We start from the raw sequence: 267,518 nt of genomic DNA, 5'->3' as shown, positions 1-267,518 counted from the left end.
AACCTTTAATTCACTGCAGTTTGGTCTGAAACGCTTCTGTGTTTTAAATTAATCTGTAGTCAGGTGAGTTGTCCATGACATCAACATTATACAGAGGTAAAGTCACAACCCTTCTGGTGGACCACCATCAACCTTACATCAGAAAAATATGTACAGTAGTTCAAGAAGAGAGACAAATGACACATACGATGTTTGAAGTCAATAAAGTGTCAGTTTGTCATCAAACTAATGAAACATCAGACTGTGGCGTCATTATAAAGACGACACAGCCGACAGCGTCGTTAGTGACGTCGTCTCCTAACTGAAACACTGTAGAGCTGCTCCTGTACATCAGCAGCTCACAGAACTGAACCAGAACCAGAACCAGCTCTCCTTTCACAGAACTGCAGTTGTCAATATGAGCAGATTTATTGTGATCTTCGTCTTTTTTAGGACCTTTTCTGAGCCCAGTTGGCTCCATGTTGGTGTTGGTGACGTGTGTTGATGAGACGATGTAGTTACAAACATTATATGTGTGAATCATGGCACAATTCAAACGGGATCAAAAATGTATTTTTCCTTCAACTACCACACACATTTCTTCTGAAATAAGGTCCCAGAACCTAGAGAGTGGAGTATACATACACCGAACACATGTGGGGGACATGTGTTCGGTGTATGTATACTCCACCTCTCTATAACATAACACATGAAATGTTTCCTTATACGTCGACACACTGATATTAGCATGTATACGCAGGTTTTTCATACACGAGTAAACCCGCTGATGATCTGTCACTGACTCTGTTCACGTTTCCAGTGGATGAGTTTGCCTTTCTTTTTTTTTCCTGGAAAAACATGGAAAGTATTTACTAAACTTACAAAGTATCATTAACATCAGTTGCAACTTTACAATAGGTGATTGCTTAATAAAAGTTTTACAAAGCCAAACTCAACTTAATTTAGGATAGTTAAAGAGCAGTGACTAAATATTTATGATGACAATGAGTCAGATCAACGAGGTATTTTTACGATGCGGTGTTAACATTTTTACTTCAGTAAAGAACCGCAGTACTTCCTCCTCGGCTGCTGTAACGTTTCCTGATACAGGAAGTGAAGATGAGTGTAGTTGGAGGTCGAGCCATCGTCATGGCGACAGTAAGAAGAGACTGGGTTGTGTTTCCCACCGCTGAGCTCGTCGCCGAACATCTTTTAAAGTTTCTTTCTCTTCGTCAGCTCGTCACTGCCGGCGTCCTCGTGTTTACCTGCTCAGTTTATGGTCACATTCAAACACATCGACGCCATAAAGTCATGAGAACCACGACACCTCGCCAACTGTACGCCGCTGCTACGTGTGTGTGTGTGTGTGTGTGTGTGTGTGTGTGTGTGTGTGTAGGTGTTTAAAATGATTAACCTTTACAGCCTGTTAGCCTCCTCCAGATCTGTTCATCTGTCAAGGTCGTAAACGAGGAGAGCGTTTCATCGACGGCTCAGGAAACGACCCAGATATCACTGCCGATTCTCACAAATGAGTTTTTATAGATCGTTTGATTGGCTCTCGAAGTGAAGAATCAACTTACAGTAACAAAACAACTTTGTTGATATTTTGATAAATCTGATTCCACATCATGATAGCGACGGACTAACTAAACTCCGCTGGTTGTGTTTGTGACACCGTGAGCAGTACAAAGTAACTAAGTATTCCAGGTTTTCTACATGAAAGTGTTAACAGGTCTTGGAGAGTACTGCTGCATATGTAAACAAAAATAAGCTTTGGTTACAGTGGCTCCAGAGAAAGCTGCATTAATCTCATAAATTACCTCCAGTGATGTCACTCGGTGGCTCAGTTGCATTGTGGGTAATGTAGGAACAGGTTTTGGTCCATTATTACTCTCCTATAACACTGTTGGACTCATTATAGGCGGTTTAAAAACAAATTAACCAGAGATATCACCATTTTAATTCCACACATTCTTCTTCCTTCTCGAAACCTGAGCCCACATTACCCACAATGCATCTTAACCACTGAGTGACATCACTGGATCGCTGCCTATATCAGTTACTGTTTTACTGTTTATGTTTACAGACAATAAAATGTTGCCTTCAATGTCAAACTGCTAAATGTTAGACACAGAAGCAGACAGGCTGGTACAAACTGACACTTTTTACAAGGAAACAAACAACTTCATGTTTCACATTTAATGCCGAATTTACAAAAAAGCACATTTTTTAAAGGGAGTCTGGGCATTTTCTCCCCTTTCTCTTCTTTTTTTTTGTTGCTGCCATTTTTGCTGAAAATATGACTTAAACAAATATCTAATCATCAAAGTAAGAACATTTCTGATTGATCTGCCGGCCTCTTATCGGTAAAATTCAATTAATCAAACGTGTTCTGATGAGCGGACAGTTTAACGGAGCCAGAATGTGAAACTCATCAGTGATTAGTTCAGATCTGATGAAACATGTCAGGAACACACGGTCACATTAAAGCTGCCCATCCCTGCACCAGGTCGCAAATGACTTGACTAATGTATGTTTTCCATATATGATTAGCTCACACACACACACACACACACACACACACTCATACACATCAAAGCAGCCGCTGCCTGCTGTGTGTCAGTCTGTCAGGCTCCAGAGGTTTGTAATGTAACTATAAGTGTTTGTGTGTGTGTGTGTGTGTGTGTGTGTGTGTGTGTGTGTGTGTGTGTGTGTGTCAGTGTTTGCCTTGTAATAATCTAATAATTTGACCTCTCACACATGCAGATCGGTGACATTTTAACAGCCCTATTAACCTGTGTCTTACTCCACTCCTGCGCTCGCCGTGGGTCAAAGGTCGCGACCCCGAGCTGACCGCGGAGGACTCACACCTCCGAGAGCCTCCGAGCTACAAATGCTAATTCTCATGCTAACGACAGGGGCAGCCAGCCCGTCTCTTCCTGGCTCTGCTTCCCGCAATTGTTTACCCAGACTGCACCTGTGAATTTTGACACCAGGACGGTCTGAGAAAGAGACAGAGGAGGAAGACGAGAACAAGAGAGAGGAAGAAGAAAAACAAACTTATAAAACGAGGAAGACAAAAGATGCTAAATGTTTGACTCTTACACCAGTTTATAATACACACTCGGTACTTTATCAGGAACATAGACAGGTGCTTCTGGGTGGACAACATGTTAGAAAACAACTCTTAGTAAGACAAAGCACAATTTAACAGCAGCAGCCAATCATTAACTAGTAACCACAATATCACCAGTCTCCCTTAACAAATAGCATTATTTTAAGAGTTTGTTGCATGAGGAGAAACTCAACAACAACTTCATGAAACTGTTATGACAAATTTTAAATCACTTGAGTGTTCTTGTAAATTCGGCATTTAAAAACGTTGCGATATTCACGATTACAATGATATTAAAAGCTAAATGTTGATATCGTGTAACAAAGTTAACCATATCTTGGACTGCTTTTTTAAAAAATTCTATAGATATCGAGATATATCTATATTTTTTCGGCGACGATAATCATGTTGTGAAAATCTGATATTGTGACAGCCCTAATGTGATTTGAATTGAGAAAATCATCTTTAGATTAATCAAATAGTCATCATGTTTGTGTTGTTTTCTAAAAGTTTGTTATCAAAACTCACAGGATGAATCAAAATCTCTGGACTTCTTTGCACTTGCAGACTTAACAGCCACGTCTCTGGGAAGTCCGAGACTAAAATCAGTAAACTATACTTTCTGTGGACTGCTTGGTGTGCAGACTTCACTTAGAAAATTACCAAAAATCTATATCAATAATAATAATAACAACCGTATTTTGTTTTCTGTCTGCTCATATCTTTATGTTTGTGATGATGTGAGCTTCAGTGGAAATCAGCACACTGACACACAGAAACACTTCAGAGGGAACTGAAGGCGGAACAACAACTAAACGTCTTCATTTCTGCATTTCAAACAGATTTTCAGCTTCTGTGTTTGCAGCTCTCAGATATAAATCTGTAACCTGATTGGGGTCATAACGAGGACATGAGCATCCCATAAAAGTATGATAGAGGCGATGGCGTGATGCTGACTTCCTTTTACATTTTTCATTGGTTAACGATTGACCGTGTTTAACAGCCTGCAGGCCGGAGAGGAAGATACATAGAGCAGGAGCACACAGAAGAGCAAGAATGAAGTCAAACAAAAGGAAAAAACAAAATATTACATATATGTTACTAAAAGTATGCTTTATTTTTTTAGTTACTTTGAAATCAAGCTAGCAAATAAAAGAATAGGATAGAAGATGTGCAGCTCTATGTGTTGTGGTTCTACAGGTGGACGAAGAAGAAGAAAAAGGAGAAGAAGAAGAAGAAGAAGAAGAAGGTTTCTTCTTCTTCTTCTATCTGTGTTTCTTCTGCTGATACCAAACATGAACTTGGAGAGGAATCAGGGTTCTGCAATGTGGTGTCGAAACCCCCGACACTATCACCAGGACGAAGGTTAATGAGGGGAAAGGTAAGGCGGGCAGGACACACACACACACACACACACACACCAGCAACACCATAGCAACCACGCAGAAGCCCTTAGCAACCACCACGATGATTCAAGCAAGTACTCCTTTCGTTCTTTACTGCACGTTGAGTGACTCACTTCACATTTATTTTTTATTTAGTCTAATTTTGTTGTTTAGAAATTTAACTTGGAGTGAAGCGTCTGTGATAACAGCAGGACGGAGAGGACTGAACTCTGTTACACAGATCGCAAAAATTGGAAACAATTACTTCAGAAGAGACGACAGCCGTAAAGGTCGTCTTGTGTTTATTGTTGGGGGCGAGCTCTAGTGGCTGAATAAATTATGACGGGAGCAAAGGAGGAAGTCAGGTGATGTACGAAGAGCAACAAAGTCTGGGGGCTATTTTTACTTATGTAACCTACTTAACATACGTCACGTAATTCATGTACTTACTAACCCAAACCATGTTCTTTCTCCTTTTCACAACGTTAACCACGTAATGACAAAGATCCGATACATTTTCTGCCTCTGGTACCGTTTTATATTATTTTATGAGTCACTGGCAAACAATCTATTCTTTCATTAAGGTACGAGGACTGCAACCGAGGGCAACAGAAATTAATGTCAATCTCATGTTTGCTTCTAAATGCAGAATTCTTTACTAGTTATTTTATTTGAACATTTAAATTTTTAGTCTCAAATGCCTTTAAAATGTGACATTGTGTACCCTTGTTTCTCGCGTTCCCCTGAAAACAGACCCATCTCTGTCCTGCTCGGTCTAGTCAGTCGTGTTATTCATTCACCACTTTACATACGTTCAGTATTTATGACTTCTGAGAACGTCGTCCTCTCTGACAGAAGCTTCTCCTTCCTCGTTCCCACAGCAGCTGAACATCGAGCAAATAAAGCAACTGAACTGCACTGTGGGAAATATCATCAGCCCGAAGTCTCAACGACACAAACTGAAATATAATTTGTTAAAACTGCAGTTTTAGAAGGAAACTGTCACAGAAATGTTCAGATTTCAAACTCTGTTGTTGCTGTAAATGCTGCTGAGTTTAGGACTGTATGAAAATAGAAATCACTTAAATATTTGTGTTGACATTTAATGTGATTCATTAAATTGTAGTCTTCGTCAGAAATGTGTAAATTCCTTTCTTTTGGTCAAATGATCTTAGCATGAGGATCACAGCAGTTTGCTTGTACTATTTTATTAATTTATTGTTTTATACATATTGTAAGACTTCAGAAATGTGTGATCTTGCAATAAAACGACAGCAGTATTGACTCGCTCCCTCCTGACGAGGTAGCTGCACATTACAGGCAGTAAAATAACAATAAATATCAGTGAATCATGTTACTACAATAATATAAACTTCGCTTAATTGAAATTGGTCAGCTGATAACGGCCGACACTTCACCGTGTGTGTGTGTGTGTGTGTGTGTGTGTGTGTGTCTGATGTAGGTTAATGGGGCTGCAGCAGTTTACTATATGATGAGCTGTAATTGAGACAACAATCTGTCTGACTGATAGACGGTAATCAGTCTGTTCATAAAACTCCTTGTTTCACCTGAATACACCGCTGCTGTAAAACAGCTCAGACACCTTTAATGTGACCAGAAACACAGAGCGGAAAATATGTTTAAGATTTACATTTCTGTCTGTTTAAATTGAAAATTTTAACTTTTTTAGAAAACATATTTTCTTGTTGTTGTTTTTTTGTATTTAGTATAGAAAGTATAACGTACTTTCTAGTATAAAGTATAAAAAATATATATAAAAATATAATGAGTAGAGATTATTGAGTGTCGAGTGCTTTCCCACATATTTTCATTGTTTAATTAGGTGTTATATTTTTAAGAATTCCTGTATATTTAGTTTGTATGAATTTATCGTTTTTTGTGATACACACCAAACCTCATTAAGAATCTGCTGTATTTTATTTATTTATCCATTATTTCTACTAAGGAACATATAATATATTTTACTATGTCTTTTATTATTAAAATACATCTAATTAAAATTATCTGCAATTGTTTCATATCTTAATTTTCTGTTTTCTTGTATTTTTTACCTCCTGCACTGTTGTATTTTTGTGTCCATTTTTTTAACCAAACAATTTTATGTAATTCCATTTGTTATTTTCTAGACTATTCTTTAAATTCATTGTATTATTTTATCATTTTATATCCTCATTGTGTGTTTTTCTGTATTTATTCACCACCTCTGACAAACTATCAAGGCAGTGTAACACGTAGTTTTAGTGACACACACCAAACTTCATTGAGAATCTGCTGCATTTTATTAATTTGTCCATAATTTCCGGTTTATATTTAATTTGCTTCATGTATTATTTGTCTTTGTCTGAAATATTTTTTTTTTTAAAAACTTTTTGCACGTTTTTTAATTTTATTTTGATTTCATAATTTTGTGTTTACCTCATGCAGTGTTATTAAACAGGATTTTTTTCAAATGTATTATTCTATTATCTTATATTTAACATTATCATTGTGTGTTTTTCTGTATTTATTCACCACCTCTGATGGACTATCACCTATAAAGGCCAGTGTTACGTATACGATCAGTCACATAAACCAAACCTCATTAAGAATCTGCTGCGTTTTACGGAGCTCTTTCGGGGGAATACCAGTAGTCCCCGTCATGTCTTCAGTATTATCTGCCCTTTACAGCGGACTACCGTTCCAGCACTGCGCCTTTACAACTCCACTGTTTATCCACAATCAATGTGGCCAATACAGGGGCGTATTAGGGGCAGTAAGTATATTGTAAATGAAAGTTTATGGTAAAATGGCCCATAAACACGCGGCTGTATAAGTCTGGAAGAGCTGCTGCTGGAGACGATTCCCCGAGCGTTTATGGACGCCGGCGAGAGGTGAGAGTTATTTGCTCACTTTGATGTCTTTTGCTTTTATTTGCTCCAATTATTGTCTCTGTTGACTGAGATGATGTAGTAAACATCTTTGATTGGCTACAAATTTTAATGCAGCGGCGAAGGGGCCTTTAATGTCGTGTGATGGCGACAAGACGTTTAAATGTTCAGGCTGCACATGAATAAAGATTATTTGGATTTAATTTTGTGCTTTGAAAGTCCGGCATGACGAGCGAAGGATTTGTTCAAGGCCGTCACTGCAGTGCTGTCAACCATTTTGTTTTGGAGAGAGGAAATGTGCCCTGAAATGGCCGCCACCCCCGTCAAATCGTCACGCTGTCATTGGTGTTGAGAGGAGTTCTCAAACACACAGTTTGACCATGTGTGTGTGTGTGTGTGTGTGTGTGTGTGTGTGGGTGGGTGGGTGTGTATGTGTGTGTGAAGGACAGACTGATAAAAGAAACAGATAATCTTCTGATTGATGACTTACATTTTTCCAATGAACAATAACTGTCAAGTCCATGAAAAAGTGTGACCGCGTAAGAATTTTTTTGATATTCTCATAGTGATTAGATATTGTTACATGTTATGCAATAGGAAGCTAAATTTTGACCTCACAGGTTACATAAGTTCAACAGTAATAAGTTGATCTCCTGTTTCCAGGTTTGCACCGACGTCGACGACATCCCGCTCTTCATTGGCCTCTGACCGGCTGCCAGATGAACATTTGACCTCCACGATAACAGCCGAGGATGTTGTTCCTCATTAACACCGTCAGCTCACAGAGAGCAGAGCCACCAGCCTTCAGTCATAAAAACACTCTTTCACTTTACATTTATTACTGAACAGCTTTCCACTCATTTACAGTTGAGAAGTGTCAAAAGACGTTTCTCGTTATGAATCGATTCAGGACCTGTTAATCTTTTTTTGCATTAAAATATCTTGTTGTATGGCATGAGCTGTGCTTTTATAAAAAATATATTTCATAAGAGTGAAGCAGGAGAGAAACACAAACAGTTACAGCAGATACCGGTACCAGCATGGAAAAAAGAGTGAGGTTAGCATTAAAACAGACCAGCGTTAGCATACAATTCCTGATATTTGACTGTTGTCAAGACCAGATAAGATTTATTTTAATAGTATAAACATTAGAAGTGTTAGCTTAAAAAAGTAACGTTAGCATTACAAAAATGTAACGTTAGCATTAGTAGAAGAGCAACTTAACATAAAAAAGAGCAGCGTTAGCAAAAAAACATTTAAAAAAATCAAGTTTAACCATCGGAAGAGGTTTATAATTAAACTGTGGGACATTTGATGATGTATTTTATGTCGTAGAACAAAACTTATAAATATTTTCAGCCTGTGGTTACAACACAACTTATTTCAGGCATTTAACTGAAAACAAAAACAACAGACTTGCAAAAAATGACAAAATGAAATGAAAAAATGATTTTTGGTTTTATATCATCTTAAATCCCAGAAGGCTGGAGACAGTGAATTAAAGATTTTAGATTCGAGATCAGTTTTTCTCGACTCTCTTCTTATATAATAACAAGTTCACTGTGTCACGTACGGCCTCATGTCTGTATCTCCATGTCGGCTGGTGAATCCTCCGGCTGTCGTCCGTCACTGCTATCAGCGCTCATCACGCCTCCTCAACAAACATATCTGCGTCTCTGTGGTGAAACCATTTTTACTGCGTCCACCCCTCAATAAACTTTATGGTGGTGAAGAGGCCGAGGAGCTTCGCTCTCATTACGCTCTGTTTACCCAAAAATGAGACACCAGCACGGCCGTTGCTACTCACAACGTGGATCCACAGTGTTTGTCCTTGTTTTGTTTCATTTGATCGTCTGTAAATGTATACGTCTGTAGTTAGTAGTTTAAATCTTTATACACCTGTAAACTTGAGAAATGATTGTGCCTTAATAAAACTCTCAAGTTGGACTGAACCAAATCATTAATAAAGTCGGGCTTTAGTGATGTTTACACTGACAAACATCTGCAGCTACAAGGACCCTAAAATTCAGATTGCTTTCTATTTCTATGCAGATTTAACGTGCGTTGATCATTATTTAAAACCACAGTATGTGATTTCTTCCTCTACCTCTCAATAGAAACAAAACAAAAGTACCGTGGGATCATGGGAGTTGTTGTCTTCATTGTTAAACCACCCCCAGTTCTGATGTAAATCTATCTGACGTGACTCAGGCAGAAATGTTCAAGGACGAGGTAATGTTTGAAAGTTTACTGTCTGAAATGAAACGTACCACTAACGTTTTAGACGTTTTACTGCAGAAATGTTACATATCATGTTCAACATTAATGTTATGTTTAAATGTGCATTGATTGGAAAACAGATGACGACTCTACGTGGTGTATTTTTAAGTAAAACATTTAAAAGGCTGATGACTTGTTAGCCTACGTGATTATCCTAAAATCTCATCAAAGCAGCAAAACCTCTCTGCTAGCACGGCTAGTTTTTGGCTAACATGTTAGCACCATTCAGTCTCTTTGTTACTCTATATTTTCTCTGTCCTGGGTCATTTACTCCCTCCTGACATTTTATTGTCATGATTCACATCAAGAGTGACTGAAGAGCAGGAAAAAGCTCTCTGAACAAGCTAACGTTTGAGCTGTTAGCTTTACAACAATCAAGATTTAGCCACCGTTTTGTTATGTTTGAGTTCCACTGACATCAGAAATGATGAGTTACTTTTTGTTCATGTTTATTTGAACATCAGCTCATAATAATCGTATTAATCGTAATTATAATCCAGTGTTCATCCTACGTGTTCGAGTCCGGAGGCAGCTAACGTTACGTGTCTTTAGTGTGATTGCAGAACTGACAAAGTGCAGGCGGCACGACGGTCACAAGTTAGACTTTATTATATTACGTTGGATTATATAAATATAATTGACTTGACCTGAAGAGTGAACTCTGACACACAGACCTGAGTCGCCCTCTCTTTCTTTACGTCCTGGTTTTCTACTTTTGTTTTATGATTATGGGCACGCTGCCATTATTCTTGTTTATACAACGTATTGCAGCTTATCAATCGTGAATCAAATAGAGTTGGGAGTGTCTACTATCTCTACTGAGCTATAAAAGTGAAGCTGTGTTGTTGACCTGTCCTGTGGGAAACTCTAATTTATATCTTTTGTCATCCTGCACGTCAGCTGAACTCCTGTTGGTTTGCTTTTCTGTCCTTTCATGTCGTCCAAAATCTCCCTCAGGAGCGATAAGTTATATGTATATTAACCACAGCGACGACATTAAAGCCACTGACAGGTGAAGTTAATAGCATTGATCATCTCGGGGTGGGTTATATTAGAGGTGAGCAGTTAGTTCTTGGAGTTGATGTGTTGAAAGCAGGAAAAAATTGTGACTTTAGTCCTTCATAATACTTGACGGTGACTCAGTCAAGTATTATTCAACACTTCGACAACTCCTTCATACTGTAGTTGTTTCCTGTCATCAAACCAGCCTCCATCTGTCTCGAAGGCTAATTTTGAATCCAGTCTGATTGTGTTCACTGTGAACTCAGAGTAAGCTACCAGGACCGCTAGCTGCATTTCAGGGGGGCAAAACACACTGTCAGCATTATTAGAGACTGTGAACACAAACCAAGCATCACTCTTTAAAAGCAGCTACCAACAAACCTCTTTTTAAGTTTTAAGTAACTTTTTTAATTAGAGTAATGAGTTTTAAACGGTGTCAACTGAAGACCTCAAGTTCAAGATGGCTGAACAACCCACACACACACACACACACACACACACACTGCTGATAGTCTCTATCAGTGTTAAGATAGGACTGTTGTTTGAGGCAAAATGGACCCAGAAGGACAAAGGTCTGAGTGAGGACACACACACACACACACACACACAGCAGATAGCAGGATCCTGTGCTCTGTTTGCCCAGTGTTCCTCTCCGCCCTTTGGACACCACACCTCAACTGCTGCATCAATTAGAGAGAGTGTATGTGTGTGTGTGTGTGTGTGTGTGTGTGTGTGCGTCTTGTCTATAATTTTCTTTCGTTACCAGATATTTGGATCCTTTACTTCGGTAAAAGTACTGGTACTGAATCATTAAAAAAACTGTTACAAATAAAAGTTAATTGATTATTTGGTTTGTAAAATTGTGAAAATAATGAGAAATGTGGTGACGATGAGCCCAGAGAGACACCTTCATGATGTTTGTTTAGTCCAAACCTCAACATTGTTACAAAAACTGTCAAATGATTCATATTGGACCCATAATTAAACTACTGATCCAGTGGGATCATCCAGTCCAGGTTAACAGGTTCGATATAAGAACAGATCACGCAGCTAAGTTTCTAGTCTTTGCAGGATAAAAAGGCAAACTGTGTGGTTACAGTAGGCTGAAGATATTTACACTTTTTGTTCTACGACATGAAATACATCATTGAATGTGCCACAATTTAATTATCAAGCTCTTACACGTGTTAAAAAATCCCGATATGTAAAGAGGTCATATTATGGTAATGTTCTGGTTCGTAGTTTTACTTGGGGATCCTCGTAGAATAAGTTTACATACTGTAATTTTCAAAAAACACATTATTTTTGCTGCGTAATCCTCTTTCACACTGTATCTTGAATGCTTAGTTTTTGCTACAGAGTGAGACATCTGGCCTCTGTTCAATCTCTGGTGAAAGTTGCACTTGCACGGGCAGGATGCAGCCAATCAGAGGCAGAGTAGGGCGGGTCATGCTGAGCAAGGTAGTGTGATCTAAAATAATGCTGCTTCAGCTGGTAAACGTGGCTGCAGCACAGCCGTATATATTTTATAATAAATATTTATATTTATATAACACCTGTTACATAGTGATGCAGATAAGCTACAGAAGTAAAGGCTCAACTCCAAACCAGGTGTTTCAGGCAGAGCAGCAGTGTTTTCTGAGACTAACTCCTTTTGGGCGTTTTCATTTTCCTAATTTTTTTAGGTTTTGTGTAATCCTGCCGACACACAAACAAACGGACAAAACGACAAAATGACATGGAAGGAATAATTCACATTTTTGAATATTGAAAGGTCAGAGATTTGAGTAAAACTTGAGTAAATGTTAACCAAAATCCTGAAGTCACTGATTGGTTGTCTTTTTTTTTTTTGGTACTGTTTTCGAGACAAAGCCAAAGTCTACATGTTTGAATAAAACTTCTATTCACATACGTTTCTTCCGTTTCTGAAAAACAAGGTGTGCAGTGCTTCTGTATCTGAAGCTGATGAGAGTGGAAAACATGTTACAGGAGTTAAGAAGCATCAAAGACTCTTTAATCATTAACTTAATGCAAATATATACAGTAAGTTTTATTAATTTAAGTTACTGCAACTTAAAATGTTTTAACTTTCAAGGAACTTCAGAAGTTTACGGTGCTTTTTGTAGGAAGAGTTGATTTTTTTAGTCTAATTCCCAACTCGACAACAACTGACGCTTTGGGAATGAGACTCAAAAATCAACTTTTCTTACAGATAGGTCCTTTAAAAATATGAGTTTAATTCACTAAACTTAACAAAAAGAGTTTTAAAGAAACAAAACACAACTTTCTGTGGAAACTTGCTGTGTGTCTTTAATACATGTTGGAAAAATGTCATCTTTGTTTCTTCTCATGAAAAACGACATTAATCACGATGAAGATTGAAGTCGTGAATTAAATCCCATATTTCCCGTGAAAAGTCACTGGGAGCCAATAACGTGTCAGTGTGACTTTGTTAATTGAATTTCATATTTTAAACTTTTATTTATCTTGTTTTTTTTTAGCTGCTTTTACATTTTCAAACATCTTTGAACTAATTATTCAACCCGAGCTCACTTTCCTCACATCCTTCAGGCAGTATAACCATCTTAAAATGTTTTACATTCGAAAATATACACATGATAAATTCTGACGGGTGAAATCATAAACATTTACAAGACGTTTACTGTACAGTGTGTGGAGCAGGACAGAAACAAAACGAAGCAGTGGATCCTGAGAGGCACTTCAGGGTCACATGTTAATGCCAAGGTCACATAAACAGCGTTTGCTGTGATTCATGAAACAGGAGTCGTGTTGATGACCAGACATGTTCAGATCACACAGAGAAGTGTGCAGTGACTCTGTTACTGTCAGTAGATTTTATTGTCTTCTTCAGGTTGAGAAAACATTTCTTAATAAAACAGGATATATGTTGTGTATACAGTATGTATCATCATTAAACTGAAGAAAAAAACATAAAAACATCTGGAAACTGGATTTACCCTAAAAAATTCCTTTTTAAGTAGCTTTAGAGTTCAAACAAACATATATTCAACACTGTCTGACAGTAAAATATAGTAAATCCTCTATCTGCTGATACCAAGACGTGTTTTTATGGCTGCATCGTTCCATCAAATGGAAAATATTCAACACGTCTCGAGCATCGTTTTGGTTTTTCTTTGGGCGTTTTGTTTTGTGATCTCCACTGGAATTAAAGTAAAGTTCTGTGAGTTTGAGGAAAAGGAGGAAATTATCTTCACCATCAGTCCGATGGGAGAAGAAGAAGAGTCGCTGGTGACTTCTTCCATCGGTATTTTCTCAACTTTTTTAATGAGCTTTATCTTTAAAAATGGCAGACAGGAAGTTGTCAGAGAGCGGGGAAGTGATGCAGAAAGTTTTTTCAGTTTGTCGGGGAGAATTTTTTTAGTCCACGTCCCCGACATGAGCGTCCAGTAAAACATCTTTTCTCAGTACTCCTCTTTGATGCTCAAAGGCAGGGAGGCGGGGGACACCAGCCCGTTGCTGCCGCTGCTGCTCGTCACCATAGCGACGCTGCTCCCGCCGTTTCCATGGAGGCCGCCTCCTCCGCTGCCGTTGGTGCCGGTTGGAGGGGTGGGCGTGGTCGTGGAGGAGGCCGGCTGCTGGAGCTTCTTCTTGTTGATTTTGCGTTCTTTGGCCCGGCGGTTCTGGAACCAGATCTTCACCTGGAGCAGAGGAACAGGTGATGTTAGATTAACAACATCTTCTAACAGCAGCTCATCACAAACTATATTTAGGGTTTTTTTTGTTCGGAGGCGACCTCTAGTGGCCGTACCAATTAAGACGGCAGCAAAGGAGGAATCAGGCGAAGTAGTCCACATACGGAAGAGGTCCGAGAAAGATGGACGGATTAAACTAGAACAGGACTTTATCTCCATTACGTAATTGAAGTTACATACCTCGTAGTTATTTTAAGCCAAAGCACAAAGTTTTCCTAAACCTCGGCAAGTACTTTGTTTTTGCCTAAAACTAAACATCGTACAACGGAGGTCCACTGATATGCTGCAACCGTTGTGTTGGGAACCGTGATATGTCGTATTTAAGAGATGGAGTGAGTCCTGAACCTCTGAAATAGCTTCCTTTGTCTTAAAGTCAGTGGTTTTGGTTAAATGCCTGAAATAAGGACTGTGGTTACCACAAGTTTAAGATACCCTGCCTGATAAATCTTCTTCATTGTCCAAAACTAACTGTCGCACCTCCGACTTTGACTGGAACGCAGCATGAGATCCAATAAAAGTGCAGTCAAGCAATCAATAACCAGATATATGCTGTACACATATTAGTGTCTTCGTGTTGGCGTACCTGTCTCTCTGATAGGCTGAGCGTTGTGGCGAGCTCCGCCTTCCTCCTAATGGTGATGTATTTGCTGTAGTGAAACTCTTTCTCCAGCTCCAGCCGCTGGTGGTCGGTGTAAACCACCCGGTACTTGTCTTTAGTCCGCGTCTTCCCGTCTGTGAAGAAAAACACAGAAACAGAACCAGGTTAACAAAAAGTTGCACACAGTTACAGTTGAAGCTGAAATCTGTATTTTCTTCAGAGTTTTTAGTTTTAGGTTTTGAAAAGGCGACATGAAGGTAAAGATGAGCCTCAGACAGGTTTTCTAACACGTCCACGTTTAATGATTCAACTTCACCAGCACAAAATCACACCAGCTGTTAGTATGTAAAAACATGAGTGAGTCGTATGGAGTGGTAGTATTTTATATTATGTGTTATAAACCTCTGACACAAACTGACGTTGGCTCAGACTGATGGAGACGTGTGTTCTCACCATGATCCTGTATTCAAATACAAACCTGCCTCAGATGGATTTGCATAAACTGAACCATATCTGCTTTTATTCATTTACGGACTTCATGAGTTACCGTTGAAGCTCGACTCTGTCAGAGGGTCCAGCTATTAAAAATGAATCAATGAGCCGGACTTATCAAAACCATCAAAATGTATTTTAAATACGGAGCCAAAGGAACATGGTTTAGTTTTAATATCTACAGGAAATAACGGACGTTTCCATAAAATATCAAATGTATGAGGTAAATTCTACCTCATACATTTGATATTTTAAGGAAACGTCGTTTGAAATCAAGAAACAAGACATCAGGAATATATCTGCAGTATCTGATGCAGTATCAGTAACATTGTTGACGGGTTAATAACGGCCCGGTGTCACTCCCAAGGGGCCACATACAGCAGCCTGCTCAGTGGCTCTACACTTTGAAGTTTGATCTTTTTTGCCTCAGGTGGCTGTTTTCTGCAGAATCCACTCTCTAAAATATTCATGCTGCCATGTACGGTTGAGGAATGGGAAAGATTGTGGTCATGACAAGTAAACTCAAAAAAGATAACGTTGAAGTTGCTATTCGTAAGAAAAGTTGGTTTTTGAGTCTCATTCCCAACTCGTCAAATAAAGACGCTCTTCTCAGCCAGAAGCACGGCCTCTGATTGGTTGACATACGCAACCCAAGGCATCATGGGACTGCCAGTGAACGGCTAACAATCAAGCTAACAACAATTCTGCTTTTAAAACAGAAAATGGATTAAAAATCACAGAACACGCTCAGTCGCAGCGGAGGATCCATTAGCATAACAGTGTCGGGCTAACAGGGCGAATCTTAGTACTTAGTTTGTCGTATATGACATTGTTGATGATGAGGTCAGGTGGTAATGTGTAAAATCCATGGTTTAATACGACTTTAATACTTCTAAAAGTGATATAAAGCCGTATATATACAGTATATATTGTAAATATTGCTGATATTTTGCGATATTGGGATCCCTGAAGAAGAGCAGCTCATTTAATAGAAAAAAATGAAGAAATAAACTGAACAAATTCATTTTAATGTGTGAACTAAACTTTGAACTAGATCTTGTGAAGTGTGATGTGAGGGCTTTTTTATTACAGTGTGTTTAAAACTGGTGGACAAGGACAAATTAATTAAATACACATGTAACATTACATTACACACCATTCATTGTGTTTCTGGTCATTTACGCTGCTTATCTGATTGACAATTTACGTGATTGGCCACCACCTGCGTGAGGCTTCAGTTTAACAGAAGAAACAAGCAATAAACACCTGAATCAGCAGATTAAAAGCCTGTTAACACGTTGAGTAAGTTTTGGGAAAGATTGCGGTGAAGGAAAACAAACTACAGTTACGGTGTGGTTAAAGTACTGACTCACCACCCTGAGCTTCACATCTTCATCTGTTTGCACTGAACGCAAATCAGGAGCGACAGCTTTGTCCAATAAAAATAAAAAATACAACCAAGTGACCAAAACTAATAAAAACAAACCGCTTTGAAACAGAAACATAAAGAAAAACCTGAGAAGTATAATGAATGAAGCCATAAAAACATTTCAGTGTGAGGGCAGAAGCACTGAGCTCTTAATTAAAAGGCCTTCAGCTCTCTTTAACACGCTCTGATTCAATATTAACACTAAACACACAACAGTTAAATAACTGATGTGTCTCCTTCAACACACACACCGTCTGTCCTCTAATCGGTCACCACGGCGAACTACAACTCAAACATTTTAGTTTCGGGGGGAACATCTGTCTGAACTGTCGACTTTCTGCTTCATTTGTCGGAAAGTAAAAACCAACAGTTTGATTTTTTAGACGAGACGCTAATGAAGGAACGTAAATCACAAAGCTCTTCAGTCTGTCTGAGAGAGACGGAGGTTTACTCTGCACACACACTCAAGTGCAGCTCCGGTTTTAAGCCTTTTTGGTTTCAGACACCTTGAAGAAATAGTTTATGTCTTTTGCCAAACATTTGCCGAATTTATGAGAAGGCCCAAATGTTCAAAAATTTGTCAGAGACACAGTTTCACAAAGTGTGTAAAGTCTCTTCTAACTCAGCAACTCACTTAATTGCACAATTTTTAAAGAGAGTCTGGGAATTTTCTCCACTGGTGACAAAGAAGTAGCCTATACTGGTTACTGTTTAGTGTATTTGTAAAATCTGACATGTTTAGCATCAGTAATTCTTCTTTAATAAATTGAGTGTAAATGGTGAAATCAGTGTAAACAGTGTGTTCAAACAGCTGCTAAATGTTGGCAGGTAAGACGCACCTGAGACTGTTAGCAGTGCAGCAACAACTGACTTTTTACAAGGGAAGACACAACTTAATGTATTGAATTTAATGCCGAATTTAAAAGAAGACTCAAATAATTAAGAATCTCTCATAGACATCGTTTCATATAGTTAATAAAGTTTCTCCTAACTCGACAACTCACTAAATTGGGAATTTTTTAAAGGGAGTCTGGGACTTTTTCCACAGGTGTCAAAGAAGTAACTTATTTTGTCAATAAAATGTTTCTTCTTTCATAAATTGAGTGTAAATGGTGAAATCGGTGTAAACTGTGTGTTCAAACAGCTGCTAAATGTTGGCAGGTAAGACTTTAGCACTTTAGACACAGAAGAAGGAAACAAACAACTTCATGTTTTGCATTTAATGCCGAATTTACAAGAAGGAACCGCTGATTCAGAATTTATCAGCGACTTCACAAAGTTTATAAAGTTTCTCCTCATGAAACAACTCTTAAAATCACACGATTTGTGAAGGGAGTCTGGTGATGTTGTGGTTACTTTACACGAAAAATAATTGCAAATTAACTTTCTGTCAATCAACTGATTGATTCAGCTGTTGGGTAGTTTATAAGATTTATTTGTCACATGTTTTGTGTGTAAAACGTTGATACTTGATGAAGTGGAAAGTGTCTTGGTGCTTTCTCTTTCTGTAAAGGTCACTGTGACTCAGTCTGATAAGTCAGTGCGAGCGGGAAACTCTGCTCTTCCTCTCAGATATCTGACTTGGCAGCAAAGAAACATGTCGGTCAAAGTCTGATATTCAAGGTAACGCGAAGAGATAAAATACTGAAGTTTTAACTCTCAAACCACCGACTGCGGATGAAAAAACATCTTGAACTTTTCCCGTCTCTGAAAACATCCTGAGTTATAAAACAGTTTGTCGTCGTTCACACGAGAGAAGACGTTCACTCTTAAAGAGCTCGATTCTGAGTATTGATCAGAGGAGCTGGAGGATGAATCTGGTTTTACTCTAAATTCTTCTTGCTGTCGTCGAAACAACACGTCAGTCCGTCTCTCAGCACTGTCTCACTTCCTGTCCGCCTGCGGCTCGTAGCTCGTTGGTTCCTCCTGACATTTATATCCAGTAGAGTTTCATGTTTGATCAACGTTCAGTTGATTTATTGGGACTATTTTCAGCAGCGGATTAATCTACTGAGTATTTATGGCAGCAGGATGAAACTACAGTGTGCAGTGATGGACTGTAACTAAGTACATTTACTTAAGTACAGACTCCAGGTACTTGTTCTTTACTTGAGCGACTTTCACTTTCACCAAAGTAATATTTTGACTATATCTTTACTTTAAATCAAGTACAGTGCGATTTTTTACAACACCGTCAGTGATGGACTGTAAATAAGAACAGTTACTGAAGTAAAATGTTACGGTACTTGTACCTTACTTAAGTATTTCCATTTTCTGTTACTTTATACTTCCTCTCTGATACATTTATTTGACACCTTTAGTTACTAGTTACTTTGCAGATTACATTCTTGTAGAGCCAAAGTAGAACATGTTTAGATTAATTTATTGGATTGTGTCTGTTGAGTAATCTAATGTAATCTAATTAATTATACTGGCGAGTAGATTATAGAAAAACTGGTCCTGATAATCGGTCGACCCACAGGACATCTTAAGGTACTTGTACTTTACTTAAGTATTTCCATGTTCTGCTTCTTTAAACTTCCCGGTTACATTTGTTTGATATTTGATATTTGATCTACTTTTAGTTACCAGTTACTTTGCAGATTACATGATTGTGTTTGTTGAGTCATATAATCTCATTTACAGCACATCTTGTATAATTTACTTTTATAATGTACTTTTGACACTTAAGTACATTTAATATCAGATACTTTAAGACTTTTACTCGAGTACTATTCACATGAGTGACTTTCAAAGTAGTATTTTAACACAGTATCTTTACTTTTACTCGAGTATGATGGGGTTTTTGATAAATCCAGGTGAAGCTTGAAGTCACACACACACACACACGCCCACACACACACACACACACACGGTCACACTTCACACTTCAAAGTGCGGTCTGTCTTGTAAACTCCTCCCTGAGACACGCGGAGCACAAAGACCCGCCGGACTCTGTTAACATGACAACAGCTTCAAACCGGCTTCACACGTCTGATCTGACGCGTCTCACCTCCGGACAGGACGAGTCTCCTCCTCACGTCTCCAGCTATCAGCTCATCTTAAATATGATCCCTTTATTAAACTCCCTGACTGAAGAGGATGAGAGAGACTTTTTATAATCGAGCCGAAAAACACAAATCCGACAAACTTCCCTGTAAAACTATAATAAAACTCATTATTATAAATATTCCCTCTTTTTTTAAAATAACATTTAAAATAGAGGAATTTTTAAAGGAAATTTTGAATTAAAGTGTTCATGCAATTAAATCTAATTTATCTGAAAACACAACTGTGATAATAGTCCATCAAATATAGATCCTGATCATTTATTATGTGATATAACAGTCAAAAAAATACTATTTATTATTATTATTATTAATAATAATAATAATAATAGGCTATTAGTTGTCATATGAGTGGTATTAGGCTATTATGCTCCTGACAGATTTACACCGGAAACAAACATAAAAAAAACAGCTAATAAAGTATTTTAAATAATATAAGAACTATGTTCCGCTCATTTATATCAGTTTCATGAAAAACTGCTCTCATGAAGTGTTGACAGCGAAGAAAACTCATTTTCTGTCTGATTATCGACGCAGACAATAATAATCAGACTTTAAACAATTAATTGACGTCATCAAATTAAATATAAAGCTGCTGTTTCGTGTCGGGCTGCTGCTGATATCTGCTGAGTACACATGTCCAGACATTTGAGTATCACTGCGCTATCTGACCATATTAAAATGTTAAACAGCCGTGAGAAGAAGAAACCTGCACATTTACCTGAGACTGAGACATTTACCTGTGACTGAGACATTTACCTGTGACTGAGACATTATAGAGGGTGGTGTGAGTGTTAATGTGAGAATATTAATCTGGATTAAAGGAGCAGGACGGAGAGTTCAGGATTATTACTGAGACTTTTAAGAAGTTGTTATTGAATCCAAAATGTAAATATTACAGAAATATTAGTTAACTCTATTTTAACCACATGGTCTGTGTGTCCCGGGTCTTACTGGGGTTGGTGGGCGGTGCGGAGCTGCGTCGTATCCACTCGTACGGGTTCCTCCTCTGCGGGGATCCGGGGGACAGCTGCCCCGCAGACGCGTTCAGGGACGCGGGCAGCAGCGCAGGTGACTGCCCGGTGAACTCCGGGGGGCTGAACCCCAGCGGGGGCCCCACCGCTCCGCTGGCCGCGGAGGGAGCCCCGCCGGCCGCCGCGGCTGCTGCTGCGGCAGCGTAGTGATGGGACGACCAGTCGTCCCGGGGGGGCGGAGGAGGCGGGTACGCCGGGCTCCAGCCGCCGCCGCCCGGCCCGGCCTGCTGCCCCGGGTGCAGGTCGTTGTTGAGGCCGTGGTGGTGGTGGTGGTAGCCGGCGAAGTCTGAGTACTGCGGGGGGCCCGGCACCGCGAAGTTCTGCGGGCTGATGCTGATGCCCGGGTGTCGGGTCACCGGGTTCTGGTGCGGGTACATGGTCGGGTCCTTATCCAGCTGCAGGTAGCTCACGTACATCTTTCCAGGTGAGGGGACTCCCTCAGCATACTGCGGATCCAGCCTGCCTCGCTCCCTCTCTCCCTCTCTCTCTCTCTCACCTGATCTACAGGTAAAGTGAGCTTCAGTGTGTGAGTGTGTGTGTGAGTGTGTGTGAGTGCTCTCTCTCTCTCTCCTCACCTGTCCACACCTCCACCTGTCCTCTCTATCTCTGTCTCTGTCTCTCTCTCTCTCTGCAGTCACATGACCTGTTTTATTGCTGTTATCTCCCTCCTCCTCACCCCCTCCCCTCTCTCTCTCTTCCTCACCTCCTCCTCTTCATCCTCACACACACACACACACACACACACACACACACACACACACCTGTCACCAACATGTCTCTGTATCCACTTCATTAAAGACAGAAGAAGAAGAATTAAACTCAGAGCAGGTTGACCTCCTCCTCCTCCTCCTCCTCCTCCTCCTCCCGGTCCTCCCCCTCCTCCCTCCCCGGCCTGCAGTCTCTCTCTCTCGGCCTCCATTTGCATGACAGTCCGCTGCTGCATTTCAAAGGTTTCCATCAAAGGACCGAGTCAAAGTTACAAATGACGGTAAAGAGACGCGTCGTCAGCGGGTCGAGCTGTCAGACACACATTCATTCATTCACCAGCGAAAACATGTGAGAAAGTTTACATTTAAAAACTGTTAAAATAAAAGTAGTAAGATTAAAATATTACATTAAAACGCATGAAACAAAACTCAACATTTTTATATCAATTAAAACTTTTACATTTGTTTTAAATCACATTTCTATCGAGTCAAAGCAAGTTTATATAATAATAATAATAATAATAATATAAAGCAGGTGAAATAAATCAAGTTTCCTTAAGTTTCCTTTTAACTTCTTAAACTTTTTCAGATGTTTTAAATGAATTACAGTAAATAACTTTAATAAATAATAATTTAAACATGAGATAATGAAAATCAACCTGTTTCTAACATGACAGCAGAGAAACGTTTTACAGGCAGGAGGATGAAAACTGACTGAGGGATTATTATTGTTGTTGTTGTTGTTGTTAATAATAATAATAATAATAATAATAATAATAATAATGATAATAATAATAATGATACTATAATGTTCTAATTTCAAATACCAAGCAAACAATTTTGGACTCATTTTCCTTCGACATGAACGGTTTAAATAAACGTTTCTGCTCTTTTAAAAGTAAAACTTTATTTTTAACACACTTTTCTGTCACAGTCGTGTCAAAGTGTTCGACAGGAAAATAACTTTTACTGCATCTGCACATTTGTATTTGAGCTCATTTATATTCTGTTTTAATTGTTTTTATTCTTTTACTCAGACAAAATAAAAGAAACAATAATAAAGCCTGATGAAATATAAAGTCCGGCCTTCAGAGTTGCTTTTTTAAACAGTCAGCCTGTAAAAGTTCAACACCAGGAGGAAAAAACTGTGAAATTAATAAAACATGCTGGAAAATAATCAATTATCTTTCACAGACTTTAACATAAAACACAATAAACACAGAAAACATTTGACAAATTGTGTAAAAGAATAAATTCATCATTTCTTTCATGAGCTCTGTTTGAATTAAATTTAATATTTATTTGACGTTTATTTGCAGCTTAAATTAAGTGATTACATGTCTTTTATTTTAGCAGTTCTGCACTGTGTTAAAATACTTCTTTATAAGTTAAAGTCCTTCAGTTACAACTGTAACTGTGTAATAAAGTAATTTATTGTAATCTATTTCTTTACAAAGAAGATAAACACAGATAAACACACAGTTATCAATTTCCCTCTGACATGAGAAGTAAAAGTATTTTAGTCACAAAATAAAGTAAAGTACAAGTAACTCAAAATCGTCGACAGTACAGAGTAAATGTACTTAGTTACATTCCACAACTGATTTGATAAATTGAAAGACAAGCGACAGAAAATCTGTAAGAAAATATTAAAATGTATTTTATTAATATAATAAAATATAATTAAAACACATTTTATTGATGAAATAAAATAAACTTTTCACAGTTTTGTTCCAGTTTTCTTTGATTTCAGAGGCAGAATGACGACGATGAAATAAAAAGTTATGACACTTAATTAAGATTAAAACAAAGATGAAATAAACCAGTAATGATGTTTAATGTTTAATGTTTGAGGACCGACGTGTTGCTGCTTCACATCCATCTCATCCTTAATAAACATTGTTATTGTTGTTATCACATTTCTATACATTTCCCCCTGATATGAGAAGTAAAAGTATTTTAGTAGCATAGAATAGAAATACTCAAGTGAAGTACCTGGAAGTTGTACTGAGTACCTGAGTAAATATACTTAGTTACATTTCACCACTGACTCTAATTCTAATTGAAAAGAGCGACAGAAGATCTGCAGGGAAAATATTAATATAAGATGTTTTACTAATGACTTCTCAGTTTGTTTCAGTTTTCAGGCAGATTGTTTGTGTTTAGGTCCGATGTCTCATTAATATTAATATGTTCTTAATTAATTAGAATAAATAAAGTTAGAGCTTCACATTTTACAGCCAAGTATGTCGAACTATGAAGAAGAGAAAAAGCCAGATACCAAAATATAGAAGAAAGAAATTAAAAGTCATCAGATGTCAGTCTGTAACTACCACACACACACACACACACACACACACACACACACACACACACTCACACACACACACACACACACACACACACAGGAAGCAGGGAGGTCAGCTGGAGGTCAGCAGCAGCTTCGTCTTCGTCCTGAACTGAAAGTCAAACAGTCGTCTGTCGTCACTGAGCTCATTTTAACTCCTTCACATCCTGATAGTGAGTTTATCTGCAGCGACGCGTCATCTTCTACCAGATCACCAGAAGTTACAGCTGAAGAAAAGTAATCAGACTTCTTACTTGACTACAAGTATTAAACCTCACTGTGAAAGTCCTAAATTCAAAATGTAAAAATGGATGTGGATGTAACGTCTGTGAAGCCCATTTCTGACAGCTTAAGACAAACATGAGCTTTTTAAAAAACAAATATTCACATGTTCATTATAAAAACATAAAATATGAGATGGATTATAACATTTTATCTCATAGTTAACCCTAACCCTTGCTCATATTTTGTGTTTTTCTTATTTTTTTGTCCTTTTTTTCTCATAATTACCACAGGGATATTTTTTCAAGCTTAGTTTTCATCTTTTTTTTCTTCTTTATTTTTCATTAATTGTCAGTAATGAGCTTCCACATACTCCACATACTATATTCAGATCCTTTACAGAAGTAAATGTACCTGCTAATACCAAGTTGTGAAAAGCAGAAGTAAAAGTAAACAACAAGTAAAAGTTGTGTGTCTTCACTGAAGTATAATTTGTGGGTATCATGGCTGATATCTGGTTCAGGATCAACAATAATTTAATGTTGTCACCGTACGTTTCTGCAGATATGTTGAAAGTGTAAGTTTCTTCAGCTTCAGCTGTCGGTGTAGGTTGAAAAAAACAAACACTTGGTTACGGGTCGGAAAACATCATGTTTTAGCTTGAAGCACCTGGTTCTGTCTTCACAAACACAGCTGGACAATGGTTAAAAATCACATTTACAATATTGAAACACAGTCTTGAACGGTGGTCTCTGACTCGGCTGTCACACGACCAGCATCTCCTCTTTCTGACATGAAGGTCAGCTCACATACATGTAAACATGATACGACACGTGTTATAGAAATGTTGAAGTGATACGACACGTGTTAAGAGAAAAACAACGAGGAAACAATGTAAATCTGACATTTCTGTTCATTTCATGTATTAATGTGAGGAAGGCTCCGGCCTCCTCATCGCTCCACACACATCTGATGTTTCCAGCTCGTCGTCAGTGACGTTTAAGTCACATGATTCATGGATGTCGACATTTATTCACTCAGTGTGGTTCAGTTTTTCATGTGTTTCCAGGTGTTTCTGTACAAATTGAAGATTATGCGTAGAAACAACTGGATGCACCGACTGTCTGGAGGATAATGATCTGTTAAAAACACCTGAAATCTGAAGTTCTTACATGTTTTGCCCCTGATGGAGGTCCAGGTTTGGATTAAATGACATTCAACATATTTGAAAACAGCTGTTTATGTGATGAAGACAGACAGAAACAAAAACATTAAATCAGCCGTCTTTCTGTAACTTCTGCTCGTCTACAGGTTCATTTACAGCCTGAACTGTCTTTACATGTGAAAGTACACATGAGCTGCTGAGTCAACACGTTTATCAGTGGACTCGTCTTTAAATAAAGTCTTTTGGGAACATCAGTCAGCTGGAAACCTGCAGCGGTGACTCGACTCAGCGTCTTTATGACCTCTGAGAAGATTTTCATATCAGCTCTTACACACAGTTTATTAATGTATCTCACACTGACGTCTTCGTCTCCTTAACTGCGCCTGCATCTGGTCTGAGAAACTGATTTCTCTTTCTAAAGGACTATACCACTGTTTTTCCTGCAAATTACAGCTAATGATTTTCAAATACAAGACACAGCTTGTTTTCATCCACACAGCTATTGATGTGGCCAAAAAGATGCAACTACTAAACTTTTACCACTGTGCAAACATTGTTTTATTTTCCTTTAACAAGTAATTTCAAAGTTTTTGATGTTTAACCTTTTTTAAAAATGATGTGGGGAAAAATAATACTCAACTTTTACTTGTAATTGAGTGTTTTTATATTGTGGTACTGGTACTTTTGTGTAAGTAAGAGATCATATGTATAAAAACATTTCAGTGTAATTAGACCGGATGAGAGGGACGCACAGAGGAAAGAGGCTGAAGACAGTCACAGTCTTATATGTTTTCCTGTAGCGCCCCCTGCAGCCTGTCTGTTATTAAAGCTCTGGTCTTTTTCAGCTTTTACTCTTCTGTCTGTATTCATTAATTATTTTTAATAAAAATTATTGAGGTTTACCAGTAGTGGAATGTAAATAAACATATTTACTCAAACACTTAACTAATTGTACTTAACTGGAGTCTTTTAATGCTGCTTTGACTTCTACTCCACTACACATTGACTTCAGAGGGAAAAATTGTACTTTTTTTTTCTTTTTTACTTCGTTGCAAGTATTTGACAGCTATAGTTACTAGTTACTTCACAGACTGAGACTTTACAATTGTAGGCAAAATATTTAAATGGATTACTTTTATTATATAATACCTACATAGATTGTCCTTTTCTGATGAGTAACATTTCCAATGCAGTACTTTTACTTGAGTATTTTTACTCTACTTTTATATCAGTAGTTTTTCTTCATTGCAGGTTTTTAGTGTTTTTGTTTTGAGTGTTGAAATCTCGGATCTGCCGGATAATCTCGCGGGAGTTCGCGGCCTGTCCGGCAGGCGTCGCTCTTCAGCGCTCGGCTGTTTGCGTGAGCTGAAACCGTAGAAGAAGAAGTGAAGGCGCTTCGGGGTGTAAAATCAAAATGTCTGCTCCGAAAACCATCCCTAAAGACGCTCAGGTAACGCTATCAAACGGCAGTTTGTACAGTTTGTTCGTCACTAAGCTGCAGTTTAAATTCACTCTGGTCGTGGTTTTGATTAAAAATCCACCATTAACACAAACAGCTGATGCGTTTGTAGCTAGCTAGCTTGTTAGCTAACGTTAGCACCGGATCACCGTTCATAACAATAGCCACCGGCTAGCGCCTTAGCCTAGCCATTAGCCGATGCAGAAGTGGGTGTAAACAGGAGGGACTTGTGGTTGTTTCTCGCAGTTTCCTTATTTTTGTCTCTGAAATTAACTGCCGCTGGAATCTGTTAACATTAACCATCATGTAAATAAGTTTTGTCCGAGTTTTTGACCCCGTAAATTGACCCCAGAGACGGGATGATGAGTAGCAGGTGTCTCGGTGAAACCGAAATCTGAGTTTGACTTAAATCAGTAAATGTTTAGTTTGTTTTTTACTCAGTTTACACGAGGTTGGTGTGAGAATATGCTGCTGTTCGTCCTACAAGTGTGAAGTGTGACACTCATGAACTAACGTTATGTGGCCACAAGTATGCGGACACATCCTGATGCTCCAGAGCAGTTACAGCGGTTTGACAGTAACATCTGGAGTCCTTCAACCTTCATTAGCGTCAGTTCTCACGTGTTTAGATAATGTATGCTGTTATTATTATGAATGTTTTTGCCTGTTAGTTTATTAGATTAATAACTCAAACGTTTAGTAACAGTTAGTGAAAAACCAACAGTCTAAAACCCAAAGATAGTCAGTTTACTATCATATAAAACACAGAAGATGATAACAAACAACTGGATGGAATAATGATTATAAACAAATTGAGACAAAACTGACACTTATAATAATTTGACCTTTTATTTATAGAAATATAAAATATATATTTTTAACTTTATTTACATAGCTCTCTTCTAAAACAAGTGCTGCTCAGATATGAAAACAGCAGTCAGGAGGAAATAAAAAGGTTTGTCAAAGACAATGGGTTAAAGTCCTGAGAATAAATATACTGAAATACATTTATTTATTTACTGAAGTAAGTCTGTATTTGTTTGGTTTGTAAAATAGTTAAAGTGTCCGTCACAACTTCTGAGAACCTACGATGAAGTCATAAAAATAATGAATTTATTAATCTTGAAAAGAGTCAGCAGGTTAATCAATAATTTTAGATCACGTCATGTTTCTTCACCCTGCTGTCATCATGTTGTCTGATGGTGGATCATCACTGTGTGCTGCAGGTGATGATGCAGATCCTGAAGGACATGGGGATCACCGAGTACGAGCCCCGAGTCATCAACCAGATGTTGGAGTTCACCTACAGTGAGTCAACAGCACTGTTTTTATATGTGAACAGCTGAATTTGTGATGGACGTGAAGCTGGATGGCAGTTTGTTTGTGTTGTTTAGAGTTTCACATTATTCCACAGATCTGCAGGTGGCGGTAAAATACCAATCTGTAATCAGAGTTGTGAAACAAAACAAAACATGACAACTTTCAAAGGAGGTGAAGATCTAATGAGGGCAAAGTAAAACCATCCACATAAAGTCACTCAGCTGTTGTTTCTGTTCACAGGATATGTGACGACCATCATAGAGGACGCCAAAATCTACGCCACACATGCCAAGAAGTCCAGCGTGGACGCCGACGACATCAAACTGGCTATCCAGTGCCGCATGGACCAGTCGTTCACCTCGCCGCCACCACGAGACGTAAGACTCCACCATCCTCACACTCCTGTCCTCCTGTCGAAGAATGATAATGATCATGTCTTTGTCTGAACTATGTCCATTCTGGCTGATAGTTGATGTTCGTCCGCTTGTGTCTCTTTTTCTTTATCAACACTGTCGTTTTTTAACAGCTTGAGTCTCTGATACAAGAGATTCATTTGTGAATGTGTATAAATGCCTGTAATTACAAGATTTTTTTTTTCTTCTTCGACTTCTTCACTGTAATTGTCAAAAATTCCTATTTTTTTTCTTGGAAAAAAAAACAAGAAAAAACGATAAATCAGTTTTTAAAATAGTTGATTAATTTTCCGTTGATTTGCTCATCAATTAATCACCAAATCAATGCAGTTCTTTATGTTTGTGAAGTCTGGAAAAACTTTTGAAAACCGTAAACTTAATTATAAATGTTGTTGTTCAAACATTTAGCGGCAGTCTGCGTTTAAGTTGTTGTTGAATTTAGTTTTTTGAAAGCTCGATCTCTGCTGTGTTCAGTTCCTGTTGGAGGTGGCGAGGCAGAAGAATCAGACTCCTCTCCCGCTCATCAAACCCTACACTGGACCTCGACTTCCTCCAGACCGCTACTGTCTGACAGCGCCCAACTACAGACTCAAGTCCGTTCAGAAAAAGGTAAAACCTCTGAAACTTTTACTGTATCTCAGGTAATATCTTGACTTTTTCTGTCAAATTGACTCTTTGAGCTGTGTTATTGTCCTCCAGGTGTCGTCGTCTGCAGGCAGGATATCGGTACCTCGCCTCAGTGTTGGCGCCGTCTCCAGCAGACCTAGCACACCGACAATCGGTGAGTCTGTCATCCAGGGTGAAGATTTGTTTTCCGACTTCTTTAAACCAGTGTGTGTTTACAGGACCAGTGTGTTCTGACCCGTGTTTTCTGCACAGGAACTCCGTCTGTCCAGTCTGTCACCAGTAAAGTCGGAACTCCGGTGTCTCTGACGGGCCAGAGGTTCACCGTACAGATCCCACCACCCTCTCAGACGGCCACCACCAAAACCAGTAAGAACCAGTTATTTTCAATCTGAAACCAGTTTAATATCTGGGTTCAACCACCCACACCAGCAGGTTGTTTACTTGTTTATTTCAGAAGTTCAGTGAAGAAAGCTGCTGTTTATCTAATCAACATTTTCAAAAGTGTTTTGGACAAAATCAGTAGCAAATAAAATGAGTTACAAAATACATAAAACAATGTAAATAACAAAATGGCTGCCAACAACATCTAGAAAACATAACTTTTGCTGCTCTTCTTCTTCTGCCAGCCACGCCGTCCACGCCCGTCTCCAACGTCCTCATCAACCCGTCTCTGATTGGCTCCAAGAACATCCTCATCACCACCAACATGGTGTCGCAGAACTCCGCCGCCGAGTCGCTGAAGAGGAAGCACGAAGACGACGACGACGACTACGACGCTTTATGACGGCGCGACTGAAGACAAAATCACTTTTTTTTTTTTTAATAATCCTTAAAAAGACCCCGGACACTGCTCATCAGAAACTGATCCAGATCATGGCTCGTCAAGAACTTGTTGTGCTAGTTTTAGTTTTCTAGAATTTGTTTAACCAGAGAGACGACACTCTTCACCTTCAGTGTTCACACTGGGAGTCGCCCAGTAACACCAGTCTGCTGGGTTAAAGCTGGACTGGACTCACACAGAGGAAACCTGCTGATGTTCCACTGATTTACAATAAACTGCATCCAAAATAAAAACTGAGCCACGTCTGTCTTTACTTAAGCTGTTCATCAAAAGTTGATTTGTATGAGGTATTTCTCAGGTATTACTGGAGTAGATGGCGGTCTGCACGCCCTGAGTTTGGAGAAGCTTACGCTTTATTAAGAATATTTCCACCACGTTGCGTCGCCACCAGACTGCATTGACAAAAACAGTAATTTACCTTGCAGTACACGGGAGTTATTGTTCTGCTGCTCCTTCATTCTGTTATTGTGTTCTTGTGACTTAAGTGTCTTAAAGGGTTAGTTCGGGTTCAGCTTTCCGTCAGAAAAGACTGACAACGAGGTAAAGTGGCGAAAATATGAATATAACGTACTGCTTTCTGAAATCCCGTTGTTAAAGCTCGCAGCCAATCAGCATACAGGTGGCAGCTGCTGTCAATCACCAGGTGATGGAGGTGTTGACAGGTCTGCAGCAGGTCGGTACACAACACGGCCATTTTAACCACATGTTAAACTGTAAAACATGACGAGCTGTTTAAACTTACAGAAGTCTGACAATGATGATGAAATAACGATGAACAGCGACTTGGTGAGTCTTGGTGAAAACCGTCTGTTGTTGTTAGCATCATGTTTCCATTGAACTGTTAGCCACATAGCAGCTAAAGCTAACGTGTCAAGTGTTTTGAAACTTGACGAACACTTTGATAAATACTGTGTAAAGTTTGTTTGCTATCAAGCAACTAGCCGCCACGTGCCGCCAATCACTGTCGATAAAGATGCGCCTAAGAGCCTCTCGCTCCTGAGCCTCTACCTCAGCACTGGTGGGGTGACACTCCTTTAAATTGCAGGCATTAACCACCCGTAGGTCCTGACCTGTATCTTCTAGCACAATCCGGTAGTTCACAGGAACTACCTGCTCCATGATGCGATAGGGGCCAATCCACCATCGGGCAAGTTTGGCTGTAAAATTTTGAGAAGCCTTGGACAAGGGCTCTCAGCCAGACCCTGTCTTTCGCTTCATAACTGACCTGTCTCCTGTTTTTATTGTTAGTTTGAGCCTGTTTTCGTCTCACCCGCTCCAGATTTGACTCGAGGAGAGCTTGGATATTCTTCGGCGCTTGTGGGACCTGGGACGAGGGCTCCAGAGCTCTCGCACAAGGTCTCTTCAAAGGCCGTCTAAGCAGTAGCTCAGCTGGGGTAAAGCCTGTGGTGTCATTGACCGCAGAGTTCAGGGCAAAATGCAACTCTGGTAAGAAACGATCCCAACTTTTATGCTTCTCCCCAACGTAGGAAGCCATCATGCTTTTGAGAGAGCGGTTGGTGCGCTCTGTCATGTTTGTCTGTGGATGGTAGATGACAAAACCGGAGTCTGCTTCACCAGATGATGAGTCATCCTGAAGCAGTGCCTCATACACTTTCCGGCCTTCTGGATCGTTCCTCTGAGCTTCCCAGACATCCTCAGTCAGGGGGAAAGGAACAAATTTCTCCTCACATGCCAGGGAAGGCTGGAATAATGGCCTGCGACAGAGCATCAGGTGCGTTGTTCAACTTGCCCTTACGATACTCAATCGTAAAAGAAAATTCCTGCAGACGCAACGCCCAGCGAATAAGCCTGGAGCTAGCTTTCATGGTGTTAAAGACCCACAGCAATGAAGAGTGGTCGGAGACGGCCACAAAAGGTTTTCCTTCCAGATAATGTCTCCATTTCTCTAAACTCCAAACCACAGCAAGACACTCACGTTCTGTGGCGGAGTAATTTTGCTCTGCGCTGGACAGAGAGCGACTCCCATATGCAACGACCTGCTCCTGGGAGGAGGTGTCAGATCTTTGTGCCAAGACCTGTCAAACTGGCATCCGCGTAGACCACGAAGGTGTTACACATATCGGGGTGACCAAGGACAGGAGGCGAGGTCAGATGGTCTTTGAGACACTGAAATGCCCTCTGACACTGATCCGTCCACAGAAACACTGCTCCTTTTCTTTTCAGTGCGTTAAGAGGCTCTGCAATCATTGAAAAGTTCGGGAAATAATGATGGTACCATCCCGCAAGACCCAGAAACCTTTGGACTGCCCTTAGGTTCCTTGGCACTGGGTAGTCATGCAGCGCCTCCGCCTTTGCCGGATCTGCCCGCACTCCTTCCCTATTCACTACATGACCCAGGAATTTAAGCTCTGGGCAACAGAAGTGGCATTTCTTCAGCTTGAGGGTAAGTCCAGCCTGCTGGAGACAATCAAACACTCGCTGGATGTCACCAAAGTGTGTCTGGGTGCTTTAGAAAAGATGATAATATCATCCAGGTACAACATGCAGCAGTCTCCAAGGCAGCTCCGCAGGACGTGATTCAATGATTCATCAGCCTTTGGAAGGTGGCTGGAGCGCCCTTCAAGCCAGACGGCATAACCGGAAAATGGAACAACCCAAAGGTTGTGACAAACTGTCGGGGGCTGGCTTTCAGGGTCCATTTCCACCTGCCAATAACCACTATTGAGATCCAGGGTGGTAAATACAGTGGAGCCTGCCAGCGACTCAAGGATCTCAGAAATTGTTGGCAGAGGATAGGCATCTCCCTCACTTTGTTCATTCACACGACGGAAATCCACACAAAACCAGGGGGAGCCACCATCTTTCCTAGGTACCAATACAATTTGGGAAGCGCATGGTGAACAGGAAGGCACAATTATACCCTGTTGGACATGTCTTCAATCTGCTCCTTAACAATCTTGCACTTTTGTAAGGGCAATCTGTAGGGGCGCTGGGAACCACAACGTCACGGTTTAATATGATTTTGTGTTTCAGCATTGATGTGCGGCCTAAAGTGGTGGTGCAGACCCGGGGATTGCTTAACAACAGTTGGTGCAGTTTTCCGGCCTCCTTTCCTATTAAGCCACTTTCTTTAACCGCCGTGTGGAGCAGACCACCCAAGTCCTCGCCCTTAGGTAAACAAGCTATATCACACAAATTGTCACCAGAGTGAGACAAGAGCGGTAACATGGGTGGTAAGGAAGTATACAAAAGAACGCTGCTACAAGTCCCTCTACACGGTTCCTCCTGCCCAATGTCACCCATAGGTGCAGCAGCACCTGCACAATCTGAATGAACTCCAGCAGGAGCTGGCAATGAAATGACATTTTTGACTGGGGAAGTAAATGATTTGTGTGCTTGACAGGGGCCTACAACAGGTGCTACGGTTTCTCTCTCAACCACCTCCCCTCGCTTTTGTAGGGAATTGATCTGAGAGGTGAGTGCGCACTGTTGATGGACAAGTGAGTAGCCTGCACTAAGTCCAGCTGCTGTCGCAAGGTGTGCACCTCAGTCACAAGAAGTTGTACGTCCTTCTGCTGACAACAGAATTTACGGCATCAGCAACAATGGCTAAATCAGTGTCAGACTGCTCTGGTGTGGAAGAAGCTACAGAAACCAGAGATGAAGTGACAATCCTTCCACAGCCAAAAGGGGGGGTGTATCCACAGGATACTGAGGCTCTAGTGGAGCATCCACCCATCCCTCTTCATCATCTTCCTCTTCCCCATTCAGGACATGCACTTCTAGTTCAGTGAGGGAAGGTTCGAATGTTGACAATGTTATGTCGGGGTCTTCCAAAGACATGATGGAGGGATAAAACACTCAAAATACACAAAATAATACACTTGCATACGATTGTTTAGTGCATATCAGAAGATTGGGACACGATACTAAATCCCTTTATCAACAAGATTTATGCTTGTGTGACGTGTCCCTTCGTGGTTGCCATTTATGTGGCGGTACTGGCTGTTAATTGCCTACAGGCCAGCCCACCCTACATAAAAATAAACAAAAACATAACTATGGGAATGCCCACTGTCCACTACTAGGACAATAAACCCATAAACGAACAAATGCCTCTTCTACAGGCCCCAGGGAAATAAAATAGTAAACCAAAGGTGTAAAGGGGCCTGGGTTTTAAAGGGTTCCCAAAAAAACAAAGTTTCCTCACTAAAGCTGTGGGCAGCCCAGAAACAAAACAGGGCCCAGATAGACCAGAGTTCTGGCTGGCAATCTAAGGGGATGAGGTTCTTGGAAATTCAGGGAGTGATTCATTATGGGCCAGGGGCAGATCCAGAATGAGGGTGAGAGCCACCGGTGTGCCACTTCCCACCTCTTTTAAGCCTTTCAGACAGGGTCACACCCTGATTGGCTGGGAGGGAAATACCTCAAGCTGCTTCCACTCCACAAATCAGGAGTCAGTCTCCCCACCTGTGCACAGGTGCTCTGAATCCCCTGTGATCAGCCCTGAAAGAAAATCAGCCCAAACAAAGAATAGTAGCACGACAAACAGTTGGACTGCTACAAAATTCAACTGAAAAATGTTTTTCCGACGTATTTTCACAGATGGAAGAAAGTAAGAAGGAAGTTAGAAAGATTATTTTTCCCACCAGTTCTCGAATCATAAACGCAGGAGAGAAACACTTCAGATTAGACTCCAAGAATGAAAAAAGCCATAAATAAATAAATAATCATAATAATAATAACTCAACTTCTAGTCAGCTTGTATCAATTTCAAGCTTAAAGGAGCAGTCTGTAGTTTCGGTGAAGAAATGTTAATGAGCAGAGAAAGATCTTCATTGGCTGATTTTTCTGCCTAAACAAACTAAATAATCAAACTCTCTTTGTCTTCATGACTCAATAAACAAACTGACCTTAAAGGACGACACACTTTCATCCTGTTTTACTTTGTTTATATGTGGCGGACCCTGCCGCCTTTCTAGCTTCAAACAGTGTTCTGTTATTTTCCTCTGAGAGCAGCTTGTTTATTCACTGATGGGAAAAAAAATACATATTTCTGAGTTTGTGTCATTATTACCTCATTAACATTGTAAATATTGATATTCTGAATTTGAATTCCTTCTCCTAAACTACACAGTGCCCCTTTTTTACTCCACGTTCGGAGTATCTGTATCCGTTCGGATATGGATACAGATAATTTAATTGGATGAACAGACACATACTGACGTTCTCGCTCATATCTTATTCAAAGTAAAAGTACTCAATGCAGTAAAATGTCCCCAGTGACTGTGATCATACTGTATATTAATATTATCATCACAGATTATTATGATTGGTGCATTAATGTAAAAACAGGTTGAGGTGGAGCTACAGCTGCACTTTCATGTTTTCATGTTTCGTACACAAAAATCTTAATTTGTAAAGTAACTAAAGTTCTGGGGTGATAAAAGTTATATATTTCTAAAGTGTGGGAGTATCAGTAAGTATTCTGCTTTTCAAGGAGCTCTTTAAAGTCCAGCTGAGGCAGGAAACATCTATGCTGTTACCAGTCGTGATGAAAGTGGAAACTACGGTGGCCCTGAGAGCTCAACAGGCTGCAACATGCGGAGACAAGAAGCAAATAAAAAGTGCAGCATAAGGAAGAAAAACTAAATGTCTGTGTTGAAATAACAGTAGTACAAAACCCAGACATCTGAAAACACGTCTACTTTTAAAGGAACAGTTCAGCCAAAAGTAAAGATTCATCATCTCCTCCTCCATGCAGATGAAAGTCAGGTGAAGTCTCGTAGTCAAAACATTTCTGGAGCTTCACAGTAAAACAGCGTTCTGCTAAATGACGTCTTTTCAAATCAGTTTGGGATCTCTGGGCTTCCAGACACCAGGATTATGTTGGACGGAGACATTTATTTTTTGTTTTTTAAATGTTTTTAGTTTTTGGGTGAACTGTTCCTTTAACTTCACAGCTTTCTATCTACAAATCAATAAACTGCTGCACACTTGAGTCAGACAGCCGAGATAGAAACTGTGTGGCGGAAACACGTGAAACATTAATCAGCGGCACATTAACGAGGCAGCAGCCGTTTCTGTTAGTTCATTTTGCCTTTAATAATAAAAAGAAAACTAAAATAAAAATCTCAAATTAAAAAATACATGGCAAAACAATAGACTCTTAAATGATTATGAGAATAATCATGGTCGCAATGATGATACAGTAGAAGTAATAATAATAATAATAATAATAATAATAATAATAATAATAGTCACCATAATAATAATAATAATAATCAGAAGCATAATAATCATAATTCTATCTTTTCTGGTGTTCGTCCCACCAGCAGAAATCACTTCCTGTTTTATAGACATTATGGTAAGCATCGCACAGGCCGGGGCGTGGCACTTGTCAAAATATTTTCACACTTAGCAAAGTTACCCCACATATGCACGACAAAATAAGGACAGAATCACAGCTCGTACGATTCACAGCACTGCTTGGAAAATAAAAATAAAATCAAAAAATTTAAAAACATGCTCCGTTTCTTCTTCTTCTTCTTCTTCCCTTCTGGGTGACGGTCGCAGCTTCAATGACTGAGCGAAGGAGGAAGGGAGGGAATTTTGGCAGTTTTTAAGATTAAAAATAAAAGTTTGTTGGTTTGTGTGAAGCCTTTTTCAAAAAAACACAACGAACAATTTTCCAAAAAATGGCCAAGCGTCAAAAAAAAGATCAACATTCTTCTTCTTTGTCTCCTGAAATAAGCAAAAAAAATAAAAATAAAATAACAAACGTCTGCAGTTCTGTGGGTTTGTTTCGTCCAATGAAAGTGCAGTGCTCTTGTGTCGTGTGAAATGTTGATCTGTGCAGCTTATTGGGGAGAAAATTAACAGAAAACTCGTTAAGAGACGGAAACTGACGGCGACGAACAAACAAACGCTAGAAAGCCCTGAACTACTTTCAGCCATCTTTGTTTTTTTTTTTTAAGAATGAACATACAGAGAAAAAGATCCAGTCGAGGAGAATAAACCCGAGCTGCTGAAGTCCTTCACATCATGTCCGAGTTTGAATGAAGACAATGAAATTAAACAATGATGATGATGATGATGATTCGGTAGAAGATGAGGCAGGAGGTTCATGTGGTGGTTCTGAAGGGAAACACTGGTGCTGTTTGGTTCATTTTAATCACATCTCTCATCAACTGGTTTCATTGGCTGCGGAGGTTTCATGGCACTTTTATTGTGTTTAATTTGGTCATTTATTGTCACATGGCATCGACCTTAAAGGCTGACGATAAGACTGCGGAGTTAGGACCCGTGGAGAGAGAAAGATATGTGAGAGAAATCAGCTGAGTGAATCAGTAACAGGAGCAGATTTACAGGATAAAGTTCTCATTGTATAAGAAGTTAAGTCCTTCAGAGAAAAAAAAAGTAATCTACGAGGTTAAAGTCGTAATTTTACGGGAAAAAAACTCAATATTCCAGGAATAAAGGTAATTTATAGAAGAATAATGTCAACACAGCGATAATTTGCGACACCAAGTCAAAGTATAATGAGAGGAAATAGATGTTTGTTTTTTTAAAGAGAAAAAGTTGCAATGTAACTCTACAAGAAAAGTTATCTTACAGCGATTAAGTTGACGAAAAAAATAAAAATAAAAATAAATGTCCGTCTTGTTCTAAGTTCCCGAGACTTTCAGCACATTTCACGGCCTTCTTCACTGGATCCAGCTGCTTCAGTTTCATCAAGTATTCACAATCTCAGACTTGGGTCACATGAAATCAGCCTCTGCCTGACAGACAGAAGTCAGGGTAGAAGTAGGCAGAATTTCTGTGTAAGATTATTTTCACAAAATGATCTCCGATATTTTTTAAAGTTTTATTCTGACGATGAAGTTGTTATTTTATCGGACCAAAGTCAGAATTTGACGAGAATTAATTCTGACGGACACAAACAGAAAGGTCCGACTTGTTCGTTGTTCCTGAGGCCTTCAAACTCGTTTCATGGCCTTTTTTTTTTAACTAGATTGAAATGCCCAGTTGTCATGGAGATGGCTTATTTATTATCATGTAACCAAAACATTCAAATTGGATACAGAGGTCACATGACGACAGCTTCTCTGCCTGACAGACAGAATTCGGGGCAAAAACACTCGAAGCTAAAAGACGTAAAGTTAAGCACGATTTAAGGGCAAAATTAATAATTATCACTGAATGACCTCGATATTCAATTAAACAATTTAGTTACAGTCTGACTTTTTGGAAAAATGATAAACAAAAACACTGAATTATAATTTTAATTGCCATTTCTTTTCCCTTTTTATCGACTTACAGGAGCTTCCTTCAGTTTACTGCTGATTAACAAAAAAACCTCACAAACTGAATCTGACGTCACTGAAAACTCTGCAAATTCGTTTTTTAGCCACAAAAAAAAACTAAAAAACAAACCTGGTGATTAAAAGATGTCGTCTTATTGGCAACAGTAAGATTTCAAAGGCACAATGCAGTTTACTGTGGTTCGTAGATTACAAGCTGCGGCTCGATCTCTTTAAAATGAAACACTAAATGTTCAGTAAGTGCGTTTGGGTCAATGAGGATTTAAAACAGAGAGATGATGATAAAAGACAAAAAAACAGCAGTATTTCCCTTTAACGAGCGGACGATGACAGTTTGATCGTTTTAAACCGGGTCGAGTCACAGACTGTTTCAGCTGACGGCTCTCTGTGATTGGATAAAAACTCACAGTAGAAACAGTTTGTTTTTTAAAGCACCTCAGAACTGAACGAACTGACGAGGTGCTGCAGAACAGAAGAGAAATCCAGTTTTCCTGTCAGAAACAGACGAGTGAACAGAAACCAGATGAAGGTGAAATATCTCAGCCCGAACAAGTCGAGTGACTCGAGGTCCGACTCAAGTCTAAAGTTTGATCCGAGTTTGAGAAACGATTCCAGGGTGATCCAAGTTTCTGCTCGCTTTTCTTTCTTTTTGTTAGCCAGCTAAAGCAACAAAGACAGTTTGGTGTTTAGGAACAGAAGAGGAAGGAGAAATCTTTCAGTCATAACTTTGAAAAAAAAAGTTTAGTTGGTTCAGTTTTATTTACTTTAACTGGCAGAAAACTTTAGCTCAAGAAATGAAGCTCAAGACGTTGTTAATTAGGTGAGTAAGTGTGAGTGGTCGTTCACAAAAAAGACAAAAACATGAAAATCAAAGAATGAAACGTTCATCTCATCAGTGATCAGTTAACTTCCCTGACGGCAGCTAAACGAACCAGAGAGGCGTCTGCTGAGACTTTCAGCCTCAGAGAACATGAACGTCTTCTGTTGTCAAGATTCAGATTGTAAATTGAAAATCGATCAAAACGAGATTTCAATTTGGATCGTGGAGCTCTCAAACAAATAAACATCAGATGCTCCAGATCCCCTCTGTCCTCGCCTACTTGTGAAAGAAAAACAACAAAAACAAACTTCAGATTTTGTCCAGAAACGCCACTAGAGGGCAGCGTTTCACTCAATATACCTGCAACAGGACGAGTTTAAGAGTGAAAGGGTGACGTGTAAAAATCTAACAACGTTTTTACTTGTAAAACCCAAGTTTAAGAATTCAATTATATATTTTTTTGAGCCGTTTCCTTCAAGATCTTCACTGGACAACGTCAGTTTTATAATATTACAACTTGTAAAGTTATGATTTTAACCTGCTTTTCTCGTAACATCTCAACTTTTTATCCTCAAAATATTCAGACTTATTTAGTGAATTTAAATATCAAACTTTCCCCAACAGCCGTTCTTATACGCTTATGTTTAGTAAACGTTACACTGCTGAGTTATTTGAGGAAATTGTGTTTTTTTCATATAATAATAACAGCAGACTTTTACACCTCAGGGTTTATTTTGTTTAAATCATTTAAAGTCCAAAGTTAGTAAAACCTCCTGGCTTCAGATCGCTGCAGCTTTCAGGTCAAGATTTAAATGAAACTACATTTTTGTGAGCGTTTTATCTTTTTTCAAAGATTTAAATCTTCGTGATGTTTCCTCCACTGAACCAAACCCTGCGTATTGTTTAACTTTACAACGATGTAAAGAGTTTTAGATGAAAGGAAACGACTCTTTCACCGCTGGAACGTTTCTCAAACAGAAACAACTGAGCGAACGTGACGACAAACTTTCTACAAAATGGACGACAGCGTTCAGCGTGACGAGAGCGTGAGATAGTGGATGCTGGTGAAATCGAACTTCAGTCGCCTGTGTAAGACTGTTGTGGCTGTGTGTGTGTGTGTGTGTGTGTGTGTGTGTGTGTCCTCCCCTTGCAGCCATGATGTAAAAATCATCTACAGTATTTACTTGAAGAAAAAATGTCGATCACCACTCAACACAGACCTCAACTGCTCGTACAAGATTATTTTTTTCTATGTTTCAAATATATATTCTGTTTGTTTCGCCGCAGAAACGGTCGACATTCAAAAAGGATTTCAAAGTAAAAGAGGACGAACGCTGCAGCTGCTGCGACTCTTCGGCTTCATACGTCATTCCTTCACATGTTCCCGTCCACGCCTGATCGCCCTGACGACACAGAAACAAACAGCGCAGCCACACCGCCAACATCTGTCCTGCAGCTGCTTTACATGTTACAGTTTTTCAACCTTCAGCTAAAAGAGAAACAGAGGAGACAGATGGAGAAGACGGCGGCGAAAAATGGCGGCGGCGGCGGCGTGACGAATGGCTGAAGCAAGAGAGGAAGAACACCACCTCCGTCCAAACATGCCCTCATCCATCCCCTCCACCGGGGAATGTAACGTGAAGTGTAGGAGTGTGTGTGTAAGTGTGTGTGTGTCTGTGTGTGTGGTTGTTTCGAAGCGAGCGTATGAAGGGCTGGCGAGCTCCTAGCAGTCCTCGTCTTTGTCGTCGACGACGCCTTTGAGCCGCAGGCGAGCGAAGTCCTCGAACACGAAGTCGTCGTCCTGGGAGATGCTGCTGAGAGACGGAGAGCAGAAGAGAGTTAGTACATCGAAGACATGACGACTTCCTGTTTCTGTTCCAGCAGGAAGAACATCAGATAAACAAAAGGTAAACAAAGTGTTGTTGTTTATTCTTCTACCTCTCTCTCTCTCTCTCTCTTCCTGTAAAGAAAACTCCTCATCAGAAGACTTGATACTCACTTTGTGTCGAACTCTATCAAATTGGTGTCGATGGGGGGGTCCAGCTCTGGCACAGCTGTAACACACACACACACACACACACGCACGCATTAGCATGTCACACCGTTGTTACCATGGAAACTGCTTCTTGTCTCCATGGAAATTCAGAGCATGATAAAGAAAAGACACAGATGGAAAAGGCCAGAGAGTTACATAAAGACGGATGTGTGTGCGTGTGTGTGTGAGTGTGTGTGTGTGTGTGAGAGAGTGTGAGTGTGTGTGTGTGTGTGTGTGTGTGTGTGTGTGTGTGTGTGTGTGTGTGGTCACCTGACTGTGGGCGGGACACCGGCGGCTCCACAGGTTTAGGATGCATTAAGATGAAGGGCAGCTCCACCGACACGTCTCTGAAACACAACAACAAACAGGAAGTCAGATCAAAAACTACAAACAGTGAATTTAACACCACCCTGATGATAATTTACTGATGGAGTTGAGCTAATGTACTTTATATTTGAGTTATCAAGACACAATCAGGTAAAAGATTATCTTTGTATCAAGATTTCAATTATCATCAATTATCAATCACATATACAGAAAACAAAGATCTCCATTTATCCAGTTACTCTGATTTAAAAGTATTAAATGTTTTCAAACCAGTTTGAAGCAGTCTGTCTCTGGTTTAAACTGGTTCAAAGCACTGAACTGACACAGAAACAGCAGATTTGTGTTTTTCTGACACATTTACCTCTCCAACATGCCTCGCAGCAGCCTGCAGGGGGAGGAGGAGGTGAGGAGGAGGAGGAGGAGGAGGGGGGAGCCACACAAAAAGCCAAAAACACAGAGGGGAGATAAAATGAAAAGCACGACACGTTCACAACCTACAGTGCAAGCTACTACAGCAACAAGCAAGCAGACGGTTTCCACGGTAACTGACACTGACTACAGGAAGTTAGAGGACGAAGCAGGAAGCCGAGGCTGAGCTGCACCAACATGGAGGACCACGGTCTACGTCTCTTCATCTTATGCAACCGACACTTATCTGTTTTATTCAGGAGTTTTCCAGACGTTTTAACTTTGTCAATAAAATGTCGAAAGGTGGTGAAAACTGTTGCCATGGCAGCCCACATTTCCTGTTTTTGTTTGTCCGACCAAAACCAAACTTCATTCAGTTAATTAAAGACAAACTATTTAATTAATCACCAACTTTTTTGGTAAGCGATTACTTGGTTTGATTATTTTCCTCTCCGACAGCACGAACAATATGTTTGTGTTGTAGACAAAACACAACTAATCAATTAATCAAGAAAATAATCAACATTGAAAATAATCATTAGTTGCAGGCCTTCTCTCATTAACTTAAGAAAATAAAAATATAAATTAAGTTTTTTCAGTGTTAATCCTTCAGTTGTCTCTCATGTGCCCCCTTTTTTCCTCCTGTAACGACAAATCAATGACCCATTTTTAATTTCGAAGGCCGTGAGACACATTTATCCAATCAAATGTGATGTGGGGAACCACGGTAACCACGACTGACACGACTGTTAGCTCGTAGCATCGCAGCAGGAGGTGTGTTGGAGGTCTAACGTATTAATTTCTCAGGTGAAGTAGGTGTTAGTGGAGGCCAGCGGTGCTCTGCAGCTACATACGTCCCTCCAGCTCAATATGTACTAAGCCGACCTTCATGTGACCCAATCAGATACAAAGGCTCTGATGTAAATCCCTCCTGACCGTCAGCGTCACACAGAAACGCATCACTGCTCAGTTGTCATGGAGATACAGATGTTCAAATTTCCCTTCCATTATCATCGTCTATCGATTATTTTTCTTGATTAATCGATCAGTTGTTTGGTCAATAAAATCTGTGTTTCAGCCACAACCCACAGATATTCAGTTTACTGCCAGAGAGGAAGAAACCAGGAAATATCTAAGAAGCTGAAATCAGAGAGTTTGAGCAGTTTTTCTTAAAGAATTGCTGAAATCGATCGATCGATCTCCAGAACAGTCGTCGTTGTTAATGTGAGTGCAGCTCAGCCACAAAATGTTTAAGTAGAGTAGAGTCTGACAGAAGAGCCCAAAACTAATGATGACATCTACAGGAAACAGTGAGGCTGAGAGGACAGGAAGTGATGTCAGCTGTGTGTGTGTGTGTGTGTGTGTGTGTGTGTGTGTGTGTGTGTGTCGTACCCTCCACGTGAGACCACCAGCTTCACTTTGACTCTGTAGGACACCAGGATCCCCAGAACCTCCTTGTTGGTGACGTCCTTCACACTGAAACACACAACAGAGCGCTGTGGTCACATGACTGCAGACACACACCTGTATAACACACCTGTACACTGTGTGTGTGTGTGTGTGAGAGTTACATGGTGGAGGAGGCCAGGTTGGTGTCTTCATGTTTGAGTTTCCCGTCCAGAGCGAGTCCTCTCTTCTCTCTGTTCTTGTCGAGCGTCGGGGTCAGAGTGTACACCTTACAGAAGGTGGAGCTGGACGACACCTGGTCACTATGGAGACGACACACTGCTGTCAATCACACTGGTCAAGTAAACCCCGCCCACTCAGCACAGACTGACTTATAGCCAATTTTTCTTGGTTTCTTATTCAGTGATGTTTAATTGTGTCTTTGTTTCTAAATAATAACTGGAGGTCAACTAGAAGCTGAAGCTAAACATCAAGTCACGTCAGGTGTTTCATGACCTCATTCATCTGTGAGAGGAGAACTGGGACTTACTCTGCCTCCAGCTGGGCCACTGGACATTTATACTGGGCAGTACTGAACAGGCAGATGTCTGCATACTGACGCACTGCAGAGACACGAAGACGGAGAGAAGACCGTTAGCGTCAAACAGCAAAATCATCAAAGTAGAAAATACATTTTGACAAATGTTTGTTTCGTCCTCTCCTGCTGAGTTCACTGGTTGACGGAGATAAACAGCAGGTGGAGCTGATTCTCCTGTCATGAAGACTTTATCATTAAAAGAGCTCCAGTCAAAGGTCACAGGATGGAAACGTGACAGAAATCAGACATTTGTGTTGGTTTCATGTATTAATGAGGAAGGTGACAAAATCATTTGTTCTCCAACTGTTTCTGTTCTTATCTGCACCTAATAACTGCTGTAGCACTGAAACTGACTTTATTTTCATGATCTATTAATCTGAAGATTTCTTCTTTTGTCCAACCAACAGTCCAAAACACAGATTCATTGCCAATTACTCTGATAATCGATTAATCATTTTTGTAAAGCAAAGCTGTCACTCGTCTTTTGATTCTCGCTTCTTAAATGTGACGATTTACTGCTTTTCTTCGTCTCTGACGGTGAATGACGACTGTGGGTTTCAGACTGTTGGTTGGACAAAAGACATTTGAAGACGTCACTTTGGGCTCCGTGAAAGCTTTTTTTGTTTTTTGTTACATTTTATAGACTTAACTATAGTTTCTGTCAGCAAGAGATGAGAAAATGACAGAAGAAGGAGAAGAAGGAGAAGAAGAAGAAGAAGAAGACAGAGGGACGTACCGGAGATCTTCACTCTCTTGACGGTCTTGGTGGAGTTGTTGGTGACGTGAACGTTGACGCTGATGGGCTCTCCGTGGTAATACAGCTACACACAAAGCATCATGGGAAAAGAGACATTTATTAGGTTTGATAAGAAATAAAAGGCCGTTTGATGTGTGTGATATCTAATTTCCACACACCAGTGGTGGAAAAAGGACTCAGAGTACTTGCACTGAAGTAAAAGTACACAAATGTTCTCAGCAGCATGTAGTTACAGTCTCCTGTGACTGATCTGACATTTAACTCAAGTACTCCACTTGTGTACATCTGCGTTATCCAAACAAACATGACAAACCAGCTGTCAGGCAGGTGTGTGTGTGTGTGTGTGTGTGTGCGTGTGTGTGTACCTCCTTGTCCAGAGACGCCTCCAGGTGAAGGGATCTGTCAGACATCAGGAAGCTGCGGGTCGTCTCCACCATTGGCTGAGGACCAGGCTTCTCCGGAGCGTACTGAACCTTCCTGATCACCAGACGCACCGAGTTCCTGCAGACATTCAACACTTGAGTTCAACCTGGCCGACTCGTCACACACACACGCGCACACACACACACACACGCACACACGCACACGCACACTGGCCGCCTCATCACACACACAGGATTGAAAACAGTCCGGGCCAAAGAAAACACCTCCTGCTCCTGACTTTAACCAGCTGTCAGCTCACAGAGTGTCTCTACAGAATAAAAGCCCTGATCCACCGCCTGCTGACGCACTGACAGATTTAAAACCTCATGTTGTTCCCAATTAAGATCTGCTCATCGTAACTCTGGAGCTAAAATAACTTTTGTTTCCCTCCGACGTGTTTCTCGGCGCTCTGTGAACTCACCTCTTGTGAATCTTCTCTTCTATTGTCTTGGCACAGAAAGCTCTGATCTCGAAGTCGACCCCGCAGGCCTGCAGAGAGACGACCGACAGGTTCAACATCACGACCTGGATTCACTCAGCACGCAACACTGAAGCTGCTTACATTATATTCTTATATTTAAACCTGCTGAGACACACAATCATGTTTCCTGTTCGGCTGCAGTTTTCACAGTTCAGCACAGACACAAAGAAACTTTAATGAATCTGTTGAACGAACCTGCTCTTCAATTACTGCATTTATTTATGTTATAGATCTTTTATTTCAAGATCATCTGCATAAAAAATAATAAACTAAACTGATTTAATGGAAGTAGACGTCAAAAGAAGCATCGATGTGTTTGTTTCTGACTCAGCTTAATTTATGTGACATTTCAGACTAAAGTCCAGTTAATTGGGTACAGTTTGTACAATTGGGGACAAAAGCCGTGTCCCCGGTTGATAATAAGCTGATTTGTGGGTCAGCGGTTAAGGTTAGGGTTTGAGTGCGTGTGTGCATTTTTGTCGTCAATTTGCGACCTTTTCCAGTAACAGCGTCATTGTCAGGAACCGTCGTCCTCACCGGGACCAAAGTCCGGTCCTAATGAGGCAAAACGTCATTTCTGACGTCCTGGTGAGAGTTCAGCTGTCCACAATGAATAGAAGTCAATGTCCTAACAAGGAAAGCTGTGGAAACTGTGTGTGTGTGTGTGTGTGTGTGTGTGTGTGTGTGCGTGTGTGTGTTACCTTCCCAGTGTCCTCTGGGCCGGGCTGTAAAGTGACTGAACACGGGAGGTTCTGAGGAATCTGAATCACAAAAGAAAATAACACAGTGAGTGGTTTTACTTCATTTTGTTGAAGTCACAGAGTTCAGTAGAGTGCATACCTCCACCAGCAGCCCCCTTTAATTCAATCAAGCCTAATCCAACATCAAATCAAACATATTTGATAAACGTCCAATATCACAATGTTAAAGAAAGTGAGAGAAGGATTCTCTGATCTGTCCCTTTATCCAGGCTCGCAAGACAAGTTACTGAGGTCCGTTCTGGGCTGAGACTCATCCTGCATCCGACTTCAGTGGAAATCTGCTCAGTAGTTTTTTTTGTAATCCTGCTGACAAACCAACGAACCAACAAACCAACGAACCAACGAACACGGAGGTAAAAATTCTGAAGAGTCAAAAAAGCCTCAAAACTTCCAGGAGCCCGAGTTAACATCTTTAATCTTATTTTGTCCAAACAACAGTCGAAAACCCAAAAATGACCAACCAATTTCTGCTGAAAAGAAGTGATTGACGCTAATGTTTAGAGAATTCAGTCGGACGATGGACAGAATTATATTTTTCCAGCAATTTTAATGATTCATTTATCTTCCAAGACTTTTCCAAGATTTGCTGCTTTTCCGTTTTTGTGTCATCTGAATGTTTTTGGGTCTTTTCTGAAGCGTCACTGTGAAACTCTGATGAACATCTTTCTGGTGTTTTACTAACTGAGCAACAAAAACAACTCAATCAATAACGACAATGAACCAAAGCCAGACCTGAAACTTCCTCCCTTTAAAGGAGTGCAGATAACAAACTGAACACTAGGGGCAGTATTCACAGCGAGCGCCGACATTTACCCAGCAGCCTCCAGACCACACGACAACACCCTGAAGCCTTTAGTCGTTTTTTCGTGACGCTGTTGTTGGTCTTCAGTTAAAATGTCTTTTCTCCCGTCCTGAGTCTGAAGCGTTGTGAAACAGCCTCATCACATCATTTACAACCAAACAGCTCCGGGAACTGAGCCGAACCACTTCAGGTGACTTTGTGCAAATTCCTGTTTCCATTTCTCAACTTCTGAAGAGCTGATTTTAATACACAGGAGGAAACAACAACAACAACAACACACAGTCATGTGTTGTGTTATATTTGACTGCTGAACGACCGCGTTTGAATAGATGCAAAGAGACGATCAGCTGAGCTGCGACGGCTTTCTGACCAAAACCTTCCAGGAACTGCAGGCGAGATGCGATAATGACACTGAGGAGATGAGAAGTCTTTTTAAAAAACAGGAAGCTCAGGCAAATTCATCGATGATGGAAAAAAAAAAAAAAAAACAATCTCTGATTTTGCCGTTTGTGCGACTGATGTACGAGTTGCATTTAATGAATGAACGAATAGACGACATGCAGAGACGGAAAATAAATTAAATCATTCCTTGTTGATTCCTGCCTCGCTCCAGCAAAGCATGAGCGCGACGATGCAACGTCACTTTACAACTTTATTGTCCGGCTGAGGCCGAACACTGGACGCGAGCTCTCCGTCTCTGCACCGAGGCAGAATCATCCACATCTGCATCACGACGCATCTTATAACTGAGACATTCCCACCCCTCTGTTGTTCACACGTGTCGTCTCTCTTTGCTCGACATCATCAAATATCTTTCTTACACCTGGCAGCCATGTTGGAAATGAGCAGTGACTCACAGTGAAGTAGAAGGGGTGTGCATGCTGGCCGAGTTTCTTCAGCAGCCTCTCCTGCAGCCGGCTGTTCGGTTTCCTCTCCTCAGGCACCGGAGGGAAGGCCTGAGACAGAGACGGAGACGGAGACAGAGACAGAGACGGAGACATGTTGATAACATTCAGCCTTCAGATGTCTTGTTAACTTAGCAGGTTTCTCCAAATATCAGGCTTATAAAACAAGAGAAAGACAGTTCTGATATTTGAGGAGAGGTGGAGGAAGTGTTCACATCCTTTACTCAACTAGAAGTACAAGTACTACACCGTAAAATACTTCATTACAAGTTAAAGTCCTGTATCAAAACCATTAATAAAGTCTAATCAGTAAAGTGTCCCTGCAGGCTGCGACTGTCCTCTTCTGTCTGATGTCATTAGATTATTGTGACTCGGTCATTAATGTAAAAGCAGGATTTTACTGTAGTTGTTGAGGTGGAGCTCATTCTGAACTATTCTGTATTTTCAGTCTGGATTCATCTGCTAATTGTTTTCTCCATTAATCCACTCGTCGTTTGGTGACAATAGTGAGAAATGTGTTGACACTGAGCTCAAAGTGACTCGTTCACAGTTCAAACCTCAACTTTATCACAAACACATTCAAATACATTCAGAAGAAAAGCCGCTGATCTGAAACCAGCTGTGACGCTGCAACCACACAATGATTTGTGATGTAAAAACAAAAGAAACCATCGTCAAAATAGGCGTTAAACAACTGATTAATAAACTAATCATGTCAGCTGTACTTGGATAAAATCTCAGATGGATTCATTTAAAAGAAAACTTCATATTTTATATTCTCGTCATGTGTTTTGTTTAAAGGAACTAACTGAAGCTGATGTGGAGCAAAAGTGTGAAGCAGCATGAAAGGAAAAGACTCATTTGAAGTACAAGTACCTCAAATCTGTACTTAAAGGGTAACTCCACCAATTTTCCACATTAAAATCTGATCAACTGCCTCCAGAGATGTCACTCAGTGGCCAGTTGCATTGTGGGTAATGTAGGCTTCAGATAAGGAAGAGACAGTTCATCAGATTACATGCAGCTTCCTCTGGAGCCACAAAAGGTGTTATACTACTTTTTTCCCACATAGTATTTCCCAAGACACTTTCATGTGTACATTTGGTGGAGTTGCACTTGAAGTAGAGTAGTTGAGTAAATGTACTTAGTTACAGTGTCGTCAGCTCTCACCTGGAAGGTGGAGATGTAGAGATCCTTCCTGAACGACAGACCCAACACGTCCAGGTCCTCACGACCGTATCGAAACGCACAGGTCAGCGTGACGAAGACTACAGGGAGGAAGAGGAGGAGGAGGAGGAGGAGGAGGAGGAGGAGGAGGAGGAAGAGGAAGAGGAAGAGGAAGAGGAGGAGGAGGAGGAGGAAGAAGAAGAGGAGGAGGAGAAACTAGTGAATTAATCAGTGGTTCACAGATGTTACCAGGAATAAAAACAACAGGAAGGAGTCTGTGTTTATTAAATAAAAAATGATTTTGAAATATTTCAAACACTTGGAGCCGGATCCAAAACTGAACCGACTATCGGACCTCACTCGACCCTCTTTAATAAAAAACACTTTGATGTTCAGGAGGAAGCTGTCGTACCTTTCCGGTCCTTCAGATACTCCGGGTCGACGAGGATCACTCCATCTGTCAGCAAGAGGGAAGGAAGACAAACAGCAGTGTCATCACAAAACACACAAACACACACACACACACACACACACACACACACACACACACACACACACACACACACACACACTTCTACCTGCTGAGGCTCTGACACACCTGGAGATCCTCGTGTCAGTGGACAGCTCACGTTACACAAACTCAACCCTCATAATCTAAATACTTTTCGGGCGCCTGACGTCTCCTGTATTTATGCAGTTTTTCCTGCAGTCAGCATCGAGTGTCAGACATAATGTGATTCAGGAGAACATTTAGTTTCAGTCTGATTCACTTAAAGTCCCATTTTTACATTTGCTTCGTCTCAGAATGGACGAATGAAGCAGCATTAAAACACTTACATAACATTATCTTTGGTGTAATCCTATATTTCATTAACTGAACCATGTCGATGTGTCCGAAACAGTTCAGAGAGTGAATAGAAAGATTTTTAAATCACAACGCAGGACAAGAAAGACAAATATATGACCCGTCGAACACGAAAAACAGAAGTGGCTCGACCACGACCGTGAGAAGGAGACACTACGTGAGTTTCCTCGACGACTCAATGCCGAACGACGATGGTGTAATCACGTCACTACGGAGGCCCTGAATGCTCAAACAAAACACTGAAACGCTGAGAAACTCCACTTTACATGGGTCTTTAAAGCGTTTGGATATTAGTGGTTCTGAAGTTGTTTAAGTATTTCAGAACAATAGCTGCGTTTAGCCGGCTGTCCGGGTCTTTGGGGGTCAAATGAAACCTGTTAAACTCTATTAAATGTAACAACAACAACAACAACAACAGGTAAACATTTTATGAAAATTCATTGGAAATCGTGGAACGCAAACATTGTTCTTTAATAACTTTCCTCTGGACTTTAAACCTCTCGATTAAACATTAATATACGAACGTCCAGATGTTTCGACTCACCCACTGGGTCCACGTGGTCCAGGTGATCCACAAAGTCTCTCTTTCCCAGGTAAACTGTCACCTGCAGACCAATCACAGCGTCACTTTTTATTCAATTACTTTGATCACAACAACAGATGATGATTGAATCAGCAGTAATGTCACAGTTACAGTATTTTTACTGCCATCATTTAATGATATTTACAGCCTGGTACTACAGATTTATATATATAGACGTATAGATGCTTTGTGGTTGAGCAGACTCAGTAAACAGAGCGAGCTGAATCATCTGACCTGATCTATATTTAGCTGCCTGACCTATTTAATCAAACGACCATAAAGTAAGATTGAACTTTATTAATCCTGAAGGACATTATGGTGCCAGAGATCAAACATGAGAAGTTTCAACATAAAAACTAACAACAGAGTAATAATGTGTGTGAAAGGAGTAAAGGCCGACGTCAGTGCAGAATAAAATAATAAAACAAGATACATTAAAGACGATCGATCAAATCCAACTGAAATACTACGTTAGAAGAAGTATTGACGATAATATGAACACTCATATGATATTTAAAAGTGATATTAACTTAACAGGAACTGGGTCAAATAATGATTTGGAATGTAACTAAGTACATTCACTCAAGTACCGTGTTTACATTACTCGAGTATTTCTATTTTCATTGTGGCATTACTACTTTTACTGAATTAAAATATCTGCTCTTCATATTGCTCGTCTGTGTTTCCTCGTCCACACGACGCTGCAGAGTAGATACAGGGTCTGACTCACCTTACAGTTGGGGCTCGACTTCTTGAAAACTCTGAGAAGTTTGGAAAGAGGAAGAAGACAAGAAGGAAGAGACAGAAGACACTTGTGTTAGTCATCGGTTTGTTCGGGTTCGATTCGTCTCCATCAGGAGGAAAAAACGGTGAAGATGTTTCAACACGTGACAACAGTTCGTCTAAATAACCTGAGGAAATGTCTCATTTGCAAACGAGCCCACTGTTCATTTCAACACAGCAGGAAACTGAGGAGGAAGTGGTTTGAGAGGAAAAACTCACTCTACACGACCCTGGGTTATTATGGGATGTCAGCTCAGAGCTTTAATGGGGACAGGTGGACGACCACCTGCTCAGGTGGTCCTATTTGGTTAAAAACTACTCAGAACAGACAGTAAGCTATAGTTTCCTGTGTGATATTGAATCATGCGAAGCTCTGACTCAGAGACACTTTTAATAACTGTGTCTCTGCAAACGATAGAAAACCACGTTTAAAAAAAAACATGATGGAAAAATGACATCTCTGTCTCCTCGACGCTCCTCACGTCCGATCATTTCGGCTCGTCTTTTTTCAATTTTCGCTGCTTCCATTACATTTTTTTTTTCCCCACAGAGACGGATAGACCTAGTAACTGCAGTATCACCAGACTCCCTTAACAAATCGCTCAATTTAAAGAGTTGCTTCATGAGGAGAAACTTAACAAACTTTGTGAAACGGCTACAACAAACTCTAAATCATTGTCTCCTTCTTGTAAATTCAGCATTAAATCAAAACATGAAGTTGTAAAAAGCGTCAGTTTGTACCAGCCTGTCTGCTTCTGTGTCTAAAGTGCATCTCACCTGCCAACATTTAGCAGCTGTTTGAACACACCGTTTACACTGATTTCACCATTTACCCTCAGTTTGTGCAAAAGTAAATCATTTTATTTATGGTAAACATGTCAAATTTAACCTTCTCTGTCGACCATGGAGAAAGTCACCAGACTCTCTATAAAAAACACTCAATTTAGTGAGTTGTTGCGTTAGGAGAAACTTATACACTTTTCTGAAACGCTGTCTCCGACTATTCTTAATCATTTGGGCCTTCTTGTGAATTCGGCAAACATTAAACATGAAGTTATTTCTGTCTTTGTGTAAAAATCATCATGGACGTTTGTCTTAGTCATGCATGTGTTTATTTGCATGTAGAAACGAAGTGAGCTCAGATCACAGGTGTTCAGGGAGACGCATAATGACGCTGCTGAAGCTGTGCGCTGGTTATCGGGTCACTCAGGACACTCGTGTTGACACCAGGTATGAATTTCTTCATATATTAAAACACAAATCAGTCAGACTTCAGTAATAACCATGATCACAGTATCGCTCAGAACATCACATAGCTCGTGTGCTCAGCCTCATTAAAGAGTAATGAAGCACGTGCAAACAGACCGCAACCATCAAGGTTTCCAGAAATGGTGTGAAATGGTCACTTCCTGCAACCACCACAACACAAACAGGAAATAACAAATATAGCAGTTTCCTCTCCTCACATCTCCGTTTTGAAGCCGAAACGGTTAAAGAGAAAATCCTCCGAGTCGTTCAGGAGAAACTCAAACATCTGAGCTCTGCTGGAACGAAGTGACGGAGCTGGAACGTCTGAAGCTGCTTTCACTGTCCCAGCAGCCAATAAACTGTTTACAACTGAGCAGCAGCTCCAGCTGATGGCTGCTTCCTGTCACAGGCGCTGATCCTTTCCACACCACCGTTAAATTTAGATCACTTCAAAGCACAAATTAAAAATGATTTACAAGTTTTCTGACTCCAGTTTTGGCACTAAAGGCTTGTTTATCACGGCGGTGTTTTTAACTGCAGCTACGGCTCCAAGAAAACACATAAACACAGAAACAGTCAGTAATGAGCTGCAGAGACACTACAAATAACTCTCAGCTGTACACGAGGGGAAAGTCCGATCCGGTTCTGATTCATTTTCATTAACGATGGATTTAGGTTATTTTCTCAATCAGTTGTACTGTAAAACAAATTAAAACAGTAAGACGTGTCTGTGACCATCTTTAAATGTCAAAAACCAACAGACATTCAGATGAGTGTGACATGACAGAGAAAAGCAGCCAATCAGCACACTGGAGGTTGTAACCAAAGACAATCATCCACTCGTCACTAAACTGTTTCAACGTCAGCGTCGATTACTTTAAATTTTCCTACGTCGTCTGTTTTTGTTTGTGACCATTTATGTTCATTTCGGAGCAGAGACGGTTAATTTCCAACTCTGTGGTAATTTATTCAATCATGAAGACTTGATTACATTTACAACAAGAAGTAAATGCTCAGAGATTTAACCTGCAGCGACTTTAAAGATCTGTTCTGATCCAACATGTGAATCTTTGCTCGTTCTTCAAGCCTTTATGTGACCAAACTGATCTTTTTCTTGTTTTCGACAGTTGTTTGGACGAAACAATACATGTGAGGAGGTCAAGTTGGGAAGTGTGACGGGTATTAATTACAGTTAATCCAGAAGTAATTGTTAGTTGCAGCCCTAAACTTGATCAGTGAGTGGAGCTGACGTCTTCCTCCTGATCACAGGAGCTAGTTTCAGTCGAGGCGACAGTTTGACAGTCAACACCTGCTGCAGATTAATTACGGAGATCAATCAATCTTTATTTGTGTAGCACCACTTCACAACAAAAGTTATTTTCCTTCTAAATTGAGCAGGTCTAGACTTTACTCTAATTTATTTATTTACAGACACCCAACGTTTCCTCCATTGAGCAAACACTGAGACAGAGGAGAGAAAAATCTGCCTTTTAACAGGAGGAAACCTCGAGCAGAACCGGACTCAATGGCGGGCGACCATCTGCCCAGACCGGGGAAATGTTTTGAACATGTTTTGCTTAAAATGATGTCAGTAATCTGGGTTCCTTCTGTGGTGGCAGGAATCTGGAAACGGATGTTCAGCAATAAATCAGGACAATAACTTGTGTCGCAGTGTTTGAAGACCTGACACACAAACAGCTGCTGTGATGAAGTGAAACATTTCTAAATACTTCTGGTTGCAGAAAACTGGCAACGATTTTCATCACACAGTTCTGGTAAACTTCAATGTGTTTGTGTCAGAAGAGACGCAGACTAACTCTTCACATCCAGCCTGAGAATCCAAACAACCAACGTCAAGATCATAATCCGACTCAACGAGACTCGAAGATCCAACTGCAGCCACTTTACACATTTACTGAACGTCAGACTGAAAGATCCACAGACTGGATTTGTTTCTTAGACCAAACTTCAAGTGACTGACGGTTGAAACACAAACTTTACCAGAATCTAAAAACAGAACAACATTTGTAATCAACTTCTGCCCTTTGCCCTGTTTTGTGCAGATTTGTTCAGAGTTTGAAAATACAGAAATGATCCACCAACACGATGCAATTATTACAAGCGAAGGTTGACACAGATACTGACCAGATATCAGATTAACGTCAGTAGCCGTTGAGAAATTATGAGAAACATGAAGCAAGTTCCTAAACCTCAAGTTCCTCCTGGTGTACCGGTGAAAAACAGACACGACTGTAATCCCTACCTGTATTTAAGAGTTTAAGGTGTTTAAAGTGGGTATTCATTGACCGATAAACAAACAAACATATTGGTACGTAGTATTGGTTTATAAATGTCAGGAAAACGTCCTTCCTGACGCCCAAAATGAGGACTTCAGATGTCTTGTTCTGTCAAACCAACAGTTCAAAGATTTTCAGTTTACAGTGATAAAATCTGATTAAATAGTTTAGTCAACTGACTGATAGATCACTAAACCAATCACTTCAGCTCTAGTTGCACATTAAAATGCCAATGTGAGATCAAACAGCATAAACTTGAACAGCGACTGAACTTCCTCAGACCTGAGCCGAGATGACTCAGGATCTGAACTCGTGAGAGCAGCTGAAACGTGACGCTCTGTTTTCAATCTCTGACGCTCATAACTCCCGTCTTTGAGCGTCAGATGTTTATCTCTGCAGACAACGTGAGTGTGATGTGAGGTTGGACCGGCTGCCGTGGGAATAAGCTCTGGAGGAAAACAGCCGGCTGCATGTAAACACGCTTTAACGCTCGGCTGGCTGCTTCTAAAACTTTCCAGGCGGATAAACGTGTCGGCGAGCAGCGGCTGATCCACCTGCAGCAGGTCGGTCCGCGGGGACGCCGGCTCAGATAAACAGACGGAGGAGAGTCCCGTCCCCCTGACAGCAGACTGGGATGTGATGCTTCATGCCTGGACAAGAACCCAGTGTTTTTATCTGGCGGGATCATTTTAACTGCTTTATATCCAGCTGTGGACTGTGTGTGTGAGATGGTGACTTGTTTTTCCTGCAAATTAATTCTTTCTGTCGTCATTCGTTCCTTTATTCTTCTGATGATTACAATAGTTTAGGTTTTAGTGGTGAGATTTGTCCCATAATGCCATAAAAGCGGTTTCATAAAATGTTCCAGATGCAGATCCATGGGTACAGGATGGGGTGGAGAGGTCACCGCTGGATCGTTTGGTTGTTATGTTGTTTATTGTGTTTTGTTTATATGTATCCAAAGCAAAAAACAATAAAGGAGAAAAAATGCAATGTTCCCGAGGTTGGAAGAAACAAATACTTGGATTTTTTTTGGCACTAAAATGACAGCTTTAAAGACTAACGAGCTCTAATTGGCTGTAATCTCTGCTGTCTATAAACTTGGACAGCGTTCAGTCCTCTCTGTCCGGTTATCAGACATGAACTCATTGGACTCGTCCTGTCAACCCGTGACACAAAACCCGCAATAATCTTTGGGCTCATGGGAAACAGGACTCATGAAACACAGCTAAGAAACAAATACTGAGTAAAAGACGATATTAGACTGCCCCAAAAAAATTCTGCTATGCTACAGTACTGTTGTATATTTGATAATTTATCTTATAAATCCTTAAACATGTGAAGCGAGCCACACAACAAACTGTTGAGGGACTGTATGGACACCGAGCCCCCGGGAACAGCACCGGGCTTTTGACAAAGTGGCCAAACAGTTTAATTACAACATCACGTGATGTTCTGGGGTCCAAACAATACTACTACTTTTTTTGAGCGTCACAACCACCGTGAAATGACTCGTTTCACTATCAGAATTTGAATCATTCAGTCCGATAACATTTGGAAAGTCTAGAAGAGAAATTATTATTATCCATGTTGGAAATAGCTTGGTCGCTGTGTTTATACTCTGGTTAGGTTTTGGCACATAAACCACTTGGTTAGGTTCAGAAAAACATCATGGTTTGGCTTAAAATACCTGTTGTTGTCGCCACGATCACAGCTAGTTATTGTCCCGAGATATCAAAACTATCCAACGCTTTCACGCTTACAACCAGACGCTCTTTTAAGTGTAAAATGAGGGGAAATGAATGTTTGTACATCTTCTGTCAGAAACTAAAGCCTGTCAGTTGAAATCTATATGAAATGTAAATGTTGCAGACAACAGGTGGATCAAAGGACAGGAAGTGTCCTCTGCTCACCGAGGAAACCGTCCTCCCTCTGGGCCAGAGTTCATCGAGGTGATCAGAACAGCTTCGTGCTGATTCAGACGTTTCGACACCAAACTAACCTAAAAAAACAGCTATTCATTAGCCAAACAACAGACAGAGTGAACTTCACACTGAACACAGTGACTCAGAGAAACAGACTCTGACGCTCGCTTTATTTCAGGAGGCTGCGGTCTGGTTGACGGCACTTCCCCACGTTGGACCGGTTCCTCGCTGCACTTCCTCTGCAGCAATCATCACACTCCAGTCTGATGAGCTGCTGCCCACAAACACTTGTCACTCATCTCTCTGCTCAACATCAGCCTCGAAGTGGCTTCATTAACAGTAAGAACACGCCAACAGTTAACACATCTGACGCTCGACGAGTGGAAAAATGGAAATCCCTAAACACAACCCGCAACCCAGGCCAGAAAATACCATTTCCTCATAACATGGGTCTTATTTTGGCGGTTCTGCCCATCCTTCCTGTCCCTCCTGATGACATTTAACTCACCAGCTAACGTTCACAGACACACAAACTTAATGAGAGTTAAACATAGCTGTGAAGTCCACCGGGCATTGCAACAGAAGCCATCAGACAGGTTTCAACAACACTAACTGAACTGCTCGCGTGGAGGAGGAAGCACAAGATGATGTTATTGGTTTTAATGACATTATAATCCTGCTGGTTTGCACGATGAATAAAACACTGAAGATCAGTGAAGGTGCAGGAAGCTGCACGTTTCTGATTCTATCAAGGAATCTGGAAATTGTAGATTTATCTGCTGATTATTTTCTTGTTGTTTGGTCTTTAAAATGTCAAAAAATGATGAAAAGTGTCAAGACGACGCCCTCGATTTTTCTGAACGCTCCGCTTTTTTTGCGGCTGTTTCGAGCACTTCGAGCTGAAAATCTCCGAACTTCTCAGAAAGGCTCTGGTGACGCCGCCGTGGCTCTTCTTCTTTTCCCGGCCTAGGCGACAATATTATCGTATTTTTGTCTCCTATAGATCAAGTCATCACCCACATCCGCCTCGCTCTGAGGTCAAATAAAAAACAAACATAATAAACCACAAAGGATCGGTGTTGATCATGCAGCGGTGGTTGTCGTCATAGAGACAAGACACACTACAGCGTTTTTTTCTCTCAGCTCTCAAAAGGTTCATCTCAGCGCTCCTGAACACAGCCAGAACTTTTCTGCCTGAAAGAAACTCTATGTGGACACGGGCCTCAAGTTAAATTAATCTAGTTGGGTTGTGCATACTCATGGGCCGACCCAGTCGCCTCGACGCTCAGACGATTGTACCGTTGCCATGGTAATCGCCAGTAAAATCGTGTGTTGTATCGGCTTCAGTTAACGTGGCCTCACAGTTTTGAACAGTCAGACCCAGTTCTCACTGAAGCTTAAACCACGAGTATTGTGTTCAGGTTGGCCTCACTGATGACCGTCAGCTGCAGTCCTGGTCCACTTCAAGCTGATCTTAAATCTATATTGGTGTTATGTGAACAGAATCAGACTGAAGCAGGTTCTTGTTTCAGTCCCGTCAGTCGGCCAGTGCAGCTCAACATTTACTACAATATGATGTTTGTTGCATGTTCGACGTGACACAATAATATTCAGATACAATCATGTCATTTGTCACGTAGCATTACATTCAGTGATAACAGCTACTTTCTTTAATCAAACGTAGTTAATGGCTTGAACTCTGCAACAGAAATGATCCTCCAGGACCTACGTTGGTATTTTGTCTCAGTGTGATGTTATTTCATGGAGTATCTTCAAACGCTGCGTCGCCCTGACATCTGTACAACCTCAGCTGAAAAGGTTATACAGACAATAAACCATAATAAATGATAAAAGTAATGAAATTAAGTCATAAACTTTAAACAAGTCTGGCGTGTTTTCTAATCAAGTTCTTCTGAATATAAAACAAAATATGTTTCTTAATAAATACACTCATATCACAACTACAAAACACAGAAGCAGACGAGGACAGAAGCCTTCAGCGTTCTGCGGTAAGAAGAATAAATGTTCTGCTGATTTAAACAGGTTCATGTCAACAACAGTCTCCTCGGCCCGGCAGGAGGGCCGCGGTCCAGTCTGCTTTCACAGGCTGAAGCTACAGTTTGGTGATTAACATCACTCAACTAATGGCTTCAGCACTATGTGAGATTACTTCTGTCGCTGCTCTATAACATAAAACTGTTCCTGCTTGTGTTACGGCCTGAAACATCCTGTTCACACATAAAGAGATGCAACAAGACGTCACTCAATTTGAGTTGAAGCGAGAAAAACCTGGAGACGTTAAGAAAGGTTTAACTTTACGCAAATGTCCACTAACGCTGCAGAACAACTGAAGCACAGAGCGGTCGTCTTCAACAGACTCAACTGACAAACAAGCTGTTGAATCCAGCTGACATGTCAGAAATAAGGCCTTTTCTCTCTCCTGCTGGTCTCCAGAAGGACATGCTTTGATTTTGTTACTCGCTCACTAATGCAATTTGCTGTTTTCAGGGTTGAAGCCAAAAAACAACAACAACAAAAAACCCAAAACACTGTCCTGCCTTCAGCCTGTACACAACACAGCTGCTCGCCTTTTAACAAACTGATGGTATCAGTCGTGCTCTGGTCGCTCTCTGGTTACCAGAGATGATTCTCAGATTTTACTGATAACATTTAAAGATATTCACGGGCTGCTGCTCCACAACAAACCACAGCCTCGCAGCTTGTAGCAGCGCTCTGCTGGCTGTTCACACATGAGGGCGACAGGTTTCTGTTCAATGTGAATGAGAACGGGTTTTTACAGTCCGGCGCCGCCCGCAGAGGCTCTGAACAGTTCTGCTGCAGAGAAAAGCTCAACTTTAACAAACGCTCTCTGGACTCAACACGACCGACGACCAGGCGTCCGTCACGCTCGTTTTAATGCAGAAACTGAAGCAGCGTTGTTTCATTACTCAGCAACATCATGCTGATCACCGTCACCCGGTCCAACACCATTGTTGTACCAAACAGTACCAACAAAGCACGTTAACAAAAACCCATTCAGTGCTCGAGAAGAAAAAACTACACTACAGGAAATTAACTATTTCATATTGTGTTAGCAAAGTGGCTGCATTACAAAATAACTGGCAGAGTCAAAATAACTCTGAGGAGGAAACGAGCTAAACATGAGCTGAGTGACCAAAACAATGTCGAGCGTCGAGCCGGACCCGACGTCTCTGAATAATCTGCTTCATGAAAACTCAGACTGGGCGACAGAATCAAGAATCACAATATTTTTGACCACATACGTCAACACATCGACAATACCGTGTGACGACTATTGGCATTGTTTGATAGTGACTACGTGTATAAAGGGAACAGTCTGGTAAGTTCAGAAAATGACTTCACTTCACTGAAATGAGCCTTTAAAACCAGGAAACAACAACACTTGTGTCATATCACCATAAACAATATAACACTGATTTGTTGCCCAGCGTCGGTTTGTTTTTCTTCCACTGCATCAGAGTTTCCATTATTCAATAATAAGGTTTTTAAAACAGGACAATCTGTTTCAATCTGACATTTAAATCATGAAGTCTGGTGAGAATAATCCTCGTTTTCACACCAAACTCAAGCAAAAATGTCTGCGCAGTGCAGACACATACAAAGTAAATGCAGAGTGTATTCACACGAGTAGAAAATATCCAACTTAATTGCGCGATTCCCCCGACGGGGATCAATAAAGTATTTATGATTAAGAGTAAATGTGATGCGTTACAGGGAACAGCAGAGGAATGAGAGGGGACGACCGGAGAGCGACGAACAGAGCTGCTGAGTTTATTATTCAAAGTATTTGCATGAATGTTTCCAAGAAAATCTGTGACATGAACTAAAAACAGTCGTGTTTTCTGGGTGAGTTGGCGTCGAACGACCCAGATGAGCCTTTTTCACAACTTTTTGACATTTTATAAACTCAACACTTCATCGATTAATTTTCGAAAACATCTGCAGATCAATCAATAACGAAAACAACTGTCAGGTGACTTTTTCTACAACTTCACAGTCGTTCCCTCAGAGATTTGTTGGACTACATGTGAAGATCTGCATAAAGTGGAAGAAGTCAACTGAAGTTCAACTTTCCGGTTGTTGCGAGTTTGTTGTGTCAGGCCGACAGATAATCACCAGAGACGAAACAGTCGACGCGACACTATCAGTATTCAGATAATGTACACTGGATCATCCACAGCTGATCTGTCACAGCCCGAAGCTGCACAGCTCCTGTATGACGGCGTGTTTATACACCGAGGGGGGATATCAGCAGTTTCTTCAACAGTCGTCACTGTTTGCATAATGTTTGTCTTTCCTCCTGCTCGTTTCCTCTCCTCCCTGTTTCCCACCTGTTTCCTAACAGGAAGTGACTGGCGTGGAGGGTGGAGAGAGGAGAGGCAGGAAAGTTAACAGAGCTGGAGCAAATGTCAGCGAGAGGCCCGATCACAGATTTCAATCTGTCCATCACAGAATAATTACAGACGACGAGCGCAGCTAAAAGACACAACGTCTGCACATTTCTGCACAGAAACTGTAAAATAACCAGCCCTTTGTCTCGGCAACAAACACGCAGCACGTAAACAGCCTCGGATTAAAGCCGAGAGTCAGCAGTTTATCCTCACAGTCATCATTTTATTAAAATCCAGTGTGCAGGAGCGAACAAAACACTGGGCTGCACCGCTGGAGAAGCACATTCTCAGCTGCCATAAACATAAAAAGAGACGAATAAACGAGGTCTGGTCGAGCTGCAGATTAGCAGAAAATACAGGTTGTTTTTGTTTTTCTCTCAGATTAATTTGAACTCAGGAGTCTGAAGGCAGAGACGCTGACACCGATCAGGATCTGCAGAAACTCTGGATCAAGATTAAAGACAAAAACAAGGAAGGAGAGCACAGAAACACAGCGGTGATGTGATTAACATGAGGTGTGTGAAGACAAACAGGAGCATCCCGAGGCTGACAGTGATGTCTGGATCTCACATATTCAACTGTGTCAAAACAGCATCTTCATCTGTCAGAAACGATCCGAGCAGCAGGCGTCTCCTCTGTTCACCTGCTCTTCATCTCCTGAACATCCACACCTGACCTGGTTCATCAGGTCTCCTCACACACAGGACTCACACACATGTACAGATAATTAGCATAAGCCTGCGGAACCCACATACCCGAAATTAGCCTCGATTGGTAGCAGGCTAACCCACATAGCCCCTCGGTGTGCGCGGTCGCACCAGACTCCATTCGGAAATATTTAAATTTTAAACGTTCCTCGTGTATTTAGCGAGATAAAACTCAACTCCACATATTTTGTGAATTACTTAAGTCTTCCGGCAAAATCGGCATTGATACCATCCACCAAGCAGCACTTTAATTCAACAAACTCTTGCATTTTACTCTGGATTTCCATTGGTCGATACCGCCCACCACGGCCGTATTTTGCTGGAGAGGCACCGTGGGAATTCCTGCCTTCAGCACTGAAATTCATTTTATATTTAAACAAATGCAGTTGCATTTAATCCGAGTGCACTGCATTAAACAGCGGGTCTCACTGATTCCTCTGTTGTTTCAATGTTTATGAGAGAGGCACATTAGCGAGACATCTAGATTTGACAGATTTCTGATCGGAGGCTGGTTCACCGTCCTGTCCACTGGAGACGTATCGCGGTTAGCTAACCCCACCCTGCTGTGCTAACTTCGCCTCCGATGAACGAGGTCATCCGACCAGAGGTTCAAACTCGACCCAGGAGGACGCTCCGTCATCTTCGTGTCGGGTTTTTTCCTCACGAAGCGGGTAAATCTCTGCAGCACGGGCGGAGAAAAAACTCCCCCGCCCGGGCCAGCAGCGGCTCGGCTAGCGTTAGCAAAGTGCGTGAGAACGGATGCTAACTAGCCGTTAGCCCGTGTAGCCTCGCCGTCCTACCTGGTGCCCGCCTTGTCCCCCATCTCCTCGGCAGGCGGACGGCAGCAAGATCCCAACAAAATGAGCCCGGAATCGGCGGAGACTCGACTTTAGAAGACGTGTGTTTCCTCAGGAAGCTGCGCTCACCCGTCCATCCACAGCGGCGCACAGCTAACTAGTTAGTATGCTAATTTAATTTAGCGCCGCCTCGGCTGCTCCGGCTTCCGCAAAGGCAGGATCTCTGTGAGCGTGCGTGCGTGCGTGCGTCCGTGCGTGTGTGTGTGTGTGCGCAGCGGCTGCAGATCACGTTGCGCAACGCAGAAACACAACAAGAAGCATTTAATGTTAAAAAGACACGAGATGATTCATTGTTGAAGGAGAGTGACTCAACGCGATGATGCTTCGTTACAACAACACGCCGTGTTATCACCACACACACACACACACACACACACACACACAGTCTGTTTACACTTTCAAACCTTTAATTTACACTTTAGATTCACTTGGAAACATAATGAGAGTTCAGTTTTATTAAAAGCAGGAAGAAACTGAGGTTATTTACTCTGTTTTTATGTATTTGTTTACTCTGTTTTTGCTCTGGTTTGGTCTCCTCCTCCTCTTAAAGGTGCGATATGTAAGAATCGGCCTCTCAGATTCACAGTAAAAGCAGTAGAGAGCTGGTTTCAGCCCTCATTGGACCTTATTTGATAAAACCTTCGTCTGGCAGTGAAGGAAGAGAGAAAATCATCTTGAATCTCACTTAACTGGGTCGTCAATCACATGTTTGTCAGTTTGTTGTGTTAAAGTCAAACCTCATGTAGTTTTGTGTTAAAGCGCTCAGTGAACTACATCGTCTCATCAGCACCAGAACCAACACCAACATGGAGCCAACTGGGCTCAGAAAAGGGTCGTATCACAATAAATCTGCTCACATCAACAACTGCAGTTCTGGTTCTGGTTCAGTTCTGTGAGCTGCTGATGTACAGGAGCAGCTCTGCAGTGTTTCAGTCAGGAGACGACGTCACTAACGACTGTGTCGTCTTTATAATGACGTCACAGTCTGATGTTTCATTAGTTTGATGACAAACTGACACTTTATTGATTTTCCCTATAAGCCAACGTGAAAGAGTCGTCTGTAAAACGGTGGATTCATTTATTTGAGTCACAACCCCCCAGAAATGAGTCATTACGCTGTCAGATTTTGAGCCACGCTGTCCAGTAACATGTGTAACGTCTATGACAGCAGCATGTGTCATTACTTCATCTCTATTCCAGTTAGCGTGGTGCTGAGCTGGAGAACCGGCTCGGTCGGCTCGGTCGGCTCTGTGGGCGACACACGGAAGATCCCGGTAATTTTCACACCCTGAAAGTCGACGAGCTCTGCTTTAATATAACGTGCTCGGCTGCTGCTAACTGTAGGTGTCGTTAGCTCAGTTAGCCGTGCAGCTAGCGGTCTTGACTGGAAGCTCCTGACGTTTTGCTGTTTAAACCACCAGCACGTCTCAACGTCATAACTGATATTTCTTCACACTCTGTTTATAATGTTAGTTGTTTTTTTTTATGTTTTCAACTAAATGTCTACATGTTGCACCTTTAAGTTAAACCTTTTCATTTCCTTCCCTCACACAAACAATCTGACACATAAACGTGTCAGACTTTACAGATTTCTCCTGAAACACTCAGTTACACTTTTAAAAGTAAAAATATCTGCACCAGTGTAGAAATACTGCATTCAAAACTTTACTGAGGTAAAAGTTCAGACGTGTCGGCATCAGAATACATCAAAGCACCAGAAGTTAAAGTCGATCATGAGGCCGAATTGTCTTCTTCAGAACGAAACATATAAATGATATGTTTGATCAGTGAGCAGCGATCTGAGGAGCTCACTGAGCTTTTCCTTCTAAATGAAACATGATGTTGGTGCAGGAGCAGATGGCTCAGAGCTCAGAGCCACAAACAATTCAAATGAGTCTGAATTGGATTCAAATTATTGTGACTGAGCGTTTCTAAACAGAGAGCAGAGGCCCGACCCGACTCCACTCACAGATCCACTGTTTGTTCAACCCCTTGATGCATTTCCAGGATATTTTCCCTCGGCTGTATCCTGTTACTGCTGCAGACCTGCATCAGCTTCCTCACAGCGATCAGGATAACGATCATCTGCACTCCCACATCAGAGGGTAACAAGGTTTTACTACAGTGCACGACTCCTTATCAGTTTTTAAAAGGTCAGAGGTGCTTTAGAAAGGTCACAAACCAACAATCAACCACAAAGAGCCAAGATTTATCAGCCTGAAGTCCTAAAACAGAAGTGAAACGGATCACTGGACACAAATGATTGTTGTCAATCAACAGAAATGAGAATCTCTCCCACATGCATGAAGTGAGTTTCTGCTTTTGAAGCTTCCTGTTGACTCAGCTGATGATGTGTGATATTTCTCCGCTGAAGCTGCTGCTCAGAGGTCGAGGCAGTAAATGTTGAAGCTCAGCTTTTTAAAAAACACAGAACTGAATCCTGAGACGAAACACAAACACAATACAAGGTCCAGTTTATTTACAGACGGTGTGAACGTGAGGAGACGAGTGTGACATCTGACTGTTGTTGAGCTGAGCTGGATAAACAATCTGTATCTACAACAACTAACATATACAAAGAGAAGTGTTTTAATTTAATTCATCAGACTCATAAAAGAAGATTCAGGTAATAGTTTCAGTTTTTCTCGTCTTCAGACTCAAACTCATGTCTTCCTCCTCCTCGTCGCCTCAGAGCTCCATATTTGTCCAAAAACTATTAAAACACAACACTGAGCCTCACTGTTGTTCTTCATCACCATGAACACACTCTGTGGTTTATCTTGACACACACACACACACACACACACACACACACACACACACACACACACACACACACACACACACACACACACACACACACACACACACACACACACACACACACACACACACACACACACACACACACACACACACAGCTAGGAATACTCACTAAAGCACCGAACAAACGCTCGACTTCCTCCTGTTCGTTAGATAAAACAGAAAGTGAGCAGCTGTTTGGCGAAACGACTGAAAACTGTTTATTTGTGAGGAGTTTTTAAAGATTGATGAGTTCAGTGGGAACCAATGAGCTGGAAGCCACAAACGGGAAGTCAACGTGTTGAGAGACCAACTTATCATCACAGGTGGGTTTTGATCTGCACATGAGGTTTTCATCACCGCAGCTGAATAAAAGTGAAAATGTTGAACAGCAGCAGAACGCCGGTCGCACCCTGCTGAGTGTGATCCGCGAGGCTGTCCAACGTGGGGCCCGCGGGACACAACTGGACCACCGTGAGCTTTGACCCGCCAAATGTTTAATGAGGTAAAAAAGGATCACTAGAATTTGTTTTCCCGCTCGCCTCTCTGGGCGTCTGTACAGTGCCATCTTTTAACTTGACAACACGACACGACAGCTGTTTTCTTTTGGCTCCTGGTCCAACATGAAGTTCCTGTTTCAGCTGTCCGGTGTTAAATCTTCACAAGAGACAAAACTTAAAAATTAAAAGTTATTTGGATTTAAATCAAGTCCAGTTTTTACAACAGAAATAAATATGTAAAAAAAACAAAAAAAAAACGTTGCAGATTAAAACTGCCCACATGTGCACATCTTATTTTGAAAGAACATGATCTGTTTCATTTGTCCTGCATGGATCAATAACAATCATTGATGCTGCTTCATCATGAACCTGATGTGGATCAATCAGTCTGAGCAGAGACGAGTGAAGTTAAATCCGGATGGTGTAGGAGTCGGAGTGGGTGACGTATCGGACCCAGCGCTGCGACGGGCCGGGCTGGATGGGCGACAGGCGGAGGAAGCGGATCTGCAGCCCGGTGACGGTGAGCTTCGGCAGCTCGAAGCTCAGCCCGACCGGACCCACCTCCAACATGGAGGCCGAGCTGAGGCCGGGGACCTCGAGCTGGAAACAGGAGGAGGGCGGAGATCATCGTTAGAGATCAGGTTTTATTTTATTTGTTTACAAAGAAACTTTGTGCCCCGTCAGAACCAGCTGAACCTGCTGCTCCGTCATGATGAGAGTTTACTCTGCTCTGCTTGTGAAACTGAAACTCAAATAAAAACCACTCTGTGTTTCCTTCTTCTATCTGTATTCAAACTCATCTTTCAATTCCTGTACAGAGATTTAATCTGGTGTCTTTAATGGTCGGAGAAATGAGCTGAACACAAGTACAGGAAACATTTTATGCTGCAGGTCTTGTGATTTCTCAATCATTTCCCCGAAAGAATTATAGATTCTGGTACTTTGTTATCAATTAGTTTGCCAGTTTATTTCCCATCAGGAGATCAATGTTCGGTCTTTAAAACACCAGCGAAAATAGAAAACAATCTTCTATCATTTGATTTGTTTGTCCAAACCTCAAAGGTTCAGTTGTAATGAAAAACAAGAACAGGTGGCAGATTCTCACATTTAAAACCTGAAACCATCAAATATTTCACATCTTTGCTTTACAAAAGACTGAAAAATAATTCATCGGTTATCAGAGAGGTTGTTCAACAAATCAGTTCATCGACTATATGAGCATATTTTAATAAACATAACACCCAAACAAAACATTGTTGTGGAGTCTGTCGTCCTGCAGCAGCTTCATGAGGACGTACTTGGATGCAGCGGCGCTGAGAGCTGAGTGCTAACATCATAATGCTAACATGTGAATGCTGAGCAATGTTCACCATCTTAGTGTAGCATGTTAGCACGCTAAAACGTGCTAATACAACACAAAGTACAGCTAATGCTGATGTGAATGTCATCAGTTCTGCAGATATTCGGTCATAAACTGATGAACTGGACACATTAAACTGTCGAGTTATTACAGTTCATTCAATATCTGTCGAAACATATCAGACAACTGAAACTGCAACTATGAGAATTTTCATTGTCGATTAATCTGTTGATTAATTTCTGAATCACTCGATCAGTGTTTCGTCCTCAAACGTCTTGTTTCGTCTACAACTCAAAGATCCTCAGTTCACTGTCAGAGAGAGAAGAAACTGAAAATATTCACATTTAACAAGCCGACAGCAGAGAGTTTAGACTTTTGTTCCTCAGATGATTAATTGATAATCAAAATAGTTGGCAGTTAATTTATTTTAATCCCTGACTGACACTGCTAGCATCTGGCTAGAAATGCACTACTTGTCTCAGTGTGTGTGTGTGTGTGTGTGTGTGTGTGTGTGTGTGTGTGTGTTCACCTTGAACAGAGCAGACAGTTGTGTTCCTCCGGGGAAGCGAGGGATCATCCAGTGGACGGCTCGGCTCTGCAGCTTCAGCTCGGCGCTCTGATCCGGACTGCTGAGCTCCTGCGACAAACTGAACCCAGAACAGTTTCATGAACACGTCTGCACACGACACACGACAACACAACAACACGACAACAAAACAACACTACAGCGAAACAATAAACTTCATGTTGATCAGCAGAGTTAAAACACTACAGATGAACCTGAGGTCAGCAGGTTCAGGAGGTGCTGCAGGTGATGGAGGTGCTGCAGGTTCAGGAGGTGCTGCAGGTTCAGGAGGTGCTACAGGTGATGGAGGTGCTACAGGTTCAGGAGGTGCTGCAGGTTCAGGAGGTGCTGCAGGTTCAGGAGGTGCTGCAGGTGATGGAGGTGCTACAGGTTCAGGAGGTGCTGCAGGTGATGGAGGTGCTGCAGGTTCAGGAGGTGCTGCAGGTTCAGGAGGTGCTACAGGTGATGGAGGTGCTACAGGTTCAGGAGGTGCTGCAGGTTCAGGAGGTGCTGCAGGTGATGGAGGTGCTACAGGTTCAGGAGGTGCTGCAGGTGATGGAGGTGCTGCAGGTGATGGAGCAGTGAGGCAGAACGGCTTTCACTGCTGATTTGATAGATAATCCTGCTGACGGCTTTCAGATGATGTAACTCTGTCATTTTCCACAACACTGCTCCACAATTGTGTGGTTATTATTTGGGATCGGACGCTGCATTCACGTGATCACAGTTTTAAACGCGTTGTTACAGTCTGCTGCAGCAGCTGTGTGCGAATTCAGATGGAGTTTAATTCATGTGAATGAAGTCGGTACGATGAAACGCAGGTAACCTGACGACCAGATGGTTTGTTACCAAGAACCATCTGGGAAGTCGTCCTTGGAAACAGTTTGGAGAAAAGGCAGACACTTTCAAGAAATACTTGGCAGGTGATTGGATGAACCATCTGTCTATCACCGTCTGTCATGGGCTGACTTCAGACCGATCAGATCGACAGCAATCAAACCGAGAGCACAACATGTTTCCATCAAGAAAAGCCTTCAGTGTCGTTCTTTGCTCTTCCTGGTCTGATGTTACAGCAGCTACGCTAACATCTGGAGGAGCCGCCACTGTCGCTTCTCTCGCTGGTCGTCACACCTGAACCACGTCCAGTGTCAGAGGATACTGATTGGTTCAAACGCCGTGGTTCAGCCACAAGAACATAGCTCGAAGCCTGAGAAGATGGATTCATGAGATCTCTTGATCACGTGTTACACTTTCCAACAGGTGTCATCACCAAAGAAGTAGAAGTAGAACAAGGTGGCGCAAGCCGAGCGTGATAGAGAAGGCAGACCGATACCTCCAAAACTCAGCATCACACCAGAACTATCTGCAGGATAAACAGCGCTAGATTCTTGATTTTTAGATGAACTGACCCTTTAACAGCCTCACTGAGCAGCTCACATCATACATTAAGATTTTACACTGTGTTTCCAGACGAGCTGCTTTCAGCTGAGGAAAACCAAAACAGGGTTAAACCAGAGAGAAACAGATGGTTTTTAAATTTAGCCGTCGACGTCTAAATTAACTTCCATCTCTAACTGGTGTAAAACTGCTGCTGCAGCAGCTGGAGCCTGCACCCGTCACCGACTCACATTTCCATAACTTTAAATAACAAATGAGGAGAGTTTCCTTCTGCTCCTCTGTGAGCTGCCGACTTTGTTAATGTTGTTTCCTTTTCAAAAAAGCGAGCGAGCCAGAGACGGTTTTTAACTTTTGATTCCCTCACACAGACGAGGAAGTCGACTCTCTTCTTCACGTCGACTCACAGAAACAACAACACGAGAGTCGTAATCAAATGAAACCTGAACAGACTCTGAGGTCGAGCCGTCGTCAGCTGGAACGTTTTTACATATCGACATTTTCATAAACACACTCGGTTTTAATTTGAATGAGAGCGTCTCACCTCACGGAGCCTTTAGGAACAGGGATGGTGGCACAGACGTTGATGGCAGCGCTGCGATAACAAAACAGTGACATCATCATCATCATCATCATCATCATCACTGTCATCCACTAATCCTCCATGTGTTCATTAACATTGTGTCAGTAAGTGCTCACTGGGAGGTTTCATCTGTTTGTTATTAATATTTTTTAATGAAAAATCTGCATTTTCTTCTCGACAGCCTCCAGGTCATGTGACCCATCGACTCAACATCACTGCTGAAATGTTCTGATTCAATGACACAAACCTTCCAACAGAACTCTGTGACCCGATCGTTAGAACAAACCCGCTGCACCGTCTGATCCTAAAACCTTTCTTCATCAAACATTTACAGTTTGATAGTTACAGCTGAAGTTCGGCTCCGAGAGCTCGCTGAGATGTTTGATTCAGCAGGATGAAATAAAAACTGACCTCTTCGGTGGCAGATCACAGCGAAGCTTCAGGTACATCAGCAGCCTGCGGAGGAAACACAGGCTGAAAGTTTGTTTTTCACATTTCTGACTTTGTTTTACGGCAACGTTTGTGTCTCTGAGCCTCGATCAGACTGTCGAGACTCACAGACAAAACTCAGATCGTTTACTGAAGTGAGAGGTGAAATTTGTAGGATATGTCAAGAATTCAAAGGTAGTTTTAAAAACATGAGGGACAGCAGATCACTAGATTAACCGCTTAGCTGTCCTCCTCAGCTCTGTTAGCCGTGGTGGACTGGACTCTGTGGGACTCTCACCTTCCCCCGGTGTCTCTCTCGATGGTTGGGAAGAGACGGAAAGGAGGAGCTGAAGGCAGATTGTCACTCAGCTGGTACTGCATCACTGTTTGCTGCAACAGAAGAAGAAGAAGAGATGAAGACGAGGAAGAAGAGGAGAGAGAACGACTGATCTGTGAGCAGACGGAGAAAAGTCCTCAGACTCGTACAACAAGAAGCTTCAGAGTTTTCAGTCAGTTTGAGCCCATTTTCACACAATAAATCAAAACAAATGACCAACGAGAAGGAAGGTAATCAGCGTAAACCGGATGGGATTGTGTTTATTTGCGAAGTGATTTGTAATTAATGAGCTGAAACATTTAAATCTTGTGTGTTTTGCTCCTTTGAGGCAGGAATCTGTGGAAGAGGCTTAAGTGAGACGTTTAACAGTAAACAGCTCATAAAACCAGATACTTTGTGTTCCTGCAGCCGGCCTGAAACAGTTTGTTTTGTAGGATTTGTGACTGTTATTATTCCCTCAGGGTCACTTCAGTTTATTAAGTACAATAATCTAAAGATAATACAACAGTCCTGCAATAAAAACCCTCCTTCATGAAGGTTTCAGCGGTCAGGTTTTGTTCAAGAGGAGCGTTGAATGGACTTTATGATCATTAACAACAATCTTTTTAAGAACTTTCGATTGTTTACAAAACCCACCTTTTTTCTACAGCCTCATCTTTTCAACTGCATTTAACAAGTAAATGTTTTTCTTGAAGCACTTCTTCAACCTCGCAGATCTTCTCAGCTTGTATAAGTTTCCAAAAATGTCTACAAACGAGGTCGAGCAGACTGTACGCAGCCTGACAGGTGAAAACCGGGGCACAGAGTCCTCAGAGTACCGGCTGCACCACACGCTGCTGCTCCTCCAGTTTGTTGCTGAACATTACAACATTTTATGTCCACGTCTAGATAAAGTATCTACTTAAACACAGCGGTCCAAACCAATGAACATAAAGCCAACGACAGAGTGACAGAGCGAGTGGACGGATCACCTCTCCCTGGCTGGGACACAGTCGGAGGATCCGGTGGCTGTCGAACTCGTCCAGTCGGACCGCCTGGTGGAAGCTGCACTCGTCGACACGAACGGCAGCCCCGTAACCTGAAGACCAAACACAGCACGGGTCAGAACACTCAGAGAAGAGTGATACGATTCTTAAACTCAGCCTGAATTGAAGTTGTTGTTTTTCCTTTCGAACATGTTTGAAGTAGTTCTACTAAATTATTCAAATAAGGCAATCCATGTTCAAGAGGTTGCTGGTCCTGCCCCCTCTGGCCACCACGAGCGTCCATGACATCCTCCGCAAATCAAACGACATCAACAGATTTGACCAAAACAATAAAATAATTGTACATATTAAAACAATCCAACAGCAGATCTGTCCGATCCAAACAAACAAAAACATCAAAAGTCTGCCTCAAATCTCCTCAGTAAAGAGGTTTGTTGGTTTTATTTACAGCAGAAGATGAAGTTTGGATCAGTGTCAGTCTCATGTTTCCACATGAAGACACATTTTTCTGTGAGAGCAGCTGTTTCTCACTGAATTGATTGTTCCCATGAAAAATAATGGGTGGAAATTTAATATTGGAGGAAATGAAGACCACGAGTTTTAATAAAGCTTCATGTAATAAAGATAAAAACAGTTTGTGTGTTTCCATCCACCTGTTTTAGACATTTTCATAATCACAGAATAAAAAGTTTTTCACTTGACTGTGGCCTAAAAGTTGTGTGTGTGTGTGTGTGTGTGTGTGTGTGTGTGTGTGTGTGTGCGTGTGCGTGTATGTGTGTGTGTGTGTTACCTCTCAGCTGTGACTTGCCGATGCTGAATTCTTCATTCAGACCGATTCTCATTTCTGTTGAAGAAGGACGGACTGTGAGTGAAGACTTTAACACTCACATCACATGAAGTTCACACTCAGACGGACATTTATAAAATGGCGGACAGTGAATGCTTCAGTGTCTCATTGTTTCTGCTCACACCAGCAGTCTGTTCTCTGGGTTCACATCTGTCTACACTTGTGTTGTTTCAGTCAGTTTGGCTACATGACAACTAAATAAATGTCAGGAGGAAAACCAACACACAACCTGTCCTGTTGACATTTAACTGAGGGGAGGCTCCTGCAGCTGTGACCTCTTTTCTCTTCAGACTCACCTGAGCAGCTCGGCATGTAGCACTTGACTCTGATCTCTCCCTCCACGTCGGCCTTCATCAGAACTCCCTGCAGCACAAATCAGAGTCTGGAACCGAAACTTGACTTTGACATCATAAAAGACACATTTCAGACAGTCTGCTGCTGACGCCACTCACGTTGGAGCCGATGACGACCGACATCCTCTCGATCACGTCCACAAATATCTCGCTCTTCCCTCCCTGGAAAAACACACACACACACACACACACACACACACATACACACACACACATATGGAAACGGTTCAGTTTTTTTCAGGAAGTCTATCGTGGAACTGGGATCAGACTATTTACTGGAACATGTCAGTTATTTTCGACACACCCCGTCCAGTAAAAAACAACTCAAACTGTTTATAATTCTTGAGTGAACGTCTCTGAGAAATCCTGACAAAATCATGAAGTTCATCAGGATCCTGTTTGCTCTTATTTATTAGTTTATTAGACAAATGTCGACTCTGATGTCCGAAATAAAGAATTTTGAGAAGCTGCTGACTAAAAACAAACTTGAATGTAAAATTTCACGGCCTCAATGCTCCTTCTACGAGACATGATCCACAGGTCAAAGTCCCAGATATTCACCTCTCTGCTGGACTGAATCGGTCTGGTGGCCGCAGAACTCGGAGCAACTTTACTCTGTTGTGTCTCCGCTCCGAACTGCAGAACCACAACAACAACAACAACAACAAATGTGGATTTAAATAAAATACATTCGAACCAATCTCATCTTGCAAGTTTAAAGGTCCAGTGTGAAGCACTGAGGGGTGTGAACGAACCAGGCCGACGTTACTGAGGTCGAACAGGCTGAACGGTCGAGAGGAGACGGCTTCAGTCTGGATGAAGTTCTTCAGGACGTCAGAGGACGTCGTCTGGATGTAACCATAGTCCTGACAGACAGACAGGCAGTCAGACAGGCAGTCAGACAGGCAGTCAGACAGACGGTCAGACAGACAGAACAACAACATGTGAGCTCGGTGACACAGGACTCTTTCTACCCAGCGGTTATTGTAAATATTGTGACTGGTTCTATGGAGCTCATCTGAGTGTTGCCATGACTACTGCAGTAAACAAACATTGTGTCTATAGACGAATGTTTTGTCAAACGGTGACAAAGTGTCATAAATAGTCTTTGTTGATGCCGATGGACACGTTCTGCCAGAGCTTCGTCAGACTGGTCATAAAATGAAGATTCGTATCGCAACGCAAGCGAGAGCTGCAGACTGAGTGTTGCAGCTCAGACTGGTCATTTTATGACCTCACTTGCGTTGCAGCTCGCGCTTGCGTTGCGATACGAATCTTAGGAGGAACTCCTGACCACGTGTGAAATCTTGTTTAGCTTGAAGCGTCCTGCATGGACCATGTTTGTGCCCTCAGTCTTGCCTGCTAGGAGGAGCTCCTGAGGAAAGAAGACTCACCACGATCTCATCCAGCAGCTCATAGATGAGGGCAAAGTTCATCTGCACCGACTTCTCTGACAGACTGCCACAGTAATCTTTAACCAGAGCTGTTAACCTGAGAGAGACACAGACAGACGGACGGACGGACAGAGACATCTGTTAACCAACATTTGAGCTGGTACTTCCTCGTTGTTGCCCTGCAGGCAGATGAAAACAGATCATCAGATCAATGTGTTCAATCTAAATCCTTTTGAATTCTTATCAACTTATCAAAAATCCTTTTGTTATATTTCTAATTCCAAAACCTCATTATTTGTATTACGTCTTTAAATAACCAGTGGATGTGAAAATAAAAAGATCAACAACAAACTTTATTTTCAACGTTGTGTTGTCTCTTTATTACAGCTTCCAGTAAGTCCAGTGGTAAATATGGTGGAAACTGTTATTAAAGACAGATAAAAAATAAAACACACCTGTTGAGGAACTCGATGATGGTGAAGGGGGAGGAGTCAGCTGCTGTAGTCGTGGCGACCCAGTACAGTCCTCCCTGCCTGACGTGGACGAAGTGAAGATCTTTGTGACTCTGCAGGAAAAACAACAACAACAACAACACTGGATTGGTGATGCGTTCAAGGTCCACGATTAAAAGAATAAACCAATAGTGTTTTTATCATCCTGCTGTTATTAACGCTCAGACTTCAGGTCTGTGTGGACGGTTTGTCTCTCAGTCTGTAGACATTAACACTTGATCCTAGCATGTTGGTGAAGGTTCAAGACACACACACAACACGCATGGTGTTACCATGACGACCGGAGGCTGGTCTCCTGTCAGCGCTGTGACCTTCTCGTAGAAAATGTTGATGACGTCACTTCCAGCTTCTCCACGGTCTGATGGTGAAGTTAAGAACCAAACAAACAGAAAGTAACACACGAAGCTTCCTCACTGATTCGTGTGTGTCGCTCTTTACACAAAGAAAAAACATCTGAGCACAGGATACTTTTACACAGCGTGTCTGGTCTTTTGTTATCACAGCTGCAGAAACAAACATTATCTTCACAGAGATTTAAACATAGTTTTAAGTTCACATTCAGCCTGTCAAAAAAATAACTGTAATAACAACTGAAAGTTTATAAAATAAGAACGTGAATAGAAACAGCAGCAGAAGACGGTGAGGATACAGTCTTTATAGATGAGGTGGTCGCCCTTTGAGGACAAGATGAAGACCTGAGAGATCATCCTGCTGAGACAGACAGAGAAAGAAATCAATTAACTACAAATCAAAATTATCAAAATGATAATTTAAGAGTTTTGGCCCCAGAAAACTATCAAGTAACTGTAACACAGTAGCGCCCCCTGCAGGATGTATCACATAGAGTCGCTCCAGTTCCTGTTAATTCCATAAAATATGATTATTTTTTAATTATTTGACATGTCTCTGACACACAGCTTCACTTTGGATGATTTGCCTCTGTTAGGCAGCTCAAACTAGTCAGAAACACCGACATGCTCTGTTCATCATGTCTGAGGAAGAGCTCCCACCAAACTCCACTTAATATTCTACCATTTTAAGGTGCCCGTGTATGTAAGGAAAACTCCCTGATGTAATGATTACCTTTTAGAAACTCTCATGTCACACAGGTAAACTTCACATAAACCGTTTAGTCAACCTGTTACACAGTTTGTAGATTATTCACACTCAAGTTATACTGACATGTTCCACCGGAGATGAAGACAGCGGGTACAACGTGAACCTCTCCTCACATTCAACTGAAACAAGTTAAGTTCACTAAAGTCTGATTTATCTAATGCCGAATTTGTCACAACTTCCAGACAAGTCAGGGAAAGTCTTGAAACAGTTTTAAATGTGCACATTTGACGTATTAACGGTAAAAGCAAGTTAAATTGGTTGAATCTGTAAGCGAGTTCCTCTTACGACTATGAGCATGCGAAAAATAGCCATTAACCCTCCTCATGAGTAACGTTCAGTTCAGTTACTGCTTTGGTTACTTACCCGCAGTAGTGTTGTGGTGGACCAGGAGTAACTTCAGCAGGGAAAATAATAGATTGCTTTAACTATTTGTTACTGAGAGCAGTTTTGCTAACGTTGACCCGACTAACCGGCGCTAAATGTATCTATCGCAGCAAACTCAGACTCCTACTGGTTGACATGAGAGCAGTCCGTGATGAAGTGTTCGTCTCTGACCCATTTCCAAAGATAAAACTGTTCAGTGAAGCATTAAAAGCTCCGTTAAAAACAATTTTCATGAATGTTTTCATCTGTTTCTCAACTGACTGACTGACTCTGCTGTTTACACACCGGGTCAGCAGCAGGACGCGGCGCCTTCACAGCGCCGCCTGCTGTTCGGGCGGGACAGCGACACGTTTTACAGAAATACGTCAAATAACAATTTTTTTTAACTAGAAACATCCTCAAAAAAGTATTTTGGTCTGCCGATAGTATATATATTTATTATATATCGATTAAAAAAATAATGGTTTAGTTATTTAGTCCCATAAACGGAGCTTGTAGTGAAGTCATCCAACCAGGAGGCGGTAGCAGAGGTGGGAATTCATCCGGAAGTGGCTCATGTCAGGAAGGTAGACTTCTTCCACCGCAGCATCGCTTCTGTTTCATGTGAATCAACATGAAGTAAGTAAACATGTTCTCATTTAAACAACTATTTGTGTTTCTATCCACTGTTCGGCCTTAATTCACACAGTCGTGGCTCCTATCTTCAGATTTACGCTAACTTGCTAGCCACTGCTAACAGCTAGCTAACATCGCTGTTAACTAAACTTAGCCACCTCGCTTCATACATTCAAGTTTGTCCCGAACCCCGTTGAAAAATCTCGTAATTTAACGATTCCTTTATAATCGGCCGGTAAACGTTCTTCATCAAACAACATTTAACGTTTTAATGAGCAAATAGAAGCGGTTTGTTGATTCGGCCCAAACCAGCAGTTCGTATTTCAATGAAATCAAAGTTCTTCAGTGTCTTTTGTGGTCAGTGTTAGTGAAGGAAGGTTGTTTTTCTTTTAATTGTTGAAGATCATTGGTGAGTTCAAGAGAGGATCTCAAGCTTGCACGAAATGTATTCAAAACCTCTGTCACAAATATATAATTCTAATTAAATGGAAAACATAAAATTGGCTGTAATTTGAATGGAGTCTGGCGTGAACGTTTCTCTACACAGAGAATAGTTAGAAGCTCCCTATAGCTTGTAATGTGTGTGATTTAAGGACTAATAGTAAACACATTGACCTCACACACACCACATAAAAACAAACACCTCACAATAATAGGAACTAATGGTGCGTTCAGGTGCTAAATACTAACTTCCATATTGTGCCTGGTGCTGAGGAACAGCTGATAAACGTGTTTAATCATATCTACAGGTTAAACCTTTTCTCTGTTTTCAGTCCACTAACGAAGGTTAAGCTGATCAATGAACTGAATGAACGCGAGGCCGACCTCGGGGTGAAAGAGACTGTGTCCTGGCACTCTGAGTACAAAGACAGCGCCTGGATATTCGTCGGTAAGATTATGAGATAATGCAGCGTGTGGGCTCGTCCTCAGCTCCGGCTCTCAGATCTTTACTCAGTTATGTTTAGTCAAAGCTTTAACACGCTGTGAAAGCTTTATAATTATAATTGGAAACTTCTACCTTCAGAAATTTGAGAAAGAAAAATATTTTGCTGGAAACATCAGATGAAGACACGAGCATCCACTAGATTATAATATGTTTCTTTATTATTATTATTATAAGAAGACAGAGCGGGTTATATAGAGAATGAGCTGTGTTGTGCTTCTGCCTGATCAGCTGTTTTGCTCCCTGCAGGAGGATTTCCTTTCGAGCTGACTGAAGGTGACATCATCTGCGTCTTCTCTCAGTACGTTTCCTGCAGCCCGACCGAAATCAAGTCAACTTACACACAGCTGTGATGTTGCTGCCTCAGCAAAACAGCCACGAGAATTCACTCTCCTTTCTCTCTGTAACTCCCGTCAGGTATGGAGAGGTCGTCAACATCAACCTGGTGCGAGACAAGAAGACGGGGAAGTCCAAAGGCTTCTGCTTCATCTGCTACGAAGACCAGAGGAGCACCATCCTGGCTGTGGACAACTTCAACGGCATCAAGGTGACGAACGCTGCGTCTCGATTAACACAAAAACTACATAATGGAGCTGTTACTGTGTCTCTCCTGTCTTTTCATTAGCTGTTTCCTCTGTTTTCCATCTTTATGCTGTGCTAAGCAGCTGCTGGTGACATTAATCTGAACATCAAACTCTTTAAAAAGCAAAGAAGTGTCAATAAGTGTCCCATTAAATCATCAGAGATAATGAAGTCTGATCATCAACCTGCAGGAGGTTAAAGAGGTCCAGCCCGTCTGCTGTTGTTGAGTCCGTGTTGTGTTTGCTGTCAGATAAAAGGTCGGACGATTCGCGTGGATCACGTTAAAGACTACCGTCCTCCCAAAGACCACGAGGACATGGACGACGTGACCAAACACCTGAGGGAGGAAGGCTGCGCTCCCAAAACCCAGCAGCCCTCGTCCTCGTCCTCGGAGGAAGACGAGCAGTACGCCATCCCCGTGAAGAAGCCCAAAAAAGGTGAGCTCACCTTCTTCTGCCCTCTACAGGCAGAGAGCAGTAACTACAGACGCCCTGACGCTGAAGATGTCATAAAATAAGAAACAAGTTGAAGTTAATGAACTTTGTCTTTGTTCACGTCTGTTTTCATTTCTCCTCTCGCTTCTTTCTGCCTCAGACAAGAAAGAGAAGAAGAAAAAGAAGAAAGAGAAGAAGGAGAAGAAGAAGGCCGAGAAGGAGAAAGAGAAGGAGAGAGGGAGCCGGGCGCTGCACTCCTCCTCTTCCTCTTCCTCACCTCCTCGTCCTCCTCCTCCTGCCTTCAGAGTCAAGGAGGAGAAGGAGGACGCCGCCTACGACAAGTACAACCAGAGGGCGGCGCCACCGGGAGGACAGCAGAACGGACAGAGAGCGAGGGACAACGAGAGACTCCGAGGGGAGGACGAGAGGAGGAGGGGGGAGACAGACAGGGAGAGAGAGGAAGACAGGAGGAGGAATCGTGAGAGGGAGGGCGACAGGAGGAGAGAGACAGACGGAGAGTTTGACAGAAGAAGAGAGACGGAAAGAGATGATAGAAGAAGAGACACGGACAGGGAGACAGACGGTGACTGGAGGAGAGAGACAGACAGAGAAAATGATAGAAGAAGAGAGTTTGATCGGGACGGAGACAGAAGAAGAGAGACGGACAGAGATAATGATAGAAGAAGAGACGCAGATAGAGACGATAGAAGAAGAGAGACGGACAGAGACAGAGATGGTGAGAGAAGAAGAGAGACGGACAGAGACAGAGAGCGTCCTCGTAAACACTGAGACCTCCTGTAAAAACATGTGAATGAGAATCATCATGTTTACATGTTTACGTCTGAAGTCTTGTTTGCTCCCTCTAGTGGCTGCAGTGTTCATTACACAAACAGCTCTGAGTTAAAGGATCCAGTTCTCGGTGCTGGTTCTGTTCCATCTGTTGATTTATGTTCTGTGTAAAATGTTTCTGGACTTCTTCTCTCCTCCTCGGTGTTGAACGGCTGCCGTAGTGAAATGTCTCCTGTTTCCATCCTTCAGTCCCGAAACGTTAAATGTTTGAATGAGTTTTGTAATAAAACAGAAGAAAACGTCTTCACATGAGGCCTAACAGTGTTTTTATTTTCTATAAACTAACATGGTTTTATGGAATAATCTAGAAAAGGACTCTGAATTTATACAGTATGTTGTTGTTTCTCCTGATGCAGCTGTTGGTTCCAGTTTTTCCCCCAAATGGTGTAAAAAAAAATGAATCATGTGAGATATTTCAAAACGTGTCAAGATTTACACTTCATGTACATTTTACAACAAGATTATAATTCTACAGTCACGCTACCGTTAAAGTTCAGCTGAGTCTTGTTCATAAACCAAAGCTGCTGAGATACTGAAGTCACATTAAACGTCACCATCTGTAGATCCGTGTTGCCAGCGTGACTAAATATTCATGCAAAGCTCATGATTTTCTGTGATCGATCACACTTCAGTCAGTCAGATGATAATCACACCTACAGAAATTAAAATCAGTGTGTGATGTGAAGGATTCATGATTTATAATAAAGCAGCTAAAACATGTCTCAGTGTTTTCATGTGGACAAATAAAACAAACATTTAAACAATCTGGCTGCAAACTTAAAGGAATAGTTTAACATTTTCGTAAGTACACTTGTGCTACTGGCAGCGGGAAGTTTGCTCAGCATGCAGACTGGAAATACGCCTGTAAGCTCGCTGATGTTTGTGACCTTTGACAGATCTGGGCTGTTTCCCTGTTTCTACTCATGCTAAGCTAAGCTAAGCTGTGGAGACACCCTGCCCCAGCGGCCACTAGAGGGAGACAAACGTTTCACACTTCAGACCGAACACTGACGTCACCGATCGTCCTGAAACATCACGTCTGACGTCAGGACATGTCGTGTGACGTGAAGATGTAAAGATCAGAATCACACAGAATCAAACTGCACCCATTTATTATAGAAACATGGCAGAAGTGAGCAGAACAGAACAAAGAAAGGTCCAATCAGAACAACGTCCTCATGTCACAGTCAGACGACACCGGGTCGCTCTTTTACTTTATTAAGTTTCAGTGGATTTATTGTCCTGCTGCCACGAGAGCTGATGATCTGGTGGACATCTTTAAATGCAATACCCATGAGCCTCAGCTGCTGTTGCTATGGAGATAGTCGTTACTTAATTAATCCCAAAAGGATCCAAACTGTTGAATATTTAATGTGGTTTCTACAAAGTGTGATTTTTAGCTTCAGGTTACCGTCTGCGGCACATTTAACAGAACCTGAAGCTCTGCGACTGGATGTTTGGTGCTGAAATGCATCCTGGGAGTCGTAGTTGACGTCGGCTTTTGTCCACAGGCTTCTGGGTTTTTTGATCAAAGAACGTCTACCTCACCGCTCTGTGAGTAAAATAAAAGCAGCTGTATGAGTGCAGATGTTGAGGTGCGACAGCCGAGCGTCAGAACAACAAACGTCTCAAACAGTTTAGAAAACGACTTCCTGAATCTACAGCCGAAACACAAACACGTCGAACTGAGCACGAGGAATAAATGCAGCAGTCTTTTGTTTTTAGAAAATATATTGTAATTATAACTTCATTTACAATATTTTCAAACATTTCATAGAAAGTCAGCGGGTTTTAAAGTGGAAGTGATTATCAGAGAGCAGCGTTCCCTCTGCGTTCGTTACCGAGCGCTGAAATAACAGAGACGACTACTGAAAACAGCCTGATGATGATGTAATTCATGCGCCATGAAGGTTTCTGATGCGTCAAACAGTTCTGACTCAACGGTCACTAACAGTTTATAACATCAGTATTAACCCACAGTCAAAAATATGAATAAAGACACTAAGTGATCATGTTTGATGTTTGTCACGTGAAGATGTTTATTAGCCAGCTAGAAAAAAAGTTAACGAGCAGCCGAATGTAAAGATGTTAATCAGCTAACAAACGTTACCTAGTAAGCTAATGTCTGCTAACATGTTATATAGTTAGAAAACACTATCTGAGAAGGTGTTAATTAGTTATCTAGTAATCAAGCAAGATGTTAATTAATTAGCTAGTTAGCTAATAAGCAGCAGATGACAGATTGACACCAAACAACCTGTACACGAGAAGGAAATGATTGATTTGGCAGTTAACGTTGGCTTTTGACTTTTTTAAATCAGCGTTATTGAATTCAGACGTCGAGGCGCCGTCAGGGAGTTTTTTTATTCTCGCTACGTAAACACAGAGGAAACGCCGCTGAGGTCTGAGGGTTTACGGTTCAGTACAGACGAGTCTGTGGTCGAGGTATCCGGCGAAGTTTCTTCCTGGTCAGATGCTACGAAGGTTTAAAGACGAGGAAAGTTGGAAAATCTTTTTCATTTTACCCACAATGCCACATCAGCTTTTAATAATTATAATATCGGTCCATCGCGTCACTGTGGCTTTAAACCAGCCAACAGCTCTTTTTAAAATACAGATTTCTTTCATCAGTTCTGATCAACAGTCTCGGTTGTGTTTCCCTGGGCAGGTCTTCAGTGAACGGACCTGAACACAGGTTGATGTCGGCTGAAGCTCATCAGCACCACGACTCCCTCAGAAAGAGCTCCGACAGGAAGAGGAGGAGGTTTGCGGTAGAAAAGTTAAGGCGCTGGCGGCGAGACAGACTGCAGGAAGAGGGACGGAGGATTATTCCTCCATTTCACTGCTTTTATCTGAGATTAAAGAAGGTCTGAGGATTAACTGGATTTCACCGCTCAGCCGGTTCCCACAGAGGTCGGACACCGACTTCCGAAACGTGAGAGACGAGCCGACAGGGAGGAGTGCGGTCACAACACGGCCGGATGCCGTCAGTCTTACGCTGCTGCAGGGATTTGAACCAGCACCCCTCCACTCAGCCCCAGTGCTGTTCGCTGAAGCTCAGTCGCTGAAGAGTTCACATTATTCTGCTTCACTCAAACTGCCAGCAGCCTCTGAAAGCAGCAGAGTCGAGTCCTGCGGAGGATCACAGCTTGGTTTGTATCTCAGACGTCACTGAGTGGTTCTGTAGAAACATCTGGCTGACGGGTCGGAACGTTTCCGATCCTGAAGGTTTGATTCAACTACTGGTGGAAAATATGACGATTTAATGAAGAATAACAGAAACAACTGCAGCTTTCATGGACACTTTGAGCCCAACGAAGACTTCTGAGATTGAGAGATTAAAAAGTCTTTGAATGATAATTGGACAAAAGTCAAAACAACACAAACAACAACATCATGATCCAAACCCGTTTACAGAACAGACACATTTTACAGAGTGAAATTAAACTCTTTACCAGGAGTAGACAGATTATTGCGGCCGATATTCAGAATTATCAAGATCTGTGTTTTTTGTGTCCGACTGCCGATAAATTAAATAGATTTTAAAATGCAGTATTTTAGCTGAGTGGAAGTAAAAAGTAGCAGAAAATAGAAATACTAGAACCTCAAACTGCACTGAAGTACAGTACTTGAGTAAATGGTAGTTAGTTACATTTCATCTCTGGTTACTCTGAACTTTGTACATCAGTGTTTTTATGTTTACTGTAAATGTATCAGCTCCTTTAACTCTTTTCTACCGAGGCGGCTCAGGTGCTGGTTCAGAGCCGGTGCCTTCTCTGGAACCAGTTCTGGAACCAACACTTCGGTGGAGTGGGCCGAGGTTATCATGACTAAGCACCACTTAAACCACTTATGACCGCTGTTTTATCCACGAGAGAGTAAACAAAACTTTTTTTCCATTAACTGAAGCAACCAGAGGTCCGAGGACCGGTCATGTTTGGACGCCAACGCAGGCGTGAAACACTCGTAAAGACTCGATGTCGTCCGCCACAGTTGTTCTGAGCAGCGCTGCTGAATTTAAATCACACAGTGACTGAATGGTGCGACTCTACGGTGGCTCTCATGATGTGGAAAAGCAAACTGGTTCTTAAAAAGGTTCACGAGTCACTTTGAAACCAGCACCTGGTTCGCTTTGGTCGAAGAGGTCCTGGATTACTAATAATCTGCATGTGCGTCGACCCGTCTACTGTACGACTGTTTGTTACTTCACTGTGTTTATCTTAGAGCCCGACTGATCGCAGATGTGTTGTGCATCAGTGATTTGTTGTCCGACTTGAAAACCGTTTTTGTGTTTTGCAGAAGAAGAAGCAGCTTTAATAATCTATAATTATTAAAATCCTAGTGAAGTTGACTTTGTCAGTGCGGTGACGTCATTTCAGCTGATAAACTTTATATTTAATATTCTCTGTCACAAGTGGATCAGACTGTGCGAGACCTCAGCACCGTCCCCAAAGACACAGACGTCGGTTCAAAGATAACATCGTAAAGTCATGTTGTATTTACGCCACGATCTTCTTAGGTTAGCTGATGTTAGCAAAACGCTACCTAACTGGCTAGCTAACGTACAGCGGTTAGCTCACGTTAGCGTAACGTTTCCTCTTTGTTACCATAGTAACGGTGGCAACATTTGGAAAAGGTCAGACGGACGTGAACGTGTCCGTCCATCGCGTCTCAGTGCGTCTTATCTTCAAGCTTGTCCGTCCTAGCAACAGTAACTAAGTGGGCGGGACTTTGCTCGTGCAGCTCATTAAAACCTGAACAGTCGCGGTGTGTTGGACTCTGCTGGTGAGCGCTGTGGACTCGACCCTGAGACACTGAAGCACCAGAACAGAATATTGTGAACATGTTGAGTCCGACGGAGGCTCGTGTGAAGAATCTGTTCGTTTCTGCTCGGTCGCTCGATCCATCGACTCGAGACCGACAGAAGCCTGATGCTCGTCGCTAGTGGACATTTCTTCCACTTGTCCTCCAGCGTCCAATCGAGGGACAGAAGGACGACCCGTAACTCATCGGGGCGGCGCCGTCTGTCGCTGCTGTCGAGTCATTTGAGAAGTTTTCTCTCAGCGTTTAAAACGTCTCTAAATGTTCAGTTTTTTCCTCACAAACGGCTCCAGCTGCTCAGCCGGCGGTACCACCAACACCACAGAACGAGACCGAAGGTGAACCCGACACCTCCAGAACCGGTCCTGCACGCGTCTCAGTGTGCTCCCTCAGCACATGGAGATGGTGACGTTGATCCCCAGGTTGCCATTGTCCGCGAACAGATGTGCGATGGAGGTGTCGAACACCAGGCAGTCGCTGTTCATGATGGCGGCCGCCACGCCGTCGTGGATGGAGCGCGGCGTGGCCTCCCAGGTGAGCCGCCGCCGGTTGCCGTTGAGCTCCAGGCGGTAGGCGAAGTTCTCGGCCTGCTTGCGAGTGCCGATGAGCAGCACGACGGCGAAGAACTGCTGGTGGCCTTCGTACTTCTCCTGCTTCTCCAGGACCAGCATGAAGTGGTGGCTGAAACACGACTGCATCATCACCCAGTCCACGGCGCCCGGCAGGTTGATGTCCGTCGCCAGGAAGACGATGTCCTCCCCCTGCAGAGAGAGAGGAAAGTCTCAGGTCTGTTTTTAAAGATCACATATTATATTATATAAACGTTAAAATAGGACTAAGCGAGGTGACACAAAGTGACCGACCTGCAGCGTGGTGATGGACTTGTGCGCGTGCATCAGGTGAGGCATGACGGCCTCCAGCGAGCCGTGCCACTTGCAGGTGGCTCCGGGACACGGACAGGTGTACGGCCTGAACTCACAGACCTCCTCGTGATCCGGCTTCTCGCTGTGGTGAAGCGTCAGCAGACAGCCGGCCGACGAGTACTGAGGGAGGAAACAGACGGGCTGAACGTTTGTCACATTTCAAACGAACCAAAGCAGAATTTACTCTCTGTGTTTAACGAGCAGAAGTGTTAACACTCGACTTCAACATAAAAAATACATAAATTTGCATCTTGTAACATCTGTGTGTGTCAGCAGAAGAGACCTGAAGCTGGATGAACAGGACATCTGGTAAACATGTCTCTCTGAATAAATTAATTTAACACCTCAATAACTGATTAAACTGCTAAAATCATTAATTAAAGAAAAATCATGTCTCGTCGTTTATTACACTGCAGCCAAACCTCCAGACGTCAGTTTCTCTCCTCCACAGAAGTTTTATTTTATCACTTGTTCAGAAATAAGGAGGACGTAACGTCTCCTCTGACACGATCACATGATGTTTGATGTTCAGACTTCAGTGTCTGTGTGGAGGAGGATGAAGAGGAGAAGATGGAGGACGAAGGACACAGAAATGAAACTTCATGACACAAACACAGTGACTCCAGAGAGACGGCATCTTTTTAAAAATGTTTTGGGTTCGAACACGTTTTCTTGATGAAACTGATCATTATTAACAATAACTTCATTGTGGTTCATCATTATCATCGAGACAATCATGAATATCTTCACATGACTGACCTGAAGAGGCTGTTGAACCTGATGTGTTCAGACTTCAGACTAAACAACGACCGGGAGACGAGGTTACATCCATTTATTCATCCTGTATTTGTGCAGGAAGTCGTTCATATTCATGATTAATTATTCAAGATTCTTCGATTGTTTCCTCTCTGTGACGCCATGACAATATTTGTTTCTGAACAAAATGTAAACTTAAACTGATTCCAGTTCTAACTATTCATCTTAAAGCAAAATATGAAGTGATAATAATTTTATTTTGGTCGATTAATCGTCTTATCGTCGCAGCTCTAACGTTTACAGCAGCGCTCGTGTTCGACGAGTGAAAACGACCTCTTGAAACCTTCTGCAAGCTCAAATAATAATTAATAATCTAATTTATGTTGTAACAGTTATATATAATGATAGCGATCATTTTAGTTTTCCTATAAATAAGAAACGAGCTTCATATTTTCAGAATAAAGCTCTTCTGTGTTTCTTGTTATGATCCTCCCTCGTCACGTCGAGCTGCTGCTCACAGATCAGTTTCATTTAAACGATCCAGATGAAGCTGTGATATAAATAAATCCTCAAAGTGTTTCTATTCTGGTCGGATTATCATGTGATGGCTGCAGCTTTCTCCTCAAATTTTTCAGAGATGCTGAAGGTCACAGTGAAGGGATCCTCCTCCTCCTCCTCCTCCTCCTCCTCCTTCATCCTGAACAACAAAGCACCTATAGATAGACCAGGAGCCTATAGCGAGGGTGGAGCACTGATGAGGACGGTACATGAGGTATGAACAGCGATATGACGGGAAACACATGAAGACAGAGAAGGACCGCAGGGAGGAGGAGGAGGAGGAGGAGGCGTTAGTGATGCTGTTTGAACATCTGAACACAACTGAGCCCACAGAGGGCGAGAGAGAGAGAGAGAGAGAGAGAGAGAGAGGAGTCAGTTTCAGTGTGTCCAGAAGGAGACTGCTGATTGGTCGGATCGTCCTCATGCCACCACAGTAAACTGACTGTGACGAGATCAGAGAGTAAAAACAAAATTACAAAAAAAGACAAAGAAATGATGTGTCGAGATGTTCTGGTGACATTTCATCCACACGGGATCCAAACAGGACGAACGCTCGGTACATTTAGTGGCACCGTGTGAACAGATCTGCACTTAAACAAGCCGACGTGCCGCCATTTATTGTTTTCCTGATTTGTTTTGTGTTTCCTGATGCTGTGAGCGTGGCTGATTCTCTCCCTGCTCGTTGTATCGTTGTGTGAACTAAACGTCAGTGAGACGACGTCACCACCGTTTATTTATCCTTTATTTGTGCTGGAGGAGTATTTTTTAAAATATCATGAATCACAGTTTTGTCTGACGGGATAAACGTGACATCCAGTTTCATATAATTGGGATTTTTTGGGGGGGATTTTGACACTGGATCCTACATTTCCCATAATGCAACTGGAGAAAGCCCTCATTAGAGCTTCTCTGCCTGCTAAACACCATGTTTTACTCCACACCACCAGTTTGTAACTCAAAGACTTCCTGATATAAATCTTTTAAGTCTTCCTGATGACATCACTGTGACATCATGACTGTGACATCATCACGGCACGAGCTGTGAATTACTAACGACGACCTCTTTGACATGAAGAATTCCCTTTGAATTAATTATCGTCCTGCTACAATGTAGGATTATTTCCATTTTTTATTAATCTGCTGATTGTTTTCAGAATCACTCGACTAACTTGTTCAGGACATTTTTCAGACCCAGGTGACGTCGTCAAACCACAGAATGATCAATTTACAGCACAAGACTCTTGAAAATTAAAATGTAATGTGATGTGATTGAAAAACTACTTGAATTATTTTTTAATAATCTAAATACTTGACTCATACTTGACTTGATTAATCCATAAATCACTCCAGCTGTAAATCATAACCGCTTCGTGAACTCACTCTTAATAAAAGAGGATTTAGCAGCGTCAGTCTGCGGCTCGGTGAGAGACGGACGGACTGTTTCTGTTCTGTTGGACCTCAAACGTCTCCGACATGACGAGTGGATCCACTCCAGCGCTGGATTTGTCTCCCGCAGGAAACAGGAGCAGACGGCTGGAGGATGATGGATGATGGATGACGGACGCCTCCGTCTATTCATGAATATATAACTCTGACCTCTCTCTGGTTTCTGTTTACCTCAGACCTGCCGACACATTTCTTATTTACAGCAGCGGACTGAAGACAGACGCTGAACCTGTCGACAGCAGGACAGAAAACAGCAACTCGACCTGCTGCGAGGACACGAAACCACAGCCGGCTGCAGACGGACGACCTCGTCCGCAACAGTAAATCACTGCGCGTTAATGTGCAGCCGCCGCAGCCGGGAAGATCTACAGTCGTGTTAATACAATTAAACCAGGCCGAGAAAACACAGACGGTTAAATAATCTCATATATCTGAATGTTGTTGAGAGCGATGTTTGTGTTTCATCACCTGAGACTGAGACTCGTCAGGTTCAGTGTCGTCTCGGGCGTTTAAGACGACATCATTGCAGCGATTGGTCGATTGATAAGTGGAACACTGATCAGAATGGTGCGTGCGTCATGTGATGAGGACAGAGGACGGTGACCCAGCAGGAGTTTCAGTGTTCGCCTCATTAAATATTCATCGGCTGCAGAGCAGGAACGCAGCAGCAGCTTCCTGAAGAGGGCGGCAGGCTGGAAGACAGCGACGGGTTCACTGAGGCCAAACTGCTGCCGGCTGTTTCGTCGTTAAAAAAAAAACTTCCTCCAAGACGATTTAAAGACGACTCCACACTTTGATATCTGAAGCTGCTGACGAGTGAAAATGACTCAAAGCTTCAATCCTGGCTCATCTTTTTATTTAATAACTTTGCGGACTACGAGACTTCACCTGACTTTCAGTCGACATGGAGGGAGGAGATGATGACTGGATTTACATGTTCAGTCTTTAAATTAATATTTCATCGTGTTCGGGGGAAACTTACTGACACTGAGCAGATTACAGTGATGTCGTGGCTTCGAACAGCATTTCTTTCACAGGAATACAACAAAATTCACTTCTTCTGTTTCAAAGCTCACGTACAACTGCTGATACTGAAATATACAGTTATACAACACAAAGCTTGTAGCTTCTGGAGGATCAAGATCAAGTCACACTATGAACAAACGAAGAACGTCATCTACGAAACGTCACCAGACGTTATTGTTCCTCTGAACCACAAGTCCTGAACCCAACAGTCCAACAGCTGCACACTCATCCTTTATCATCAATATATGCAGTGATTCACTGAGTCTTTCTGATCGCACAAGAAACACACATATAGTTGGTGAGAATACAATCACATACACTGACCGTCTACATCCTCCTGCATTCAAAACAGCTGCGCATCAGAACCACCTGAGCCCAGAAACCAACGCAGCAGGAAAAACACTGCAGATCCTCAACCTGCTTCACCTCGATCGATAGCAATCAGGCTAAAAGCACTGAGAGTGTGTGTGTGTGTGTGTGTGTGTGTGTGTGGTAAATGGGTTAGAGGTAAAGAGATTCCCTCCATCACGGTTAAACTCAGAGCGGTTCAGGGTTTTTTCATTGGCAGGAAATCAGCGGAGTCAGTTTGTTTCGGATCAATATTGAAATCAGATTCATTTAAAACAGGTTATCAGGACATCACAGGACTGCAGCCGGGATTATAATCCACGACAGACGTTCACACAGACAGCTGCAGACACCACGGTTGTGTTTATCCTACAACATCCACTCATTCACAGAAGTATTACGCAGCTTGAGCACAAACGTCTGATCTAAAAATGAGGTTTTACAGAAACTATCGCTGCAGGAGGTCACGTGATGCTTCAGCTCACACTGAGACATGAACGAGGATCCAGGAGGTCCAGTTTGAGCAACAGATCTGTGGATTAAGTGAATCAATCAGTCAGGTTTGGTGACGATCGTCCACTGAACAGTGACTGATGTTCAACAACCAACAGCAACAAATCCCTCAGAGACGAATGAGACCAACCAGAAGCTGCACGACACGTTCATCATGTATCTGTTCGGTCCAGGACTCACCTGGCTGCCCTGCAGCGGTTTGGTGCGGCCGACGGGTCGACTGTCCCTCCCCCTGACCTCTGACCCCTGCTGCTGCTGCTGCTGCTGCTGTTGTCCAGTGTTAGCGCTTAGCCCTGCGGCGCTAGCTGAACCCACGCCGTGGTGGCGATGCCAACCCAGCAGGCAGCGCCACTGAGCCAGCTCCCTGAGGAGAGGCAGGCAGGAGGCCGGACACAGCATCGCACACACAACACGCACTGCTGACACACACACACACACACACACACACACATATACACACACCTTGATTACTTCCAAACTTTTACTTTGAAACAGTCCAGAAACTTCAGCCAGCAGAAAACAGAGAGAAATAAACAGCCAGTCGACTCCTGCAGAGCTGCAGAGACGGCAGGTTTAAAGAGAGTTTTCTCTTCATGATGAAACACAGGAGCCTCTGGGATCATTTACAGGTAACTGCTGTTATTCTAGATCGTTTTAATTGGCAACAAATCCCATGAAAATCCCTCCATCCTGCAGGGAACCTACAGGATCTGGATGGCAGGAAGTCTCGTTAGCGACGAACACGCTGGGTTTTAATCTCACGTGATTGAATAAATCACGTCTCAGGAGTTCGTTCCTCCTGTAACAAACGTTATAAATCAGATCTGTGGCTGAAGCGTCCCAGTTTACAGGATCAATACGCAGCTCGCCGTCCTGGATCAGGGATGGGAGAGTCCAACACCACCGTTGCCATGGTTTCTGAATTCTTCCAAAAACTGAGCCAGGATCTCGACGTTTCTCTGCTGGAGGCCGGGAGGGAGGACGTATCTGGGTTTTATCTCCTGCATGATCGAACGAGGTTTGGCAACAGGACTTGTTGCTATGACAACGACAGCTCAAGATAAACTAACAGCTTTATTATTATATATTATATCATTATATTTATAACTGATGAATCTGCCAGTTATTCTCTCATTTAGTTTATTGATAGTTTAATAGACAGCGACAGCTTCCTGTTGTAATCTGTATTAAAGGTGTTACAAAATAAAGTTTGATTGATTGATTGATTGGTCCAGTGTTCGGCGTCATACGCGCAGCAGCCGCAGCCGGTGCTGTTTTTTTATGTTTTCCTGCTCTTTTTGTAAAATATTCTTGTTTATTATTGATATTTTATTTAGGGTGTCACGATTTAGATTTTAAAATTGGAAATCAATCGAAATGAAATGAATTCTTAAACTCTGTAATCTACATCGCTTCCCACAGCAAAGGATATGAGCGCCGACAAGGACGTCATGATGCATTCAAGTGCACTCTTTCCTACTCTGCCCTGTAACTGGATGAATACAGTTCTGACTGAAGTTTAATTCTCATGATAAAATACTGAAGGACTCAAATACACTTTCCTCACTGATTAAATGATTATTACGACCTGTTGTTCTTAAAATAGTTTGAAAGTGACTCAATGAAACATTTTGCTTCACAGAGTAAAGAGAGTCACAGCTACATGTTGGGAAACAGGAAGTTTATTCACTAAATCAGTCACTCATTGATTCACTTCACTCAGACTTAGAAGTTAAACTCCTGAAGTTATTTGTCCCTCCCTGGCCTCCGTACTTTCATCAGACAGACAGCAGGACAGAAACAGGCAGCAGCCGGTCGGTCAGCAGCTGTTCAGACAGACTGCAGAGCCACGTGGAGATCATATATCAGAGAGATTAAAATGACTGGCTGCACGTCGTCACAGCCGCTTTGCTCTCTGAAAACAGAAATCAGAGGATTCACCGCGGAAATAAATCGTCTGCCGAAACTCAGAGTAAACTCTGGACGTCATGAACCGTCTGAGTGGTCAGATTAACTCCGGATCAGGACCAGACGGAGGCCTGTGTTTATCAACAGAAAAATAGGACTTCAGGCAGCTTGGCTGAGCCTGTCGAGGCACATCGTCTCACACAGCTGCATGTGACATGTCTGCAGGCCGTGAACATGGAGTCTGCTCCTTTATGACCCTGCAGGTTTAAAGTGTTTCAATACAAGATACACATCTTCATAAAAATCAGGACTGGGGGACAAAATCAAATATTGTAGAGATGAGTGTTGGTACTTTTATCATTTAGTCATTATATCCACATTACTGATGACTTTTTGTCAAAGACGTTAGATGAAGTTGAACACTCTGGTGAGTTCATCACTGACATCACTTTACTGTAATGAGCCTTTAAAACCAGGAAAAGACAACAAAAATATTTAGTTACTGTCCTTCAGTACATGTTTCAGGTGTCTGTCCTGTACCTGAGTATCTCTGTGACTTTCCCTCTCAACATCTGAACACAGACACCTGAAACACTCTCCTCCTCACAGCTTCAAAACAGCCTCGTTACTTTAGTTTGATGCATTTGAGGTGAATTATGGATTATTTTTATTCCTAACATCACAAGACTGATTTCAACGGCAGACGCAGCGCGATGAAACAAAGACGTAAAAGACGTGAACAGACAGAGAGGGAGACTGGAATGGGGAGAAAAGGCGTGTTAGCGTCTCGTATCTGCAGAGAGTTTCTTATTTTCTCTCTTTGTTGCTGCTCGGGACGCTTTACCAACCCAACATGTGGCTGTTTGACGTCCTGGGAATGAGACTCAACTATCAACTATCTTTGTGGTGCGTTCAGGAACAGCTGGGACAAATCCTACTGACTCTACCTTTAACTTTAATAGTCTTTGAATTATATTAATATGACGTGAGCTTCAGTTAGCTTTGACCACAAATGTCCTTCAGAGGGAGACTTTTTACTCCGATACTCTGAGTACATGTCAGAGCCTGTACTCGATTACTTTTACTGGAGTAAAGAAGCTGAATCCAGAGAAAAACAGAAAAATATAAATAAGAAGAATTTGGTTTGAATAAAATAAATCCTGATTTCAATAAAAACTTTGTCAGCAAACGTCAGATTCATAATGTTGTCGACTGATTCTTTGTTCAGATAGTTATTGATTCTCCAGGTTCAGGACACATTTCACTTGGCGCCATGACAACGCTGAGGTTCGACATTCAGAACTAACAAAGAAACAATAATATAAACTGGAGCCGTTTATCAAGAAACACAGCAGCTATTATCTGTTTTCTTTCACAGTGAAGTGAAACTCTTTTGGGTTTCAGTCTTTTGGGACATTTTATAGACTAAATGATCGATCAATTAATCAATTAGTCAACTCATCATGATCCAATCACCGATGACGTTAAGTATTAGTTGCTTTTTCACTATTTTAAACAATTAATCAAGAAAATAATTGGCAGATCAATTAATAAAGAAGGTGAACGTTAATTATCACGATCATCATCATCAACACCGCCGATCAATCTGATCTGAAATAAGCGATCAATAAATACGGTGATCAGCTGTTTACCATAAAAGTCAAGAAATATAAATATCAGCTGGCTGCAGTTTGACAACAACAAAATAATACATCAAAACAAGAGCCGATACATAATCAATCAGCACACACACACACACACACACACACACACACACACACACACACACACACACACACACGTACCAGCTTCTGTCGTTGACTCTAAACAGATGCAGCAGTAATGCAGCTGAACCTCGCTCGCCCGCTCTCTCTCTCTCTCTCTCCTGCTGCAGCAGCAGAAGAAGAAAAAAAAAACAACAAACTGTTTTTCTTCTTCTGTGGTGAAGAACGAAGCACACACAGCGACCGACTGTCACACACACGCAGATGCCGATACACTCACACACTCAGCTGTGTGGCGTTTGTCCGTCCGACCGACCGGCGATGAATACCAGCGACACACACGCACACACACACGCACACACACACACACACACACACACCAAGGTGAAACACACACACACTCTCTCTCTCTCCCTCTGAATGTCTCTCCACCTCTCGCTCTTCTTCTCTTAGCGGCAGAAAAACATTCACCCTCCAACCGACCGCACAGCACCGTCACTGAGGCAATGCAGCACACACACACACACACGTTGACACACACACTGTGCAAGAAACACACACACACACACACACACACACACACACAGTGGGGGCGGGGAGAAAGAAAGCTGAGAGAGAGAGAATAAAAAGGGAGTATCGCTCAGCCGAGTGCGATCCTCCTCCTCCTCCCAGCATCTGTCGACAGCCCCCCCAACACACACACAGACACATGCACACACACACACAAACACAAACACACACACACACACACACACAGTAGGACACGCTGATTCTTTGCTTTCATGTCTCTCTCTTCTCCTTTCAACTCTGCAGTGTGTGTTTACATCACGTTGTACTTGTATGGAAATATGTGTGTGTGTGTTTGTGTGTGTGTGTGTGTGTGTGTGTGTGTGTGTGTGTGTGTGTGTGTGTGTGTGTGTGTGTGTGTGTGTGTGTGTGTGTGTGTGTGTGTGTGTGCGTGCGTGTGCGCGCGCGTGTGTGTGCTGAGCTGACAGCTGCTGAGACAAGCGGCTGTTTCCTTTCTTTTTTTTTTTATTCTCCTGTTGTTTTGTCTTTCTCGTCCCAGAATCCTTTGCTCCTCTCACCTTCCTCTTCTGTAAAAACACTGACGCTGTGATTTAAACCCTCAGTGACACATTTAATAATTATAATTATGGCAACAGACAACTTGTTTGCTTTAACTCATCATTCTGAATAAATCCTGATGTCACAGTGTTGATGTCTGTAGATTTGTTCCCTATGAGCCTCACTGTAACTATGATAGTCAGTTTGCCACCGGGCTCGATTTTCCCCACAAAAACAAAAGGTTGATTCACGGCACAAAGGAAGCACAACCAAAACAGGAAGAGGCATCGTTTTCCCTGGTCATGATCTCCAGGTAAAAACAACTGTGGAAGAACAAGGCGCCCGCTGATGGAGGAGGACGAGGGATAGAAACCAAGTGAACAGACGGGCGGCGAGCGCTCCGGTGTTGTGTCAAAGTCTGTTCCCCTGCTGATATGTGGTTCCTCTCACCACCGGGACTTGAGAACAAAGATGTCAGTGCAAAGATGGTGGAAACTCTCTAAATTAGCTGCTCTAATGACGTGACATCGCTAACGTTTGGCTCAGGAAGAGAGAAAATGGATCAAACAGCTGAATGAAGCAGAGCCGGAGGATCTGAGAGCCGCTCTGAGGAACGACCATAAAAAAACACTTTAATTCAATTACGCAGTGACGGAGAATTTAGCGAGCACTCAGGAGGATCAGATCCATCACATTAATGACCCGCAGGACCAACAGCAGCCGACGTGATGGAGAGCCAGGCGCTGAATTTAATATCAGGATATTAAAAGGAGCCATTTCCTAATGTTTGAGAGTCGATCACACGCTTCATTAATAATGTTGACACTTGATTTCGAATGCTGCAGCTTTTATTTCGGTTGCATGTTAGCAGTTAACGTTTCAACAAGGCTGCCAAGCCAGTGACCACAGTTCAAGTCTGAGTTTCAACAACTGTAAGTGAGAAACCACTGAAGGAGACCACGGGACTGTTTCCAGCTGAGTTTGTGGCAACAAAAAAATATATATTTTTGATGGCGCGTCAGGACATCTGCAGCCGTATCTGTTGTGTTTGTTTGTGCCTTAACCTATTCAGAGCATGAGCACAACGTTGTGACGAGAGGAAGAGAACGCTTTTTTAGGGTGAGGACGTCATAACATCTGACAACTCAAACAACCAGTTATCAACAGCTGATCGAAGATATTAAATCATTGTTAACTGATGAATCTGTAATCAGGTTCATCCGTTAATAAACGTTTTTACTGACTCAGGTCTCCTCGTCAATGTGACGACTGGGTTCAACAAGCAAACACTCATTTAATTTTTAATTTCCTTTAATATCCAGTTTGGTTCAGAGCTACAGTGTCACACCGACCTCACAACAAAGACTGATGGGTAACACACACACACACACACACACACACACACACACACAGACACACACACACAGTCTGCCAGCAGGTACAAACACACAGAGCTGCAGGTAGGCGGTGGATGTGAGCATGAATGCAGATGAGATTATCGGGGTTTGAAATGTAAATGAAGCAGCAGAAGAAGAAGAAGAGCAGCTCGTCTCCATCGACACGTTTCAGTATAAAGACAGAAACTGAAGCAGAATAATGTGACTACATAATGGTTGTTTGTCAAAACACTGAACCTGTGTCATAGCAGCTGAAACTTTGAGTTGATAGACAGAAAATTCACCATCAGAAGCAGCTGACTGAAACACTTTATAAACTAAAATCCCTGTTTCAGCCTCTCAAACAGGAACATCTGCTTGTTTTATGTCTCGTGTTGTATCGAGTTGAAGATCTTTGGTTTTCAGACAAAAAAGAAACAGTTTGAAATGTGTAAACGTGAGATTTAGTGAACTGTGATGGCCAGTTTTCATTTAATCAATGAATCAACTAAACAGTGCAGGATCAATGGGATTGATTGAGAATAAAACTGATGGTTAGTTGACGTTCTGAGCTGCAACTAAATGTAATCGTTGATTGATCTGGTGGGTTTTTTCATGATTCATCGTTCATGACGTCTTCAAATCGCCTCTTTTGTCCAAAACACAGAGACTCTTCAGTTTCTGCCAGAAACAGCAAAGAAAAACAGAAAGTCTTCACATTTAAGAAGCGGACGGTGTTCGACTGATCGATTTGTTAAGGAAGCGACTGAAAACCTCCTGTTTCTTAATTATGATATAATTGATTAATAATTCCTTAATTATCAACAGATGACTTACTGAACTCACAGCCTAAAAGGTCATTTTGTTCATACTGAAAGAAGCACTACAGTGATATTAATGACACTAAAGATGAAGGACTCACACAACAACAACACATCCTGTTCACTGTGACAGGTCAAATATCTGCAGCAAGTCTCTGAGCAGATTCTCTGGAAAATAAGCCGACACACACCTCAGAGGTGTCATTTGTTAAAATATCGAATATCAGCTTCCTCCTCCTCCTCCTCCTCCTCCTCCTCCACCTCCACCTCCTCCTCCTCCTCCTCCTCCTCCACCTCCTCCTCCTCCTCCTCCTCCTCCTCAGCTTTCAGTTGACCTCAGAGACTCACTTCAACTTTAATGTGTCTGTAATGGAGTCAGAGTTGTTTGTGACAACCAGCTGTATCACTGCACCTGTCTGTCTGTCTGTCTGTCTGTCTGCTGATTGTTTCCTTTGGTAAATAAGAATAAAACGCTGGCTCCTGATTGGTTCACAGCGTCTACATTTCTCAGAGCTGAAGCTCACGTCCACGTCACCACAGAGATCAGATTAAGAACTCTGTTGTGATGAAGAAATATTGTATCAACACAGTTTGAACGTCCACTCAGACACGGGATTTCACAACGAACACGTTCGTGACCCCGAACGTGTTACAAGACATTCATCGCTGACACTGAGTGTCTGTAAAGCGCTACTGTGATCATTAATGTCAGATTCAAGTTGCCAGATCTGTCAAACATCCCCCAACAACATGTAAAAGAAGATTAATGTTTAACCAGGTGAGTCCCACTGAGATCACAGATCTGTTTAACAAGGAAGACCTGACCAAGAACGGCAGCAACGGAGTGATAACAGCAAATATACAGAAAAAAACACTAAAATGATCAGATAAACATCTGCACACAGCATCGACCTGGACACAACGCTTTAAAAGTGGTCAGATTGTCCCTCGCTGTCGGTGCCGACAACCTGAAATCATTCTTCCCCAATTCAGTTCAGACTTTGGAAACCACAAATTGTGAAATGTCACGAGAACGAAGACTGAGTGTGATATTTCATGTTTAAAAGTGAAGATGAGTAAACAGGAAGTAGACACACACTCTAAGGCTGAAACAAGAGTTGATAATCTGACACCACGTGTTTAAAATGATACGATATCCACGTCTGATTGTCTCCGAAGCAACAAAGACACAAATATTATTACAAATGTGTTCAGTGACTTCAGAGTAAATCTCTCTGTAGTGAGGTGTTACAGGTAACCATGAGCAGGAGAGGCTGACACACTGACACACACACACACACACACACACACACACACACACACACACACACACTGCCTCAGAGCAAACTAACATGGTAATCCAACCCCAGAACTAGAACAGAACTAGAATTACAGCCTCGCAGGTGTACGCTCCACCTGTCTGTCCAGGTGACGCAGCCTCTGTAGTTTAATGTTGTGAAACCAAACTTAATTCTGTGTTGACTGTGTTTCCAGTGAGAAACAGAGAACTGATGGTAAAATTAATCACATGGTGCAACGACAATCACCAGCCAACAAGCTTATGGTGTGTTTGTGTGTAAGTTCACTGAGAAACAAAATTAAAGATGATTCTGTCAGAAAATAAGAAAACTACAAGTTCTTCAGTGTTGATGCTTCACATCTTCTACACGGCAGCAGAGAGTGAAGGTGGACGACCAGCTGTCGTTTTGCACGGTGACAATAAAGAAACTGAAATCAGGTTACAACAGCCCAGTAACTAATAATAATAGTAATAATAATAATAATAATAATAATGGTGAAGCAACAGAGATTTACTCAAAGTTACTTTTACTCAGGTTTTACTCAAATGTCAGAGGTCAGAGGTCGACTACTAGAATGTGAATTATTTATTTCTAAAGCATCAAAACCAAACGTTGATGCTCACGTTTCAACCATCGTAATAAACATGGTCAGCTGTGAATTTTTGAGTTATTGACAAACATGTGTTTTGTGAGGTCACAGTGAACTTTGACCACCAATGATCAGTTCATCCTTCAGTCCAAGTGGACGCTTGTGCTAAATGTGCAGATATTCCCTCACGCTGCTCCTGAGATGTTTCTTTCACAAGAAGTGGACGTCCACAGCCGACACACGAGAACATCTGAACACACATACCATGAACGAGTGTGTTTGCTGACATGCAGCCACGATCACACCTCGACAATGTGTGATGAGACAACGTGAGCAGAGCTTTTCCACATCAATAAGTTACGTTTCACTAGTCAACAACTCAACATGATGTCCCCCACGCTGACAGCTGAGGTTACAACACCTGGAACACACCTGTCCTGCTCCAGGTTCATGCTGGATAAACTGTTCTGGTCTGGATCTTCGTCACTTCCCTCTGTAAACACCACTTGCTCCTTCAGGACACTGTGACTTGTAGAAAGTTGCGGACTGTCCCTTTATGCAGCAGCAGGCTGCTCACACACACATTTAAACACAAACTCACCATTTGTTTTGGCGTCCCTGTGACGTCACAGGCCACGCGCGCACACCTGTCAGCGTTAGCATGTTGCGGGATGAGGAAGTTGCGTTAAAGTGTTGAGAAGTGAGCAGTTAGCTCGTGTTCGAGTGGCTCTGCGGGGAGCAGGTGCTCAGGTGTGCGTGTGGCGGGGCGGGGGTGTTACCTTGCAGGGGAAGGGCAGCGTGGACGCCACCTTCTCCATGGCCAGGTTCCGGATGCTCGGGGTGAGCGGGCCTCGGCAGGTCGGACAGCAGCTCAGCTTCTGGCGGCACGGGTTGCAGACCAGGTGACCCGCCTGACACTGCAGGATGGGCGGCAGGACGTAGTCGAAGCATACCGGGCACTCGAACAGCGCCGTGAGCTCCGGGGACTGACCGGGGAGCCCGGCTGAGGTCAGCGACACAGCCGAGGAAGGGGCAGCAGACCCCGACCCGGCCACAGAGCCCACACCGGCGGCTGCTGCCGCTGCTGCGGCCGCGGCGGCTGCTGCTGCGGCGGCGGCGGCGCCTCCCGATCCCCCGTGCTTTCCTCCGCCTGCCTTCCCGGCCCCGAGTCCTCCCCCTCCGGCTCCGGCTGAGGACGGACGGCTCATGGCTTCCAGCTGCGGTCCGTTTCCCGTGAAGTGCCGAGCGGGCGGTAACGTCATCTACTGTTTACTACCGGACGTCGCTCCGGGCCCCCGGAGACACAACATGGCGGCTGCCAGTTTGTATCGCCTGCCGCGCGCTCTCATTGGACGCTGCGTCGTGGATTGACAGGGCGCTCGGCCAATCAGAGAGAGGAGTCGTGTCATTATGTAATGTCTGGCAACAAAGTGAAAGAAAAAGTTTAAATGAGAAACAACTCATCATTAATCAGTTAATATCAACAACTTATACACGTTTACATCGTTTTCTGTTCATGAACAATCATAAATATATTCATATAAAAAAATAAAAGGCCACATTAAACAACACGTACTGTAAATACTGTACTTCACTTGAATTATACACGTTACTCTACTTTGTACTTCACTACATTCACTACACTACACAGTCAACTGATAACTGATAAAATAATAGTTACACATCAATGAATCAATGATAATAACTGGACCTACAGTATCACAGACTGATATATGTGATGTATCTCTGGCGCCCCTCAGTGGAGGTTTGGTGTTTCTGCACCGCTGCCAGGTATCAGTCTTCATACAGACATGTTTGACCTTTAACCCTTTCAGAACCATCCTCATCTGAGAATGAATATTTGATGTGAATAGTTGCATTCAAGAGTTACGATGGATTAAATAAACACGTAGCATGAAGAGGTTTATCAGAGCTGTGACGGTGTCCGATGTGAGTTTTTGGTGAGGCTGACAGAAATAATAATAAATACCTCTGGTGAATTGATAAAATAGTTTGTTTGCTGTTGTTGTTTCTCTAATGTAGCATAAAGGGACTAAAACTCAGTCTTGTTTAACATGTCTGCTGTTAAAATGATACATAAATTAACCTTTTAACTATACAAGAGCAATAAAACTCAAAATGATCCAGCTGGCAGTATAAATACACACAGTACCCATGATGACTGGTGTTGTACTTACAATAATACTGCTCTAAATGAAGTGAACTAAAAGAGTGAAGTGTTTCACAGTGAGCTCTCTTACATCGGCCTCCAGGTTCAGAGTGTTTTGTCAAACTTTGGCTCCATATCTGGTTCTGTTGGCTGGTTCAGTCCAGTTCTGGCCTCCAGCCCACCAGAGAGGCTCTTACTTTTATTTCCAGGAGGACGTAAAGAATTGGCCGACAGCAGCGGCTCGGCTCAATTAACCTTGAGATGCCTTCAGGTTCACTCGACAAAAGCTGTTGAAAAGAGGAAAAAAATGAACAAGAGCCAGCCGGGGAGTCTGAAGGAGCTGCTGATGTGTTTGAGTGGATCAGTCCAGGTCTCAGATCTTTACACGGGCTGTCGGTCAAAAATCTGTTTTAAAATGTTGATTTATAAAACACCAGATGGTTTATTGTTAGATACATGATCCATCCAGACCTCTCAGATGGTCTGGATGGATCATGACTGATCAGAGTCCAAACTAAACGTGAGGAAGCAGAATTAAACATTTTATTTTATCTGAAACAAAAACGTTAAAGTCTCCAGGATGTAACGTCAGCAGGTGTTTTTTCAGGAGATCTGCAACATATGCATCGCTATATTTCACAGAAAGTTGAACCGTTTCCATCTTTATCGTGTTGACTGAAACATGTATTTTAAGCCAAACCATGTTTTTCTAAACCCAACAGAACAAAAGCTCAGTGCTGTGATGAGAGAAACTGAAAATTAAACTAAACGAACGTGAAGTTTTAACTCGTGTGTTGTTTGCAGATTTATTCTGATGATCTGCTCGAACTGTTTTTCTCTCTGTAGTTTAAATGTCCGTTATTTTATATAATATTCATTTCGTTTCATTTGTGAAACATTGTGAACAGTCACACATCTTTTATTGCCTCTTCTTGTTGTATTCAATCAAGTTGTTGTTTTTCATGTTTTTAATGTGTTAGTTTTTTTCTAATGTCATTTGTTTTGTCGTGTCTGAGCGTCATGAAAAACGTTTCATAAATAAAAAATGTTATTATTATTTTAATTATTTGATTAAAATTTCAAAGCAAACTTCAGGTCTGTTTCCTTTTCATATACAAACCTGATTTTTTGACTCTAATGAGTTTATATTTACAAAAACAATAGTTTATCAGGATGACATTAAATATCGGCACTGTTTGCAATTAAATATTGATCAACATATAGGATTTTTCTTCATGTTCACCTTTGAAACAACGTCAGTGTCAACACTGTTTCTTTAATTTACAAACTGTTTGTTTTCTTCTAATCACTGAGATCCGACATCATATTTGTGAGTTTGTCAAACTAAAAGGAACCAGATCCAACAGGAACGTTTGATCCCATTAAAGGAAAATAAAGACGGTTCTGACTCTTTGACTTCATCGCCGCTGCGTCCGTCAGCCAATTTATTTCCTGCTAATCCGTTAATCTTCTCTTAATGTCGTCACCTCACTTCTCAAACTTTATCATTTATTATTTATTAATCGTCTCTGACTGGCAGCTGTTCACGCTCAGTGTGTCTCGTTTCATTCACAGCAGAGTCAGTCAGAGACGCACACAGCAACATCTCCACTGTGAGCTTCATCAGAGGAGAGTTAAAGTTCAGATGATGATGATGATGATGATGATGATGTTATCTTAAAGGAACAGTCTGCTATGACGTTCTCTCACAGACGAGATGTTTCAGATCAGTACAGATGTAGTCAGTGGACTTTTATTGCCTCACAGGACACAAAACACTTGTAGCATTGATGCATGAATCCTTTTATAGAAGCACAAAGCTGGAGGCGGATTGTTGTGCTGCGACGTGCCACGTTTCTGAAGTGGAAACAGAAACCAGTGAGGACATAAAGGCCACAACGGAAAGTCGTCGGTATGCTTCATCAGAACTGTTCGTCAGATTACAAACCTTCTGTTCGAACACTTCACTAGTTTGTCAGAAAGGTTTTGTAAATTCCCAAACCAATAATCTGACATTCAGACCAACTCGTACAAAGACGACAGGTTTTAACCTTCTCAACAACTGCTTCTGTAACTATACGCCCGATTCTTCTCATCCACATCCACACGTTATCTTTCAATGTTAAAGAAAGTGAGAAGAAATTCCTCCACAGCAGAAGTTAATGTGGTCTATTCTCCATCCAACTGTGGTCTGTTCAGTAGTTTTTGTAAAATCCTGCTGACAAACAAACGTGAAAACAAGTGCAGACGCCTCGTCAACAGCCCGGGTCTGAGTCCAACTTGTGGCCCTTTGCTTCATGTCTTCACCTTCACCTTCTTTCCTGTAAACCTCGACGCTGTCTGTCTGAAAAAAGTTCATGTCAGATTGTTGCTGCGACTTCACAATCAGGTGAATAAGAAGCTGAAGAGACTTGAGTTCTCGCTGTGTATCTGCCGTTTCTGACGTATTTATAATTCATGGACAGAAACTGAAAACAACAGTAGGTGAGGGGTGATGGTGTGTGCAGGTCGACAGGGACGTTAAGTAGTCGTCACCTGATGTGTCGAGGTACAAGCAGCTTTTGGTTCCTGTTACAAAGGAATCAGACAACCAGTCAAACCTGTGCTTTAATTATTCACTCAGTGAACGAGCTCGCTGAACGTCCATCAGACAACCGGAGGCGTTTATTTTCGTTCCCTTCCTGTCCCGTGAATATCTTGGATCTCCAGATGTGTCGATGTTGATCATAAACTGAAGGACGAGTTGTTCCTTTATGTGCTGATAAGATTCACCTCCTCTTAAAAAAACAGTTCACCCAAACAGTGAAACTCAGTTGTCATCTCCTCCTCCACGCTGATGGAAGTCAGGTGAAGTCTCGTCGTCCACCAAACATTTCTGGAGCTTCACAGTAAAACAGAGTTGCGGCGTTCTGCTGAACACCTGAAGCAGCTGGAGACTTGATTTAAACATCAGATGTCTCCAAACAGCTCGTCTGCTGTGATCACAGTCTGCAGAAGACTGCGAAGTGCCCCTTTAATCTAAAAAACATCAGATATGAGAGTTAAAACAGTGACGGGGAACATTTTACTGATCTATGACGACTTTTACTTCTGATACTTGTCGTAATAAGTCAGTTACTTTAAGGTTTTGATGCAGGACTTTTACTTGTAGTCGAGTATCTTCACAGTATCAGTACTTTAACTGAAGTAAAGGATCCTATTACTTCCTCCAGCTCTGATCTCCAGCCTGCGTGGCACTAATGACCCCTCATACAGAGAGAGACCACCGCACTACAGCAAACACACCGACCCATCAGCTCTCTCTCTCTCTCTCTCCCTCTCTCTCTCTCTCTCTCTCTCCCTCTCTCTCTCTCTCCCTCTCTCTCTCTCCCTCTCTCTCTCTCCCCCTCTCTCCCTCTCTCTTTACCTCTCTCCCTCTCTCTCTCTCTCTCTCTCTCTCTCTCTCTCTCCCAGTGTGTGTTATCCTCTCTCCTCGGCGGTCGGTCGGTCGGTCGGATGCTGGCAGGTCTGTCATCACATTATTGTTATTGATTGTTAGATTATCGGATCAATACGATCAGAGCGGGATGAAGCTGCTCTGCAGAGGATCGATGGAGCATCTCCTGCTTCTCTTCTTCCTGCCAGGTGAGAAACATTTTCAGATCCACTTCAGATACTTTTAAGGTAAAAAAAAACCCATGAACTGATCTTCAGCCTTGTGTGTTAACACTCGTCGCAGTTGACTTTATGTTGTGATGTCAAAATAAAAGCGCCTTTTTTAGGTTTATTCATTCTCAGAAATGTGAAGTGAACAGGCTGTTTCATTCAGGCTCAGGTGTGTTTCTCATGTTGCTCAGGTTTTAGCTGGAGAGTGACTGACAGCTGTCAGTGATGCAGCCTGAGGATTAACCTCATGGATCTGTCACTAATGTGTCCGCCTGCAGAAGTGGACCTCTTGTTTCTGGTCCAGACCTGCTCAGTTCTCTGTCGAAATCTCAATTATCATTTTTGATTCTTAAAGATGAGACGTTATTTATCTCTCAGTGAGGAAATTCACTTGTTACAGCAGCTACAGAGTCACAAACAGTGATGAATGAAAAAATGGAAGAACAGGACAAAAATAGAATTATATAAAAATACGGTAAAAAAAAATAATAATAAAAAGACTATATTCACCAAGGAGGACAACTGCATCCATAATCATAACACACACGGTGTGTAGCTTAAAAAGTATATAAATATAAATGTAGACACAGAGACGCCTCCTTCAGTCCTGTCCGATGTCTTCAAACTTCTTGTTTCGTCAGACTACATGACAGTCCTCAACAGGGACGCTAACGATTAATCAGTCAAGAATTTAACCAATTAAAAATCTGAAGAATGTCACCAATTTTTTTTATCAACATCGATGCAGCATAAATTAATGGAAATGTCAAAACACGTTCTGTATCGCACTGTTGGAGAAAGTTAGAAAATCTTTCCAGGATCTGTTTCTTTTACTGGATTCAAACTAAAAGTGGAAATTTATTCAGTAGTTTTTGTTTAATCCTGCTGACAAACAAACAAACAAAAGAAGACGTGACTGGGAATAAGACACAACACAAGAATGTGTTAACTGGTGTCCAGGATCAGCACCAGGACCAGGATGTTTCTAACCCTAACCAGAGCATCAACACAGACTTGTGACAAGAAAGAAATTCAAGTTGTGACATAAAGAAACATTCATTGTAAAATGATCTGTGTTGTTGGGTCGGGTTGTTTAACTCCTGATGTAACCGACTGTGATTTTGCATGTAACATAGTTCACAATTTAGTAATTATTGCCTGATATTTGATTGTTGAGGTATTAAATAATTCCCTCAAAGGTCTTGTTTATTAGAAAAGTTGATTTTTGAGTCTCTTTCCCAGCTCAGCTCAAAACTGATGTGATGACGGTTGTGGGTTGGATACGAGACTCAAAAATCCACTTTTCTCACAAATAGGACCTTTAAAATTTGCAGCCCTTGTCCACAACCAAAGATATTATCAGAAGTCATAATCAAAGTAGCTGCTATTTTTCTGTATTTTTTCAACTCATTTCACCTCAAAACTCGAAACACTAAATCTGAGCTGACGGTTTTATCAGCGACCTTCACGTGTTGATTCTCATTGAACGGTGAAGTGAACGGGGGCGGTCAGCATTCATTGTGCTGCTGAGTGATAAGGAGGACAAAAAAAAGAGTTTACAGCCGTGAGGAGGAGGTCAGGGACCAGGAGCAGATCTGAAACTGATCCAGGATGTCGTGCTTTTATTGTGATGGAATGACCAGATTGATAAATAAGTGATATCTAAATGAGTTGCTTTATGAACCATTCTTACATTTAAAAACGTCTGTTTTGTTTCAGTGATTTTGATATTTCAGATTTTAGTGTCACAATAGCAAAAAGTCTTTACCGACAAAATGTCAAAAATCTCTTTAAATATGAGATAAAATGATAATTCCTTCCTCTCTCCTCTGTCTGAACACCAAGAAGGTGCCGAACTAATGACGTCATCTTCAGCTGTACTCAGTGCTAATTAGCAAACATTAGCATGCAAACACTGATACCATCTTTAAACCCAAATTTGTGAGTATATGCAGGTTTTTCAAATGCATACACCTGATTTCTTTCATGAACATCCAGGCATCATTCCCTGAGAAAATAACGTGAACGTTGAAAAACGCTCACAATGTTAAAGAAAGTGAGAAAACATTCCTGGATCCGTGCCTTTATCTGGATCAGCACCAAAAGTTAACGGAGTCTGTTCTGGGCTGAGACTCATCCTTCATCCAAGTTTCATGGAAATCTGTTCAGAAGTTTTTGTGTAATCCTGCTGACAAACAAACGAACGCGGGTGAAAACAAAACCTCTACGGTGGAGTCAGACACATCATCACCACCAACATCTTCTCTGGAGCTGATGATTCGAAGGAGTGAGACATCTTGTTTCTTTCATATCTCCGTTAGGAGCTGCACGTACACAGCTCTGATTGGATTTTGACAATGTTACGATGTTTACTTTTTATATATTTCACTTCAGTATCTCTGACAAACCCAACGCTGATAAATGACGCTGAAGCACAAAATATTCACGAAGCAAAATCCTGAACTTCAACTTCATGGTGTCGCACCAGAAAACGGGCGAAAATTAGCGTGTCCACCAAGGAGTTGTGTTCATATCTCAGCCGGTCGGAGCTGCAGGCGATAAGATCGATATTTAACGCAGGGATAATTGAAGAAAAATGCCAGATGTCAGAGATCCACACTCGGTCGAATGTGGTGACGACAAAAATTGGGGACGTCAGGAGGAAAAACAACCCAAAAATCAAGTGTGTTATTTTACAATAGTAGCTAGAAAAATGCCTCTATGGACCACCTCAATGATGTTCGATGTTGGTAATGTAGCGTGTGTGTGTGTGTGTGTGTGTGTGTGTGTGTGTGTGTGTGTGTGTGTGTGTGTGTGTGTGTGTGTGTGTGTGCGTGTGTGTGTGTGTGGATGTCAATACAATGGGAAGAAGCACACTAAGCAGAGATAAGCGACGATGGTTGTGAGGATTAAAGCTGTCAATCACACAGTCCAGAGGAAACCTCAGAGGTCAAACAGCAGATAATCCAAACACACTTCACATGGAAACAGACACACACATCTTCACTGCAACAATCTGTCTGCTGTCGTGAAACAGCACAAACTGTGCTTTTATCTCTTTAAAGGAGATGATCGTCAGCGACCTCCGTCTAAAACTCAAAGTAAAGAGTAATAGAGTTGTAAAGTCTGAGGAGCCTCTGGTTCTGGAAGAGTTTTTCTAGATCCCCTGACACTCTGTTAACAATTTCTTCAATGTTACTGAAGATAAAAAACTCAGGACTCTCTTGGATAAAGCAATGATTATATAAGTTTGTGTTATGACTACAGGTTCAGGGTTTCCCGCTGCCGCCTAAACTAACGTCTTCAAAAACAACAAAAAAAGAAAACTATATACTAGCGATATTCGCCGTGTTACTCTGTCATGTTTTCTCCCTTTCATTCCAAACCGTGTCCGACACTAGTCTCCCTTCTCTGCAGAACGTATTAAAATAATAATAATAAAACTAAAATAAACTTTTGAAAATGGGCCTATGCGTCCAAATGCGTCCGAACCGCGGCATCTGGTGGTATGTCATCATGCTCATCAGACCGCTGCTTCACCAGCTGACCAAGAGGAACTCAACGTCGACCTCGTAGCGGTTAACGTGAGCCGAGCCGCAGCTCTAGAGGCTCAGCCAGCTGCTGCAGCGGCTAGTAGCTGCTAGCACGTCGTCCCCTGCAGCGTCAGAGCCCCCCCGTCCGTCCATCTAGCCGGCTAACTTCTGGTTTAGTGCCCGACTAACTTGAATGGGGATAAAATAATTTATACTTGTGGCTCTTCAAGACTTTTCAAATTGTATAAGAGTGTCATGTCATGTTGCAGGGTTGTGACACTGGAGAGAAATGATGCACGGTTTTACGGCTGCTTCTTTCATAATGTAAGCGTGATGTTGTAATGACACAGTTTGGCCACTGTGAAAGTGCCTGGCGCTCTTCCTGGGGGTTTGGTGTCGACCTCTCACAAACTAGCTCCCCTTTCGGATCTGCACCTTGTTAAGTAATTGTTCGGGCGATTTAACAAGCCTGAGTCACTTTTACACTAAAGTCAGTGTCTCTGTCGGACCTGTAACGACTCAGGTCTGTGGTGAATGTGTCACATTTATAAGCAGCAGCATGGGGTTTAATATACAGAGAGATTAAACACTGCTCTTTTTTATTGGGCGCGCTATAAAAGATTTAGCATTTAAATATCATCTTTTATTCACCAAGAAAATAAAATCTGTTTCAAACGCCAGGAAACACTGAGAATCAGCTGATCTGAAGATTCGTCTGATAGTAATCGTACCGTTAGAAAAACCCACGAGAGAAAAAAAGAAAATAAACCCTGTTAAAAAACCGCAGTAATCATACTGGGACACACACACACACACACACACACACACACACACACAGACACACACACACACACACACACACACACACACACAGCTCAGGTCATATTGACTTAACATGCCATCATCTGTGTTTTGCACTTAGCCGTGATGCACATGACTGTCGACCATCTGTCCACTTACAATGTATGGACTCACATTACCATGACGATGATAGTGATGATGATGATGATGTGGTTCAAGATGATCACGGTGAAGACGCTGATAAATATGTGCTGCATTGTATGCGTGTGTGTGTGTGTGTGTGTGTGTGCGTGTGTGTGTGTGTGTGCCAGCTGGCCTGCTCCCAGAGCTGTTAGCTCCAACACTTTAACTCGTCAGGGAGTCGATGCCGTCTCACAAACTGCTGACTCGTCTGCTCAGCGGACCGCGAAGACATCTGAACAATGAACAGAGACAATAAGCTGCAGGTCGATCACGTCAGAGCTGAACTGATCTCACCTGATGGGACAGGAGCTAAGAGTCAGTAGATCAGAGTGGACGCCAGTGAAAGAAGTACTCAGAGCTCTTACTTCATATAATATTCTGTTAGAGGTGAAAGTTCTGAAGTCAATATGTGTTTAAAGTACCAAAAGTAAAAGTACTCATTAAGCAGAGGGGCCCATTTCTTTATCAGGGTCACTGAGGAAGTTCTAGCATGTGTTTAGGATGTTCTACTTGTTACTGAGAAGGTGCTAGAGGTCCTTTGGGTGGTTCTAGTGGTTGTGTAGGCTGTACTTGTCATTAAAGAGGATCTAGTGGTCGTAAGGAAGTTCTAGAGGTCCATTAGGTGTACTAGTAGGTGTTTAGGAGGTTCTATATTATTATTGAGGGGGTTCTTACGGTCTTTGAGGAAGTTCTAGAGTTCCTCTTGGTGGTTCTAGTATTTGTTTAGGAGGTTTGCCTTGGTCTTGAGGAGGTTCTATGGGCCATTACAGAGGTTCTAGAGTCCATTGGGTGGTTTTAGTAGCTGTTTAGGAGACTCTATATTGAGGTGGTTCTAGAGATGATTAAGGAAGTTCTACAAGTCCTTTGGGTGGTTCCAGTAGGTGTTTAAGAGGTTCTAGATGTCATTGTGGATGTTTCAAAGGGTCTGTTGGGTGGCCCTAGTGGCTGCTTAGGTGGTTACACTTATTATTGAGGTTATAGAGGTCCTTTGGGTGGTTCTAGTCGGTGTTCAAGAGTTTTAGTAGAAAGTAATCCTTTTATGTGGTTCCTGAAGCCATTACGAATATTCTAGTAGTCATTGAGGAGGTCCAAGGGGTTATGTAGGTGGTTCTTATAGTCATTAAAGAAGTTCAAGCCAGGGCGACATTTAAGACGTTCTTGTTGTCATTGAGATGTTTTAAGGGGTCTGGTAGGTGATTCGACCGGCCTTCTTGTGGTTCTTTAGTATGTTGAATACATAAGAACTTGTACCAGTGTAATCGACAGCACTCTTCTCCAGCATAAGGGCCATTCACAAGGTTTTAGTTGTCATTAATTAAGTTCTAGGAGCGACTGAGGAGGTTCTTGAGGCCAGAAATAAGATCTAGAGCTACTTCAGATGGTTTCAGTTGATGTTCAGGACGATCCATTGGTCACTGAGGTGGTTCTAGTGGGCCATAAAAACATGCAAGGAGCTCAAAACTATGTTGGACACCTATGGGAGATTTTGGAGCGACAGCGCTCTCCATCAGCATCAGCAAAGCACCAAATAAGGGAATATCTTGTGAAAGACTGGTGACCATCCCGTCAGACATTTGACAAGGAACACTGAAGCCGTTCTCAACACCTTACTAAGGTGCTTTATGTTGGGTTTTAACTTTAATTTGTCACCGGTCTGTATATAAAATGTCAAATTTAATGGAAATCTGGCCTGTAGTTGTGGGAGAACTTGTCCAGAATGAAGGTGTTGGACACAGAGACAGGGATAGGACTGCTAGCTGAACAGATACAACTGAAACATCATTGTTTTAAAACTATATGGTGTCCACCTGGTTAGTTTGAAGAGGTGACATGAAAATAAGATTTAAAATAGTCCCCAACGACGCAGTATTTCCTCTCGCCAGACTCTTTATCTGTTTCTCATAATGAGATATCCTGTTTTAATGCCCATCTGATAGATTTAGTGCTGTTGTGTGTGTGTGTGTGTGTGTGTGTGTGTGTGTGTGTGTGTGTGTGTGTGTGTGTGTGTGTGTGTGTGTGTGTGTGTGTGTCTACAGACATGTTGGAATCTAGTGATATATTATTTCCTGTTTATCTGAAGGTCCTTGAACTGACCATAGTCTGGTGCACTTCCTTTTTTGAGCAAGGCATGTTGTTCAACCTCTGTGTGTGTGTGATTTATTTCTATCTTTATTGTCTTCTCTTGCACTTATGTGTCTCTGTCCTTGTTGTTGTCGAGTGTTCAGAGCAGCAGGCAGAAGTGTTTCCTGTGGCTGACGGTTGGATCACCGTCAAATATGGAGGAACAGAATGTTTTTATATTTTTATATGACAGTTCTGCTAAGTTAGTGAGAGAGTCAGTCAGTCACTCCTGAGGCTGTCGTTCATGTTTTTCTTACACTTATATAAAATTATATCATAAAGTTTTTGCATATATTGTCCAACCACAGGCACAGAGGGGTGATGAGGGTTGTGTTTGCAGCAGAGGAATATCGATGCTGCTGCAGAAGTGGATGCAGAGCGGAAATGTGATAACAAGTTATCAGTAGCTCTTCTGCTTTGCATCTGCAGTGCTGCTGCATTAGTGTTTAACGTTTGTACTTGTACCGATGCCGACTACATGTCTCGTCTACTGTCACTCATACTGTTCACATGTTATATTGTAGTGTATTCATATCTACAACAAATGCTCTTTACTCTGCTGAGCAATGAGTCTATGCAATAACACAAAAGTTTAATCAAATCTAATCTATGTCATCATACCATCAAAGTATAGAAACCCCAACCCAATCACCGGAATAAATGTTATCTAAGTATGTATCCGCAAAACCACAGATAAGTTCAAACTGAAAGTTTTTTATGTTGCAGCTTAAAGTTTGTTTGGGTTTCATTTTCTATTTCTCTCTTGTCACAACCCTGTGCTGATGCTCTGGTTAGGTTTAGGCACAAAAACCACTTGGTTAGGATTATAAAACATCATGGTTTGGCTTTAAATACCTGTTTTGGTCACCTCGATCACAGATGGAGATGGTCCGACTTCCTGTGAAAGACAGCCATTATTGGTCACTACAAAAACAGCTGGAAATGTCTGCAGGACTCCTTAAAAATATCAAGTGATGTGACTCGAACTGCGGTCGGCTGGTCAGCTAGTACAAATGTCAACCTCGGACGTATATGAGGTTTACAGAAACATTAACTGCTAATGTTATATACTGGAGACTTATATCCTGAACAACTGACATTAAGGATGTTCAGACGAGAATTCGGATTGGATTGCATTTTTCTGTCCAAACAATACTGAGTCCAAAAGAGTAGTAAACAAACCTCTACATGAGTGCATGCTGCCATTAAAACAATTGCAGGACAAACTAAATAAAGAGCTATTCTTAAATTCATTCATTTTTCAAAGATTCAGCTTTTACTCAAATTGTTCAGGGAGTTACATCCAGGCAATAACTTCTACTGATTGTCACGATGAAGCAGAATAAGGGGACCCAAACGCAAGAAACATCTGGGAAACTCAACAGATGAACAGTAATTATCCAACTGTCTGACAGATGATTTGGTCTCCAGTTCATTTCTGCTCGGAGACATTTTCGTCTAGTTTTCATTCGTCATGAGTTCATTATGTCCGGCAATAAAACATGTCACACGAGCCGTCAGAAACTCTTCAAGGGGATACCAAACTAAAAGACTCACTATGAATAGGTAGCATGATTAAAGCTAAGAACAACCCATAATACAACAGTACCAGTGCTCTGTTCAAAAACAACATCTGTTTTGGGGATTAAGTTATTATTTAGTCCTCGAATATAATACTACCAGAAGAAATATCCTCTTATATTCAAGCCAATAAATAAACAAAAGGATTTAAGAACCAGGGGTTTTATAAAGGTTTTATGTTTATCTTCCGTCTTTAATCTCTCTTATATTTATCTTATAAGCACTTAGTCCTGAAATAAAGAAAAAGCATCTAACATTACCGAATCGTACAGTGTATAAATCCCATAACACCAAGCTAAAACATGACTCCACAGAGCACTGCAGCATCCTCAGCCCAAACAATACTCTGAGGCAGACAGCAGGTCGTGTTTAGGAGGCGACGGCCAGCAAAAAAACTTTCACTGTGACCTTCCAGGATGTTTCTTTGGCGGCTGAACTTCATTCCACAACTGTCTGAAGACCAAGAACTGCCGCTGATAGCGAGGTCTTCAGACGTTATAAACAATTTACACAACTCAAGGGTTGACTGTTGGAGTTGTTTCACTATTTACTTATATGGTTACAGGACTAAAGACAGCTTTATCTTCTCTGACTTACAGCACGTTTATCTGATACGGACTTTGGAGCTGATGTCATACTATCATTCTTCATCCGAAGGTTTTAGTCGATCTGTTTCCAGCGCTCCTCTGATCTGATGAGAGTTTTTATGGAGGCTGATCCTCACCCGCAGCTTTTGTCCTCAGAGAACATTTACCAAATCCAAACACGGCTCAACACTTCATGTGTTTGTGTTTGAACTGTCAGGATGTTGTTAGGGGTCAATATTAGGACGCCGAGGGTGTTTTGTTTGTTGAGTTTAATGTGTGACAAACGATGTCTCTTTGCCTCTGTATTTTATTTGTCTTTTTAAACTCTCATAGGTTCATGGACCTGTTCCTGTACTTTTAAGTTGTCACACTTCATCACCATGTCTGTGGCTGCATTGCATTCTGGTCCTTTAAATTTTACTGTGTGTATTTATTTAGATTTATTCAAAGCCAGATCCAGTTTAGGCGCTGTCCAAGGCTGCATTTGAAAATTACGTTTTTTTTACTGGGCTAGCAAAAGAGAGCCCAAATGCAAACTCCAAGCAACAACGCTGAATCGAAACAACACTAATGGGCAAGCAACAAAAAAGCAGACAACACAAGTGCAAGCAGAAAAAGAAGTCCGATAAGCATCCAAGAAAAAGAACAAAGAAGTATAGAAACCCGGGACAAACTGGAAAGCCAGGAGGACAAAAGCAGAAGCACTTGGAGAGAATGCAAGACTGGGAAACCACCATAGAAACACAGACAACCCAACAAAGACTTTAGTACACTGGGACCAATAGAGTGGTGTAGTAATGAGTCCTAAAACCTGGAAATCAGTTTATTCTCAGCATTTTTGCACTTCCAGTTCCCTCATCTCAAAGTTAATGAAGAGAAATGGAAGAGAAATTTCACAGAAACATTGGATGGATCCACTCTTGCATCCTCTCTGTCCACCACCACCACAACCATCATCATTAGTCATCACAGGATTTAAAGGATTTATCAGTGCTGCTGTTCAGCAGACGTTCTCTGATTAATGTGCAAAATCCGAGGTGATTACCAGGTTAATTGAACTGGGAAATGATGTTTCCACGCGTGTGCGTTATGGTATGTGTGTGATTAGAGTGTTTCGGTGGGATGGACAGACTGCAAGATGGACTGCTGGAAATTTGAAACGTTTAAGGATTAAGAGAGAATCACTGCAGGGAAGAAAGCAGCAGAGAAAATGTGTTTTTACATGCCTCCAACCTCATAACACTGTGGAGAGTCAAAACAGACAATTATTATTATCATTTGTGAAGGATTGGGAAGAAAAATATTCTTAAACTGGCAATAGGCAAGTCTCTTGCTTTAATGTCTCCTTCTGAAGTAAATGTTGATTGCACAATGTGATGGTCATAGAACAATAACACCATCTGTGTTTAGATTAGTTCCCTATAAACTTCGCTTTCACTGTGAAATGTTGTTCTGCTCCCGGCCACAAAATCTCTTGGAAAATTAAAACTGAATGCGATCCAGTCAGGCTGGTAGCCTGACAGCATTTCTATCTGCTTTATACACTAAGAACCAAACATCAAGGGTTATACCTAGAACCAGCTGTGAAGGTTCAACCCAGCAACCCCCTACAGAGGTTCGACAGAGAAACCTTCTATGGTGTAGTTGTTCCCCCAAGAATGCTTTCTGGGGCTTCTATCCAGAACCTTTTCACCTTCAATGCATGCTAATAAAAACCCATCAAGGTGGTTCCACTGAGAACCCTTTTCCAATCCAAGGTTTCTTCTAAAACCCACCGAAGGTGTTCTACCGGGAACCCTTTTATATTCCATGGGTTTCATCTCGAACCCACCAATACTGATTTTATTTGTTATTTTTTGTGAATATAGAGGCAAACCCAAGACGCTGCAGTGTTCATTACAGCAACAATATGAAACTGTTGAGACAAGGTACTATTGAACCAGCTATTGCCAGAAGCTTACCAGTAGCAGAGCTAAAAATGTGAACGTTGTATTGTGGGTGGTGCTAGAGGGAAGGCCATGGAGTCATTCAAATCTCAAGGGAGAAGCAGGAATGGCAGCAGGAGGTGACCAAACTTGTCATCTTCATGTCCTGCTGCTTGAGTTTAAAAGATAAAAGTAGATTTAAATAACTACCTGAATTAATAAAGTAGTCTCTCTCTCTCTTTCTATTCCCCAGTTTGCTTGGCCGCTCACGGTCGTTATGCTCAGAAGCTGATGACAGACTTGTTCACTAACTACACCAATGCATTGCGACCGGTGGAGGACACTGACCACATCATCAACGTCACGCTGCAGATCACCCTCTCACAGATCATCGACATGGTAACCATATCCTAACTGCTGATCCAGATGTTCACTGTCTATGTTTTCATGCCTGTGCTGATGTGTATATGTCCTCTGACCAGGATGAGCGGAACCAGATCCTGACTACCTACCTGTGGGTCCGACAGGTATGGATGGACGCTTACCTCACCTGGAAGAAGGAGGACTATGACGGTCTCGACACCATCCGCATACCAAGCAGCTTAGTTTGGAGACCTGATATCGTCTTGTATAACAGGTATGTTTGGCCCCTTGCTGGCTGATTTCTGTGATCCTTCGCTCCTTCTCCCTGCGTTCACACAGTTTCCTCCACTTTCTCCACCACAGTGCAGACGATGAGTTCTCCAGCTCAATGGAAACCAATGTGGTTCTTCGTAACGATGGTCAGGTCATGTGGGACCAGCCCGCCATCACCAAAAGCTCCTGCTCTGTGGATGTGGCCTTCTTCCCCTTTGACGTGCAGGAGTGTCATCTAACCTTTGGCTCCTGGACTCACAATGGCAACCAGATGGACTTAATCAATGCCTTGGACAGCGCTGACCTGGCTGACTTTGTCCCCAATGTGGAGTGGGAGGTAAACATTTGTCTTAAACGTGTCCACAAAAAAGCCTCATTCTTAAATATAATCCTTTGACAAAATGCAATCCCTTTTCTAACCAGGTTCTGGGAATGCCAGCCAAGAAGAATGTCATCCTGTATGGCTGCTGTTCAGATCCGTACCCAGACATCACATTCACCCTCCACCTGAAGAGACGAGCCTCCTTCTACATCTTCAACCTCCTCATCCCCTGCATGATGATCTCCTTTCTGGCTCCCCTGGGATTCTATCTGCCGGCTGACTCGGGTGAAAAGGTTTCTCTGGGTGTCACGGTGCTACTGGCTCTCACTGTGTTTCAGTTGCTGGTGGCCGAGAGCATGCCACCCTCCGAGAGTGTCCCATTGATAGGTAAGAAGACTGAGGAGTCTCTTACCCCTTTCGGACCACAGTGAATGAAGTGCTGGTTCTGGTCAGGTGCTAGTGCTGGTTCAAAGTCGGTTCAACCTGCGACCTTTTAAAGAACCAGTTTTCTTTTCCACAGGCATGAGAGTCACTGTAAAGTTGCATAATTTGGTCAGGGTATACATCTCCAATTTCCCAGCATTGCCAGGATCCTTGGACCACTGTAGCTTCAATTTGTGAAGATAGTTTAAATCGTTAAAGTTCTGTCCATTAAAAGTGCAAATGTTATCTAATAAGATCCTTTTTGTAGTCTCACGCAAGGAGAAGTCTAACTCTGAAATCTCGCAAGAGAAGAGTTGTTGCGGAAAGATGCCGGTGTAAAGAGTTGGAGTTTGGAGTTTACCAGCGACAATTGTTTGTAGTGGATCCTTTGGGTGCTGTATGTTAAGTGGTGGCACCTCCATGGATCAGACTTGTTCTAGCACAACCTACAGATGCTCGATCAGATTGGAATCGGGGGGATTTGATGGCCCTGTCAATGCCTTGCCTTGTGGTGTGTCAGGGAGCATTGTCCGGCTGTGTGGGCCACTGCCATCGAGGAGTGCTGTCTCCATGAGGGGGTATACATGGTCCACAACAGTGTTTGGATGGGTGGTGTGTGTCAAGTGGCATCCACATGAATGCCAGGCCCAAGGTTTCCCTGCAGAACATTGCATTGTAACGTGATGATACAGGTTATTCACATCACCTCTCGGAGGTTTTAATGTTGTGGCTGATCGGTGTAGATTTTTCTGAACCAGTCAACAAAATGGCAAAATGTGGTGTTACCAAGACACTAATTTGAAGCCCGAGAGTCAAAGCCAGGAGTGTGCTCAATAAACAGTTGGTAGCACATGTGATTGCATGATGGGAATGCTGTTTGTGACATGTCCTTCATCCTGTCAAACTAGTGCAACTGCTTCTTTTTGCTCAGCATGTTCTTACTCAAAGGTTAATATTGGATCCAAAGCAGAACATGTTGTTTGAAAACTCAGTTTCCAATGAATGTTTTGAATACACATTCAAAATTTGCGGACAATCGGTCGTTAACATGATAGTTACAGTGTACTGGGCTTGTTGAGGGAGTGCGGTGGCCTATTGACAACATTCTTGCATATCTTGGCCTGACCTGTATTGCAGTTTTATGGGCTGTTTAGAATACAAGTGCAAAAGAAAAACGACCAAGCAAGCAAAGAATTAAAGTCTCCAGTAACCCAGGATGCAACAACACAGCAGAGTCTCTGCCAAACACCGGTGAGTACAACCAGTAATATTAACCGTATCTCAGCATAATGACAAACTTCCAGCACTCATCTGCTGGTTGAGACTTGTAAAATGTAACTTTAATTTAAGTTCAGAATCCTCACATAGAACAAAATGTCTTTCTTCATACTGAGTAATTAAAATTTGATCATTCTAAACAAATAATTACAATTTTGCCTTTTGACACTCCTCAGCGTACGGATATGGCTGCTGCCAGCTGTCTGCTGACTGGAGATCAGTTTCTGTGCTCCATCTGTCTGGATGTGTTCACTGATCCAGTCGCGACACCATGTGGACACAATTACTGCAAAAACTGCATCACTAGACACTGGGATATTACTGTCCCTTGCCAGTGCCCTATGTGTGAAGACGTTTTCTACACAAGACCTAAGCTGCCGGTCAATACTTTCATCGCTCTCTTCCAACCCTCCTGCTCCGTTTCTTCATTTTTAGTCTGACCTTTTGTGGTTTCTTAACATGTAGCTTCTGGCTGCAATTACTGATTGCTTACAAGTCCAATTTGTAAGAATTATCAACTCGTCAAATACCGACACCTGAGGTGGCAGCTGACCCAACCTACCATCCCAAACCGTCAGTATATGCAGAGTGGTGCAGGGATGACATGTTTTTTTAAGCTAACCCTGAAGTTAGCAACACCCTGGTTCCCTCTGTGAGTTTTTGGAATTAGATTTTGGATTATTGCAAAAAATTAAATGTGTAGCAGTAAAAAGCTAATGTCAGGCTATAAACAGACGACATCACGGTGACACATGACTTAAACGTCACCACCACTTAGAGTCTTACTGCGCAATTACTGTACAGGTTTTCTATAAACTGATCAATGTACAAGTTGTAAAGTCAGAGTGAGAACAGTGTGTAACTAAAGTGGGCCTGTAAAGACGGACTAGTGCGTAGATGAGTCTCTGTGTTCACTGTGAGGACGTTTAATGTCCCCGACAACCTCTGTAGTCTCATTTAGACACTTGTTAGCAACCGCTTACCGTTTTTAACACATGGAAAAGCTTTATAACTAAACTGTGGGACATATCTTCAGCCTGTGGTAATGACGCACCTTGTGATTTCTGGGTTTTAGGACTCATTACTACACCACTGTATTTGACAAGTTGTGAATGACACTCAAACATCAACTTTTTCACAAGTTGGACCTTTTAAATATATAATAAGCATGAAGCTGTGGTTATAATCAGTTCACAGAGCCTGATTTACATTTTTGAAAGTTGGGAACACATCCACATTCTTCAGGAGGTCAAATGGGCCTGACAACACCACACTCGACACAGATATTGGATTCAAAAGATGGTCTTTAGCACAAAGTTGCGTTTGGTGTTAATGAGCTTACAACTAACTCACTTTGTGTTGTAGCAGCAGCTTAATGTTAACATGGTGAATTTCTTTTTGCTGTGGTGAAAAGTATCAACCCTTCTGATGCTAACCCAGTACAATTATACAGACAACTGGTGCAGTTTCACCATGTTTTTTTTTTACAAGGTTCAGGACATGTTTGGAGTACAAAGCATCTCCTGACTGAACAGTATACTTCTCTCTGAAGTCAACACTTGAGACGGATCTGTATATGTTTCTTTAGTATATCACACACAAGTTTGACCATATGGATGTTTTGTAATGTAGTTTTGATCTAGATCGATTTGTAACTGCAGGAAGTGTCTCCAACTGTGTCCAGACACTAAAAGTCATTGAAAATAACTCAACACGTATATAAGAAGGGTTGGACTGTAGCTAAATTACAGAAGAGCATCTAAATAATAAGATAGATCAGATTCATGATTTATGAAATTTGCATTTTGACTGTTATGGTAACTTTTTAGAAAATAAATCAGAGTAAATGAAAAACCTCTGGTAGATGTTTGTCAGTTGTGGATGCTTCTTTTGTTAAGTAATAAAACAGGTTTGAACAGTTGGTGCTGTTTGTGACCATGTGAAGTCATAAACCACAAAACACAGAACAAGAACGTGGAAATGTGTGTTTTAAACTCTGAAGGGATACAAAATGAAAACAGTGACACAAAAGGCAGATAAAAAGTGGGAAAATAACTGGTAGAAGAAAGCAATGGAGGGTAATAGTGAAAATGACATAGTTGTAATAACGGCATTACGGCATAGATCTCTCAAAGATCCTCTCCAGACATGTTTTATGACTCTGCATTGAATAATAAGTTGTCTGATGAGTTTTCTTTCCACAAAGTACTACTCCTTCTCCCTCATTGAAAGAATAAAATATTACCCTTAAAGGTTTTACTCTGTGATATTGAATCATTCGCATGTTTTCGGAAGACATAAAATATTAAAGTAATATCCTACTGCATCCTCTTCATTTCCCTTCTCATATCAGAGGAGAGCACCAGTGGAACAATAATGAATTTTAAATGAAAGTTCAATTAGCTGAGACACAGTTTACTGTTGTACGGGAGAAGAAAGTTGCGAGGTAAAGCAGATCTGCAGTTGCTCTGTGTTGTAACAAACAAAGTGAGCAGACATTAAAGTATTTTGGTGAGCAGTCAACACCCTGTTGATGTTTGCTGCTAACAGCATTGTAATGAACAAGAGGCCAACAGGTCGATAAATCCTGGCTCACAAATCAATGATATACAATCTCTTGTGTAGATAGATTTATCCGTCACTTGTCTAATGCCCTTTTATATTCTCCACCAATCACCAAACTGGTGACAGGGCAGAAAAGCTGACCTTCGTGTTTGAGATGTTTAAGATTTTACTGTACACGTGAGTGATATTCGATTTCCTTTTCCAACAGGAAAGTACTACATTGCCACCATGACGATGGTCACTGCATCGACAGCTCTCACCATCTTCATCATGAACATCCACCACTGCGGTCCCGAGGCTCGGCCCGTCCCACAGTGGGCCGAGCGCTTCATCCTCAACTACCTCGCCCGCATCTGTTTCGTCTACGAGGTCGGTGAGAACTGCCTCAACGGGTCCTCATCCAGGAGACAACCTCTGTCGCAGGAGGAGTCTGAAGCCCCATCAGCCAATGGAGGCGACAGCAAAGGAACAAACTGGGATGTGAATGGGCAGGCGTGGGGAGGGAGGGTGGAGGAGGATGGAGCTGGGAAGTCTCTGAAGGTCGGGCAGGATTCGACCGTCCAGACGGACTGGAAAGAGGATCTGTTTGTGACCATCGACCACTCAGAGGAGAAAGGAGCTGCTGGAGGACACGAGGTGGAGGAGGAGGAGTCAAATAGTGCCTGTGGAGGAGGAGAGGAGCATGTCGAGGAGAAGAAAGGTGTAGGAGGTGAAGGGGGAGGTGGAGCCAGGGGGCACAGGAGGGAGATCTGGGTGAAGACCCAGTGTGTGTGCCAGCACCAGGGACTGCGCAGGAACATTGAGTACATTGCCAACTCATACCAGGACCAGCGAGCCACGCAGCTGCGCATCGGGGAGTGGAGGAAGGTCGCCAAGGTGATGGATCGCTTCTTCATGTGGCTCTTCTTCATCATGGTCTTCCTCATGAGCATCCTCATCCTGGGGAAAGCCATCTGATGGAGATCCGACTTCGAAAGAATCACATATGCGAGCGTAACGATAAAGTAATTTGTTTAACCATTAAAATCACTCGTCATTTTCAAGTGAACAAAGAGGGTTTGTTCAAAAGGTTTGAGATGGTTTAAAGGCTCAATTCACCATTTTTAGGAATTGAAAATGTAGATGTGCGAGTCTGAAAGAGGCTCGGCCACACAGAGGGAGAACGAGCCACAGACGGGCGGATTCATTATTGTTTATGAAGGTTATATAATCAAGGAAAGGCCACTGAAATGATCTCAACACGTTAAAATAACATAATAACTTGTGTTGCATTTGAGCGTTTAGTGCACAGCTCCATAAAACATCTTGTTCAAACATCTGCAAAAGATTCCTGGTGTTAAACTTATAAACACATAAACGAATTTGCCTCATTAAGAAGGAAAATCTACGGAAGCCCTGAGCGGTCATTAGTCAGACACACTCTTTCTTCAGTTTTCCGGTGGTAACGAGTTGAATTTTATTTGTTTTCTTGAGATCACAAGTTATTTCTGTCACTATCACGAGAGTTTACGAGATCATTTTGTCAAGATCTCCAGATAGCAAACTTTGTTTTCCCGAGTAAATGACATGATTCATTCAAAATCACAAGAAAGCACTGACGACAGATGAAAATGTGCTTTTATTTTAAATGAGTGAATAAAAAATCAAATGACTGAAATGTTGTCAGTCGAGCTCACGTCGTATTTTGTCATCGCTGTCATTAATTCATCACCACGATCGGAAAACAAAGTCGTTATCTGGAGATCTTGACAAAATCGGAATTACGACATGTTGACTTCCATCTGTGATGATCAAAACTATAAACACGTTTACTAATGAGAAGACTGACCTGATATAAAGCCAACACAGCATGTCTTACACACTCACACACACACACACACACACACACACAGACATCTGTCAGTGTCAAAGTTTTTAAGAAGTTATGTTTGTCACACTTTTTTATAAGAATATATTTTAAGTGTTATTTTTATTACAACGAGAATTCATGCAGGATGTTTTTAATTAACAATCACACTTTCATTAATGATCAGATAATTGAATCTGGGACTGAAATGAAGAATTATTGTTTTTGTCATTCATCATTGTATCTTTTAGTGCAGTAAAGAAAATGTAAAACACAATTTTGACAAAGAACTTATGATTAATGTGTGAATGAAACGAGTGTTACTTTCAAAAAGCCGTGAATGAAACTGAAATATGTCGGTTGTGGATTCTACTTTTCACTGAACATTCAGTCAAATAGGGAACGAGTGAGGAAGGAGAGACAACAGAGGTGAACGAAGGAAGGAAAGGAGGAACACAAGTATCTGATGTAGACTGGAGACAAAGCAAGTTGGACTAAAACTGAACTGAACTTGCAATCACCAGAATAAATGTTAAACAAGTACGTTTCTGCAAAACCACAGATAGAAAACTTTCCATTTGTTTGGTTTGAGTTTTCTGTTTCTCGTCACAACGCTGTGCTCATGTTCTGCCTCAGTCCAGAACAGGCTGAGCAGACATTTTACATTTAATTTTAATATTTTAATATTTATTTACACAATTCATTTACAGTAACATTAGAGGTACTGGAGTATTCTCATTGTATGTAACTCTCTACTTCTACATCTCAAAGGGAACATAGTACTTCTTACAACAATACATTTATCTGACCGCTTTAGTTACAGTTACTTTTCAGATTACAGTTTTTCATTCCCCTCCTGCCAGGTGAAAACCAGATGTGTTGATGTTGAATCTTTGTGATAAACTGAAAGATGAAGATGAAGCTAAACAAACTCTTTATAAACCTTCTCGGATTAGCTGGAAAATCTAGCGTCACAAATATGAAAACATATGAAAGTTTACTTTTTAAATATTTGTTTCGCACAGACGGCCACACATACGATGACCTTATATAATATGATGCGTTGCTGTAGATTAAACTGCCCAACAGTATAGACAGTGTTTAAATGAGCTTAACTTTAAACATCTACAGTTAGTACACAACTTTATCAGTCGGCCTGCACCACAGTTTATTACAATTAAACAGTTACTGTTGTCAAAATACATGAAAACAGAATGTCCCCCCTTTTTTAATTCATAGATAATAACACTGGATATTTTAATGATATTTTGACTGCAGATGTTCCCAGTTTTCATTTCAGAAATCTGGTCAGCTCAGTTTAGAAACAATAAAAACAGAGGCTCGGGTTGGAAAACAAATAACCGGTGTGGGTCGTCACAAACATCGTGGGAAAGTCTGCAGCTCTCCGTAAAAAACCCAGAACACGGATGGAAATGTCTCCAGGTGTCATTTAAAACATCCAGTAGTGTGAACACTGTGTGATCTGTGGTTTGTAGAAACGTTAACGGCTAACATTATTTCCTGGTGACTGCAAATCGGCACTAAAACTACAAAATCATGTCATATTGGGGCCACAGCCAGCTCACAGTCGATCCTCCGAGCTGTGCTCATCAGGACGCCGAGGGAACGCTCCATTAAATCAAATCCTTTCTTCTGATGAAACGATAAAACATCATTTAAAAAGTTTCCGGAGCAGCAGAGCAGATCATCCGTCACAGTTTCATGATGATTCAGTTTATCTCTCACGTTATCATCACAGATGAGTTCGCTTCAGCCGGCGACTCGCTGCATGACAGAGACATTAAGAAACTGTGACTGTTAATATGCTGAATGAGTGATAATCATGGTGATGATGTCATCATGAGTGGATTCAGAGTTACTCGCTGTGTTCAGACTTATTAAGTCTGTTTCAAGTGTTAATTTACTCAAATTAACAGAATGAGACTTTAATGTTGAGCTAAATTACATCCTCTTGTTCATGTTTATCTGTTTTTACAGGACTACGTGTGTGAAATGCTGTCTGTTTAAAAAACAACAAAAAATAAGAAACTATTGATTTTTACAGTCAGCACATATCTTGGTCACAATTATCCAATAATCCAATTTAAGGTAAACAAAAAAACTATTTGACTGAAATGTAGTTAAATGAAACTGAAGTTACTCAGTTTTTTTTTTTGCCGTCTTAACAGTGTAAAAAACAAGAGATGCCAAATCACGATCACTGTAGCTGCCTGTTCTATATCCTGTCTGTGTGGAGTTCGACATCTGTCAATAAACATATTTACATACGACACGTTGTTAATGCCATGAATACATTAAAGATTTTTTATCAAAACGACGTCGTTTACTGAGGTTTGTAGAGACTTTCAGTTGAAGTTATGATGTACGAACGTCATTGGGTGATTTTATTAAAGTGAATCTAGCGCCCCCTTTGGACAGAAGTGGTACAACACCAAAGCCTGCTGTTGTAAAGATCTTTGTTTGGACGTGAAAGGAAAGTTTTGGAAGCGAGTGACCGCAGGATGGATCGCGATGAGGTAAATAGAGGCGTTAATAATTACTATATAAAAACAGCAGTCTGTTCACTGATGGTCTCGACCCTCAGAGACTGTTTCATAAACACTCAGAAGTAACTTGTAGTCACTTTATTTAATCTAATCTAGAGCCCGACCAAAATATCATTTGACCGATACAGAATCTTTTTTCTTTACAGAACATAATGCAGAAAAAGAGCTTCCCAGTCAAGTTTACCGTTTTCGTGCATTAATGTCATTTTGGACGATAACGTTTGTTGTTGTGCCAATAAAAAGTGAAAAACAGTGACTAACTTGCAAAGTAAGTCGATGGTACCTGTTGGCAGTCAGACTGAAAATCTGATATTACTCTGATATAGTTCAAAATCCTTTATTAATATTTATATTTAATGAATACGCTGACGTCTTCATCAGGGTAAGTTTATTGTTAAACTGTTATTTTAAAGCTGCTGATTTAAAGACGCACCCCGTCTGACGACGGTATCAATAACTTCTTTTACAATCAATTTAAATCTTGGGGCTTCTGCAAACTGTGCTCACAGCAGACGAGCTGTTTGGAGACATTTGATGTTTTTTTGGTTGTTTTTCCATTTTAAATCATCTCCAGCAGCTTCAGTAAAACTCTGTTTTACTGTGAAGCTCCAGAAATGTTTTGTGGACGACGAGACTTCACCTGACTTTATATCAGCATGGAGGGAGGAGATGATGACTGAGTTTACATTTTTGGGTGAACTGTTCCTTTAAAACAAATATGGACCAGGACCTCTTTTCTACTTCCTTGTTCGTTCACTCTTGCTGGGACGACATCCATCTTAGAACTGGACCTTCATTGTGACCTGAGACGCACACATGTGCGGTGACTGCTGTACAGTAATGCTTACAGACTCTCCACCACACACTTGTATTTTGAGTGTTGTTCATTTGCCAAGAGACAAAACTCACTAAAGACAAAGACACATCTGAACTTTGACTGTTTCACATTTTCTATAGATAATATCATTATTGTGAATTAACGATCATTGTGTGGTGACAATCTGATATTGTGTCAGCTGTAGTTGTGTCGCTATCACACAGATAAACAAAACATAAACACACCTGGCAAAATACTCTGTGGTAGTTCCTGATACTAAAGGAGTCTACAGGACCACATTTTGCCACGGTGACAAACACACACCATCATTTATTATCAGTAAGTTTTGTTAGCAAACACTGAACAGCAGATGGAGATGAAGAGCTGTGAAATGAATCATGACCAGCAGCTTCTCTGCAGTCACAGTCAGTACAAACACATTCAAACATCCTCAGTCTTAGTTATGTTACTGTTAGTGTTGTTTTGTCTGTATTGTGTCTATTTGTCCTTTTGATTTGTTAATGTTTAAAGGAGCACTCTGCAGTTTTAAGGTAGAAATAATAATCAGAAGAGAAAGATCTTCATTGGCTGATTATTTTTCTTCCTAAACAGACTAAATAATCCAACTCTCTTTGTTTTAATGACTGAATAAACTGAATAAACAAACTGACCTGAAAGGACAACACAATTTATACTGTTTTACTTTTTGTTTATACGTGGCGGACCCTGCCACCTTTCCAGCTTCATAAAGTGTTCTGGGACCTTATTTTTCGCTTGCTTACTCACTTATGGAAAACATAAACATTTCCGAGTTTGTATTTTTACCTCATTAAAATAAAGTAAATATTAAAATTCTACATAGTTTTATACTTTCATACTTTAATGTGATTTATGATGTCACCAAATGTTAAAGCCACAACATTAAAACCCCGGGTCACAGCCGGGCCGCAGCTAGTCTGATCCATGGAGGTCTGTGGATCAGCACCTCCTGCTTTTTCTTTATGTGCCCTAATGGGGCTGTTGCACTCGTTTTTCAGCAGATGCCAGAGTTACACCATGAGCTTTATAATATGACTCATTCAACATAAACTCAAATATTTTATCACATATTTTCATATTTGCCCACTCAGCTACATGTACATCAAATAAACCATAAATGTAAATATTAACTTTGATTTAAGATCATTCTCTAAGTTGGAGGCAACATCATAGATCTAATTATTTTTTGATTTTGTATTTCGTTCACAGTGAAACATGATGAATGCTGAATGGAAACTGCAGAGGGCAGTCAGAAAAAAACAAAACTCTCAAATCCTTAGTTTTCTTCTGCAAGTTTTTGCATTTAGCAGTGCAATTAAATTCAAGTTTACTTGATAATTGGTTGTTCAGTGGTTAGAAGCAACACCTTCCAGCTACAAGGTTCTGGGTCTTCAGGCGTTTCTAACAGGAGTTTACATGTTGTTCCCCGACGTCTGCTCGACGTGAACTCCTGCTACGGTGACCACTAACAGGTTAATTCAGCTGTGTTACTGTTTTACATAAAACAAACGGAGACTAATACAGCTTCTTTACTTGAATGTGTCCGGATACTTGAGCTATAAATGTGATCATAACTGATTGTCTTGATTGATTGCAGGACTGAAACTGTTGTTACCCGCTCGCCAGGATAGAAAATGTTATCAGTTTAGGTTTTAAACCACAGATACGTTCAACTTTGTGTGTTACAGGCTTCTTATCATACTGACATGTCTACAAAACATGTCATAAGATGTTCACATTAATCGCTCATGACCTGCGGAGACCAGGGACAATTCATACCGTGTCTGTGGCAAGAAAAAATGCTATTTTTGACAAGTCTGGCTTTGTCGCTGTGTTTGTGGAAACAAAACTAGATGTTTTTAACGAGACCTTGCGACATCATCAGTCGTCTTCATGGCGACCAAATCGAGTATTTTAATCCAAAACTAGATGTTGTGACAAGAAAGAAACTGAAATCTGAACTTAAAGAAACGTAAAGTTTTAATTTGCCAACATTTATTCCGGTGATTGGGTTGAACACGTGGGATGCTTAGTAGTAACAGGGTAACCTGTGCTTCCTGTGAACTCTTGAATATCAGAGTTTACTTTGTGAAACTTTGTTGTGAACACTAAAGTAAACTGTTGCATGTTGGGAGCTCAGGGGACCACACTGGTCCCCCAGTTTCATCAGCAAGTAATGACTGTTGATGATTCTGAAACTAATCATCGTGATCATTAATGAGGTCCACAGTGAGCTGCTTCTGAACAAAACACTTATCAACAGTTTCTGATGGTAATTAGTCCTGTGGGAGAGAGAGAGGGACACTAATAGATGTTTATCAGAGACGATGATAACAGGAGCTAATTAAAGCTCCAGGGATCAACAGGGACTCACGTCACTGCTAAAGCATGATGAATGTTTGGCACCTGTTTCTAACATACTACACCTGGTCTGAAACACAAAAACTTAGAAACTACAGGCCAGATATTCATGAGCTATGCAGTGGATATTTATGGTACCTGAACAATTTCAGTGAACCCTTAAACACAACATATAATTCAATAGAAAGATTCCCATGAAACTTGAATGAGCAAACACAAGGTTTTTATTTCATTGACTCCATGACCTTTTTACCTTTAAAACCTTTCGGTCCACGTAGGTCTGGTCAAAGACTGTTTTACTAAATTCGGGCTCGGCCCTTCAATGAAGAGAAGACTCAATGCTACTTTATATATCTTAGTGTGCTTCTAACTTTGTGGCACTTTGTGGAAAACGCTGCCCTGTATAACCCCGTGCACAAAGAAATGGTTGAAAAATAAATGTTTTTCCCAGTTTGGTGTGGAAGAACTGCCCTCGACTCTAGACTAAAGCCCTGACCTCATCCACAATCATCACCGCTAGGATGAACTGAAATGACTGTAAACCACGACAGCCTGGCTGCAAAATACAGTGAAAGGCCTGTCCAGAAGCCACGTCTGTCAGTTCGGAGAACGCTGAGATAATAAGAAGTGTGAAGGTCTGCAGGCTGGAGTCTCTTCAGAGACAGCAGCTCCCTGTCCAACACCCCCTGAACACCTCATGGCAGCTTTTAATTCTATTAACCTGCTGGTCACTGAGACACGTGGGAGCTCCGAGGCCTGCAGGAAGCTCATTACAGGCTGATAATGATCACATGGGTATACAGGACCCACAACACAGACATAGCTTCAAACTGAGGCAGGGACGCACCTGCTGACGTGGAAAAATACTTTAACTTGATTGATGAACATACAGACGCATGAGGAGAACAGAGTTTAGAGGAACCCACACAGTGAGTTTCTGCATGTTGTTCGCGAGCTGCAGCTAACGTCATGCTAACGTCTCTGCTGTCATGTCTTTTGACTGCAAACACATTTTTACAAAAATAAATCCAGTGATTATCGTCTTTAACAGAGATGTCTTCACTTTGAATGCAGCTTCAGAGCTACAACTACACTGTAAACTGTAAAAGTTGACTTTACTTCAAAAAAGTCAGGAAACTGATGACCTGAGAATCACCAGGTAAAGTAGAGTGGTAATTTAAGTCGTACGAGCTAAGAGGTTTTAATAACTTGAAATCATTAGTCAACTTTAATTCACAGATAGGAAAACTGCTGCAGCCCAGGTTGGGCCCACAGGATATATACGCGAGGGATGCTATATATATATACTGGACCGATAAATTATCGGCTGATAAATCGAACCAATAATACAAAACCAAATTGCTTTAGTTGACTTAACAAGTGCAGCATTCACACACAGTACGTGGCGGTATGCACCTTTAAAGTTGGTTTGCCAGCGGCCAATAAACACAGAGAAGAAGAAGAATAACCACAATGCTGTTGTTGCGTTCATGACGTTGAGCTGCTGCACCTGTGTAGAGCCACGTAATGTAGACAACAGCCACACATGTCGTCACTGGCTTTGTTTTTCAAGTTCAGAAGATGACGACATCATTGTTATTTGCAATATTCTTCCCACAAGTGTTCAGAGAGGAGGGAATAAAGTCTGAGTTTAACATAATAAATCTTACCAGCTATGAATAATAAATCAGACCAGACCAGAACCAGACGTCAGCCAAGAGCGAACTGAATAAACCAGAACTGCTCCAAATCTGGGCCACGGTTGATTCTGTTCTGGTGGGCTGGATCTGGCCCAGATTTGGGCCGTGCCCAGTTTATTCAGGTCGCTCTTGGCCTCATTTCCTATTACAGAATGTAAACTAGACTTTAGTGTTTCATTTCAAGATCTTTTTTTTTGTTGTTCTTTTTACAAAATGAAGATCTGAGATAATAATCAGAATAAATATGAAACAGTTCCTGATTGTTTTGGGCGACGCTCAAACACATTTCTGACTTGACTGAAAAAAACAGATAAAACATAAAACAAAACAAACATTTAAATTGATCTCTGTGATTTCTACTTCCTGGAAGTCAAAAAGTTTCAGACAAACTTCTACAAAAGGCACATTGCACCACACGCGCATGTGGATTTCCTACATTGCTGCGCCGCCGCACTGCTGGGAAACTGTTAAAATGGCTGCATGTGACAGATTTTTCTTCTGCTGCCTCTGTAGGTCAAACACACCCAAATGATCATTCAAGCGGTGAAACGATATTCCTGAAAACAAATATCAAACACTGATTTTAAACACAAAAGTAACCATTCAGCAAACTCTCCCAGGGGGCCTTTATTCTAACAGGCCAAATTACATCCTGCAAACAAACATCAGGCAGCATATCACCAAAGTAACCACTAACTGCTGCTAACTGTAGCTGCCATTAGCTAGTTAGCTCAGTTAGCTGTGCAGGTAGAGGGCACATTAGCTGCTCTGCACAGACTGGGAGCTTAGAGCATCGAGGGGGAGTGTTGGTGTTGTTTACGACCGGACTTTTGACGCTTTTGACATGAAGATTGTTTTTTACTCAGTTCTTCTACTTTCTTCATTTCATCTATACTTTGTTGATAGTTTTAGTTGATTTTTGAATGTTTACACTAAAATTCTTGCACATTACACCTTTAAATATTCAGTCGTCGAACCACATGGGTACATGAGCGTCAGAGGGCATATGATTTTCCAATGGCGTTGACGGTGGGCAGGGATCAGTGTTACCGATGGACACTAAAGTCATTAAAAGTGAACGTCGTCTCCTCAACAAGTCAGAGCATTGACGCTCTGATGAGAAGACAGAACAACCTCTGCACTTAAACCTTTCTAGTATTGTGATCAGGAGACTTTCCCTTTAGGTATTCTCTTTTTATGTGTTTGATGAAATACTGAAGTTTCACTGCAGTTCCACTGTGTGATCTTTTCATTATGTTGTCATTTTCTGCCTGTTTGTTTGTGTCTTCTTCAGGACTGCTGTAGATGGAGAACGTTACAGCAGTAACTCCTCTCAGACAGCCAATCGTGTTCGAGCTGGAGGGCTTCAACATCCCACCAGGCTACAGCTCGCTCCTGTTCGTCCTGGCTCTGTTTAACTACGTGGTCACAGTGTTGGGGAACGGCGTGGTGGCGTGTGTCATCGTCATAGACAAGAACCTGCACAGACCCATGTTTGTGATGGTTTGTAACCTGGTCGCCTGTGATCTGCTCGGGGCCACGGCCGTCCTGCCTCGCCTCATGATGCACTTCTTGACGGGGCAGAAGAAGATCGCCTACGTCACGGCCCTCGCTCAGGCCTTCTCCGTGCACACGTACGGCGTCGCAGTGCAGACTATTCTGGGTGCGATGGCCTATGACAGGTATCGAAAAGCATTAAAAGAATCAGTCAAAGACTCAAGTTACTTCTCTACTGTCACGCATGAACATTACAGACTCAGAGACAGAAGATGAAATGTCTGTTTCTTATTTTTTATAATCATCAGTTCACAAGAGATTTACTATCATGTCAGACTGCATGTCTTATTATTGTTGTTGGTTTGTTGTTAATGGTTTATATCAGAGCTTCTCAAAGTCAAACACCAAGTCAATCTGGAGTCTATTAATATGGCTTATTTCTCTGTTGTTGACATGGATGCAGGGGCTGCAGCGCCCCTAAAACAAAGCGATAACATTTGCCGAATTTACAAGAAGGCACTAAATAATTAAGGATTTGTCACAAACGGCGCTTCACAATTTTTAAAAAGATTTTCCGAACTCAACAGCTCACAAAACTGAGTGATTTTATAATGGAGTCTGGGGAATTTCCCTTCCCTTTCCATCTCCTTGCTGTTGTTGACTGTATTGATGCAGCTGTTTGACATGTTGGTGTTCATGTGTGCCGTCCGCTGTCATGACAAACGTCTTCAAAATGTTGTAAATGATCATTAATAACGATCAGATACATGTTATCATGACCATTCAGATCAATACAAAACCATTTACTATGAAGTTGTTATAGAGACTGACCCCTCAGCCCCTCCAACTGTGACTTTCGACATTGTGACGAGTTAACTGCAGCAGAGAGTAGACAGTGTTGTGTCTTGTTGCTGCTGAGTTCATTCACGTTACACCACAGAGTAGTTTCTGTAAATCACAGACACACAGTGTGTCTCGGTTTTGTCTTGTTGCCTCCATAACCACAGGTTATAAGAATATGTCGGAAAAAGTCTGCCAAGCTCCTAATGTGGACATATTTTCCGTTTGGCGAGTAAATCTAATCAGGCTCTGACAGTTTGTCCCAAAAGTCATTTTTATAAAAACAAAACAAACAAAACGCTGATGCTCCATGAATGTATCTTTGCTTCTCTCCTCTACTGTCACAGTTTGACACACTCAGGAGGACTTCATGCTGCACTCAGGTGCACGTCTTCAACTCTAGTTCACATGACTTCCTGCATCATTTTTAAGTAATTAATTACTTAAGACTTGAGATGTGAAGACGGACGTTTTTACTGATCGTTCCGGATCCCTGACCTGAAATAAAAATCAGATGCACTCTGATTACCTCTGAGTAACAAGTTTGAGATGGAGGGCTGTTTCTCCAGTCTGCTTCTAGAGATAAGAAATGTTTTAGTTTGGAAATAGTTGGTTCATGTTCATGAACCCTTGCAGATTATATATATATATATATATATATATATATATATATATATATATATTGACTTCTCAAGCAAAACTCTCCTCTAACAGTGTGGCAGCTTCTTTGTTGATTTTGCAGCTGTAAAGTTTAAAGGCGCACATTAATGAGGTAATAATACAAACTCAGAGATATTTATTCTGTTCTCAGAGGAAAATAAGGTCCCAGAACACTGTTTGAAGCTAGAAAGGGTCCGCCACATATAAACAAAGTAAAACAGTATAAATTGTGTTGTCCTTTAACGTCAGTTTGTTTATTTATTTTGTTTAGGCAGAAAAAAAATCAGCCAATGAAGATCTTTCTCTGCTAATTAACATTTCCTAATAAACTACAGTGTGCTCCTTTAATTTGGGCTTGTTTGTTGAGACTTTTTTTTTTAGATATTTTTTTTATGTTGACATCGGGGGGGCCACCGCCATTCCGACATGTCGCCATTCCGACATGAGGCCCTAATTGTCGGAATGGCAACACTTAAGCCTTTAATTAAAACGTCCCACCATTCCGACAAATTTTTCCTCCTAAGGTCGGAGTGGCGGTATTTTTTCGTTTTTTAAACGTGTTGCCATTCTGACACATCTTTTAAAAGGGTTAAGGTTAGGTGAAGTGGTTAAGGTACTCAGAGTCTCTCCCTATGTTGACCAAGGACAACATAGTTTGTGTGGGAGACAGAGGGTTAGGGTTACGGGTTGCGGGTTAGTATTAGCCTTGTCGGAATGCCGGGACGAAACTTTGTCGGAATAGCGGTACGTCGGAATGGTAACATATCGGAATGGCGGTACGTCAGAATGGTAACATATCGGAATGGCGGTATGTCAGAATTTTGGGATGTCGGCATTTTGGGATTTCGGAATGCCAGCATGTAACCGTTGACATCCTGTAAGAAGCTAAGGAGTGTTGTTATGTCATTAACTCCCTCTGCAGGTACGTTGCAGTGTGTGAACCTCTCAGGTATCCGGCCATCATGACCTCAGCTCGGCTGCACTCCTGCTGTGCCCTGGCCTGGGTCGTCGCTCTACTGTGTATCGCCGTTCTCTTCGGCTTTCACATGAACGTCCCGCTGTGTGGCAACACGATCCAACACGTCTACAGCAGCAACCGTGCCATCCTCAGACTGGCCTGCGGTCCCACCCCTGTAAATAATATCTACGGTCAGTGCATTTGATTGGAATAAAGCTACAGATATAAAGTATGTTATTGAACATTATCAACAGACGCTCAGACAGTCAAGTTTTTACATTCATTAGGTTCAGTTTCTACATATTTTATCTGCTGCTTTAACTTTTTTAAATAATAACAAGACAAGTGCTCAACAAAGTAAGACTCTACAGAACCACCTGCAGCTTTTTACCAAAAATATACTCTGTTTGTATTCTCAGCTCGTAATGAGGTCACTTAAAAAGATGCAATGTGTAAGAATTGGCCACCTGTTGAATTCATACCCAAAGCAAACAAGGTGCAGCGTATCACCAGAGTAAACACTAACTGTCCCAACCTGTAGCCGCCAGTAGCTAGTTAGTTTCATCAGCCATGCAGATAGCGGTCTGGACTGGGAGCTCAGGGATCAGATGTGTGTTGGTGTTTATACCACTAGCACAGGAGGGCATGGGCTAACTGGTTAGCATGCTAACTTCAACATTAGAAAGTCAGATTTACATTTTTTTCTTTTTTGTTTGCATCATTTCAATAACAGACCACTACAGCATCCCCTGCTGTCTTACTGGAGGGGGAAACAAAGTAACTGGACTTTAGGGTCACTCCATGCCAACTCATCTCGGGCCTCCCGGTGCATGTCATGGATTTTCTTTGACTTCTCTGACTTCTCTTGGCCAAACTTAAAAAATCATGACTTAAAAAGTATTTGGAGTTCAGATGTAGGATTTTGCAAGGTGTTGTGAATTCAACAGAAGTTTCAACATTAATTTTTACAAGAAAATCTGTGACGTGAACTGGGAAAAGTTCTGGATTTTAGGTAAATTGGCATAGAATGAGCTTTTAGGATGAGGTGTTGATACTTAACTGAAATGTGAACTGAAACGTCTAAAATGTTTTTATGTTTTTTAGGTCTGTCCATGACCTGGTCTGTGAGTACAGGCATCTTCCTGATAATTGCGTTTTCCTACTTCAAAATCCTGCACGCGTCTGTAAAGCGAAACAGAACCGACAGCGTCGTCCGCAGCAAAGCCTTTCAGACGTGTGCATCGCACCTGGTTGTGTATGTGCTTTATGAGATAGCCTCAGTTGTCATAATTGTGAGTTACAGATTTCCCTCGGTCTCCCAAAATATCAGGAAGTTCTTGAGCATCCTGTTCATTATCATTCCACCAGCCATCAACCCCATTATCTACGGACTGGTCAGCAAAGACATACGTGAGAGCATCATCAAGCATTTTAGCAAACTGGTCTGTCGCAAGAAATGAGAAAAAATGAGATTATTTAGGATTTAGGGCAAACTGTTATCTATGTTGGTTCTGGTCCTGTCCATCTTCTTCCAACTATCAAATATTAAAATATACTGTATATTATAATTGTTTCCATTTGCTATTAGATGCTCTCAGTTCTTCACAGATAATTAATGAGGCTGGAATATAGTTTGTGTTGCTCAAAGCATCGAAAAATAACATTTGAAAAACATGTTTTTAGACATTTTACCACCAATAAAATATTAAGTTCAAAGCAAGCTCTGTGGATCGTGCTGGTGTACAAGGTGCAATACAAATAAAGTTATTATCATTTTTTTATCTAGTGTTTTATTGTAAAATCAATAAATATACATTTACAAAGAGCTAAATTGTTAATTTTGTTCTTTCAATAAATGTATAGGCTGTCATTGTCAGACATGTTTTTGGTTTGTATTACTGTCTAAATAACTTTATAACTGCATTCACCGAAGCGTGTACACGCCACGCAGCACTCCAGCGCCACCATGAGCTACCCTCCCCCTCCCTTCACCTCTCGGACCTAGACTCAAGCCTGAACAGCTTCCACCCTCACCTGCTGAAACCCTGTTGCCTTTCAATAAATTGCCTAAATTACCTGATCCCGCAACATGTCCAGGATCGGGTAATGATCCTGGATATCATGTGTTAGTGATAACAGGGACCGGACCCAAATGCAAGACACAGAACTAAGAAAAACAAGTTAAATATTTATTTGTGACACGGTGAATAAATGCGCAGGGGGGAGGAGTGTTGGAGAATCGCAGAATCCCACTTGGTTTGGTGAAGGTGGCAAGTGAATCAAATCAAATCAAATCAAATTTTATTTGTATAGCCCAAATTCACAAATCACAGTTTGCCTCAGAGGGCTTTACAGTCTGTACAGAGACGACACCCTCTGTCCTTCGACCCTCGATTCGAGTGAGGAAAAATTTGCCCCCCAAAAAAAACCCTTTTAACAGGGAAAAAATGCGGAAGAAACCTCAGGAAGAGCCACAGAGGAGGGATCCCTCTCCCAGGACGGACAGACGTGCAATAGATGTCACATGTACAGAGCAGATCAACAAGATCACGATGTATACAATTATAGTAGATGGTTGACAGGAATGAAAGTACATAAAGAAGTATTACAGCAATAATAATGAAATGCACATAATGGAAATGTGACTACTAGTAATAACAGTAGCAGTGGTTAACGGTAAGGATAGTATGTAGTAATGCATTACAATAATAGTAGTGAAACGTATGTAACAGAGATATGACTAACATTAGCGACAGTAGTGGTGGGTGTCAGGCAGGGCCATGGCAGTAGGCGCATCCACGATCCACGACCCCGGCGCGGCCAGGATCCATGAGAGCCTGTAGGACTAGAAAGCACAAGGACTCAGGAATCAGTGTCTCTTTGTTTGGTGTCCCCACGTGAAATGGCGGACCAGCGTCACCCCACTTCTTCGTGGGGAAGAAGGATAGTTTTCTACGCCCCTGTATTGACTACCGAGGACTATCGGAGGTTTATTCGTGATTTCAGCCATGTCGCCGCCCCCCTGACTCAATTAACCTCCACCAGCTCACCTTTCACCTGGTCTCCCCCTGCTGACGCTGCCTTCAAGAAGCTGAAGAATTTGTTCACACCCTCCGGTCCTTCAGGAGCAGTGTGGGTTGTGTTCTGGAGTGGTTGCTCAGAGGAGCAGCAGGGGGGCTGCTGGGGGTGGGGGAGCTGGAGTCAAACCTGTTGTAAAACTGGTTGAACTTGTTTGCTCGTTGTTCATTTCCCTCAACTGCTCCTCCACTTTTCCTCTGAAAGCCAGTTATCTCTCTCATCCCACTCCACACGTCCCTGGTGTTGTTGTTCTGCAGTTTGTATTCCAGTTTTCTCCTGTAGTTGTCCTTACTCTCCCTGATGCTGTGTTTGAGTTCACTTTGAACACGCTTGAGCTCTGCTCGGTTCCCTGACCTGAAGGCCCTCTTCTTCTCATTGAGTAGGGCCTTTAGGTCACTGGTAACCCAGGGTTTGTTGTTGGGGTAGGAGCAATCCTCTTTAGTGGGGATGGAGTTGTCCATGCAGAACCCAATGTATTCTGAGATGCAGTCAGTAAGGCCATCAATGTCCTCACCGTGTGGTTTGTACAGGGAATACCAGTCAGTGGCTTCCAGGGCACCCTGCAGTGATACCATGGCCTCAGGAGACTGTCACTGGTTGCTGCTGAACCACAGGCTTGTATGATGGAGAGAGCAGGATGAGGTTGTGATCTGACACTAGTAAACTCCTGTGGCAAATAATATGGACGAAGTCTGATGGCGGTGAGCTCGATGTCCCAGCTACAGACGCACTCTCTCACAGAGATGTGCCCAGGGTGACACCACCTGTTGTTAACGAGCTCAGCGAGCCCTCCTCCTTTTTTCTTGCCACTCGCGGTGGTGTCTCTGTCGGCTTGGGCCGCGTGGAAGCCGGGGATGGTGGCGTAGGAGTCCAGTATCTGCTCGTGAAGCCACGTTTCCTTGAAACACATAATACTGGACTCTCTCTACTCCCTCTGCGTCCTGGCGAGCGCTTCCAGTTCGTCCATCTTATTAGCCAGTGACCTTACATTTCCCATAATAACTGCAGGGATGCACGGTTTAAACTTCCTACTCTTCCTTCTCTGTTTAACACCCGCTCTGCATTCTCGCAGTCTCCTTCTTAGCTCCTCTGGTATTGTGGGTTTCTCCCCGGCTAAGAGGGTTGCGGGCCTCAGGGCAATCAGCTGGTTGCGGTTGTAAACAATGCCGGCTGTATTGCAGTCGAGTCATCAGGAGAGACCCAAGTACGAAAAAAGTCAAAAGAAGGTATCCAAACCGATGAAAAAGCATCTTGATAGTACCGATAGCTGCTACGATAGGCTGCCACGAGCACAGCGCCATCTTGAACAGGTATCACACTGTATAAATGGATATACTCTAGGAGAATGTACATTTCTTGTATTTTGTATTCTTGCTTATATATAGTTTTTATTCTTCTGCATAGTTCTGGGACTTTGAATGGGAGCAGCTGTAACGCAAGCAATTTCCCCTCAGGGACTAATAAAGTATTTCTGATTCTGATACTATGCACTGCACGCACGATATCCTCAAATGAGACAGACTTCGATGTCAACGGACAATTTAATTTGAAGCTCTTCCGTGTGTAAAAAACGGTTAGCGGTTGCTAACAAGTGTCTAAATGAGGCTACAGAGGTTGTCGGGGACATTAAACGCCCTCACAGCGTGTGGAACTTACCTGATAGAAAAGTGTCTTTGCTGTCATTTAACACATTTTAATGTCTAGATTACCAAGACTTGATCAATATCCAACTAATCAATATTGTTAGAGTTAGGATATTGATCCAACACTAACAATGTTAATATTAGTGGAGTTTTGGTGTTGTTCACGATCGGACTTTTGAAGCTTTTTCATTTCTTAACTCAGTTCTTCTACTTTCTTCATTTCATCTACACTTCTTCTACACACATTTTTAAATGTTTACACTAAAATTCTTACACATTGCACCTTTAAATATTCAGTCGTCGAACCACATGGGTACATGAGCGTCAGAGGGCATATGATTTTCCAATGGCGTTGACGGTGGGCAGGGATCAGTGTTACCGATGGACACTAAAGTCATTAAAAGTGAACGTCGTCTCCTCAACAAGTCAGAGCATCGACGCTCTGATGAGAAGACAGAACAACCTCTGCACTTAAACCTTTCTAGTATTGTGATCAGGAGACTTTCCCTTTAGGTATTCTCTTTTTATGTGTTTGATGAAATACTGAAGTTTTACTGCAGGTTCCACTGTGTGATCTTTTCATTATGTTGTCATTTTCTGCCTGTTTGTTGGTGTCTTCTTCAGGACTGCTGTAGATGGAGAACGTTACAGCAGTAACTCCTCTCAGACAGCCAATCGTGTTCGAGCTGGAGGGCTTCAACATCCCACCAGGCTATGGCTCGCTCCTGTTCGTCCTGGCTCTGTTTAACTACGTGGTCACAGTGTTGGGGAACGGCGTGGTGGCGTGTGTCATCGTCATAGACAAGAACCTGCACAGACCCATGTTTGTGATGGTTTGTAACCTGGTCGCCTGTGATCTGCTCGGGGCCACGGCCGTCCTGCCTCGCCTCATGATGCACTTCTTGACGGGGCAGAAGAAGATCGCCTACGTCACGGCCCTCGCTCAGGCCTTCTCCGTGCACACGTACGGCGTCGCAGTGCAGACTATTCTGGGTGCGATGGCCTATGACAGGTATCGAAAAGCATTAAAAGAATCAGTCAAAGACTCAAGTTACTTCTCTACTGTCACGCATGAACATTACAGACTCAGAGACAGAAGATGAAATGTCTGTTTCTTATTTTTTATAATCATCAGTTCACAAGAGATTTACTATCATGTCAGACTGCATGTTTTATTATTGTTGTTGGTTTGTTGTTAATGGTTTATATCAGAGCTTCTCAAAGTCAAACACCAAGTCAATCTGGAGTCTATTAATGTGGCTTATTTCTCTGTTGTTGACATGGATGCAGGGGCTGCAGCGCCCCTAAAACAAAGCGATAACATTTGCCGAATTTACAAGAAGGCACTAAATAATTAAGGATTTGTCACAAACGGCGCTTCACAATTTTTAAAAAGATTTTCCGAACTCAACAGCTCACAAAACTGAGTGATTTTATAATGGAGTCTCGGGAATTTCCCTTCCCTTTCCATCTCCTTGCTGTTGTTGACTGTATTGATGCAGCTGTTTGACATGTTGGTGTTCATGTGTGCCGTCCGCTGTCATGACAAACGTCTTCAAAATGTTGTAAATGATCATTAATAACGATCAGATACATGTTATCATGACCATTCAGATCAATACAAAACCATTTACTATGAAGTTGTTATAGAGACTGACCTCTCAGCACCTCCAACTGTGACTTTCGACATTGTGACGAGTTTACTGCAACAGAGAGTAGACAGTGTTGTGTCTTGTTGCTTCTGAGTTCATTCACGTTACACCACAGAGTAGTTTCTGTAAATCACAGACACACAGTGTGTCTCGGTTTCTCTTGTTGGCTCCATAACCACAGGTTATAAGAATATGTCTGAAAAAGTCTGCCAAGCTCCTAATGTGGACATGTTTTCCGTTTGGCGAGTAAATCTAATCAGGCTCTGACAGTTTGTCCCAAAAGTCATTTTTATAAAAACAAAAAGATGCAGATATATATATATATATATATATATCGACTTCTCAAGCAAAACTCTCCTCTAACAGTGTGGCAGCTTCTTTGTTGATTTCGCAGCTGTAAAGTTTAAAGGCGCACATTAATGAGGTAATAATACAAAAACTCAGAGATATTTATTCTGTTCTCAGAGGAAAATAAGGTCCCAGAACACTGTTTGAAGCTAGAAAGGTGACAGGGTCCGCCACATATAAACAAAGTAAAACAGTATAAATTGTGTTGTCCTTTAACGTCAGTTTGTTTATTTATTTTGTTTAGGCAGAAAAAAATCAGCCAATGAAGATCTTTCTCTGCTCATTAACATTTCCTAATAAACTACAGTGTGCTCCTTTAATTGGGCTTGTTTGTTGAGACTTACTATTTTTTTTATGTTGACATCCTGTAAGAAGCTAAGGAGTGTTGTTATGTCATTAACTCCCTCTGCAGGTACGTTGCAGTGTGTGAACCTCTCAGGTATCCGGCCATCATGACCTCAGCTCGGCTGCACTCCTGCTGTGCCCTGGCCTGGGTGGTCGCTCTGCTGTGTATCGCCGTTCTCTTCGGCTTTCACATGAACGTCCCGCTGTGTGGCAACACGATCCAACACGTCTACAGCAGCAACCGTGCCATCCTCAGACTGGCCTGCGGTCCCACCCCTGTAAATAATATCTACGGTCAGTGCATTTGATTGGAATAAAGCTACAGATATAAAGTATGTTATTGAACATTATCAACAGATGCTCAGTCAAGTTTTTACATTCATTAGGTTCAGTTTCTACATATTTTATCTGCTGCTTTAACATTTTTAAATAATAACAAGACAAGTGCTCAACAAAGTAAGACTCCACAGAACCACCTGCAGCTTTTTACCAAAAATATACTCTGTTTATATTCTCAGCTCGTAATGAGGTCACTTAAAAAGATGCAATGTGTAAGAATTGGCCACCTGTTGAATTCATACACAAAGCAAATAAGGTGCAGCGTATCACCAGAGTAAACACTAACTGTCTCTAACTGTAGCCGCCAGTAGCTAGTTAGCTTAATCAGCCATGCAGCTAGCGGTCTGGATTGGGAGCTCAGGGACCAGATGTGTGTTGGTGTTTATACCACTAGCACAGGAGGGCATGGGCTAGCTGGTTAGCATGCTAACTTCAACATTAGAAAGGCTATTTCTTTACACTGTTGATGATTTTAGTTAATTTTTTGAATGTTTTTCTCTAAATTCTTACATAATGCCCCCTTTTAACCAATTCAAGTGGAGTCAACAGAAAGTCAGATTTAATTTTTTTTCATTTTTGTTTGCATCATTTCAATAACAGACCTCTACAGCATCCCCTGCTGTCTTACTGGAGGGGAAAATGAAGAAACTGGACTTTAGGGTCACTCCATGCCAACTCACCTCGGGCCTCCCGGTGCATGTCATGGATTTTCTTGCAAAAAATTCATGTTGAAACTTCTATTAAATTTGTGTTTGTTGCATCCTTGATGATGTCGTCTTGTTCCGTGTGTCTAGACAAAATATGAATCTGAATTCCTTTGCTCAATGCAAAGTTATCATTTCAGTGTCAGACTTCTCTGACTTCTCTTGGCCAAACTTAAAAAATCATGACTTAAAAAGTATTTGGAGTACAGCTGTAGGATTTTGCAAGGTGTTGTGAATTCAACAGAAGTTTCAACATTAATTTTTACAAGAAAATCCGTGACGTGAACTGGGAAAAGTTCTGGATTTTAGGTAAATTGGCATAGAATGAGCTTTTAGGACGAGGTGTTGATACTTAACTGAAAGGTGAACTGAAACGTCTAAAATGTTTTTATGTTTTTTAGGTCTGTCCATGACCTGGTCTGTGAGTACAGGCATCTTCCTGATCATTGCGTTTTCCTACTTCAGAATCCTGCTCGCGTCTGTAAAGCGAAACAGAACCGACAGCGTCGTCCGCAGCAAAGCCTTTCAGACGTGTGCATCGCACCTGGTTGTGTATGTGCTCTATGAGACAGCCTCATTGGTCTTAATTGTGAGTTACAGATTTCCCTCGGTCTCCCAAAATATCAGGAAGTTCTTGAGCATCCTGGTCATTATCATTCCACCAGCCATCAACCCCATTATCTACGGACTGGTCAGCAAAGACATACGTGAGAGCATCATCAAGCATTTTAGCAAACTGGTCTGTCGCAAGAAATGAGAAAAAATGAGATTATTTAGGATTTAGGGCAAACTGTTATCTATGTTGGTTCTGGTCCTGTCCATCTTCCAACTATCAAATATAAAATATACTGTACAACTGTACTAATTGTTTTTATTCATGAGCCTAATCACCGGGCTTCCATTTGCTATTAGATGCTCTCAGTTCTTCACAGATAATTAATGAGGCTGGAATATAGTTTGTGTTGCTCAAAGCATCGAAAAATAACATTTGAAAAACATGTTTTTAGACATTTAACCACCAATACAATATTAAGTTCACAGCAAGCTCTGTGGATCGTGCTGGTGTACAAGGTGCAATACAAATAAAGTTATTATCATTTTTTTATCTAGTGTTTTATTGTAAAATCAATAAATATACATTTACAAAGAGCTAAAGTGTTCATTTTGTTCTTTCAATAAATGTATAGGCTGTCATTGTCAGACATGTTTTTGGTTTGTATTACTGTCTAAATAACCAGAAGCTTCGGATCTCAAACTTCAATAAATTTTGACCAAAAAAAATGGCCAAATAGCTTTTCCAGTTGTCTCTGACTAATATTATGCACTGCACGCACAATATCCTCAATGAGACAGACCTCAATGTCAATGGACAATTTAATTTGAAGCTCTTCCGTGTGTGAAAAACGGTTAGCGGTTGCTAACAAGTGTCTAACTGAGACTACAGAGGTTGTCGGGGACATTAAACGTCACAGACACTTAGTGGTGGTGACGTTTAAGTCATGTGACTGTGATATCATCTGTTTATAACCTAACATTAGCTTTTTACTGCTACAGATTTAATTTACGCTTCAAAAGTCAAAAAGTGGTATTCATCTGTGAAGATTATCTTGATGAACAAAATCTGGAAGAATCATAAACTTGTGTTTGACACAGATGCAATAATCCAAAATACAATTCAAAAATCCCACAGAGGGAACCAGGGCGATAGCGACAAAAATACTTCATCACTACAGTGCCCTATTTGGTGTGGGCCAGATCTGGGCCGCAACTGTGTTGTTATTTGGGGTCGCTCTTCTAGACCTTCCAAATGTTATCAGACTGAATTGATCCAATTCTGATTAAAAAAAAACGGTCATTTGACGTCAGTCGTGAAGCCAAACAAAAAGTTCACTCTTCTTGCACAATCGTCTTCTTGAGCCAGAGTGCGTCACATCAGACATGGGGAAAACATGCACAGTGACCTTTTAGACAAGTGCCATTAATGGTCATGACGTTGATGTCTTTATGTTGCATCACTTGTTGTTTAAGGCTCAGTGAGTCCCCCGATGTTAAAATTGCATCTATAATAAAGTAGACCTTCGTTGCTGCTGGTGAATCTGCTCATAGTGATGACTATAGGCCTAAGTCACTAAGTAGCTATTTCTACATCACATGCCATGTATTACAATGAATTTTTTGTTTCTAAATATATGTGAGGGTGTTTAACTTAGCATGTTTTATGGTTGTTATTTTTACTTTATTTGTGGAACTTATCTGATAGAAAAGTGTCTTTGCTGTCATTCAGCACATCTTTGATGTCTAGATTTCCAAGACTTGATCAATATCCCAACATTAACAAAACACTGATTTATCATTTGTATTATTTCAGCTTGATGGAAAACTACACCTTCAACAGCTTCACACTCCAAATAGAAGGGTTTAAGGTCACGAAGGACTCCATGTACCCTGTCTTTTTCTTGTTCTTTACCACGTACATTTTTGTTATGGTTATGAATATCGGCATTGCTGTTCTGATTTTCATCGACAAGAACCTTCACCAGCCTATGTATCTCATTTTTTGCAACCTGTCAGTAAGTGATATCATTGGAAGTACTCATATTTTGCCCCGTTTGCTTTCAGACATTTTGCTGCCTCCCTCTGAGCGCCTCATCAGTTATTATGAGTGTGTGGTTCAGGCTTTTGTCACACAGTTGTTTGGTACAACTTCTCACACTGTGCTCATGATTATGGCCTTTGACAGATATGTGGCCATCTGTAATCCTCTGCGCTATGCTGCCATAATGACCAACAAAATGGTGATGAAGCTGACAGTTTCTGCCTGGGGAGTGGCCTTTGTTCTGGTCGGGATTCTTCTCGGTCTGATTAACGGCTGAACCGATGCAGGACGATGATCATGAATCCCTTCTGTGACAATGCCTCCTTGTTCAAACTCTCCTGTGACAGTGTGTTTATTAATAATATCTATGGCCTCACTTTCACTGTCGTCTTGCTCACCTCCTCTATAGGCGCCATGGTTCTCACTTACACAAAGATTACAGTCGTCTGTCTGACCAGTAAGAACAAGTCTTTGAACAGTAAAGCCTTGAAGACCTGCAGCACTCATCTGGTTGTGTATCTGATCATGTTGATTAGTGGATTTATTGTCATTACTCTGCATCGCTTCCCTCAGTACTCAGACTACAGAAAACTTGCTGCCATTCTGTTTGTTATCGTCCCCGGCAGCCTCAACCCCATTATTTATGGAGTGCAATCTAAAGAAATAAGGAAATTCTTATTTGAAATATTTCAGTCCATAACAGAAAAACATTGAATCTTAACTGTTTGGGCATCTTTTCATGTTCACTATGACATCCTAAAAAGTAAGTATCATAAGTATCATAAACTTGTGTTTATTACAGAGATTATTTGCTGCAATAATCCACAATACAATTCAATAAACCCACAGATGGAAGCAGGACGGTGCTAACTTCAGTTACCGACAAAAATACTGCTCTATTTGGTGTGGGCCAGAGCTGTGTGGCCACATTTTTGTTTTCTGGGGTCGCTCTTCTCCGCCTTCCAAATGTTATCAGACCTAATTAGAGCTGAAGCGATTACTCGAGTAACTCGAATAAATCGATTACAAAAAATGTTTGAAGCAAAATCTCTGCCTCAAGGCTTCGTTTAATTCCTATCACCCGCGTTATGTTGCCTGCTTAGCTCAGGGATCATTTTTCCACATGGACTGTTATGACGGACACACACTACTACGTTCAGAATTGAGTTTGGCGCGATGCCGGAGAGCCAAGAAACCGTCTGTAAAAGACAGAGAATGTCCAAAGTTTGGGATCATTTCACGCTTAAAAAAGAAAATAACAAAGTGCAATGTGTCTACTGCAATGCAGAACTGGCGTACCACAACAGCACGTCAACAATGATTCAACATCTGAACCGGAAGCATCCAGTTGTTAACACCAGCTCACCAAGCGTCGCCGACACAAGCTAATGTAAACATTGATGTTAGCTAATTCAACGTACAATACCATCGCTAGTTAGAACGTATGATATTTGTTGAGGCTGTAGCCTGATGTCGCTATGACTAGATATCATGTTAAGATGTGGGAACTAATTTCTGTTAAATTGCAAGAGAGTAATAGCCTACACCAAATAACTCCTTTCCACACACACACACACACACACACACACACACACTCTCTCTCTCTCTCTCTCTCTCTCTCACTCACATGCACACGCACAGCCCTATCTACATCATCTAGGTTCCTTTGGAAGTGTGTTTTGTGATTACAGCTACTAAGACCAAATGGCCTGGAAATCTTATTTATATTTATTTTTATCTACATTTATTTTTTATAAATTGTATACCTCTTTTGTAATTTTTTATTCTTACATTTCTGTCCATTCTTTATTTTCAAATGGGTTGTTACAGGAGATACAATGCTTTTTCTCTTTTGTCTTAAGAAGACAAAACTAAGGCCAAATAGCCTTTAGTTGTATTGCATAGTTTTATATGTTACACGTTTCACAGTAAGTTGACATTACTGTATTGTTATTTATTTGTTTCTGCGATATCAGTTGACACGTAAATGCACTAAATGGCTAAGTTGCATAAAATGGGCTTAGTTTTGGAGCCAAGTGTTGAAGTTTGTAATAAATACCTGCATGTTTTTTTCAGGAATAAAAGCCAATTGCTTGGTCTATTTAACAGGCCTGTCATTTTCATTATGCATTATTTGGTATTGTTGTTTAAAAATGCAAAATTATTAGATTACTCGATTAATCGATGGGATAATCGGTAGAATACTCGATTCTAAAAATATTCGATAGCTGCAGCCCTAGACCGAATGGATCCAATCCTGATAATAAAATGAGTCAAAAATCGAAAAAGTTTTCTTGAGCCAGAGTGCGTCACATCCGACATGGGGAAAACATGCACAGTGACCTTTTAGACAAGTGCCATTAATAGTCATGATGTTGATGTCTTTATGTTGCATCACTTGTTGTTTAAGGCTCAGTGAGTCCCCCGATGTTAAAATTGCATCTATAATAAAGTAGACCTTCGTTGCTGCTGGTGAATCTGCTCATAGTGATGACTGAAGACCGAAGTCACAGAGTAGCTATTACTGTATCACATGCTATATGTTACAACGCATTTTTATACTTTCTAAACATTGTGAAAATATATGTTTTATGGTTGTTATTTTTACTTTATTTGTGGAACTTATCTGATAGAAAAGTGTCTTTGCTGTCATTCAGCACATCTTTGATGTCTAGATTTCCAAGACTTTATCAATATCCCAACATTAACAAAATACTAATTTATCATTTGTATTATTTCAGCTTGATGGAAAACTACACCTACAACAGCTTCACACTCCAAATAGAAGGGTTTAAGGTCACGAAGGACTCCATGTACCCTGTCTTTTTCTTGTTCTTTACCGCCTACATTTTTGTTATGGTTATGAATATCGGCATTGCTGTTCTGATTTTCATCGACAAGAACCTTCACCAGCCTATGTATCTCATTTTTTGCAACCTGTCAGTAAGTGATATCATTGGAAGTACTCATATTTTGCCCCGTTTGCTTTCAGACATTTTGCTGCCTCCCTCTGAGCGCCTCATCAGTTATTATGAGTGTGTGGTTCAGGCTTTTGTCACACAGTTGTTTGGTACAACTTCTCACACTGTGCTCATGATTATGGCCTTTGACAGATATGTGGCCATCTGTAATCCTCTGCGCTATGCTGCCATAATGACCAACAAAATGGTGATGAAGCTGACAGTTTCTGCCTGGGGAGTGGCCTTTGTTCTGGTCGGGATTCTTCTCGGTCTGACCATGCGGCTGAACCGATGCAGGACGATGATCATGAATCCTTACTGTGACAATGCCTCCTTGTTCAAACTCTCCTGTGACAGTGTGTTTATTAATAATATCTATGGCCTCACTTTCACTGTCGTCTTGCTCACTTCTTCTATAGGCGCCATGGTTCTCACTTACACAAAGATTACAGTCGTCTGTCTGACCAGTAAGAACAAGTCTTTGAACAGTAAAGCCATGAAGACCTGCAGCACTCATCTGGTTGTGTATCTGATCATGATGATCAGTGGATTTATCGTCATTACTCTGCATCGCTTCCCTCAGTACTCAGACTACAGAAAACTTGCTGCCATTCTGTTTGTTATCGTCCCCGGCAGCCTCAACCCCATTATTTATGGAGTGCAATCTAAAGAAATAAGGAAATTCTTATTTGAAATATTTCAGTCCATAAAAGCAAAAAATTGAAAGTTAACTTTCTTTTCTTGAGAAAATTAAAATAAGAAACCATGAATATTGAATCACAGAGCCAGAATGAAAGGTTTGTTTGGACATCTTTTCATGTTCACTACGACATCATAAAGTTTTTACAATGTAATTTTAAACATCTTCTCAAGTCACAGATGTCTAAAGAACTTCTTGTGGTTTTAAGTTTTCATAACGGCCAAATTTTAATTCATGCTCAAGAACTACAGGGAGGATTTGAACCCGTGGTCTCAAACTCAGTAGTCTGAATGAAGCTATTCATCAGCTTTATTACTGACCATGTCTCTTCATCCAAACTTGGCGCAGAAGTTCTTAACACATCTGTAACTGAAGTTGAAAAGATGTCTAAAATCACATTGTAAAGACTTTGGGCCCTGATTGAACAGACTTTTTTCAGCCTAAAAAAACTAAATAAACAAACTCTCTTTGTGATCATGACTGAATAAACTGAATAATCAAACTGGCTTTAAAGGACAAAACAATTCTTACTGTTTTACTTTGTTTATATGTGGCGGACCCTGCCACCATTCTAGCTTCAAACAGTGTTCTGGGACCTTATTTTCTGAGAACAGCTTGTTTTATTCGCTTATGGAGAAAATAAATATTTCTGAGTTTGTATTACTACCTCATTAATATTGTAAATTTAAACAAAAACATTTAAACAATTCTCAGTTTGAATTTCTTCTACAAAACCCCATTAAGGATACAAAAACCCAAAGTGTATGTAAGAGTATTTCAACACAGTACAATCACTAATCAAAAAATGTAACTGACTTTCTATTCAATCTATTTGCTAGATTATTTTCTATTCTATTGTTACATCCTTTTATGTATCTATTGTTAGACTCTTTCTGGAGGTGGGCATGTAATGATTTGACTACATGTTGTACCGTGTACCAGGGTTGGCAACTTTTTTGTCCACCTGCAACTGGTGGATTTTTGGTGAATTCCAAAATCGACCAGCCACATTAGAACTGTGTATTGACTTGTGAAACATAAAACAATATCTACAAAAATTACAGTGGACTTCTATTGTTCTAACTAGGGCTGCACGATTATGGCCAAAATGATAATCACGATTATTTTTATCAATATTGAAATCACGATTATTAAACACGATTATTCATTATGTTAGGTAAAACATATCTTTTTATTGCACTTTCTTTTTTAAACAAACCGTATGTGAACAGGGCTTCAAATTGAAACTTAAAATAATAATAAATCATAAATAATAAAATAAAATGTACCCAAAATGTAAGTCAAAGGGCAAAAAAATAAATATGCCATTGCAGAGTGCAATCATAAAGTGCAAACAAATGAAAAAAATGAAGCCTATGCAGAAAAGGCACATACTACAAGGAACAGGAACATACTACAGGCCTACAGATGTTTGGAGAGAAACACCAGCCTGTCAACATGTTCTGGCTTCAGAGCCGCCACTGGGGTAGGCGTAAACATGTGACGTGACGTGAAGCACGAAGTTGGGCAGTGAACAGTGACAACGAATTTGTCTTCAAAATAAGAGCTTTACATTGCACCCCATTGGATTTAAGAACTGGTTTCTTAGCGGGGGGCTTTTAATTTGAAAGTAGCGACCGTTCGTAGCTTGCCGCTACACAACAAGCTGACAGCAGCTACTAGCTGTTTGGTTGTGTCGGCTAGCTGTCAGCTACAGAGACCGAGGAGACGCTAGCATCTCCCGGATCTCAGCGGCTTTCCAGTTGCTCATCTTGACGTCCGTGGATGAAGTGATGGACTGATTGCTGTGATCAGCTGATACTGTCTGCTTCCGACATTGAGTCTCACTCTCACTCTCACACTGTTGAATAAAATTTGAGGCTGCTGCAGGGTGCGCTCGCTATTTAGGCAGCTTAATGAAGCCCTAACCTTTCGTTTCGCCCCCTGGTGGTTGGCTGACTATTGGGTTTAGAAAGTGCTTGATTTGATATGCAACAGAGCCCGCTTTTTAAATGTTAATATCGCGACGATCATCTTGATTTAATCGTGGCAGCCAAAATCGTGATCGTATCTATCACTCCTATTGTTTCTGATGTACAGGTGCATTAGAATGTCATGGGAGAGTTTATTAAGGCCTATGTCACTAATTCAATTCAACAAGTGAAACAAATACATTATATATATGTCCATTACACACCGAATGAAACATCCCATGTATTTATTTATTCAGTTTATTTTAATAGTAATAATTATGGCTAACATTCAATGAAGACCTAAAATTCAGTATCCCCAAAAAGTTAAATATTACAAAGGAACATTTTTTTTTCTTTCTTTCTTTCTTTTTTATTCAGTCATTATTCAATGGTATACTAAAACCTATATGAAAAAAATTGCTTCTCACTGTTCTCAGGTCAAATATTTATATGCGATTAAAAATGCGATTAATTTCGATTAATTAATTACAAAGCCTCTAATTAATTAGATTAATTTTTTTAATCGAGTCCCGGCCCAAATATATATATATATATATATATATATACATATATATATACATATATATATATATATATATACATATATATACATATATATATATATACATATATTATACATATATATATATATATATATATAAATATATGATCATTCTGAATTTGCCCCCTCATGGCTTGTGGTGATTTGCAATTCCAAGTTGTGGTGGAAGGGAGGTTGAACAGGGCGACACAAACACAACATGGAGTCTATATAACGCTGCAACAGAGGAGCTCTTCATTGGAGTTGGTGGATGTTACAGAGATGCTCAAAGTAGCTCTTACTATTACTGTTTCTTCACTAGTTTTCCAACATGATGTGAAATGTTGACCTCTATCACCTTCATTGTTTAATTTTATGATTTGTGAAACCTGCTGCGTGGAGAGGGGGGGGTGCTTTGGTACAGATATGTAGAAAGAGTTCGTACAATCAACACTTTCTCAAGAAATGATCTCTGATTCATGGATTTCCTCACAGTTTTGATATCTAATGCTTATAAGTTCTTCTCAAAGTCTGAATATATGTATATAACATTAACTTCTTTAGCTCTAATTGTTACTACTTCCATGATGAACTTCCTGAACTCAAACTTAATTACTTATTGATTCTGGGATACGCAGTGATATCTATAACTGGAAGAGCTGCAGGTTTGTGTTGTGGTTACCATGACTTAACGTGGTCTTTGATACACAGATTGCCGTTTATTGTGACATTCACAGCACTGTGTTGTTCTTTCAGGTTGATGGAAAACTACACATACAACAGCGACATACTCCAGCTGGAAGGGTTAAATGTCTCAGAGGATTTTACATACCCCTTGTTTCTTTTTCTCTTCTTCTCCTACTTGTTCATAATTGTTGCAAATTTAAGCATTGTTGTTCTGGTTTTCGTTGACAAAAACCTCCACCAGCCGATGTATCTCCTGTTTTGCAACCTCTCAGTTAATGACATACTAGGAAACTCTATTCTGCCACGTTTGCTTGTGAACATGTTGCTGCCTCCGCCTGAGCGCCTCATCAGTTATTATGAATGTGTGGTCCAAGCTTTCACCGTACACATGTGCAGCACCTGCTCTCACACTGTGCTCATGATTATGGCCTTTGACAGATATGTGGCCATCTGTAATCCTCTGCGCTATGCTGCCATAATGACCAACAAAATGCTAATCAAGCTCACAGTTTCTGCCTGGGGAGTGGCCTTTGTTCTGGTCGGAATTCTTCTCAGTCTGACCATACGGCTGAACCGATGTAGGACGATGATAAGAAGTCCGTACTGTAACAATGCCTCTTTGTTCAAACTCTCATGTGAGGATGTGTTCATTAATAATATCTATGGCCTCACTTTCACTGTCGTCCTGTTCACCTCTTCGATAGGCACCATGGTTCTCACTTACACAAAGATTACAGTCGTCTGTCTGACCAGTAAGAACAAGTCTTTGAACAGTAAAGCCATGAAGACCTGCAGCACTCATCTGGCTGTGTATCTGGTCATGTTGCTCAGTGGATTTTCTATAATTATTCTGCATCGCTTCCCTCAGTACTCAGACTACAGAAAATTTGCTGCTATTTTGTATCACATCATCCCCAGCAGCCTTAACCCCATTATTTATGGCATGCAATCCAAAGAGATACGGAGGTTTTTATCTAAGCCCAAGAAGGTTTTGCCATCACTGTAAAGACGACTTCCGAATGTTTTGTTTGTTTTGTTCTCGGGACCTTATTTTCCTGTTCAAGAGGATGACAGGTGGTGTGAATTATACAACTTAAAAGAACTTGAGATGAATCACATTTTCTTCAGTAGTGTCCTCAATATAATCCATGCTTATAAGTTGGCTACCTTTTTTCTCTGTGTGTTGAAATACAAATGAATGAATGCAAAATAACCTGATTTGATAAACCATAATATATACATATACGTATATATATATATATATATATATTTCTAAGCAGTGTACTTTCACCTACAAACTGTACTCAGCTAAAGTACTTCAGTAAATTTATTTAGTGTAAACGTGTTGCTAGCACATTTAGCTAATTTCCAACCGTGCATGTATGACTGTATATGTGACAATAACACTTGATTAGGTGTGTGGTATTTCCCCGTGGTTGTAAATGAATCCTGAAAATATGGCGTCAAAACTGACTACAGAGTTGAGTTGACACCTCTGACACAGCAAAAGGCCATTATGAATTTTTCTTACTTCTGCAATGATGTTTACTTTTAAACATTACATTAATGTAAATGTTTGGAGTTGATATCCTATTCTGTGATTTAAAGGGTGTTATTTTCATAACAAATAAAAAGAAAAGTGCTGGTTAATTTTGATCATTTGCTGTATATCTACATACCCATCTAAAAATCGTATCAACTACAAACTACCATGTCATGATGGTGTGTAAATACTATGGGTCGACTCCTGTGTTTTATTATTAGAAATCAAGGAGAGTGAAAACTGATATTTGTGACCAGTATTCATTTAAATGAAACTCTTTGTGTCAACATTTTGAACTACCAGTGATGAAATAAACCTAACTTCAATTTACTCAAGTACTGTTCTTAAGTCTTATGGCCTGTAGTGATTTTGCGATTTCTTCACAGCTTAACCTTAAGCTTGGAAAAGTTTTGACTGGTCAAAAACAAGAGAAGTTGTGGTGGAAGGGAGGGAGAGTGAACAGGGCGACACAAACACAACATGGAGTCTATATAACGCTGCAACAGAGGAGATCTTCATTGGAGTTGGTGGATGTTACAGAGATGCTTAAAGTAGCTCTTACTATTACTGTTTCTTCACTAGTTTTCCAACGTGATGTGAAATGTTGACCTCTATCACCTTCGTTGTTTTATTTTATGATTTGTGAAACCTGCTGCGTGGAGAGGGGGGGTGCTTTGGTAAAGATATTTACAAAGAGTTCGTACAACCATCACATTCTCATGAATTGATATCTGATGCATGGATTTCCTCACAGTTCTCATACCTAATGTTTATAAGGTCTTATCAAAGTCTGACTTTAACATTAACTTCTTTAGCTCTAATTGTTACTACTTCCATGATGAACTTCCTGAACTCAAACTTAATTACTTATTGATTCTGGGATACGCAGTGATATCTATAACTGAAAGAGCTGCAGCTTTGTGTTGTGGTTACCGTGACTTAATGTGATCTTTGATACACAGATTGCCGTTCGTTGTGACATTCACAGCACTGTGTTGTTCTTTCAGGTTGATGGAAAACTACACGTACAACAGCGACACACTCCAGCTGGAAGGGTTAAATGTCTCAGAGGATTTTACATACCCCTTGTTTCTTTTTCTCTTCTTCTCCTACTTGTTCATAATTGTTGCAAATTTAAGCATTGTTGTTCTGGTTTTCATTGACAAAAACCTCCACCAGCCGATGTATCTCCTGTTTTGCAACCTCTCAGTTAATGACATACTAGGAAACTCTTTTCTGCCACGTTTGCTTGTGAACATGTTGCTGCCTCCATCTGGGCGCCTCATCACTTATTATGAATGTGTGGTTCAAGCTTTCGCCATACTCGTGTGCAGCACCTGCTCTCACACTGTGCTCATGATTATGGCCTTTGACAGATATGTTGCCATCTGTAATCCTCTGCGCTATGCTGCCATAATGACCAACAAAATGCTGATCAAGCTCACAGTTTCTGCCTGGGGAGTGGCCTTTGTTCTGGTCGGGATTCTTCTTGGTCTGACCATACGGCTGAACCGATGTAGAACGATAATAAGAGGTCTGTACTGTAACAACGCCTCTTTGTTCAAACTCTCATGTGAAGATGTGTTCATAAATAATATCTATGGCCTCACTTTCACTGTCGTCCTGTTCACCTCTTCGATAGGCAGCATAGTTCTCACTTACACAAAGATTGCAGTCGTCTGTCTGACCAGTAAGAACAAGTCTTTGAACAGTAAAGCCATGAAGACCTGCAGCACTCATCTGGCTGTGTATCTGGTCATGTTGCTCAGTGGATTTTCTATAATTATTCTGCATCGCTTCCCTCAGTACTCAGAGTACAGAAAATTTGCTGCTATTTTGTATCACATCATCCCCAGCAGCCTTAACCCCATTATTTATGGCATGCAATCCAAAGAGATACGGAGGTTTTTATCTAAGCCCAAGAAGGTTTTGCCATCATTGTCAAGACGACTTCCAAATGTTTTGTTTGTTTTGTTCTCGGGACCTTATTTTCCTGTTCAAGAGGATGACAGGTAGTGTGAATTATAGAAATTTAAAGAACTTGAGATGAATCACATTTTCTTCAGTAGTGTCCTTAATATAATCCATGCTTATAAGTTGGCTACCTTTTTTCTCTGTGTGTTGAAATACAAATGAATGAATGCAAAATAACCTGATTTGATAAACCATAATATATACATATACGTATATATATATATATATATATATATATATATATTTCTAAGCAGTGTACTTTCACCTACAAACTGTACTCAGCTAAAGTACTTCAGTAAATTTATTTAGTGTAAACGTGTTGCTAGCACATTTAGCTAATTTCCAACCGTGCATGTATGACTGTATATGTGACAATAACACTTGATTAGGTGTGTGGTATTTCCCCGTGGTTGTAAATGAATCCTGAAAATATGGCGTCAAAACTGACTACAGAGTTGAGTTGACACCTCTGACACAGCAAAAGGCCATTATGAATTTTTCTTACTTCTGCAGTGATGTTTACTTTTAAACATTACATTAATGTAAATGTTTGGAGTTGATATCCTATTCTGTGATTTAAAGGGTGTTATTTTCATAACAAATAAAAAGAAAAGTGTTGGTTAATTTTGATCATTTGCTGTATATCTACATACCCATCTAAAAATCGTATCAACTACAAACTACCATGTCATGATGGTGTGTAAATACTATGGGTCGACTCCTGTGTTTTATTATTAGAAATCAAGGAGAGTGAAAACTGATATTTGGGACCAGTATTCATTTAAATGAAACTCTTTGTGTCAACATTTTGAACTACCAGTGATGAAATAAACCTAACTTCAATTTACTCAAGTACTGTTCTTAAGTCTTATGGCCTGTAGTGATTTTGTGATTTCTCAACAGCTTTACCTTAAGCTTGGAAAAGTTGTGACTGGTCAAAAACAAGAGAAGTTGTGGTGGAAGGGAGGGAGGGTGAACAGGGCGACACAAACACAACATGGAGTCTATATAACGCTGCAACAGAGGAGATCTTCATTGGAGTTGGTGGATGTTACAGAGATGCTTAAAGTAGCTCTTACTATTACTGTTTCTTCACTAGTTTTCCAACATGATGTGAAATGTTAACCTCTATCACCTTCGTTGTTTTATTTTATGATTTGTGAAACCTGCTGCGTGGAGAGGGGGGGTGCTTTGGTAAAGATATTTAGAAAGAGTTCGTACAACCATCACATTCTCATGAATTGATATCTGATGCATGGATTTCCTCACAGTTCTCATACCTAATGTTTATAAGGTCTTATCAAAGTCTGAATTTAACATTAACTTCTTTAGCTCTAATTGTTACTACTTCCATGATGAACCTCCTGAACTCAAACTTAATTACTTATTGATTCTGGGATACGCAGTGATATCTATAACTGAAAGAGCTGCAGCTTTGTGTTGTGGTTACCGTGACTTAACGTGGTCTTTGATACACAGATTGCCGTTCGTTGTGACATTCACAGCACTGTGTTGTTCTTTCAGGTTGATGGAAAACTACACATACAACAGCGACACACTCCAGCTGGAAGGGTTAAATGTCTCAGAGGATTTTACATACCCCTTGTTTCTTTTGCTCTTCTTCTCCTACTTGTTCATAATTGTTGCAAATTTAAGCATTGTTGTTCTGGTTTTCATTGACAAAAACCTCCACCAGCCGATGTATCTCCTGTTTTGCAACCTCTCAGTTAATGACATACTAGGAAACTCTTTTCTGCCCCGTTTGCTTGTGAACATGTTGCTGCCTCCGTCTGAGCGCCTCATCAGTTATTATGAATGTGTGGTTCAAGCTTTCGCCATACTCGTGTGCAGCACCTGCTCTCACACTGTGCTCATGATTATGGCCTTTGACAGATATGTTGCCATCTGTAATCCTCTGCACTATGCTACCATAATGACCAACAAAATGCTGATCAAGCTCACAGTTTCTGCCTGGGGAGTGGCCTTTGTTCTGGTCGGGATTCTTCTTGGTCTGACCATACGGCTGAACCGATGTAGAACGATAATAAGAGGTCTGTACTGTAACAATGCCTCTTTGTTCAAACTCTCATGTGAGGATGTGTTCATTAATAATATCTATGGCCTCACTTTCACTGTCGTCCTGTTCACCTCTTCTATAGGCAGCATAGTTCTCACTTACACAAAGATTGCAGTCGTCTGTCTGACCAGTAAGAACAAGTCTTTGAACAGTAAAGCCACGAAGACCTGCAGCACTCATCTGGCTGTGTATCTGATCATGATCCTCAGTGGATTTTCTGTAATTATTCTGCATCGCTTCCCTCAGTACTCAGAGTACAGAAAATGTGCTGCTATTTTGTATCACATCATCCCCAGCAGCCTTAACCCCATTATTTATGGCATGCAATCAAAAGAGATACGGAGCTTTTTATCTAAGCCCAAGAAGGTTTTGCCATCACTGTAAAGATGACTTCCAAATGTTTTGTTTGTTTTGTTGTGGGGACCTTATTTTCCTCTGAGAACAGCTTGTTTATTCACTTAAGGAAAAAATAAATATTTCTGAGTTTGTATTGTTCCCTCATTATTGTTGTAAGTATTACAATTCTGAGGTTGAAGTTCTTCTCCAAAACTACATAGTGCCCCATTAAAACCAAAGTTACAGACATATATTCAAGTCAAGCACAAGCTGGCACTGCAAACTTAGGGAGTCAACGTTTTTAGCTGCATTGCTTAGAACAGGAATCCTTCCTCTGGCTCTGAAATTGGCAGAGTTAAAAATATTCAAGAGGACGACAGGTTGTATCAATTATACGAATCAGAAGAACTTGAGATGAATCAAATTTCCTTCTGTAGTGTCCTGAATATAATCCAGGCTTATAAGCTGGCTACCTTTTTTCTTGCTGTGTTGAAAAACAAATGCATGAATGCTGATTAAACTTATTTGATAAACAATCATATATATATGTGTGTGTGTATATATATATATATATTAGGGCCGGGACTTTAACGCGTTAATTAAGATTAATTAATTACACAAAAATTAATGCATTAAAAAAATGAACGCATTTTAATCGCACTTATTTTTGCACCGCGGAACGTTTCTCACTGGATGAGTTTCAGGCGTACCGATTATACTGGAGCACAATTATTTAACGAGTTAAAAAGCCGCCGACACTGGCGCCCTGGCAATAGCAGCATAAGCAAGACAGCACCACTGTCCAGCTCCTCTCTCAGGCCGGCCTTGAAAGTCGTCAGATCATGTCTGTGACTGGACACATGAGAGCAGCTAGGGACGGCGCTCTGATCCGCCCTGGCAACATATAGCAACATAAGCAAGACAGCTGGACTTTCAACGCGTTACACCAACCACAGCACGCTGTCCAGCTACTCTCTCAGGCCGGCCGTGAAAGTGAAAGTGAAAGTTAAAACTTTACCGAACAATCCTTGTCGCTGCTGAATCATTATGGGTGATTATTTATTATTTATTTCACTCGTAAGGCCGTGTAATAAGCGGGATAATGTATAGTTACATTACATTATCCCTTACTTACATCAGGCTGAGTTCAACAAATCAATTTATGCTACTGCGATTTAAGTAGTTAAATACAGTAATCATCATAGTGTAGTGGCAGGAAAGACCATTTACCAAATAACGTGTTACATAAACATTTTTCATTGTGCTGTGCTCTAAAAATAAACTAACAAACTAGTGTAGAGTCCTGTATAAGGAATGTTCAGCTTAAATTTTCCCCTTAAATTTAGGTTCTCTGGAAAAGTGCATCTTATCAGGTAATCGTTAATCGATCGATAAGGTCCATCAACTAACGATTAATGAATTAATCGAAAATTTGCATCCCAAGTCTATTGGTCTTGGTTAAGTACCACCTTGAAAAAAAACAAACAATGTTTTGTTGCTAAAGCTTATGTATTCAGTCATTATTCAATGGTATACTTAAACCCATATGAAAAAAATTGCTTCTCACTGTTCTCAGGTCAAATATTTATATGCGATTAAAAATGCGATTAATTTCGATTAATTAATTACAAAGCCTCTAATTAATTAGATTAATTTTTTTAATCGAGTCCCGGCCCTAATATATATATATATATATGTGCATATATATATATATATATATATATACACACATATAACATGTGTCTTTTGTTTTTACCTTTCCATTTTAATCACACATTTAGCTAACTATTTCAACCATTCAGGCCAGAAACCAGGACTGAGTAGCCGTTTTTATACTGGACAGCAAGCCGCCAATTTGGCTGTCCTTTTTGCGGCTAGGTCTGCGAATTTAGACAGAGCGCGGCATATTGGGGGTCTGTTTTGGTCCGCCAATATGACGCCTCGGAGGGTACACTTTTAGCCTCCTCCATTGCTATGTAAATCCAAGGCGTCAATGTGCCGGCAACTGCGTGACATGGGCGGAGGTATCGATGACGTGCACTTTTGTGCGACCCACAGCCAGGAGTTTTGAAAGCAGGAAACAGCTGATCACAGCAGTGAGTTCATCACTTCATCCTCGGACGTCAAGATGAGCAACTGGAAAGCCGCTGAGATCCGTGAGATGCTAACCATCACAGCCGAGAGAATCATTAACAACCAGATCACAGGGACTGTGAAAGATGGTATTTTGTACGAAAAGGTGGCCAAGGAGCTTAGCCAATGAGGCTTTCGACCAGGAGAAAAAGCAGTTGTTTTACGTCACTGTTCACGCACAATTTCGTGCTTCATGTCACGTCACATGTTTACGCCTACCCCAGTGGCGGCTTTTTTGCAAGGGAGGAATATTACATCTCCGTTTCACATAGACAAGGTGGCAGATTGCAGCCTTTACCTGGCTGCAATTGTGGCGCATTTTCTATCTAAAAGGGGCTACTGATTGTTTTTCATTTAACCAGAAAGAGCTGCCAAGCCACTAGCACACTCCTTAAAAAAGAGGCAGTAATTTAATTTTCAACTTGCTTCGCCCCTGATATATTCGATTCACACCAAACATGTTGAATTAAGGGTTTATATTGATAAACTCAGACAGTGATGGTTGGAACAGTGAAAATAAAAGAAGTGTTGTCTGGTTTGAATGAAGTGTGTCATACAATAATAAAATCACTGTTTCTGCAAATGGACTCTGTTGCATTTGGTGAGGCTGTTTGTGGTTAAAAAAAAGGATCTTATTTTAAAAAAGGTCCGTCTGGAGGGATTATTTCAATAATTTTGACAAAATCTTAGAGTAACTATCTGAGATTGTAAGCGAGATTGCAGTTGTCAATATGACCAGATGTATCAATATTTGGGACCAATATTTATTTATAAAAATTAAACTCTTTGTCAAAACTTTTAATTACCAGTGATGAAATAAACCTAACTACAATTTACTCAAGTACTGTTCTTTAGTACAATTCTCAGGTACTTCACTTCAGTATTTCTATTTTCTGCTACTTTTTACTTCCTCTTCACAAAATTGATTTGATACATTAAGTGTGTTTATTTATCAAAGCCAAAGTAACACATTTTTAAATTACTGTAGCTTATTTTATCTGCCATCTGACAGAAAAATCTAAGATACCGATAATTTGAATGCTGACTATCTGGCCAATAATCAGTCCAGCCTTATCAACTACATAAATAAACACACATTTCATGTATTAACATGCTTTCATCATTATCATATGCTTTGTTGGACTCAAAAGGATGAGTTATAGTCAATAACTCAACGTATATTTTACTTTCTTCCATCATTCGGTTTTTGGTAAAAAGCGAAGTAAATCTTAACGGCCATTAAATATCAATCTGAATTTGCCCCCTCATGGCCTGTAGTGATTTTGCAATTTCTCAACAGCTTAACCTTAAGCTTGGAAAAGTTTCGACTGGTTAAAAACAAGATAAGTTGTGGTGGAAGGGAGGGAGGGTGAACAGGGCGACACAAACACAACATGGAGTCTATATAACACTGCAACAGAGGAGATCTTCATTGGAGTTGGTGGATGTTACAGAGATGCTCAAAGTAGCTCTTACAATTACTGTTTCTTCACTAGTTTTCTAACATGATGTGAAATGTTAACCTCTATCACCTTCGTTGTTTTATTTTATGATTTGTGAAACCTGCTGCGTGGAGAGGGGGGGTGCTTTGGTACAGATATGTAGAAAGAGTTCGTACAACCATCACATTCTCATGAATTGATATCTGTTGCATGGATTTCCTCACAGTTTTCATATCTAGTGCTTATAAGTTCTTATCAAAGTCTGAATATAACATTAACTTCTTTAGCTCTAATTGTTACTACTTCCATGATGAACTTCCTGAACTCAAACTTAATTACTTATTGATTCTGGGATACGCAGTGATATCTATAACTGAAAGAGCTGCAGGTTTGTGTTGTGGTTACCATGACTTAACGTGGTCTTTGATACACAGATTGCCGTTTATTGTGACATTCACAGCACTGTGTTGTTCTTTCAGGTTGATGGAAAACTACACATACAACAGCGACACACTCCAGCTGGAAGGGTTAAATGTCTCAGAGGATTTTACATACCCCTTGTTTCTTTTTCTCTTCTTCTCCTACTTGTTCATAATTGTTGCAAATTTAAGCATTGCTGTTCTGGTTTTCGTTGACAAAAACCTCCACCAGCCGATGTATCTCCTGTTATGCAACCTCTCAGTTAATGACATACTAGGAAACTCTTTTCTGCCACGTTTGCTTGTGAACATGTTGCTGCCTCCGTCTGAGCGCCTCATCAGTTATTATGAATGTGTGGTTCAAGCTTTCGCCCTACACGTGTGCAATACCTGCTCTCACACTTTGCTCATGATTATGGCCTTTGACAGATATGTTGCCATCTGTAATCCTCTGCGCTATGCTGCCATAATGACCAACAAAATGCTAATCAAGCTCACAGTTTCTGCCTGGGGAGTGGCCTTTGTTCTGGTCGGGATTCTTCTTGGTCTGACCATACGGTTGAACCGATGCAGGACGATAATAAGAGGTCTGTACTGTAACAACGCCTCTTTGTTTAAACTCTCCTGTGAAAATGTGTTTATTAATAATATCTATGGCCTCACTTTCACTGTCGTCCTGTTCACCTCTTCTATAGGCAGCATGGTTCTCACTTACACAAAGATAACAGTCGTCTGTCTGACCAGTAAGAACAAGTCTTTGAACAGTAAAGCCTTGAAGACCTGCAGCACTCACCTGGCTGTGTATCTGGTCATGTTGCTCAGTGGATTGACTATAATTATTCTGCATCGCTTCCCTCAGTACTCAGAGTACAGAAAATATGCCACTATTTTGTATCACATCATCCCCAGCAGCCTTAACCCCATTATTTATGGCATGCAATCCAAAGAGATACGGAGGTTTTTATTTAAGTCCAAGAGGGTTTTGCCATCACTGTAAAGACGACTTCCGAATGTTTTGTTTGTTTTGTTCTCAGGACCTTATTTTCCTGTTCAAGAGGATGACAGGTAGTGTGAATTATACAAATTAAAAGAACTTGAGATGAATCACATTTTCTTCAGCAGTGTCCTTAATATAATCGATGCTTATAAGCTGGCTACCTTTTTTCTGTGTGTGTTGAAATACAAATGAATGAATGCAAAATAACCTGATTTGATAAACCATAATATATACATACATATATTTCTAAGCAGTGTACTTTCACCTACAAACTGCACTCAGCTAAAGTACTTCAGTACATTTATTTAGTGCAAACGTGTTGCTAGCACATTTAGCTAATTTCCAACCGTGCATGTATGACTGTATATGTGACAATAACACTTGATTAGGTGTGTGGTATTTCCCTGTGGTTACATTAATGTAAATGTTTGGAGTTGATATCCTATTCTGTGATTTAAAGGGTGTTATTTTCAGAACAAATAAAAAGAAAAGTGTTGGTTAATTTTGACCATTTGCTGTATATCTACATACCCATCTAAAAATCGTATCAACTACAAACTACCAGGTCATGATGGTGTGTAAATACTATGGGTCGACTCCTGTGTTTTATTATTAGAAATCAAGGAGAGTGAAAACTGATATTTGGGACCAGTATTCATTTAAATGAAACTCTTTGTGTCAACATTTTGAACTACCAGTGATGAAATAAACCTAACTACAATTTACTCAGGTACTGTTCTTAAGTCATTTTCAGGTACTTGACTTGAGTATTTCCATTTTATGCTACTTTTGACTTCCTCAAATTGATTTGATACATTCAGTTTGATTAGTTATTGGAGCCAAAGTAACACATTTTTAAATTATTGTAGTTTATTTTACCAATAATTAGAAAAATAGTATGGTAGGTACAGTAAAATCATCATTAAAATGGTGAGGAAATAAATAATTTTATTATTTTATATCGATTCAAAGAAATAGGTTAAAAACAAAATGAAAAGATTATTATTATTATTTTTAATAAAAACAGAATTTAGAAAAAGTAAATAGAAAACAGAATTCCGGAAAAATCCTGTGTCGTGGCACTGAATTCTTTGTGCCCTGAAGTCATTATTCCACCACCTGGTCACTGCTTGTATCTGATAACTTCAGATTGATAAAATGTTTCTGTCACTCCAAACTCAAAGTACACTACTTTAAATTAGTTCCGGATAACAGGATATGGGTGCATATATGCATGTGCATTAATATACAATAAAAGTCAAATGTGTAATGCTGTTATGGTAATTTTGGTTGTAGTTATTGAGTTAATTATTAATCAGAGTTACAAACAGTTTAGTACCTTTTTATGAGACTGATTTGGTGAATTGGCAATCTTTTCCCTTCCTCAAGGGTGGTGCCCTGAGGTGGTTTAATGTAAATTAGATCTTATTATTTATCATAATCAATAATTATCCCTGATAATCATTAATTATTATTGATAGCCACACGTAACCCAAATCTCCCTATTAATGTTGCATGAAGCACTACATATGGTACCCCGTGCGAGGCAGTGTACTGTTAGCAAATGTTCATAAATGTGGAATGTTAATTTCAGCATGATTTGGACAGTGCTAAACAGGACATGCAAACAGGTCAGGGCTGAAAAAGGTGAGAAGGATATTGGGGGGGGGGTGTTCTTGCACAGTGTGCGGTCCACCTCCCCGTACTGCACATCCTCCCTTTTGAAGAACTCCACAGCTGTCTTCTCCCTGGACTGGAGGGTGTACTTGACCGTTTGAATGGCACTGAATGTTGAAATGTTCATGTTTCCACTTCTATGGTCAAGGACCTCATTCATCAAGCTAAAAGAAGACTCGACTCTGGGTCCATGAAAGATGCTGTATACATACTGTATCCAACGTTACCATTTTAGTCGACAAAAAGTCTTGGCATTTTAGTCTAGTTTTAGTCAAAGAAAATCCAAAGTATTTTAGTATAGTTTTAGTCAATAGTCTTTTTTTAGTCTTTGAAGTCTTTGCAGATTGACAGTAATGTTAATCACAATTAATCTAGTCAAACCACTAGATTCATTTTAGTCTTTTTCTCACTCATCTCAGTTTTATCAGGCAGGAATACATTTATTGAAACACGGGTTAACACGTGAAATTACTCTGTAGCACGTTTCACCAGAGAAGCTCTGTTTGTACTCGCTGCACTTAGCACAGAGCACCGGTGTTGTGTGTGCTCCTCACTCAGGTGCACACACACACACACACACCCCCCCCTGGCAGCACAGGAGCAGAAAAAACTGAGGCGCATTCAGTGAAGGCACTTTTTGGATTGTAATTTAAAAGTCTGTGACGAAAAAAGAGACACATTGTATTAAGTTTTTATTTGATTAAGTAGATTTTGTCTCGTCTTTTTTCGTCAACAAAAAATGCGTGTTCATTTTCGTCACAGTCAGTGTTTAAGGGCATTGATTTCGTCTCGTCTTCGTCTCGTTTTCGTCATGAAAAAAACCATTGTTGACGAATATTTTTCGTCTCGTCTGACGGAATTAACACGCGCGGTGAATCGATAAGACTGGAGGAGTGCGAAAAGCTCCTTCTTCTTCGTGTTTAACAGCGGTTGTCGTCCAGCCAAAGATACTACTGATTACTACTATCCAGCCGTTTTGCCACACACACGCCTCTAGCGTTATGGCGGTGAATTGCAAGTCCTCTGCTCCACGCTCCCATGTATAGAAATCCATATCCGCTCCCGCTCCACTCCCCAACACCCCTCCCCCCTCCCAAAAAACATTTTCTCATCGGTTCTACACGATTCACGTGGATGACCTATTTTGGATTCAAAACGGCGAATTTCGCCGAAAGGTGAGGGATTTGCATGCCTGATTGTGGTGGGAATTGATTTATCAATCAAATGTATAACCCATTTGATTAACTGCCACTTTGAGCCATTTGCTATTGCCGCTATCGATTCAAGTTGAAAGTGCTCTGTATAAACTGTAAGAATTTCAGTTTAGCATTTGAATATCCTGCATTTGTTGCATTCTAGTCAAGCTGTCACAATTTGATGACAATTGAAGTGTTCCTCATGTTAATCACAGCATGCCACCGGCCTGTGATACAAAGAAGTTTGACTGTTATTGCCTTGCATTCAAGTTAGTGCATGTTGAAAGTTTGGTAAGCAAAGTTACGTTTGTAAACTCTGTTTATCTTTATTGGGACCAATCTGTATGCCTACAAGAGCCACTAGATTGTGCCATAGATACCCGTCCTCCACAGGAAGCTGCCCCCTATAGTGTAGGCCATAACACAGTTTGATTAGGCTAGTGTATCCCCCCCAAGCTACACTACAGAGTATCTGCCAAAGCAACACCATAGCCAACCACACTGATTGTTGTTGGACAACTTGTTTAACAATGGAGAGCCCCTGTGTATAGCAATTTATTTCTTCCCTGGCACAAAGTGTAAAACCTGGCTGCCCTGAAGTCATTAGCAGGTTAAATCTCAGTGAGTGCAATGAAGAGATAGAGTCCCTATTTAAGGACAAGTGTGATGCGCAGACTGCATCCACAGACCGGTTGTTAAGATGTTTGCTTCTGATCTTCCACAGGCAAACCAGCCTTGCTGTTCAGAGCAAAACAACCCTAGAACAAGAGGTAGAACTCCTTAGAGTGCATAATTCCAGTCTCCTCCATGAAGTTCAGATTGCTAATAAGAAAGCCATGTGCTATTTAGATGACCTGCACTCAGCAGAGTTAGATCCTTGCTCACACAAGGAGGAGTTGTTAAGGCTTAGGTCAGAACATCTTTCACCACCACAGTCATCAAGCCAATGTGATTCTGGTTACTCTGATTCACATTCCTCCCTTGATGAAAGGTCAACTCCCTCTCCACTCAGAAGAAGTGAACAATTCCCAACTGACTCTAAGTCCTTGGGAATAAAGTAAATTCCTCAACCTCCACTGAGAGACAGAGATAAGAGTAATATGACTTCCCATCTACCAGAAACAGACTGTGAGGTCAGAGGTAGTTTATTCACCAGAAGATACCTACTGTTCCCAGTCTCTGATGCGTGACACCTTCATCAGTGCCCATCCCTCTGAAAGGGGGACCAGATCACTCCAGTAGTGCCCCACCTACTCTCTGCACTTCCATGAGAGTGATAACAGCTGTCCTGTCCCTGCCTCTCAGCTAGACAGAACTGCAGCATGTGATGTCAATGTCCATGGAAACGTTAGCTTAGAGTGCCCCCGCCTGAAGAGCTTGAGTTTATAGCTAGGGACATTGAACATTTTCAGCCAGACAGCTGCGATCGCCATGTTGAGGATTACCTTAGTGTACTTGACCATAGTCTAATTGACTTGGAGGAAGACAGGTGAGGAACAGAACCCAAGCTGCTTGAGGTCCAGTGTGAAATATCCCCAGTCAGTCAAGATTTGGGGTGCCATGTCCGTTGCAGGTGTTGGTAAACTCTGCTTTCTTAAATCCAAGGTCACCGCAACAGTCTACCAGAATGTTTTAGAGTACTTCATGATTCCTTCTGCTGAGGATCTGTATGGAGATGCAGATTTCATCTTCCAGCAGGACCTGGTCCCTGCCCATACCGCCAGAAGCACCAAAACCTGGTTTGATGCCCATGCCATCACAGTGCTTGACTGGCCAGCCAACTCGCCAGACCTAAACCCCATTGAGAATCTATGGGGTATTATCAAGAGGAAAATGAGAGGCACCAGACCCAAAAACAAAAAGAGCTGACAGCAAGCATCAAGGAAATCTGGGCTTCCATAACTCCAAGGCAATGCGACAGGCTGATTGCAGTGATTAAGGCAAAGGGATTCCCAACCAAGTATTGAAGATTGACATATCATTTTGAAAGTACCATATTTTGATTGATTTGATGCGATCCTAATTTCTTTCTTTTTTTCTGCAAAAACTGAGAAGTAAATGGTGATTTCTTCACAGTATTCTAATTTTTTGAATTCCTGTTTTCGTGGGTTTTAAGAGCTGGAAGCCCAAATTATGTACAAATAAACAAATTAATACTTGAAATCGTTTAAATTGTGGGCCCTGAATCTATAATCTATGAAAGTTTAACTTTTTGAATGGAATATTGGAAATAAATAAACTTTTCCATGATATTCTAATTATTTGGAAAGGGTCTGTAAAAGTGCCCAAAAAGTGTTGGTTAATTTTTCTTAACTGTAAATACATATATATGCTGCAAATACACACACACACACACACACACACACACACACATATGTATTTATATGCGTCTAAAAATCGTGTCAACTACCAACTACCAGGTTATGATGGTGAACAAGTACTGCGGGTCGACTCCTATGGTTTTTTCAGGGCCGATGCCAATTAGTAGGAATCAAGGAGAGTGAAAACTGATATTTGGGCCAATATTCATCTATAAAAATGATTCTCTTTGTGTCAAAATGTTGAACTACCAGTGATAAAATAAAAATAACTACAATTTACTCAAGTACTGTTCTTAAGTACAATTTTCAGATACTTCACTTGAGTATTTCATTTTTCTGCTTCTTTTTACTTCCTCTTCACTAAATTGATTTGATACATTTAGTATGATTAGTTATCCCCCTCATGGCTTGTAGTGATTTTGCAATTCCTCAACAGCTTAACCGTAAGCTTGGAAAAGTTTCGACTGGTCAAAAACAAGAGAAGTTGTGGTGGAAGGGACAGGGAACAGGGCAACACAAACACAACATGGAGTCTATATAACGCTGCAACAGAGGAGATCTTCATTGGAGTTGGTGGATGTTACAGAGATGCTCAAAGTAGCTCTTACTATTACTGTTTCTTCACTAGTTTTCCAACATGATGTGAAATGTTAACCTCTGTCTCCTTCATTGTTTTATTTTATGATTTGTGAAACCTGCTGCGTGGAGAGGGGGGGGTGCTTTGGTCCAGATATGTAGAAGTAGAAGAGTTCGTACAACCGTCACATTCTCAGGAATTGATATCTGATGCATGGATTTCCTCACAGTTTTCATATCTAGTGCTTATAAGTTCTTATCAAAGTCTGAATATAACATTAACTTCTTTAGCTCTAATTGTTACTACTTCCATGATGAGCTTCCTGAACTCAGACTTACTTACTTATTGATTCTGGTACACAGTGATATCTATAACTGGAAGAGCTGCAGGTTTGTGTTGTGGTTACCGTGACTTAATGTGGTCTTTGATACACAGATTGCCGTTCGTTGTGACATTCACAGCACTGTGTTAATCTTCCAGGTTGATGGAAAACTACACGTACAACAGCAACACACTCCAGCTGGAAGGGTTAAATGTCTCAGAGGATTTTACATACCCCTTGTTTCTTTTTCTCTTCTTCTCCTACTTGTTCATAATTGTTGCAAATTTAAGCATTGTTGTTCTGGTTTTCATTGACAAAAACCTCCACCAGCCGATGTATCTCCTGTTTTGCAACCTCTCAGTTAATGACATACTAGGAAACTCTATTCTGCCCCATTTGCTTGTGAACATGTTGCTGCCTCCATCTGAGCGCCTCATCAGTTATTATGAATGTGTGGTCCAAGCTTTCACCGTACACATGTGCAGCACCTGCTCTCACACTGTGCTCATGATTATGGCCTTTGACAGATATGTGGCCATCTGTAATCCTCTGCGCTATGCTACCATAATGACCAACAAAATGCTAATCAAGCTCACAGTTTCTGCCTGGGGAGTGGCCTTTGTTCTGGTTGGAATTCTTCTTGGTCTGACCATACGGCTGAACCGATGTAGGACGATAATAAGAAGCATGTACTGTAACAACGCCTCTTTGTTCAAACTCTCCTGTGAGAATGTGTTTATTAATAATATCTATGGCCTCACTTTCACTGTCGTCCTGTTCACCTCTTCTATAGGCACCATGGTTCTCACTTACACAAAGATAACAGTCGTCTGTCTGACCAGTAAGAACAAGTCTTTAAACAGTAAAGCCTTGAAGACCTGCAGCACTCATCTGGCTGTGTATCTGATCATGTTGCTCAGTGGATTGTCTATAATTATTATGCATCGCTTCCCTCAATACTCAGACTACAGAAAATTTGCTGCTATTTTGTATCACATCATCCCCAGCAGCCTAAACCCCATTATTTATGGCATGCAATCAAAAGAGATACGCAGGTTTTTATCTAAGTCCAAGAAGGTTTTGCCATCATTGTAAAGAAGACTTCCAAATGTTTCATTGTTTTATTGTTCTGGGGACCTTATTTTCCTCTGAGAACAGCTTGTTTATTCACTTAAGAAAAAAATAAATTTAAGTTACGCACATGTATTCAAGCACAAGCATGGCACTGAACTGTATGTTACAGCGAACTTATCGAGGAGTCAACTTTTTTAGCTGTATGGCTTAGAACAGGAATCCTTCCTCTGGCTCTGAAATTGGACGAGTTAAAAATATTCTAGAGGAAGACAGGTTGTGTGAATTATAAGATATAATTAGAAGAACTTGAGATGAATCACATTTTCTTACTGTCCTAATCAATGCTCATAAGTTGGCTACCTGTTGAATGAATGCAATGTAACCTCATTTGTTAAACAGGACTTAGTGATTGTATTTTATTTAACCAGTAACAGCTGCCAAATCACCAGCAGACTCCTAAAAAAAAGAGCCAGTAATTTTATGAATGTGAATTAGTTTAATGAAAATAAAAGGGGTTTTCTCTGGTCTGGTATTATGTGCTATGTATGTACTATGTATGTATTATGTATATTAGCGGCTCCAAGAAGTGACAAATTCTCCTTGCACATAACTGCAGTTGTCAATATGACCAGATTTATTGTGATTTTAATCTTTGTTGATAATTTTTTCTCCATCACAGTCATGTATTTCTTCTAGCGGTAATGGAGAAATACAAGGTGTTACTAATAATATTTTAGTAATATATTACTACAGTCACGTCATGTAACGCATAACAATCAGCGTTACCGACCGAAGTGAAGCGTTTATTGTCGTTTTTTAAACAATCGATCAAAACCAACATGACCATATTAATATAGGCTGTGTTTAATATAGCCAAGCCTATAAGTTCTTTGTTGAGTGTCTGTGTGACTGAAATGAGCCATATTTCGCTGGCCCAATGATGAAGCCTAATCCTCCAAGCACATTTAAATTTACAATATTGAATCACATATGCCCATGAGTTCCTTGTTCTGTGGACTAAAATAAAAAGTCATAGAAAAAGAGATTTTCTTCTTGTCATGTCATTATAGGCTACATTATAGAAGTAATAGGTCTATTGTGTTTCATAAGACTAATGCCACGTTAAGACCAAATGCACAACAGATGCTGAGAGTTGCCAGCTACATTTCCAGCAGGCCCAAAGAACTTCTCCTCACTGCAGCAGCTGCGACGCAAAGCTTGCCAGCTAACTCCACAATCTGAGGAACGCAAAGTAAGTAAGCACCGAGCTGCTATCCCTGCAAAGGAAAGGAGCGACCAGTTTCCTCCACCTGCTGTCTTTCATCAGACCTTGCATAGCAAGAACAGCATTGTTCAACATTGGAATTACAACCTTCTCCTGCTTGGCTCATCAGCCAAAGAACCACCAGCACCTTTCCTTCAAAGACTGGTAACGTTGAACTGGGCCTTGATGGCATACAGCATAGCATAGCACAGCTAAGCACAGGACTTTTAACTCTGGTTGATGTAATGCACATGTGTTCAATCTATGTGTTTGTTCACTGTTTCGGTATGTGGAGGTGGGCGCGGTCGAGGTGCGGGTGAGAGAGAGAGAGGTGGAGGGGGCTCAGGAGAGCAGTGCCAGGTGAGTGATAGGCAAAGCTGGCAATGGTTTACTAATCACAGTCTCCCTTTAAATGCAGTAGCGCGCTGGACCTCAGATGGGAGGTGGACGGGAGAGCAGCTGGGAGAAGCTGCAGACCGGCGATTAAAGACGCGATCGGACCCCTTTTTGTTGTATGGTTTATATTGAGTGTTTGGAGCAAATAAAGCCAGGCTCGAAAACAAGAACTGTGTGCGTCATTCCTGTCGAGACTACCCACGGTAGCACTACACAGTGTTATTGTGATCTCAGGTCAGGTTATTGGTAGTTTGCTTTGCTACACGCCTATTCTGACGTTAGTTAAATTATGCTTCACACAGACTCAGGGTCCTTGTATGCAGCTAACCATCTTCTATAACATGGCAGTACGTCACACGAACACACTTGTGAGCACACGATGCGAGAACCACCATTGTTTCTTTGTTCTGCCAGACACACGTGTGTATACAGGGGTTGAAATTAAGCTGTTTTACTCGCCAAATGTGAGTAATTTTTGTATTTGTCGAGTAATTTATGAAGACCACTTGCCACTCTGGCGAGTAATCTGAAAAAATAAAAGCCCATCATATCTTTCTTGTGTAGAAGCTTTCAATGTGAAGCAGCAAAAACAGGAAGTCGTGTGTTTTGATCAGCAACTTAACACATCTCCCGTGAGTTCTGGGATGGACGCCTCTCATTGGCGGTTAGGTTTAGGCATGAGGAATGAGGAATCAGGGTAAGCCAATCAGAGGCAGAGTAAGGCGGGTCATCCCAGATGATCCCGCGAAAATCAACACCACTTCCCACAGCTAGTTGTTCGTACTTTGTAGACCTTTTTCCCGCAGCCTATAAACTATTGTTTCCCTCCACATTCCCGATTTAGCTACTCCATTACGTGGAGATTTCTTGTGGGGGGGCAGCCCCCAAGAAAATAAACGAGGACGGAGGATGAATCGACCGACAGCGTCTCAGCCCCCACCTCGTCTCAGTCACAACCGTCGAAATATGTTCGGAAATTTAATGAGAAGTGGCGCTACACTGTGTCGGGTGAGGCAAGAACATGGCTTGAGTATAGGGCCAAAGAGGGCATGATCTGTACAGTGTGTCGTTCACACTCTAAAGACAAATGCAACTCATTCATTGTTAGAGGTGGGTGCAATTCATCGATGTGGCGATGCATCGCGATGCTTCACATGACGATTCGGCATCGATTAATTAACGTCGATGCTTTGCTAGGTCCGCACATTTAGACAGAAGGCGGCAAATTGGCGGTCTGTTTTGGTCCGCCAATTTGACGCCTCTGAGGGTACACTTACTGCCGCCTCCATTGCTATCTAAATCCGAGGCGTCAATGTGCCGGCAATTGCGGGACATGGGCGGAGGTGTCGATAATGTGCACTGTTATGCGACCCGCAGCCGGGAGTTTTAAAACCAGGAAACAGCTGATCACAGCAGTCAGTTCATCACTTCATCCGCGGATGTCAAGATGAGCAACTGGAAAGCCGCTGAGATCCGGGAGATGCTACCGTCTCCTCGGTCTCTGTAGCTGACAGCTAGCGGACACAACCAAACAGCTAGTAGCTGCTGACTGTCAGCTGTTGTGTAGCGGCAAGCTACGAACGGTCGCTACTTTCAAATTAAAAGCCACCCGCTAAGAACCCAGTTCTAAAATCCAATGGGGTGCAATGTAAAGCTCTTATTTTGAAGACAACTTTATTGTCACTGATCACTGCCCAACTTCGTGCTTCACGCCACGTCACGTCACATGTTTACGCCTCATTAAATCCAGGGCTTGACTGTTTTCAGTGTTTTCCGCCAATAGAGGGGGCTCTCCTGCAAGTGGAGCTTTCCCTGGTCAAAGTTAAGTAGGTCAAAGTGCAAATGTTTACATAGTCATAAAATAAAATATTTTGTGTCTTTGACAAATACAAGTCAAATGTTCAAAAAACCTTGTTATTTACTTTATGAGTGTAGTTTTAGAGGAACTGAGTTAATTGATAGGCTATTTATTTACAAATATAGCCACAGATGAAGACAAAATCAATCTTGTATGGAAAAAAACATTAAAAATTTCAATAATCGAAGAATCGTGGCCAATAATCGAATCAAAGCTCCCATAATCGAAATCGAATCGAATCGTGAGGTACCCTTGTTGGAACACCCCTATTCATTGTAGGACGTCCAACAATGAAACTAGAAAGCATTACCTTTCACGAAAGCTCCAAGTCACACCGTGATAGTATGACGATAGTGATAGTATGTGATCACCGTGATAGTATGACGATAGTATGACATGTAAAATGTTTCTGTATATATGCTGCTAATAAATATTGTGAAGAGAAGAGACACAATGCGATTACTATGATTGAAAATCAATTTAGACAGACATACGAAAAAGTAATTCTAACAAATGGCAATTTAATATTTTTGTCTAGTAAAAATTTTCATCTACTCGCCAGTTGTCTGGTAAGCCAAAAAGTTAGTTTCAACCCCTGTGTGTATATAGTACATGTTAGTGTGTTTTCATCTTTGTGTTAAATAAAAGACTTTTGAACCTTCATGCTGTCTATTTAATATTGCGAAATAGTGAATGTTGTCAACCTCTACTCCTCTACTCTTGTATTTTATTGCTATCTATTTTATGTAAAGAACCTTGGTCAACCTAGGTTGTTATAAGGTGCTCTATAAATAAACGTGACCTTGACCTTGACTCTGTCAAGTACTCCCAAAACCCTTTGACCATTACTAGCTGTTATGGTAATATTGGTTGTAGTTATTAAGTTAATTATTAATCAGTCACCAACTGACAGTTTAGTACCTTGAGACTGATTTGGTGAATTGGCTATCTTTTCCCTTCTTCAAGGTTAGTGCACCGAGGTGATCTAATGAAAATTGGATCTTATCCCTGATAATCATTAATTATTATTGATAGCCAAATTTAACCAAAAACTCTCTATTAATGTTGCATGAAGCACTACATCTAAGTGCAATAAATGGATCAAAAGGACGCTGAAATAAAAACATCATAATGCCGCCTTCTAAAAAGCTTGAATTCATGCTTCATCAGGTCTGTTGGCCAGGCGACAAGCACACAACTTGTTCCCTGAATGGAATTCAGATCGATCAGAGCTATGCTGTGCTGAGACATATTTCCAAAACTTACCAGGTAGTCCTACTTTCTAGTTCACTTCCTTTCACGGAAGCTCCTTTTTGTCCAGTCTCGGTAAGAGAAGATGTGTTGTCGTACTGGTCTGTGTGTCTGCAAAGGGCCACGATTAGCGATTATTATCCTCTCCTCCATTGTTGTTCATGAATGTCCAGACATCAGTGACATGAACGTGATGATGTCAGTGTGAACGTCAATGCTGATGGGCTTTTGCGCCGCAGCATCATGCAAAAATTTTGCAAGAGTGACAAATCATTCACACCACCCGGAGCGAGAAGCAAATTTGCTTCTAATCACGTCACATCATTGACTTTGTATGTAATCTAGTTGCACAAATAGTTTGCGTTGCATTTGGTCTGAACACAGCATAAGCCTTCAATTAAAATTATTTATTTCAATTTCATAATATATCAGTTTGATCAGTTGTCTGGTTGCAGCTCGATTATCAAGACTTATCATTTAGAGATTTGCATGTTAATAAAAGTTCTGTGGCCATCACAATAACCTCTTAACGTTGCATCACTCTATCTGAGGTAGTAGCAACATATCCCCTGAAGATAAAATCATGACTATAAAACATTGGAGCTAGTGGAAACTCTCAGCAGTGAGAAAGAGAAGACAGACTGAAAACTGACACTCAAACTAGGTATTACTGATCTGCTCAAAATGTTTGATCAAACATTTGAACAACAATTGTTAAGACATTTTAATTCAATGCTGTCTGGAACCAGCTAGAATAACACTGATGATTTTCAGGGAGGAAAATGCTTTTTAAAAGGTGCAACAATTATGTAAAGATATTATTCAAGCTGAAAATTGGATGAAAATGTTAATTGAACCGAAATTTGCATTAGAGAATTTATACTGAGCTGAAATTTTCAGTTGAGTACATTTTTTAGATCACTTTCAGGAATTAAGCTCTTAACATTATTGTTTTGTTCTTTCAGGTTGATGGGAAACTACACCTACAACAGCTTCACTCTCCAGCTGGAGGGATTAAATGTCTCGAAGGAGTCGGTCTACCCTGTCTTTCTCTTCTTCTTTTTCTCCTACCTGTTTATAATGGTTGCCAATGTGGGCATTGTTGTTCTAATTTTCAATGACAAGAGCCTTCACCAGCCGATGTATCTCCTTTTTAGCAACCTGCCATTTAATGACATTATTGGGAACTCTATCATGGTGCCTCGTTTGCTTGTAGACATTTTGCTGCCTCCGTCTGAGCGGCTCATCAGTTATTATGAGTGTGTTGTTCAAGCTTTCACTACACATATGTTTGGTACAACTTCTCACACTGTGCTCATGATTATGGCCTTTGACAGATATGTGGCCATCTGTAATCCTCTGCGCTATGCTGCCATAATGACCAACAAAATGGTGATCAAGCTGACAGTATCTGCCTGGGGAGTGGCCTTTGTTCTGGTCGGGATTCTTCTCGGTCTGACCATGCGGCTGAACCGATGCAGGACGATGATCATGAATCCTTACTGTGACAATGCCTCCCTGTTTAAACTCTCTTGTGACAGTGTGTTTATTAATAATGTGTACGGCCTCACTTTCACTGTCGTCCTCTTTACAGCTTCTATAGGCACCATGGTTCTTACTTACACAAAGATTACAGTCGTCTGTCTGACCAGCAAGAACAAGTCTTTGAACAGTAAAGCCTTGAAGACCTGCAGCACTCATCTGGTTGTGTATTTGATCATGGTGTTCAATGGATTGTCTGTTATTACTCTTCATCGCTTCCCTCAGTACTCAGATTACAGAAAACTTTGTACCATTTTGTTTCATATTATCCCCGGCAGCCTCAACCCCATTATTTATGGTGTGCAGTCAAAAGAGATAAAGAAGTTCTTTTCAAAGAAGATTTTGCCAATATTATAAAGTTTCAATATTTAGCTTTGTCTAATTATCAATACAAATTAGTGTTGTCATGTTAGTGTAATTTCTAACTTCAATACAATGCCTGGAGAAATATCAATATTCAACACCACAGCGTAAAATTAAACACTGAGGGCATAAAAGATAATTTTAAAAAGGATTGTGTACTGTGTGTTAAGCACAACATCATGTAAATTAATTTGCCTCTGGAGGAGGTGGGACTATGTTGGCACTGCAGCGGTGCATGTGTCAACATGCTGTCAGAGAAGAGAGCAGAAACACAGCTGGTACTGTGATATCGATTATGCAAAACAAATTAGTCTTGAAACCATGTTAAATATTTCAATATTTTTGACAACACTAATACATATACATAAAATCTGTACCCTATTCTACAACGCATACGAGATTTTTTTTTTTTTTTAATTAATCTCAATAAACTAACAGTAAATTAACATCAGCTACAAAAATGATGTGGATTCCTTTGATTGGACCATTCTAAACATTTACTCTTTTTTAATGATATACCATCAAAATTTAACCTGTAATGTTTTTTTTATTTCTGTACAATGAAAGCATTAAGTGTGTTATACAATAATTATGGATGTCCCAATCAGGTTTTTTTTACCCCAAACCCGATCCGAGTCATTTAATACTTAGTATCTGCCAATACCGAGTCCCGATCCGATATTTAGCCCTAACTAATATTTTCCTAGATAATACAACTGCATTAAGAAAAAAATACCTGCATCCAAGCTGTTCCTTAAAAGGTTTTTTTTATTTTGTTGAAACAAAGTAAATACTTTAGTATGGCTTATTCTTATTCTGCATATGCTATTGCAACATTGGTTTTCATTTGTTTTTTGTTTTTTGTTTTTTAACAAAAACAACCAAGTAAACAAAGTCAGTAACTAAACCCTGATCCTCTACCACAGCGATGGGCAGGTTATCCAGAGCGATGAATTCAGTTCCCTTCTCTATAATATTTTTGGCCATGTCGCTGTCTCATGATATTTCTCTTTCCTTTTGAAAGTATCCGCGAGTGTTTGTTGCTCAGTGCCTTTGCCTGTATTGCTTGAGTGAACTCGTTGTGGTCCTGTGAGTGTTTGTTTTTTATGCGCCGTATCAAATGTGTAGTATTAAATGCAGCACTTCTGTTACCAGCTCGTGAAACGGTCGCTTTGCAGATGTTACATGTTGCCATTGGACCGCTTTCACTTTCTAATTTAAAATATTTCCACACTGCAGACATTTTATCCACAGGGCTGCTAGACTAACGCGCGCTTCTGCGTTCTGCCACAAATTGTGCCCCGTTTGCAGCTGACGTAAAAATAATCGGGCTTGAGTCCACGTTCAAAATTGCCGATCCGGATCAGTGAAACAATCCCGATCACGCAGATCGGCTGGGGACATCCCTAACAATAATAAAATGACTGTTTCTGCAAATGGAGTCTGTTGCATTTGGTGAGGCTGTTTGTGGTTCAACAAAAATGATCTTATTCTTAAAAAAGGTCCGTCTCTGGGGGGATTCTTTCAATAATTTTGTCAAAATCTTCGAACAACAATCTGAGATTGTAAGTGACAAAACAAACACTTAATATGGACGTATATAATGTATATATGATGTGTGTGTGTGTGTGTGTGCGCGCGCGTGCGTGTGTGTGTGTGTGTGTGTATATACATATACATATATATATATATATATATACATATACAGTATATATATATATATATATATATATATACATATATATAAAATGTAGCGATGCCCATATTACCCATCATGCCTAGTGCTTGATTGAGGACCTTTAGTTTGTAAGTCTGCTGTTTATGTTCCAGAATGCAAATGTTATTTCTTGTTAGTGTTTTGTCTGGTTAGGACATAGTAGGGCTGGGCGATATGGCCAAAACTATATGTTTTTTTATATTGATCGATGTCGATAATTATCACGATATACAGTATATTTAACAATAATAATGCTGAATTGACAGTTTTAGGAGTATTTTCCTTAGGACAGAACCCAAAACAAACCAGAAGGTTAATTATGGTTTATAAAATACAATTATTTATTGTCAGAATGAATAGGTGACAAACCAACCAAATGGCTTTATGTTAAACACTGAATAATTAAAATGATGAATATGTACAACAAATTGCTTGTTTCAAACATGTCGCAAACATTATAGAGGTAGTATACTGAACTGAACATTGATTAAACAAAATAAAATAAAAAGGTAAATGTTGAGGATGATTATGCTACTGTATTCTTTGAATATTGCACATTCTTGAGCTTGCAGGTAGTTGTTCAGTTCAGCTTTAATGCCTCCTGTTCTTTAAGACCTGATGTGGTTCGGACGTGCGACCAGACCACATATCAGCGGTGACATCTCTGAGCTGCTCCTCCAACTTTACCCTACACTCTGTGTAGAGCTGATTTTTCAACCGTGCTTATAGGCATCATATTTTTAGCGATACAGTACGTAATTGCATCGGTTTTGTCTTTGTGTCGCTTCGGCTTCTTTTCATATGGGGTAATGGCCGAAAAAGCAGCGGCAATTGTTCAGGGGTAGACAATAAGGGAAATTTGAAGATCACTGGCCCCACCATTGTAACCACTGGCCCAGGAATCGATCCCCATAATAACGAAAAAGAACAATTTGATTTAATAACATTTACTTTAATACTGCAGTACTGAGGTCAAAAAGTGCAAATACATAAATCAAAGAGCAAACAGTGCTGCATTACTCAAGCACAACCAGTTCTTCCTCCATCTCCTCCTCAGTTGGTTGATTTTTGCGCCCCCCTCCATGTTACAGGGCGTTTTACTTGACACATGCTAAAAAAATAAGATAAGATTTACAGCCTCACCCCACACCATGTTCTCTAATGCAGACATCAAGTTTAAATATTTGACCAACAGTGTTTTACAGGAGGATGATCTGAACAGCTGTTCTATTCACACTTAAAATGTTTTTTGTCTTTTCAATGTAATTTTGAATCTATGAAACAGAATCTATGACAGCGACCTCTGTTGGTTAAGGCCATTCAGCCCCCTCAGAAGATACATGAATTCAGGCCTCCAAAGTTGTCAAAATACAACTGTAAGATACCTTAAATTAAATTTGCAGCTGGACTATCAAGACTTATCATTTAAAGGGGTCACACATTAACAAAAGTTCTGTGTTGCAGCTTGTTGAAAGTTTCAAAGGCCATCACAATAACCTCTTAATGTTGCGTCAGTCTGTCTGACGTAGTGACAACTGAATACCTTGAAGATAAAGTCATGACTATAAAACACTGGCACGAGTGGAAATTCTCAGCAGCGAGTGAAGACAGACTAAAAACTGACACTCAAACTAGGTATTATTGATCCGCTTATAATGTTTGATCAAACATTTGAACAAGAAGTTTAAAGAAATTTTAGTTTCTTTAAACTTTGGAAATGTAAAGTGAACCGAAATTTGCATTAGATAAAGTATACTGAGCTGAAATTTTCAGCTGATTACATTTTTTAGATCACTTTCAGGAATTAAGCTCTTAACATTATTGTTTTGTTCTGTCAGGTTGATGGGAAACTACACCTACAACAGCTTCACTCTCCAGCTGGAGGGGTTAAATGTCTCGAAGGAGTCGGTCTACCCTGTCTTTCTCTTCTTCTTTTTCTCCTACCTGTTTATAATGGTTGCCAATGTGGGCATTGTGGTTCTAATTTTCAATGACAAGAGCCTTCACCAGCCGATGTATCTCCTTTTTAGCAACCTGCCATTTAATGACATTATTGGGAACTCTATCATGGTGCCTCGTTTGCTTTCAGACATTTTGCTGCCTCCCTCTGAGCGGCTCATCAGTTATTATGAGTGTGTAGTTCAAGCTTTCACTTCACATATGTTTGGTACAACTTCTCACACTGTGCTCATGATTATGGCCTTTGACAGATATGTGGCCATCTGTAATCCTCTGCGCTATGCTGCCATAATGACCAACAAAATGGTGATCAAGCTGACAGTTTCTGCCTGGGGAGTGGCCTTTGTTCTGGTCGGGATTCTTCTCGGTCTGACCATACGGCTGAACCGATGCAGGACGATGATCATGAATCCTTACTGTGACAATGCCTCCTTGTTTAAACTGTCCTGTGACAGTGTGTTTATTAATAATGTGTACGGCCTCACTTTCACTGTCGTCCTCTTTACAGCTTCTATAGGCACCATGGTTCTTACTTACACAAAGATTACAGTCGTCTGTCTGACCAGCAAGAACAAGTCTGTGAACAGTAAAGCCTTGAAGACCTGCAGCACTCATCTGGTTGTGTATTTGATCATGGTGTTCAATGGATTGTCTATTATTACTCTTCATCGCTTCCCTCAGTACTCAGATTACAGAAAACTTTGTAACATTTTGTTTCATATTATCCCCGGCAGCCTCAACCCCATTATTTATGGAGTGCAGTCAAAAGAGATAAAGAAGTTCTTTTCAAAGAAGATTTTGCCGTTATTATAAAGTTTCAATATTTAGTTTTGTCTAATTATCAATACAAATTAGTGTTGTCATGTTAGTGGAATTAACATGACAACACTAATAGTGGAGTTAGTGATTTGTTTTATTTCTGTGCAATGGCTGAAAACATGACGTCACTGTGAGTGCTTACAGAGAAACGTGACGTGACAACGTAACTACAAGTGATGCAAATGACTCGTTTTACTGTCATAACTGGAGCCATTAGGTCCAATAACATTTGGAAAGTCTATAGTCACGATTGAATTATCTAATCCCCATTCAAGTTAGCTACGCGCTAAAACAGCTAGGTCGGCAGAAGTCTGTAGTGCGCTCGCTTCAAAAGCACATCCAGGCATGTCATACATCTGCAGATGACAATTGTTTTTGTAAATCCCTTTTTAATTTGAACTATTTATTGATGGATTCATATTTTATTTGTAAATTGTATTTAGAATTCCTCTTTTTATTGGCCATTAAAATATCAAATACTGACTTACTTTGTAATTTAGTCTATTGAATATATAATAAATACATTTGTTAACTAATTTAATGAATGCCTCTATTTATTGTACAATTAGTTAAATGCCTTATTACTATTTCCGTGACACTTGTTGTCCTCCATAACAATATATGTACAATGGCAGAAACATTAGCTGCTTATTTTGACCATTACACAGCAAACATGAAGACAAACACAAGTGCTGATGAGCATTTGCTACAGTAAGTTAGGATCGTTTTTTAATGTAATGTCGGCAGAAAGGCATGGGAGTTCAGTTGTTAGATTTATATTTGTTAAAGGGTCAGTTTACTCAAATATTAACAGAATACTATATGTTGCCACCTACCCATAGTTGTTAAAGTCGTAGATATCCACCGCTGAGACCTCCACGTCAGGAGTGTGGAGCTGCATGGCGTTTGATGTGTGCCACTAAAGAGAACCAAAGATAGATGTGCAAAGTTTCACTTAAAATTGTTTACAAAAATACTCATAAAACTAACTGTATGTGCAACTAACTCTCAGAATACTGTGTTTGTACTGTGTTAATATTTCCAATTCTGAAATGAAAAGACTTGCTCCAACATCACAAGATACAGCTTCATAAACAGCTTAATCTGTTTTGTGACAATTGCAATTGACTTTTCAATTCACAAACATCATATGTGTGATTCATGACACAACTCAAGCAGGATCAAAAAATTAAGTGTCTCTTTCTCTCTCAACTGCTGTACAATTTTTTTCTGAAATAAGGTCCCATGAAGTCGACTGGAAGGGCCGTTACTTCAGCTCTCTCTATACTGACTCGTATCTTTAATAACATAAATTTAGGCTAATCTCTTTTTGACTGAAAATCTAATTAAATAAAACATTTCATTTTAAATTTTACTACTAGAAAACTGAGAAAAGCAGCAAACCTTCACAACTGAGAATGGGGTTCCACGGAATATCTGAATAATTACTTTATCAATACAGTTGTCGCCAATTAAGACTGATTTTCTGTGGATCCATATATCAATTAATTGACACATTTTTCAGCTTAAATTTTAAATTTTTCGCAAACATAGTATTTTACATTGTGCTGCAGATCTCTTGTAACGCACTGTCCCAACTAGAGATGCAAATCTTAAACAGTTTCTTCAATCGACAGTCAGTTGCCTTAACAATTATTTATCGGTTAATCATTAATAGGCCTAAATATGTCAGATGTTTCTCCATTAAAAACTGTTGTAACCAGGAGTTTCGGACTTAAAATAACAGATAAAGTAAACACCAAGTTACTTGTATGATACTTAACTAAATAACACAACATAACGACTTAACTGCGGAGCTTCCATCAGCTGCTATTCAATTACACAAACTGAGGCTTCTGAATGCATTTGGCGATTTATTAATTAATGATTAGCCTAATCATTAAAGTCCTGACTACCTTGGGATACATGTCTGGTTCAGCTAGTTTGATTCTACCACACACACACAAAAAACGTTTTGTGATGTTTGGTTATTTGTTATATTCCTTCCAGATAATTTATCCCTTAATATTTTCACTTGGCTTAAGTAAACTCTGCTCATTAGCCATCAGTCAAATGTATAACGTTAGCTAAAATGCTATACTAGCATCCTTTCACCCGCCTTATTTACTGTAATTAGCTAAGTCATCTTCGGTTAGCTAGCAAGAATATTAGCTGTCAAAACTTACTCTTGTTCCTAGCTCCAGTATCTCTTCAGTATTTGTGGTGGCCTGGTGAAAAGTTTTCTTCATTGTGGACATTTGCTCATTACAGCTGAAAATGGCTAACCTATCCCAAAGGCAGTTAGCTAATAGCTAACAATGTTAGTGTAACCGAGCGGGTGTAACAGCGCCTACAGTATACTCGCTCCACCTTTGAACAATTCAGAAACATTCAGACGACTCACACTTCCGTTATGTCCCTTCAAAATAAAAGTACTCGACCGGAAGAGGGTTACATTGGCAATTGAACAGCTGGTGAAAAGTCTCATTGTCTCAAACAACTCTTGAGAAAAAATGTCTGGTTCAGCTAGTTTGACTCTATCACACACAAAAAACATTGATGTGTTTGGTTATTTGTTATATTCCTTGCAGATATTTTATCCCAAATTTTTCTTCACTTGTCTTTAGTAAACTCTGCTCATTAGCCATCAGTCAGACAAATGATATAGCATTAGCTAAAATGCTACACTAGCATCCTGCCACCCTCCTTATTTACTGTAATTAGCTGAGTCATCTTCGGTTAGCTAACTAGAATATTAGCTTTCAAAACTTACTCTTATCCCCTACTCAATTCCTTCCTAATGCTTCTGGTACTTGGTTGTAATTTAAGTGACAGTAAGCCATATAGGTGAAGGAAGTGTGTGTGAATAATTTATTTTCATGCAGTGCAGGTGGAGGTCGAGCTCATCTAGGCTAGGCTAGGCTAGGCAAGGCTAAGAAAAGGAAGCAAAGACAGCTTAGTTTAGCTAAGTTCAGCCGGCTGGATTTGTAATGTTACTTTGAAAATGAATTTGGTTGTTCTTTTCACCTTTACTAGTTAATGTTAGCTAGTTATAGACGGATGCAAATATGCTGCTGCTCACAGACAATCAGCAACAACCGACAGTTTTAAAAGTAAAATGTTTTCTTGCATGTTGCTCAGTTGATGCTGTGAATAAATCCAGCCATACTATTACATTTCCTCACGACCTGAAAAAGTGACACGGCTCTGCTCCCGTACGCTCTGGCAGCCATACACCTATTGATAAAAGCTTACCATTAACATCCTGGAGCCCTGCATGTTTTAGATGATTCCCAGCCCCAACACACCTGATTCGAATGATCAGCTCGCCATCAAACTCTGCTGAAGTCTGATAGCGACCCGTTCGTTTGAATCGGGTGTGTTGGATCAAGGAAAAAAACATGCAGGTCAGGACTCCCTTTGGACCAGGATTGGAAAACACAGATAAGAGTCCCCTGATCATGAAAGTGTGACCACATAAAACTGCAACCACGGAAGAAGTTTGCTTTGTTGGCTGTTAACTGCCAACAAAGACACAAGAAAGTCAAGACTGAATGCTGGTGAACCGGAGGACCCAAAGCAGGTTTTGATGAATAACACACATTGAATCAAACTCAAAACAAATGTTTTTATCTGTAACTTTAGTCTTTACTTTCATTGCTTTAATCATAAAGTTTTTGTTTTTGATTTTTCATAGTTACTTAATTATTGAACATATCAGTGATCTTTGTTATTGCAGGTTGATGGAAAACTACACATTCAACAGCTTCACACTGCAGCTGGAGGGGCTGAATATCTCCAAGGACTCTGTTTACCCTGTCTTTATCATCATCCTTTTCTCCTACGTTTTTATCATGCTTGCGAATGGAGGCATTGCATTTCTGGTTTTTATTGACAAGAGCCTTCACCAGTCGATCTATCTCCTGTTTTGCAACCTGACATTCAACGACATCCTTGGAAATTCGATCATGGTGCCTCGTTTGCTTTCGGACATGTTGCTGCCTCCCTCTGAGCGGCTCATCAGTTATTATGAGTGTGTGGTTCAAGCTTTCACCACACACATGTTCAATACCACCAGTCTCACTGTGCTCATGATTATGGCCTTTGACAGATATGTGGCCATCTGTAATCCTCTGCGCTATGCTGCCATAATGACCAACAAAATGGTGATAAAGTTGACGGTTTCTGCCTGGGGAGTGGCCTTTGTTCTGGTCGGGATTCTTCTCGGTCTGACCATACGGCTGAACCGATGCAGGACGAAGATCATGAATCCTTACTGTGACAATGCCTCCCTGTTTAAACTCTCCTGTGACAGTGTATTTATTAATAATATCTATGGCCTCACTTTCACTGCCTTCTTGCTCACCTCTTCTGTAAGCAGCATGGTTTTCACTTACACTAAGATTGCAGTCGTCTGTCTGACCAGCAAGAACAAGTCTTTGAACAGTAAAGCTTTGAAGACCTGCAGCACTCATCTGGTTGTGTATCTGATCATGGTGTTTAGTGGGATGCTTGTTATTTCTCTGCATCGAGTGCCTCAGTACGCCGACATCGGGAAATTGGCCTCCATTCTGTTTCATATCATCCCCGGCAGACTCAACCCAGTTATTTACGGAGTGCAGTCTGCAGAAATCTGCAAATCCTTGTCAAGATTATTCAGATCCAACCACTGACATCATTATTCTGAGTGTATAAACTTGTGAAAAAAAATGTGAACTGTCATCCTCGCCTGTTGCGTATTTCACATTATAATGATAATTTATATGATTCTGTAAATTGCAACAATTTCTTATTCAAATTAAACTCACAGTTTTTATTAGTTTTTTTCTGATGGCAAACATTTATCACTTTATAGTGTGGAAGGCATTTTAACTGTGTTAAGTCTCCCAGTAGATCCCAGTTACCGTAAAACAGTGGCATGGAGCCCTGGATGGAAAGCATATTTGTTTCTCTGTGTGACACAACCTCAACAAGAGTCACTTTTTATTTTCGGAGAAAAGTTCATTTAAAGATCTACTCTGTAAGAAAGTGGAATTTTGAGTCTCATGCCCAACTTGTCAAAAACGACTAAAACGACCTACAGTCCCAAAGTGTATTTGACGAGTTGGCAGTGAGACTCAAAAATCAACTTTCTTACAAAGTGGACCTTTACATGAATGTTTGTTAAGTCATTATGTATCACAGAATGAGGTAACTTAATGATAATTGGGCCCATAGGCACAATTAAAGTATCGCAATATTTATATTTTTGCAGTATTACAGACAGCGTGTCGGTGGTGACATTACCTGAAAAAATGCTGTATTAAATGTTTGAAGCCCATAAATGTTTCCTGTTTTGTAGAAATTAGTGTTGATTTTTTTCACAAATGTTTTCAATAGATTACAGTTACTGCTGTGGTGAAAGACATTTTTGCACTATGAGTTACGTCCTGCCTTTGTGTGTGTGTGTGTGTGTGTGTGTGTGTGTGTGTGTGTGTGTGTGTGTGTGTGTGAGAGAGAGTGTGAGAGTGTTCTAACATTTGGGTATTTCTTACTGAAAATACAGAGCATTTTGTTAAAGTCTGCCTCATTTCATGCTAAAAGAAACCCAAATCAGCTGCAACACAATTATTTATCATATAGGTATACACATTGTAATAGTATGTGCATATAATTGAAAGGTCATATTCTACTTTTGGGTTTTTGCCTTTCCTTTATTGTGTTATGAAGCATCATTTCAAAGTCCACGCCACAGGAAGTTACTCTCTCCTGAAACGGCAGGTTAAAACTTATGTGCATCACTATGTGACAGGCATTATATAAATATATATATATATACACACAGTATATATATATACACACACACTCCAGTCAGAGGCAAGATGTCTCAATCTGTAGGTAAAACAGAGCATTCAAAACTGTGTGAAAAGGGGTTCTGCAGCAATGATAAATTATGTGTTGGATGAAAATTAAAGTAAGTATGTAGTCCTATTCTACTAGGACCCCCAAATAAAAGTATGAAACTGAAAATTAGCAGAATATGACCTCTTTAAATATAGGTTTCATATGTTTGAATAATTATATCTGTGACATATATGCTAAAATATGTAACTGACATGGAAAATCACATATTTGTATGTATAACTGCTAAACAAATATTACTGCTGCGTCTTCACATTAAAAGCATATTACCGGCAAAACACAAGTTGACTTTTATTATTATTATTTTCAGCATTTTTTGACAGCAGATCACTTCAAAATAGAGAGAGAGAGACCGAGCCTAATGCCCTACCCCCTCTTATTGGTTATTAATCTGAGAACCACTTAGCTCTAAAAAGTCATGGCGTGGCGGGGGTCCATAATAAACAAGACAGACAGCTCTCCATTTTGGCTGCACATCTCTTTGGCCATTTATTCATACATTTCAAACATCCCTGCCCTTTAACCCCAACTCTCTGCTGCCATTACCACAGTCATGCTACTAGGTCTTTAAGTGGCAAGTCAGCACTTACTATGATTGGTGTAAGAATAGTATAAAACAGAAGTCCCATAACCAGTCCATGATGAACACCCTGGAAAACCGGCTTTGGTGAATTGTGCCCTATGTCAGAGCTGGGGGCTTACCCTCTAAAACAAAGGAACAACTAAACCTAATTGAAACAAAGCCACGATAACTAGATTACCGCACCCATCAGATAAACATAAAACAAAATATAATACCCCAGCCAGCCTCCAGGCTGACTGACTGCATCTCTGGTCAGGTTGAGTGGAGAGAGAGAGATAGAGCCTAGTGCCCTACCCCCTCTTATTGGTTATTCCTAATCAGCCAGACCGCTATCACCTGGAAAGGCAGGAGGCCAAGCAACAGCCATAGTGGCACATCCTGGCCAGCAGAGGGGAAGCATGTAACAGTGTAGCTAATATGGTGCATTGTGACCTGTAGTTTCCCCAGCAAACATACCGCCCTCTTCAGTTGTTGAAGTCTCACCTGACCGGCCTGATGCTTCCTGTCTTGGATTATGCTTCTCCTATGCTTCTCCTCTGCAGGAGTCGGTGTAGTTAGTGGGGCTAAGTACAGCTGGCAATCCGCTCACACCAGTAATGCAGACACACCAGCGCACATGTATTAATGCTTACTACAGCATAGACCAATTGCGTAGGTCATGGTGTGCAGCCATAAATCAACATTAAGCCTCCTGAACTCCTCATAGACTGATTGGGGCTGCTTCGATAATATCAAACATGTTTACGATTTAAAATCTGGATGATTACATCAATGTTTTCTGAGCCGGACCACAACAACTAATTCACTAAGAGTTTAATCATAGTTTAGCATTAAGGTAGTTTATTTAAATTGGTAGAAGATTTGGGAAGGATAGGAAAGGGGGGCCGGGTTGTTGGATGAAGGAAAAGGGATCGAAGGCAGTGGATGAAGGAAAGGGGGGTCGTCTAGGAACCAGGGAGGTTGAGACTCAGAGTGGGGGCACGTCTTGATAAGGTCGGCGTGGCTTCATCATCCCCCAAAGGTATAACTGGGCTATGCAGAAATGGGCACAATGAATATCGCTGAGGTGGCTGTGGATGTAGCTTTTGTAGGATTGCAAAGACCAGCGACCGAGGAATTTGATGGTGTGGTCGGGAATTGTTTGTCTGGAGGCGGTAGTAGCAGCGCCTATACAGAAGGAGTGTCTAGAGTAAAGTTCAGGAGAGATCCCTGACTTGGATAAGACCGGGCGGAGATGGTGGTGGAGCCAGAAGCGTGTGGCGACACAGTGGTTAAGAGTGGGTCTTGTGGGTAAGCATGGCATGCTTGTCTCTGGTGTATGTACAATAGGATGGTTTCTAAGGGCTTAGGTATGAGTTTAATCGGATGAGGAAAATGGGATGAGAGAGGCCGAACTGGTCAGTCTTGCTTTGTTTGAGATTGAATCGGAGGGTGTCTTGTGAGTGGATGGAGATGTCTGAGAGGGTCGCGTGTCGAGAGGGGTCATGAGTGGATGTGGTAGAAGTGAATTCTGTGCATCGTAACAAGCCAAAGAATGCCAGGAGGAACTTTGATTTGAGGGTCGAGTCGATGGACAAAGAATTTCTGAAATGAGAACCGAGAGAGAGTCAGTGATGCTGTTTTGGTGGCCGGGAATGTGAGCAGCCGGGAGCATGAAGTGGTGCTGGGCTGAGACTAAGCTCAGGCATCAGATGAATTTCATGCTATCCAGTGATTGTGAGCGGTCTTTGTTGATGATTTCAACAGCATTGAGGTTGTCTGAGTGGATAAGGGTGACTTTTCTTGACCATTTGTGCCCCCAATGAAGTGCGGTGATTATGACTGGATATAGTTCATAGAGGGCAGAGGAAGAGTAGAGTGAGGACAGTATGGGGGCCAAACGGAAGTGAACCATTGACTGCTCTAGTAGCCTCCGAAACCTACTGAGGGTGCAGCGTCTGTGTATAGCTGGATGTCCTATGGCTGGGTGATTCGGTAGTCGTAGAAGAAAGACATGCCTTTCCATAAAGAGAGAAAGTCGCGCCACATCAGCTCCATTTTGCAGGAGTCATCCAGGGTGATGTAGTCGCGGAGGGATGGAATGGTGGAAGACAGGGATAGTAGGTGGGAGACGAAGGATCGACCCTGGGGGATAATGCAAATGGCGTAGTTGAGGTGTCCGAGCAGGGAGAGAAGCTGGCATTTGGAGACCTTGTGCTGGTGGGGAGGATGGCTGAGTGACCATGAGAAAACTGTTCAGGAGGTGAATGACGTAAGGCAGGTTGTGGTTGTTAAGGAGTATCCAGCAAAGGGCTAAGGAGAGGGAATGGTATATTTTCGGGCTACTTTAGCATCCGAAGGTGAGGCAGACTGCAAAGTAGAAGCTTCTCCAAGATAAGCTGAAGAATCTCCAGAAATCTGGACACATTGGCAGGACCTTGAATGTGCTGGTGATGTCGGCTTTAGTCAACCAGGCGCCATGGCCGGCGAGACAGGTGAGGTTGATGGCGTTGGTGATGCATGAAAAAATCTGGGCTGGGGATGAGGCTTGGGGGAGGAGGTGCAGCATATGCTGGTTGGTGAACATGGGAGGAGGCTGGCTGTGATTGAGATGCGCAAAGGTTGCAAGTCAGGGAGGGTCTTGCTGCTAATACACAGTGGTAGAGCTCCAAGGCCAGGGCCACCCAGTAGGTGCCCTGGTTGAACTGGTGGAGACAGCCTGCAGCTTGGGAGGAAGAAAATGTGTGGCGGCCAGAGTGGAGATGGAAGTGGAGGCTTTTCAAAGTAAGTTTTCAGAAATGCTTGTCAAGTACAAACGAATGTCAGAACTTGAGACGAATTGGAGAGAAATGGTTAGGCTTGCCTATATAGGTCTGCACAGGTGATTGAATCAGGGAGACATAGGTGGTTGACTTAATGAGACACAGGTGGTTTAATTGGATGGATCCAGGTGGCAAATCAGTGAGGTAAAATGGTGTGGTCCAGTTTCCTGAACTTCAGTTATAATAACTTCATCGAGAGAGTCTTTGTGGAGCAGCTCACAGCGCTGCCAAGCAACAGTAAACATTCCAGCCCTTGAGGAACGTAAGCTAGCATACTACTGTTGACAGACACTTTCAAATCCAGTTCTCTCTGAAGAATAAAAAGCCTGTGCTGACCACATCTCCCCACTCATCCAGACTCATTTAACCTTCTGTTTTTGTTCATTGTCACTGCAACACAGTACTACGGCAAGTCCCATCACATTAATCTCCATTTTGTTTACATCTGCTTCCCCATGAGATCACATGAGTGGGATCACATGTATGCAGGGCCATAAAGCCAGATGAAGCCAAAGTAAGCTTTTTACTCAAAATGTATTGATATGGACAGTGCCGGGTATCCAAATAACACTAAGTTTGATGCTGCACCTCCTCGGGTCCTCAGCAACAAACCTGTCGATTGTGAAGTAGATCAATTGAACGGTTCATTAGACATGCAAATAACAAACAGACAGGTAGAAATTTTTGCTTTATACTTCTTTCTGTTATCCGATATGAACCAATTATCTTGCTGTGTTGGATAAAACCAACTTAGTAACAATTATCACCCAGCAGTCCAGGGAACTACCCAGAATTGGAAACCAATTTATTTTTTAGTGTGTAATGTTAGAATTATCATGCTGCCTCATTATTTCTTTTAATTGTATCACATCATCACAACAAGCTGTTGCATAATGCAGCCTGTTGACAGAATAAGCCTTACCACTAACCATCATGACATCAGCCATCAGGAGGTCTGTCTCAAGTCAGCTCCATTAGTCCCGTGACAATAATACTGACTATATAAAACTGTGACAAAGAGAAGTTTTCTTTGCTGGCTGTTAACTGCCAACAAAGACACAACAAAGAAAAGACTGAATGCTGCTGAACTCAAGCAGGTATTAATGAAAAACAGACTTTTGACAATTTTGCACCAAACTCAAAAACATTTGTAATTATCTCTTACTTTTGTAGTTTTTTTGTTGCTTCTTTTGAACTACATTATTTTGTAAAAGCACAATGTTTATATTGTTTATGGTTTGTTATTGAACATATCAGTGATCTCTGATCTTTGTTATTGCAGGTTGATGGAAAACTACACATTCAACAGCTTCACACTGCAGCTGGAGGGGCTGAATATCTCCAAGGACTCTGTTTACCCTGTCTTTCTCTTATTCTTTATCTCCTATATTTTTATCATGCTTGCAAATGCAGGCATTGCATTTCTAGTTTTAATTGACAAGAGCCTTCACCAGCCGATGTATCTCCTGTTTTGCAACCTGCCATTTAATGACATTATTGGAAATTCGATCATGGTGCCTCGTTTGCTCTCAGATATTTTGCTGCTTCCCTCTGAGCTCATCATCAGTTATCACGAATGTGTTCTTCAAGCTTTTTCCACACACATTTTTGGTACTGCTTCTCACACTGTGCTCATGATTATGGCCTTTGACAGATATGTGGCCATCTGTAATCCTCTGCGCTATGCTGCCATAATGACCAACAAAATGGTGATCAAGCTGACAGTTTCTGCCTGGGGAGTGGCCTTTGTTCTGGTCGGGATTCTTCTCGGTCTGACCATACGGCTGAACCGATGCAGGACGATGATCATGAATCCTTACTGTGACAATGCCTCCCTGTTTAAACTCTCCTGTGACAGTGTGTTTATTAATAATATCTATGGCCTCACTTTCACTATTGTCCTGCTCACTTCTTCTATAGGCGCCATGGTTCTCACTTACACTAAGATTGCAGTCGTCTGTCTGACCAGTAAGAACAAGTCTTTGAACAGTAAAGCCTTGAAGACCTGCAGCACTCATCTGGTTGTGTATCTGATCATGTTGACCAGTGGATTTATTGTCATTATTCTGCATCGCTTCCCTCAGTACTCAGATTACAGAAAATTTGCTGCCATTCTGTTTCATATCATCCCTGGCAGCCTCAACCCCATTATTTATGGAGTGCAGTCTGCAGAAATCTGCAAATCCTTGTCGAGATTATTCAGATCCAAACCAGTGATGCCATCATTATGAGTTGAAAATGGTAAAGAACATTTAAACAAACGTGTAAACTTAAAATACAAACTGAACTGCCTTACTGTATATCACATTATCATGTTGATTTACACTGTACTGTTTGGGTGAGATTTGTGAATCATGATTGTTTTTTAATTTTACTCTGAAGTTAAATGTTCAGATTAGAAATCATAATTTGTCTCTTTCAAAGCTTTACTCAGTTTTTCTGCCTCCTGCTGCTGTCTTACACTTCCCAGTAAACCCCAGATACTGTAAACCAGTAGCATGGAGCCCTGGATGGAAACCATATTCAGTTTTCTGTGTGATTCAAAACCCTTTTTGTTTTAGGAGGAAAGTCAGAGTTTAAAGAGGCACTATGTCGTTTTTGGGAAGAAATTAAATCTCTACAATTTTTACGTTTACAATATAAATGAGGTAATAAAACACATGTATTTTTTTCCAAAAGTAAATAAACAAGCTGTTTCTCAGAGGAAAATAAGGTCCCAGAACACTATTTGAAGTTAGAAAGGTGGCAGGGTCCGCCACATATAAAGTAAAACAGTATAAATTGTGTTGTCCTTTTAAAGTCAGTTTGTTTATTCAGTCATGAAAACAAAGAGAGGTTGTTGATTTAGTTTATCTAGACAGAAAAAAAAAAACAGTTAATGAAGATCTTTCTCTTCTCATTAACATTTCTTACCTAAAACTACAGACTGCTCCTTTAAATTATAATAATGCATTTATAATTGTATTCACTGGTTATGTACTGACTCAGAACAATACCATATGTAAATGAAAGAGTGATAAAACTATATATAAAACCCAGTGGTGGATTTAAGAAATTTGGGGCCCAAGGCAAAGGCAGGCATGGGGCCCTCTGAAATGAGACAACACACAAAACAACAGGTCAATTATACAGACACATACATTTTAACAGAATACACATGTATTATTTGTATTATTTGTTTTACCTGTTGTCCCTCTCTTCCTGTCCCTTTTTCACGTTGTCTCTCTCCCTCATTCTGAAAACAAACACACACAAAACACAGTATAAGGCTCTGACCCAGTGGTGAAGTGTAAGTACATTTACTCAAGTGCTGACGTAGACATTTTAGGATTTCATGCAACTTCAATTTTGTCTGCTCCGCTGTATCTCAGAGGCAAATACTGCACTTTCTACTCCGATACTGTACATCATTTACGTTGCTGGTTACATAATTCAAACCCTTCCTGCCCAGTGAAAACCATGTACCCTCAAAATGATGATTTAATGCTAATATTTGTGATAAACTGAAAGAGTCTTCCTTTGTGGGGCGACTTCTTCAGCCAAAACTCTTTAAAAAATCGTCTTGGGCCAGCTGGAAAATACATCATGACAAGACTTCAGTGAAGTTAGTTTTAAGTTGGATATTTGACATTCGCAAGCCACTCCAACATTTCAACTGCACCCGTATTGCAGACTTTACAGTAAACACACGGAGAAGACGGCTACAGCGTGTACCGACTTCCTGTTTTCAAAATAAAAATGTGGGATATTTAAAGCAGAGATACTGTGTTTAAAGCTATTGAGAAGCTATTGAGCTAACATGCTAATATTTACATATAGCCTAAAAATTAATAAAAAATTATGAACAGATGTAAAATGTAAAAACAAGAGGTGTATCTCATGCAGCCAGTGTAGTTACATGATCCCAACATGATTTTGAGTCAACTGATCACATGACCTGGAAGCTATTGAGCTAAAATGCTAATACACATGAAAAATAATAAAAAATATTTAGAGACGTAAAATGTAAAAACAAGAGGTGTATCTCATGCAGCCAGTGTAGTTACATGATCCCAACATGATTTTGAGTCAATTGATCACATGACCTGGAAGCTATTGAGCTAAAATGCTAATATTTGCATATAAAAAATTAATAAAAAATATTAAGAGGTCCAAAATGTAAAAACAAGAGGTGTATCTCATGCAGCCAGTGTAGTTACATGATCCCAACATGATTTTGAGTCAATTGATCACATCTGCCAGCCGCTGCTGCTGCTGCTGCTGCCGCAGTGAAGACAGTCGTCACTTCCTGTAACTTGGAGATCAGCTTTCTGTTTCCTCCTTCTCTCTCCTCTTTTCAGCTCGGCTGGGGCAGCTTCTTTTCATCTGTCTCTTTCCTTTACTTTTCTCTTCTATACTCTCCTCTTCTTCTCTCGCCACTTCGCTCCGTTTGTTTTCGTTTTGCTGCTGTCTTCCTGGATCCGTTCTGCACATGCGCAGTAAGATGGACTGATCCAATGTAGTGGAGACTGAAGGGGGGGCCCGACATACGCATAATACGATTAGCATTCTGCTGGCATTTTAGCGAGAGGATTTTAATCAAAAACATAACTAATGTGCGCAAATAAGTAATAACTGTATTAACCATAAGTGTATGAGGATTTTTATGGGCCCTCAGGAACTTGGGGCCCTAGGCAACCGCCTAGTTTTGCCTAATGGTAAGTCCGCCCCTGATAAAACCTGTTAGAAACTGGAGCAATTTGATCTATAGAAAGATATGTCCAGCCCATAAAGATATGTATGTTTATGTATGTAAATTACACACTCATGTCATATAATTATCCATACATCATACATATAACACATGTATTTGTATAAATGTATGGGTATTTCACAGTGCCGGCCCTGGCCCTCACCCTGACCCCTTGCATCGCAGTCAATTTCACCATCGATTTTCATACACTCCCACAGAAACTGCATGTATGTATTCAAGATTTTATTTCTTTTAAAACTGAAGAAAGAAACAAGTCATAAATGAAAAATACAATATAAATAAGGCATCGCACAAACATATTAAAGAACATTGTCACTCTGCTGTGCTGAGGTCGAGGGGACAGGAGCACCTGATGCTGTGTCACTGGGGGTGGGGGTGAAATATTTTAAAAGTGCAGGGCTGGCTCTGTATAGAGGGGACAAACAGGTATGAACAACTAGTGAAGGGATTGTGAAACATTTCTGAAATTTAAAAAAAGAAAAAAAAAGTTTTATATTTTAAAAAACTCCAAAACTTTTATTACCATTTGGAAATGCGACAAATGACAAATGCGCCCCTATATGAAGAGAGACGCTGCCATATATGTTACCTTTATGGTAATTTATGATTTCTGCGTACATACATTTTCTAGTTTATACATAACATATATGAAATACCAGAGCCAGCCCTTGGCATAGGCAGTATAGGCGAATGCTAAGGGCGCCGTCATCCACGGGGGGGCGCCACAAACGGGGGGAGAAGAAAAATAACGTCAATGTGATGAATTGAATGAAATGAATAGTTTAATGCATCGTAGGGGGTCGTGATGCTCAAAAGAATATATCCTCCTTTCACAATTGATCTATTGTTGTTGTCTCTTCTGTTACATCTGTTTCCGTTGTGAAACAGGAGTCAGTGATGTATAACGTAACACTTCAGATAAAAATCACAGATGTTGGAAGTGGGAATGGGGTCAAAAGTGGATTTTTAGGGGGTTGACAAGCGTTTTAAAAACCTGTGTAGACCCGCTGATGTTGGTGGACAGGTCATAAAAATTACGTTTTAATATTTTAAGGGTCAAGTGAAGCTGTGAGTAGTGACTGATACCCACTATGGAGTCCTTACACTGGTGGTGGATCTGGGTGGATGTAAAGAGGAGCTCAGACCAGACTGGAGAGGGAAATATATATATGATTTGTTTACAATGATAAGAACCATCACAGTTCTGGATTATATGGCTGAGCGAGAACATATTTCCAGAGAACAATAGAGGGCCCAGAATGGACCCGTGAGGGACCCCACAGTGTAAATCATATACAGATGAACTGGTATTCGCCGCAACAACTGCAAATGCTCTATTGGACAGGCATGAATGTAGCAGCTGCGGGGTAGTACCCGTTTCCAGACGGTGCAAGAGGACGAGATCATTAGGGAAGTTCACTGGGGCTGTCTCCCTCCCTAACACGTTGTTGTTGTTGTGGGTAACATTGATATCGTTTCCATGAAGCCCTCAATCATTACGTAATGTTTTCTCAGGTCATGATGAAGGTTTATTCAGAGGAATCAGAGCTCATAAAACAGACTCACATGACCAGAATGTTTAGAGAAGACCTGAGGTGAGTCAAGGTTATCATTGTTGGTTACGATTGATCTCTGCTGATTTCTTCATGTGACTCAGTACAGCTGGTATCAGAACAGACAGATTGCATCGACGCTGCCACTTTGTATTCAGGTGCTGTGCCTTTTCTCTCACTGAGTGTTTAGACTTGATGTTTGTGAGGAAACATCAACATGTGAATGACTTTGTGTTTGAAGGGTTCTTGTTTAACGGCACACATCTGAAATCTGCTACAGATATGAACTCTGTTTTTTCCGTTCATCATCACTTCCTCTTCTTTTCCACTGGTTTAACTTCACTACTGCTACTGATACATTTATTAATACATTCCTACATGTAACGCTGCAGTTGGAGTCAGTATTTTCACTTGTTTAAAGTTGAAATAATTAATTGTTTGTTGATCTCCTGTTGTGACTGAAAAAACAGTATTGAATATGTTTTTAAAATAATCTTTAAAAGTATCTTATATCCGGTTCAAACATGTCAAGGGGGGAAAATACAACAGTTTTTACATGTTTTTCCAGCTGATGAATTGACAGTTTCCTTTAACCCAAATGACATTACATTACAAAAGTAACATAACAGCGAAAATGTTTTCTTTGCTTGTCAAAAAAGATTAAAAAATAAATAAAAGATGAAATTCTCCCTAAAACACTGACTTACACTTTATGTATTTCATCACATGTAAGATTATCTGATACTCAAGCGTAATGCATTACATACAATTACTTTTATCTATAATACTTGGAAAATTACTTAATTTAAGCAGACTAAGTTATTTAACTGTTATACTTATGTTATAGAATCAGATGGGAATGATTGAAATACATAAAGTCAGTGTTTAAGGGATTTTCTGTTGTCGGTTTCATGCAATAAAAGACAAACACAATAAAATATTACTTTACTGTTGATACTGTATTTTTATTTTAGTAAGAAGCTAGAAACCTTCACATTATCATCGTAAAGGCTGTTTGTTTCAGTTTGTGTTTCATGGTGGTTTAATTGATGATTTGTTCGCTTCTTCTTTTCTTTTTATTTCAGACAAACTGAGATGGAAAACTTCACGTACAACAGCCTCACTCTCCAGCTCGAGGGGTTAAGCGTCACCAGGACCAACAAGTACCCGATGTTCATCTTCCTGCTCGTGGCCTACGTGTTCATCCTGACTGCCAATGTGGGCATGGTGGTGTTGATCTGGACGGAGAGAAAACTCCACCAGCCCATGTATCTCCTCTTCTGTAACCTGTCCATCAATGACGTGATAGGAAACTCTCTGCTGGTTCCTCGGGTGCTCGCTGACATCCTGGTGCCGCCCTCTGAGCGCCTCATTCACTACTATGAGTGTCTGATGCAAGCTTTCACCACACATATGTTCAGCACCAACGCACACACTGTGCTCATGATTATGGCCTTTGACAGATATGTGGCCATCTGTGATCCTCTGCGATATTCAATCATCATGACCGACAGAATGGTGATCAAGCTGACAGTGTCTGCCTGGGGAGTGGCCTTTGTTCTGGTCGGGATTCTGCTCGGTCTGACCATACGGCTGAACCGATGCAGGACGATGATCATGAATCCTTACTGTGACAACGCCTCCCTGTTTAAACTCTCCTGTGAGAACGTGTTCATCAATAACGTGTACGGCCTCACGTTCACCGTCGTCCTGCTCTCGTCCTCCATCGGCAGCATCATCCTCACCTACTCTAAAATCACAGTGGCCTGTGTGATGAGTAAGAACAGGTCTTTGAACAGTAAAGCTTTAAAGACCTGCAGCACTCACCTGTGCCTGTATCTGATCATGTTGGTCAGTGGGATGATCCTCATCGCCCTCCATCGTTTCCCTCAGTACACAGAGTACAGGAAGATTTCAGCCATTCTCTTCAACGTTGTTCCCGGCAGCCTGAACCCCATCATCTACGGGCTGCAGTCGCAAGAAATACAGACGTGTTTGTCATATGTTTTCCATCTGAGAAAAGTTAAGCAGCCATTTTAATTCTGGAGGTTTTCTTCTTATCGAACACAAAAAGTTTCTGTTTTTTTGTTCCTCTTGTTTCTTTCCTGAGCTGTACTTTGGTTGAGACTTTGTTTTAGCTTTCGTGTTTCTGGTTTTATATTTGTGGGATTTACGCCTCTTGGCTGTTTTTGGATTCTTAGTTTTTGGGTTACTCAGCTTTTTGTGAAATAAAGCTCGCCTTTTGTTCTTAATCGTGCCTGCCTCCTCTGTGTTTTGTATTTGAGAGTGCTGGGATGTCTTTTCTTCGGTACTTAGGAGGTCATATTCTGCTTTTTGGGTTTTTGCCTTTCCTCCATTGTGTTATGAAGCATTTTTGTGCATGTAAAAGGTCTGAAAAGGGAAAAGGCCAAAGTGCAGACCAAAGGGAGTTACTCACTCCCACAGAACAACACTGTGAAAAGGGATGCTGCACCAATGCACCACATGAGAAAATAATAGTATGTAAAGACCCCCCTAAATAAAAGTATGAACCTGAAAATAAGCATAATATGACCTGTTCAATAAACTAATCAGAGTGAGATACGTAACTTTTCTCATATTTTTATTTTTCAGTTATTTTCATTTTGTTTTAGGGAATCTAACTTTGAAGAAATTTGTAAAAAGTAAAAGGTCACAGTTACACATACGCAAATGCCACTGAATGGAAATTTGCTGCTGGGGCTGAGCGTGGGCAGAGCCCAGATGCCAACAAGACTTTTGTTTCTGGTTACAAAAAGGATTTTATTATTTAACAAAAAGGTCTCTGTAGGAATCATTTCTGTAATGTTCAGACCAAAGATGAGGTGAATTATTCACACGTCCAGATTACATACAAAGTCAATGAAAAGACACAAATAGAAGTGAACAGACGCAAATCTGCGCGAGTTGAAAATGTTTAACTCAAGCAAGGATTTTGCGAAAGCCTTTCGGAGTTGACATCCAGACTGATATAATGACATTAACTCGGCTGATGCCCGCACATTCATGAACAGCAATAGAGCAGAGGATAATCGTGGCCGTTTGTGGACACCCAGAGCTGTACGCTGACACGTCCACTCGTACTGAGACAAGTCAAAAAAGGAGCTCACTGAAGGAAAGTGAGCGAGGAAGTCTGAGTAAGTGGTAAGTCATGGAAATATGTCTGTGTGACTTGTTTCCAGCTATATGTTAGTATAAAGACTTTATTGACTTGGAAAATTATCTTTTAAACTGACAAACATCAAATGTGTGATTCATGACACAATTCAAACAGGATCAATAAATGATTAGTCTCTCTTCATTCACTAGCAGAAAAAAGATTTTATCAAATAAGGTCTGATGGGTCAAACCAGGAGTGGCGTGACTTCAGCTCTCTATGCAGAGACATGTGGACCTATTTATAGTTCATTTTATCGTTTATTTGTGTTCATTAAATGAACACCAAATTAAAACATTAAGTCCATATGACTCCATGAAAGGTTACCATGACGACGTGCCCTGACCCTGACCAGACAGAACTGGTTTGAACTGGTTCAGCTAGCAGCAGTTTCTTCTTCATTTTTATTCTTTTAACAGCTCAGCTTTTTGTTGAGTCATTCATTTGGAATCGTTCTCTACTTAATCCAGGTAAGTAGCTTCTGTTCTGCTGTTTTTTTAACCCAAGTTTTTAGCCATTTTGTGGCGCTGACAGCACGGGGTGAGCTACAGACACAAAGCAGACCGAGCGTTAGCCAGCTAGTTCACGCAGTCGATGTTACGTCAGCTAATAATATCAACCAACTTCAGTTAATGAAGAAACAGCACTGACTGGTTGAGGATGTGCAGAAGGTAAATTTGTGTTTGTATGGTTTTCAGGGTTTTCCCTGGGTTTTTAGAGGTCTTAGGGGGGTGGGCAGCTTTTTTTTTTACCAAAAACTGTGCAATTTCACATAATTTTGACCACTATCATTACTATAGGTAACTGCTAATTCCTTTTGACCAGGAAAAAGAAAAAAGTTTGTATTTAAATTAATTTAAATTCAATTATTATTCCAATTCAAATAATCATTAATTCTTTGGTAGATTATTTTCACTTGGTATATTTGTATTGCCCTTTACAGTAACATAACGGGTGTAGCTGTTAGGTCACCTCCAGTTTCTACCTGCTTCTCTGTGCGACATATCGCCCTTTAAGAGGTCATAATATTGCTGCTGTGTTTTAAACATCACTGTTTCAGATTGAGAGGTCTAATGTGGAGTTGTAGAGTTGGGTGGAGGTGTGTGGGCAAATCTATGCTTTCTGTCACGCTCCCTCACTTCATTAGCTCCCTACCTCACTCGACCGCAGCTATGCTAGCTAAAGTAACAGCATACTATAGAAACTTACTAACGCAGCAACGCCTTTTTATATTTTAACATTTCAAATTGCATTTACATTTTTTATAACTAACAGTAAAGCGGAATAAAGCTATAGTAGTGCCCCACTGAAAGGACCAAGCAGTAGCTGACGTTAGCAGCCTGTTCCTCTCCTCAGCGGTGGAGCTGCTGCTGTCAGAGACACAGCTAGCAGGGGAAAGTAATAACCATAACCGATGGTTTCGGTATATTTTCGGTTATTTGCCCAGCCTTAAAGGATAACTACCGTTTTTTACAACCTGGACCTTATTTCTAGCAAAATATATTATCATTTACTCACCCAGATAACTTTGGTGTCATTTGGCGTCGTTCGGACGAAATTAGATCCAGTGTAGCGCTGCATATATCCATATAATGTGAGTGATCCGGGCACCAAAGCGCGGCCTCTATGACTATTATAGCACGAAACTAGTTCATTTCACCAATATGTTGTTACGACAGTTAGTGCTATTCCCCTCTGAGTCCACGCTTGTCTGTTGTCAACATCCGGGGTCTGTAGGTTGACCTACTACCTCTGACCTAGAAGATGCCGTCTCTGAGCTGCGCGCGCACCCGCGACAGCCTGGCTTGTTTACCTGTAGCTGCTGCTGCTAGTTTGACCCCGGATGTTGATAACGGACGAGCCCGGACTCAGAGGGGAATAGCGCTAGCATTTCATAACAAAATATTGATGAAATGAACTAGTTTCGTGGCAGATAATGTGTTATATAGAGGCTGTGTGTCGCTGCCCCGTCATTTGCATTATATGGATATATCGGCGCTACACTGGATCTAATTTCGTCCGAACGACTTCAAATGACACCAAAGTTATCTGGGTGAGTAAATGATCATATTTTTTGCTAGAAATAAGGTTCTGATGAGAGACGTTTTCCTGTACTCCGTTAATTGCTTTTCACTCCGTGTTGTTGTGGCTCGCACTGGCACGCGCACTCGCCTCCCACCGTCCCGCCCACTCACACACCGCCACACACACACACACACAGACCCAGACACACACGCCGGGTGAACGAAAACTTTTCTGAAAACAAAAAGGTGTAAACAGGTTTTTTTTTTAAACAGAGAAGGTGAAATGTCCGTTTTTGGAAATACCCGGCAACGTGTAAAGATCAATGGGACGCAATGCGGCTCTTATTTATTTTTGCTCACCTGCTCAATTTTTTCTCTTAGGCGGGAGGCAAAAATGCTTGGGCGCCGCGCCTAAAGCCTAGTTTATGCTTCTGCGTCGCGGCGACGGCGGAGCTACGTCGTCGACCCTACGCCGTCATTGAGCATTCGAAGTTCTGCGTCGAGGGAACGCGTTCAATTCACCGCCAAGCCGGGGGGGGGGGGGATTGGTTTCGGGGGGTTCTTGCTCTCTTGAACTGCAGTTGCGGTCAGAGCGGATATGCTGTGTAGCATTCTGGTCACAGTGTGGGGCTACAAGCTACATGCTACACAACACCAATACTCCTCCTGCCCTGCTGGGATCTCACAAAGCATGGAGTTCACAAGCAATAGGAGACAAGCATGCAAGCAGCAGAAGTAACTGGCGGTGTTGTTATACTGTTGACCGGAAAAGCAACTGCCGGAATGACGGTCTGAGCGGACCAATCCCAATCCTTGCCGTTCGCGTCTCGACGCGTCGACGTGACGCGTAGTCAGGATTTTTTGGAGGCGCACGTCAGGCTACGGCGCAGGGTCTGCGTAGGGGTCTGCGTCGACGACGTAGCTACGCCGTCGCCGCGACGCAGAAGCATAAATCAAGCTAGCCGTATAATGGCAGGGAAAACCCTGGTTTTAATGCTGTACTCACGTCTAGCAGTTTATAATTAGCAAGCTATGGCGCTAATTAGCATGTTAGCGCGCTCATCGTAATTAGCGCATTAGCATGCTAATGACATGAGTATAGCTCCAAGTGTGGTAGCAGACTGTATTGGCAGTGTAATTGGTGTTGTTAGCCAACACCTGAAGCTAAAGCTACCTCAGAATGATGAAGTCTGAGGTTTTGGTCGATTAAAGTTATTAAGGAGACAACATCTGTGTTAGCTAGTGGTACTAGCAAGGTGAGGCAGCCATTTTAGGCTAATAGCTTCCATGCCAAGACTCAGGCCTGCGTTGTTTCAGTTATGGATAAGTACATGACATCCAAAACTGAGAGAGTATTTTTTAATTGCATGATCTCACATTTCAGTGCCACTTTTTTATGAACAGTTATTTACATTTAATTGAGCATTGACTCATTTCACATCTGTCACAGTCATCGTTTTCTTTGTAAACATGATGAAAATCTTTTGTCTGACTGCTTTGATTTGCAGTCCGTAGATAACTGCGTTCAGAGCCGGAGGGACCACGTGGAACAAGATGGACGCCAGCTTCCTGTGATCCGAAATGTTCTGGAAACGATGGAGGATGATGATGATGAAGCCCGACACAAACAGGATCATGTACACAACCAGGTGGGTGGCACAGGTCTGCAGCGCTTTGCTGTTCAGAGCCTTGTTTTTATTGAGCACACACACTGCAGCGATCTTCAGGTAGGTGAGAGTGACGCTGGTGATGGAGGAGCCCAGCAGAACCACCGTGTAGCCGAGGCCGTAGATGTTATTGATGAGGACGCTCTCACAGGACAGTTTGAACAAGGAGGCGTTGTCGCAGAACGGGTTGAATATAATCCACCTGCAGCGTGACAGACGGACGCTGAGGCCCACGAGGATCAGCACCATCAGTAATGCAACCATCCAGGCCGACAGTGACAGCGTCAACACCATCTTCTTGGTCATGATGGTGGCGTATCGCAGGGGATTGCAGATGGCCACATATCGATCAAAAGTCATGATCATGAGCACCGTGTGACAGGCGCTTGCATAAAAGTGAGCACAAAAAGCCTGAATGACACAATCGATGTAATGAATGTAGCGGTCTGTGCTTGGGATAAAAATGTCACTCAGCAGGCGAGGGATGATGGTCGTGGCACCAAAAATATCATTAATACTCATGTTGCAGAAGAGCAGATACATGGGCTGGTGGAGGCTCCTCTCCATGGTGATCAGGACGACCAGGCCGATGTTGGACACCATGATGAAGATGTAAATGAGGAGGAGGAGGATGAAGGCAGGAATGGAGGACTGGGGGGTGACCTTTAACCCCTCCAGGAGCAGAATATCTGGACTTAAAGTCTGGTTCTCCATAGTGCAGAGGGTTAATTTCAGCCTAGCAAGGATGAGAGAGAGAAACATTAAATAAAAATCAATTACTGATTAATTCAGTATTATTATATTGAAATAATTTAATGTTTTGAAAGAAGTTAATAACTGGATTGATATGGCCTCTAAAGGTATCCTAGTCGTCAGGATAAAATGTTATCAGTAAATGTTTCTGCCAATCGCTGACACATCCAAATGTGTATGTGTCACAGGCTAGGTACCATATTAACATTTCTACAAAATGTGTCAGATCACGTTCACTTTACGTGTTTATTACCTGACATCAGGAGTCGAAGACGATAGTTGTGGATTTACAGGTGAGCAGGCTGCCAAGCCAGTGAACACAGTTTGAGTCTGTGGTGCAACAATTTGTAAGCGTGAAACTGCTGGAAATTTTACCTTAGGGAAATTTTCCCGCCAGGTAATTCAAGCAGATGTTTTTGTGCCTAAACCTAACCAGAGCATGATCACAGCATTGTGACAAGAGAGAAACTGAAAAAAGTTGCAACACAAAGAAATGCAAACGTTTAACTTAACAGTGGTTTTGCAAAGTAGAAACACATCACACCCGTTTTAGACTCTTTACTTTGGTTCCCTGTTTGTTTCAGAATTGATTTTAAGATCTTATTCATAACTAAAGCTGTTAATGGCCCAGCTCCAGATTATATTTCTGACCTGTTAATCCCTTATGAACCTGTGTGCACTCCTCGGGCTTCTGTCTCTTCTGGAGTCCAGGCTAGTCTGAGACTTGGAAATGACCAGCCTGAGGAAATAAGGCTGTTACTAGTAACTGAAGTTATACATTGAATTTAGTGGAGTAAAAAGTGAAGTATTTCATCATTGCTAAGCAGCAGCATCCAAAAAGTAAAGTAGTCAAATATTTCCACTGTGCACAATTTAAGCATATTACAAATAATTTCTGTTGTCATGAAAACGTAGTACAAATGCACAACAATATGCCTGTTTGCCTTTGAAATCTAAGAGTTTGTTCAATGATGTTACAATAGAATTATTCAAACACGTATAGACTACTATAATCTTACTACCTTTCAAAGTAAAAGCATATAGTAGAGGCTCAGGACTATATTTAAAAATATACGATATTAAAAAAGATATAAAATGTTCAATGACAATTTTTTTCTGGCATTTGTGTGAATATGATGCACTAAAAAAAAGTCTTTATGAATTAAAATGACAACAGTAGATAGAATGATGATGTAATAAATACATAAATAAGACCAGCGTTCATGAAGGGATGCTGTGATTTTGGCATAAAACTCTGTGGACACAATCTTTAACTTATCCATAACACTGCTGTGTAGGTTGATCAGGCAGCTCACACATCATCAGTAAACAGTTCACTGCTTCATTTAAATGTTAAATTTTTCATTTCAGATGTTAAACCAGATGTTAAGCCGTATTTACAAAAGTTTTCACACAAGGCAGCACATCAAATCAACAAATTATAACATTTCAAACAGACTCTAATCTAACGGAGAGGTTTTACTTAACAAAAGAGTGAAATAGTTCAAACCATTTCCTGTAATATAACGCTTAAAGACAAGATTTAAATCAGGAAAAGCTCTCAGATAAAAGTGAGTTTTAGGAAAACACTGAAAGGATCATATTGACTCAGCCAGGCTGGTTTTCTCAGCAGGTTTTTCAGAGCCTCGCAGCCCTGACTGCAAACACTTTGTTTCTGTTTCTGAAAGACCTCTTCCTGAACATCTCAAGCTACATACCACAAGAAACCAGGCCAGAAGAGCCTTTATGATAATCAGTAAGATATTAGAATCCTGTACAGCTGCTACAACAGCTGTGACGTGAGTATAAAGTATAAAGACTGTTGCAATAATCGAAGCTACAGAAGATTAAATTATGTAAGACGATCCAGAGAGTATTTTTGCAATATTTAAACAAATTAGAAAACATTTGGTGTTGATTGGTATTCAGTAAACAAACAGCAACATCCTCTCTAGACTGTGTTAACCTGAGCGTCTCATGCTCATACCTCTGTTACCGTGAACCCAGTCCAATTGGATCCGACGTGGGATGACGCTTCTTATAAGCTGAACGATCGGTCCCTTCAGGGTTTGTTGCATCACGTTTGTCACCAGGTAACCGCTGTCAGTCTTGGCCTTGAGCATGGACAACACTACGCATCCTAGTGGTGAGCTGTTAGACTAAATGTTTGAAGTAGATATCAACATTGATGATTCACTGCATCCAAATGACAACAAGAAACATTTACTAGTCCCCACCAGTATTATCAAGCTGTGCATATATTTTCTGTTTAATGTGCAAGCCAGGTTTTACCCCTGCCCCTCGTTGTTGAGTGCCTCCTTGGTTGAAATCTCCTCCTGAAATGAAATGAAATGAAATGAAATGGGACAACCCTTTGAGACCCTCACAAGTCGTCAGTACTCGTCGATGGCGTCTATATAGACAGACGTGACGGGTCATTTCCGATATGTCATCTTCAGCTGTGGAGATTTCTCTCGCGTTACCATGGCAGCGCTGGTTTTATCACAATGCCATTTATCATCTATCTGTGGAGAGTTTGTTCACAGCTTCACGCTATCAATCAAATAAAGATGAACACTGCTTCATCATAGAGGAATGGTACCAACTGCAGCAACTTCACTGCTGCACTTCAACACTGAAATGCGTCAAAATGCTGGACTGTCATGCACAAGTCACCCCTTAGCCAGCTAGCTATTTATCTACAGCAACATCAGCAAGTTAGTAGTTTAATACTTGTTTAAAAAAAAAAAAGCCCGTAATTCATTGAAACAACAAAGTTCTAATAACCCTCAGTTTGAAGTGTGCCTCTGAAAAACCTCCACACCCTCCACCTCGGTGTGAACGTGCAAAACAGAGAAAGACTTTTTTATTAAATAATAAGATGCGTTTTGTGACCAGAAAACCAAGTCTCGCTTAAGAAGTCTCGTTCTGAAATCTCATGAGAGGTGAGTTGCTGCAGGAAGACAACGGTGGAAAGAAGAGTCCAAGTTGGAGAGTGGAGTTTGGAGTTTTCTTATGATTAAAGATATTTCTCCACAGAAATCATTTCTGTAATGTTGTCAGGCTCTTAGAATAACAATCTCAGCCTGTCAGCGACAAAAACCAGCACTTTTATTGGACGTGACTTTGACGGTCAGATTTGCCCCAAAGGATTACATTGCTGCCAGCTGAGGCGATCTACTGGACTGGCTCCAAAACTTTTGGTAAGTTTGAATAATTTACACACTAAAAGATGTACATATAGGGCCTGTGTTAAAGGGAATAACATTTAAAGATACTTTTTAAATTTTATAAAGAAATACATCAAGAGTATTACATGGATATGGATTTGAATCAGTATTCAGAGCTTTAATGTGAAATATTGTTGAATAAAGAATGATGCAGTACATTGAAGCTTAGATTATTACCAGGATGATGATTAACAGGTAGCTTACCACAATGTTATGGTTAGTCTTATTTGAATTTCAACAGGATCGATACAGAAATTCCTCCCAGAGTCCTCCCACTCACATATAATCATATTATATAAATAGCCTATGCAAAAGTATTTCTTTTTTGTGTGTATCACACTGTTTATCATTTTACTTCCATTACTTTATTGTTATGGAATAAAGTCATAATCCTTTGCCTGACCTCTTTAATCTGTAGCCCATAGATGACAGCGTTCAGGGCAGGCAGGGCCACATGTCCCAGGACTGACGCCACCTTCCTGTGGTCAGACAGTTGAGGAAAGCGGTGCAGGATGACAATGATAAAGCCCGACACCAGGAGGATGATGTACACAGCCAGGTGGGTGGCACAGGTCTGCAGCGCTTTGCTGTTCACCGCCTTGTTTTTACTGATCACACACACTGCAGCGATCTTCAGGTAGGTGAGAGTTATGCTGCAGATGGAGGAGCCCAGCAGAACCACCGTGTAGCTGAGGCCGTAGATGTTATTGATGAGGACGCTCTCACAGGACAGTTTGAACAAGGAGGCGTTGTCACAGAACGGGTTGAATATAATCCACCTGCAGCGTGAAAGACGGACGCTGAGGCCCACGAGGATCAACACCAGCACGAAGGCTGTTCCCCAGGCCACCACCGACAACTTCACCACTGCACTGTTGGTCATGATGGTGGCGTAACGCAGAGGGTTGCAGATGGCCACGTAGCGATCAAAAGCCATGATCATGAGTACAGTGTGAGAGGCACTTGCATGGAGATGAACACAGAAGGCCTGAATGGCACAGTCAATATAATGAATGTACCGCTTTGAGTTCGCTATTAAAAGATCTCTGAGTACATGAGGTATAATTATTGTGGCCCCAAAAACATCATTAATACTCATGTTGCAGAGAAGCAGATACATAGGCTGGCGAAGGCTCGTACTCCTGAAGATCAGGGCAACCAGGCCGATGTTTGACACCACGATGAAGATGTAAACAAGGAGAAGTAAGATAAAGGCAGGAATAAAGGACTGAGAGGTGACCATTAACCCCTCCAGGACTAGGATATCCTCCATGAAAGTCTGGTTTTCCATAATTCAAATGTCACATAACAATGAAGCCTTTTGTCTGGATAACAACAGTAACACAGTTACAGACACAACAGAGCAACAAGATTTCACTATGACTCCTTAAATACTTTAACAAAGTTATCATCTAAACTGCCCTACAAAGCCAAGTTAGGAGTTAGGACTGAAATCAACATTTAAATGTCTTCTGCTTCTTCCTAAGTTAAGTTTTGCTTTATCTTAGAGAAAAAGAAATGTAAAAAATGCAGCAACTATAAAATCCAACCTTAAACCAGAGCAGACTGCATTTATTTTAGTTACTGTGCTATGCTGTGGGGTTTTTTTAGCCTCGGTTAATGCAGTCTGTGTCAGCTGTCTATCAAGACCAATTATGAAAATAGGTTTACATACATTTCATAAAGACACTAAATCTATCAAGCAATCTTAATAGGTTAAACCTCAAAATATTACTTGAGGATTGCTTGAGTTTATCTTAAAAACTATTCTATTTCAACTTTTTAAACATGCAAACATTAAAACAATTAAACACAGATATGATGTTTGAGTGATGAAATTAGATTTAGATCTTCTGAGGAAGAAAACAAGAAGACATTATAGATTCTGCACTTTGTCTGCACTAAATCTATGTTACTTTCAGGTAATACAAAGGCTCTGTGTAGTATATGTAGTATATGCATTTTTAGGGTCATAAGTCAAATAATTGGTCATAATTTTAAAGATTCCCGATTCAGATAAAGAAATCTCTGAAAAAAACATTAAAGAGGAAAAATATGGAAGAAACCAACAGATACATGTTCAGTTTTTTTTAAATCTCATCCTTCAATGCTGTGAGCCACACAAACAAAATGTCATTCATCCACTCCAATATCTAAGTGTGAAAGATATAAAACTAAAAAACTATCTGTAACTGAACCCTTTTAAAAAGCTTGAAGATAAGTTAATGTAAAGCTTTGTGTGCAGTAGAAGATGGTATCATGGTATCCTTGACTTAATGTAAATTCTTCTGCTACTTTTGTAAAATATAAAGATAGCTTACATGAAGATTAACACAACTTGTGATAGCTGAAATACTCAGTGAGGCAGCTGCTGACAGCAACATCCTCTCTGACACAAACTGCCCTCCATCCCAGACCAGAAGTGACACAGCAGACCATTTTATGTGGTGCGTCAGTGGCAGTACCACATGTTGACAGGTCAACTGTTGCTTGGCAGCCACTCGGTACCCATCAGCATCATCATCATTTGTATCTCTTGTGGGTTAATAGAATATATCGGCATAATGAGTGAGCAAGAAAAGTTTGGCTGTGTGTAAAAAGTAAATAAAAACTAAATTCTGTACAACATACATTTAATTGAAAAAGGTGCAAAGCGAACATTTTTAATGCTGCAACTGATAAACTTTTAAATATACACTCATTCTGAATTTGATGCCAGAAACACATTTCAAACGAGTTGGGACAAATGCAACGATGGACTGGGAAAGTTGCCCATGACGTTTTTTTTATTGTTGTTTTTACCAATGAACTTGTGAGCCTTTGTGTTCGCATCTTGGGTTCCTGAATTTTTACCCAGACATTCACTTTCACTACCTGCCTGCCTGTTATCTGTCAACCTACCTGGTATTCTGCCTCCCTGTACCTTTAAGCTTGTCATCAATAACTCTCTGACCACTTTATGGAGTTATTTCTTATTAAAATAATAACAACTTAAGCAGTAAATCAGAAACAGAAAAGGTTATTTTCTGATTGTTTCATGGCGGGGAGGCGTTCTTAAACACAAACTCACCCACACCTTCACACGGCCTCCAGAGTTTGTGAGAAAGCTGCTGAAATACACACTTAATGCCTGCTGTTCTCTCGCTGCTCTGCCCTACCTGTGCATATGTGTAGCTCATCCCCCCTCTCAGTCAAACAGACACACAAGCTGTTTATGACAGACAGAGAGCAGAGGAGAGAGACAGATAAAGTGATGTAACCTGTTTGCCACGTTTTTAGTCATTGATCTTGCGCTGTTATTGGTTGGTCAACACACCCACTGCCAAAAGGTTGACGCCCAGAAGTTTCAGCAAATACTAAGAAAATCAGAAAATACAGGCAGATGGACCCCAGACTCTTCAAAAAGGGTCAATTTTCAATCACGATTGACAATGATTATTTTTACGAAAGCCCTGCATATTATGCCCCTAATGATACTAGCCTATTTAGGTTTTAATACTTCTTGTCAAAGGAAACTGTTGTGTATACAAGAACCCTTTTCAAACAATTAGTTAAACTGAAACCAAATCAAGAAAATAAAATGTAAATATATTGTAAGAAACTCATGAAGACTGTCATACTGAATGGGATCAATGAACTGGGATCAATTTAAATCTCCTCTGTGAAATACTACTGACCAGTAAGAGAACATGATCCCCACAGAAATGATTGAATTTATTCTCCTCAGTGAGGCAAATATGAAATATTATTATCATTCAAAATGTCTCCCTTGCAGAATATCAGATCACAGTGTGTATCAGTTAATTTGAGCCACTTTACTGTTGTTAAACAAAGTGATAATCCTCTGCTTTATCTCTTTTATTTGCAGACCGTAGATAACTGCATTGAAGGCAGGCACAGTCACATGAACTAAGACAGACGTAACCTTCCTGTGGTCTGACAGGTGGGGGAAACGGTGTAGGATGACAATGATGAAGCCTGACACCAGCAGGAAGATGTACACGGCCAGGTGGGTGGAGCAGGTCTGCAGTGCTTTGCTGTTCAGCGCCTTGTTCTTACTGCGCAGACAGACTGCAGCAATTTTCAAGTATGTCAGACTTATGCTACCAATGGAGGAGCCCAGCAGGACCACAGTGTAGCCGAGGCCGTAGATGTTATTGATGAGGATACTCTCACAGGACAGCTTGAACAAGGTGGGGTTATCACAGAATGGGTTGAATATAACTCGCCTGCAGCGCGACAAGCGAATGGTGAGACCTAAGAGGATTGCCACAAAGACAAAAGCTGCTGTCCAGGCTCCCACCGTGAGCTTCACCACCATAGTCTTGGTCATGATTGTGGCATATTGAAGAGGCTTGCAGATGGCCATACAGCGGTCAAAGGCCATGATCATGAGTATGGTGTGAGTGGTGGACGCGTAGAGGTGAACACAGAAGGCCTGAATGACACAGTTATTATAATGAATGTACCGCTCTGACGGTGGTGTGAAAATGTTTCTAAGTATGTACGGTGCGATGATCGAAGACCCAAAAATGTCATTAATACTCATGTTGCAGAAGAGCAGATACATGGGCTGGTGGAGGCGCCTGGTGGTAAAGATCAGGGTGACCAGACTAATGTTTGACACCACAGCAAACGTGTAGATGAGGAAGAGGAAGATGAAGGCAGGAAGGGAGGATTGGGGGGAGACTTTTAACCCCTCCAGGAGTATGAAATCCTCACTTAAAGTCTGGTTCTCCATATCTGTAAAAAAGCATGAAGATTAGAGATTAGGACAATGTGTCACTGTCTGTCACTGCCTCCAAACACATTGAAGAGACATTTGAGATCCGATCACTCAGACCACATTCAGCGGTGGTCTGGGCCTCATGTGACAGGCAGAATGGATCACACACTGTCTGGTTTCCATGTGGCTCACTGTATGTAAATTACATGTTTGGGCTCTCTTAACCTGCAAATGTTAGCTGTGTTGTTAAATGTTTGTCAGCACACTGGCTGTTTCAGCTGATCCAACCGTTGAACTAGTATCCCCTCCTCATACAAACCATCTAATTTTCAGAGTTGTTGCGTACAACAAATTCTTAATCTCACCTGCTTGTTAATTCTCTGTCAAAAGTGTCAGTTTGTGGCAGCATGGCTGTACCGACCTGTTACCTGCCAACATTTAGCAGCTGTTTGAACACACTGTTTACACTGATTTCACCATTTACACTCAATTTATGAATGAAGACAATATTTTATTGCCAGTAATCATGTCAAATTAATACCGTTAACAGTGACCACCATGAACTACTTCTTTGCTGCCAGCAGATAAAGTCCCCAGACTCCCTTAACAAATGTTTAACTTTTTGATATGTTGAGCTAAAAGAAACTTAATAAATTTTGTGAAATATTGTCTACAACAATTTGTAACTATTTGGGCCTTCTAAAGATTAGATGAGACAAGAAAAGATTAGATGTACGTTTGTTGAACACCCATAGGGAAAATTCAATGTGACACAGCAGTACAAGGGAACAGATAGTGGCAGCGCAAGGGTAGGAATCATACTCAGATAAAACAAATAAAAAATAGACTTGCAATACATGAGATGGATTACTATAGAAATGCTATTTACGATAGATAGAGCTGTGCACATATACCTGTGCAATATGCAAATCTTCCCTGAGATATACAGTGTGTATACTCATACAGACTGTTTGTAGATACATGTGCAATATCTGTGTTACATATCTTATTATTTGTACATAAACAAGATATTTCTTTGTGTAAGAAAACATTGTGTCTGTTTGTCCCAGTGATGTACATGTTTCTTTACGTATAGAGCGGGGAAGTGAGATCAGATCTGAAGTGGTCACTCGAGACACATGTTAATACAGGTCTGAACTCCCTCTGAGAGCTAAATCATGAGGCGCTTGAAAACGTAGTCAGTAAAATCTTAAAAACAATTTAAAACTTACATACACTGAGTAACAAGGCTTAATGTCTCGTTCCACGTTACATAGAACGATCACAGTTATTTCCATTAAGTGAGGAATACAAATTGTAAATTTGAGGTTTGTCTGATTAGTGCATCCTTAGTTACAGACTAGGAAACGTTTAAGAAAGAGCCAGAAAAAGATGACAGTCAACTGAATTTTGTCACATTTGTCAGAGATCAAAAATCATCAACCCAACTGAGAGGAAAAATTTAAAATTGTTTGAGTAGTGAATCTAAAAGTAAAAAAGACAGTCTAACATCTGTCAACATTAATTATTCTGCTGTGGAAAAAATATGACAACATTGACACAAATGCTGTTTCAGCTGCGGCGTGTTTGTTAGTATTACCTCGTGCACCCGTGCATCACCCTCCACCTCACAAGAACTGAAACAGCACACACTTTTATTTAAAGGTTTGTTGGCCTTCAGCTGCAGCATCACATGTTGACAGGTCAACTGTCACTTGGCAACCACTGACTGAGCATCATCAGAGTGTCTCTGTAATAGTGATGTAAATATAGCTGCATAAAGAGAAGCTAAAAAATAAAGAAAAAGAACTGACAGGATGGGCAGTGATTGAGGTGTGGTCCTGCTCCTGAACTTTTGCTAAAAAATTTATTTCCATTTACGTTACCATATCTTACAACACAGTATATTATAACGTATTGTGTTACAATACATTAGGTATGAAGTGAAACATTAAATTACAGTATATATATGTGTGTTTACATTTTATGATACAATTACATGTCATATGTCACAATACCATATGTAATGATATACATTAGAGTTTAAAGGTGGTTTATTTTTCATTATACAACAAGGGGGTGGAACTCCTTCATGCTACACAAACATATGTACAGTTTTGCCCAAGGACACTTTGACATGCAGACCAGGGGAATCGAACCAGCAACCTTCCCATAACAAGACACTGGCTCTACCCCTGAGCCACAGCCGCCCCGTGTATGCACACAGAGAATGATTCTTCGCAATTCATCTTCACATTAAAAGTTCGACGTCAGGTATACACTATCCATTGGCTTCCACTTATAAGCACCAAACATCAATGATTTTTTTCATAAACTTAACCAAGTCGTTTTGTGGCTTAACAGAAGCAGAGCATGACAAGAGAGAAATATTAAATTGAACCTAAACTAACGTGAAGTTGCATCACAAAGAAACGTAAAGCTTTAAAGGGGAACTACTGTTTTTTACAACCTGGACCTTATTTCTAGCATAAAATACGATCATTTACTTACCCAGATAACTTTGGTGTCATTTGGAGTCGTTCGGACGAAATTAGATCCAGTGTAGCGCCGCGTACATCCATATAATGCAAGTAATCGGGGCACCGAAACACAGCCTCTATGTAACGCATTATCTGCCGCGAAACTAGTTCATTTCACCAATATTTTGTTATGATATGCTGGTGCTATTCCCCTGGGTCCAGGGTTGCCTGTTATCAACATCCGGGGTCTGTAGGTTGACCTACTAACCTCTGACCTGGATGATGTCATCTCTGAAAGCCGTGCGCACCCCCGACAGCTGGCTTGTTTACCTGTAGTTTGCTACTGCTAGTTTTTTGCAACATGGCTGAATATTTTTCCGATTCTGAGGTGGTGGACGATGACTTCGTTTATGATGGACGTCCTTACCGTTTTGAGCCAGAGTACACGGATGAGGAGCTCGTTGAAAGGAGGATGCGGAGGCAGAGAGAGGAACAGCTGGCCAAAGAACAACAAATGGCTGCGGCTAGGCTAAACGGCTAGGTCAACCTACAGACCCCGGATGTTGATAACAGGCAACTCAGAGGGGAATAGCACTAGCATATCATAACAAAATATTGGTGAAATGAACTAGTTTCGCGGCAGATAATGCGTTATATAGAGGCTGCCCTTTGGTGCCCCGATCACTCGCATTATATGGATATACACGGCGCTCCACTGGATCTAATTTCGTCCGAACGACTCCAAATGACACCAAAGTTATCTCGGTGAGTAAATGATCGTATTTTATGCTAGAAATAAGGTCCAGGTTGTAAAAAACGGTAGTTCCCCTTTAACTTATCTGTGGTTTTGCATAAACGTACTTAGCAGGCATTAGTTCAGATGACCGGGTTGGAGAAAGACGCTGAATGTCCGCTGTGTGTCTGTCTGCTCTGCTCTGCCATTGTGTGTATGTGTAGCTGAGCCCCACCCTCGTTCAAACAGACACACAGAGAGCAGAGGAGAGAGACGGAGACAATGATGTAACCAAGTCACTACATTTTTAGACCTGACGCTATTATTGCCAAGAGGTTGATGCCCAGAAGTTTCCTGAACACAGCAAAATACTGAGAAAATAAGAAAATACAGGCACATGGACGGATCAGACGCTGCCACACACGCCTACTTAGGTTTTAATACTTCTTCAAATATTAATATTGTAAACATTCAATATGTCTCTCTTGCAGAATATCAGGCCACAGTGTGTATCAGGTCATTTGAGTCACTTTGATGTTATTAAACAAAGTGATAATCCTCTGCTTTATCTCTTTTATTTGCAGGCCGTAGATAACTGCATTGAAGGCTGGCAGTGTTACTTCAACTAAGACAGACACGACCTTCCCGTGTTCTGACAGGTGGGGGAAACGGTGCAGGATGACAATGGCAAAACATGACACCAGCAGGAAGATGTACACAGCCAGGTGGGTGGAGCAGGTCTGCAGTGCTTTGCTGTTCAGTGCCTTGTTCTTACTGCGCAGACATACTGCAGCAATTTTCAAGTAGGTCAGAGTTAGGCTTCCAGTGGAGGAGCCCAGCAGGACCACAGTGTAGCAGAGACCGTAGATGTTATTGATGAGGATATTCTCACAGGACAGCTTGAACAAGGAGGCATTGTCACAGAATGGGTTGAGTATAACTCGCCTGCAGCGCGACAAGCGAATAGTGAGACCTAAGAGGATTGCTACAAGGACAACAGCTGCTGTCCAGGCTCCCACCGACAGCTTCACCACCATCGTCTGGGTCATGATTGTGGCATATTGAAGAGGCTTGCAGATGGCCATATAGCGGTCAAAGGCCATGATCATGAGTATGGTGTGAGTGGTGGCCGCGTAGAGGTGAACACAGAAGGCCTGAATGACACAGTTATTATAATGAATGTACCGCTCTGACGGTGGTATGAAAATTTCTCTAAGTATGTACGGTGCGATGATCGAAGCCCCAAAAATGTCATTAATACTCATGTTGCAGAAGAGCAGATACATGGGCTGGTGGAGGCGCCTGGTGGTAAAGATCAGGGTGACCAGACTAATGTTTGACACCACAGCAAACATGTAGATGAGGAAGAGGAAGATGAAGGCAGGAAGGGAGGATTGGGGGGAGACTTTTAACCCCTCCAGGAGTATGAAATCCTCACTTAAAGTCTGGTTCTCCATATCTGTAAAAAAGCATGAAGATTAGAGATTAGGACAATGTGTCACTGTCTGTGGTATAACAAAGATGCAAAATTGGACTTATAAACTGCATGCAATGTTAAAGTTTAAACTTGTGTTGTCTGTATGAAGATCGAAACGACTTGGCTGGGAGTTTAGGCGCCTTTAGGCCTTTGAATTGTTGAGTGTTTTGTTTAAAACAAATTGTTAACTATTTGGGCCTTCTAAAGATTAGATGAGACAAGAAAATATTAGATGTACATTTGTTGAACACCCATAGGGGAAATTCAATGTGACACAGCAGCACAAGGGAACAGATAGTGGCAGCGCAAGGGTAGGAATCATACTCAGATAAAACAAATAAAAGAGATAAGATGGATTACTATAGAAATGCTATTTACGATAGATAGAGCTGTGTACATATACCTGTGCAATATGCAAAGCTTCCCTGAGATATACAAACAGTGTGTATACTCATACAGACTGTTTGTAGATACATGTGCAATATCTGTGTTACATATCATATTATTTGTACATAAACAAGATAATTCTTTGTGTGAGAAAACATTGTGTCTGTTTGTCCCAGTGATGTACATGTTTCTTTACGTATAGAGCGGGGAAGTGAGATCAGATCTGAAGTGGTCACTCGAGACACATGTTAATACAGGTCTGAACTCCCTCTGAGAGCTAAATCATGAGGCGCTTGAAAACGTAGTCAGTAAAATCTTAAAACCAATTTAAAACTTACATGCATTGAGTAACAAGGCTTAATGTCTCGTTCCACGTTACATAGAACGATCACAGTTATTTCCATTAAGTGAGGAATACAAATTGTAAATTTGAGGTTTGTCTGATTAGTGCATCCTTAGTTACAGACTAGGAAACATTTAAGAAAGAGCCAGAAAAAGATGACAGTCAACTGAATTTTGTCACATTTGTCAGAGATCAAAAATCATCAACCCAACTGAGAGGAAAAATTAAAAATAGGTTGAGTAGTGAATCTAAAAGTAAAAAAGACGGTCTAACATCTGTCAACATTAATTATTCTGCTGTGGAAAAAATATGACAACATTGACACAAATGCTGTTTCAGCTGCTGTGTGTTTGTTAGTATTACCTCGTGCACCCGTGCATCACCCTCCACCTCACAAGAACTGAAACAACACACACTTTTATTTAAAGGTTTGTTGGCCTTCAGCTGCAGCATCACATGTTGACAGGTCAACTGTCACTTGGCAACCACTGACTGAGCATCATCAGAGTGTCTCTGTAATAGTGATGTAATTATAGCTGCATAAAGATTGACCCTGAAGATAATAAAAAGATGACTAGGCAAGGCAAGTTTACTTATACAGCTCAATTCAGACATGAGGCAACTCAAAGTGCTTTTACAGGGGCATTAAATAAAATTAAAAGACATTAAAAAAGAAGTTAAAAATAAAGAAAATAAGCTGAACTAGAGTCGGTTTAAAAAAGACAAGACTAAAAGTTACAGTGCAGTTCAAGATATTGATCAAAGTCTTAAAATTGCTTCAATAAAAAGCAGTGGCAAACAGAAAGGTCTTCAGCCTTGATTTAAATGAGTTGAGAGTTGGAGCTGCAGTTTTCTAGGAGTTTGTTCCAGATATGTGGTGCATAATAGCTGAACGCTGCTTCTCCATGTTTAGTTTTGACTCCAGGGACTGAAAGCAGACCTGTACCTGACGACCTCCGAGGTCTGGATGGTTCATAAAGTGGCAGCAGATCAAAAATGTATTTTGGCCCTAAATCATTCGGTGCTTTATAAACCAACAGCAGGATTTTGAAATCTATTCTTTGACAGACAGAAAGTCAGTGTAAAGATCGAAGAACTGGAGTGATGTGATCTACTTTCTTGGTTCTTGTTAGGACTCGAGCAGCAGCGTTCTGAATCAGCTGCAGCTGTCTGATGGATTTTTTAGAGACTCCTGTAAAGACACCGTAACAGTAGTCGAGTCTCCTGAAGATAAATGCATGGATACGTTTTTCCAAGTCTTCCTGAGACATAAGTCTGTTTATCCGTGATATGTTCTTAAGGTGATAGTAGGCGGACTTTGTAATTAATGACTGCACCAAGATTTCTGGCTTGGTTTGTAGTTTTCAACATTACAGACTGAAGCTGAGCACAAACTTTTTGTCGTTCTCCCCTGGCTCCAACACGTGTTTTTTCAGTTTTCTCTTTGTTTAACTTGGTTAGATATTCAGTTTTTTGCAGTGTATGATATGATACCCATATCTTATGATACTATACTTCCTCATACCAAAAATTAAGTCGTGTGGTCTGAGCCATGAGGCTTGTGTTTAGAGATGTAATTTAAATATGACCTCACTGTCTCACCACCAGTTTGTTTGTTGTTGCTACAGACATAGTTTGTTAGTTACTACCACAAGCCTTAGCTGACCCGACCTACCACCCCAAGACCAACTGGACTAAGTAAACAAGCTCCTGCTTTTTTGTAGAGGAAAGTTTCTCTCTTTAAACTCAACAAATAGCATGAAATCACCAGTTGGCTCACTCAGTATTTTCTGGACAAATCAAACTACTTTTATATTGTGACTTTTCTTATACCTTTGTGCAAACCACAGCATAGTGTAGTGGATTAACAATATACACAATGACATATTTGTATGCATTCTTTTTTTCATCTGTGTAGTTGTAATGTGCACACAGATACAAATGAATGTAACAGAGTTCCACAATGAGAACAATTCAAAGAAAACAGACACATGATATGAACTATTTCCTTGGTACTACGTGAACAGTGAGAGTCATCAATAGTGAGTGTTCAATTATTCCTTTTAGTGGTATTTCATTTTGGATCTTAAAAAAATACTATAGCGTAACAGATAGCAGAAGTGACAGGAGTTCCCCCTTCAAATCAACAACAAAATTATATAGAAGACAAAACAGATTCATCATCACAATAAATTATTTGGGAAAATCTTTTGATATTTAAATGCCAATAATCTATTAATATATGTATACATACTTGACCCATCAGACTCCATGTATGTAATATTTTAGTTATACATCAGTCTTTAAAAATGAGGATAAAAAAAGCACAGACAAGCACATTTTTCTAAATGACGTTTTGACATAAATTCATTTGTACTTCCAACAACATGATGACAAAACCTTTTTGGAGGGGAACAAATGTAAAATAAATTGTATTTCTTTAAACGGAAGCCAGTAAATAATCCATTGAAATCGTCTTCATTATGATGGCACTGTTTTCTTGGACTCAAATAGCTTTGACAAGAATTTTCGTACCTCTTTTGACTGCACACCATAAATAATGGGGTTGAGGCTGCCGGGGATGATATGAAACAAAATGGCACAGAGTTTTCTGTAATCTGAGTACTGAGGGAAGCGATGCAGGAGGATGATGAGCATCCCACATAAAAACATAATGAGATATACAAACAGATGAGTGCTGCAGGTCTTCAAGGCTTTACTGTTCAAAGACTTGTTATTACTGGTCAGACAGACGACTGTAATCTTTGTGTAAGTGAGAACCATGGCGCCTATAGAAGAGGTGAACAGGACGACAGTGAAAGTGAGGCCATAGATATTATTAATAAACACATTCTCACAGGACAGTTTAAACAAGGAGGCATTATCACAGAAGGGGTTTGTGATCATCGTCCTGCATCGGTTCAGCCGCATGGTCAGACCGAGAAGAATCCCGACCAGAACAAAGGCCACTCCCCAGGCAGAAACTGTCAGCTTGATCACCATATTGTTGGTCATTATGGCAGCATAGCGCAGAGGATTACAGATGGCCACATATCTGTCAAAGGCCATAATCATGAGCACAGTGTGAGAAGCAGTACCAAACATGTGTGTGGAAAAAGCTTGAACTACACACTCATAATAACTGATGAGACGCTCAGAGGGAGGCAGCAAAATGTCTGAAAGCAAACGAGGCACCATGATAGAGTTCCCAATAATGTCATTAAATGGCAGGTTGCAAAAGAGGAGATACATCGGCTGGTGAAGGCTCTTGTCAATGAAAACCAGAACTACAATCCCCACATTGGCTAGTATAATAACCAGGTATGACAAAAAGAAAAAGAAAAACACAGGATACACGGAAACTTCAGTGACTTTCAATCCCTCCAGCTGGAGGGTAAAGCTGTTCAAAGTGTAGTTTTCCATCAGCCTGAAACAAAAGAAACAAAACTGATTCATCACATGTATAAAGTTCAATCTATTATTGACCATTAACATGATCTATGATTAACATTTCTGCAAATACAAACAGAGGAGGGAGAGCTTTGACTACAGAGAGTAATTCATGAAAAAACATTTCAAAACCCAAAGGACTTAAGTCTGGTTGTTGCCAGGCCACAATTTAACTTGGATATAATAGAAATAGTTCAGTCATTAACAATATAAACATAATAAAGAGCCTTAAAGCATTCAGATATTACCTTTTATTTTCTATTATCTTTTGATTTTGATTTTCTATCACCCACCAGCCAACCCTCTGCCAGAAGACCTCACCCACTGTCTCAGCTTTTATAAAGAGGTTCAGTCATGGTGATGTAATCACGTAATCAAGTCGTCACCATGGAGAGTATCCAGCAACAAAGGTAGTCACAGACATCCTGCTTTTGTTCGAACATCCTTGCAAGGGATGGATTTGATTTGTGTCTCATAGTCAAATCTAATCTACTTCCAGGAGTTTGGTTTTCAGAATGATGCCACAATAATGAAAGAGGTGAATGAAGTCTGTTAGTCTACATCAGGGTACCAGAACTAGCCAGATATTGTCCAGGAGTTCCTCAAGTCAAGCTAGCCAAAATCAACCCAAAGTTTTATTTGCACTGGACCAGTATTACTATGCGATTTAGAAAATCACGAGCTTGGGAATGGCTGCATTCATGTATGGACAGATGTCAGAATAAAAGGGCTGCCTTGTAATAAGCCGCCTAAGGAGCTGTTTGGATTTCTGTGCCCTGCTCAAGGGCACTCTGGCAGTGCTCAGGAGTTGAACTGGCACCTCTCCAGCTACGAGTCCACACTCTGTACTGACCAGTCCATGCAAGTCTTCAGCCGGCCACCTTCTGGTTCCCGAGCCAAATCCCTACAGTCTTATTTTGCCCACTTTCTGCATGTGTTTAAAGCATGAATACACGTTTGCAGCATATTTAGATCAGCTGACAGATGCTTTGTGGCTGCATTTGATATTTAACAACCTTTGTTGCTCCTAACCTTCTCTGGCATTACTTCTAAACCTCATTATAGCCGATCTCACTGCACAGCTGTTGGCTGCCGATCAACATAATCGCTCAGTTGTCCGACGACAGAAAACAGGTGTTAGAAAAATGTGTCCCCAAATATAGCAGAAATATTGCAGGTACTATGCGGTGGAATTTTTACTTCACAAATTACAGACATGATAGATTCTCTAGCGATTAAGATCATAAACATCCTCCGCAATTTTTACAAATTACCAGAGGTCCAAAGGTAATAATAGTCCCATGTGAATAGGGCTAAAGTGGGCAACTGTAAATCATCCAGTATCATCCAGTAATGGTGAAATGACTAAGTCTGTGAAGCCTCCCATGCTGAGAAATGTAATGTGAATATGACCTCATTGTTTCACCACCAGAGTGTGTTTGCTGTTGTTACCGCCACAATGCATTAATTACAACCATGAGCCTCAGCTGACCCCGACCTCCCACCCCGACACCAGGAGGGCTGAATCAACAAGCTCCTGCTTCTCTGTAAAAGAAAGATTGTCTTACTCAGTTTGGGTTTCCCCAGGGGGTTCTCAAGAGAACAAAATACTTCTATATCGTGACTTTTCTTACAACTTTGTGCCAACCACAGCCACATAATGTTTAACATCACGGAATGACACAATAAATTATCTTTGCATGAGGTGTTATTGGCTTTCTCCTGCCTGCTCTACATTTTACATACTTTTTATTTGAATCGTTTTGCATTGTCATCCATGCCTTTTGAAAGATGGATCCAAGCTCTTTTTATATGATGTTTTTCAACCATGTATTGTCTCTGGTGGTATGCCATATTAAATATTATACTTGGGATTTGTACTATGGGGCATCCAGGCAAGGCTTTATTGCCAGTTGGGCAAGAAGGGCAACTTCCCCCAAGCCCCAGGCTTCTCGACTGAATGCAATTCAAATGGTTTTGCTAATTAGACTATATTCTGAATTGTAAGCTTACCTTGTGGCACAATCTTTAGTAGTATTCATGAGCAGTAGTTTGATCAACGATGGAAAAAAAAATAGACATACTTTTGCGAGATCTCACAAATTTTTTTTCATTAATGTCAATACACTTCAGGTCAATTCAGCACGGTTGATGCTAGAATGGATGGGCCAGAGGAACAGGGGGAGGGACACTGGATCTCTGCTATGATCACTTGTTAACCTCATCAGTAGCTTACGATGAAACAACTTATCACAGCAGCATGGAAGAGTTTCTGACTAAGATCAAAGCATGGTGGATTGCAATTGTATCTGACTGCATCCTCTGGTTGTGACTCTGATTTGGTTGCCATTGGTTTTTAAAACAAATGGCCAATGGTGGTGCTGATACAGCAGATTGCCAGTTATTGTTTCCCCAGTAAACACACTGACCTATTCGGCTCGCAGCTGTATCTCTGAGCTAGGAACAGTGGGAAGGCCGGGTGTCCACAGGGTCGGCTGCCCCTCCATACACACCGAGCTCGGACACAGCAGACTTAACATTACTTGGTTTCGGCAAAGCATTTTTTGTGGGGTTGCTTGTGGAGGGGCAGCCTGCCCTTTGGACACCTGTCCTGTCCTGCAACCGAAGAAGAGGTTCATGTGTTTGAGGTGGAAACTTCAGGTCACTGTCCCTGTTTTAGGACCAATGCTGGCTGCAACTCCAAATATTTGAGATGACAAATCAACATTTCATGTTATTTGTTGAGTTAAAATACAACACTTTTGTGAATTATTCATTGGCCATTTGCTGTAATCTTCTATGGTATGAAATGGTCTTCATGCTGCTTTGTACATATGTGTGTTTTGCTGTTCTATGTTATTGTTGGGCTGTAATGAGCTTCCTGGACGACCCGGAGCTCCCAGGTGTCTCAGTGACCAGCAGGTTAATAGAATTACTGTAAAAACCACAGTGAGGCGTTCAGGGACCGTCGGACAGGGAGCTGCTCTCTTCTCTGGAGGGACTCTAGCCTGCAGGCCGGCCTTCTGTCTTTACTCTGACACTCATTTCATCATTGCTGCTTTCTCTGAACCTGCAGCTGTGTGTGTATTTGTGATGCATGATAGCTAAATTTGTATAACAGTGATTGATTTTTAGTATTTCTTACAGTACAGATCTATACTATATGCCTCTAGCAAAGTGCATGTTTTTAAGAAAGCATATTTTTGTTTTTTCATCTGTCATCATCCAGAATAGAGAGGTTATAGATCAGACATGTTAAGTCTAGCTTAACACAAAGACTGGATGCAGGGGGAAATTGCTGGCCTATCTCTGTCAAAAGAGAGAGAATAGGTTTCACCGAGTATAGCAGCTAATTTGTAAGGTGAAGTAATTACAGTATCTTTTAGTTTTTAAACATATCTTAATAATTATTGGATAAAATCCATTAGCCACACAATAATCAAGATGGCTGCCATATCAGTGTCAACCAGGTCATAAACACTTTTTCTTAAAGTCATATTTTCAGATAGATGTTTTTATTACACTGTGTAAAATGGTCTCATCTTACCCCCACTCTCTCAGATGATAGTACTGCTCTACAAGATGGCCAATGAACTTCTTGATGTACCACAGTAACCAAAGCATCCTAATCGGTTCCTCATGCGCAAATAAAATGACCATTTTTGTAGGTTACATCATTTCTAATAAAAGTTGTTCATGCACATTTTCACCCTACTCTTAAAAATATTTAGAGCAGATGGCAGATATACAAAAGGATTTCTGATGTTACAAACCTGTGATTCCACACCAGTATCATCAAATTTGGCCTGAACACTTTTTTTTTGCTCATGTGCTGTATTTACATGTCAGTACCAGTCTGTGTGCTAAGCTAGGCTACTTGATATTACCTCACCTGACACTGGGTAACACAGAAAACAAATGGGTTTGAATATTACCCTCATTCATTCAGTCATTTATCAGTTTTGAGTAAAATGGTCCAACAACTTTAGATGGATTGAAATTATAATTTATGTGAATTATGACTCATCTAGCGCCGTCATCAGGTCAACATTTTATTGTGTCCAACACTTTGGTATATGATCAAATACCTGCAAAACTAATAATTTTCCCATCAGCCTCAGCTTAACTTCGCTTCGTATTAGCGTGCTAAGATGCTAAACTAAGATAGTGATCATGTACATGAACATCACACCAGCTGACCACTGGCATGTGAGCATGTTTGAACACATTCCAGTGATGTTTCAGTGATTTTTATCAAACTTTACTGATTGAATCTCTTTCTTAGTCTTAGTGGACGGTAGAAAATCAGCAGCCAGAAGTTTTGCCATGAAGTGAGTCTCTGTTGATCCCAGGAGCTTTCATTAGCTCCTCTGATCTCTGATAAACATCTATTAGTGTCCCTCTCTCTCTCTCTCTCCCACAGGACTAATTACCATCAGAAACTGTTGATAAGTGTTTTGTTCATCAGCTCACTGTGGACCTCATTAATGATCACATTTGTTTCAGAATCATTAACACTCATTACTGGCTGCCGTGGTAACTGAAACACACAGTGATGAAACTGGTGGACCACCAGGGGGCAGTATGGTCCCCTGAGCTCCCAACATGCAACAGTTCAAACAAACTTTTGACTTTCTAACCACAAACAAACACAGTGAGTGCCCCCAGGGTCTGACCTGAACAAACATGAGAAGTTTCATCATACAAGTTGAACAAGTAACACTTTTGTTTCTTCACACTGAAGAACTCCAAACTCAAACGTCTGAGTTGTCTGAAAAATACAAATGTTCAAATTCTGAAAGGTGAACAGCAGAATGTTGCTTTATATCTTTCTGGAGCCACAGTTACATTGCTACAAGTAAAAATGTGATATAGATTAATACATTAACCCAGTCTAAATATTCACTATTTAAAGCTATGGTCTACGATTTGAAAGATTTGTTATTATTATTAACATCATTTAGATGGTGGTTATGACCCAATAGTACCACCCACACAATGTGGAGAGTAAAAGGAACCAAAAAAATCCATTCTCTCTAGTGTCTGTAAAACTGAAAAGAAATTGACCAATAGGAACCATCCGGCCCGGATGGTTCCTATTGGATCAATTTTCCGATCCAATCCTCGCTCACTCTCCTGCTCCTGCTCACGTCTGGTCCCGACCCACTTCCGCATTTGAAACTACAAGCGACAAGAGGTTTGTTTTGCCCTGAGCTGTTCAGCTGCCTCTGCTTGCCCCACTGACAAAGAGTCAAAGAAAGAAAGTCTGTCACTGAAAAGACACAAAGCGGAGATGTGAAACAAAGAGGGCTCAAACCGAATAAACATCGGGTCATCGTTTGAACGGTGGCGAAAGGTCCGTGAAGATATGGACCCGGTGCTGATACAGCGGCGTTTCTGTTGAGCAGGTAACCTTCGTCTCTATTGTGGATGTTGTGACACAGATAAGTTTCATGGCGATGCTGCTGATGACTGTGAAAGCTGCCGTTAGTTTGTTTCTGTGTTATTAGACGGTGTCTGTCTCTGCAGTGTTGTCAACACTTGTTTACTTGTTCGACGGAGACGTTAGCCTCTATGCTAGCATTGTAAGCTAACAACAAGCTAACATTGCTAACATGTTTACACCAAATCAGCCTATTTATTTGCTCGTGGCAGCTAAATGAAGCAGCAAGTAAGATGAATGAAGGGATGGATGAATCCCAACGCGAAGCGGAGGGGTTTCGGATTTATTTCCGGATTTTATCTTATTTGTCCGGATTTATTTCTCCATAACAACCTCTCGCCCGGTCACTGCTCAGCTGTTTTGCTAACCCTCCTCCCGGTCTTGTCCGTTTGTTTTCAACGAAGCCTTTGCTAAATCAATATGATGGATTATCATATAGGCGTTACGATGTGTGTATTTGTGTGTCTTATCTGTCATAAACAAGAGATTACGGTTTACGGGCACGTTTGTGTCGCGGTCTGTGTGAGTCTCGGAGCAGCTGTGTGTGTCCTAGCTGCTGTCTGGTGCTACTCAGACAGCACCAGGGACACACACAGCTGCTCTGAAACTCACACAGGTTTGTTTTTCAGCCACAATGTGGAAGCGATCGTTGTGATGAAAGCTGACGGCAGCATCTGTTAGTCTCTTGGCCCTCAATAACTTTTAGAAGTGGCTAACTTAGCTGTTCTAACCTATTACGTAGCTGTAAGGTAACGTAGCTGTAGCATGCTAATGACGTTACGCTAGCTTGGCTGTGGAGCTTAGCTGTGGACATTGTAATGACTTACAAGATTTACGTGAGTTTCAACGTGCATTGTCATAACTTTATCTATGAATCCGACATCGTTACTCCGCATTCAAAGCTGGGCTGTATTTGGTTTCTGCCGGCTCGTTGCTCTTGGTGCTTGTTGCGGGACGTATAAAGTTCGTTGAAGAGAAAAAAAAAGCTTGTAGCCGGAGGGGGTGTGTCGCGGTACCGAGGGGAGAGCGATACAAGCTCGGAGGGGAGGGGTTAAGGAGCACAGAGGGGAGGGGTGTGTGTGTGGGGGGGATGCTTTTTTCAAACCTTTCTCAGATCGTAGACCAGAGCTTTAAGTCTTGTAAGTCCAAAAGCAGAAACGGTTCCAAACCTCATCATACGCATATAAAAAGTAGTAAGTAAGTTATTAATTAGTGAATTATTTTGGCCAGGATAAATCGTGACCTGAATCTTTCATATCGCCCCACACCTAGTCCCTTTCAGCTAAAGCCATGACGTAAGCTGGTCTTCCTCGGGTTTCACGCAATACATTTCCTGCAAATATCCAACATCAAGTCATTAATCAGCCAGTTGAGTCATCAGTTTATAGTCTTTTGTGTCTTTTTTCTTAAAGGTCCAATTTGTAATACTTTCCAACTCGTCAAATACTGACATTCTGGGATGGCAGCAGAACCGACGTACAATCCCAAAGTGTCTTTATTAAGTATTTGACAAGTTGGGACTGAGACTCAAAACTCCTCTTTCACACAAATTGGACGAATCTGGAATTTGTTAAAATAATGAGATCAGTTAAGTAATGACTCAATAAATTACAGCGGTTTTGAGGAGATTTGTCCTCAATCTCAGAGGTATGAGATCTCCCAAACTGCCTGTCTGGTCAGTTAGTTATGTGTGTTTCAGATGTAGACTGTGGTCAGAAAAACACTGTGGTTTCTTGTCATTCAAGACATTCCTGAAGAACAGAAGATTGGATTTTAATCTTTTTTCTACATGAAGCCATGATTTCTGTACATTGAAACAAGTGGAAAGCTGATCTGGTGTCTGCAGGATGTTTCTGTCCGCAGGCCTCATCAGCAGCTTCACTAACATCTGAATGACTTTGTAGCTTAGAAACAGCCGTTTTCACCTCAGTCATCTTGTTCAAGATTTGAGGCAGTTCTGGTTTTTACTCATCAGAGTTTTCAGACGTCTCAGCGGATGTGGCTTCATGAGTTCAGGCAGTAAAAACTCCAAACCTTGTGTTTTTTTCCAGGAAGTTGTGGAAAGTGTTGTAAACAGCAGAAACACCATCAGAGCGTTTTTTTTATCTAAACCCCTTCTGAATCTTGTGGTTTGTCTTTCATGGATTCATGTTGAACCTGTTTCTGTTTGAGTGGATGTAAACAGAAAGCAAACATTACTCTACATCCTCTGTGTGTCATCACAGGGAAGATAGATGATTTACTCCTGGTGAGGTTAGGACCATCTTTACAGTGTGAGAGTACAGCTGTGAGTCAAGGTCAGGAGGACTTGCTCTCACTTTATGGAAATAAACATTTGATGCTTTATAATCATATTTTTCTGCTGAATCAGTGAAGCTGGACTTTAGTTCTATTTCCATCTTTCTGTCTGTTTCCTGTTGTACGTTTCTGAAAGACACAAATATGTATCTCCTCGTTTATATCATAACATTTCTACATGTGTATGAGCTGATTCTCCTCTCATGAGAAAACAGACCAGGGGATGGTTGTGGCGTTACATCCAGACAAGATGGCTGCCGAGCGAGAGGCCACTGTGTCAGACCACTTCATACGACTAAACTGGGTACGTTGGCGACCGTCGGAACATTTTGCAGCTTTGTTTGTGGCATCAAAATCAGGTTTGTCTAAGTAACTGTTTGATCTAATCTGAAGTGATCTGACCTGATCTGATCCGACCTGATCTGGGGGTTTCACTCCCATTAGAAGTTGGAACTTTTTACCGTTTTTCATTAGTCTTTTTTCTGTTCTGATCAAACTCAGGAGAAACAGGTATGTAGTTATCTAAAAATTACAAAGATATAATTGCTAAAGGGAGCAGGAACGCTCCTGACAGAGTTGACACCTGCCTCCCAGTCACAGAGCTGCAACGATTGATCAAGTAGGTGTCGGCTATTAAGTTTGCTTTCCTCCTCTGTGACAGTAAACTAAATATCTTAATGTTGTGGACAAAACAAGACATTTGAGGGACGAAACAATGATCGACATTTATCACCATTTTCTAAACTGATCGATCATGTAGAGAATAACAGACGGATTGATAGATGATGAAAATAATCATCTGTTGCAGCTCCACAGAATGTGATTCTTGTTCCTTCACTGTACGTTCAGAGTTTTCATTGGTTTGATTCGCCTGTGGTGGATAAAACATGATGTCATGCCCGATGTGTGAGAGGTCATGATGCAGGGCCGTTCATGGTGTCAGATGAAGTGAGACTCATTCTGCTCTAGTTGGCCTCTATGTGCCTCTAAATCTGAGGAGCCCAAACTTTTTCCCTTTGAGAGCCAAAGTTGAAACTTAACGATGGACCGTGTGCAAAAAGGAAACACCTATTGTTCTGTACTGTATTGTTATGGACCCCGACTTCCCTTAATTGACTGACTTCCTGCCTGTCTGCCAGAATCTGCAAAAATAAGGAATAACAAGGGATTCTACATAAGAAACAAAAACAAAAAAAGTATTAGTTCCATAACAACCTCCAGATGCTGCTCTGAAAACTTCATTAAATTGAGATAAGTGATTGAAAATATATTATTTACAAATTACATTGCTATAACTTTAAAAAAAAAAATTGCTCTTGTTTTTATTACAGCAAGTTATGGAGGTGTCATTATACGTTAAATCTGAATCACATATATATATATTGTAATCTTAAGCAGCGTTTCACCTTAGATGCATCATTACTTTCTGCTGGTGCCATTTTTATTTTCCACCTCTGTCCAAATTAAACAAATCAAGCCTCTTCCAAAGAAAAGTCACCAATAACTGAATCTGTCAGTTAAATGTAGTGAAGTAAAAAGTGCAATAATTTGTAGTGGAGTGGAAGTATGAAGTGGCAATAAATAGAAACTCAAGTGAAAGTTAATGTGCTTTCCACCACTGATCGTCAGTTACTTCTCAGACAGAGAGGTAAATGTGACACAACCTGAGGAGGTGATCCAGGATTTGATGTGACTCTGGCTCCACCTGCTGCTCACAAAACTACACAACCGCCAGATTTTCTTCTGTCGTCCTGAAGACAAACGCTCAAACTGTTTCCAAGAAGTCAGCAGATAAAATGAGTTGTTGTGTTTCAGTCACTCTGCTGCTTCGCTCCTCATTTAACATTCACCTCATAGATTATTAATGAATGTGTCCCGTCTGTCTGTCTGTCTCTGCTCTTAGTGTCCGCTATTTATTATTTATTATTAAAATCATCATTTGTTCATTAATTGATTAGTCAACTGCAAGAAAATAATCAGCAACCATTTTGAGAATCATTTAAGTGATTTTTCAAGTGAAAATAGTAAATATTTGATAATGTTGCTACATTTTAACATGTGGGGCTTTTGGTCAGAATGAAGACAACACTGATTTTTCATTCTCTTCTTAATAGACTAGAATAATCAATTTAATAAAGAAAATAATCAGTAGATTGATCAGTAATGAAAATAAGTTGTATCAGATGTAATAAACTGTTAATAATATCATTCATTTCTTATTTTATTCACTTTACTGTAGTTTCCTGTTGTGTTTGTGGCAGTAGAGTCTGGACAGTGTTGACGAGACGTCGGGACATTTTCCAGCCGTGTTTGTAGCAAAACAAAAACAGGTATTTAAAGCAAAATCATGATGTTTCCTAACTCTGACCAAGTGGTTGAACCTAACCAGACCATAAGCACAGCGCCGTGACGGGAGAGAGATTTCAAATTGAACCGAAAGAAACGGAAAGTTTTAACTTATCTGTGGTTTTGCAGAAATGTACATTTATTCCGATGCATCAGAACCTGATGAACGTCATGATTTTAAGTTTTCATCAGTATTAAAGTAATCCAGTGGCTGCACTGCAAACAGGAGCTGCAGTAGCTAATTCAGCAAAGTCTAAATGGAGACAGTTTGCAAATATATAAACTGTATATAAAAAAAATACATGGGGGGGGCGTGGCATAGTATTACACTTGATCCATGATCCATGCTTTGCAATATACTTGTCCTTGTAAAAAGAAACTTAAAGAAGAACAATCAACCTTCTTTAATCAGATTCATTTGGGGGGTTTCTGGTCTCAGGCTGTAAGATTATATACGTGGGTCTGAAGACTCCTGCAGCTCACCTTCCTCCTTCCTCTTTTCTTTTTCTCATTCTCAAGCGCTTCACCACTTAGGGTTCAAATTCCAGTTCCTCCCCCTCTCCTCTCTCCTCCCTCCGCCCTCGGCTGTGGGCCGAAAGAACTGGAGGACTGTCAGCTGCTGGAAGGACTCAATGGTTTTGGTAGATCACCACGACAGGAAATCGCAGAAACTGAGGCGAGCTGCTGCGTTCACAGTGAGTCTGAATGAATCATTTCTGTCTCTTCTGTCTTACTGAGACTCATCTGCTTCATTAGAGCTGGTTTGTAAAAGCAAGAAAGTTTCTGGTTGTTTTTCTTTGCAAACTAAAATCAAACAATGCAAAGTGTCAAGGAAGTTTAAAAGGAGAGTGAATAATCTGATTTATTGACTGCTGAGTTGATTCATGAATGGAAGCTGCTGCTGTTTTGGTTTTTTCAGCATGACAGTCAATGTTGGGAAGTAACTAAGTATTTACTGTACATATGTTTTTATAAAAAGGCAAACACTCAACAAGCTCGCAGTTTTATATTTTTTGCACTTTTGTTTCGCCAAGTACAAAAATCACATAATCTCAAACTTAAAGTTTAATATTAACACAGTAATTCTAGTTTAAACTGAATGAAAACAGATGTTTTTAAGGTTTGATGCCCCTTTTTTAACACCAATGAAATGAGTCCTCAGCAGATCGTAATGATCTGTGACCACGTGAAGCTAAATTAAAACGCGCTCTGGTTTGTAGACCACCTTCACCAAACTGAGCTCAGAGTGATGCGGCAGTCTCACTCATTCTGCGTCCCACAGTGACTCTCAGTCATGTTGCTGCAAATGTCTGGACTGTCTGACCCACAGAGTGACTGACAGGAGGCTTAAAATACAGATTTCCAACAGTGAAGTGAAGTTCACAGAGAAAACAGCAGATTCAGTTGTCACAGACCACGCTGCAGTTTCATAACCGCCTCCAGATGCTGCTCTATATATACATATATATATATATATATATATATATATGTCTTAATGACCAAACCTTTGTTATATTCACTGCCTGGCTGAAAAAAAGTCACCACCTGGATTTAACTTCCTTTGGATAATTACTGCAGTGATTAAGATGTTTCACAATATTGTGAAATGTGAAGAGAACTCAAGGGATTGGGACTAAATAGCTGCGTAGCCTTAAGAAAACCACCTATCAGTGAGGCTAATCTGAAAAAAAGCTTCAGTGTGTGAGGGAGCATAAAGATCGGACTGTGTGTTATGGTGTTATGACCTGGGGTTGATTCAGTTGGTCAGGTTCAAGTTCAGTAACATTATGTGCCCAAAAAATGAGGTTAGCTGACGACCTGAATGTACTGAATGAGCAGGTTTTCCCTCAAATTGTGAAAGAGTGGTTCAGGGAGCATGAGACGGGTCGACCACCACAGAGTCCAGACCTGAACCCCACTGAGAATCTTTGGGATGTGCTGGAGAAGACGGCCCGACTCTCCCGTCATCAGTACAAGATCTTGCAGAAAGATTAATGCAACTCTGGACGGAAATAAATGTTGAACATTGCATAAGCTGATCATAATGATGCCACAGGGAATGTGTCCTGTAATCAAAGCTGAAGGCGGTCCAGCGAAATACGAGAGTGTGTGACTATTGTTTTTGGCCGGCAGTGTACATTGTTGAGTTGTGTACTTATCCAACATTGTTCATACAAAGAAAAATCTGTAACTGCAGACTTTAAATAACATCTAACATACTTGTTCAAGGATTGTATTTATGCCATCAAACTCAAGACAGGGGCCCGAAAAAATACAGTCTGCCGGGAGTTATGTGTCCAGTTAATCCGGCGCTGGTTGCTTTGACATCAGTTGGTACGTCAGCAAGTGAAGAGATATCAGATAAGTTTTAATCAGCACTGGTTGATTTTAAACCGCTGCTGTGATTCCGCTACTGACTACGTTTTCAGTATTTTAATTAAGCGACCCCTAGTGGCAGAAGTGAAGTACTGCACATTTGAATGATGGTTTCAGTGATTCCTCTCATGTTCCTCACATTTCTAAATATAAAAGTGCTGTAAAATAAACAGTGTAATTATATCTGTTTCCCTTTGTGTTGCTTTCACTCCTCTGTTTTGCTTCTAATGCGAGGGGCACTGCTGGTGATTCACTCCTGTGAACACTCACAAAAGGGACATCATTTTGTAAACGTCAGCCATGTTTTTCTTTTGGTGTCACTCAGAGGTTGGAATTTGGAAATTTCAAATGGGAAGTCTGACCTCTGACACTGACTGGAAAGCAGCATCAGTCCTGCTATAGTGGGAGTGCGAGGTCGTCCAGTTTTGTTTGCTCTCTGATGAGATCCAGCAGCTAAGGTATTCATTTTGTTGACATTCCCCTGCTGATAAGATTTTCTTCCTTGCTGCTCATCTGATGTTGATTCCTGACTTTCTCTTTCTGTTCTAGTGTTTTCTTTCCTTTTCTGTGGCCTTGTAGTTTGTGTTAGCACTGTACTGTGGGATGTGAAGAAACCAGTTTGATACTAATGTTTCTGTGAGATGCAGTTTAGTTTTTGAGCAGCTTATATAATCTGTCTCTCATTGTACCTTGTTGAAGTGTAGACATCAACAGTTTTCTTTCCTTCACAGTGACAGTCTCCAGTTTTTTGTATGTTTCTGATATGTTTAGCCATGCTAGCAGCAGCAGTTGATCCACCATGTTGGTAAAAACTGCACTACTGCATGGATTGTCATTAAATCTGGTTCAGGTATTTATGTTGATGATCCTCCGACATTCCCATCAGCCTCAGATGTAGTTTGTGTTTATTGTGAATCAGAAAATATCAGCATGCTAACACGGCTGACATGGTAAACATTATACCTGATAAACACCAGCATGTTAGTATTGTCAACAAGTACAACCTCACATACGAGACTTCAGCTCATTAGATTTCTTTACTGCATTGGATCGATACCAGCGCAGTCACAGCTATATGTAGATCACTAGCTAAAGGCTAGAGCTTATCAAGGCTAAGCTTAGAATCAGTGTTCAGAAGACTGGCAGGTTATTACCTTTCTTCTCATGACGAGCAGCACAAATGCGTTGGACAAGTCGTGTTCGGATGCTAAAGCAGGCCAGCAAATCCAGGAGCAGCACTTGTAAAGAGTCGATGCAGTCGCCGTAGTTGTTCCTAGCAATGCTGGGGAAACAGCGATGTATACGGCGACGTCATGACGTGACTCTACAGTAGCTCTCATGCCCACAGAAAAGCAAAGCGGTTCTTAAAAGGTTTGCAGGTTGAAATAACTCTGAACCAGCACAAGCACCAGCCCAGAACCAGCACTTGGTTCTCTTCAGTTGAAAAGGTGGTAACAGAGCCCCTAGCATGCCATTAGCCTCAGTGTGTGCAGCTCAGTAGCATTATGTTTTATGTTGTAAAAGCATCTGGATGAGTTTCTAATCCAAACATAAATGGAAGCTGCTGGCTTCAGCATCTCTCTGGGTCTTTCAAACATCGCTGAGTGCATTTACATTTTTCACAAACACTGCTGGCTTAAATGAATAAGTTACAAATAAGAGGACAAAAGAGTCAAACTAACACAAGCTGTGTTTACATTACTTTATAAGAGTGGGCGGAGAGCGTTGGTGCAGTGGTGACCCACACTTTATTGTCAGACTGGGGTCTGAAATTTGTCTTGCATTCACAGCTGCTCCACAGAAACATCACAAGATAGACACCACATGAAACACAAGGGTACATACAGTTCAACATGACAGTACAATCACAGAGGACACATTACAATCACAGAGGACACATTACAATCACAGACGACAACATACATCTTAGCCTTAACGTGCATTTACTCTGGGATGAAGCTCCATGTTTAATTAGAGGATAGACTGATGCACAAAGGAGTGCTTCAGTCTAACCTTGTTGAATCGTGGCACCATGTAACTCCTGCAAACTGTCTAACCTCCAAAATACATGTGTTTATTTATTTAGTGGTCAAGCTAATTTACATCTGTAGTCCCTGGGCAGGAGATTGAAACATCTCTGAAGACAATTATGTTTCTGTAGCAGACCATGATTAAGATGTAGTTTTGAAATGTTGCAAATGAATGGATTTTGTTTGTTAGACATAATGGGAGAGTAAGTTTGCAACTTTTGGTCCACCTGGCTCATAAAATAAATCTGCGACTTATTTTTCTGTTTTGTAGCACAGCAGGAGGGTCGAACCAGCCTTTCTGTGTGGAGTTTGCATGCCCTTCTCATGTCTGTGTAGGTTTCCTCCAGGCATTTGTCTGAATATGTCGGCCCTGTGATGAATAGGTGTACTCTGCATTGCCTCTTGCCCAATATCAGCCTGCAGGGATAAGTGGATATATAGATACTGTATGGACGGCTCTCGGCTCAGTCCAGACCCTCCCTGCTCTTATCAGCGGTTGTTGATCTCTTTAAACCCTCATAAAACCTTTTGACTCCGTCTTGGTCTTGTTTTTGACCCTGCAGTAGTTTTCCTCCTGGCTTCTGTCCAGACTTCACAGGACCGTCAACTTTCACTCTTTCTTTCTGTGTAAACACACGACAGCACATGAGTCAGGAGTGTGCGAGACCTGAATGAGTAAAACAAACAGAAAACTTGTGTTTGTAGGCTTTAGTGGTGTTCAACATCAAGTCTTCATGCCATTAAAGTTACTGTAACAACAGGAGGAGCTGAGCAGTCGTGTTAATGTTGAAATGACTGCATTTCTGACTGCAGTAAAAACTTACGACGTCACTGTGTGTGCTAACATGTGCCAACACGTAGATATCAGAGTGTGTTCACATTGTGACAGACTGTCTTTGTCTTTTACAGGCGTTGATCTGTTCTTCAGTCTCTCTGTGGTGAAAATTTAATTATGGGGGCCAACATGAACTCTGACCCCGCGGAGCCGCGACCTCCTGCCCGACACCGGAGTCTCTTCAACAACATCAAGGTTTGTCTCTGCTTCACATTCAGTGTTCGATGAACTACGATCAGAGTAAGAGCTGTAGTTCTTTAGCTTTGTTCTGATTCAGGAACTAATGTGACATAATTATTGATTCGTTTATGTTCATTAGGTGTAAACAAATGCCGTGTGCATGCAAGCTGTTCTGTCATTGGTCAGAAACATTACCAGGAAGATTTGCCTCAAAGCGCCTCCCTCGCTTTCTTTTTCCTTCTTCGCTGTGGAGCACCAGCAGCGTGTGTTGCTAATTGTTTTCATTGTGTTTATGTGGTCAGTAAATCAGTGTTCATTAAAAGAACAGAGGATCCAGTTCCAACTAGAAATTATGTCCTGATGCATTTTATTAGAAGTTCTGTTGGAGCACATACCACCCATCGACTGAAAAACATAGAGACAGAGCTTTTTGGTCTGAAAAGTGAAACCAATGTGGAAGAGCCTTAAACCGGCAGTCTTCCTGATGTCCAGCAGGGCAAAAAGACGTCTGATTGTATGTGAGCTGATGAGAAAATGACCCTACGTCTGCACTTTATTTATTTCCTCAGTAAACTCAAGTAAAAACAGACTCTGGTAAAAGTAGAAGTACTGATTCAACTTCTTTACTCCAGTAAAAGTAATAGAGTACAGGCTCTGACATGTACTCAGAGTATCGGAGTAAAAGGTCTCCCTCTGAAGGACATTTGTGGTCAAAGCTAACTGAAGCTCACGTCATATTAATATAATTCAAAGACTATTAAAGTTAAAGGTAGAATCAGTGGGATTTGTCCCAGCTGTTCCTGAACCATAATTCACCTCAAATGCATCAAACTAAAGTAACGAGCCTGTTTTAAGAATGTGAGGAGGAGAAAGTTCAGATATTTGTGTTCAGATGTAGAGAGGGAAAGTCTAAAGGAATACTCGAGTAAAGTACAGATACCTGAAACATCTACTGAAGTACGGCAACAAAGTAATTGTACTTCATTATTTCCCACCTCTGTAGTCTGCATACCACTGGGTTTACACTTGGTACCACCACAATCTCGCACATCAGTTGTGAAATCGCCCACAGGCAATGTGGGAGCAAGTTGTTGTGAAAGGCAGGGTCCATTTCATTCTGACTGTAAAGAAACTCCTCCAGAGTTCAAGCGGAGGTGAAGCGAGACCACCCTGTCCAGACCATCTGAGTGTGGTCTGTGTTGAGATGTGCCCAGATGAGCTGAGCCGGTGGGTGAAACGCTCCAGGGCCTTCACTTATCAACAGTTTGTGTGTTTAATGTGAGTTGAGTTTATCAACTTGTACTTCGGACTAATGTGTGTAAATATAGGCACAGCTGTGACCGGGCCTGCACTCAGCATCCAGAGGCAGAAATAGAAACTGTAAACAGAAAGCAGTGAGAGTGTCACAGCAGTGAACAACCTCAACATCTACACATCAGGAACAGACATGTGACAGTCGTTTAATAATGTGTGTGTGCACATCTTTGATTGATACAATGTTTTATACTTATCACACTTTTCTACACAGTATTAAAAATGAAGGTCCAGATCAGGAAACAACTTCTCCAAACAAGATGTGAACAGACCGTAAGATCAGAGTTAGTGGGTTTCTCTGAATGTAACTGGAAGGTTCTGTAATCTTTGGGTTTTGTTTTGTTGCCTTCAGCTGAGCAGATTTGTGTCTTTGTCTGAAGAGAAACTTCACTTCCTGAAGTCCATCCTGGTATTGTTCTCTGAGTCTCCACATGTAAACATTTCCTCTCCCCTGGTCGTGTCACATAACTGTGATGAGCTCAACGTAAAAGAAAAGTGATTTCACTTCTTCGTCTTTATTGTTTCTGCATCTCTCAGCAATTTGATTTATTATCATGAGGTTCTTCTTCTTCTTCTTCTTCTTCTTCTTCTTCCTCTTCTTCTTCTTCTTCTTCTTCTTCTTCTTCTTCTTCTCTCTGCAGTTCTTTGTGTTGTGCCACAGTTTGCTGCAGCTGGCGCAGCTGTTGGTGTCGGGCTACATGAAAAGCTCCATCACCACCATCGAGCGACGCTACGGCCTCACCAGCCAGAAGTCTGGGCTCCTGGCTGCCTTTAACGAGGTCAGTATGAGACACTTTCTCATGTGAATTGTAATAAATACAATATTTCTGAAATGTAGCGGAGTAAACACATGAAGTAGCAAAACTTGGATACATTTCAGTAAAGTACAAATACCTCAAAATGGTCCTTTAGTACGACAAAACTGAGAATCACAGGAAAACCTTCCACCCTAATCTGCACAGACAACAGCACCTACACCTGTCAACATAAACCTTGGTGTGTTGTGTGTCCAGGTGGGAAACACGATCCTCATCGTCTTCGTGAGTTTCTTCGGGAGTCGAGTCCACCGGCCGCGCTTCATTGGAGGCGGAGCCCTGCTGGCCTGCCTGGCCTCACTGCTGATGGCGATGCCGCACTTCCTGAGCGGACAGTACGACTACACCGACCGCATCAGCTGTGAGATTAAACACACACACACGCGCACACACACACACATGCACACACATGCACAGACATATAGACAGTACACATCTACATTTGTTGTCCTATAATGGTATATGTATTAAAGGATAACTACCGTTTTTTACAACCTGGACCTTATTTCTGGCAAAATATATGATCATTTACTCACCCAGATAACTTTGGTGTCATTCGGCGTCGTTCGGACGAAATTAGATCCAGTGTAGCGGCGATATATCCATATAATGGGAGAGACGGGGCAGCGACACACAGCCTCTATATAACGCATTATCTTCCACAAAAGTAGTTAATTTCATCAATATTTTGTTACGATATGCTAGCGCTATTAGCCTCTGAGTCCGGGCTCGTCCGTTATCATCATCCGGGGTCAAACTAGCAGTAGCAGCTACAGGTAAACAAGCCGCGCTGTCGCGGGTGCGCGCGCAGCTCAGAGACGACATCTTCCAGGTCAGAGGTAGTAGATCAGCCTACAGACCCCGGATGTTGACAACAGACGAGCCCGGACTCAGAGGCTAATAGCGCTAGCATTTCATAACAAAATATTGATGAAATGAACTAGTTTCGTGGCAGATAATGTGTTATATAGAGGCTGTGTGTCGCTGCCCCGTCTCTCCCATTATATGGATATATCGCCGCTACACTGGATCTAATTTCGTCCGAACGACGCCGAATGACACCAAAGTTATCTGGGTGAGTAAATGATAATATATTTTGCTAGAAATAAGGTCCAGGTTGTAAAAAACGGTAGTTATCCTTTAATGTTCTTCTGCAGATTCAGTGACTTCTTAGAGGATTTTTATCAGTTTTTCTTCTGAAATAAAAATCTCAACAACAATTGGTTCAGACATTCATGATCCAGACGTGTATCTTAATAACTCTGATGATCCTCTGACTTTTCATTTAACAACCAACAGGTCAAAAGTTGTTCACATGACACTTCAGTTCATGACAAAGCGCCTCGAAATCTGATGACTGAATCAGCTTCATCCTTCATACATTCAAACTGCCACTTTCTCATATTATTTTAAACTTCTCACATTACAGTTTAATGCAGGTTTGAGCCTTTCTCCAATTTTTATTAACATTCAACTTGCTCCCTGTCCCACAACTTCCAAACCACATAAGTCATTTTACATCAAACTGTCAGAAAAAGTGTGATGGTTGTTCTGAACACAATTGGACACTTTGGGCTCAGCGGGCTTCCCAGCGACAGGAGCACCAACTAACAGCCACATTACCTCCCACATTTCTGATGATATCATCATTTAATTGATAGCAGTTACTGTATGTAAGCTTATGAGAAAATTACCCTACTCCTCACTTAATGTATTACCTCAGTAACAGCTTCCGAGTTTATTGTCAACATGACAACTTTCCACCGCCCTCCAGAAAAACTCTTCTTGTCCCACTAGTGGTAACATCAGAGCATGTTTACTTGAACACATTGTTAAACTCACTTCTTCTCTGTTTCCCCGACAGCCTCCAGTGATAACAGCTTTGGCCTCTGCCAATCAGAGAGCACCCTCATCACCTTATCCTCCAATCAGAGCTGCACCCTGCAGGAGAGCCCCGCCCAGCGGGTGGTGTACCCTCTTCTGCTGCTGGGTCAGCTGTTGCTGGGTATCGGAGCCGTCCCCATCCAGCCGTTCGGCATCTCCTACATCGACGACTATGCCAGCAAGAAGAACTCACCGCTCTACCTTGGTACGACTGATCAGAAAACACTTAATCATGTTTCATCCAAACAGTCCAGTTCTGATTCAAGTTCTGAGTAAAGTCAATAAATCATTGCAAATCTCAGAGAGGCGCTGATGACGTCACCTTCGCTCTTTGCCTTTTTTTTCTGGCCTAGGCGATAATATTCACCCTATTTTTGTCTCCTATGGGTCATGTCATGCTCCCACATCCTCCTTGTTCTGATGTCCCTACGGCAAAAAAACCCAAACAGAACCCAAACCTCCAAGGGGCAGTCAACACATTGTTGTTGCTTCATCTCAGCCTCCTGAGCACACAGGACATGGACACAGAACCCAAATCTTTTTCTGGCACAGTAAATGGGCATTAAACGCAGCGTGGGTCACGTCTGTTCTCCTCACACGGTTCTGTCTCTCCTGAGGCCCTCCGTTACATAACAGCTCTGTGAAACATAACTCCTTCCTGGTCATAATTACATGTTAAAGGTTGGCGTGTGTGGTATTTTTTATGTTGGAGGATGGAAACTTTGTTTAATGTCACCATTTAATTTGGTGAGGTCACATTTTCCATGCCAGCAGGACCACATACTGAAGTTTAGCTGTGTTTCGTTAAAAAATAAATGAAACCATGTGAGGAGAAGTTAACAGAACAAAAGAAGGTCATGTGATCACCCCAAAACATGTGAATAAACCTCTGTCAGAAGGTTTGATGGGATAAAACTGATGTATCTGACGGTGTTTGCAGCCTCCCTGCAGCATGTGCACGTCCTGCATTGTAACACCAGCCAGTGGAATCTGCAGGCTCTCTGCTTACTCAACAAACCTGTTTTTATTGGTTTCCTGGAACGAGTCTGAAGCTGAGCCCGATCCACAAATCAGAACTAAGAATTACTTGTTCATTGACTGTCACAGCATTTTTATTTCAATAATATATTGTGAGTTTGGATTCAATCCAATAAGAACAAAACTTTCACATAATACACAGAATCAATGTATTAATAACTGAATCAAGTTATGATTGAAGATCTGGGAGCAGACAACAACTCTTTAGTTTGAATAAGATGATAAGATTCACCTTTATTGATCAAACAGTGCACTGCAGGTTAGGAATGTACTAAGAGAAAAATGAAATAGAATAAAATACTCAACTGAAATACTACTGAATAAATACTAAAGCATTTACTCAAAGATAAATCTGACAGTACAGTTGTTAAAGTTACACAATGCACTAAAAAAAATGCAAGATACTGAAATATTTGTGTTTTTCAGGCATCCTTCTCGCCGTGACCTCCATCGGCCCGGCCTTTGGTTTCATCACCGGCTCACTCATGCTGCGCTTTTATGTCGACTTTGACAAGTTCTCCAAAGGTGAGGAGGCACACTGCTCTGATGATTCACAGTTACACTGACATGATCTCGAGTGAGGAGGATTTCCTGTATGCGGCAGCCGCTTCTAGTTTTATTGGATTCAGTGTGTTTAAGTGTGAAGTAAAAACAGTTACAGCTGATTAATGTTGGTCATTTCCTCAGTACCAGCTATAAAAACAGAGCTGCAGCTAAAGAAGACAAATAACTGACGGAGTTTTTAAAGCTACAAGGAAATAACATTCACGCTGTTGTGGTTAAGTAATGTGGTGTTCAGTAAGTACGTAAGGTTTCCACTGCTTGAACCTTTTTGCACATCTGGTGTGAAGTTATTTGACATCTGATTTAACTCAAGAGTCGTTACATGTCAAGTTTAAGTCAGTGCAGGTTCTAAATGGAAAAACAAAACAATGTCCATTTAATATTCTTCTTCCTGTTGTCTCACTGTTCGTTTTTCATGGTTGAGATACAGTTTAATAAACAATAAACAAGATAAATCTGCCAAAACCTGTTGCATTACTGACTACAACTCCGAGTGAGAGAAAATAGAAATTAAAAACTAGACTCAACATTGTTGGACATAGTTAAATGTTAAGTACGAAATTCTACATATTTGTGCATAACACTGCCGGTCTGACACGAGGATATGTAGCTAAAGATGTGGTTTGTCTTGGCTACAAAGACACTTTGGAAAATAAGTCTGAGTCAAAAACCCAACAAGAATTAGACAGGACGAAAGACTGAGACAAGTGAAATAAAAAAAAACATCCACAAGGTGAGTCCAAGTCAACATATACCTCTGGTTGTGTTCTGATACAGTAATTTATCAGCTGTTTCCCCTGTAAACACAATGACCTCTTCAGCCTCTCTCCGGGTCTTCATCCGAGTCACTCATCCTCCAGAGCAGCTCTTCACTGCAGTAGTGTCTCTGGACTAGGCAGAGCAGACAGGCCGGGCCTGGCACCGATTGCAACTTTTCTGACCGATTCTGATTTCCGATTTTCTTTCTAAGAACCATGATTCACAGCATAAAGAAACATTTGTACAGCAGTTCGACCTAATTCTTTCAGACCACGCTGAGTGATTTTGATCGTAGCTCAGAGTCACTTTGGTTCAGAGGCTGCAGTGTTTGTTTACTCATTTGACACCTCACAACCTGCCCGACCTCTTTTTGTTCATGTGGGAAACAGACGTGCAGCAGCAGCACTCGGCCCTCAGGGCGTTCACACTGAGTGACGACAACTGCGCAAGAAGGAAGCAACTTGCAAGAAATGATTTGACATTGAGGAAATCTTTGAAAAGTGTATTGTATTCATGGGCAATTATTAATTTATTAATGATTTATTTTTCTTGTGCATAAAAAATAAATTCACCTTTGATCAGTTAGATCATCGCGCTTCATCACGTTTCGCAGCTACACCCTTTGAATTCTTCAGACCAGTTTCAGCCCTGTCCAAATCCAGTTGAATGATCCCATAAGCTTTTTGTCAAGGAAACCAGGGCAGTGCTAACTTCCAGGTTAGCAAACTAAAATACAGTACGTCATCCCTGCAGCACTGTGGTCTCTAAAACTAACACATTACTGAGAGCTATTGTTTGTCCGTTTCAAAACAAAAAACACTCACACAGTCAAAATTTTAATGATTGTGCCTCATGTAGCTGCAAATTTTTATCTGCTATCTTAATATGCTAGCTCCAGATCTTGCGAGAGGGTCTTGCTGAGGGCGACACTGGTCTCAAAGTCAACTTGTTTCTCCATCTGAAAAATGCCATTTTAGTGTTGGTGACTAGTGAGTGTAGTGTTGGTGACTACGCAGTGAAGGAATCTGTTATACTCATGTTCACGTCTCTCTTTGGAGTGAAAAGACTCAGGACCTGCTGCTTGTGCCCAAAAGAGGCGGGGCAGTGGTGAAACATGGCACAGATACAGGAAATGACTCTTCAGTGAGCCATCTTGAAAAAACAGGATTATCTGGGCTCAACAACGAGGCTGACTGCAACAAAAAACCACACGACCCAGCAAGGTGCTCTGTCGGCCAATTAGATATGTGCGAGCAGACATTACAGGTAGATTATTTTGTCACGTGATTAAAAATTAAATGTATCTCTACTGTTTACCTAAAGAGCATCCCGGTTAAAGAAAAGAAATAATTAAACTGCCACTGTGAAAACTTTCCAGAGTTAGAAACTTCTGTCTGCGTAACACACACCTCTGTGGAGTGTTTTGGCCTCTGATAAACCTTCAGATTCATGGATCAGTTACTCAGACTGAACTTCCTGGATCGTGTTTCATTTTTTCACTGTAACCTGAAGCAACACTCAACCAACGCAGCCGTTTGTGTTGTTTTAACTCAGGGCTGTTATACATCTGCTGACTTGGTGTAGCGTGACCAGGACCTGTTAAACCTAAACCTAACCCTCCGAGGGCGAAGCAAAAACACAATTCTGTGCTCTCCAAACGTACTCCAGTGTGCGTTGAATGAATCTAATGAACAGTGACAACTAGACTGGTGCACAAACCACAGACTATGGTATACAGCAAAACAAGCATTCCCCTCTAGCTGACTGCCTAACCATGATCTACCTACCTAGACTCGACCCCGGTCTTCATGCAGCGAGGGGGGGCAACAACCAGAAACTGGCGACTCACCGTGAACCATGGATGTCCTCCTGAGCACTAGTAAAACAACAAACAAGACGAAACCCAAATGGGTCGCGTTGCTTAACCTGGGAACACAAGTTCACATCACGTTACTTTAAATCACATTGATTTTTACTTCCCACACAACTAAGGAAGAAGAAAAAACTCCAGAACCTCACGCAAAACAAAACAAGCTCCCAAACAAAAGCGCACATTTCCCGCTACTGGAAACAAATGAGTAACCATGGCACACAAGAAGGAATCCCCAAGTAACCACCTCACAAACCCAGCAACGGCACCTGGACAACACCTTCATTCACAACTTTGGACCCGTATCAAAAAGCTCTGTCACGAAGTCACGAAGCCAATTAATGTCACTCAAGGCGAAACAAAGCTCAAATACTCACAAACATGAGTTCAGTACGTTGATGAAGGTTCATCAGGGTCATGGTTATTCTAAGTGCTGTATCATGTCCAATTGCCTACGATACAGCACTTACAATCAGTTCAATACCTACTACAAACTCCTTCGCGTAAAATGGACCAGACGATCAGACGAGCCCACAACCACGTTAAAGCAAAACCCGTCCCAATTCATCGTTCTCACTCAGAACACCTGATGATGATGTCTTCAAATAAACGTACTCTTTTGGAAAATTCAGAATTCATCACTAAAGTATACAGGAGAAGGTTTTCTCTGTTGACTTCTTAATGTTAGGTGACCAGGCCGCTGCCATCAACGTAGATCTGAGACTTTATTTTCATATAAAAAGATGATTAATAGCTTCAATCTTTGCACAATCAGCAGAAACTCAGAGCGTCTCTGGGCTCATTATTTCTGCCACAGAGTGAAAGTTGGTTGATGTTCAGTGAAACTGAGACACTGGTCGTGTTGGTGCCTCTGAGATTAATGGAGCTTGACTGTCTTTTAAAGGCTTGTACAAACAAAAGCTTATTTCCTGATACCAGGTCGGGTGTGTGAATGGAGGCAAGAGGTGATTGTGCAAGTCAGCATGTGTGTGTATGTGTGTGTGGACAAAATGAGTGTATGTGTTTATGCATGCATGGATAATATGTGTGTTTGGGAGAACGTGTTTGTTTGTGTAGGACTCTTTTGTTGTGGGTGGTGCATTTGTGTGTGTGTGTGTGTGTGTGTGTGTGTGTGTGTGTGTGTGTGTGTGTGTGTGTGTGTGTGTGTGTGTGTGTGAACTTTGACCTGAGAACTGAGGACATGTTTAATCGTGAGGACGTTGTCCTGTCTTCACGAGGATGAAGGTAAAAACGTTTGTGTGCGTGAACGTGTGTGGCCACTGAGGATTAAAGGACTAGTGACTCAGCAGCTCTTTATTCTTTCTCTTTCTTTATTCTTTATTACTAAACCATCTGTTAATGTGATGTGACTCACCAACATGATGTGTGTTGTTTAATTGGCTGCTGGTGAGCTTCAACTCAAACATCCAGTGTGGCAAGAGCCAAAATGTGCTCAGAGAAGTAGGTCATATAACTTCACCAGTTAACTCCCAGCATTGGGAAAACACATTATTCTGTTCTTGCTGTGTGCAAAATGAAACTATGTCTTGATAAAAAACGTCTTGTACAAATATGAATTACCTCAAAATAATTCATCAATAAATAAAATAACAAGGGACTGAGCCTTCTTAACACAACTAGATGATGATGACAGACTGTCACATTACTTCGCTGTTAACTATGTCCCGTACTTAACCGTTGTGGAAGCAGAAGAATCAAAGAAAAGGGATCATGGTCAACAAATCAGCAGACAAAACGCTCTGCTTCTGAAACTCTCTCAGGTTGTGGAGGAGAAAAAAATACATCTGAATTATTTTATGTTTGATTTTGTAATAAATGAATTTTTGAGCGGTCATGTGACACGGCAGCGATATTGGCGTGTTCAGCTAGCTATCTTTGTGTTATTCAACAAGCAGTGATCTATGAGTCAGTGTGTATACTTCAGCTTTAAGTTTCATGTATGTGATACTCAGTGGTTTTATATTAATGCCTTACAGTGTAATAAACCTATACAAATTGATAATTCACTTTTAAAAACGTAAACTTTATGGTTGCGACTGTGCTTCAATTGGGGTATATGGAAAGCTTGGTACTGTTGTCTTCTGTTACTGTATACGTGAACATGCAGTAGGCTACTCATGTAGGTAACATGCTGCAGTGATACAGTCAAAGATATACAGTAGATGCCGGTAATAGAACGGTGATCAGAGCCGGTTTGATTTCAGCTCTACGACATCTTCCTGCTCCTGAAGTCGACCTGCAGGTTTGGAGATGAGAGCAGCTCTCACGAGTCAGTTTCAAATTCAGGCAGACATCCAACAAAGCAGCCAAGCAGCATTCACACCTGCTCAGATCTTTTGTGTTCGAACATGTCGCTGTGTTGTCGCAACAGAACCTCTCCCCCCTTTCTCACCCACAGTTGAGTGATGAACCGGCCATCTGGCATAACGGGACAAATCCCGGTGGACCGTCAAAAACTCCATAAATGTTTTACCAGCCGTCTTGCTCTCTGAAGCCTCCTGGAGAGGAGCCTCACAGTTTGAAAACCTGGTGATCAGGTGACGTCCTGAACCAAGTATGAGTTTGTGCTGATGCGGCCAAACCTTAACCATTAAGATCAGATGAGTCAACAGTTCACCCTTATGTTAAGTCTGTAGTATCGGTTTGTTTAATTGAAGCAGGGTTATGCTGGTGCAACATGACTACGCTGATAAAATAAATAAAACTGGGAAACAGATGTCAAAACAAGTCAGATTTCATAAAGACACTCAAGGTTCACTGAATCTAAGACTCAAGCTCTGTAAAAAGATAATCAACTATTCGTCATAATATTTTGTATAGTTCAGGCTGCCTTTTCATTCCTCTTTGTTTTTTTTCTGTTTGATAACAGACGAGAGTTCAGTCTTTACTTTTCTTCTTTTTCCAGATGAGATCAAGTTGGACTCGAAGGACCTGCGCTGGGTGGGAGCCTGGTGGCTCGGCTTCCTGGTGGCGTCCTGCCTCCTCTTCCTCACTGCGCTGCCGTACCTCTTCTTCCCCAGAAACATGCCCAAAGAGGTGAGCGGACTCTAAAGCCTGCATGTCCGACCCAATCTCCAGAATAAATGTCAGCCAAGTACATTTCTGCAGAAGCACATATGAGTTCAAACTGAACGTTTCTTTATGTTGCAACTTTACGTTTGTTTAGGTTGAATTTTCTATTTCTCTCTCGTTGCAACAGTGTCTGTGCTCTGGTTAGGTTTAGGCACATAAAACACTTGGTGAGGAAACATCATGTGTTGGCTTAAAATACCTGTTTTGGCCCGACTTCCCGTAGAAAATAGTGTTTTTTTTCGCCACAGACAGCTCGAAATATCTGCTGAGTCCTTAAAGTTATCCACTGGTGTGACTCGAACTGCGGTTGTCCGTTTGGCAGGCCTTGCTTGCCGTAATAACAGTTTGACACCATTGCTCATGAACTGGGCACGTAACAAACTTGATAGTCCTTTTCTTCATTTTAGTTGTCAGCAAGGCGAGCTAACTGGCTAACCTGTGAGGTGATTATCAAAACGATTAAAAAACACTGAAAATACTATATACAACAATGAAGGGGTACAACAATAAACTTAAGGATGAAGGAGTGTGATCACTAATGTTGGAGGCGATGGCGAACGTGACGTGCACTTCTTAAAACAGATCTACGTCACATTACATTGAGCAAATAGAAAACGTTGGAGCTTTGAGAAAAATCACTTAGTTGTTGTGTGAGTTTAATTTAACACACTGAGAACACAATCTTATAAAAATCCATGTTGATGTGAGTCACTTTTTGTATTTGGCTCCAAGATTAAAATCTGCCTTTAATCTTCTTTAGACATCATTCACTCCAGCTCACAACCTGCCTGCCAATCCAGACAGCTAATAGTCCTGAGATTAAAGTAGTTACATACCTGAGAACCTAGCGAGGCGGTTTCCAAGATGTATTTACGACTCTCTGAACTCTCAGCTCTCCCTGGTTTCCTGAGGGTTTATGTGTTTATAAGCTTAGCGCTTGATTCAGACGAACATATCATTGGCAGCGGCCTGCGTGACAACAACTTATCATACTCACAGAAGTGATAACGATCAGCTGAGGTCAAACTGCCGCAATCAAACGACTTAATGGCACTTGGTCAGTTCAGGGAGCAGAAAGTCGGAGTCGGAGGAGGGAGCGTTTATTTTGATGTTTGGAAATGAGCCGCAGGAAATGAGCCTGAGAGGTGCGGCTGAGCGGATTTAAAAATATCTTTTATTTCTGTTCGGGAATTTGCAGGACCAAAATACAACGTGCAATATTATCGTTATCTTGTGGAAGAGCCTGTGTCGACACTGACACTGTGTGTTTCTAAATGAAATGTGGTTTTAAACATATTGTGTGATAACAGACAGAAGGTCTCTGAGCCCAGTTTTTCTCTGAATTTGGCCTCATGTGCCGGATTGTTTTTTATTAAAGTAAAAGTAAAAAAATACTTTTGAGAAAAAAATAAATACACAAACATAAACAAGGGCAGCATATTAAAGTTGGCAAAGATGATTAACATTAACAAAAATATGAATAAAAAATGTTTCTTAACTGAATCCCTGTAATCTCAACAAGCTCTAGCAGGAGTCTGTTTCACTCTGCTTTGGCTCGGTGCTCAAGACAAAAACACATGGTGAAAAATGAGGTGATTTATGCAACGATTGCTCAACAGATTCCTTCTAATAAACAGCAGACTGCAGTCAGCCAGACTTCATCAGTTTCAGTTTTAAACAGCAAATATTAGGATGTTAAAGTTGCAGTACGTCAAATATAATGTGCAGTTATTCAGCACCACAAAACATAAAACACAGATTTTAACTGATGTTTGTCTTCATGTGTCATTTATCATCAATTCAAAGGATAAAACCGGTGCTGCCTCGGTTTCCCAGGTTCAGCTCTCTAAATACATCCACATTTGGAGGTTTTCTGGTATTTAGTCTTTGTAATGGCCGGCAGGGGGCGACTCCACTGTTTGCATAAAGAAGTGCGATTGTATGTAAGCTTATGAAAAAATTACCCTACTGCTAGTTGTTTTATTACATCAGCAAACATTTTCTTGATGAGTTTGTGGTCTCAAGTCTTCTTCAACACAGCACGATGTTCATTTAGTACATTATGGAGTCATTTACAGTAAACAGATGATGAAGCAGCGTGTCCTTTATCAGTGTGGCTACTTTGTGATTGATAAGATGCTACTTCAGCAGCAGGTCCTCGCTTGCTGGTCAGATCCAATCAGGATATCTTCCTGAGATCCACCCTTTTGTCTAAATATGGTCACTTCTGGCTCCAACAGTAGACAACAGTCCAACAAGACGTCACGATGGGTTTAGACTTCATATATACTGAACCTGGAGAGGAAAGAGATGTAACTGTAGTTCAGTGACCTCCAGCACAGTTTGTACCAGCTCCACCAGATCTCCACAGACGCTGAGCTGTTACATTTTGTACATATTTTCTGATAACACACACAATACAAAGGTATTTGTGTTTGTCAGATCAGGAGATCTTCATTCATAAACGTTTACTTCCTGTAACTGTTGCTTGTTTGTCCCAGAGGGCTGAACGTGGTTTTCTTGCTGTCATTTTACAAAAACATTTACTGTTGTAAGTTGATTAAAACTGAATTCAAATGTAACTCTGAGGTTTGGCTCTGGACTCTGGACTCTGGCATCTGTGTGTGTTGGTGTGTATTTCAATCCCGGGAGTGATATCAGCAGGACGCTGTGTTGAGCAACCTGCTGGCACCCGACGCCTCATTAGTTTAAGAAAACGTTTGCGGTTGAATGTTTTGGTAACGGAGCCGCCACTCCTCCACAAACTGACAACGGATTTCACTGCAGAGTCGATCGGCTGGTTGCTGGATTCAAACCATCTGATATCTTATTAAGACATTTATGAACCTACGGCAGCTCCAACAGGGGTTTCATTTGGCACCAAGACTTCCCAACATGCTCTTTCTGTTTTTGATGAGAGATTTTTAAAGATAATATCTAAAGAGAATTGTTTTTTTCTTGATTGATAAATATGTATATAATTTATAGTTAATCTGCAGAGGTGTTATTCCTATTGTTGTATTTGGGGTTGTGGAGACCCTGGCAGTGGTGAAATGTCTGAAATGTTTATTTGACAACACTGGTGACTAGCTAATTTACAGTTTCAGTTTAAAAATGCAAAATATAAATCAACTAATTAAATATATTGGTTTAGGTTTAGGGAACTAGTTTCACCACTGACAGGGACCTAACGGCCGTCCTTGTCCTCTCTTCAAAAGTGGTGCTGTCCACAGACTACAGTACTTTTTCCACCACTGACAGGGAAATAGATGACTTTACGAATTAAAGGGAACTTAGTTTCATCATTGAAATGGAAGTCATTTTGCCGCTGATATGGAAGATATTTCTCTAATAAAAGGGAACAAATTTCACGACTGGCAGGGTATTTATGGCCATCTGTCTCTATCTCCAGGTGAATTTGAAATGAGTTCCCAATAATAATGGCAGTGAGGGTCTTCATCAGCAGCCATGTCTGAGCTGGATCCAAACATGCTGCCAAGAAACCTTTTTCGGCTGCAGACATCCGTCAGGGTTGGAACGTAGATCGAGTGATAAATCAAGAGTTTCTCCTCCAGGCTCGGCTCCAGGCTTTGTCTAAATATGTTGATGACCATCTATCAGAAGCCAAAATCAACAAAAGCAAAATATTTTCCTGCTCAGACCTGCTGAGGTCTCTAACCATCTGATTAAAAGTTCACCTTGTCTACCTGTGAGCATTTTTATCCCATGGCCCATATCCTTTGCTGACCTTAAAATCTGACTTCAGTGTTTAAACTAAGCACATCTTTGTTCCAGAGTAACACGCTGTTCCCGTGAGAGATCTGTAGTGAGCTGTGTCTGCTGTCACAATAGTTCATAACACAGCGGCCTCATCATGTGGCACAGAGAGGACTTATTTATCTTCAGTGTGTTACAGGCCGTGAATGTAAACCTTTCCAGCAGCAGGGCCCCAGCAGACTCCCTTAAAGTAGCAGCAACCGCAGACTAAGCAGTTTTGAAATCAAGTCCAGCATGTGATGTTCTGCTTCCATATTTGTCCAGGACTGCGCAGACGATGTTGAATCCAAACCGGACTGTAAGCAGCAGCAGCAGACAGACGAGGAACCGTCACTACTACAGTTCCTCAAAAGTAAGACGTCTTCTTTTCTTCTGTTCCCTGTCTGATGACGCTGCAGCGGAGGCAACTAAAGGATATCCACAGTGAACAGGGGTCAAGTGTTTCACTGTCAGCACTAAATCAAAGAGACTCCCAGCAGCTTTGGTTCTGACATCTGCGTTTTAAGAGTGTAACATGTTTACAGTACACCTGCTTTCTGTCCTTAAATGATCTTCTTAGCTAAAACTCTGCTACACAACAGGATTTATTCAGGCACACGACAGTAACAGAGTTTAAGCACCAGAGTGAATGACTGATAAACTAATGATTTGACTTCCACGCCGTCCGTAACTGTCCCTCAGGTTTTCCTCGTATCGCTCTGCGAACGCTGCGGAGCCCCATCTACCTGCTGGTGGTTCTGGCCCAGGTCAACCTGGCGGCGCTGCTGGCCGGCCTCGCCACCTTTATGGCCAAGTTCATTGAGAGACAGTTCAGCCAGACCGTCTCCTTTTCCACCATGATGATAGGTGAGAGTGCACACGAGTCTGTGGAGTTCATCATTCATTACACGTGTCGTACCAGTGGTGTCAAACTGATGTGATATGAAGTTAAACCAGGAACGTTGGGATTAAATTAAATTGACATGTTTGTCTTCCTGCTCTCTCAGGAGCAGTTTGTATCCCGCTGGCAGTGCTGGGCACCGTCCTGGGTGGAGTCCTGATGAGGAGGTTGAATCTTTCAGTCAACGGTGCCAGCAAGTTGTGCACAGCTGCCATCCTGATCTGCTTGTTCTCCGCCACGCCGCTGTTGCTCATCGGCTGCCCCACACAGAAGGTCGCCGGAGTCTTTCCTCCGAGGTAGCTGCACCGTCAGTTGATGTGCAATTACAGAAGCAAAGTGAACGAATTTCACCACTGCCAGGGAACTAATTCTGCTACCGACAGGAAATGAACTAAAAGGGAAGGGAACTAATTTCATCACTGAAATGTAATTAATTTAGTCACTGACAGGGAACTTTTCATTTCACAGCTAAAACTTCTGACAGCAAACTAATTTTGCAGCTGACCTAAAATTACTAATAGGGAACTAATTTAACTGCTGACGGTGAATTAACTTGACTCTCTTGAGATTTTTCAGGCTTATTTAAAAGGATAGTTCTGCAGTGCAGAATAAATATGTAGCTCCTGACTTTTGTTGCTGGGGCCTTGTCCTTGCTTGAGTGAAACAAAAGTTAACAAAACTTTTGTTACTTTGATGCCACAGAAGAACAGAAAAGTGCACAATGATAGTGAAGATGTAAAAACATTTGTGTCACATTTAAGGGCAGTTAGAAACACATTTCCTTCTTTGAAAGGTTTTGTAACAACGGACCCTGAAAACTTTTTGTGTTGTTATGTGTTTGTTTTCAGCTCGGATGCGTTGTCGTGCAGCGCTGGCTGTCGGTGTCCTCAGGAGGCCTTTAACCCGGTGTGTGGTTCAGACGGAGTGGAGTTCAGGTCTCCCTGTCACGCTGGCTGCGTCTCCATGGAGGCCGACATCAACAACAAAGCCACAGTAAGAATTATTTTATCACTTCACGCTGAGATTGTCGTGCATATTTTCACCTTTCACACATCCTGTTGTCACTTGCTCTGACGACACAGAGCTTCAGAATGTTTTTTTTGTGGGTCAGAACTCATGCCTCCATTATAAATTCATATCGCGTGCAGTGACACAGAACCAGTCAGCTCTTAATTCGTCTTCTGCCAGTTCCCATTTACTCACTGAATGCTCATGGTTCTTGTGAAAGTGGATGACGTCACATCTTGTCTTTTACTGAATACATCTTTGTTTTATTCAGAGCTGCAGGCAGCAAAGAGTTCATCCTCTCTGCTGCTTTGGCTCTTTTAGATATAAACTATAATCGACTTTCTCCCTTCACTGCACTGTCTCTCCTACTGTCACACCCTGTTTTTGATTTGACTTGGATTCCCTTTTTTTTTATTCAACCAACACGTATTTCTGTGGAAGTGTTCTCAGCGAAAACAAAGCATTAACATGCAAAGTGAAACAAATGTCGAAGCCAAACAAAGCTCCCTGTGTGACCCTCAGTGAGTCGAGGGAGTGAAAGCTGCTGGAAGCTAAAGTTCACTGACAAACTATTTCAAACACTTAACTGTTTAGATGGATGGATGGAAGGATGGATGGATGGATGGATGGATGGATGGATGGATGGGTGGATGGATGGAAGGATGGATGGATGGGTGGGTGGATGGATGGGTGGATGGATGGATGGATGGATGGGTGGGTGGATGGATGGGTGGATGGATGGAAGGATGGATGGATGGATGGATGGGTGGGTGGATGGATGGATGGATGGATGGATGGGTGGATGGATGGATGGATGGATGGATGGGTGGATGGATGGAAGGATGGATGGATGGATGGGTGGGTGGATGGATGGATGGGTGGATGGATGGATGGATGGATGGATGGATGGATGGATAGGTTCCCACACATCCAGTTTGACTCAGTTTCTGTCACTAAAGGTCCATTGTGTGGATTTAGGGCCACCTAGTGGTGAAGTTCCAGATTGCAACCAACCACCTCGTCTCGACCTTAGACCCTTTCTTCATCAGAAAAACAACCCGGTTGAGAATGAAAGCAGCTTATTACGACCCATATACATGTGTGTGTGAGGAGGTGGGCTCTAGTGGCTGTAGTGAAGGGGAAGTGTGGTTTTAACCAAACCTCCAGGACGAGCGCCAGGCTTTGAAGCCAGTTTTCATCGTGGCCAAACTGTGTAATTACATCGTGATGTGATGCACAAAGTAAAGGCCTTTTCCCATAAGCTAACATGGTGAAAGAAGGATCTGTAAAATGGTGGATCATTTTTTTTAAAGCTCACAACCCCCGTGAACGCCTTGTCTCACTTTAATAATTTGAGCCATTCGGTCCATTAAAATTCAGAAAGTCTAGAAGAGCCGCACAATTAAATGATTTTATTCCCATTCAAGTTAGCCAGACGCTAAACTCGAAGTTAGCCAGCTCGGTCAGCGGGAGGCTGCGTCCAGATGTATTATAACGTCTTTGGTTTTAAAACCACAGTGTCTTTCCAAACCTAACAAAACTGCGACTGTACGACGTAAGTCTGGTAGAAACGAAGCGACGGTCACGTTGCTTTTGGAAACAGCAACATGTGAGTTCAGGAGACGCTGACAATCAACCTGTTCAGTCATTTAGGTGTGAGGATGTGCTGCAGCTAAAAACACAAAACACATGGAAGGCTCTCTCCAGAGCCAGTGTCGGTTTGTCCATTCTGGGCTACTGTAGAAACATGGCGGACCCTGTGGAAGAGGAGCAGGAAGGTGCTTCCTGACAATCTGTACATTAGGGTTTGATGTCTTTGTTCACGTGGAAAATGTGTCCTGATGGTGGCGCTGGAGGAAAGATCGTGTGTCCCTTAAATCCTGAGGAGTCTGGTGGAAAATCCATCAGAATTTTACAAATAATGGTGAAAATCTCAGACCATCAGAGAAAAAGAAACATTTTCATTTTAGTTACCAATCAGTTAAAGTCAGGATATGATTTCAATGTGAACGCTACTTTCTGCAGATCTGAAAGTGAAACTGAAAAGTCCTCTCACAGTTTCATCATCTTCCTGACAATGAAATTAAATGGAAACACTTAAGATTGTAATCTTCATGGTGGCACTAAGCCTACATTTTCCTACTTGAAAATGAAAGTTCAAGTTGGATTTCAGGTTTATATAACTGGCCAGGTCGTGTCCAGATGTTTGCAGCAGCTCCAGAGGAATTTCTTTCTAAAACCTCACGGGTGAAGTGAGCGTGTTTTGTAGGTTGGTCATTTTTATGACAACATTCAGGGAGGGGAAAGTTGTTTGACAGTTTGAACAGTGACAGACGTTTACTCATCTCCAGTTTACTTTCACTGTCTCTTCTCTGTAACTGACAGTCACCAGTTCAGTCACTCTGCGACAACAAGATAAGACCCAGACTGAAGTTTGAGTAACTGAGGAGGCATGAAGAAAACCAGACACGTCTGAAAAGTGACTAACGACACACAAACTGTGTGAGAAACCAGGTTCATCACTTCACCAACATCCACATCACAGTCTCAACAACTTCTGGCTCAATTTTAAATAAACATGCTGATCTTTCAGGAGGATACACCATGGCATCACTTGCCTCACTCTCAGGACAAACTTTACATTTTTAGCTCATTGTTGTTTGACATGATGTGTCTGTAATGACCTGCTGCCATAAGGTAGATTATTTTTCTAATGAGTTCAGTGGGCAAAGGACGACAGTCCAAGACGTGAACTTGGGATCCTCGTCCCGTCCTAACAATACAATGTGTGTTTCCGTGGCCCGGCCATTAAGCTTCAGCTTTGGCCCCTGCTGTAGGGGGCGCTGTCTCCACCTGTATCCTGACGGTGTGTGTGTCTGTTTGTGTAGAACTACACTGAGTGTCGTTGTGTCAGCGGTCTCAGCTTCGCCCTTCCTGGAACCTGTGGCAGCGGCTGTTCCCACCTCCTCCTCCCCTTCATGGCTCTGCTCGGTGTCACCAGCTTCATCGCCTCCTTCTCACAGACGCCCTCCTACATGATGATACTCAGGTATGAGAGCATGAAGATACAAAAGAAGCTGCATGTGTTTTCTTAACTTCAGGACACTGACACTTTCATTATTTTAGCTCCGGAGGTCACAGTTGCTCCCTCATCATCTCGAGTTCTGACCCAGTTACACAATCACTTTGTTTCTGACTGTTGTAGAAAAGCACAATGGAGGAGCGGCTCACAGCTGCAGAACATTAAAACAAATTCCAGATGGTTATGAAAGAGCTCCAGCTTTCTGTTTGAGGATTACACAAAACTGAGAGCAGTGAGATCAGAAATGGGAGTGGGGTTCATTTTTCTTTCTGATTTTGAATCAGTGACTGGAAATGGTTTAATTTCATCAAAAACGTTCTGGTGTGATGCTCCAGACTCCGTCAGAGATCGGAATTTCCTAGAACGTCTGTCCTCGAAGCGTCCCAGGTACGTCACGCCGAAAGGGAACAAAGCACTTGGCTGACGTCTCTTTGGCGAGCGTCCTGAGTGAATCCTCAGCTGAGCAGCAGCTTCCTGACACATGACATAACAGACGTCACTATACATTTTATTTTACAGAAATGTTATACTTTGAATCAAATCCAATCATTTCATTCACTCGCCTTATGATAATACCGTCCTCTACAAATACGTTCAACCCACTTCCCATGAGTGCCACCATTGTGCCGTCAGACAGCTGCTCCCTCATGAATCAGGGTGGATAAACGTGACGAGTAGAGGCGTTACATTGTACTTCCTCTAGCAGGAGTTGTCTGGAACGCAGCACTACTTAGACTGATGATAAACAACGTGTTCAGGTACACATGATGCCCGTCTTCTTCGTAACCTGCGTCCTTTTGGAGTTTCGGTTTTGCACATCCTCAGAATTACACTCAACGTGTCTGAAAGATACAATATGCAGCTGAACGTCAGGAGCAGTGTAGCGGCAGTATGGGGACGTGACACGGTGAGTTAGTGATGCTGCATCACGTGATCCTCGTCACATTTCATGAGCTGAGAAGTCGTTCCTCTGACTTCATGTCTGAATGTGGGAGCAACATGGACGACAAAGAGAACATGTTGACAGCCGCTCAAAGAGCAAAGGAAACGATACAATAACTTTACAAGACATGACTCTGGTAAAAGTTTCTTATCATCAGCACAACAACTGTTTCAGCGTCAATAAGACGTCAACTCCGCCACTCGTGTACCAACATTTCCTCCGACTTTCCGAGTTGTTGTTCAGACTCACACGAGTTCACATGAGATTTCCCAGTTGGAACAATGTTTTTCTGATATAGGGTCCACTGGCTCTATGTGCGGGCAGGTATGTAAACAACTACGTTCACTAAGCTGCCAGCTGTCACATCGTTTATGTTTTCCTGTTCCACCATCATGGTGTTTGAATGAACCGTCCTGTGCTCCGTGTCACAGCCTCTGCTGACGGTGTTGATCAGCAGCCAAACTACATCTAACTTTTAACTACTTGTTGTTTTGCACCTGTCGCCTTCTCATCACGTTATGTGTTTCACAAAAGTTCACAAAACCTCTGACCCAGAAACACAAAACACAAACAGAAACAGAGACTTGAAATGACTCAATACCAAATCAAAACTCCTTTGACTGCATGTCATCATAGCGACTGTCAGTGCTGCCTTCATCAACACTCAGCTCTGTTTCAGCACGTCTGCAAACCAAACACACAAGGATGAACGCACACACACCAACAGAAACAGAAACACTCAACCAATCAGCATCTTTCTCTCACGCGTGTGTTGTTTGTGTCTCTGCTGCAGGACGGTGCCCACAGAGGACAAGTCGTTTGCGGTGGGAGTTCAGTACATGTTGTTCAGAGTGCTCGGTGAGTCAACCAGTCCATCAGCAGTCACCGAGTCACATGTAGTTCCCTCAGAGCTTTGAGCAAGGCACTTCAGGTCTGTGGTTTAAAGGTACAGTTCACACAGAAAATGTAAACTCAGTCATCATCTCCTCCTCCATGCGGATGGAAAGTCAGGAAAAACAGAGCTGCAGCATTCTGCTAAACAACTGAAGCAGCTAGAGACTTGATTTAAAACAGAGAAACAACCAAAGAAACATCAGATGTCTCCATACAGCTCATCAAGTCTCCAGAGGCCCTGAGATCAGAAATTGATTTTTGAAAATACGTTATTTACACCCTTGAAAGGAGGAGTCGAGAAACTTCACCTGACTTTCCATCAGCATGGAGGAGGAGATGATGGCTGGATTTACATTTTGGGGTGAACTGTTCCTTTAAAGTCTCAAACCTGCTGAAGGCTGCCTGCAGTTTATTCACTGATCTAGGCTAGAACTGCTTACAAGAAATACCAGTCATCATTTGATCATGAATAAGTGTGTGTGTGTGTGTGTGTGTGTGTGTGTGTGTGTGTGTGTGTGTGTGTGTGTGTAGCGTTCATGCCTGGCCCGGTGTTGTACGGCAGCGTCATCGACACCACCTGCATCCTGTGGGGCAAAAAGTGCGGCAAACATACTTCCTGTCTCTACTACAACCTGGACCGCTTCAGGCAGAGGTGAGTGGGTCAGAGCAGGTGACTTTACCTGCGCAGGTCCGGGATTGTGATCCTGGGTCATTTTCACCTCGGTCGGCCTACATGTGTTTACATTTGGCTGGTTAGCACCATTAAATATATGTTTGCAGTATAAAAAACACGAACTAGCCCTTTAAATAACTTGAAACGACGCTTCAAAGAATCAGGGCCAAGGGCCGAACGCCACAGAAACAGGAAATGACATTTCCTGTTGCCAGCGACTGGGTTCAGTCCAATCACAAACAATAAAGGCCGTTCCACCTTTTGTGTCATCTGAACTGTCGCTATGATTTGACCCTTGGGGGCCACCGTCATCACAACCAAAGAAATTTTATTCATATGAACAGAAAATATTATAATACTATGAAATACTATTTTAGGGGGACTCCTGTCCCGCAGCAGCTGTTAGATATTTGCATTTGAGAAACATGCAGCTTGTTGTGGTTTTGACCCTGGAAAGTCCTGGACCGTCCTCAGACGTGAGCCTGGAGCTGCTCCACAGCACCAGAACCGCTGTGTGTGTGATCACCTGTGTGTGTTTCTGTGTGCAGGTTTCTGGGTGTGCAGGTGGTGTTTGTGTGCGGCGGTCTGCTCTGCTTCCTGCTGACGGTCGTGGTCCTGCGCAGGAGGGCCAGACATCAGGAGCCACAGCCGGAAAGAAAAGGCGGGTACGAGCTGGTGAACGGAGAGAAAAAACCGGAGAACATTTCGTCCAAAGAAAAAGAACTGAAGGGCATCAAGACCTGAAGAAACACGAGAGAGGACGAAGGGAAAGAAAGACAAAGAGAGGCTGAAAGAGGAGGAAAAAGACGAGGAGGAGGTCAGAAAGATCGTTTGAAAGCTGGAACCAAAGCTGTGAGTCAAGTGTTTCTCCTTCCTCTCATGTAAAGGACCAGTCCGCCTGCATAACGAGGGCAAGATACTCTGTGATATTTTATTTTTATATCTAATACTCAACACATAATCTGCAAATATTTTCCAGTGGTGGAAGAAGTATTTTCTACTCATCTAAAAGCAGAAACAACACACAAATGTGCTGAAAGTACCAAAACAAAAGGCACTCTGTGCTGAGTGGCCCGTTAACAAACAATTAACACGATGATTTATTGGATTATAGTTATTGATGCATTAATGTGTTCACTTTTAATCGCTTTAAAGTTGCAGCTGGTAAAGGTGGCGCTGATTTTAGCTTCTTTCTATGAGACTATAAAACTAATCACAACAGATGAGAGCAGCCACACGCAGGAACAACTATTCTCCGTTTTGGGTGAAAACAATAAAACATAAATTACAATTTTATTTACTTCCCCAAAGAGTGAAGGACAGTAAGAGAAGAGCTCTGTGGCTTTAAGTCGTCCACAGAGAGGATGAAAATGGTAAACTGTGATCCGGCCAGTCCATACGTGTCCGTCTGTGTCAAACACCTCATCACAGGTTAGTTAATGATGTCATCGAGTAAATGACATGTGAGCCGATTGTGTCCGTAGATGGAAGTGAAACAGAAAAGAGCCTTTGTGAAGTTGTAACTACAGTTTTTACTGTGAAAACATAATGCCGACCATAAAACTGCTGTTTTTAGAATGGAGTTTGGTTTACCAGTCTGTCCACTGGACAGAGCTCCAGGAGCAGAGGCTGTTTTATTGTTCATAACACGTAAACTGAGCTGAGCTGCCTCCAATAATGAAGCTCGTAAACAGCATAAAGTCACGTTGGAAGTGGAGCTGAACCGACCCGTTCTCACCTCCTCGATCACGTAATTAAACACAAAAGGTCGTCGGAACAAAGACAGCGGTTCTGTTTCACCACAGCGATGTGATTAGTTTACATCAGACAGATTATACACTGCTCAAGATTAGTTTGGGATGTGGGTGCGTACATGCGTGTGCATGGATTTGCAATAAAAGTCAAATGAAATGTGACAATAAATATTCAGATATGTCACAGAATAAACAGTGAAACAGTAAAATAAAGAGTCTTAATGACAGAAAAGTTACCTGGACATCATCATCCACTGTTTCTGTCAGTTTCAGATCAACAGCAACGTTAAATGATTGTTTGTCCGGTCGTCAGATTCTGGCTCCTAATAGCTAAAAATCCATACGGTATTAAACCAGCAACATTAAGTCCTCAAAATTTGGATTTACCATCGATCAAATCAGACGGGCTGTTTTTACCCAAAAAGGGGCGGGGCATGACATCGCGCCACGGATGAGCTGCTCTCATCTATAATCATAGTCCTCGTAATCCTAATACATCGTCTGTTGATTTTACTTTGTATTAATCTGAATTATAACATAAATCGTAACTGAAAACTGTAGAAAGATGTAGTGGAGTCAAATTATAGAGTACAAATACCTTAAAATTGTACAAGACTTGAGTAGATGTACTTAGTTACTTCCCACCACTACATGTTTCTATTTGGGTTACTGGTGTTTGTACATAAGCTAATCAATAAACTGTGACATTAATGAAACATATACTCATATACTGTTTTTATACGATGCAGTGAGCCCGAACAAACAAGCGCCTCCATTTTTAAATGTTGGTGCGATGATTAATAAGCTGCTTCCAAACCTTAAAACAACACGAGGACACTGTGATCAGGCTCGCAGCTACATTCAGGAGATCATGTGATCATGAGAATCCATCTTCCATCTGGTATTTAGTATATTACATAAATCTATCGGTGAACCACTGGGCGTGTCGTTAGCTAGCAGCAGCGTGTCGTTAGCTAGCAGCAGCGTGTCGTTAGCTAGCAGCAGCGCGTCGGTCCGTCTGCTTCTTTGATCCAAACTGAAATATCTCACCTGTTGGATCGACTGCCGTGATTTTTTTTCCATTCATGATCCCCTCAGGATGAATTGTGCCGCTCGTTTCTTCCTTCGGCACCATCATCAGGTCAAATCAAAGGAAAGCTACAGAAAACTGGGCACCAGACGCCTGCAGCTGGTCTGTTTGGGTCACGTGACCCTGTTTTGGAGGTCTTAGTGAGTCGTTGTGTGCGAGCCTCCAGGACGAGCGCCAGGCTTTGAACCAGTTTTCGTAGTGACTCAAATCGTGTAATGACATCATCACTGGCCCAAAAATACTTTTCCCATAAACCAACATTGTGAAAGAAGCGTCTGTAAAATGGTGGATACATTTTTGAGGGTCACAACCGCCTGGACACGACTCGTTCACTGTCAGAACTCGAGCCATTCAGTCCAATAACATTTAGAAAGTCTAGAAGAGCCGCACGATTAAATTATTTTAATCGGAAGTTAGCTTGGTCAATGAACGGGGCTCCGCCTCCAACGTTGTGTCCAGATTTAATATAACGTCCTTGGTTGCGTGACATCATTTATTTCCTCCCTCGCTCTCATTTCCTGTCGTATCTCAGCTGCCAGCTGTCGAATGAAAATATCTCCAGTATGAGCTGTAAAAAGATCTTCAAGAGCTGAAACCACAAACGCCACATTATTCTGTGAAAACACACTTCACTCGTCACACTGTGGGAGATGTCACACTTCCATGTTTCACAAATGTGTCAACATCTTAACATTGACTGTGAATTTAAATGTGTCTCTTTCATGTTGTGTTACGTGTTTTTCTCCCCGGGAGCCGAACGGACACTCAGCCGATGTAAAACCCTTCAGATCAGTCGGGCTCGTGGTCAGCGGCGACACTGTCTTTGTTTTTTTGTTATTGTTGAATTCATGTCTGTCATTTTATACATGCATTGAAACAGGGCTTTTATTTTGAAAATAACAATCATATATATTTTGTAAAAACATTTATAAAAATCTGTTTAGTTATTGGGGCTTTTTTCGTTCTGATGAGCTGCAGCAACTTTTACAAAAATCACAATGAACTTTGGACCAAACGAGTGAATCAGTTCTGCTGACAGACGACACAGAAACTGTCTGGACCTTTTTTTTACAAACACGTCGTTTCTTCCTGCTTTATCTTTTGTCTACTTTAATGAAATGATGATTGTTGGAGTTACACTCACTGTGAATTGTAAAAGTTGACTTTACTTCTAAAAATCGAGGAAACTGAGGAGCTGAAAATGACCAAGAAAAGTAGACTTTTAAATTTAAGTTAAAAATCTTTAACAATTTAAAATTATTATTCTTCTTTACTCGATTTGTATTAAGTCAGATCACTTTGTGTTGTTAAATGTTTTTCTTCCTTTCTTGTGTAAATTCTACACTAGTTTTGTTTCCTTCACACTTTTTCATGAAAAACGATGTTTTGTTGTATAAATTGTATCTTTCTGAGGCCACAGAATGAAAAGGAGAAGTTGAGCCCCGAAACTCTGAGAGACAAAGAAACAACAGATTATATCAGAGCCTGCCGGTCATCAGAGACGTCACTTACTGTGAGAGAGGCTCGTGTTAGCCAACGGGCTAATTATATTAGCATCTTTTCCTCTGGACTTTACTCTGCTGTGTCCTGGTTCTCCTGCTCCTCGTTCGGAGGTGAAACTCGTTATTGAGGTCGTTCTGCCTTTGATGAATGTTTGTGAATCTTAAACTGAGCCGAGAAACGTGAAGCCGGTCTGAGTGAACTTTAATAAACCTGAATAAACAGATGTTTGGTTTCTTCATTGTGGTTTCTGCTGCTTCTACATCACGACTCTTCTCACATGAAAGTTAAGATGATTTATAAGATGATCCGGTATTAGTACAGCAGCAAAGTAAAGTAAAGCCTCAGTAAAAAATAATAAATAATTTAAAAAGCAAGATATGATCAAGAAATGATCCAACACGTCTTCTTCACATATAAACACAAACTCTTGATTCTTCTGATGAACAGCCGTGAAATCAGAGACAATAACGGACATTAACTGTGTCTGTGCTCCTCTGACACAGTTTGTGTTGTGAGGAAGTTGTTCGTCTCAGTGTGTGAACACTGCTGACAGCGTTAGTCTGGACGGGACAAACTGAAAGAAAACATGAAGTAAGTCAACAAATAATTAAGATGCACATTTTCACAAAACTAAAATATAAAGTCAACACTGTTTTTCTCCCATTTTTCATGAGTTCAGTAAACGATGACACTTTTTTTATGTACACAAACAATCTCATCTTTATTCAAACGTGACCTTTTAACGCGCTTTACAAACAAGAAGCACAGTTAGAATAATAGAAGAAGGCAGAGTAGCACAGTGCCTTTACATAAAGAAAGGACAGAAGGTCAGAACAACATCACACATTCACTCAGTCAGTGAGATCTTCTGTCTCCTGTGCAGAGACGATCCTCCAGCCGACAGCTGAGGCGGATCAACAGGCTGATTGAACAGGTGGATCAGTGACAGGTGTGCTGTGGACCGTCACAATAAAAGGACGCTCGTCCACCAGAGCAGCTGAACCCAATGATTGTTTCACTTCTGGAAGGGTCTCTGGTGACGTTGGATACTTCTCACTGAAATATTCTCTCTAGTCTTGTGATGGTTTATTATCACTCGCTGACAGATGAAATTAAACGTCTTCTGAAATTTTAATATAAAACATTCCTGAGCTCTGATGGATTCAGTCAGACGTGTCGAGGCAGCAGCTTCGAGTCGTTGTTGGTGAAAACTACGTCAACTCTGTTGATTGTTTTCTGCCACAGGCTCAAACATGAAGCGATCAGTCTGACAAACGTCACACAACATGTTGGAGGTTCATCCAACAACCCACAATCCTGTGAGAGCAGTTACACAACTTATCTTTTGTATCAAATGTTACAAAACCACTGATACTCCCAGTGTGAGAGCTTTAACAGTCATCTTCCTGCAGGAATCTGATATCTTAAAGTCTTCTCAATGAGAAACCTGAAGAAAGACATTTTTTATCATTTCTAGCGAACTGTTGTTTCAGGAAGCAGAAGTTTCTAACTGAAGAGAACCTGGAAGGAGATAAACACGAGTGCTTCAATAAAAAGACAAAATAAAGAACATGAATTGATTTTAAAACAGGAATGGATGAAGAAAACAAACCACCTGACGATCATCTCAGAGAGAGAGACGACTTACATGCAGTTCAGTGACGTAACACAGACTAACCAGATTATTAAGATCATCATCATCATCATCATCATCATCATCATCATCAATAACTGATTGAACCTGATGCCAGAGAGACAGACAGGAAACAGTTTTTCAGCATAAAGGACTATTTCATCATAAAGACGAGTGACAGTCTGTTGTCAGAAGGAAAAGAAGAGGAAGTGAGTTTTCCTCCTGAACATGTTTTTCAAGGATACAGAGCTTTTATTTGTCACATTATAATAATTATGATTTGTTATGCCTGTTCAAATCTGCTGTCATCATCCAAACTTACTGTTCTGCATTTGTAAACGTTGGACGGAGCCAGGCTAGCTGTTTCCCCCTGCTGCCAGTCTTTATGCTAAGCTAGGCTAACCCCAGCCTGACTCCTGAACACACACACATTAAGATGATCAACCTCAGAAAGAAAAGTGAACATCTGTATTTTCTAACTCGTTAAGTTTTGTTGTTCGTCTTCAGATGGCTCTGACCTCCTTCCTGCTGACCTCTGACCTCTGCAGGTTTCCTGTCATCTGCACTTCATCAGTGATTCTGTCACAGACCGTTTCCTCTTTAACCTCCTGCTCAAGTGTTTTGAGCAACACTGGTCACAGGTTCAAATCTCCAGACTCAAGTAGAAAGTGACAAATGAGAGTTTATGGACTATAAAATATTTATGAAGACTTGTAAATAATTATTTTTTTAATCTTTACAGACCGATTAAAATATGAGAGTTCATCCTCCACAGAGCAGGGATTTAAACTTATAATATTTACATATCGTTTTGTATATTTGTATATTTATCTGTGAAGCTTGATGAATGTTTGTGTTGTTTGGAGCACGGAAGGAGTTTTTGTGTGTGTGTCTCCCTCTAGTAGACACTGAGAGGTGCTGCATGTACAAGGCGTCAGTATTCAGCAACTGTAATGTGTAAATAAAATCGCAGATATCAAACACATAGAAGAACTGGTGGACCTATCAGGAGCCGCGTTGTCTCAGGCAATCTGCATTTCCTGACCCTGATTATTAGAATAACTCATAAAGTGTATTAATACACACTGTTATAGTATTTAGTGTTGGACAAACATCATAAACGTGTCCGTCACATGTTGGTCTTTTACTTGTTTGAGGAAGATCTACACCCACTGGAGCTTAGACGTCCCACATTAGACTAACCCTCCATTATAAAGTGGTTTAAAGTGTATCCAGCATTAACTTGCTGCGTCAGCATAAATAATCTGATTAGATCACATAGACTCAGAGACCAGTCGCACATTTCACTGCAAAAACACCTTTGATTACTTATCGTACCCATGTAAAGACTTTTACTTGTAATAGAGTACTTTTAGGTCCGATGGTATTTCTTCCACTCCTGACTGAGACAAATCTCGAGGACACAGAGAGGATTTCTGTAGATTTCCTGCAGATGTAAAAAGCGTTCGGCGTCCAACTCTTCTTCTCTGTTTTTCCTCTGTGTCAGCCTGCTCTCTTCTGGGAAACATTTCAGAAACCTCAGGAATCTCAGACTGTGTGGAAAATCCCGACCACATGTGCACCACACACACACACACACACACACACACACACACACACACACACACACACACACACATGAAATTGTCTCCACAGCTCATCAGATGTGCACGATGTCAGATGTTTCTGCCAGCACACGTCGTTCCAACATCTCCTCCTGCAGACGGTGGGAGACGATGATCAGATTCACATGTGGAGAAAAGGTCAGAAACTGATCCGAGCTGCTGCTTCAGTGTCTGCAGAGAAACTCCAGTTTGAGACGCTTCAGATTAAAGTTTAACAGAGTTAATCTGAATAATGTGAACAGTCTCATGTCAGGGTTACAGAGAGCTGTCTAGTTTGTAATTCTGTATTTTTGCGTTTAGTAAAAATGCTCTTCAAACACACTCCTGCAGAAGAGAGAAATATTTTTCTCGCTGCATTTCATTCACAAATGTTGGATTGAGGGTTGAGTAATATTGTTTTAATACTGTGTCATGTGCTCCCCCTGCTGGTATTTTCATACCGTACCTGTTTACAGCCGAGACTTTCAACTCTATGTCGTGTTGCTCGCTTCATGTGATTGGGACGGTTGTTGAAAAAAGAAATCTTATGTTCGTTTAAGTAAATATTTGTTTTATCAGCAACTGACAAACAACATTTCCCAGAAGCCTCAGACAGCTTAAACATCACAACTGGCAGAAATGAGTCCGTGAGAAGATTCTGCAGGAGTTCAGTGACAGAACAGGTGAGTAAAGTAAAAAAGACAAACAGTGTCCTGCAGCTCCTTCTGGCTGTAAGTCTATCACACTAATCACACAACAGATCACATTAATCCTTCATTTAAAGATAGACTACAAA

General features: G+C 41.2%; 26 protein-coding genes and 1 pseudogene across 39 annotated transcripts; 18 read left to right on the top strand and 9 right to left on the bottom strand.

Moving 5' to 3' along the window:
• Positions 1-13,064: 13,064 nt before the first annotated feature.
• cdx1b (caudal type homeobox 1 b) lies at positions 13,065-21,420 on the bottom strand (the record flags this gene model as incomplete). Its single annotated transcript, XM_084373609.1, has 3 exons — positions 13,065-14,329; positions 14,967-15,115; positions 20,925-21,420. 3 exons carry the CDS (start codon positions 21,418-21,420, stop codon positions 14,093-14,095), a joined length of 882 nt encoding a protein of 293 aa, XP_084229735.1. The 3' UTR covers positions 13,065-14,092.
• A 5,372-nt stretch (positions 21,421-26,792) lies between these two features.
• Positions 26,793-30,358, top strand: taf9 (TAF9 RNA polymerase II, TATA box binding protein (TBP)-associated factor). The gene is made up of 7 exons (XM_084373610.1): positions 26,793-26,895; positions 28,131-28,212; positions 28,465-28,601; positions 29,112-29,246; positions 29,337-29,418; positions 29,517-29,630; positions 29,891-30,358. Exons 1-7 carry the CDS (start codon positions 26,860-26,862, stop codon positions 30,046-30,048), a joined length of 744 nt encoding a protein of 247 aa, XP_084229736.1. The 5' UTR covers positions 26,793-26,859; the 3' UTR covers positions 30,049-30,358.
• A 7,243-nt stretch (positions 30,359-37,601) lies between these two features.
• LOC311269452 (arrestin red cell) lies at positions 37,602-63,155 on the bottom strand. 4 transcript variants are annotated; one of them, XM_084373596.1, is made up of 17 exons: positions 62,902-63,155; positions 51,439-51,469; positions 50,670-50,730; positions 49,673-49,717; positions 49,264-49,361; positions 48,046-48,144; positions 46,327-46,386; positions 45,566-45,633; positions 45,087-45,222; positions 44,701-44,785; positions 43,917-43,989; positions 43,552-43,689; positions 43,373-43,456; positions 41,934-41,957; positions 41,516-41,592; positions 41,210-41,264; positions 37,602-41,021 (listed from the first exon to the last, which is right to left on the bottom strand). In XM_084373596.1, exons 1-17 carry the CDS (start codon positions 62,922-62,924, stop codon positions 40,934-40,936), a joined length of 1,245 nt encoding a protein of 414 aa, XP_084229722.1. In that variant the 5' UTR covers positions 62,925-63,155; the 3' UTR covers positions 37,602-40,933. The 4 variants fall into 4 exon arrangements, with proteins under 4 accessions (XP_084229722.1, XP_084229721.1, XP_084229724.1 ...); XM_084373595.1 differs by having other exon boundaries at positions 37,602-41,024; positions 62,902-63,152; XM_084373598.1 differs by lacking the exon at positions 41,934-41,957 and having other exon boundaries at positions 62,902-63,153.
• Positions 63,156-65,415: 2,260 nt separating this feature from the next.
• On the bottom strand, positions 65,416-76,824 carry ap4m1 (adaptor related protein complex 4 subunit mu 1). Of its 2 annotated transcripts, none has more exons than XM_084373592.1 (16): positions 76,504-76,824; positions 75,671-75,732; positions 75,294-75,379; positions 74,965-75,074; positions 74,510-74,606; positions 73,871-73,981; positions 73,677-73,751; positions 73,215-73,277; positions 73,059-73,125; positions 72,706-72,759; positions 71,901-72,007; positions 70,891-70,982; positions 70,575-70,619; positions 70,125-70,175; positions 68,150-68,267; positions 65,416-66,860 (listed from the first exon to the last, which is right to left on the bottom strand). In XM_084373592.1, exons 2-16 carry the CDS (start codon positions 75,726-75,728, stop codon positions 66,669-66,671), a joined length of 1,326 nt encoding a protein of 441 aa, XP_084229718.1. In that variant the 5' UTR covers positions 75,729-75,732; positions 76,504-76,824; the 3' UTR covers positions 65,416-66,668. The 2 variants fall into 2 exon arrangements, with proteins under 2 accessions (XP_084229718.1, XP_084229719.1); XM_084373593.1 differs by having other exon boundaries at positions 75,671-75,729.
• Positions 76,825-77,053: 229 nt separating this feature from the next.
• rbmx2 (RNA binding motif protein X-linked 2) lies at positions 77,054-80,190 on the top strand. The gene is made up of 6 exons (XM_084373599.1): positions 77,054-77,142; positions 77,913-78,028; positions 78,332-78,383; positions 78,500-78,629; positions 78,915-79,101; positions 79,259-80,190. The coding sequence occupies exons 1-6, from the start codon at positions 77,138-77,140 to the stop codon at positions 79,885-79,887; spliced, it is 1,119 nt and encodes a 372-aa protein (XP_084229725.1). The 5' UTR covers positions 77,054-77,137; the 3' UTR covers positions 79,888-80,190.
• Positions 80,191-81,042: 852 nt separating this feature from the next.
• Positions 81,043-201,473, bottom strand: siah2l (seven in absentia homolog 2-like). Of its 5 annotated transcripts, XM_084373601.1 has the most exons (10): positions 201,285-201,473; positions 198,419-198,559; positions 193,470-193,520; positions 181,837-181,919; positions 112,431-112,473; positions 101,384-101,579; positions 100,838-100,969; positions 99,902-100,541; positions 85,632-85,811; positions 81,043-85,529 (listed from the first exon to the last, which is right to left on the bottom strand). In XM_084373601.1, exons 8-10 carry the CDS (start codon positions 100,382-100,384, stop codon positions 85,158-85,160), a joined length of 1,035 nt encoding a protein of 344 aa, XP_084229727.1. In that variant the 5' UTR covers positions 100,385-100,541; positions 100,838-100,969; positions 101,384-101,579; positions 112,431-112,473; positions 181,837-181,919; positions 193,470-193,520; positions 198,419-198,559; positions 201,285-201,473; the 3' UTR covers positions 81,043-85,157. The 5 variants fall into 5 exon arrangements, with proteins under 5 accessions (XP_084229727.1, XP_084229730.1, XP_084229729.1 ...); XM_084373604.1 differs by lacking the exons at positions 181,837-181,919; positions 193,470-193,520; positions 198,419-198,559; positions 201,285-201,473 and adding an exon at positions 141,243-141,350; XM_084373603.1 differs by lacking the exons at positions 181,837-181,919; positions 193,470-193,520; positions 198,419-198,559; positions 201,285-201,473 and adding an exon at positions 134,162-134,182 and having other exon boundaries at positions 101,384-104,310.
• Positions 104,730-125,076, top strand: LOC311269448 (neuronal acetylcholine receptor subunit alpha-10-like). Its single transcript, XM_084373589.1, has 6 exons — positions 104,730-104,916; positions 115,922-116,067; positions 116,151-116,305; positions 116,395-116,641; positions 116,728-117,013; positions 121,101-125,076. The coding sequence occupies exons 1-6, from the start codon at positions 104,859-104,861 to the stop codon at positions 121,847-121,849; spliced, it is 1,641 nt and encodes a 546-aa protein (XP_084229715.1). The 5' UTR covers positions 104,730-104,858; the 3' UTR covers positions 121,850-125,076.
• On the top strand, positions 127,043-136,012 carry LOC311269028 (olfactory receptor 2K2-like). Its single transcript, XM_084373009.1, has 3 exons — positions 127,043-131,904; positions 134,142-134,368; positions 135,282-136,012. The coding sequence occupies exons 1-3, from the start codon at positions 131,528-131,530 to the stop codon at positions 135,635-135,637; spliced, it is 960 nt and encodes a 319-aa protein (XP_084229135.1). The 5' UTR covers positions 127,043-131,527; the 3' UTR covers positions 135,638-136,012.
• On the top strand, positions 138,675-143,043 carry LOC311269027 (olfactory receptor 2K2-like; the record flags this gene model as incomplete). Its single annotated transcript, XM_084373008.1, has 3 exons — positions 138,675-139,910; positions 141,311-141,537; positions 142,688-143,043. The coding sequence occupies exons 1-3, from the start codon at positions 139,534-139,536 to the stop codon at positions 143,041-143,043; spliced, it is 960 nt and encodes a 319-aa protein (XP_084229134.1). The 5' UTR covers positions 138,675-139,533.
• On the top strand, positions 144,659-145,596 carry LOC311269025 (olfactory receptor 52N5-like; annotated as a pseudogene). Its single transcript has one exon. The product of its transcript is annotated as an olfactory receptor 52N5-like (transcript).
• LOC311269024 (olfactory receptor 52N5-like) lies at positions 147,628-148,566 on the top strand (the record flags this gene model as incomplete). Its single annotated transcript, XM_084373006.1, has 1 exon — positions 147,628-148,566. One exon carries the CDS (start codon positions 147,628-147,630, stop codon positions 148,564-148,566), a length of 939 nt encoding a protein of 312 aa, XP_084229132.1.
• Positions 151,811-152,749, top strand: LOC311269023 (olfactory receptor 5K1-like; the record flags this gene model as incomplete). The annotated part of the gene is made up of 1 exon (XM_084373005.1): positions 151,811-152,749. The coding sequence occupies exon 1, from the start codon at positions 151,817-151,819 to the stop codon at positions 152,747-152,749; it is 933 nt and encodes a 310-aa protein (XP_084229131.1). The 5' UTR covers positions 151,811-151,816.
• LOC311269022 (olfactory receptor 5K1-like) lies at positions 154,292-155,302 on the top strand (the record flags this gene model as incomplete). Its single annotated transcript, XM_084373004.1, has 1 exon — positions 154,292-155,302. Exon 1 carries the CDS (start codon positions 154,298-154,300, stop codon positions 155,300-155,302), a length of 1,005 nt encoding a protein of 334 aa, XP_084229130.1. The 5' UTR covers positions 154,292-154,297.
• Positions 156,786-157,721, top strand: LOC311269021 (olfactory receptor 5K1-like; the record flags this gene model as incomplete). The annotated part of the gene is made up of 1 exon (XM_084373003.1): positions 156,786-157,721. The coding sequence occupies exon 1, from the start codon at positions 156,789-156,791 to the stop codon at positions 157,719-157,721; it is 933 nt and encodes a 310-aa protein (XP_084229129.1). The 5' UTR covers positions 156,786-156,788.
• LOC311269020 (olfactory receptor 8G17-like) lies at positions 161,726-162,664 on the top strand (the record flags this gene model as incomplete). Its single annotated transcript, XM_084373002.1, has 1 exon — positions 161,726-162,664. The coding sequence occupies exon 1, from the start codon at positions 161,732-161,734 to the stop codon at positions 162,662-162,664; it is 933 nt and encodes a 310-aa protein (XP_084229128.1). The 5' UTR covers positions 161,726-161,731.
• Positions 168,920-169,852, top strand: LOC311269019 (olfactory receptor 8G17-like; the record flags this gene model as incomplete). Its single annotated transcript, XM_084373001.1, has 1 exon — positions 168,920-169,852. One exon carries the CDS (start codon positions 168,920-168,922, stop codon positions 169,850-169,852), a length of 933 nt encoding a protein of 310 aa, XP_084229127.1.
• LOC311269018 (olfactory receptor 8G17-like) lies at positions 175,549-176,499 on the top strand (the record flags this gene model as incomplete). The annotated part of the gene is made up of 1 exon (XM_084373000.1): positions 175,549-176,499. Exon 1 carries the CDS (start codon positions 175,570-175,572, stop codon positions 176,497-176,499), a length of 930 nt encoding a protein of 309 aa, XP_084229126.1. The 5' UTR covers positions 175,549-175,569.
• On the top strand, positions 180,044-180,994 carry LOC311269017 (olfactory receptor 8G17-like; the record flags this gene model as incomplete). Its single annotated transcript, XM_084372999.1, has 1 exon — positions 180,044-180,994. Exon 1 carries the CDS (start codon positions 180,065-180,067, stop codon positions 180,992-180,994), a length of 930 nt encoding a protein of 309 aa, XP_084229125.1. The 5' UTR covers positions 180,044-180,064.
• Positions 184,400-185,688, top strand: LOC311269456 (olfactory receptor-like protein COR4). The gene is made up of 2 exons (XM_084373606.1): positions 184,400-184,583; positions 184,740-185,688. Exons 1-2 carry the CDS (start codon positions 184,555-184,557, stop codon positions 185,671-185,673), a joined length of 963 nt encoding a protein of 320 aa, XP_084229732.1. The 5' UTR covers positions 184,400-184,554; the 3' UTR covers positions 185,674-185,688.
• Positions 191,499-192,516, top strand: LOC311269016 (olfactory receptor 8G17-like; the record flags this gene model as incomplete). Its single annotated transcript, XM_084372998.1, has 1 exon — positions 191,499-192,516. The coding sequence occupies exon 1, from the start codon at positions 191,572-191,574 to the stop codon at positions 192,514-192,516; it is 945 nt and encodes a 314-aa protein (XP_084229124.1). The 5' UTR covers positions 191,499-191,571.
• On the top strand, positions 197,687-198,631 carry LOC311269014 (olfactory receptor 8G17-like; the record flags this gene model as incomplete). The annotated part of the gene is made up of 1 exon (XM_084372996.1): positions 197,687-198,631. The coding sequence occupies one exon, from the start codon at positions 197,687-197,689 to the stop codon at positions 198,629-198,631; it is 945 nt and encodes a 314-aa protein (XP_084229122.1).
• A 1,659-nt stretch (positions 201,474-203,132) lies between the features above and the next one.
• On the bottom strand, positions 203,133-205,365 carry LOC311269457 (olfactory receptor 52N2-like). Of its 2 annotated transcripts, XM_084373607.1 has the most exons (3): positions 204,862-205,363; positions 204,464-204,540; positions 203,133-204,193 (listed from the first exon to the last, which is right to left on the bottom strand). In XM_084373607.1, exon 3 carries the CDS (start codon positions 204,169-204,171, stop codon positions 203,221-203,223), a length of 951 nt encoding a protein of 316 aa, XP_084229733.1. In that variant the 5' UTR covers positions 204,172-204,193; positions 204,464-204,540; positions 204,862-205,363; the 3' UTR covers positions 203,133-203,220. The 2 variants fall into 2 exon arrangements, with proteins under 2 accessions (XP_084229733.1, XP_084229734.1); XM_084373608.1 differs by lacking the exon at positions 204,464-204,540 and having other exon boundaries at positions 204,862-205,365.
• slco2b1 (solute carrier organic anion transporter family, member 2B1) lies at positions 203,355-263,708 on the top strand. Of its 4 annotated transcripts, XM_084373584.1 has the most exons (19): positions 207,907-207,999; positions 211,309-211,449; positions 215,964-216,104; positions 231,017-231,107; positions 231,643-231,818; positions 236,439-236,559; positions 238,500-238,637; positions 238,872-239,034; positions 240,538-240,762; positions 242,022-242,120; positions 247,715-247,845; positions 251,923-252,010; positions 252,340-252,504; positions 252,645-252,834; positions 253,387-253,531; positions 256,435-256,595; positions 258,365-258,429; positions 258,997-259,117; positions 259,687-263,708. In XM_084373584.1, exons 6-19 carry the CDS (start codon positions 236,482-236,484, stop codon positions 259,880-259,882), a joined length of 1,965 nt encoding a protein of 654 aa, XP_084229710.1. In that variant the 5' UTR covers positions 207,907-207,999; positions 211,309-211,449; positions 215,964-216,104; positions 231,017-231,107; positions 231,643-231,818; positions 236,439-236,481; the 3' UTR covers positions 259,883-263,708. The 4 variants fall into 4 exon arrangements, with proteins under 4 accessions (XP_084229712.1, XP_084229713.1, XP_084229710.1 ...); XM_084373585.1 differs by lacking the exon at positions 231,017-231,107; XM_084373586.1 differs by lacking the exons at positions 207,907-207,999; positions 211,309-211,449; positions 215,964-216,104 and adding an exon at positions 203,355-203,439.
• Positions 207,787-208,731, bottom strand: LOC311269013 (olfactory receptor 52N5-like; the record flags this gene model as incomplete). Its single annotated transcript, XM_084372995.1, has 1 exon — positions 207,787-208,731. The coding sequence occupies one exon, from the start codon at positions 208,729-208,731 to the stop codon at positions 207,787-207,789; it is 945 nt and encodes a 314-aa protein (XP_084229121.1).
• Positions 211,237-213,815, bottom strand: LOC311269012 (olfactory receptor 5B12-like; the record flags this gene model as incomplete). Its single annotated transcript, XM_084372994.1, has 2 exons — positions 213,767-213,815; positions 211,237-212,183 (listed from the first exon to the last, which is right to left on the bottom strand). The coding sequence occupies exon 2, from the start codon at positions 212,179-212,181 to the stop codon at positions 211,237-211,239; it is 945 nt and encodes a 314-aa protein (XP_084229120.1). The 5' UTR covers positions 212,182-212,183; positions 213,767-213,815.
• Positions 215,892-217,993, bottom strand: LOC311269011 (olfactory receptor 8G17-like; the record flags this gene model as incomplete). The annotated part of the gene is made up of 2 exons (XM_084372993.1): positions 217,950-217,993; positions 215,892-216,838 (listed from the first exon to the last, which is right to left on the bottom strand). Exon 2 carries the CDS (start codon positions 216,834-216,836, stop codon positions 215,892-215,894), a length of 945 nt encoding a protein of 314 aa, XP_084229119.1. The 5' UTR covers positions 216,837-216,838; positions 217,950-217,993.
• On the bottom strand, positions 220,068-221,024 carry or70b1 (olfactory receptor, family 70, subfamily B, member 1; the record flags this gene model as incomplete). The annotated part of the gene is made up of 1 exon (XM_084373620.1): positions 220,068-221,024. The coding sequence occupies exon 1, from the start codon at positions 221,007-221,009 to the stop codon at positions 220,068-220,070; it is 942 nt and encodes a 313-aa protein (XP_084229746.1). The 5' UTR covers positions 221,010-221,024.
• Positions 263,709-267,518: the final 3,810 nt, after the last annotated feature.

Source organism: Pagrus pagrus (assembly GCF_965226575.1).
Source record: "Pagrus pagrus genome assembly, chromosome: 14".
Classification (NCBI taxonomy): Eukaryota; Metazoa; Chordata; class Actinopteri; order Spariformes; family Sparidae; genus Pagrus; species Pagrus pagrus.
This window is presented reverse-complemented; position numbering and strand designations above follow the sequence as displayed.

Bases quoted from the DNA above. Each gene is read 5' to 3' on its own strand.
- taf9 (XM_084373610.1), top strand. From the start codon at position 26,860: ATGTCTGCTCCGAAAACCATCCCTAAAGACGCTCAG. The intron at 28,213-28,464 runs GTGAGTCAACAG...TTCTGTTCACAG, and splicing joins GATGTTGGAGTTCACCTACA to GATATGTGACGACCATCATA. The intron at 29,419-29,516 runs GTGAGTCTGTCA...TTTTCTGCACAG, and splicing joins ACCTAGCACACCGACAATCG to GAACTCCGTCTGTCCAGTCT.
- LOC311269452 (XM_084373595.1), bottom strand. From the start codon at position 62,924: ATGGGGGACAAGGCGGGCACCAG. The intron at 51,470-62,901 runs GTAGGACGGCGA...CAAACTTCTCAG, and splicing joins GGGGACAAGGCGGGCACCAG to AGTTTTCAAGAAGTCGAGCC. The intron at 50,731-51,438 runs GTGAGTCAGACC...ATTGGTCTGCAG, and splicing joins AGTCGAGCCCCAACTGTAAG to GTGACAGTTTACCTGGGAAA.
- ap4m1 (XM_084373592.1), bottom strand. From the start codon at position 75,728: ATGATCTCTCAGGTCTTCATCTTGTCCTCAAAGGGCGACCACCTCATC. The intron at 73,126-73,214 runs GTGAGTGGCGTC...TTTGTGCTGCAG, and splicing joins CGGTCGTCATCGGCTCCAAC to GGAGTTCTGATGAAGGCCGA. The intron at 70,983-71,900 runs GTGATCCGTCCA...CTTCTGTTGCAG, and splicing joins TGTGTCCCAGCCAGGGAGAG to CAAACAGTGATGCAGTACCA.
- rbmx2 (XM_084373599.1), top strand. The intron at 78,029-78,331 runs GTAAGATTATGA...TGCTCCCTGCAG, and splicing joins CAGCGCCTGGATATTCGTCG to GAGGATTTCCTTTCGAGCTG. The intron at 78,630-78,914 runs GTGACGAACGCT...GTTTGCTGTCAG, and splicing joins ACAACTTCAACGGCATCAAG to ATAAAAGGTCGGACGATTCG.
- siah2l (XM_084373601.1), bottom strand. From the start codon at position 100,384: ATGACGTTACCGCCCGCTCGGCACTTCACGGGAAACGGACCGCAGCTG. The intron at 85,812-99,901 runs GTAACACCCCCG...TTCCTCCCTCAG, and splicing joins CGCTGCCCTTCCCCTGCAAG to TACTCGTCGGCCGGCTGTCT. The intron at 85,530-85,631 runs GTCGGTCACTTT...CTCTCTCTGCAG, and splicing joins AGTCCATCACCACGCTGCAG to GGGGAGGACATCGTCTTCCT.
- LOC311269448 (XM_084373589.1), top strand. From the start codon at position 104,859: ATGAAGCTGCTCTGCAGAGGATCGATGGAGCATCTCCTGCTTCTCTTC. The intron at 116,068-116,150 runs GTAACCATATCC...TCCTCTGACCAG, and splicing joins TCTCACAGATCATCGACATG to GATGAGCGGAACCAGATCCT. The intron at 116,306-116,394 runs GTATGTTTGGCC...TCTCCACCACAG, and splicing joins GATATCGTCTTGTATAACAG to TGCAGACGATGAGTTCTCCA.
- LOC311269028 (XM_084373009.1), top strand. From the start codon at position 131,528: ATGGAGAACGTTACAGCAGTAACTCCTCTCAGACAGCCAATCGTGTTC. The intron at 131,905-134,141 runs GTATCGAAAAGC...CTCCCTCTGCAG, and splicing joins GGTGCGATGGCCTATGACAG to GTACGTTGCAGTGTGTGAAC. The intron at 134,369-135,281 runs GTCAGTGCATTT...TATGTTTTTTAG, and splicing joins CCCTGTAAATAATATCTACG to GTCTGTCCATGACCTGGTCT.
- LOC311269456 (XM_084373606.1), top strand. From the start codon at position 184,555: ATGCTGGTGAACCGGAGGACCCAAAGCAG. The intron at 184,584-184,739 runs GTTTTGATGAAT...TTGTTATTGCAG, and splicing joins AACCGGAGGACCCAAAGCAG to GTTGATGGAAAACTACACAT.
- LOC311269457 (XM_084373608.1), bottom strand. From the start codon at position 204,171: ATGGAGAACCAGACTTTAAGTCCAGATATTCTGCTCCTGGAGGGGTTA.
- slco2b1 (XM_084373586.1), top strand. From the start codon at position 236,482: ATGGGGGCCAACATGAACTCTGACCCCGCGGAGCCGCGACCTCCTGCC. The intron at 236,560-238,499 runs GTTTGTCTCTGC...TTCTCTCTGCAG, and splicing joins GTCTCTTCAACAACATCAAG to TTCTTTGTGTTGTGCCACAG. The intron at 238,638-238,871 runs GTCAGTATGAGA...TTGTGTGTCCAG, and splicing joins TCCTGGCTGCCTTTAACGAG to GTGGGAAACACGATCCTCAT.